Below are 288358 nucleotides of genomic sequence, written 5' to 3' on the forward strand. Positions count from 1 at the left end.
GTTGAATTTATATTTGAATGTGTTTCTGAAAGCAATATAATCACATAAGTGTTGCTTAACTTTATTTGATGTGCTATAGTATTAAACTTTTATTTCAGTGTAGATGGTTTGAGGAAGTTGCATCAATTAAGGTTGGATGCCTAGACATCAATAAGTGTTAATGTGAAGGTTAATATTTGATATGGTAATAGATGAATTGACTAATGAAATTAATGTATACTGCTTAACTGTTTTCTTCAATGGTTTCACAATATATGATACAAGGTGACATGAAATGTTCAGACCTACTGACTTTAAAGTCTGAATTTTGTGTTTAAAACTCAAAACTTAATTCCCCAGTGTAAGAAGTTATTTGCCATCTCAAGTCGATGTCAAACTACACCTTAAAAGTCCCTGAAACAAAGAAATTGAATATTCATCAGTAGTTTGGCGTGAAAATGTGTAAAACACACCCAAAACTCCACCTGTCTTGTTCAAAATTACAAAAGCCTCAGAGGAATTTTTCTTTAAGCTGGTCATCAGAATTTGAGAGAAATTCTTTTATTTGTTTTTCGACCAAGTATATGCATATTTAATCTTTTACTGAAACATGTTTAGTTTGTTTTTGTTTTTATTTTTAACATTAAGTCTTGTGTTTCCACATACAGTATCTTATTCAAGTAAACGCTACTGAAGATTTAAATGTAGTCAAATTAAAAACTTTATTTGACATTAAACTCAGGTTACTACAAGCCAACCAAAGCCTGAATCCTCAGCTTAAACACCCAAAGAAGAAAATGATGCTTTCACTGGATCTCCATCTGCTTGCTAAGAGCAGTACAGCAAATAGGAGTTAAACCAACCCAAAGACTCTTTCAGAACAACCTGAAACAACTCGACTCCTTTCCATCGGTGTTCAACACCTCTGCACCCACGAAGACGTGCCCACCGTCACTGCTCTTTAAGTGCCAAACAAAGCTGGTGACTATACACCAGCTTTACAGTGTCCTAGAATGAGTATGTGTTGTATGAAAAAGCAATAAACTGGTGTGCTTTTAGATGTATAGTGTTAATACTGTGTTCCCCTGTTTTGCCACAGTATATGAAGTGGATAATGCATCATAGTTGTAATGATAAAAAGTATGTTGAACCTATGACATTATGATATGTGAAAATTCTATAAATAAAGCTGTTAATATTTCCCTTCACCACAACCAGATGCAGGATTGAAATGCTCCTTATATAATGCCATACCAATAATATCACCCAGCATAATAACACTATATTAACCATAGCGGGAGTACATAGAGATTGTGTTGTACTTGAGTCAAGGTTATGAGTACCTACTGTCCAAAGGATAAGGATAAACTGAAGAGAAATGTGACTTGAGTGTAAAGTCAAAATATTTATTGCACTCTGAAATATTGCCATACAAAATACAATTAAAAAATCATCACCTTGTGCAAAAAATATGCGAATTGAACATTTAAAATATGCACCAATTATCTGACCATAATCAAACACTATCCCCAAAATCAACCTCATAAAGCAACTGTTCTATACAGCTTCTCCCTTGTCATCTCCTGGCAAGAGAAAGTTGCCTCAATCTTGCTGCCAGGCTCAGCCTGAAGTGCTCCTCCTCATCCTGGCGGTTTCCTAAAGTGTAAATCACATGAACCTAAAAATCAGAGAGCTCTTTCCATGCTCTTTTGGGGCAAGAAGGTCAGATCCTTCCATGCAGCAGGGTGCCGGGGCTCTGCAGGGGCCCTGGTGTGCCTGGTGTGGTGGGGCAGGGACTCTTCAAAGGCGTCAAGAGATCTGGTGTGGATTGGTACAGGCTCTCCAGGGGCATCAGTGGACCTGTGTGGGTATGCTGGGACTCTAATGGGGCGATGAGAGGTCTGATGTGGCTGGGCTGCAAGTGGACACATCAGCCATCGCTCTGTGTGGGGCATAGCTCATCTGGAGAGTAAATGTCTACATCTCCATATTAGAACATGTAACATTAGAACAAAGCAGTGGAATGAATTTCCACATCCTTTTGTGCTCTGCAGCAGAGCTGCACGGTCTCTCTCTTTCATTGCTGTGTTCCTTACTGTTTCGGTCTCTCAGACTACTCTACTTTTTTGTGTCTTCCTCTACATGTATAAAAAACAGAAACATGACAGATTAGTTTGAATTTACATTCCAAATCACATAGTCAGAGTGAAACAATAGTATATATTTACCTTTCCTTTTTTTTCTTTTGAAAAAAAAAAAAAACTTCTCACAGCAGCAATGAACTTCTCTTCCATATTCCCAGTAGCTTGGTTAACAGCAGAATGCATCAATGCTACATGGGAAACAACACACTTCTTCCCATGGGCATTTTTGGTCTGGTCGCCCGCTTATGTGATTGGCAAACGCAGTACCTTGTTGGATGATGTTGCGTTGCATTGTAGCAAAAAATTGAGCCAGATACAACTTTTTACCAGACAAATGTTTTGTTGTTTTGCTGCAGCCTTCGAATTTTCACACAGAAGTAACGTTGATCTGAACATGATTTTAAGCTGTCAGTGCTCTGCTCACACTTGTGCTGCATGCCTGCTGCCACACCACTCACTCAAGCTATCCTTTTGCTTGCTGCTACCGCTGCTGACATTTATATAGCATTTTAAAAGTAAATTCAATGCCATATCAGCCTGATCGTGTCACTTTAGGGGAGTTGAGGAAGGAACCATGTTCCCCTCTGCTGCTGCCTCTGGCGTTATGCAGGGCTCTGAGATTCGGATCTGAGGGTTGTTCGTCATTTCTGCTGTGGGAAACAATGTCCACTTCAGGGGTTGAGGCCAGAGCTTCTGTGCTGCAGTGCTTCTGGACCAACTTTAAAATATTTGTTCCTTGCCAATTGGTTTTTGATGCTTGTGCTTACATGCTTGTATATCCAAATTTAGCCTGGATTTTTTAACCCTGGTCAGGCAGTGCCTGTGCAGGAAAATCCGCTACTTTTGGGGACCAGGGATCCTCAGTGAGAGTGTGTTGCTCTCACTGGGCTTAATACTTAAGTATGTAAAAAAAAATGTTTTGGACACAATATTTATTAGTTTTCACTTTTACAAGTAGAAGATGGACACATTATGAAATCCACAGGGAAAAACAAGTACAAAAGACTAAACAATAAAAACAAACCAAAAATACAGAGCATCAGCTCAGATTCATACACACGACACCAGAGGTTACAATGATAACATGCAATAAGAACAATCAAGTAAGTCCCTGCAGCACGATGGCAGAGACACCTTGCTCTACATAGTTCAGGTAGGGTTACCACATTTTATATAATGTTTCCTGCTGCTTCCTTCTTCTGCCAGGTATGATGGTGCCTGTGTTTGGCTTTGCCGCTGCCTGACTATCCTGGTGTGTCCTACCTCTTCTGAGTTATGCTCTGTTCATTCTGCTGTTTGTCAATGATGGACTAGCTGCTTGGGTGTATGATTGTATGATTGCCGGACTCCCCTGTTTATCAGAGCATCTATGGTGGATCATGATGCTTCCACTCCATGGATTAATTTCCTGCAATCCTTGTTGCCCCTGTTCGTGCCTTTGGCTGGCATTCCCCATAGTGTTTTGCAGCCCCAAAGGTCTCACAAATACAGGAGGATGGGAGGGAGAAGGGCTGGGGCCGGGGCCGCTGTTCATTTCTGGTGAGCCATGGCTGGGAATGTCAGACTCTCCTTTTTCAAACCTGTCTTCCCCGACTCTCCCGGTGATGTGATTGCTCAATTCCCTGGTGAGTGGTAGTAGAGAGTCCCGGTCATCTGTGTCATCTACACACTCTGCCCTGGGTTGCGCCCCGGGATTCCCCTGTTGACAACCAGGTGTCTACACTTCTCAGAATGGTGCTTCTGAATGCTCGCTCCATAGCAAACAAGTCGTTTGTGCTAAATGATGTTGTCTTGTCTAAAAAATTGGACTTTCTGTTCCTGACTGAAACTTGGCAGAGGAATATGGAACTTGGCCCTCTCATTGAGCTCTGCCCGAAAGATTATGCTTTTAACAGTTCGCCTAGACTTTCTGGTTGCTTCATATGTTGCTTGGTGAGCACTGGGTCATTATTAATATAACAGAGTCTTTTAATCTCACTCAACATGTGTCTAGCCCTAGTTTGAATATTGATTCCTTATTTTCCAAGGATCTTTTTATTACTGATCTCAACTGTATTTTATTTGATTTGTTGTTTAATCCACATTCTTTACCTTGCCGCCGTATCATTAGCTCTTGCATCCTTAACCACCTTTCTGCTGCAAGATTTCTGCCATTTTCCATTTTAACTCTGATATGCACAGTGATGTTGATCACTTGATGAAATCCTTTAATGAACACTGCCTTTCAGCATTGGATAAAGTGGCCCCTATTAAAACTAGCTTGGCTCCTTTGATCAAGTCTTCCCCTTGGATAAATTACAATATTTGCTCTCTAAAGAGAAACTGTAGGAGAGTGGAATGCCTATGGAAATCCACCCGACTACATGTCCAGTATCTTTATTTAAAATAACTTTTAATGTCTTTCGATAATGTGGTAAAGGATGCCAGAGCTACCTACTTCTCTAATCTTATATCTAACAATCCTAAAGTTTTATTTTACACTCTAAGTAATATTGTTACTCCTGCATCACCTGCTGTTCCGATTTTTTCAACTGAGGAAAGTAACAAATGTCCTTCTTTCTTTGTGGGCTAGATTAAAGTCCCCTTACCTCCTCCCCTATCTTGTGCTCTTCTCAGCCTACAATCCTGGAGAGGTTTTCTCCAATAACACTCCAAGATCTTACTAACTTTGTTAACCATATGAAAACCTCCTGTAGCCCCCTTGACATCTCACCAACATCTCTGTTTAAAAATGTCATTGGCTCTATTGGTCCTGCTGTGCTCTCCATAATCAACAACTCTGTGTCCCTGCTCAGTTCAAACAAGCTGTCAACCACGTCTCAAAAATTAAATCTTGATCCATCTCTACCCCTAAATTACAGGCCCATCTCCAAGTTGCCTTTTGTAGCCAAAATTTATAATAAACAGCTCACAACTGCAACAGATGAGCATAATATCTGTGATAAGTTTCAGTCTGACTTCCGCCAGTTGCACTCAGCAGAAACAGCTCTTCTCAGAGTCTCAAATGATGTCTTGATGCATGGTGACGCAAGAGAATGTTTGTTGTTGGATCTCACTGCAGCTTTTGATACTGTGGACCATCGTCAACCGTTGGTTGATAGACTTGAGCGGTGGGTAGGTATCTCTGGGTCAGCCCTGCAGTGGTTTTCCTCCTACCTCTCTGATAGGAGTTTCACAGTTTCTGTTGGCAGCTTTGCTTCCTCATCTGAAACTCTGTACTGTGGTGTCCCCCAAGGTTCAGTCCATGGTCCTCTGATCAGGGTTTGCTGGTTGTTCCTAGAACAAGGCTTAAAACTAAAGGAGACTGTGCTTTTGAGGTTGTGGCTCCTAAACTTTGGAACTCTCTCTCATTGGATTTAAGATATGCGGACACTGTTGAAACCTTTAAAAAGCAGCTCAAGATCCATTTGTACAGACTTGCCTTTGTATAATTTTTTAAGGGTTTTTTTGTGTTTTATGTCTGTATGCGTGTTTATGCTTTATTTCCTCTGTGAAGCACTTTACGATGTCTCTGATCTTGAAAGGTGCTCTATCAATAAACTTACTTACTTACTTTTTGAATGTAATATGCATGTAATGTACTCTAATAGCACTAAATCAAACAGCACTCTCTGCCAGCCTTTAACAGTTTTTTTTTCATTAATCCACTGCAATAAAATGTTGTTCCTTAAAGCATAAGTAAGAATAGAGTACAGTCTTTTATTGTTTTTGATGACACATATCTGCTTGGGAGGCCCAGGATGAGGGACACTGAGTTCATCTCCAGTTCCAAACCCATTATTTTTTCTGTTTCAGATAGCATATTAGACCAGTACCTTTGCAGCGTATGGCATGACCAAAGACAATGAGTTACAGTACCAATTTCTGTTTTGCACTTAAGGCAAATGGCTAAAAGAATGGGGTTGAAAATATGTCCATGGCAGGGGGATATGTACAGTCTGTGTATAATCTTAAACTGTATTGCTTTGGTATGATTGCAGACTGAAATTGATTTTGCATGTGTCCAGATATATAGCTACTCTTCATCATCGATTGTGACAGACAACTCCTTCTTCCATATGCCCTTAAACCCCTGTAAAGTAAAAGGGGGTGCAAAACACATAGCCTCATGGACAGACATCTTTCCAGCTGTTAGAAATAATAGTTTCTCAACAAGAGATCTTTCCAGGTTGTCAGTTAATGTTGTGCTGTGCAATATACAGTATAATGCCTTATCTGCAAATAATGAAAAAGTCCTGTCTGGGGATACTATATTTCTCAATCATTTGTTCAAATGGCATTGCTGTATTATCAGAAAATAGTTCCTTCAGTCTCCTATTGCTATTCCCATTGTCTAAAACCACCATCAAACAACCAGGCGGGAATCAGGACTGTTCACACTAGGGGTGGAAACAAATTTTGACTCTCCATTGAGTTGGCACACTAATCTCCAGGCCTTAAGTGTATTAAATGTAACAGGGTTGTCACAGCTCGCCCTAATAGTTGTAAGTTACTTAAAAACAAGAAAGTTCCTCAGTGGATATTTCAAAAGGGGAGCTTCAACACCTGGCCAGATAGTCTTTAGATTATTTACGACCCAGTCATAAATATACCTCATATGAGTACATAGCTGACATGTTCTGATATTTGGTAAGTCCAGACCCCCCACAGAACCTGGTAGTTGCAATGCAGCCATCTTAAGCCTTAGTCTGCATTTACTCCATATAAAAGGAACTTAGCTAGCCCCCCAAGGCTGTGTCCTCAGCCCACTCATCTACTCCCTTTTCACCTACTACTGCACTCCTTCCCAAAGCTCCAACGCCATAATCAAATTTACAGATGACACAACCATAGTGGGTTTGATTACAAATAACGAGGAAACCGCCAACAGGGAGGAGGTCCAGATACTGTCTACATGGTGTAACAACAACAACTTGACACCAAAAAGACAAAGGAAGTCATCATAGACTTCAGGAAAAACAAGAAAATGCACCACACTGGACTACGCATCAACGGGGAGGAGGTGGAACGGGTTGCCAGCTTTAAATATCTTGGACTCCATATATCAGAGGACAGTGTGAACACTACACACCTGGTCAAAGGCCCAGTAGCGCCTCTTCTTCCTGAGAACTCTAAGGTGCAACAAACTCCCCCAGAAACCCCTGATAAACTTCTACCGCTGCACAATAGAGAGTATCCTGACATACCCCCCCCCCACACACACACTCCCCACTGCCACCACTGCTACCTCAAGTGATAACTGTGCAATATTTCTCCTATACTTGTAGTAAGATATTTTGCTATGTATATATTTCATATAATGCTGTATAATACCACTGCCCCCACCACTACCTCATGTGCGATAACTGTTCAATATTTCTCCTACAGTTGCAGTAAGATATTTATTATATTACGATGTATATATCTTGTATAATACTTTTTCAGATTAACTACTTTATTTTATTTTATCTTATTTTCTATGTATTCAGTTTTATCCAAGCTGCTACAGATTACTGCCAAGCTGTATTAATACAATGACAATAAAGTATCTATCTATCTATTTAGGTCTTTCATTACCCTAAAAATAAAACAGTAATCATTAGGATAGGATACAGTAATTGAGGTAATATATTCATCTTAACCAGGGATATGCACCCCAGTCAAGAGACAGGCAAAGCCAAATCTTGCCTCACCTTCTCAAACAGGGGAACAAAGTTTGCTTTGTACATTTGCTTAAATTTAGGAGTTATAAATATACCTAGATACACAAAACCTGCCAGAGACCACAAAGGGAAAGGAAGGCAAAGCAGCAGGTATCAAATTAGGGCTGCCACATGGCATGGCTTCAGACTTGGTCAATTTAATTTTGTACCCAGAAAAGTTGCTTAATAAATCAAAAACATTAAGTAGAGCTGGCATTGATTCAAGATTCATTGATTCATTCATAATTATCATTTTACAACACAAGGTTGTATAATAAAATGTAGTTTGTAGTCCCTTTATGCTACTCACAAAAACAGAAATTATATAAATGGATTAATAAATAATAAGGAAAGAAGCTGCTCTGTAGTCTGGTGGTACGACAACAGATACTTCTTTATCTCTTGCCAGACAGCAGCAGGGTGAACAGGCTGTGGCTAAGGTAGGCATTGTTTGTATTCTTTGGGCTCTGTGCAGGCACTTCACCTCACTGATATCACTGATGTTCTGGACGCTTTTAATCACTTGCTGCACAGCCTTCCTGTCTTGGGCCATGCAGATCTCATGCCAATTTGTGATGTTTCCAGTCAGGATTTTTTTCTATTACTCCTGTAAAAAAGTTAACAAGAACTTGGAACAGGAATCTTGCCTTCTTAAGTTTCGTTCGGTTTTGTTTCTGAGCTTTTTTTTTACTAGGGTGGAGATACGTGATGTCCATGACAGGTTCTCTGTGATGTTCATTCCAAGGAACTTGAAACCGTTCATCTGCTCTACCTCAGTTCCACCGATGTACACAGGCATGTGTATCTTTGCCTCCTTTTTTCTAAAAAAACAATCAGGTCCTTGGTTTTGTTGACATTGAGCAGTAGGTTGTTCTCTGTGCACCACTCTGCAAGACTGCTGATTTCCTCCCAATATGAACTCTCATCGTAGTTTGAAAACCGGCTGATGGTGGTGTCATCCACAAACTTCACAACAGAGTCCGGGGCTGCAGTCATGGGTGTAGAGTGTGAATAGGAGGGGGCTGAGCACACAACGCTGGGGGGCTCTGGTGACGAGCACTAGAGTGGAGGAGGTCTGACCACCAATCCAAACTATACTGTGTGGTACTCAAGCCCAGAGTGCTAAATTTTCCAATCAGTTTCATGTCTCTGGATTGGAAATAAATATCAAAACATCATCTGCATATAGACTTATCTTATGATGCTGACTATCAACTTGCAAACAATGTATAGAGTGCATCACCCTTATGGCCTCTGCCAGTGGTTCAATGGCAATAGCAAATAAGAGGGGTGACAATGGGCAGCCTTTCCTTGTTCCTCTGTATGCTGGGAAACTGTCTGATCAAGGCCCATTGGTCAAAATAGCTGCCTGGGAATCGTCATACAGGACCTTGACCCATATCATGAAATTGTCACCAAAACCAAGTTTGTTTAAAGAATGAAATAAATCGACACATTCTGCCTGGTCAAAGGCTTTCTCAGCATCTAAAGAAAGCACTAGACCATCAACCTCTCTTTGCTGGAAAGCCTGAATAACAGAGAAGGCGCCTGACATTGTTAAAGGAATTTTGCCTTTTTATGAAACCTGTTTGATCTTCTTTTATAATGATAAAACTGAATGTAAAAAGAGCCCAGGTAAAAAAAAAGTAATCAGTTCTAGTGTGACACATATGAGGTGCTGAAAAAAAGCGTATTCTTTGTCTAGGGGATGAATTGTCCTCCATACATGATCCCAAATCTTAACATACACAGTTGATTGACTTAGCTTGCGAAAAAAGAGGCACAGCTTTGTGGGGGAGTCTGTCAATCAGGGGGTTCAGTATACAATTAAAATCTCCACCCACAATGGCAATGTCTGAGTGGATCTCTGAGAAAGCTGAGAACACCTTAGTTACGAAATCTGAGGGATGGGCAGGAGGATAATAAACATTCAGCATGGAGATAATTGTATGTTGTAAGACACCTTTGACAATAACGTATTGGCCATTTTTGTCTTTGACACATTCTATCATCTAAAAAGGAAGATTCCTTCTGTCAAGAATCTCTCCGCAAGTCAGTAAAAAATTAATGAGGCTGCATTCTGCTCTTCCCTGGCACTCAAACAGAATCAACAAGAACTCCAGCTTGCTCACGGTGGCCTCACTGCATGGATAAAATCAGAACATAAACAGGAGTACTCATACAACATATGTATTAATTAAATCAGCTCGTCCAATCAAATCTTCAACATGATCCATGTTCCTGTTCCACCAAACGCACAAGCGAAGCTTCTTCTTTTGGACAGTTGAATCTTCCCTGCGTTCCATCCACTGTCACCTTTAAAGTTGTCAGGTACAGTAGCGCGTCCATTTTCATTTTCCTTAGTCATGCCTTTATGTTATCAAAAGCCTTGCGCCTCTGGACCACCTCAGCCAAATAGTCATTGAAGGAAGAGATCCTGGGCCCCTTGAGTGTGTGATCATCCTGGTAAGATTGGCGAGATCTGAACTGACGAGCTGCCTCCATTACTCACTGCTTGTCTGTGAAATTATGGATCTTCATTACCAACAATCAAAGCTCAGATATTTTTTGAAAGCTTTGCAGCTTTCAAAAAATATCTGTCCAGGCTCACGTTAAAGCACCTCGCATTCAAAGTTCTGCACTTTTACTGTACAGACATGGAAAATATAAACATAAACTGATAAAGTTGAGCTCACTCAACAGCAGTGTTTACTCTACAACGCCATCTTTTCCCCCAAGTGTGTAAATATTAAGTATTTGTGTGAACATGAGTGACTCTGCTAGGATACCAGGCTTTAATACCTACATTCTGCAGGCTGCCTTGCTATCTGTAATTGAATCTTTATTTTCCTCCCTCTCTAATATCAGCCAAGATCAATTTCAAACATTCAAGCAGCAAGCTTCTTATTTTAGCCACTTATCCAAATAGGAAAAGGCCCTGCAGCCTGCTAACTTCTTATTTATCTGGGGACACACAGAAGCATGCATTCTAAGAGCTGAGAGTTTGGGATGGAATTTAAGGGAATCGGAGTGGTATGGGAAGTGGTTTAAGGAAATCAGACAGGTATGAAGGAGCATGCCCATTTGGGATTTTATAGGTCATCAGAAGCACCTTAAAGTCTAGTCTAACATGGATAGGGAGCCAATGAAGAGAGGCTATAATTGGTGTAATATGGTCAAATTCCATTTAGCTTATCAATGAAAATGTATTCCATGACTATGTATAATTTGGCCAAAAGGTGAAATATAACAAGAGAAAAGCAAAGGGCCAAGACCACAGCCCTGAAATACTCCATGTTTAACATCAGAAAATGTAGATGTAGTATTATTATAGCAGACACACTGTGTTCTTTCAGATAAGTAAGACTTAAGCCAAGAAAGAGTCACATTTCAGTCAGTGTAAGAGTATACACTGATCAGTGGTGTCAAAGGCTGCACTGAGATCCAGTAATAGAGGGACAGAGGTCGAATCTGAATCCATAGTGAGTAGAAGATCATTTACCACTCTGGTTAGAGCAGTTTCAGTGGAGTGACAGGACCTGAAAGCTAATTGAAAAGGTTCATATAGATAATTGTTTGATATATTGGTCAAAAGTTGTTGAAACACAACTCTTGACTTATTAAAAAGTGAAAAAACATGGAACACTTTATTAATTACTTACAGTACTAACATTTATGATGACTTATTAGAAAGTGATACATTTATGACTATTAATGATTTACTAATCAGAAAGAGGTACCAAAAATTCAATAATTTAATAACTTTCTGGTCTTGATGGGGGTGCATATTTTGGAGGTCTGAGATGCAGATGAGGATGCCTCTCCCTCTAGAGAGAAAGGAGTAGCACCTCAGACAGAGTGACAGTGACTTTATCACACATCCTAATTAAAAAACTACAGTATAGGTTGAAAATTCAGGCCGGCAAAAATAACCTATAGTTACTCTCACAAAACCTGCTGCTGACACCACTGTGTGTCGAAACCCTGCAGTGAGGAGGCAGAGGTTATTCAAAACCTTCCAAACTGTCAATCATGAAAGTCTTATGGGACCTGAAGCTGAAATTGAGGGGGCTATTCGGTTGACATTTTAACATCAGAAGCATTACTGCAAAGAGCAATCAACTTACTCATCTTGTGTCTGACTCAAATCTGGACTTTCTCTGTCTGATTGAAACATGGTTGAAACAAACAACTCCTGTAAGTGTGTTCACGGTGCCCGGACACCAATGTTTCAGAAGAGACAGACCTTCTTCCAGAAGAGGAAGAGGGGTGCTTTTTTATGTGAGAGACAACATCAAATGTGAACGTGTGGTTTATAATGGGGGTAACACGTCAGAATATGTTGGGAATAAAAATAATCTTATCCCAGCAAATGTCTTTTAACATCATAGGTATCTATAGGCCCCCTTCTGCAGATGACACTTTCTATGATCAACTCACAGAAGTCTTGAAAGAGTGCAAACTCAACAAAGAATTATTACTTATGGGTGATTTTAATGTGGTCTGGGAGGATAAAACTAAGAGGAAAAAACTAAAAATGATCACAGAGAAATTCCAACCAGAACAACTAGTAAAAGGCCAAACTAGGATTGCAAAATGCTCCAATACACAAATTGATCTGATATTTACTAACAAACCAGAAAGAATAATTAAAAGTTATAATTTAATCACTGGCTTATCAGATCATAACCTAACCCTATGTGTGAGAAAATTGACTAAAAGTAGATTTAAGACCACAGCAACTAAGACAATGATCCTTCAATGCATACCCAGAGCTAAGCAAGAAGAATTTACTGATGAAATTAACAGCTTGAATTGGGGTGATGTACTGCCCTCTGATGATCTGGACTATGGCTGTGATACTTTTACTCACAGAATCAACTCTGTGAGGAAAAGATTTAATGTGAGGATACAGATAAAATCTAAAAATAAAAACAATTTACCGTGGTTTAATGAAAATTTGTGGAAACTAATTAAATCTATAGATGCTGCACTAAGGAAGGCAATTAAAACTAGAAGGGACACTGACATGACAGCAGTCATGTTTTCTGCTCCAGACACTTGGAAAAATTGTAAAAAATCAAGGCTATAGTAAATAACTCCTAACTCTTGTCTCCATTGTTAGCTAGATTTTCTCTGCTGTTAGCTTATTTCAGCCTTCATAACATATTACCTTGATTTCTGTATTGTTTTGTGTTCTTGATGTTGTATTGTCGTATCTGAAACTTTTTATGCCGCCATCTTGGCCAGAGCAGGTTAACTTCAGAAGATTGGATCACAATCTGTCAACACTGGCCACTGACCAATCAGATCACTGGAAAAAAAGAGTCATCATTCCTACAGGATCCCGACATGGACAAAAGTCCTGAGTTTACAATAAAGTGAGCTAGTTGATAACCAGCTTCGTAGTTCTGGTTATCTGGAGGGCCAACGTCAAGCCAATATATCCCATGTATGTTGAACTTCCTTTGTAGTACAGGCCTCTGTTTTCCCTGTCTCGAGGATTACCTGCCTGCTTGCTCGCCAGTCAGCTCACATCCTCGGGATTCCCTCTGCCAAGCCTCCTCCTGGATTCCTCCCTCTCACCTCTGCCCAAACACAAGCCACTATCTCACCATCCCTGCCTGTCTCTGCAATAAAAGACTAGTTATTCACCTTACTTACTTGTCTGGTGTTTGCATTTGGGTTCAGCCTTGATATGTGACATATGATGCAAGTCAGCCAATTTAACCTTGCTCCGCTCAAAGGACACTATGTTCCATGTGGTCATCTTTTTCCATGGAAAACACGGCTCTAAGCCAGAACAGAGAGCAACAACACGGACATCCACTACCAACAGTAAAAGCTCATAACAGCTCCTGCTGTGGGCGTTTACACACTGGGCTACCATCCAGGGGAAGTGTTGTCCAGCAGAGAGTAGAGTGAGTTTAACAGGAAAATCTACTTACTAACTATCTGTATGTATTTCCTAAGTGTGCCTTCATAACTCATTACAAGCCCCTAAACTGAGACATGTCCATGTTTGTTAGTGATCAGTGAAAGTCACATATTACTGGAAGATACCTTTAAACTATGGTCTGTATTGTGTATCTGAATATTCGCTATCGAAATATCCACCAACAGTCAGGTTTACAATTCTACCTACACTCCACCATACATGTTGCCACTACAGATACACACCTTTAGTTCACCCTGGAGTGTGGTTCCTGAGTATCTTCAAAGTCAGCTCAAACACCATTTTATTTGATCCACTTGAAAAGGATCCCATTCAAGTGATGAAGCAACAGTATTTTCACTCAGGACTAAGTTACACCAAAGGCTATTTCAAGTAGTATCAACCTTGTCCTGCTGGCAATGGACTGTGCCAATTAAAGAGAGCAAAGAGAACACTGAATTTTAATGAGTGATGGAGAACTATAAATTATTTCTGTCCTCCTAATTCTTCTCAATCCATTAAACTTTTCAATAGCTTTTTTAATACCTCATGATGAAAAATGCTCTATTCTAGAACAGAGAACAAATGAAAAGCTGACCTGAAAATTGTGCCACATCCTATAGTCTTATTGTGCACTAACACATTTTACTCAGCATCATTTAAAGAGCTGGTATTGTGCAAAACAGGAACAATGAGCTTTGGGTGGATCAGGGTGACGGTGGGGGCCCTCCTGTGCTGTAAAATTATTCATTTCTATCTCCTTGGTCTTAAGTTATTTGAAATTTTGAAATTCAAGGCTCAAGAGCTAGCGGTTGTTGAGGCTGAACACGTTACTATGTCACACCCAACAGTCACATCAAATATGCAGGAAGCTTTAGCATGAGGCCACCACCGCTGAGCCAGCACTACGCTGACAGCGTACATGACATCTGCAGTCAGAGTTTGCAGCGCAGTTGGCTGTGATGCGAACTGTCTTATGTCAGCCATTATTCAAGTTAAAGAAGTGAACTTGCATTATTCATTAGGTCCTATTCTGATTGGCTGGGGGTGAAGGTGGGGGCCACACCTCCACTGAATTGAAGTAGGTGCTCATTAATAATGCAGACTATGTAAATAGCTTCTGAATCAGCCTGCTGGAGGACAGCTGTAAGGAAAAAATGGATTTAGAGAAATGTAAACAACTTTTGGTGAATACATTTTCACAGATATGTTAAAAATATGCTCAGTATTTTAGATTGGTATCAGTATTAGTATTAGTATCTTATTTTAGACTGATTTTTCAGATTAAAAATCAGTCAAAAAAGGCCATAATACCAGATAGTGAGAAACATTGTTGCTCAGCAACCTTGTTAACCTCAACTGGGTTCACTGGATGGAATTATTTTTACTGCTGGGTAACTTTAGCCTACTGAGAAGTATTGGAAACCATCATGACATTAGACTTTTCATGTTAGAGTTTTCTAAACAGATGGCTTGTGGTATTACATTCTACTGTACACCTAAACAAAAATTTTTCTGATTTTAGAGTATGAGCAGTGAGATATGTGTTTTTGGCAGTTCCCTATGCAGCCTATCTGGTCCTGTTGCTACCTGGTATGATACTACTTATGTGCTAACAGTCCTTTAACCCTGGAATGATCTCTGGATTTATCTCCAGATTTACCCATCATTAATCTTAATTTCATACTGAAACCTAAGCACCAGACCCGTACCTGTTGAGTCCAACTGTGAGCTGCAGGCAACATGAGACTAGACCAGAGCGTGGTTCACATGCCAAGATGATGTTCTGTTAAGCCTTGGAGATGACAAGTATGTCTCAGTATGACTCTCTACCTCTGTTCATTTCAGAACTTGCTTGGACTACTGAAAACCCAACCACCACCAGCTACGAATGTGTTAAATATGTGTTTAGTGTCACAAATGAGAGCGAGGCAGGCAGATGGAGGACCCAAATGCACACTCAGTAGACAGACAGGTTGAATGAGGGGGTTTTAATGTTCAAAATACAAATGACAGGCTTACAATTAGTCAGTGGGGAACGAGTCTCAGATCAAACAAAGTCCAAAAGGGGAAAATGCAGGCAAACATGTCAAAAACAGACTAAAGGTCTCAACCACTGGATCAAGCAAGATCAGGAACATGCAGAATCAGAATCCGGATCAGGATCAGGATCAGGATCAGGATCAGGATCAGGATCAGGATCAGGGTCAGGGTCAGGGTCAGGGTCAGGGTCAAGGTGGCGAGAACGAAAGAGTCCATGGAAGAAACCATAACAAAGTTGCAGGGAATGGATGATTGAGACTGCTTTAAGTACTGAGAAGCTGATGAGGGAATGGACAGCAGGTGCAGACAATTACTAGGTAGGAACAGGTGGGTGTAGTAAACAGGAAAGTCCGGGGGCATCTGGTGGACAGGTGGAGAAATGGCAAAGACTAGAGTAGAGAGTGCTGAAGGGCTGAAGGCAGGGACAAAGACAGAAATGGCAAGGGTAACACACACACACACACACACACACACACACACACACACACACACACACAGGGCCTCAGCAGGAATCGTGACAGTTTAGTATTTAAATAAACTCTTTGTACTAAATTGTACTCCCAGCTGATTTAGGGCACTGCAAAAATTGAAAACGTGAAAAATTCAAATATTAGTCTACTTGAACCAAGTAGCAGGTATAATGAGCAAGTGTGTTTGAAGTTGCTTCTTAAAAACATTGCTGGTCTGAGATAAGAAGGTCAAATATAGGCAGGGTTTTTTTAGTTCAGCTACTGAGAAAACTCTTGCCATTTAATGTTTTTTCTGAACGGTTTCTAGCTGTGTACTATTGGAAGAGGACAGGACACCAGACATCTATGTAAGGGAGAGACCATGCAGTACTTTATAGACAAACAGTCCAGTAATTCAACCTGGTATATTTGTTCCAGTCATTTTGAATTCTGAGGCATTTGCCTGTGTTGGATCTGGGAGGAGCACAGCTGGTTATTAGCAATAATTATTAATTATCAGATGTAATAATAAAAAATAATAAAATTATTAAAAAGAATGAATAATAACACCACAATTGCACCACCTGGAACCCGGGACGAATAACCAGACATAGAGGTCATCTCATAAGAGTTCGTTTAGAATGTTAATATCTGAGGGATATCAACATTCACAGGTGAATGAAGACGGTTTGAATTTGAGCTCTGACTCTCTCAATCAGCCACTTTTCACAATATATAAACACAATAACGACAAAAGACTTCTCTTTAAAGATATAACACTGTTTATTAAACAATAGCTAAGTTAACAAAGTTAGCCGATGCTTGGATCAATACATCACTATCCTAAAATATAATTCTAACTAAGCAAACACACACAACAGCTATGTACAGTGAAAACTCACATCCTAGCTGAGCAGGATGTGTTTCAGTCCATCTTTCGGTCCGGCTCAGTTCCTCGACTCGGATGTTGATTCCTTGCGCTCTGTTGGCAGGTTTCACAGCAGTTGATCCTCAGCAGGCGAGCGAGACATAGAAGTTATCCGTGTCTCTGTGAAGAAATCCTTTCTTCTTTCTGCAGGCAATGAGAGCGCTGAGTACAGCATCAGGCTGCCTCTCGAATCTGTTGATTGTGTTTGGGTGAACACGAGGTGAAGTCTCAGCTCATCCAGTGAGGGGAGAAACTTCCAGCTTGGTGAGGGGGACATGTGCACAGGGTTACCTCCTTTAGTAAGCTTTGTCAAAAAAAGAGAGCAAAGCTTCTTCTGATGCAGTTACAGTGGAAAGGCGATGTTCAATTTGTGCAGCCATTTCTTAAAGCTGCAGTGACATCTCAGCTGCGTTGCCATGATTCCCGATGGTGATGGTGCACCTCTGCCAATGAGAGATGAGAGTTTGGGGCTTCCCACAGAGTTCACACCAAGGTGCGAACGGAGCAAAGCATGAAAGGAGATGGAGTCTGTTTTGGACTCCCTTTGTTTAACTTGGCGCCTTTCCTTGTTATCAGGCTTTGTGACTGCACGCAGGCCTGCCTTTGTCTCATGAACATGGAGTATGAGGTCCAACACCTCATTAGTTTAAGTGCAAACACGTTAATCAAAATCTCCACAGGTGGTCTTGGTATGGTCCCAAGTTTGTTTCATGCATGATCCAACCTAAATAAAGGAAATACTGAGGATTATGGGACAAGCTTTAAAGGGAAGTGTATAACTTTTGTTCTCACCATATCTATACTACATGTTTTCCCCATATTTGCTTACAGCACCTGTCGAGGTTTGACTTTGAATTGTAAATAGTGTGTTTGAAGTGGTTACAGTGCCGTTTTGTACTTTTAAAGTTTTGTAGTGACTGTCATTTTAAAAAGAATATATTGTTAAATTTTGTGTATATTTTTTGGAATCACATCTCAGTCAAGTGTTTTTTTCTAGCCTGTGTAACCTTTTTCTTTTTTTGGGTCCCAAATTGGTTAAATTCAAGAATTTCCTTGGTGTAGTTGACACTATTAAAAACTCCAACCACTTCTGCCACACTTGTCTGATACCTGGGTTGTTAACCCCCCTAATAACAGCTTCTGGAAATAATGCATAAAAATAAAGAGGATTTCAAACTCGTCAGTAAGAAACTGAAGGACAACAATGCCTCGCTGAGATGAAAAAACTACAGCAACAGTACATGAAAGTGAATGATTCTCAGTCACAGTGGCAGCTCAGGAGCTGATGAGCACTAGACTGACTCCCATTTATACTGTTGAGTCTGCAGACTGCAAAATGAACAGCCTAGCTACTCAGGTGATTCCAATGCTAGTGGTGAGATCAATATCAGCAGGTAGAAATATTGCATATTTAAATATCAGTAAAATCTAATTTTTTACTATGAGTTTAGCATAGTTTCTTTGATTTCTGTGGATTGTATTAGTTCTAATTAAATTCTCAGTGACAACCACTATTGTAATAATTATAGTGTATGTGACCTGCCCGACTGGAGGGTAAGGCACTGCTAACCACACCTTAACCTGGGCTCCCCCCAAGACCAACTACTCTATACAGGTTAACACACAGATATGTCTAAAGAAAATTAAATAGAGACATAGCTTGGAGTACAGTTGTATAAAAAATTATTTAAAAAGATCAATTTAAAAAGCAGTGATGTTGTAATACAACCAGAGACCAATTTATTAATATAAAACAGGATAATATCTGTCAAGTAGGTATTTGAGATTTTAAAATACCTCACACACGCTCACATGTCATGTTGTTTCTGAGCCAATGAGAAAAATATTCAAATTACTCCTCACTCTAAAAAGAAAAAAAAATATGATTAACAAGCCAGGCTGACTGGTACAGGATAGCTTTTGTTTCCACATCTATTTCACCATGTGCTCAAAGCACTGCCACCACTGCAAACACACACACACACACACACACACACAGCAAACTAACACCCCTAGGTGCCGTGTAATACTTATCTGCATGCAGGTGCACAGCAAACCATACAGCTAGAGCCCCCAACAGTACAGCCTGGATACCTAAGGCTAAATAAGGGAGCGCAGAGACAGCATTAATACACCTAACAAAATCATACAGGTGCAGTGGGTTCGTCTCACAAAGTCAACCAATACCACAAATCAATTAAAAATATACTGAACCAAAAGAGGCAAAAACAACACTGAATACAACTAAGCAAAAGAAACAAAGAAAAGAAAACAACAAAAAAACAAAAGGCAAAATAAACTATAGGCAAAACAGTAGCAAACTATCCTAAAAAAAAAGAAAAGGAAAATTAAAAGAACAATCCTAAATATCCAACCATGGCCTTCAGTATGATATGTGCTTAATTGTTTCATCCTACCTCTACCATAGTAACACCTGCCAATTATGGCGCAGCTCAAATGCTCCTCAGCACTGGACCCCTATATCACAGAAAACAAGCAACTGGAGAGCATGATTCATATTGAACAATGGCAATAGCTGGAAAGCCTGTGAGATAATGATAAAGGTACAAGAGGCAGCTGAGGAGTGCAGTTTCAAAGTGCTAAAACCTGAGCAACAGGAAAATAAGACAACACGTTTTTCAGCCAATGGAAACTTCAAAGGGTAACTACACACTAAACCTTTTTTTTTTACGGTGTTAGCTGTTATGGTGGCATATGATCTTAATACAGGTGATTTTTCCAACAATACACATATTATGTGTAAAAACTGCTTTTTCTGCTCAAAATTAGCTTATTTCTGTCTGCTCGGATATGAATATTCAGTTCAGCCAAATTCTCCTGCCTCCCCTACACACTACACACACACACACACACACACACACACACAAACACACTCTCTCTCTCTCTCTCTCTCTCACACACACACACACACACACATTGTACCACAATAAGATTGACAAATGGACAGAAATAAATGGATGTTCACTCACGCTGAGAGAAGTAAGATGAGGCAATCTTTCTGATGTTGGGCCTGTGTTCTACTGTGGCAATCCTGAGGGTAGCTGGCATTAAAACTGGTTGCATGCATAGATAGTATTGAAGTGCCACTTTAGATTATGTGCTTTACAGACAGCTATGGTCTGAATGCACATAAAGCACATCTGTTTAGCATTGGCGTGGTCCAATAAAATAAAACAAAACCAATCAGCCCAGTCAGATTTGAACTGATGGTTTTCCTGGTCGACGTGCTTGGTTGGGGGCAGTTATTGATTATCTGTGACTTACTGGTAATAATTTGCTTGGATAATGGTGGCTTAGCTGGTGGGTGGTTCTGTTGAGGACCGTAGAATACGTGCAGGTCAAAATAAAGTAGAGCAGTGCGCACTTTATTTCATATCTTATGACACATAAAATGCCAATGGGTTGGCATTTGGGTCTGGGCCCGCAGGCTGCCTATTGGGTTTCGATGGTCTACTCTGACTGTGTTTGAGCACTGAGCATCAGTTATATAAACACAGATTCCACCTCCCCTCTTTTTATCAAAGTCTTGTGTTCTATCGGTGCGTGATGCAGTCCACCCATCGAGTGCCATGGTTTGACCTGGGCTGCTGTGTTGGAACCAGGTCTCTGAAATAACCCTGAAAGGTTATTATCTGGATTCCTTATCCTTTATTTTACCAGGTAAAAAGTCTCTCTTTTTCAAGAGAGATTTAAACACTGTTACAACCACAAATACAAACAACATAAACAGACTAACACCATGTCTACACTGAAAGCATCTTAGCTGTGTTTTTCAGTCATCCATGTCACATGTGTCTGACGGAACAGTATATTTCTATTTTAATCAATACAGCTGTCTACATGGCCAGTATAACCATGACCCAAAGTGTATTTTTAGGATTCATGTCTATTTTTATCTCTTTTATGTGTGTAACTACAGTAATTATATATTCGGCTCGGAGTGCTTCCAAATTGCAGGTGACCTGCGCTCAACAATGTACCTGAATGCCTCCATTGTAGACACACAGACGGAGCATGTTGCTGCTGCTGCTCTGCTAAACATGCTGCTTGCACTACACTTTCTGTGTAGACACAGTTTAATACTGTCAGATACTACAAACAAGTGAATACAATATTAATATGCAATAACAGGTATATAATAAATAATAAACAGGTATAATTTTTGAAAGCTATCTCAAACAAAGTAAAAGCGGAAAATTTAAGAGCAACCACACTGACCAAGAGTAGTATTTTCCTGATCCTTTAGAAATGACTTAAATTCCCTAATAGTAATCAGCTCTGACAATTTCAAGTCCTGTACATTGTTCCTGGAGGAAGGGGCAGCATATTGAAAAAACGTTTTGACCAGCTCCTTCCTAACCTGGGGAACCAACAACTCTAGAATATCGTGACATTGCAACAAACAAAATCTAAAAATAAAAACAATTGTGGTTTAATGAAAATTTGTGGAAACTAATGAAATCTAGAGATGTTGCACTAAGGAAGGCAATTAAAACTAGAGGATGCACTGACTTGCTGATTTATAAAGGTTTAAGGAACAAAATTATCCAAGAGCTAAGAGATGCTAAATCTTGTTTTTATATCAATATAGTGAATGAGGCAAAAGGCAACAGTAAATTGATCTGGAAAACATTGATAATCTCACAAGGGAGACCCAAATTTTTTAGGAGATTTTGAACTCAAAGTACAGGGAAAGTGTAGTTAATTGAAGATCATCTTGCTGTTGCTTCTGTCTTTAATTTTTTTTTCTTGAATCTGTATATGAGTTAGGAAATAGCGAGGTGGTAGAGACTAATGAGTTACAAGTAAACAAAATCATCAGCTCCTTAAAAAGCTCCAAATGAAGAGATACTTTCCAATTTGACACCATATTTGTTAAATCTCACAAAGATATTGTAACTCCCCCCATTGCTCATTTAATTAACTTGTCTTTTAAACACAGCTCTTTTCCTGATGACTGGAAATATGCCATTGTCACGCCTATTTTTAAATCTGGAGACCGCCTTGGAGCCAGTAACTACAGACCAATAAGTATACTGCTAGTACTCTCAAAGTTTGCTGAGAAAGTTGTCACTGAACAACTGACAACATTTCTTAACACAAGCAATTTTGGTCTACATTGTATGCAATTTGGCTTTAGAGCAAATCATTCCACCAAAACTGCTACCTTGCACTTAATAGAGCAAATTAAATCAGCTTAATAAAGGAGGAGTAATTGGTGCTGTACTTTTAGATCTACGTAAAGCATTCGACACAGTCAATCATGATGTTTTAATATCGAAACTCCCTACATTTAATTTCTCATCTAGGGCACTGGTATGGATGTTTTCATATTTATCTTATAGGATACAATGTGTTAAAGGTTGTGACACACTGTCCAGTAACATGAAGTGCACAATGGGTGTTCCACAAGGGTCAGTTTTAGGTCCCCTATTATTTAGCCTATATATTAATGATCTCCCTCAACAGTGTCATGATGTAGAACTGCAAATGTATGCAGATGACACTGTTGTGTACACACATACTAAACCAGCTGAGTTAGCTGCTGCAAAGCTAACAATTGCATTGGAAAGGATCACACATTGGCTTGATCAATCATGTCTGAGTCTAAATGTAAACAACACAAAGGGTATGTTTTTCTCTAAAACCATGATACAACCTCCTAACGCTGATATTCTTATCAAAGATGAAAGGACTGGCATAGTCACTGATTTTAAATATCTTGGTGTGACACTGGATCCAAATTTGAACTTTAAGAAACACGTTAAAACAACGGTTAAAACCATGAAGTATAACTTAGCAAATTTTAGACATATTAGAAACTGTCTCTCTTTGGATGCAGCCAAGATATTTATGCATGCTATGATTCTTTCCCATATGTCTTATTGCATCACATGTTGGGGGCAGGCAGGCAGTCCTTATACAAACAAACTCTAAAAAGTCTGGACAAAAAGCCAATGCATTTCCATCACTGTAGGATACTGGAGAAATACAATTTACTGAGCTTTGAGAATTTTAGATTATTCTCAAATTTGTGCCTAGTTTATAAAATTGTAAATGATTTGGCCCCTCTTTCACTATGTGACTTTGTGTACACTCGCTCAGTAAGTTCTATTAGATCCTCCAGGATATCTTCTAAACAAAATTGTACCATACCATTTCATCACACTGCATTTGGCAGTCAGCTTTCTCTGGGAAAGCCACAACTCAGTGGAATGTCCTGCCTGATGATATGAAGAGCTGCAGTTCCATCAGTATTTTCAACACCAAATTAAAAATTCTGCTAAAAACTACTCAGCTGTGTAACCACGACTCTAAATTTCATCTCATGGTCTTCTCATGAATGCAAATAATCTTGCTTTTAATATGACAAGCTTACATTATGGGTGTATGTGATGTGCTATTGTGTGTAGCTTTGTAGTTTGTATTATGTGTCCTGTGTGTTTTTTGCTTAACACTGTTTGTTATTGTGCTGTTATATGTTTTGATTGTGACCTGCCTATGGAACTGAAAAACAGCTATAAGCTAACTCTGGTACAGTACATCAAATGGTAACATTTATGTTTAACACTGTACATGGTCCCAGTAAATACTTAAATAAATAAATAAATAAATAAAACCAGCCCAAGGAGAGGTTTGTATATAAAGAGTTAGCCAATGAGAAAGTCTGTGGACATACAGAGATGGCCACTTAGCAGCAGCATACAGAGTACAATGGTGTACAAGACAGCCACAGTCAGTAATAACACGTCAAGCATAATGATATACAGTATCCAGCTTCTTTAGGCACTGGTCAGGTGCATTCATAGAGCAGATTGCCATAATCCAGTAAAGGTAAAAAAGTTTCTGAAATCGAGTGTTTCCTACCCTGGCGGGAGAAATGGGATTTATTCCTTGTGAGGAAGCCTGACCATAGTGGCCAGGAAGGTGGTAGGAGGCAAACTCAGACCTTTGTTGAATGAGTAAAAACTGATTTATTCAGTCCAGTGTACCAAAAAAACAAACAAAAGGTGTCTCAAAAAATGATATGAACACAAGCAAATAAAAATGAACTAGCTCAACTCAGCGTAACGCAGACTAAGGCATGATCACATGCACACAGCTACACTGTCATCCTCTAATTTCTGCTCCCCCTAAACCTACATCTCTCCCCTTAAATAGGCCCTCCACTCTATCAGGCAGAACCATATTTTTGCAGGGGTGTCCTTTCCCTTATACCACTATATATATATACAATATATATACATACAAGAGAGAAGTAAGATATACAATATATAACAATGCTACTTGTATCAGTCAACATTGTTTGCACAAAACACATCCACAGCATTAAACCTCAACCTGAGCCAAAACAAGAACAAATCATATAGATACTAAACCAAACATTTAATTAAGTAACATAAACCCCCCTGTACTTGGTCTAACCCGGTAACATCACTGATGATGTCACCCAGTGTATAAATACAGGAAGTAGTTGGGTGCCTCCTCCTTTTGTGTGTGGAATACATGGTGGGTATAGTAAGTAACAAAGAAAATGATTAACTTATGGAATGCAGAACTAAACCAATGAACAATAACTAAACTTAACACTTGTCTGTGTTTCACTTTAACCAAAAATGTTGCTGGTATGTAAACTGTAACCAAACATAATGCAAACCACAAACAAAAACCCGGGATAGTATGTGTCTGCAAGTTACAGATTAATGCTGGTCCTATGGCTAAAACAAACAAGCATGGTTAAATGAATAAGCTATATGGCATAGATGATGAAAATAGTGACAAATGGTGTGTTCTCATCCACTTTGTCACATTCCTAAAGAAGGAACTTAATGTCAGTTTCAGCTTGGGAACATGGTTTTTAATGTGTGATTTGAAGTTCTGATCAATAATAATACCTAAATTATATGTTGAGACCATTTCAATTTCAACCCCTTGGATAGTGGAGTACTAAGGAAAGGCAGACTGCAGGAATTCAAGGGGTTGTACTCCTGAAGGGGATGAGTAATAGATAACTGTATCATCTGCATAAAAATGGAATTATAAATTATCACAAAGATTGTTTACATGTATGGAGAACAGCAGTGGTCCTAGTATGGACCATTGGGGCTTTGATACAGAGAGGAAGGAAGAGAAGGGAGGATGCTCCCAAATGAGGATTTTATTACTTTCCAAAATTTCTTAGGATCATTTAAGTTTCTAGTAGTTTCATAGAACTCAGATTTCGCCTTTGTGATGAGGGAAGTAAAGCGATCATGGAGCTGTCTAAAACTCAGCCAGTCAGTCTGAGATTTGGACCCTAGCCCAGGCAACATCCCTTTCTTTTAGTAGACTGGACAGCTCAGGGAAAATCAGGGTTTTTTCCACTTTTCACTCTAAATTTGTAGAAGGGAGCATGTTATAATACTAGTAAAAGCATCATAAAAGTAATTCCAAGCCAGTTCTACATCATTAATGAAAAATGTTGTTCCAGTCAAGTACCACAAATCACAAAGAAAAGCTTGCTCATAAAAACGCTAAAGTGTAATTTTCAAACAATTTGTGGTTTTGATTTTGGGAGCTTAGCTTGTCTGACCGTAGCTATAACACAATGGTCACTCAAATCATTTGCAAAAATACCAACATCAGAATATGTATGAGCATTTGTTATAAATAAATCAAGAAGAGAGGATTTCTTTGGGCATTTGTTCGGACAAGTTGAGCTTTATGTTTTTGACATGTGGTGGGGAGCAAAAATATTGACGGAATCCAGGTCACTGCAGTATTAATCCAATCTGAGTTTTATGTCCTGAGTCAGATGATGACATTACGAGGAGTTGGGTGGTTATCTTACTGGTATTATTCACATGAAGGTATGCATTTTTGTAACACCTTCGTCAAATGGTATTTTGTCATCACACAATTCAGTTTGCTAAAAAAAAAAAAATAGAGGCAACTGTACAATAGAATTAACAATCTAAACTTAATATTTTTGTAAAGAAAGTAGCACAATTTCATTAGAAAGTAAAAATAAAAAGGCAACGTAATGTAGCAAACAATGTCATTCATGTATGGTGGCCGTTTGAGTTCATGTTCTTATGTGGTAAGGTAGCTACCTTGAACAAGAGGCTGTCCAAGGCAAGTACCAGCACTGAAACCCATGAGGATTTAATTCCCAAAACTGGTGCTTCATCAGATGGTTTGACTTTAAAAAAACAGACACTGCACAGAAGAATACAGTCTGCAAGATTTGCAAACAACAGCAAAGGATGGCAACACAAGCAAACTGTTTGCATGGTTTGCACACTTGAAAACTAGCCATGTAAGTGAGTATGGCAAATGCCTGAAAATGCGGGCTTACACAGCTCCAGCTCCAGATGCAGTACCAAAAGCTACATCCAGTGTGACACAATATACTCAGTAAGTCATATCTTGTTTCTGAGTCTAGCTGACAGATAATTTATATTAGTATGTTAGTATTAATAGTGTTTGCAATTACCGTGAGATAAAGTGACTGAAGTTGACAGAACTCAGTAGCATAAAAGTAATATTCCAACTAATGATTGTCATCACTCATCCCATGCAAAGTGGGTATAGATCATGGATACTGTCACGCAACACCTTTCTCCAAGTTAAGTTACTTATAAAATTGTGAAAAGGGTACGCATCTTTATCCTGCACAAGCTATAAGATAATGACAGCATGATACACTTAAGAAATACAAAGCAATTTCATTTTCCTCCCTTATGTAACAAGCAGCCAATGAGGTGTATTCAATGTTATCCAAATTAATTTGAGTTTCTAGTGTCAAATTGATCTGCATTAACTATAGTCAGCAGTAATGTTGTCCTTGTGTTTGTGTTATTAATGTCAGAAGTTCAACAAGTCAGGAATGTTCTCCAGGATGAAGGCGGACATGTTTTCTTGTCAACGATCAAGAAAAGACAAAAACATATAAAAAGAAAGCAGCAGAGTTCTGGAACAAAGTTCTATGGACTGATGAAACAAAAATCAACCTCTATCAAAATAATGGAGAGAGGAAAGTGTGGAGATAAAAAGGAACAGCTCATGAGCCCATAGCAGCTCATCTGTCATACATGATAGTGCTTCTGTTATGGCCTAGGCATGTATGGCTGCCACTGGAACTGGCACACTGGCATTTATTGATGATTTCACTACTGACAGAAGAAACAGGATGAATGCAGAGGTATACAAGAGCATTCTGTGTGCTCACATTCAGCCAAATGCATCAAAACTCATTGAACCACATTTCATCATTCAACAGGACAGCAATCCTAAACATATGGCCACAGCAACCAAACAGCTCTTCAGGCTGAAGAGGTGGAATATCCTTGACTGGCCAAGTCAATCACCTAATCTCAATCTGATTGAACTGCATTCCACTTTGCTGAGGACTAGACTAAAGGCAGAGAGAGCCCACAATAAGCAAGAGCTGAATGTGTCTGCAGTGAAGGCTGTGGAGAGCATCACCAGGGAGGATACAAAGCATCTGCCGCGGTCTATGAGTCCAAGACTCCAGCCAGTCATTGACTGCAAAGAATTTTCCACTAAATATTACATTTAAGGATTTTGTTCGACTTCATGTGTATCTGTCCAGTTATTCCGACATTGATTTACACCTACTGAAAATAAAGCTGAGACTTGGTACTTTAGTGTAGTATCCATTATTTTATTTCAAAGAACAACAAATGTTTAACTGTCCAATGTATATTATACTATTATACTCAGCATGTTCTCCTCATATTCACCTGCAATATATATAACAGTTGTCATCATCATTGTGAGTAAATGGAGTAGTGCTGAACCCTGGCTGATCCCTCAGCTGCAGACATGTCAATGTCACAGCATTGTCTGGATGTGTCTAACAATGATTTGAGTTCTCTGCATTGGTACTCTGTGATGTGTGGTAGCCCAGCACTGGCTGTCTGTGTGCGGGGGGCTGAGTGTGTGTACATTAAAATACATTGCTATCTGCTTAGGCAGAAATGCAGCAGACGCAAACAGGTGATTGACCTACAGAGAGATTCCTGTTAAAAACGGTTGTCAGTTGGACCCCAACCCTCGCCATGGAATTATTTTCCATTATCATTTCATCTGATTTGATTATTTTTAGGCTTTGGAGATAATATACTTTTTTATTCCTTGTTTTACTATCCAGCAATTTGTAACTTTGTTTTTTGTTTTTTAAAGGTGCTGTAAAAGTTCAAATATGATTATCATTATTATTTCTGTGTCCCTCTGTGAAGTTCAGAGGTCGAGTGGTGCATTAGGACAGGTACACTGACTAAGGCTAAGCAGAATTACAGTCTACCTATCTGAATGCATGGAAGCCACAGTATACCCACTTACTGACACATCACTAGACCACTGACAGCATGACAATCTGCAGCGACACACATGCTGGATCTCTCCAGCTGATGTCAGCACTGCACAACTGCCAAAATAACATGGATAGGTGACTAAGTGTAATGGTAGCCAGCGGGTACAATGCTGTGCAGTGAGTAAACCTCACTCCCTGACACCTTAACAGATGTGCTGGCGACGGACGCTAGCAACCATGGATTTTAGCCTTCTTGCTAGCATGCCTGAGGTTGTGAGTTTGAGTCCAGTGTATGACTTTGCTTGTCTACACAACACAGGTCACATGAGCAACAGCACTGAGTTGTTGCAAACTTGCTTCTTGTGGAATGATTTAACAATCCCAATGCATTTGGAACATTCAATACTGAATAAAGCAAACATTGCTACTGTCTTTGCAACTCCACAACATGTTTTTGTTTTTGTGAGCAATGTTATTCGCATTGATAGACAGATGTAAGCAGATGCCATTGACTGTCAGTGTAAAGACCAGGTGTGGTGTGGTCACAGCTCTTAGTTCTAATTATAAGACTAGCAACTGAGTTCTGTGCTGTCTTTAGCAACTCAATAGTTTTGGGCCATACTAGCAGTGGGGTTGGCAATGTCAGTCAGTTTATCAATAAGTCAGTTGGTTGGTCCATCATTTTGATCCAGACTCAAATATCATGACAACAATTGGATGGATTGGCATGTGAATTGGTATGGATATGGATATTAATTTCCTCTTCAGGATAAATTGTAATAACTTTGGGGATCCTCTGACTTTTCATTGAGCACCATCATTACGGTAAAATGTCCATTTGTCCAATTCTTTGGTTATGACCAAATTAAATACCTGCAAAATTATGACACTGCTATACGCCTCAGCTGTGGTGTATGTTAAGTGCTAAATATGTTAACATTGTCAGTGCAAGTATGGTGCCATGCTGCTGTTAGCACCTTCACTGAACTACTAGCATGGGTGAACTAATAAAGGTGTGACTAGGCTAAAACATGTTAAAGCAATGGTTAAAGTAATTCACATTAATGATGATGATACATATTTTAAGCCCCCCCTCCCCACCAAAAAAGTACAGCTTCACTTAAAAGGTAAAACTCTATTCATGAGACTTTAGTATGTCTATTGCACACCATTTATACCTGTTCTGAATTTCAGACTATTTATGTAGCACCACAGGGCAACAAGTGAGATATGGGGGGTGCAACACTAAACCCCTGGAATCCCTTCAAAGACAAATGAACACCACAAATGCATTCCCTCCACTCTCTCCAGTGAACCCCCCCCCCCACCCCCACCCACACACACACACACTAGGGTTCAGCTTGATGTTCACAGCAGGTTGTGAGTCGGAAATAGTGGAGCTTCTAACTCACGCTGTTGACAGGGGTGATTTACATGCACACACAGCTCTGTTCACCCTATACCACACACACACACACAGACAGACAGACAGACACACACACGTAGGGCTATATGTTCACGCCACCTATCCCCTGCACACAAACACACTCTTCAGTGCTGTTTGACATTTGGGCTTCTAACCAATGGGCAGGCAAAAGGCACAAGGGCATTTTTAAAGCTAAGACAGGTGCTTATAAGTGCTGCTCTCACACTTGCTCTCCCTACAGTCATATACACCAGCCTGGGGTTCCCTCACACTTGCTCCCAGTGAAAGGAGAAGAAAAGGAAGGCGGGGAAGGAATCTCTTTTTTATTGCCTGTCTTTTCATTCAATCCTAAACCAGCTGGATCAGATAAACCAGCAGATAAACAGACAGTACACAAATACCTGCAGAGAACCGTGGAAACAGTCATTATGTTTGGTTATAGGCGTAATAATTTTACCTGGAATGGAACTCTGAGAGAGCTGGAGGGGAGCTACCCAGCGATCTGCACAGGTAGGCATAGTTTGTATGAGTGTGTATGTGTCTATGCATGTTAATGATATGTATTTATTTATGTACAGTGATAGAAGAGAGAGAGCACTGCAGAGTTGATTTGGCAGCCTCTGTGAGGCTGGCATGAGTCACTAGTGGGACTCTGTGTGCTTGTACACGTAAGGGCCAAGCAGGACTTTGACACCAGAACCACTTCAGCATGAACATGAGCACTGATTTATATATATATATATATATATATATATATATATATATATATATATATATATATATATATATATATATATATATACACACACACATAACCCATAACCTTTAATTAATCTGAGGTTCTTAATGACTTACAGTACGTAAATACAAACCACTTCACCTGACAGTGGTAATCCCAAAGGTATCTTCATTGTCAAAATCATCATCTTCATTGTACTTAGTAGCTAAGCTGACAAATCATTGCTGTTGATGACAGAATGCAATGAATCACAAACAGTTATGGAAAGCAGCTTTTCCCTGCTCTGTCATAGAAAGCCTGCCTGCACACCAGGGCTAATGTATGCAGTGCTAGTCAGGCAGCACTACCATCTGTGCTATGTGGCTCTGTTATGTCCTGAATGTGGGTGTGCATTCTGTGTTCGCTCTCCAGAGTGATGGGATGTCAGATCAGAGGCATAGCAGAGAGGAGCAATGCGGCAACCAATAGTCTTATGAGACATAAGAGATGTTTCAAACTTGATTGTGCTAAAGGAAAACCAGGGCAACTGTCAGTGATAGACTACGAGTGTCCAAATTCCGAATTAGACTGATGGTGCAGCAGTTAGAGTGTGTCAGAGTTTGAAGTTTGGGCTGTCAGTACTGTCAAGCACCTGCCTTAGGCCAATCTGCATAATTTGGACATCCACCAAACTAGTGAGCTTACACCAGTGTTGTATCAAACACAAACAATTCTACTAAAAACTGACTTTTAACTGATTTTAAGCCATTTTTTTCAGTGGATCTTTCTGATCTTACTTACTTTTCCATGAAATTTATTCCAGTGCAGTTATTTTAACAATAAGGTGTTTCAATCACCTTATATGACAGTTGGTAAAGACAACATGGCTGTGTGTGAGGACTGTAAACTTGCATACTCACAACTGAAGGACAATATCCACCACCTGGAGACAGAAACTAGGGAAAAGGACAGGATGATCAATGGTTTTGTATCGGTTGCCTTTACTCAGGCGAAGCATATTTCGTATATGCCATCGTCTACGCTTGCTATCCTGGTGGCCCGATCTCCCTCTTCCCAAATGTCACAAGCCTTAATCTTGGACTCTGCTGCCACCGTTGCATGGCTAGTGTCGATCAATGCTGGTACCGGTACCGATACCACCAGTATCGTGGAGAATGGAGAATAGTCTTCTGAGCGTGGATGAGAGGCAATGTTATGGAACACCACCACTCCTGCAGGAACCGTGGACCTGGATGCAACCTCACCACCAGCGGCTGTCCCAGCCCAGCCAGATGCTGCATGGGTTTGAACAGACGCCAGACTCAAGGTCCCTGTTCTTAGTTCTACACCTAATTGGACCTTCGGCTGGTCTCAGCCGTACTGAACTGAGGTGGTTCGTGGCAGAAAGAGAGACTTGGTGGAGGCTAGACCACAACCTCGCCTAGATCCCTCAAACCACTATGCAGTTCTGTCAGATGAGGCTCCAGTCCACCCAGCAGATGCCCCTGCAGTCTTGCTACCACTAGACCTGGACTGCTCTCTGGCTATGGACGATACTGTTGTCTGCACTCCACCTGTTGCTGGCATTGATTGGGTGGCTTGTTGGTCCATCACGGGAAAGCCAAACAAACGGGTTAGGCTCTCCTCCTCCCATTGCTGGATGGGAAGCTGTGATCAGATGATCTAGAGGTTCCCCATGCCCAGAGCCAAAAAAGAAACCTTCTCCCCAGACGGACCCCATCCCCTCATCACAACACTCTCCAGTTCAGACTGCCCATCCACAGTTGGTGAGGTTGCTGCGTACAGTGGTTGCTGAATGTGCGTCGTTTTGTCTTGACAGCACTCAATCTCCCTATCCCTCCATCTGCTCTTCTCTCCTACTACACTGATAGCTGGTGATTCCATAACAATGGCCGAAGAGCAAAACCTATCTGAAAAATGCATTTTTTGAGAAAACTAAAAAAAACCTATTGTTTTCTTGCAGAATGCTATTTGTTATGGATACTCAGTACATAACACATTGTTTTTGGACTATATTACTATATTATGTGTTAACAATATCGTAATAACCATACAAACATACCGTAAACACACATAATATAGTAATATAGTCCAAAAACAGTGTATTATGTACTGGGTATCCTTAACAAATAGTATTCTGCAAGAAAACAACAAGTTATTTTAAACAAGTTTTCTCAAAAAAGTGCATTTTTCAGATAGGAGGTTTTGCTCTTTGGCCATCAATAATCAGGAGTATGTTTCTTCTACACAGCCACAAACTGTCTCCCTGGTGTCACGGCCCCTGTTATCCTGGAAAAGCTCCAGGGTCTACTGCCTTCACTCCAGACCTCCATTAAAAGAATAATTGTTCATGTGGGAACAAATGACACAGTCTGTCAACAGTCTGACCTGACCAGAATCGATTTTAACTATCTTTTTAACTTTCTAAAACAGTGTGGAAAGTCTGTTTTTATCTCAAGTCCCATTCCCACACTGTGGGGGTCATTTAAGTCCTTAGCGGTCACAGTTGGCTTCAGTCCACTTTTAGGACTTATGATGTGGGTTTTATTGACAGTTTCAATCTGTTTTGGGATTGTTTGTCTCTTTTTAAGAGAGACAGAATTCACCAAAACAAACTAGGCACTCGAATGCTAGCCGCTAACATACAGCATGCGGTGCAGTCCTATCCATGTGACTGACTGTTTACACTCCACACACGCCCCCCGATTCTCCCTCTTCTTCTCTGGCTTCACCTCAGGCTATTGTTTCCAGTGCTAGCCCACCCTAGCACTGGAAACCACTCTATGGTTTACATAAAATGCACTGCTGTCCCATTATCAGCCACTCTGTGTAAATTGGGCCTTTTAAATCTGAAGTCTCTCTCAAATAAGTCTCTTATTCTAAATGATTTTATCTCCTCCATCCTCCTAGATTTCTTGTTCCTCACTGAAACTTGGTTGGAGTCTGGTGAATATAACCAGTCAACTACTTCCCCCTGATTATGACTTTATAAGCTCACCCAGGCTTAGTGGCCATGGAGGAGGTATCATACAAAATGCCACTGGTGTTTTAATGTTTATACCAGTTTTGAGGTTTTTATGTTTAAAACAGGTGGTACAAATCCCATCCTATGTGTAACTGTGTATCACCTGCCCAAACAGTATGCCATCTTCCTGACTGAATTCTCTGAGTTTCTATCATCAGTTGTTTTAAACTTTGACAAATTTTAATATTCATGTGGATTTTCAATCTAATGCCAGCACCACTGAATTTCTTGGAACTATGGACTCTTAACTTTGTACAGCCTGATGCCAGCCCAACTCACAACTGTGGCCATACCCTGGACTTAGTCTTTATGCTAGCTCTGACCATTGCCTCTCTGGCTGTGCAGGATTTGGGTGTCTCAGACCATCAGTGTATCAGGATTTCCACCTTGTTTCAAGCTGTTCCCAATCCCCAATTACATTGTTGTTACTCTCGTTCTATAAATCGATCTACTGCCAGTAATTTCTCAGATGCCTAAATAGCCTCCTCTCTATTCAGCAGTATTAAGGCCCAACCCTGAACACAGACCAATTGATCACCATGTTTAATTCAATCTTTGGAGACATCTTGGACTCTGTTGCTCAGAAAACCAAGAGCCAGAACAACAACACCTATGCTCTTAGTCAATTATGTAGAAAGGCAGAACGTAGATGGAAAAAAGAGAGAAAAAGGCTACAGGTTTCATTTGAAATATTGAAAGGTTGTCTGGCAAATTATCAGCAATCTATCAAAGCTCTCAAAGCAAAATAATTTATCGCCATAACCTCAAAAAAATCTCACAGTCCCAGCGTTCTGTTCCACACAATTCAGCCCTCAACCCTGTTGCTGTTAACTGTCCTGTGCCGACTTTTTTCAACAAAAATTGATCACATATGATATAATATTACACTGTTTACCTCTGCTATCCTTAATGACTTTCAGCCTGTGTCTCTCTCCCACATTTATGATATAATCTCTTATAAGGTCCACCACCTGCCCCCTGTACAAATATTAGATTACTTTGACATTATATTGTCAGATTCAGCTCAAATTTTAACATGTTTAACATACACATCATAACAGTATAGAAATAACAGAATATCACAAAAAGAATGATATGTCTCAGCCAATGCAATGTTTTCTTTGTCCCACTTTTGTCAGCTGCTGTATTTCAGCTAGCTACAGATTGTTTGATCACTATCTATGATGTTCAACATCAGTCACATATTGTGCAGAGCAGTGTTGTATAGAATACTCTTGTTACATAGAGTAGGTGTATACAGTAGGTGTGTGCACCATGCAGCACGTGTTGTATACAGTATAACATATGGGTGTGTGTCGGCGGGGGGGTGTTTGGTTGCTTAACTGCTGTATCATGTTAAGCTGCTATAAGCAGACCTCTGAGAAGTAAAAGCACAGATACTGTTTTAGCTTCTTTTCCACTTCAGCCCTGACATAAACAGCTTAACAAGCAGATACAGTTATACTGTACACCAATGAGTTATTTTCTTATTTTAACACACATATATGCTTCACATATCATATCATAGCATCATGTTCCCTGTTATGAGCCTGTGTACTGCAGCAGCAAAGTGGAACTGTTCATATGTTCTTGATTTGACATGTTTCCCCTTGAATATTACTTAACAAACATTGAAAATTACTGTAAGCACATGTTATTAGTGCAGAGTAATACAAGGGCGAAAAGTAACAGGCCCAAGGCATGGGGCACCCAATACTTTAAAGAGGACCTATTATGCTCATTTCAGCTCTAAATTTTTATTTTTGGACTCCACTAGAGTAGCTCTGCATGATTCAAAGAAATAAAAAAACCCCTCCTTATTTATCTTATACTGGCCCTTTATGCAGCCCATAAATATACACAGTCTCTCTTACAGGCCGTTTTAGCTCCTGTCTCTTTAAGGCCCCCCTCCTGATGAGCCCACTCTGTTCTGATTGGCCAGCTTTACGTATCAGAGTTGTGTAACTTTACTGTCATTGCAAACCAAACATTTCCTGCCATACTGCTTCAAATTAAAAGTTTTTAAATGACTAACTTTTTTTGTGAAGAATTTACAGAAAGTAAAAACGTGTTTCTCACTGACTTAGTGGAGCTTTGTTAGCTGGTCGAAACAACAACATATGGAGCTATTTGGAGCTATTTGTTCAGCGGATCAGTTAGAAATAATGCAAGGACTAGTACAAGCAGAAACAGCCACAGTGAGATGTTTTATCTGTGAGCTGCAGACAACCAGCACACCTCCAACAGGTAAACTACTTATTTTACTTTGCTGTGCTGTTTAATGGTGTCGTGGATTGGCGTAACTACTCCCAGAGCGGAGCAGCGAATTCGCGTGCTGTACACGTAGCAATGTCCATATAAAGAAATCAGTCACAAACTGATGTCAGCTCGGGCTGAACGTAGAAAAAACCGTTGGAAACTGAGTGCTCACAGCTGTCTGAAGCCAGGGCTTTCTGTTCACAAGGATTACTGCTACATAAGTTTACCTCATTATTTGACACGTCGGCCACTTTTAACATGAACATCCGACACTGTTACATTTTATACAGTACTGTGCAAAAGTTTTAGGCACCCTAGATGTTTAGATTCTTATCCATTATGCAATACCATCAGGGAGGTGTCTGATCGTTCCCAAATTTATTCATGACATGACAATGACCCCCAGCATACAGCTAGAGTCATAAAGAACTATTTTCAGCAACAAGAAGTCCTGCAACAGATGGTATGGTATGGCCTCCACAGAGCCCTGATCTCAACATCATGGAGTCAATCTGGGATTACATGAGGAAGCACCTGAGATGGCCTGAATAATAAATCCACAGAAGAACATTCTTTCTTCAGGATGGTTACAACAACCAACCTGCAAGTTACCATGAAAAACTGTGTTAAAGTGAACTGAGGAGGACTGCTGCTGTTTTAAAGGCAAAGCTGCTCACAGCAAATATTGATTTACTTTAGGATTCTGCTGTTTACTCAACTTTGTAAGAAGTGAATTGATAAACTAAAACAATTTATAGCAATATTTTTGTAAGAATTCTCACGTTACTTTTAGTGCCTAAAACTTTTGCTGTATATGTCTGTATACAGTACTGTATATGTCTGAAAATATGGAAAAGCATAATACGTCCCCTTTAAAAACCCATAGCCTAACAGTGCTGAAAAAAATACTGAAATGAAATTAAAGAAAGCTGAAGGATCACGATCATCACAAGACACACAATAGTACAAATTAATGGACACCATTTGGGGAGTGCTGGATTCTCCATTAGTGTAAAAACTTGTATCCCATGTTCATGTAAATGACAATATCAGCTCCATTTTTTACATTGTTTGTCCAACACTAATTTCACTCATTGACCAAACAGTGTGCAAAAATGTCTGAATGTCCTGGTTTGTAAATACAGGCAAAACTCAAGCAAGAAAAGCCACACAAGTTTATGAGTTAAGTTCCTGCTAGGTAAAACAGATTTTATTTCCATTTTTCAGCTGTTAGTAGCTCCATGATTTTTTTTCTGTATTGCATTATGGGACAGCAGTGTCCACCAAAACCACACTCACAGCACTGTTGTTTTAGTTTGCCTGCTGTCAATAACAGGTATACTTGTGTATTTTTTCAGTGTCAACTGCATTCTTTAAACTTGACTACCTTTACTATATACTATATAACTGATATATGCAGTGATACTGCAGTGGTCTGATGAACAGAATGCTGACTAAAGCTGACTGAATAACTCAAAACTTCTGTACTGAAAGAACAATGAGCGGCAATGATTTACACATTCCTCCACAAAGGGCCAGTCTGCATTGCTTTAAATATGAACACTGTTGAAATATTGAATTCACTTGGCCACATCCTGTACATTTCTGTCCAGCCAAGGTTTTCTTACTGTCTCATAATGTTAAAGGTTATATGAACAACAACTGTAAAACCAAAGTAAACTGTGGCTATGCTGTGTGACGTGTTTTGTTCTCTTGAGGACATGGTGGTTAGCTTCTATGTTTGGGAAGGAGTTGTTTATGTTCACAGCTACTGAATGAGAGGTTCATGATCACAGGGATAGGAAAAGGGGAAATGTGTGTTACAGTGATTTTTGCTCCTAAAACATTCCTCAGCTGTTTTGGAATGTAAAGTGGTTTGACCCTAACCTCAGCAGTTACTACCATGACATTGCTGATGCATGTGCGTTCCTCACACACCATGTTATATTGCTATGGCAATGTCACGGAGACGTGACATTGCCATAGCATATAGCTTTAACATATAAGCCTTGTTGGAGGTCAGTTTTGAAATGAACCTCCAGTTCATATGCAATGTACAATGTATACATCATCATTAAATCAATCATCCTTTTTATACTATAGTGGGACATAAAAATGAGAAATACTGCATTAATTATTCAGGCACTTGGTGTACTGAATATCAAATTAATTCACTGGACAGAGGTGTCAGACTAGAGATCTCTAATCAAAACATACAGCATGTAAGATTCAAAATAAAGACTTTGAACATTTTTTAGCAGCAATCAGTTCTTTCATCAAGGCACTGGGCTTTACTGGGACATTTACTTATGTTAATTTGGAGTGTGTTTTTAGGAGCATATTATGATAACACGCTATTGCCTATAAATCAGTGAGTGATTCTTATTAATATGTAAAGGAGAGGGCTGTTATTCCCTCAGCAGTGCTTGCAGGTGGAGGGCTTCCCACCTTCAAAAATATCCAATTAGACAGTTAAGGGTAATTTCTGCATCATATTCAAAGGCTGCGCTATTAAGAGGCTAGGGGAAGCTTAGCTTTTCCAAAATTATCATTGAAAAAAATTCAACCTTCAACAAAAGCATGATTTATTTTGGGCAATAACTACTGGCAAACAGGCTAAGCCTTCCCTAAATTTAGTACTGGCTATTGTGCACCCTCCACTGCAAACTGGTAAAGTTAAAATAATATACATGTATGTAATAATATGTATGTGTAGTATGTGTAAATATATATATATTTGCCTCTCAAAAAATAGAAGAGGAGCAACCTCTTCTGCCTCTATGGACCAGCCTCTGATATATTTAAAATGGCCATACTTAAAAAAAAAATAAAAATAAAAACAATGATTGTTTCATCATCAAAGTTTCAAGACTAAGCAATAATACAAAATTGTGAATTATTACAAAGTTGTGATACATTACAATGAAATCCATGAAGTGTTATCTTTGCTAATTAGAGTCCTTTTCAGATGTTTTTTGAATAATGATAATGTAGATGGTGACTGTAATGATGGAGGTAGATTGTTCCAAAGAGATGGCCCTCTGTATTTCAATGTATATTGATTAAGGGAAGTCCCACAATACGGAAGATGAAAGTCAATGTCTGAGGAAGACTGAAATTCTGAAAAGCACTAGGCAAGTCATGAGCTAAGTGGACATATTTATACATGAATACACAAGTCTGGTATATGTTCACACTGAAAACTGATAGAAGTTTGTATTTTCTGAAGAGAGGAGCAGATGTGTCGCAACTTTTTGCAAAGCTAATCATTCTCAAAAATTTCTTTTGGATTAGGAAAATTTTATTGAGATAAGTGGATGAGTTTAACAGTCAGTTTTATGGCTAGTCTATGGAGTCACATATGTAAATTTGATCATCAGCTTGATTATGATAAAAGTAAGTTGTTTGAAATAATTTCAACTAATTGGAGTGTGAGGAGGTTCAATAAAGGAGGTCTAAAGAGTAACCCTTTGGGAGTGAATGCCACTTCTTTCTTTTTTTTCAAAATTTTCTATAAATCTTTATTCAACTTTCTGTTGAAAACAATTGCCCTCTGTATTTACAAAAAGGTTGAATAGCTGAATATAACATTTGCCAATAGCCAAATCTATCTATCTAGTGATACATTTTTTTTTAAAAGAGAGGCTTAATAACTGATATTTTCAAGACCTTTGGAACATTACCTGACACCTGTAGGTTGGTCTCCTGGCAGTTACAACAGTTTTGAATGACTTGGTTGGCACAACATCAAGACAGCAGGTTAAAGGTCCAAAAATTGCCAAATCCAACAGACGGGGCATAGGATGCTTAATGAGGCCCAGTGGAAAAGGCTAGCATGTCATTGCCCTCATTTCCTTGTTTGACAATGTGTCTGAGGTGCTCTGGAATGCTACTATGGCCAGATTAGTTGACATATGTCATCCAAAGTGTTTGCCTCTTGCCCCTTTGGCCTGATCACCACAACTCAATGTTTTTGGGGGTTTAACATGTAGTCTGACAAGTCACAGCAGGACCATGATCACCTAATGACACATTTAGTCTATATAGAACACACTTTACCACAGTAAGCCATAGTGTTATACAGGGTGAATGTCAGCCCATCAAAGAGAAATGAGCAACTGGCTGCATAATTATCATATAGTATAACTGGAATAGAAAGGAATGTCAACAAGTCGTCATACCTAAAGAATAAAATTAATTGATTATCACATTCCAAAATTACCCATCCATCTATTTGTCTATGATGGATTTGTCATTAACATTGAAAACCATTCCATAGTAGCCATCCAGGATCATGATACATAGCATGACGGTCCTATGATGTTAAGTCTCAGCAATGAAAACTACTTTATTAATGTTAGAAAAAGACTGTGGTCATGGTTTAATGAACCAACTTTGACTTCTGGTTGGAGGCAGGACATGAACTCTGGCATCTGGAATGGAGGTCAAAAGCTCTGAACTCCCATTCAAACATCCAGGCCTGACAGCCTCTCTGTTGCTGTGTCAACATCACACTACTTCTTACTTTGGCACTGAATGAGTCACCGGTTGTACTAGGCTGACTGAACAAGTGTTCAGTAGTACTGTTGTTGGAGCGGCTGTGGCTCAGGAGGTAGAGCGGGTTGTCCACCAATCGGAAGATCGGTGGTTCGATTTCCGGCTCCTCCAGTCCGCATGTCGATGTGTCCTTGGGCAAGATACTTAACCCCAAATTGCTCCTGATGTCTGTGCCATCAGTGTATGAATGTGTGTGAATGATTATATTTACTCTGATGGGCAGGTTGGGACCTTGCATGGTAGCCCCTGTACCCATTCAGCGTATGAATGTGTGTGAATGGGTGAATGTGATTTGTAGTGTAAAAAGCGCTTTGAGTGGTTGGAAGACTAGAAAGGCGCTGTACAAGTACAGTCCATTTACCATTTTACCATTTGTTGTTGAGAGGACAGTCTGCATTTAGCAGGGTAATATTGCTGTAATGGGGATAAGCAACTGTGACTAAATAATTTTGTTGTTTATATTTTTCACAAAAAAACACAATTGAGTGTGTTTTCTAATGAGAATACAGAAAAGACCTTGATGTGATCTCGTGATCTTGAACATTAACTGGTGTCACACTTAGTTATTGCAAGTTAGATGATATTTCCAGTGAGGTTTGACATTTGGCTTATTTTTTACATTTGCTATCCCTATGGTGCAGTGCTGTAGTTTATGAAGTACAATATATATATATATACCCACACCATAAGTGAACTTATTTGCCAGTGTGCATGAACATGCTTTAAATAAAGAAACTATATGGAACTGTTAGGTGACATACACATATTGGTTTAAAAGGAAATAATATTTCTAATAACCAAATATACTGTAGATGCCAATATGTAGTTTGTCACACCAAGCTTTAAAACCCTCAGTGTTACACCACATTACTTTTTAAAAGGAATGTTAACTATCTCCTCAATAAAGGCTATTTAAATATACAAGTACTAGGATTAAAAAGGTAAAATCACATACCTATTAACATTGGAAAAAATGATGAAAGTCATGTGAAAAGAATGTTTCTGTTCAATGCTACATTATTAAGCTCTCAGTTGTATTTTAATGTTGTAGGTGGCATAGCTTCTCAATTGACAGCTAGTGATAGACCCTTTAAAGGGGAACAAGTTCATATGAAAAAGACACAGTTTGCCTTCACTACTGAACCATGAATCCTGAATAATGAAGATCAGCACATTCTCTGAAGTTCAGTAACATATTAGTTGAATTCTGCAAGTTCACAATATTTAATGTGATCAATGTATGTTTTACTCTTCAACAGCATTCAGATAAATGTATAAATGTAAACACAATATTTTCCTCTGAAATGTATGTCATGAAGAGTAGCAGGAGATGGACCCAAAAGCAGGAGCTGAAGAAAAACTCCTTTATTAAAGACTCATGCAGGCCAAAAATAAAGCTGGCAGGTCAAAGCAAAAACTGAACAACACAGACCTGAGCAGAACAAACTAAACAATATATAACAAAACCAAGGATCCAACAAAAACTGAACTGAAAACCAGGACTAAACATAGACAGAACTAATGAGGGAATAGGGAACAGGTGACTCAACAGAGGACTGGCAAGGAGCTGATTGGCTACAGAAAACTCTGGGAACAGGGCAGGTGTTTCTTACTGACAGACAGACTCTTCCTGACTTTAATTTGATCCGTAATAACAGTTAAACACATTTATATTTTACATCATTTATTGTCACTTCCATTCAGTCACATGTGAGCCTGCATATTCCTGAGCATGGGGTTTGATATGAGTTTCATAATTTCCATTTTCCCTGACACATTTAGCCAAATACATATTTTCCAGTGTTCAGAAGACACCCTGATCATATTCTGGGTTACTGAATAATGACTTTTTTGAGCCTTATTTGAACTGATGTAGTTTTGTTTGTGTTTTAGCCACATGCTAAACAAGCACATTTCCAGAAACTAGAAGATGTCACTTGTCAAATGAAGCCTAATACATGCATCGTGGCCTTACAGTTCTTCTGTTATAAGCTTTTTGTGCCGAATAGGCAAAAATTCTATAAATAGGGTAGATGTTAAGGGGTTAAAGGCAATACTTACATGTGTGGTCAGCGTTGGATACTGCAGGAAAGCTGTTACACTGAGAGACACTCTATTATGGAACACCAAAATGACATAAGCATAAATAAATAGAAAAAATCATAAATAAATGATTAAATACATAAATAAAAAATAAATAGATTTTGGTAATGAAACAGGACATAATTAAATGAATATCTTGGATTTCTTTTCTACATTTCCACAAATAATCTTTTATTCAGGCTTTTTATGTATTTCTACATTTATTTATTTATTTCTGTATTTCTGTGTCTGTGTGTTAATAAGGTTGGCGGTCCTAAACTGAGTCTAAAGCCAGATTGATTCCAGAGCAGTAATGGTTTTGGCTCTACTACTTGACCTCATCTTGACCGCCGCCCTCAAAGCTCTGTCTGAAGTGGCAGATGAGTCGAGTGCTCACAGCAGTTTCTGAAGGACACTAATATACGTCTTCATTTGTGATTCACTACCAGCATTTTTAAACCAGCATGGAGCTGCTGTTGACTGTTCTTACAGATACTGAGTGTCTTCTTTGCTTTTTGTTCAGTAAGTTTATCATTGTCATCAGTTAACCTGTTTTAGCTAGCTAGATAACCATTGTTTATAAATTAGATTTTGAGTTGGCAAGAACATACTCTATAAGTATAACCACAAAATCGTATTTCAATAAATATTAAAATGATCAGTCGGCCATAGTTCTTGAAAAGCTTTGTAATTAACATATAAACTAGACAGTTAAAGGACAGACAGTGATGAAGCATCTGTTCAGCATTAAGAACAATCATTTTCTGAACTTAAGTTGCGTTTATTGTGAAGTGACAATGATAATCATACAGAACAAAGGAGGAAAGTTAGTTATCTTTTGTATTTCAGTGTTCACATATACTTACATTGAGCTCAAACTTATCTATATACATTTAATTCACTCGTGTGATTGTATTGTATTAACAGAAGCAGCTTGTGCCACGCTACATTGCAGAAGATGAAGACACCTCAAGCTTTGACAGTGGACCTTCTACTGTTCATGTCCACTCTGCCATAGTCTTTGAAAGAAATGTAGCGAAGGACAAAAGTTTGAACATCCACAGAAATCATAGACATTTATATTTTATGAATGTACTTGTCACCTGAGCAGACCTCGCAGTGGTTCCTCTCTTCTTTTTCTCAGTATTAATGTGAAAAGTTAACCCCATATTACACAGATATAATAGTTTGAATGTAATGTACAGTAACAACATTAAAGCCAATGTAATACAAGGCTAGTAGACTTGTCATCATGGATTATTATTACATTTTTCGTTGACACAAACAACACAAACAGCATTAGATAATTTTCATAAATATAAAGAAAAAACACTACATCCAAATTGTATAAAATAAAACAAAAGGAGCATGTGAAGGATTACACTAATATCCAGTAGCCACAGCCCAAACCCTGGATGCTTCTGTCTGAAACTACTGAACAAGCTGATGCTCCCATCAACACTCAAACACAGGGTGCCATCATGCTGTCTCTCCTGGCTGGAAGACTGAGAGGATGATATTCATCTAAGGAACGGTTGCTGGATGTCCTGCAGGCAGCTGCTGCTTCAGTCCTGCATCAAACGTCACTCTCTTCATGCATCCCTTACATTCCTGTTGTAGTCTTCATCACCCACTGTGATGCAGCCCTACCCTTCACTGCAGGGTGTGGGGCTGTTGATGGGCAGAAGTATAACACAAGATGTTCCAAAATTTAAATATTACATATTTCATGTAGACAGGGTAGTAACTGTTAATGAGTAAATATATTCTAAACTATCCCTCATTAAGCAGGAGTGGGTCTCAAATATTGTTTAGTTATATCACTGGTTATCAATAGTAAGTGTCAAATTGCAGTCAAACTTTTAAGAACTTTTTTATTTTTTAGGAAGCTATACTAATCTTACCTTGCAAGACAGCTGGATTCTCAAGATCATGACATCACAAGATCACATGAGAATCCATCTTGTCAGGCTTCCAGTTACAGCTTGTGTACAAACCACTGATGGTTGGGACCAGTCAGCGTCCTATTAGGATTCTCGCATGATCTCATGATGTTGTGGATCCAGGTGCCTTGCAAGGTAAGATGGTGATAGACGGTGACAGATGGTTTAATTCTATCATATATATCATATTCTATATCATTTACTTGCCAAGTATATTAGTGCCTGCCCTTTTCCAAATAGTTTCCAAGGACAACTTCTCAGTATGACAAACTGTCTGGCATGTCATGTTAATAATCTGGTGGATTGTATAACATTGATGGATGTGAACTGAGAGTAAACTGCTGGACATAAAAAATGTAAAAGATTACTGTGCAACAAGCAGTTACTATCTAGCGAACTGATAGCTGATTGCTAAATAAAGCAACAAAGATTAGCTAATGCTAAATCTTAGCCAGTTAGCTTGAATGTGTTACAGGTTCAGAATAAAGCTCTGGTCCAAACTGGTGCAACACATTTATTCACAGGGTTACCTGTGCAAGACATATTTAAAACAGTTGTCAGCATGTTAGGCCTATTCATATCATTGTGGTGTTAGCTCAGCTTGCATCTGCTCTTCTATCTCTGAACTGTGAACTTCACTGTAATAGTTTCAGCTTACAGTCCTGCTCATGGGCGCCTGGTTATGTTTTAAAATGGGGGAGCAAACTTGGAAAGATACATTGTTGGAGGTCACGTCCTCCCTCAGAAAAAGAAATTGTAATTTAAAACAGATTTCCTGCATTTCTACACCACCTAACCTCTTGGATTAAGTGAAGAAACAGCCAACTGCTCTAGTCTACATTAGTTAGACTGAAGGTGCTATGAAAACCCGGAAGGCATCATGAACAGTATAATAACAATTGGGTGGATCAGGACAGGAAATGATTGTCAGAAGAATGGCTACTTCATATTTTTATAAAAACATTATGTATGTATGTATGTATGTATAAATGTTAGTAGGTTGCAGACTACTAGGCCATCTTCAAATATAAACAAGGACAAACAATTTATATAAATTAAATAGTCTTACAACACATCACAAAATGATTTTGATCATTTTTACAGTACTACGTTACAGTGGGACAGGGCGCTGACGCTGTTGTGTTAGCTGTATTCAGACCAAATCAGGCGGTGTGGCTTACAGCTGAAGGGTTGAGCGGAGGTGTGTGGGGGTGTTTGTGCTTTAGAATATAACCACCGTGAAATAATCAGAAAATAACATTTTATTGATCTGATTCACTGACTTCCTCACTACCTCTCTTCATTCACTCTCTAGCTCACTCGACCACAGCTGCTCTCTTTCTCTCGCTGGTGCTCTCAGCTCTTTCTTTTTCTCTCATCTTTTTTTAAAATTAATTGGGAAGCCGACAGAAAAGTCTAACTTAACTTTTAATGTTATAAAACAAACAGAAATGTTTTCCCCACATCCTAGTAATGCGTATTTCCTCATGGCAGAGTTTATAACTCTGATCAGTCTGATCGTCACACCTCTGAATCCGGAATGCTGGCATGCTATGTAAAAGCACACATAGAGGCGGCTTTATGCTGGCTTTGTGTGCTTTTACATAGTGTAAAGAAATCAAATTAAATCTCTTTACAGCTATAATGCGAGTTCTCTGTATAAAAGAGGCTTCTCTCTCACTGCGCTGTCTGGCTACTCCATGGATGTATTATAAGAGCTGGATACCGGACTAAAATTGGCGCCCATTCAGTCCTATAGGAATTGCTCGCCTGGTGCATACACCAAAAAAAGTTTCTAGCTTCTGGGTTTGCTTCCACATTGTGCGGCCCACTGAATATGCACAGTAGTGTTTCCCCCGCTGACCCTGCCCGCGAGCTCCTGCTCGGCTCATAGACTTTACATTGTGATGATGTCACGGATTTTTAAATCACTTTTCTTGGCTCGAGGAACATACAACCTCCATGGATCAAAAGTTCATAATAGAAAGAGTCATAACTGATGTTGTTTGCAGTTCCAGGTGTCCTGTCAACAGTTTTACAAGCGTCTCTTTTACAATGGTGGTCTATGGGGAAAATCCTTTTTGGGCTGCAGGGGGATTTTTTGCTGCAATACTGCGAGTGGCCACTGGGCAAAATTGGCTGTAAGGCTGAGCGGCGGTGCCCTGCTCTTTACACATCCATGGGCTACTCCGATCAATCAGTGACGGGTTGGACTGAAACAACTCAAAGGGGGGTCAAAAAATGTGTGATTTTTTATTACTTGTTTTTGTCAGTTGCTGAAAATAGTAAAATGATCATTGATATAGGCTGTTTAAATATAATCACCTCATTGCAGTGACTGTATGATGATATGCTTATTTTTAAAAAGACAAAAGTGGGATAGCAAAACTATAACTTTGCTCCCCCTAACTGAATAATGGGTCCATTGCTCAGGCGGTCCTGCTTTAAACTTCTTAATGGACTACACACACTTTAAACATACCGTACAAAATGCTACCAATACTACATGTGTAAGGTGCACCTGACATTTTCGACACGATGCAGAAACAATATGGAGCACACACAATCATGAACAAATTTTCTGATCTGCATGAGTAACACTCTCTTATGTTCCAGTTACTCAGTTTAACTAATTGAAAACATATTATGCCTTTAAACTCTATTTACTGAATGACCTAGGCAAGTAACTAGCCATATTACCTTTTATATGTGCTGGCTGGGAAATGCAATAAACCAGCCCACTTTTCAACAGGCTCACAGGTTTAACTTGGCTGGTTAAATGCCTGCATCCTAACAATATTCTCACTTTTACACACTCTCAGTGAACTTCTGTGGTGGGTGTACATAAACTAAACATTTCACAGACTTTACTGACTCAAAATGGCCATCAGTGCTGTCTGTTAACACACATTAGACTGAATTACACACATCACTAATGCAAATATTATTCCCAGAATCACTAATGTCAACAGCTAGAGCAATTTGCGATTGCTTCCAGCACATACACACATCCCGGCCCCACATATACATTCAAATTCACATAGTATGCAACCCCAACCTTCCCAAGTTACTGTGTTACTGACCTGCGTTAGTCTGGAAGTGTTTTTACTAAAATGTAACCATGGTTACGGCTGTTTCTGACTGGTTTCAGCTGGTTTAACTCCTGGGTTCACTTGGCTTGACAAGGTGTTATTGTGGATCCCACTGCTTTTCTTGGCAAGGCATGCCGTGCGTAGCATTCAAGCTCTAGGACTGGCCAGGTGTCCATGCTCGTGCTGCTAGTCATCTATTACCTAACTGTATGTTCAGGGGGTGTCTGGTGTTGAATAATGGGAAATGTTAATTCTGAAGGACTACGAGTTGAGTCAAGCTTGGAAGCTGTATTGTGAAGCTTGGAAAATAGTGATTTTTGATTTTTTTCTGATGACCTATTCACAGTCTCCTTTGAATACATTCTTAAGTCAGAAGGGAATTATTTCAGTAATGATGTTGATCTTTCTAATCTGGTGCCCATGTCGGCAGTAATCGGCAGGACAACATCATTTGTCTGTTTTCCAAAACCATTACAAATGCAGTACCGTACAAACACATCATTGACCCACACTGCTGCACTGGATGACATGTTCCTTCGTCCCTGAAGATAGTGGTTTCCGTAGCTTTTATAGAAATGGCTCTAAAGAGTAAAAACAGCGATAGGATAGGCTTTGTCCACTGCTGGGTTAATGCCTCCAACCACCCTTCTTCCTCCAAATGAGGAAAAAATTGTCGGCATTCAAGTGAATGGGAAAGTGGTCTCAGACTTTTGGACCCTACTGTATATACATCATCTGAACTGCACCATTGCTCTGGGTCATAATTACTACTGCCGCTAGATGGCATCTGTCACTCAAATGTAACTGACATTATGACCTACTGTGTCGTATCTCTTGGGAGGACAGTCTCTTTCTTTCAGTGCCTAAAGCAAAACTGATAAATAAGATTTCACCCTCTGTAATGTAACCTAAAGATTGAGAGAAAGTGTGTTGATTAAAACAAATTTCCCTCTTTCATGCTGTCTCTGTCACTATCAGTGTGTGAATGTGTATGAATGATTAGATTTCCTCTGATGGGCAGGTTGGGACCTTGCATGGTAGCCCCTGTACCATTCAGCGTATGAATGTGTGTGAATGGGTGAATGTGATTCGTCGTGTAAAAAGCACTTTGACAGAAAGGCGCTATACAAGTACAGTCCATTTACCATTTACCATCTCTCAGTCTTGATCATTTGGCCTTTACAGTGGAGGTGGTATGCCTCTCTCCCACCTGTTTTTGTTTGTTTGTGGTCAGATATATGGGTGAATTTTGTCACTTATGGCCTCCATATTTCAAGTTTCAGTTATTTTTAAAACAGAAATGGTCTAGGATGACATGGAGCTGTCACATCATAAAGAAACAAGAATAAAGGTTTCATTAACAGCCCTTAGAAGCTGCAGTGTTCATTAAACTCAACGGTGCAGAAAGTTAGACAGGAGAAACAACAATGATATTTTTTCTATATTTAGAGGACTCACCAGTTAAAAATCTAACGCTTGTCTTGAGAGTGATGCTAGAAGGAAGGTCATGGAAGTTAAGTAATGCAAATTGGTAGAATTAGCAACCTGTACGAGTAGGGAAGGGTTGGGAGTCACTGGGCTCGTTTATACTGAGATCCTGCCTTTGCTTTTTTACACTGAACCAAACAAAGCTGCCATGATGCGGCCCCCGTGCCTGCTTTTACATAGCATGCCGGCGTTCTGGATCCAGAGGTGTGACATGTAACACAACAGCGGCCGCTCCCTGTCCCGCTGTGCTGGCTGTCCCTTTTACACACATGTTGATCTCATACTGGTGTAGACAGATAATGGTGTAAAATTACTCCCAGTGTATAGATTTTATTTGTTTTCCATTCACCATCTACGTAAAAAGAGTGGGTCTGTGTCAACTCACAGGCCTGGGCCCGTATTTATCAAACTTCTAAGAATTGCATTTAAGAATGCTATAAAGAACCAACTTAAGTGTAAAAGTGTTCTTGGCTGTGTTTCAGCAATAAGTCACATTTAGCAAGTGACTTACTTTTACACTTTGCTGATAGTAGCAGTAACTTTTAAGAGCAACTTTCACGTGACCATGTGATTGATCACCTGAAAGAATAGCCAATCAGAGATATGAGTGGACCCTACATTTTCCATATTGCAAATCTCCAGGAAAAATTTACATGTGAAATGAACAACAATCTAATATGTTTATAATGTATAAATAAATACAACGAAATAACAGGAAATTGACTGAATTCGAAACAAAATTCTGCTGCAAGACATTCTGCTGTTGTTAGATTAGGAACGTAACAGAACAAAGTTGCTTAGACAACCCAAATTAGAAATTACATTTATATACCACCAAATTGCAACAACAAATATGTTTTGCAGGAAATGTATGAGAAAAATATATGAAATAAGAAATTAAATGCTGGCTTAATCAGACATACTCTCAACATAATGACAAGGTTAGGGGACGATCTGGTCTTGGTTTAATACAAGACCAGATCTTTCTGTCCACAATGATTTTCATCACAATGTGTTTTATTAACATTTAACTGAAACCACGATCTTTCACTAACTGTGCTTTTGCTTCCAAAACCTAACCACGGACTAATATGTGTGAACCGCTGTGATCCTTATCTGTGGTGCCTGCATCTTGTGCAGCCACCATCCACCCCGACCACCTCGCTCCAGTTCCAATGTGTGATGTATAAATGTAGCACTATATTCATTTGAAAAAAGAAATAAATTGCCTTGATAGAAGCACTTTGGCCTTTATTGGGTAGATTTTAGCTTGTCATTATTACCTTTTGTCTTTCAGCATTTTTATCAAAAACATTTGCATCACCATGAATATCCACCCTTACACTCCTCTGCTAGTAGGATAAAAATGATCATATAAAGATACTATCAACTGTAGAAATATCACATTTCTGAGAGAGTCAAAGATTTTATTTGTTTCATGCTTATACAATATCTGCAGTGAAATGCAGACTGGCATCTTGAGGCTATGGTAACCATCTACTGTATAATTATAATAAGAGCATAAGAGTAAAAGTAAGAATTGAAAATTACGTAAAGGATAAGTTAAAGGACAAACAGTCATAAATATATGTAATATAAATGTTAAAATGCTTCATCTTACAACAATGTAAACATAATGCAAACTACAGTCATGACACTCCATCTTGCAACCCAGCAGCTGTGTGAGTATTGCTCTGCTTGCAGTGTAATATTAGCAGCGTTATGGATGGAGAGTCCAGATATGTATATCACTGTCACAGCCTGTTGTCTGTAGACATCAGTGAAATAGCTTAACTAGACAGCTGAAGCAACACACTGGGTCTTCCCTCATTATTGAGGAAATGGAAATGTGTGTGTTTGTGTGCGCAGTATATGTGTGTCGAGCCAGGGGAATCCTGTCTGGGACAGAAGTGTTTGTATGATATCACTTGTGGATTAACATTCTATCCCTGATGGGAATGATGTGGCCTATTTGAGTAGTTCCATGTGTCTGAAAGTGTGTGTGTTTGATGCCATGTTGGGTTTGTGTGTGTGACCTTGTGAAGACAGTCAGTCCACTGTAAAGTTCATGAGTGCTGGAAAGTTGGAAAGGTCATGAGCTCACTGGCTGAAAGCTTGGATTAAGGATGGGTATTCTCCAGCAGTGTGTCCTTCAACTCGACCCAGACCGTCTCTACTGCTCACATGAACACACACACACACACACACACACACACACACACACACACACACACAGGCATTCCCTCTCATATAGCAACTGAACACAATCACTCCTGTAAGATTTAAAAACTTTATTATTTATCAAATTGTCTGACCCCAATTGTCTGACTCCAATTAACAGACAGTCATTATGTCGCCCTCCGGTGGTAGGATTTGGTTAGATTCCGTTCAATGGAAAAGGCCTGGGATATAGAATGATTGTATATAAAACAGTCCCCCAAAATCACAGTATTTTGTAAAAAGAGTGATTGCAATTACAGAAAGGAAAAACCCCAAACACATAACACATAAACTATATCAATCAGATTTAGATTCAGTGTGTTGTTTCATTCTAAATGAACATTACATTAGCCTGAAAGTTATGCTCATTTAAAACACATAGTACTAGGGATCAGTATGGTTGACAAAATAATCTCCACTCAAGGTCCATTTACTAGCTTTGTTGAGCTTTTAACCACGTCTCATAATCCTTTAGTGAATGACGTTGGCTCAAGTGTCACTGTGTGACAGGATAACAGGTGGTGGTATATGGGTGGAGATGGTAACTCCTGTCTCTGTTCAGAGATGGTCGTTGGTGTCAGATGTGAATGTCCTCCTTGATCTTTCTCTCAATGACCTTTGGCGTCTTCACAGTGGATGCTGTGGGCAGTTTTGGTCCGAGGGAGTAACACTGAATGTAAACATAACTCTTGTTTGTTTCCAAGAAAACTTCACAGAGCACATTTAATATTCCACAAATAGAATCTTCCATTCACGTCCAAAGCCGTGTGAATATATCATATATCAGCATTTTGTGGTAAGTGGTCAGGATTTCTCCAAAGACTGGAACTTGAAGAATAACACCCCAACAAAAAATAGATTACTCATGCCAACAGTAGTAGGGAAGAAGTCCTTTGGATATGCTAAAGAGTTCTAGTTTACAGGCTGTCTTAGCCACTCACACACACACACACATACACACACACACACACACACACACACACACACACACACACACACGCACTGTTACTCAGGTTTACTACTGTAACTGACACAAGGTTCATATTCTAGGCTTCACACCTGGAAAACGGCTTCTGATGTGTAATTTCAGCATTTAGAGAAGGTTCACACCTCTCTGTCCCTGTCAGAGAGGCGTGAAGGGACAAGAGGAGGTGAAGAAGAGGGTGAGGGGTTCAGATGAACCTGACACCACCAACTGAGTATAGAACATTTGGGTCAGTTGTGGAGGGAGGGGGTAGGGAGAACCAGTTTCATACACACTCATACACACAGTACAAACGTGAGCACATGTACACAGTCATTAAGCAGTCATTAGAATGTGATAGCAGCTCCCTGTTGTCACCTCTAATGAACTGGACACATGCATGCTCAAATACATACCAAACAACAACAACAACAACAACAACAACAACAACAACAACAACAATCTCTTACAATGGATAGATGTAAGTTTTTAATTTTTCAACACCAAAAAGCAAAAACAGTAGAATGCAAAACATGTTGAACAGTTAGGACACGCAGCAGAAAACAAACATGTCTGCTGTCAAGGTACAAGGGCTGTTGCGGTGCCATTTAGCTGTCACTGCTAACTTAAAGGACAGGTTAAAAGGAAAATGGTAAATGGACTGCATTTATATAGGGCCTTTCTAGTCTTCCAACCACTCAAAGCACTTTACACTGGATGTCAACATTCATCCATTCATACACTGATGGCAGGGGCTGCCATACAAGGTGCCAACCTGCTCATCAGGAGATCTAATCTAATACTCATTCACACACACTCACACACTGCTGGCACAGCCTCTGGGAGCAATTTTTGGTTCAGTATCTTGCCCAAGGACACTTCGACATGTGCACTGGAGGAGGATCGAACTGCTGATCTTCCGATTAGTGGACAACCCACACAACTGTGACTCAGGATGTAGAGCAGATTGTGAACCATGACAGGTTCACGATTTTGCTTTAAGTCTGTCTTAAAACAACAGTCAGGTGTCCATATGAACAGTGAAAGAGGTTTTCCTAGATGAAATCTAGGATCTATTAAAAGATTCCCTTCAAATGTGCTTTCAGTGTAAGTGATGGGGACCAAAATCCACAGTGTGTCCACACAGTCATTTTGTGCAAAAATAAAAGTTTATCTGTAGCTTATATGAGGCAGGAGTCTGTATTAGTCATATCATGTCATTAGTAGTTAATTAAAGTACACAGGTCCAGGTGCCTATGAGGGGGACATGTGCTCAGTTTGTCAGTAATATGTCAGTAATATGTCAATCATATTGTCAGACCGGATCCCACTGCACTTTCAATGTAAGCTAATACTTATAACTGATACTGCAGTAGATTGAAAGGAAACCAAGCAAATGTTTTATGATATGATGTACATTAGTTTGAAATATCTAGAACAATATTACTTAATGGTAGTCATAGTCAACTATCACAAGTGTAAGTAGGCTATGAAATATAAAACATGTTCTGTCATGTCTTAGGTTCTCAGAAAAAGACAAAACTTAGTGGAGAGACAGTTTCTCAAATGTGTTTCATTGGTGGGACTAAATTCACTTTCAGTGTTGCATCAAATAATCAAGTTACTGTCAAGGGTTAGAATGTGAATAAATTGTTGCACACATCACTTGTAGTGCAACTGCATTCAGTCCAAACTAACTGCACAACAATATGGAAATGTGAAATCAGTGGAAACATTGCAGAACATAATACAGATCACAATAATAATAATAATAATAATGATAATAATAATAAAGTTTATTTATCAAAACTAGCAATTACAAATGTATTATAACAAAGGTTCAGGAACAAGACCATGCCCCTCTCTCTCACTAAATTCAATCACCTATACCTCACTAATGTAATCATCCGTGCATACCTATATAAGCATGTCTAACCCCTTTCTCTCCCGTTCGCCTCAGTTCTCACGCGACCTACGACACGCTTGCATCGCAAAAGCTTACCTCCCGCCCGTGCTCCATGATTCACGTTCCTCAGCAACATACTGCCCACGACTATATCCAGCAGTACCAACTCCACTTCCTCCAACTCTCGCCGGCAGCTCAAATCCTCCCTCTCTTCTGGGTTCATTGTCTGCTGCCGGGCCGACGCATGCTGCACACCAATGTCGTCACAACACCGCCTACTACAACAGACCCCAGCTGAAGGCCAGGCTGAACTCCAGATACAAATCCCGTTTCGCCGTACCGACAACAAAGCCAGGTTTTTCCTGCTCCAGATGGCCACTCACTTCTGGGTTCCCCGCCCAGTGCCACCCGTATGTCGCACGTCGATGACGTCACGACGCAGCCAACCGCTTCAGCCCTCTCGCAGGGCCAGGTCGTATCTTCCCCTGTGTCTGCTCCCTCCTTGTCTGATCTGTCTTGTGTTTTTCGTCTTTTCTCTCATCCCCACGTCTGCAGGCTGCACAATCAACCCCCGCACATGCATCCCCTCATCCTTTCCTCTTCCCATTCTTCAGCTGCAGCTGCCTCTACGCTTTCTGCTCCACCTGCTCCAGCAGCTCCTTCTTTTATGTTTCTTCCCTCAGCCACCTCCGGTCCAGCCGTTACCACAGCAACAGTTGCACCAAGCCACGATGCTCCCTCTGATGGACCCACTCAATTTCCTACTGTTCTATCCCTGTTCCCCTCCCTTCCCCAACATCCAAATGTTTTTTCTGTGTCTTCAGCATCCCCCCGTCGCCGATCCCCTCGCTCCAGCTGTCGTTAACACAGTGCCTGCAAGCACTTTCACTCTGGCCTCCGCCACTCCGCCCCTCCATGGCCTACAAAGCTAGGCTTTACCAGTTCTGCACAGCCGCCAGTTCCACCACCGCTCCAACCGACCACTCGCTTGCAGGTTCCCTACCCAGCACTCCCTGCACTCGCACATTGATGATTCCATCCTGCCGCAACAGACTGCTTCAGCCCCACGTGCCTGCTCCCTACGTCTTAATTGCCTCATGTTTTTGTTTCATCCCTGGGTCTATGAGCCGCACATCTTACCACTTCACACGCATCCCTTCATCCCTCACACCTCGACACTCATCCCTTCATTCCTTCAACCCTGAACCCCTCATCCCCCTCCATCTCTTCATCCCTCCATCCCTTCATCCCTCGCCCCTCATCCCTTCATCCCTCACTCCTTGACATTCATCCCTTCATCCCTCACCCTCGACCTTCATCCCTTCATCCCTCGACCCTCATCCCTCCATCCCTCACCCTTCGACCCTCATCCCTCCATCCCTCACTCCTCGACCTTCATCCCTTCATCCCTCACCCTCGACCTTCATCCCTTCATCCCTCATCCTCAACCCTCATCCCTTCATCCCTCACCCCTCGACCTTCATCCCTTCATCTCTCATCCTTCGACCCTCATCCCTTCATCCCTCACTCCTCGACCCTCATCTCTTCATCCCTCATCCTTCGACCCTCAACCCTCATCCCTTCATCCCTCACCCCTCTACCCTCATCTCTTCATTCCTCACCCCTCGCCCCTCATCCCTCCATCCCTAACCCTTCGACCCTTGACCCTCATCCCTTCATCCCTCACTCCTCGACCCTCATCTCTTCATCCCTCACCCTTCGACCCTCAACCCTCATCCCTTCATCCCTCCCTCGATCCGTCCTTCAGGAAGCATCCTGGCTCTCCTCCATCGATATTATTTGTTTACAGCACCCCTTTTCGCTTCCTCTTGCCACAGCTACTATAGCTCCCTCGACTCGCCTGCTTCTTTTCATTCATTCAACCTTTATTTACATCTTGAGGTATAATTGAGGCCATGCCCTCATTTTCAGTGACATTGACTGACTGTATCAACTGCTTTGCCTCAGTGAACAATTTTCATTACAATCTCTTCATATCGATTTATTCCTTCAGGGAGCCTGGTTTTCCTCATCATTAGTTGATATGTAAGGAAGCCACAGAGCTCCTTCCTCTCTAACCCCCTCCGTATAATACTGTTTTCGTTTCGTTTCATCCCATGCACATGCATCCCCTCATCCCGGCATCCTTTTCTCTTCCCTTCCTTCAGCTGCAGCTACCTCAGCGCTTTTGGCCCCACCCGCCCCCGCAGCTCTTTCTTCTCTCTATTTCTTCTCTCTCTTCCCATAGCCACTACTGCTCCTTCTACTGGACCCATTCCATTTCCTCCTGTTCTATCCCTGTTCCCCTCGCCTCCCCGCCCCACCCCCCGCCCTTCCCCTTCCCCAACACCCAACTGTATTTTTTCTGTGTTCCAGCTCTGCCCGTCTTCGACACTGTGCCCACCGGCACTTTCACTCTGGCCTCCGCTGACCCTCCTTCATCCTGCCACTGAACACTGTCTACAATCATGCCATCGTCTCTAACACCCATAAACGTTAAATGCCCTACACTATGCGCTGGTGGACCATCCCGACCACCATGCCATCCACTTTCCCGCCCTTGGTTCAATCATGTTTTCCACCCAGTCCTCGAACCTCCTTCATCCCACCCCTCAATCCTCCTTTATCCCACCATCACGCACGGTTTGCGATCACGCTGATATCTCATTCACCCATAAACATCACATGCCCAAAACCATGCTCCGACCGACCATCCCAACTGCCATTTTGCCCGCTTTCTTATTCTTGGTCCATCCATCGTTTCCAACTAGTCCACGTTGCTCCTGCATCCCTCCACTTGACCCTTCTTCACGCCACTCGTCAACCCTCATTCATCCCTCTGTATCCGACCTTCATCCAGCCTTTATGAACCTCCCAGCTCTCATCCTACCCCCTTATCCTCCGATGCCCCCAAGTGCTTTCCGAGACAACCGCACTACCCAATCCCACGACACCCTGCCGTACTCAGATGCAGCAGTAGGTGGTTCGCCTCCGATCAGCCACCTGAACGGTTCAGCCACTTCCTGGCTCACTACCAAACTCTCTGCACAGGCAACCTGTCTCCCCACATCGACAAAGTCAGTCCACCTTCCTAACCGTACTCTGGCTAATTCTTCCGCAGTGGAGCCGCTTCAACCGCTTCCAAATAAGAAATCCCAGACCACCTGTTAGAATTAAATAAATAAAACTCTCGACCGCTAGTCTTCCCAAGATTCCATACCTACCTCAGCGACATTCAAAGAGCCCGCTCTCACTTAGTCCGATGAAGTTAATTTTGGGGGATGACGAAGCAGGAGGCTCATTGAGACATGTTTCGCCCACCCTGAGTCTCGACCCCCGGGTTCCTAGACGCTTCAGCCTCTTTGCAATTCCATTTGGTCCCTGGTCATCCCCATGCCATCAACCCCCTTCATCCCTCTCCTCGACTCCATCATCCCACTGTACATGACCCGGACCAACCTTCAGCTCCCATTCATCCCCTGGCAATCGACCCCCTTCATCCCTCTCCTCGACCCGCATCCAGCCACCATACACTATCCTCATCAATCCTGAACCCTCTCAACAATCCAAATTAATCTACTTTTATACCGTTCAAATGGCATGGTCTTTGTTAGTGAAAGTGCTTAAAAGGCAGACATAAAAAGAACAAAGGATGGAATTACATCCATAAACATCCCAAGGTCTTAAAAAAATGATATAGTCAAACAGTGAATTACAACCACAATTATTTAAAAAATGATTGGGCCTAAATATACAACATTTAAGTGTGACATTGCTTATAATACACAACTTATTTAGTAATTATAAAATTAATAGTTAAAACATGGTAATCCATAAATCATCATCATAAATGTAATGAAATTATTAATATATTAAAATTGTCCCGTTCCCACTTTTATATGAGAATAGCTTATATATTGGAGTTTCTATATTGGAATGTGACAGCGATTAATCTCCCCCCATCAGATTTGGCCGTGATATATGCAGCTGATTAACCAGCAGCCTGTTGAGTGTCTTCACAGCCTGTCAGTTCAGTAGTGGCACTGGTAGGGCCGCTCTGCTTCCAATACATCATGGCATGTTGTGGACAGAGATGAAACATGATGTGCACCTGGTGCAGCAGGAGAGATTTGTTTAGATCAGTTCTGCATATCTTCACACTCACTAACTTTTTATTTTTGTTATAGACGTAGTGGTGCAACAGGTATGTAGGCTGTATTTACAATCGGGCTCCAAATGGTTGTACCACTGACATGTTTACCAGCCAAATCTGCTTTTTCTGGCTTCTACTTCTGAGCAGTACAGTTTCTCTACATTTTTACCATCACCTCACTCTTTGAAATGCATGACAGCTCTCAGCACTGCCGCACTGCTCCAATAGATCTTTCCTTATATAGAGAAATGGGGGCGTGGTAGTATGCCTGTAAATTTAGAATGATTCTGATTCACTAACATACACACAGTGGTAAGAACAAAATTGGCTGGTGTGCATGTATCATGCTCCAAGTAAGAACATTGCTATGCACATATTAATGAATGAGGTCCACTGTATCATAAGTCACCAAATTTTTAGTCACAGACTAAGAGATTGCAAAGACTAAGGATCTTGCAGGGTCACTATTTGCAAGACTACAACTAGATTCCTTTTGAGATTACTTCCCATCATGAAGTTTATAGATTTATAAACAAAGTTTGGGAACAAAGACCACGCCTCGTACACATCCCATTTCTGCACAACAGAGTATTTAGGCACACCTTATCCATCTCTCCTCTTGTCTCAGTTTGCAAGTCCCTCCCATCCTAACCCCTTTTATTAACCATTCTCTCTCCTTTGTTTGACCACGGGAACAGGGGGCTCTATCCAGCCGATGGACTGACGAGACAGCTCTCAAGTCTCAACCTTCCCCCTTGTTCCCTCCTACCTTCCCACCATCAGCCATCATCGTCTAATTGACAAAATACCATACATCCATTGTTGACCCTTGACCCTCATCCCCTCAACCCTCCATCCCACGTTCCTTGACCCTCACCCCTCATCCCTCGACCCTCACCCTTCCCCACCCTATCACTTCATCCCTCCATCCCTAATCCCTTCATGAGGTTCTCCAACCCATCCGTCAACCTGATCCTCAGCAGGCGGAGAAAGCAGCAGAGTCGAGTCAGTTGAGGAAGAGCGGGCAGAGAAGTTATCCGTGTCTTCCTGAAGAAATCCCTTTTTTCCCTCTGCAGGCAGTGAGAGCGCTGGTTGCAGCAACACAGGGTGAAGTCTCGTCTCGTCTGGCGAGGGGAGAGTCTTCCAGTCGGTGGGGAAAAGCATGTGCACGGGTTGCCTCCCTCAGTAAACTGGCTCATGGAGGCAACAAAGCTTCCACCAGCTCAGTCACAATGGAGTATGTGTTTTCTTGGATGCCCCCAGTTTTCAAAGGGGCGGTGATGTCAGGGCTGTGTCACCGTGACTTCCTCTGTGCTGGAGCGTCTCTGCCAATGAGAGACTGTTTGTATAGACCATGTACGGTTTAGCTCCTAGGTGTGAACTGAACAGTGCATGTTGGGATATGTAGTCCGAAATGGGCTCCCTTTGATTCACTGGGAGCCCTTTCCTGTTATCAGGCCATGGAACTTGCATTCAGGCCTGCCTTTGTCTCATGGAGTATGAGGCCCAACACTGCAGACACACAGCAGCTGACAGAAAGAGGAGTTCAAATCAAACATTAATCAGACAATCAAATATTAGCATTTTAAAAAGGGAAGCTAAAGGGCAACGAGAATGCCAAGCTTTCAAGGTCATCAGGGGTCATTAATAACACCATCAAGCACACTGTGTTTAATTAGGAAAGCAGTTTAAAAACACATACAAAGAGCAACCATTTACTGCATACTGCGGTTAGAAACTCAGTTCGTAAGCTGATAATTAGCCTGATCAGCCACCATCAGCAATCAGTACAAACACACATTATTAGGCTGTAAACCATTAATCAAACCAATAACTAACAACAGTCAATGTCAGACAACCTTATCATACATTAGCAGTTAGTTAGTGTTTCTGTGGTGGTGACAAAACGTTAAAAATATACATATTAGCAGTTTGAATTAAACTGAGGCTCCCTGCGCTCTCCAGAAAAATCCAGGAAAATAATACACCGACTCCCTTTAAGAAATATGGACACAAGATAAAAGGTGTCATATGTTGACAGTCTTCTTGTCAATGTGGAATCAATATAATCCATAAAGATAAACTGTATCTGCATACAAACTTTGCATTTTGGATTTTGTCGCCTCAACTCGCCCCCAGCCTCCGATGGTTAGCTGCACTATTTTAATGGGAGAAGGATGATTCTGTTGGAATGAGAGGTGAACCTTTTCAAAAAATAAGATTTCTCACTATAATACATGCAGATACATGCCAACACCAACTCATAACACTGTTAATTCACCATCTATCATGTGTATGACGGTATTTGAGGAGTTTTTACAGCTGTTACTGGAACTACTAGGTTTGCTGCTTCCTGTTTGGTGCTGGGGAGAGCGCACCTATTGGTTGTTGACAATGTTCACGTCAATGACCTTCACTATTTGCATGAGCCAAGACAAAAGACTTATGATAATATTAAACATGTTCGATTTTATCGGGATGTCAAGACAAGAAATAGACTGACTTAAGACAGCTTAGTCTGAGTTTTTTGACCACCTTACAAATAAAGATGAAACACAAGACAAAGCTTTAACCTAACTCCTAATTGAAAAACGGGAGAAAAATAGTTTACAAAAAGAAAAAGGGCTTCTCACTCCTACTGACTGTGACTGCTACCTAGTTTTTAAATATTTACAGTGTACAATGATCTACACATCAGATGGTAGGAAAGTGCCTAACACACTTGACCTGCATCTTAAATCCAAATCCTACTGAAACCACTCAAATACACTCAACAAACGAGAGGCAGGAGCCGGCATCAGCTGGTGTTTAAATCATCTGCATTATCCAATCAGCCAACAGCTATCCCGTCACTTGAGCTCACTCATCACACACACAGAATGCACACACTAAAGAGGGGAAGAGAGAGAGCAGTTAATACAGGATCAGGAACAAATAAATGACCAAGGGTCATAACATGCCAGTTAAGAGGTCACTGCAGTAATCTAGTCGTGAAGAAATGAAAGCATGTATAATAGATTCAGTTTCTTTAAAACTCACAATTGAACAAATTCTGGCGATGTTCTCGAGATTGTAGAAGCAAGTCTGAATAACTTTTCTGATATGTATTTCATAGTTGAGGCTGGAATTGAACATCACATCAAGGTTTCTGACAGAAGGCTTAAGATGAAGGCAAGTGATGACTGGATTTGTAGATGCAGATGGTCAGGGCCAATTAAAAGATTTTCAGTTTTATCGGAATTTAGTTGCAGAAAGCTTGCTGACATCCAATCTTTTATATAACACCTATAACGGAGCAGCAACACAGCTAATATGATGATAATGATAATTCCATTGTCCTAATGTATGCTGGTAAGCAACAGCGTTGGGTGGCTCAGACACCCAGTTTAGCTGCAGTTCAGCTGGACCAGTTTTGGCAGAGCAATCTGCTTCAACAGGCCCCTTTTATACTGTGGGATTTTGGGCTGGCTGAAGCAAAACTTGACAACTGTGAAAGAAATGTAACAAAATTTTGGCAGTCAATCCAAAATGATGCCCCTAGATTTCACTGTGAGACTCGTCCACCAATGACCAGTATGGAGTTTAAGGCAACATTCTGACAGATATTTAAGACCAAATTCTTACAGTATTCCCGGCTGCTATGACCCACATTTACAAACCAACCAATCAGAATATAACATTAAATTACACAGAGTACACTGGCCAGTGTGACATTTTGTGAAAGCCAATTTCCAGTTCATCTCAGGAAAACACATGATGTATGTATCTGTACATAAAAATCTTTATGTAAGTATACGTAGAAAATTTAATTGATCTATGACTCCCATGGTGTATATCGGCAAGAAACAGCCAATCACCAATCTTAAAATTCAGTCAGGCGTGCCACAATGGTCGGCAGAAGCTAAAGATTACGGCATTGAGAAAACTGATTTTACAATCCACAGTGTAAATCACTTCAGTGAATTCAGCAACTATGCAAGTGTTCTGAATTCATCATCGCCCTGATTCACACCTGTGACTGGCTCCTTCTCCATAGCAATGGCAGCTGAGGCTCAGTAGTTGAAATAACTGAAACTGGTGGTTATAATATAAACCTATAGGATCAAGCACAGTAGTTACTCATGTGAGGGTGACAGGAAACATGCAGTTCATATTCTTGGTAATGGTATTTCAATAAATTAATAATAAGCTTGGCTTGATTTCTTACTAACATCCCTAATGTTGTTAATGGTTGATACAATTTCAATTGATATACATTATATACAGTAGATATTTTTTGCTTCCAAATCAGGGCATGATAGAAGGTTTGAGAACCATTGTGGTACAGTTGGTTTAATGGCCTTCCTTGCTATAACTATTGTAGAGATGTTGGTCTCAACTTTGTCATTTTGGAAGTAGTTTGAGCAGCTCTTGAATTGTATTGTTATACTGAAAAGTGTTTTTGATTTATTCACATTTAGTTCAGTCACATGTTAGTCAAGCCTTGTAAACATATTTCATTGGTTACCGTGGCTTTGTGCGTGTCCTATAGTATAACACTCTGCAGAAATCACTGAATACCTGTGATTTTTTTTCTTGGTGTTAGAGTCTGGCAATTGCCATAAAAATGGACAAATCTCAAAAAGTTTATGTTATATCAGTACGCCTTCATTAACCCTCGCTGGCTGAATTCGACCACTGTATATAGTTTGCTCTGCAGCTGCCCAGCTGGTCTTGTCAAGGCCTTTTTATAGAGGCAGCTTTCTCAACACCACGGCACAAATGTTTTCTGGAGCGCTTTATCCTGGAGGGATAGGATTACACATGCACAGGCACGTGCACACACTTAGACACAACAGCACACACATTTAATCACTTTTATTTATGTCCATGTGTCTAATAGTGTAACTGTGCAAATACATTGTGTTTGTATTGTACATGAACATGGGAGATTTCTTCTATAATGTGTGGTTGGATGGTATAAAAAAGAAACTGTACACATGCACATACAGCCTCCTGGCCTTGGTGGGTAATCCCGGTGAAGTTAAGTCAGGGGGAGTCTCTCTGTCGCTTCTCTCTCTCTCCTTACACACATCAGCAATGCTGTATGTGTGTGTCTGTGTTGCTGTGAGTGAGAAAACGAGCGAGGCAGATGCTTTATATGTTGTGCGTGTGAGACGGTGTACGCATGGTGGTGAGGACTCACCTCGGATTTCTTCTGTCCGCATCCCCTGATTAATGATTTCATTTGTCTGTCGGTCTGTTTAGCTGTTTACCTTCTGTCTGCTTGTATATTTGTCTGACTGACCGGCACAGAGCGAGGTCGATCAAGTATGACAGCCTCCCCGAGCTCCTCCAGCGGCTTAGAGGTCCTCCTTTCCACTCTGCAGGTAGGGATCCACAGAGCAAGCTGTGCATGTGTGTTTGATCCTGTGTGTGTGCTGGGGTTGCATGCGGTTATTTGTATTGTTCTTTTGTATTGTTTAATATACCTCATATGTTTTCTCCACTATGATGCTGCAAAATTAACCTCATGTCTGAGCTGTATTTTAATTGTTTTTACGTTTTTATTACTAGTTATCTTCTTCTTCTTTGCACTGATTGATACACTACTGAGTACATTTTGAATAACTGCAACAAAGACATTTGCAACAAAGTTTCACATTCCAAGTACAGTATCTTCACTGAAAGTTGACCTCTTGCATTATCAAAAGGGTATTGAAATACCCTGCTCAAGTAAAAGTAAGATGTTACGGTACTAGTATGCTCCAGCTCTGAATAACTGGTTTTATGTGGTCACTGTGAAAAAAGAGCCAGTGAGGCATCCTGACTGTAGACATCTCATTATGAACATGTCATACCAACCAGTTCCTCTCTAATTCATTGATGCTCTTTAAAGTCTATCTTTTCCTCCTTTTTTAAAGATTAAAAAGATTTTTTTTAATCTTCGCTTTTTTAAAGCAAAGATAGCTTTCTAAACCTTTTAAAGCCAAGATTTCTCACAGACTGACCTATACAGAAAAATGCTGTAAGCACTCTGACATATGAAATACCTCTGATAAGACCATGACAGAATTCTTTCTAAATGTAATGCAGAGAAGGTTTTGAGATATCTGACTCTCAGAGACAGATAATTCACAAAGGAAATTCCTGTAGAGGACATTCTGCTTTCTTTTCTTTAATCTTTTTTAATAACTAAAACATGGAGGTCAGTGCAGACACCCAAGACCTCCATGAACTGACCTCATTACCTAGTGGGGATTGACCAGTGATGCTCACCATATCAACACCGTTGCTTTCAAAAACCCTCCTGAGAGACCATGGCTGACAAAATAAATAACCCTTGTGTCATTTGAACCAGAGAAAGGACCAGACAACTCCATAGTAACATGGACAGACTCCCCTTTTGGGCCTTGCTTATCTCCACAGAGGCTGCAATAAATTTGAGACGTGCGTTCCTTAGTGACTTCTCATTGGTATAGCTCCTATTTCAGCCAAGTTTTCATGAATGTGAATTAGGTAGGCTTATCATCATGGAAACCAGATAGTGTGGCTTAGCATGAGTTTCCCTTAAGAATGGTATAACTTTGATAACTGTGCAATATAAAATGACTGAATTAATAGAATCTAATTTTATCACATTTCTTACTGTGTGACAACACTGCCATCTATTGACTGCATTTATTTCTGTTGTAAACCTACAGCTGCTTCAACCTTTTTATGTACTGTAGTATTAGAAGTTTATATTTTTGATGTTAGAGACTTGAGAATGTTTGAGAAAGATCACGTTAGATGATTGAATTATTATGAAAGCAGAGCTAATATTAAACTATGTTTTTATACAATACACTGCTACATACAATGTTATCACGATGGATTGGACCATAGTGATGTTTGATGTATGTGACTTTTGCCTGTAAGATTCAAGACTTAATTCCTTAAGAATCAGAAAATAGGAAACACAAATTTAGGCCACAGAGGAGAAATCACCATTTCAGTAACACCACATTTCTTTTGAGACAAAGGAATTACATATTCATTAGCACTTGTGGTGCAAAACGATTTTCAACACACCCAAAACTCTAGGAAGTGATTGAAGCATGCCTCAGGGGATTTTTCTCTAGGCTGGTTCCCAACTCCTGCAGTTATTTTAAGTTCCTCGTCATTTAGATGTCTCTTTTACTTTCTTTTTTTTTCTTCGAATAAAATGTACACACACATTTTAACCTTTAACTGAAACAAGTTTCAGTTTTCTTTTGTCTTTTATATTTTTGAAATGATTAATTCCTGAATTTCCATGTGTAAGTTAGTATTTCACCTTTTGAAATTTTTGCCCAGCCTAACTCAAGACAGTGTAGCCAGATCAAATTTTATTCAACTCAACCATAAACCTCAAAAGAAGCCAACAAAAGCTTGAACTCACAGCCCATGTCGCTCCGAAACCGAGACAGTGAGGAATCTGCCATAACCTCTGTCACATGTGATGGCCTCAGAGAACTGGGACCTCAGTCTGCTGTCATTTTCTCAGTGACACGCTGCAACACGGTGTTGTCTGGGAGCTTAGCCAACAGTGAAGACTCTTCTGTGGCGTAGCTTTGAAGCAAGATCAGCTGAAATTTGCTGGTGACTCAAAACTGCAGCTCCTCACAGTGACATCCTGCAGATAACAGGCCTGGACCCAAAGTAGGCTGTGCCACCGAGCCCAAACACGGTACAACAACCTGGACCTTCTGAGGCAACAATGACAACACTCCACAAAATAGGTATAACAACATGGCTCCGGTGATAAGAGTTGATGTTGAATAAAATAAGAAACAATTTCCTTAGAGAAGTTAATTTTCGTAGTGCCCCTTTGTTCTTTTATAACTTCAAATCACATATATAGATAATCACTATCGCCAACCCAGTAACCAGTTATCTCACAATTTAAATCTTTGTATTACTTTGTTTGATTATTTTGTTTATCATGTATTCATTAGACATTTGCTATAAATAAATGTCTTCATTCTATCAGTAAGAAGTTGTTTGTTTGTGTCCTTTGAGAGCAGAGGACAAGTGGTCAATGTATTGAAAAGAACTTATGGTTAAAGAGACTGATTGACTGATTAATTAAACAAATGTTCCCTTTAAAGAAGATGCCCCTAACCAGTAAAAATTTTAATATAAAAGTAGATATGATGCAACATAATGGTGCCCTGCTTGAGGTCTATCAAACTGCTGTCTCTCTGCTTTTCAAAGAAAGAAACAGACAACATTAGCTCAGTGGGTTAGTCAGCTGCCCCTGAATTAAGAGTCATTGGTTTAAATCTTGTCTGTGCCATTTTTAATTTACTGGTGTACTTCCCCAGTAAGGGCCCATAAAGTTTCAGTCTATCTTGGCTTGTAGATGCTGTGATCATAATGGTGCTAGTATTAGCGTGTTAGTTTCTTAGCCCGCTAGCATTAGCAGCAGGGCTGCCAACTTTGGGTATCTGGCTGGAGTGAGATTTTGATATTAAGGGCTTAATCACGCATATGTGCATGTGTAATATTACACATACAGTATGCTAACCCAGTAAAGGGCACGCAAGTTTGTTCATTAATGGAGGTCAAAGACATGTTGTTTCCAATCAAAATATCTACAACGTTTTATTGAATGTTCACCAGTAAAAAAGGCAATAACAAGGGTTTACACACACACACACACTCACTCACTCACTCACTCACTCTCACAGCCAAAACACACTCGCTGTATATTCATCAGTGTTCTTCACTATTTTTTTCATGGGTGCTGCAGTGGCAGGATGGAGAGCCTTACTAACCATGAGGTAAATCTGCCTACATACGACATATAATATGTAATACAGCCAATACAATCTGAATTAAAAATAGGCTTACCTTTATACGGGGATGAGCAGAGGCATACATTTCCTTGACTTTCTTCATGTTATATTTGTAGTATGTTGTTGCAATCCTTGTGAATTATGTTTATTGACTGCATTATCATAATCAGGGATGGGTATTGTAAGGATTTATCGATACCACTACTCTTATCGATATCCCTTATTGGTCTTGTATTAGCCTAACCAGTGCGCTGTGGTTGTGTAAAACAGTAATTAAAAATAATAGTGTCTATCACTGAAATCTGCACATTTTACAGAAAACTGTGTCCTTACACTCTATTCTATCAAAAAAAACAATCCATACCACTGTGATGATTGATTTTCCATTCTTGGCTGTGAAGGGAAAGCACTATACTGCCAGGGAGAGAGCGGCTGGGCTGACCTCGTTGTTGGCTGATGAGTCTGGTGGACTCAGTCACAGGTGGAGGAATTTCTTCCTCCTCAACTTTTTTCAAATAACACATTAAAAACTTGTGTAGCCATTGTTGTTACAGTGCGTCAGCTGAGTCACATCACAGTGATTGCTTGAGCATCACAGCCTGTCTGACAGCCTGTGACAGGCTGCTATGATTATGCTGGGTGTGCCAGCTTGAGATTTAGATGGCACAGGCACATCCGTGGCTATGTGGGTGGCCACATATATTCTCACACACACATACACACACACACATGAACATCAGCAAAAAATATACCCAATACACAATAATATTGACATAGGCAATAGGCTGCTACAGTCATAAATTGTAAATCAGCATACTTTTGATGATAAAAGGAGGAGAAGACGGGGCTTGGTGTTGAACACTGACATTATTTCATTATAGTCCAAAGATTCAGTCAGTTCTCTTTCAAAAGAGAGCAGGGACAAAGAGTTCAGTCTGTATGTCATCACTGATGCCCTGATGCTAGTTTTTATCCGACTGACAGTTGAAAAGAGTCTTTGAACAGAACAGCTTGTTACTGCTGAATTAGCAGCCAAGTATGTGTCGTTACTACTTTGCACTTGTTGAGGAGAAACTGACAGTACACTGAGTGAAAGAGGAGGAGCTGCTTGCTGCTCACAATCTTGCATTTGCAAAATGCACTGCCACTCAAAAATTCTGACCTATCAACATCATCATATGGTAAACAAGAAGCAAGAAACAAGAATTGTTTTATTTTTATTGGTTGTGTAGTCACATTTGAAACAGTATTCACTGGCTGCTATTCATCTGACATTATTATATAATGGCACACATGTAGTTAGTGTCATCTATGATCCTCTGAACTCTGATACATCCGTCTATCTCATGAAAGCGGCGCCAGTCTGCCTGCAAGCTTTAGGGTTTGTTTGTTTTAAACACTCGCGTAGCATGGGTGAGTGGTGGATTGTTGGTCGCTCCTTGTTAACAGTAACAGCTGTCTCTGTGTCTTATATGAGGATACAATGTTTGAATGGAAAACATAATGAGTGCTCCTACAACCTATAACAGAAACTGAGGCAGGGAGCCAATCTGAGCCACTAACAGCTGTCAAGTGATGAAAAGTGTGCGGAAACGCAATTTTGAAATTTGAGAGGTGGGTAAATGGCGTTTACGTGCATTTAGTCTCAACTACAGCTCTGTATATAGCTGTAAAAATAATTTGCTTGGTTTAACCATTTCTCTTTACCAAAAACACTTTGACCATTCGCCTGTTCGTCTCTTTTGCTGTTGCAGTGTTTTGGCATGAGTAGTGTTTGGGCAGTGTGAGAGCTTGAGACTGAAGGTAAAAGTGTGTGTCACATGCCAAAAGTGTGAAAGTTGGCAACCCAGTTTGCAGGTTAGCTTGTTAGCCACAAGCACTAATTTGGCCTGTTCATTTACACAGATTACATACATATTTTCATTTGATGGCTGGTGGTGACTAGTGCAGCATGGGCGTGCTGACGTTCTGCTGTAATTTTGCTATATTCTTCATTACTGTGGATAATTACCTGCTGTACATTTAAACTTATGCTAGTTTTGCTCAAGCACTCTTAGGTCTCTCGTTCTTTTAGTGACTTTTCTCGTTAACCCCACAGTTGTTAGTTATTTTAGCTCAGCTGTTAGCTTAGCAGCTAACCTAGCTAAGCAATTAAAGATGGCTTCTCTCATCCCTCCCACTCTCTTGCTCTCTCTTGCTCGATGTGTCATATGTTTAGCTAGGAAGCCAGGGTGGCTGGGTGACTGTCCAGAGGAAGCAGAAGCCCACGGTTCACCACCAACCAGTTTGCGTTTCAAACAGGTTCTCCCCACTCAGTGACACACCCGCTGAGAAACCAACTCTGATTATTGGCAGCTCCATAGTGAGAAACATGAAGTTAGCGACACCAGCAACCATAGTCAAATGCATTCCTGGGGCCAGAGTGAGTTTTCATCATAACTTACTGGGATATTTTGCAGTCTATTCCTCTGTACTGCAGCACGGACAAGCCCAGGTACCAGAGTGAATCACCGATCCAGTGGACCGGTCATCTGCCACCCCATTTAAGAGAATAGCAGGTCTCCTCTTCATGCTGATCCTGCTTTCAGGAGATGTTCAGCTAAATCCTGGACCAGTGACCCCTGGAGCGCTGCAGAACTTCAATGCTGATTTGTGCCCGAGTGTGTCTGGGACTCCTCTGGTGCCAGTGATGAATGAGCAGCATCTTTCTGAGCCGGGCTTCTCTCTTAACAGACTAAACTCTGTTAACACGAGGCATGATGTCTCCATGAATAACTTTTTGCTATTGGGCTGTGGAAACCTTGATAGGTCCAGCGTCTCTCTCACAAAACCTGCTGCTGACACCACTGCGTGTCGAAGCTCTGCAGCGAGGAGGCAGAGGTTATTCAAAACCTTCCAAACTGTCAATCATGCAAAAGTCTTATGGAACCCGAAGCTGAAACTGAGGGGGCTATTCAGTGGACATTTTAATATCAGAAGCATTACTACAAAGAGCAATCAGCTAACTCATCTCGTGTCTGACTCAAATCTGGACTTTCCCTGTCTGACTGAAACACGGTTGAAACAAACAACTCCTACAAGTGTGTTCACGGTGCCCGGATACCAGTGTTTCAGAAGAGACAGACCTGATGGAAGAGGAGGAGGGGAGATATCAAATGTGAACATATGGTTTACAATGCGGGTAACACATTAGAATATGTTGGGATAAAAATAATGTAATCCCAACAAATGTCTTCTAACATCATAGGTATCTATAGGCCCCCTTCTGCAGATGACACTTTCTATGATCAACTCACAGAAAGAAAGAGTGCAAACTCAACAAAGAATTATTACTTATGGGTGATTTTAATGTGAACTGGGAGGATAAAACTAAGAGGAAAAAACTAAAAATGATCACAGAGAAATTCCGACTAGAACAACTAGTAAAAGGCCCAACTAGGATTGTAAAATGCTCCAGCACACAAATTGATCTGATATTTACTAACAAACCAGAAAGAATAACTAAAGGTTATAATTTAATCATTGGCTCATCAGATAATAACCTAACCCTATGTGCCAGAAAACTGACTAATAGTAGATTTAAGACCACAGCAACTAAGACAATGATCCTTCAATGCATACCCAGAGCTAAGCAAGAAGAATTTACTGATGAAATTAACAGCTTGAACTGGGATGATGTACTGTCCTCTGATGATCTGGACTATGGCTGTGATACTTTTACTCACAGAATCAACTCTGTGAGGGAAAGATTTAATGTGAGGATACAGATAAAATCTAAAAATAAAAACAATTTATCGTGGTTTAATGAAAATTTGTGGAAACTAATGAAATCTAGAGATGCTGCACTAAGAAAGGCAATTAAAACTAGAAGAGACACTGACATGCTGATTTATAAAGGTTTAAGGAACAAAATTATCCAAGAGCTAAGAGAAGCTAAATCTCATTTTTATCTCAATATTTTGAATGAGGCAAAAGGCAACAGTAAATTGATCTGGAAAAACATTGATAATCTCATAAGGAGGGACCCAACATTTTCAGGAGATTTAAAACTCAAAGTACAGGAAAAGTTAATTGAAGATCATCTTACTGTTGCTTCTGTCTTTAATAATTTTTTTCTTGAGTCTGTATATGAGTTAGGAGAAAAAATTACGAAAAGGAAACTGGATATTGTTCCTATAGATGCTACAGGTTAGGTTTTCGAGCTGGCAGAGACTAATGAATTACAAGTAAACAAAATCATAAGCTCCTTAAAAAGCTCCAAAAGTAGAGATGCTTTCCAATATGATACCATGTTTGTCAAATCACTCATCATTAACTTGTCTTTTAAATACAGCTCCATTCCTGATGACTGGAAATGTGCCATTGTCACACCTATTTTTAAATCTGGAGACCGCCTTGACCAGTAACTACAGACCAATAAGTATAGGCTACTGCCAATACTCTCAAAGGTTGCTGAGAAAGTTGTCATTAAACAACTGACAACATCTCTTAATACAAGCAATTTTGGTCTACGTTGTATGCAACTTGGCTTTAGAGCAAATTATTCCACCAAAACTGCTACCTATCACTTAGTAGAGCAACTTAAATCAAGACTTGACAAAGGAGGAGTAGTTGGTGCTGTATTTTTAGATCTGCGTAAAGCATTCGACACAGTCAATCATGGTGTTTTCATATCGAAACACTCTAAATTTAACTTTTCACCTAGAGCACTGGCATGGACGTCTTCATATTTATCTTGTTGAAGTTGGTGAAAGTTAAAAGTCAAAAAAAGTTAAAGTTAAAAAAAAGCTAAAGTTTGTGTACACCATAAATTATTCAATTATCATCATACACATTTGTTAATCTTGTTTTTATTTGTGAATCATGAAACATGCAATAGTGCAATCAAACATGCAATAGTGCTATCACACTGTAGGGTTGGGTGATATACTGAAATCTAGGGTTGAGCTGAACACTCGGATAAAATGAGTGTTCAGTACGCAAAATGTGCTTTTTACGAGCACAAGTATCATCTGAGTAAAATATGTCAATATCCATACTTGTACTCTGTCCACATCATTTTGTGATGGGCCAGCCACACACAGAGTGCCTCCCCTACACAGAGCCTGTACAAAGTTCACTGCTGCTGCACCACACAACACGATCTTGCCATTTTCACAGCCACTCTGACCACAGGGATTAACAGCTCGCAACTGCTTCAACCCATAAATTTTCAGGATTAAAATACCAATTCACTGATACAGATACAGATAATGGTGTACTCGCTCACCCCTACTGAATGCATACCATACAGATACAAAGTTAAATAGATAGGCACTGTTATCCACTGATTATGCATATTGGGTCATTTATACTACTTTAATGCACAGATAAAAGGGTGACAAACAAAATTCAAAACTTCAGCAGCACATGCGATCATCTTGATTTATTTTATCAAACAAATGTACATTTTCATGGTAAAATGATCACAGCTGGAAAATCAACGATGTGATGTAACTTTCATATGTTGGTGTTACTGTTATCTCCACACACACAAACAACAGACAGACAGACAGAAAGAGAGAGAGAGAGAAAGAGAGAGAGAAAGAGATGTACAGTAAGAGATTGCTTTCACTGGTCTGTGTAAATCTAATGCCATTTCACAAAGTCTGGATAAAAGCTAGGAGTGGATCCAATGCCCATCAGCTTGGATCTTTGTTAAAGTGGGGTTACATCATGTCAGATATTGATAGCTGTGTTGTTGAGTTAGAAGCCATGACCTCTATCTTGTGACCAACATTTCGAAGTTAAACTCTGGTCACGAAGTATCATGTAGTTCTTTTTTCGTTGAGTGAAGCACTAGCGCACATTTCAAAATAAGCAAAAACTTATTCACAACTCAGTTTATTACTGAACATGCAGTTTAAGAGTGACTGCCACAAAGAACTTTGTACTGGTGGTGCTGGTCAGTTAATACGTCTGTCCAACACTTTCGTCCAGAGTGAGATATCTAACTACTAGCCATATTACCATAAGATATGGTATGTATGTTAATGCCCCCCAGTGGCTGATTCCTACTGATGATACCTGGTAAACCATCATTATCAGGTCAAAATGTCCCCTTTGTCCAGTAATGAAGTTATTATAACTAAGGCTCAGGAACAAGACCACGCCCAGTTCAATCACCTGTGCCTACCTATATAGGCATGTCTAACCCCTTTCTCTCATTTGTCTCAGTTCCCATGACCCTCCCCCCCAAACCCTGGTCTTCTCCTCTGTCTTCCCTCTCATTATAGGAACCACAGGTGGATGATGAAGCTGAAACTTATTGGGACATGACCCCATCCTGAATCTTGCTCCCTCGGTTCCTCAGTGTTCCAGATGCATCACAACCCCCTTCATCCCTCTCCTTGACTCTCAATCATCTCACCATACACAACCCCCATCCAACCTTTCCCAAATCCTCTTGCAAACCAAATAAACTATTTTTATACTGTACAAATGGCGTGGTCTTTGTTAGTGAACAAGGTACATAAAAAAACCAACAACTATTGGCTGGATTTCTATCAAATATTCATAATATTCAAATATCAAAATCTTACAATGATTCAAAAAGTCTAAAGCACGTCTAAAGGCAAAAGTGTTTAAACCAGTTCTTAATGGCAGCATGAGAAGGCGGAGCAAAAAGCCTTTTGTCATTCAGTCAATGCCAGACACTCCAGTCATGCACAAAACCTATTACATCAAATTCAGACTTTCTACCATTTTCCCAGGAGTGTCCTCTCTCTGTGAGAAATATAAACAGGAAACATGTACACTCAAACACCAGCTTTGGTCCTGCCCAAAACTGAAACCTTGCCGGTCACTCATATTTGATTACTTGTCAAAAGCTTAAAAAAAAAGCATCATTCCAGACTCATTGCTGGCTATATTTGGCCTAATATCTGCCCCCTCCTCTGTAAATAACTATGAAATTAGTTATTTCTCTCTGTACTCTTTTGGCCAAACACCTGATTTTACAAAATTGGAAATCAGAAAAAAGCCACACACACACATGGCTCAAATATCTGGCAAATGTGCTTCACCTGGAAAGACTTCAGTATACATTCATGAACAAAGAGAATACCTTTTGTGAGACTTTGCAACCCCTTCTTGACATATGGGAGGCAACCTACAAGACCTCCACCCAGTGTCAGCTGCTGCTTTGTGGTCCTACCACTTATGCACTTTGGCATATTCTTACAAAAATGCTGTCTTCGTATCAACCAACTGATGATACTGGTGTTTCTGTGTAAGAGTATATTTTTGTGTTGCTGTTTAACAAATTTGAATGTTCACTGCCTGGACCTGTGGGTTCATCTTGTTTTAGTCTGCCAAAGAAGAAATGTTCATTTACATACATTTATAAAGTATACATGGACTTAAGTGTACTTCTCCCCCCTTTTTTATGTTGACTCATTCTAAAACAATGGAAGCTGTTAATATTTTCTTCTCTTTCTGTTTGTTTTGTATGCATTATAAGCATAAAAAGATTGAAAAAACAAAAACTTCTGTCATATCCTCCTCCTCCTCCTGGCTACCTCTCTTCATTATCTCTTAAGTGTCTTCTTGTTGCAAGGAATTGTACAAATGGAGATTCATAGTGTTGCACTTGGTTGCTCACATGAAAAGTGACAGAAGTAGTAGATTCTTGGCCAAGAACACTATCCATCAACATTTTTCAGAGAGAAATTGAGACATATTTCAATATTCCCTCCCTCTGTACTGAACACCCTGTCTGAAGAGAAACATATTTTCTGGCTAGCACAGATAGTCTTGGGTATTGTCCCCTTGTGTTCCTTCCACCAGATTAATGGGTCCTCTTTGCTGTTGGTGTTACACAAGAGCAGCTTTGGCTGCAGGTCTAAGGACACAGTGGTATGACTTGCTGTGATGGTGCCTCATTGCCCTTTGGTCTTTTGGCTCTTTTTTCATGGGTGGCCACTTATGGGAGGTCTCTGCTTTGAAATAGAGAAGACCATTAACAAATCTAATTTTAAGATTCTTGGTTGCAAATTAAGTATTTAAACAGTTTGAAACTAAAATTCAGTAAGTATAATGTACCATAATAGTTGGTGAAGTTGAGCTAGTCATCTCATGCTTTTCATCTCAAACTTGTATTATCCATTAGCTACAGAAACAACAATTAATTTTATTGCAAGACTGGCTTAATTCACTCCATAAACATTTATACACATTCCTATGGCTAAATATATAGAAATGCAGTTAATCAAACACACAGATACATCTGGTTCAAATGAAATAATTTGCTGAAAACTATAGAACTCACATAGCCAGATGTAGCCTGCCTTATCTAGCTATGGAGGCTGCTTTCAGCATGATTCACAATGATGTGAATTACGCTGCTCCTTCCGCAGGGTGCTTGATTTGCGTGCGTTAACTGTGGTGGCTGTGACAGGATGTCAAAGAGGGATGGGCAGGGGCTAGTGTGGTCTTGCAGAATTAGAACTCAAATGCAGTTGTTGGGCATTACAATATGCTTTTAATTGAGAATTGATGCCATGAGCCAAATTTAAAAACTAATATATAAGAAAAAAATGTCTTGCAAAAAGGGCACTTATCTAGTCAGAGGCCAAAAGGATAGGTGCTTGAGTGCCACCTGGGGTCTATCTGTGCACATGCCTCTATGGGAGATTGTCAGGTGGCTTTAGGTTGTTAGTGTGGTGGTGCTGCAGGGATTATCTGTTTGGCCTTACGACCTTCTCCATATTGTATTTCTTCATATTGTACCACGTTTCTGGTAGTTTGGGGATGCCATCCTGCAGAGCTGCAACTATGTGCTTTTGAGTCATCATCTTTGACTCTACCACACAACTGGATATGACACTTTTTCAGTATGAACACACTCCACACTGGGGTTGGGCCAATTTATACTCTCATCCTCAAAAGATATTTCTTTCATTGTATCTACCTCGTCCAGCTTTTTTCATACACATTGGATTTGTTTTTGAATTTGTGCATGGTTTGATGCAACTGAAGATGCTGATGGTAGAATCATAATCGTAGAAGCTGAAATTTATGTACATGAATGTCTCCTTGTAGAAACATCACATTTTTGTGAGCAGTAGCTGTGTGATAATGGTGTCATAATAAATGAGTTTTAACTGCCTCAAGAAAGAAATAACTCCAGTCAATTCCTCTAAAAACAGAGCTGACTCATAATATAAAACCCTATGTCCAATCAGTGACATGCTGATTCAAGCCAAACTGCTCTGCATTTTATTTGGCTGCATCAGTGAGTGGCAGGATGCTACTGTTAGTTGATAGGTACATTTTACATAACTTGTCCCATAATCAGAGATGTTGTTACTCCTGTGTTTAGCAACAGTCTCTCATTACAGTTGCTCAACTCAACTCATCATGGTTTGTCTCTATTTAATCAGGCAGATTGTTGGCCACCTAAACAGGCTGTCTGCATGCAACACATTTAGCTATTTATATCAGGCAGATAGTTGGCCACTGGAAGAGGTCCCTTCATACAACACACGTTTAAATCATGAATGTATTATAAGAGCTGGAGATGGCGCTGCCACTCAGCCTTGTAGCCAATTTTTCCCAGTGGCCACTCGTGCTATTGCAGTGATGACTGTAAAATGTTTGACAGGACACATCGAACTGCAAACAAGGTCAGTTATGACTCTTTCTATCATGAATTTTTTGATCCATTGAGGTTTTATATTAATTATTAGCACTTAGTACTTTACTAATTATTAGTAAAACTTTCCTTGAGCCGAGAAAAGAGATTTAAAAATCTGTGATGTCACAACAATGTGCGGGGTGAGCAGTTCTTATTGGAATGAATAGGCACCATTTTCAGCCTGGTAACCAGCTCTTATAATACATCCATGGGTCACCACTGAAGATTTCTGTTGAAGCTGCAGAATTGGGTACATCTCAAGACTCTTAATTGCATCCACATTTCCCTCACTTGCATCTTTTCCTTAGTCCCTGCCACTGAGGATAAATGGAGAGATGCAAGGAAACTAGGCGCAGTGAGAGGAAATGAGGAAATATGTTTTTAGAGAAATGAGGGGTGCTTTTCATTATTGTAATGTGTCTCCTCGCCTCCCTCACTTGTGTCTCTTCCTCATATCTTAGCTCCTTCCAACAAGGATGTGAGAGAGAGATGCGAGGATGGAGGAATTTAATTCACCAAATGGGACGTCCTCACTCACTTCAGCATCATTTTGAGGAGACGACAAGTTGTCATGACACACAGAACCTCAACTGTCAAATATGTAGAAGTCAGCTATCAGTATGTAGAAATTATTAAGTAAATGTTTAAACTCTAAAGTTTACACTTACAATTCATGTACATATAATTAACACATAATTAACATTATTAAGTAACAATGTTACTTGATAATTTCTATGATAGCTGGAAGGAAAACACTTGATAAATGCTCCAGTGTTTTATCATTTGATTATAGATCTATGACAACGGCTGGCTGTCACAGAATAAAACACAAATAGCCAATTTAATCTGTTGATTACTGAGAGAACAGAATGTACGAAAAGGAACATTAAAAACAGCTGTAGTCTGCAGAATATTTTTAAATAAAATATTTCTTATCTAGTTTGTGACAGTCTGACGTCCTTTTCAGCTCAGGATGATATTATAGAAGACACACTGAAACAGAAAAGAAGAAAAGTTAAAAGAGCATTTTTTGTGATTGATTCATGGTTCAGTAATTTTTATTTTATGAATATATATGGCCCGGACAAAATGGATGTGAGCCTGAAATGGCCTACGTGTAAAATAACAAATATGGCCCAAATATCCCAAAACAAATGTGGGCCATTTTTTGGCAAAGATGCGGTGCTCTCGGTGATATGTAAACTGGATGTGATCCTAAAGTCGCCCATGTGATACATAGTGAATATGGCCCAAATATCACAAAACAAATATTGGCCATCTTTGGCAAAGATCTGACACAGTTTACAATAGTTTATGTGGGTATAAACCAAAAGTGGCCCACATACGGTACAGCAAATATGCCTGGTTATCTTAAAACATACCTAGGCCAGTTCTGACAAATCTACGGCACAGTAAGCACTGGCTTGACTTGATGTGAACCTAAAGTCGCCGACATAGGATATGGCAAATATGGCCTAAATACTATACAAGAAATTTGGCCCATTTTTGGCAATTGTATGGCACAGTCAGCACTGGCTGTCATAGTGTGCGCCTAATGTTGCCCACATTTGAAATAGTAAATATGGCCCAAATATTGCTGAACATTATCGGGCCACTTTAGGTAAAGAGGTGGCACAATTGGCATTGGCTTATCTGAATGTGAGCCTGAAGTGGCCTGCATATGATGCAGCAAATGTGGCCTGTTTATCTTAAACATATCTGGGCCAGTTCTGGCAAATATACAACAGTGAGCACTGGCTTATCAGGGTGTGAGCCTAGTATGGCCCATGTTTGAAATGGTGAATATGGCCCAAATATGGTTGAACAGTACTAGGCCACTATAGGTAAAGATGTGGCACAATTAGTACTGGCTAATCTGGAAGTGAGACTGAGGTGGCCAACATATGATGCAGCCAATGTGGCCTGGTCATCTTAAAACACATCTGGGTCAGTTTTGGCCAAGATACGGCACACTCAGAACTGGCAAATCTGGATGTGACATGATATGATATATGATTTACCGTGGCTCTAAATTATAAAATTTTAGAGGTGAAGCTCAGTGTAGGTGTATACACACCGATAATGTTTACAACTGGTAAGGTAAGATTCTCTGGAAATGCTCCCAGAAGATTATTTTTCCACAGCAAAGTGTGCCCTGGCCTCCTCTCCTTATAAACATGGAATTTATTGTTCCATGTTAGTCCAGGGATCATTGTCCTAACAGTCCAGCCACAGAACCCACCTGTAGTCTATGAACTTTTATCCACTGCCTTGTTTGGTGCAATTAGGGTTGAACCCCACATGTACCCAATTGAACTGATTAACTGATAGCACCTTGTTGGGGGCTGGCAGCTGTCTTTCCAGTGACACACAAATGCTTTATCCACAGCTCCTGGAATTTGCAAACCATGTTGACTGTGGTGACTGCAAAAACATTGCTGCTAGGCCTGTTGCTAGCAAACAGGAGTGCATTGCCAAAATCCCACCATTCCATGCAGGATGTGGGCCATATGAACATTAGGAATGTGGGCCAGTTCTTGTTTATTTGGTTCGTTCTTGGTTGACATGCCATCATTCCATGCAGTATTTGGGCCACATGTGACTGGATGGAAATGACGATAAATGATGTAAAATATAAATGTGTTTAAAAAGTGTTTCTTGCTGACGCATGGACTCTACCTTACTTTAAGTTTATCCATAATAAAAGTTAATGGGGGAAATAACAGATCATGAAAAGAAGAATCTTTCTAATAAATGAAGAAAGTTGTTCATGGGTCTTTTGTTGATGAGACCTACAATTAAACCTGATTTTTAATTAGCTGGTGAATCAGAAATCAAATAAAAATTTTAATAAAATTTGGGAGTGGTATACTTGAGTTAAATCTGTTATCTGTTTCCACTCAGTAATGTTGTGATGTATCAGATCAGTCCAATCAGCTGCAGCATCCAATCAATAACTGATATCAAATAAGGGGGCATGTCAGCCAGTAAAAGACTGGCTGACATGTAGCAAAATCACGGTTTTGCTACCCCACTTTTTGTCTTTTCAAAAATAAACATATCATCATACAGTCCCCACAATCAGGTGATTATATTTAAGCAGCCTATATCAATTATCATTTTACTATTTTCAGCAACTGACAAAAACAAGTAATAAAAAATCGCACATTTTTGGACCCCCCTTTGAGTTGGTTCGGCCCAATCCCTCGCTAATTGATCGGAGTAGCCAGACAACACAGTGAGAGAGAAGCCTGTTTTATACAGAGAACCCGCATCATAGCTGTAAAGAGGATCCGCCTTAGAGCCACATTTGATTTCTTTACACTGAACCACACAAAGCTGGCATAAAGCTGCCTCTATGTGTGCTTTTACATAGCATGCCAGCATTCTGGATTCAGAGGTGTGACGAGATCAGACTGATCAGAGCTATAAACTCTGCCATGAGGAAATAAAAAGACGTTACTAGGATGTGAGGACATTTCTCTTTGTTTAATAACGTTAAAAGTTAGGTTAGACTTTTCTGTCAGCTTCCCGACTTGTTTTAAAAAAAGATGAGAGGAAAAGAGAAAGTTGATAGCGCCAGCGAGAGAGAGAGCAGCTGTTGAGTGTTGAGTGAGCTAGAGAGTGAATGAAGAGAGGGAGCACGAGTAGTGAGAAAGTCGGTGAATCAGATCAATAAAACGTTATTTTCTGATCGTTTCACAGCGGTTATGTTCTACAGCACAAACACCCCCACACACCTCCGCTCAACCCTGCAGCTGTAGGGGAGACCAGGGACAGTTGTAACATGGGATGGTTGTAACACCTTGAGCAAGCTACAGTGATTACACTCACTCTGTACATGCGCTGTTAGATTATCTTGTTTACAAAAAAGGAGCCACATTTGAAACTCCTAGGGAAAGTTACCAGCAAAAGTGTTTTTTGAGGTAAAAATTTAATTTTTCTATCAGATGTATTTTTTTGGATACTGTCCTGAGATTAAATGTCTAGGAATCCAAGTATTATACACAAGTATTATTAGAATCACTGTTCTGTAAGCTAAAAATAGAAATGGCTAACAAACTAGCAGTCAAGCTAGTTCACATGAGGTGAAAACATGGCTTGTGATACTGGGACAGTTGTAAAGTCTTGTTACTACCATCCCTGGACCAAGTTTCATTTATATTTTAAAAAGATAGATAGATAGATAGATAGATAGCATATTAAATGTAAAATGTCATAAAATTACATGCTAAGTTAATGATAATCAGTTGCTACTAGTCAGTGGAAACACGTGTTTGCTTACAGCATGCCAAATACCAGACAGAGGAAGACAGACAGGGGAGTCCCACTTCCTTTGCTGGAGAGGGCTTCAGATGGCATAAAACAGGGCAAATCAGTCAGGACAGTGGCCAAATCATACAGCATTTGCCATGTGACTCTGTACTGAATGTTGTCCTCAAACTAATCCATTTTGATTTCATGTTTAAACTTTTTTGAGGTTGTGTGTTCTACCCATTAAATAATTTTCTTGCATATAATTTGATGGCTTCCCCTCTTTTTTGTCATGTAGTGTGAAAAAGGTATTCATTATTAATACCTTTATTCATTAAAAAAAGAAATTAGTAGTCACAATGACATGAATGATAAATAATCTTTTTCATTTTGAGTATTTGACTGATTAATTATGTATATTTTTGACATGTTACAACCGTCCCTGGCATGTGTTACAACTGTCCCTGTACACTGGGACAGATGTAACAGTGGAGTGACTGTATTTGACCGACGCATTTCGGCTTGTGGCCTCCATCAGGGTCATCATAAAACACATTGCAAACACCATTTAAATAAAGTAAGTTGGGTATGAAAAAAGGTAAAAAAAAGTTTAAAAATGTATAAAAGACAACCAATCATATACAAATAGACACATATCAGCCAATGTGACATCTACAAAGATAGGTCGGATATATGGTCATGTGGTTTCAGGCCAATCGTAGTCCAAGATTAACAGAGGCAAGAGGAGACTTATTTCCCTTCCCTGTGCACCTTGGAAGTAGGTGAAGTTGTGCCAGAGACCCTCACTCTGCAAGCGCAAGTTTATTCTCAGGGGTGGTTTGGCAGTAAGGTCTAGTCCTCCACTGGCCCAAATGGCCAGTTTAAGTCTTAAAGAGCAAAAATCACCTTCTGAGTTGTGCATTAAAATAGTCCTTGATTTGAGATAATGTGGGTTAAAATGGTCTGCTTTTGAAGTTATGATTATTCATTCCTGTATAACATGATCAGCTACATCAGCTAGTGGTGCTATTGAGAATAGTTACCACTAGAGCCTTTGTGTAAGATAAACAGGTGAGATTGGAGTTAGCCAGTTGTTGTGAGTCCATATTATTTGTGCTTTGTTGCAATTGTTAGACTTTGAAAATGGCCTTGTGAGTATTGTCTGTATTTGTTAAGGCAGCAAAATTATTTGTATTTGTATTTGTATTCAAATAAAAGTCAAAAGAGGCTTAAAAATCCTGTTTTTGTTTGTATAACACTTTTAATTTAAAAAAAATGTAATTGTTACAATAAGTGTTCATGAATAAACTACTTTATGAAGGAGGTCCCCACACCGAGTCTCAAACTGGAGTCTCCCAGATCATAGACGACTGCACTGACTACTGAACTTCAACTTTACTCATTGCCTCATTGCAGACACCTATAACACAAAGACAGCACAGCATGTAACGTGTAGGGAAGAACTTCAAAGGCGATTATTGCTTTGCACTTTTCATTTATTGCCTATTTTTTACAACCTAACTTTGTGGAAAGGAGAAGGGGAACAACAGGTTATGAACAGTCCCTTGGGAGAACTTTGCGTGTGTCAGTAGCTCAGCTTTATCTCTGGGGAACACCCCCCACTCCGGGAGTGATGTCAAAATTAGGAAATGTGCGTCATGTAGCAGGTAGATGTGACTCCTCTCGTTGAGACCCGCTGATAGACATAACAGCAGAGCAGAGGAGAGAGACTGAGATAGCGATGAAATTGACCTGCACGCTGGTATTTGACATGGGTTTTTTTTCTTCCTGAAAACAAATAATTTTAAAAATATCTGTATGAAACAAATATTCGTGAAAAACCCACTACTTGTGCTTTGCCGAATATTGTATATGTATTCAGGCACACCCCTAATAACAACCCTCAGGTTTTACATCGTTTAACTATGTTTAATTGTCAAAATCATATTGTGATGTGTTGTAAGACTATTTCATTTATATAAAGTGTTTGTCTTTGTTTAACCTTGTTTAACCTTGAAGATGACCTAGTAGCCTTCTACCTACTGCCATTTTAGGCTACATAATGTTTTTATAAAAATATGAAATAGCCATTCTTCTGATAATCATTTCCTGTCCAGATCCACCCAATTATTATTATACTGTTCATGATGCATTCTTGGTTTTCATAGCACCATCAGTCTAACTAATCTAGACTAGTGCAGATGGCTGTTTCTTGACTTAATCCAAGACTTTAGGTGGTGTAGAAATGGAGGAAATTTGTTTTAAATTACAATTTTTTTTTTCTGGAGAACCAGACTTCTCTAACAATTATGTATCTTTCCAAGTTTGCTCCCCCATTATAAAACATAACCAGGTGCCCATGATCCCATTCATTTCTTCATCATGATGTAACAGAAACGAAAAAATGTTTTAAACGTTTTGTCACATAAATGTTTTGTCCCATGTAGAAGGAACCAAAGAATACATTTTGGTACATAAATGTGGTTCATACCATGGTCACAGAGAAACTAAATTCTGATTGAGGTCATTCTTTATTGTCAGAAACACTAAGCTTTTTGCATTCATTGTATATGCTCTGTCTGTTTTTGGTCTCTGCAGAATGCAGGGGATGTGGAGAGCACCCTGAATATTCTCAATATCCTGGATGAACTTCTGTCAGCAGGTAGGCTCAGATTGAACACTCCAGTGCATTTAATATGATAGTAGCATATATGTATTCAGGTATACACACAAAAACAATGTAAAAGAAGTCAAACCAAATAGGTCTTTGGCAACAGAGAGAAAAGGAGGGGAGCTGATCAATACAGAAAAGTGAGAAATGTTATCTGCTTAACTTGTGCACAAATGCAGGCATGAAGACTTGAACTGGCAGCCACACTGGTGGCAGTATGTTTCAAACTTTTCAAATCTCACACTTCAATGCACGGAAAGACTTCCTCGGGAAAATATTATTAAAAGTGATACATTAAACGCACAGTATATAATTTGTACTGCTAGGGGTCTCTCCATCAAAACAATACCAAAAGACCAAGTTTGATGACATTGTGAAGTAGTTCAGGACCATGGGCGTTGTTGTCATTGTTAAACAACCAGCTTCTCCCTGTAAGGATTCCTTCAGTGTTCATTGTTCAGGAGGTTTTTACTGGGAGCCAAATAATCTGCAGAGGTTTCCTCCTCTCCAAAAGAAACAGAACTGGTGATTAAAACCGGTAAAAAAAGTGACAAATATACATGGGGATTAAAACCGGTAAAAACGCTGAATAAAGCACTTTCACACATAAAATCAGTGTTTCTCTGATGCTGTTTGGTGAACACAGGATGTCCGGGAGGGGCTGTGAGCCGAGCTGCTGATTAACATTATGGGTTTCTCGGGGTTTGAAAATTGTTGGAAACATTTGGGAAAATGTAAGTACACAACTCAATAAAATACATTTTAAAAGACATTTTAATGCGGAATAATTACATATAGTTTTAAATCATAATGAACTGTATAAATTTAAATTGTTTAAACCTTGTTTACAAATGTTATATTCATCATATTTAAGTAATATAATTTATCTATAACTGCCACAAAACCTACAATTTTTATCAACAGTGTATGTTTATCAATCATATCTCCATTATTTGTAATATATAGTACACTTCAGTAAAAGTACTTGGATAGTGATGTGATTTGCATTATATTCCCCCTGTACTTCAGCATATTGGATTTGACATAAAACTGATGATGAGGTTGACGTATTGACTTTCAGTTTCAGAGGTGTTTGAGTTTGTTCACAGCCATATTGGGTGAACAGTGTAGACCTGTAAGCACTTCAACCTTATAGTCACTGTTTGATTTCAATCCAATATGTTTACAGATCCAGCACAACAAAAATGTGTTAATGTCCTAATACTTACCATTTTACACATACATTTATCAGATTCTTGAGCATTTTCATGCATTATTTGTCATCCTGACATTCTGTTTCAGCAGGAAATAAAACAAATATGGATGCTGTTTCATTGTGAAGTCCAGTAAACACTAGTCATATGTAAAAAAAGCGGTTGTGGCTCAGGAGGTAGAGCGGGTCATTCACTAATCGAAAGACTGGTGGTTCGATCCCCAGCTCCTCCAGTCTGCATGTCGAAGTGTCAAAGGCTGTGATGTGTGAGTGTGTGTGTGAACGATTAGAAACTGCTCCTGAAGAGCAGGTTGAAACCTTGCATGGCAGCCTCTGCCATCAGCGTATGAATGTGTGTGTGAATGGGTGAATGTGGCATGTAGTGTAAAAGCGCTTTGAGGGGTCAGAAGAAAGGCGCTATATAAATGCTGTGCATTTACCATTTACCAAATAGGTTGTTCAGATTTATAATAGCAATGCCAAAGCACTAGATGTCTTCACCAGTAAAAGAAACATCAGTATTCAATCAACCATGATTCTCTCCATGTTCAGGTACTGATCGTCGTATCCACTACATGATCAGTAAAGGTGGCAGCGAGGCCTTGCTGACTGCACTGGTCAACACAGGCCGCAGTTTCAGTCCCAACTACACCATCCTGCTGCCACTACTGCACCTACTGGCTAAAGTTGGACATAGAGGTGAGGACATATAAATAAATTAATAGTATAAATGTTATGTTGATGATAAAAAACCAGGGCAAGATGATGATATTCTCAACAAGAATCTGTTTAGATACATCAGAGGAATGTGTGGCAGCTTTACAGTAATTGCTGACAGACTGTAAAGAGGTAACAAAACCTTTAGTTTTGTTTAGCTTACTATTATATATATATATTAAATAATCCAATAATTGCATGTATTTACAACACAGTGTTGGTTTACACTGCAGATACTTGGGTTTGCAAGCCAAAAAGACAAATTTATCCAAACAAAATTAATCTTATGTATCGGCAGATGTCAAAAAATAGCAGAGAAGTCCATTCATTTTAAAAGCTGTAATAAGGATCTTCAGGTAGCTGGACCTGTGTGGGACTAAATATTCTACTACATGGTCCCTTAACAAACATTCTGTGTATTGTATGTCCCTGCAGCAGAGCCCCACCATGCAAAATTCCTGCCCGTGCAACATTTCACAAATAAACACAAAGGCTATACAGAAATATATATATATATATATATATATATATATATATATATATATATATATATATATATATATATATATATATATATATATATATATATAAATATATACAATGTGAGACCAAACCATTTGTCCCATTTATTCTTTTACTTATTTGCGTACTTTTTAATATGTTCCATATTGTTCAGCACAGTCCCCCATGTTACATACAGATGGGTGACAAATTAAAGGAAAAACCAAAATAAAGTGTTTTAGTAAGGTGGTGGGCCACCACGTGCAGCCAGAACAGCTTCAATGCACTGTGGCATTGATTCTACAAGTCTCTGAAACTTTACTGGGTGGATGAACACCATTCTTCCAAGAGATATTCACTGTGTCTGAAATTGCATACTATACACTACATACCCAATATGTGTACTATCATTCAACCTACTTTTGTGTGAATAAACAGTAGTATGTATCTTTTCAGATACACCGAGCTGTAATTATCACATCACTTCCTGAGAGCCTTCTTGCTAGTTGGAGTAACCGCATAACCGTGGTAGCCGGTGCCAATCATAAAGTCTGAAGTAATTTAAAAAATATATTACACCTAGCAAAGTGTAACCTTATGTAAATTGAAGCGTTATTGATGTTACGCCAGAGCTGCCTCGGTTGCTTTCCGCCATCGTCAGTTGTGTTGTTGTTGTTATCATCACTACTGCATTTCATTGTGAGATATTTATGCAAGTGTCCAGTGCTTGCATACTGTAATGTTTCCCCAGAAATAGTATGCACTTCAAATACTAAGGTTTCAGACATACTAAAAAATCTCACATACTATTTTAGCGTACTAAATAGCATGTTAGTATGGAATTTCAGATGCCGCCATTCTCTCATTTGGTGTTTTGATGATGGTGGTGGAGAGCGCTGTCTAACAGGTCGGCCCAAAATCTCCCATAGGTGTTCAACTGGGTTGAGAGCTGGTGACTGCAAAGGCCACAGCATATGATTCACATAATTTTCATACTCATCAAACCATTCAGTGACCCCTCGTGCCCTATGGATAGGGGCATTGTCATCCTGGAAGAGACCACTCCCATCAGGATAGAAATGTTTCATCATAGGATAAAGGTGATCACTCAGAACAACTTTGTATTAGTTTGCAGTTACCCTTCCCTCTCAGGGGACAAGTGGATCCAAACCATGCCAGCAAAATGCCCCCCACAGCATAACAGAGCCAACACATCTCCTCACTGTAGGGGTCAAGCATTCAGACCTGTTTTTCCTTTAATTTGTCACCTATCTGTATGTACATATGTGTAGTGATGTCACACTCAAAGCAGACTATTTGACACAATATCAACCTTTCAAAGTGAAAGCTGCAAGATGTTTCGACACCTTGCTTCACCATGCCAAAAATCACATTATCACCCCAAACGAGGCCTTGTTACATCACACTTCTATCAGAGAGGTGTCATGCTGGGTTTGGATATGGGGTGTGCTTCTCAATCTGCCACAGTATTTAAAAACAGAGCTGTAGACTCTGTTGAAAAGGGAGCCATTTTAATAGTAAAGACTGTATGGAACAAAATAACATTGTTATTGATTAGATTAGATTAGATTATTTATTTTGATTATATATATTATATTATATATATGATTATTTATATGTTAAAATAACAAAATAAAAGGCAACAAAACAAAACAAAACAAACCCCCCCCCAAAATAACACTGAACTTTCAGTAAGCCACACAAATAATAACCTATCAATATTCGAAAAGGGCATAGGATGAAGTAGAGAACTTTTCTAATCCTACCCATAGACTGTAAAAAATATGGACATAGTCACTGTGATGTCACCCATTCGTTTGAGAACTGCCGTTTTGAAGCCTCGAGTGTAGCAATTTGACCATTGCCATCATGGATATGGCAGTCGCCATGTTTGATTTTTGGAGCCAGAAGTGACCATATTTGGACGAGAGGGTGGAGCTGACCATAGCACTAGCTGCTAGCTTGGTAAGCATGGTGCATTTACTATCTATGGTTAACAGTGATCATGCTAATACTGATGCTTATTATTGCTAGCGAAAAACAGGCCTAAAACCATTAAAACAAAATGTACTCACTGGAAAAACTGATCATCCGACTCATTGATGGATCTTTTATTACAACCAAATGCTGAACGAGACTGTTTTTAAGGCAACCACAATGTTACGATTAACTTCAGTGAAGTGAAAACACGCTGTGAAATAGCAACAGCTACGCCCATACGCAGTGGTTACGTTATGTAAGCAATGTTGTTGCGTGGTAGTGACTTGTCAATCACAATGTAGCCATACCCTAAAGCATAACCTGCTTTATCATCAAATTTAAATTAAATGGGACCATAATTTACAAAATTAACATCATGCTGTATTGAAGAAGACTTGAAACTAGCGATTGAGACCATAAACTCATTAGGGAACAGTTTACAGAGGTAATAAATCAAGAGAGAAGTAGCGTCATTTTCTCATAGACTTCCATGCAATCAGACTTCTTTTTGCAGCCAGTAGAGTCGCCCCCTGCTGGCCATTAGAGTTAATGCAGGTTTTTTCGCACTTCCGCATTGGCTTCATTTTTCAGCCCTGGAGGTTGCTGCTTGGTCCAACCCCCTTTTTTAGGCCCAAAAAGGCAGAGGGCCTAAGGGTGAGGACCTTATTGTTTTTCATGTGTTTGTTTGTTTGTTTCTTTATTTATTATTACGCTACTTAAACCCTAAATTTGACCCCCTAAACATGCTCAAAAACTCACCAAATTTGGCACGCACATCAGGTCTGGTGAAAATTTGATAATATACAAAAATTAACCCCTAAAGTGCCAAAATATGCTCTCTAGTGCCACCTATGTAACTAAAATGGCCACCACGGCCCGTAGGGATGTCGTAGAGAGACCTACAAATCATATCCTGACACCCCTGACCTAAATCCAACAGGAAGTCCGCTATAAGCCTTTCAAAATAAGATGAACAAACACTATCTCCTCTGAGGGCGTTAATGGTATCAGCTTCAAACTTTGATAGATGACTTATTACACTGTGCTGAAAAAAAGCTGTTAAAAACTTTGTAATAATTTATTTAGTTTAATAAGTAATTTTATAAGCCCTCAAAGTTGCAGTGCCACATCACCCTTACAATGTAAAACAATGGGGAGGCATGAACTCTGTGTCAAACAGAGGCTTCTGACATCTAAACTATAAGTCTGACCACTTTCAAACCTCTATCAATTGATTCGCCACAAAATTTCCTACTAAAATATGATTTTGAATGTAAGATTACATGATCAGTGGTCACACAGCTGATTTGTCTTTAGTTGATTTTTTAATTTGGCCTTGAATGTATTGATAGAACTACAGTTCTTCATATAATCAGGTAGGGCATTCCACTGAGTGGTGGCTTTCACACAGAAAGCTGACTGCCCAAATGCAGTGCGATGAAATGGTATGGTACAATCTTGTATAGAGGATATTCTGGAGGATCTAATAGAACTTTCTGAGCGAGTGTACACAAAGTCACATAGTGGAGGAGGGGCCAAACCATTTAAAATTTTATAAACTAGGCACAAATTTGAGAATAATCTAAAATTGTCAAAGCTCAGTAAATTGTATTTCTCCAGTACCCTACAGTGATGGAAATGATTGGCTTTTTGTCCAGAGTTTTTAGAGTATGTTTGTATAAGGACTCAGGAGGTTTTATGGCTGTTTCTCCAGCCTGCCCCCAACATGTGATGCAATAAGACATATGGGAAAGAATCATAGCATGCATAAATATCTTGGCTGTGTCTAAAGAGAGACAGTTTCTAATATGTCTAAAATTTGCTAAGTTATACTTTATGGTTTTAACCATTTTTTGTAAACATGTTTCTTAAAGTCCAAATTTGGATCCAGTGTCACACCAAGATATTTAAAATCAGTAACTATGTCAACTTTGTTGAGAGAACATCAGCGTTAGGAGGTTGTACCATGGTTTTAGAGAAAAACATACCCTTTGTCTTGTTTACATTAAGCCAATGTGTGATCCTTTCCAATGCAATAGTTAGCTTTGCAGCAGCTAACTCAGCTGTTTTTGCATGTGTGTGCACAACAGTGTCATCTGCATACATTTGTAGCTCTGCATCATGACATTGTTCAGGGAGATCATTAATATATAGGCTAAATAATAGGGGACCTAACACTGACCCTTGTGGAACACCCATTGTGCACTTAATGTTACTGGACAGTGTGTCACCAACTTTAACACATTGTCTCCTACTAGATAAATATGAAGACATCCATGCCAGTGCTCTAGATGAGAAGTTAAATTTAGAGAGTTTCGATACTAAAACATCATGATTGACTGTGTCGGATGCTTTACGCAGATCTAAAAATACAGCACCAACTACTCATCCTTTGAAAAGTCTTGATTTAATTTGCTCTATTAAGTGCAAGGTAGCAGTTTTTGGTGGAATGATTTGCTCTAAAGCCAAACTGCATACAATGTAGACCAAAATTGCTTGTGTTAAGAAATGTTGTCAGTTGTTCAATGACAACTTTCTCAGCAACCTTTGAGAGTACTGGCAGTATACTTATTGGTGTGTAGTTACTGGCTTCAAGGCGGTCTCCATATTAAAAAATAGGCGTGACAATGGCACATTTCCAGTCATCAGGGAAGGAGCTGTGTTTAAAAGACAAGTTAATTAAATGAGCAATGGGGGGAGTTAAAATATCTTTGTGTGATTTGACAAACATGGTGACGAATTGGAAAGCATCTCTACTTTTGGAGCTTTTTAAGGAGCTGATGATTCTATTTACTTGTAATTCATTAGTTTCTACCAGCTCAAAAAACCTGGCGTGTAGCATCCATAGGAACAATATCCAGTTTCCTTTTCGTAAATTTTTTTCCCAACTCATTTGCAGACTCAAGAAAAAAATTATTAAAGACAGAAGCAACAATAAGATGATCTTCAACTAACTGTACTTTGAGTTTAAAATCTCCTAAAAATTTTGGGTCCCTCCTTGTGAGATTATCGATGTTTTTCCAGATCAATTTACTGTTGCCTTTTGCCTCATTCAAAATATTGAGATAAAAACAAGATTTAGCTTCTCTTAGCTCTTGGATAACTTCGTTCCTTCGTTATAAAGCAGAATTTCAGTGTCTCTTCTAGTTTTAATTGCCTTCTTGGTACTTACTTAATGTCTTACATGTTTTAATTTCTTCACTACAGTTGTTCCATAGATTGGCTCCCTTTGTTGTGATACAATGTCCTCACTAATTGTTTTTTGAACATACATGAAGTCATATTAACTTTCCCACCAACAACCTTTGGATACTGTTTGGTAACTGCTAATTTTTTACTCTGTACATGATTTGAATAGTTTTGGAATCAAACAGGTCCTTAAATTTTAGTGCATTTAATTTGATGAAGAGTGGGTTTGTTGGTTATCTGTAAGTGGTTTTATTTACGATTCTTATGGCTCTTTTTGGGAGGATAAAAATTGGATCTGTGTTTGTCTTGTATGTGTTCCCCCACACTTCTACACAGTAGGGGTAGGAGTATGAAGGAACAGTACAAGGTGTATAATGATGGTTGATTTAGAAGATCTTTGACTTTATATAATATTGCAGTTGACTTTGATCTTTTTGCTTTATTATAATTTATGTGTGGCTTCCAACATAATTTAATGTCTATTATTACTCCAAGAAATTTGATTTCAGACACTCTTTCGATTTGTACATCATTTATCATGAGTGTCTTGCATGAGGTAGCTTAACGATTCCCAAATACAATAATGAAATGAATAACAGCACTTATATTCAGACTAACTGTTTCATCGCAGTCTCAGATTTAATCTATCCATACAAGTGCAATACCAGTAGTTGCCCAGCAGATGTCGCCATTTTGACTGTATCAAATGCTTCAAAACAGCAAACCATTTTCAATTGTTTCACATTGATTGAATGCTTCAGAAAGCTTAATCAGAATATAAGTGGTCTTGTTGATTTCATTATTGTTATTTTGTTAAACAATGTCAATTAAAGCGGATCACTTTTAAACAGTCTACAGCTCTGTTTTTAAATATGGTGGCAGATTGAGAAGCACTGCCCGTAATGTTTGGGGTTGTCATGCAAGGGGTCGAAACATCTTGCCATGATACTTTTGCTTTGATAGGTCAGTACTGTGTTCAGTAGTCAAGTGTAACATCAATATTATTTAGTCATTTATCTTTTCGTTTTTTGGAGTAACTGGGTAAGTGACATGAACACTGTTGAGGTCCTAAACTGAATTGTGAAAAAAATCTGATTTGAATTGTTCACACTTTTGTGAAAAAATCAGTTCCGGGTTTTAACACTGATCTTGACAAAACAAAACAAACTAAAGATGCTAGAAAAGCAACACAGTAAATAAAATACGCACAACAGGAACATCAGATAGGTTGGACCACTGTGTTTAACTATATATCTTCAAACGTTACAGTTACGGCTGAAAATGACAACAGAAATAAACAAGTTTGCTGGGTTCACATATCTCCGCAACTAAAATCAACTGCCAGCTATCTACCTGGAAGTGACTGTTGTTGTTAGCGTGACGTCAGGGTCTATAGTTCTAATCAATGGCGTAATATTTATGGTGATGAAGCATTTTTCATTTGAGCACAGCTAGGTGTGCTGTCATGCTGATTTGATCATGTTCTAAATGTCTAGTTCACCAATCAGATCACTTGATCGGAACAACCTGTTGGATAATGGGACCTAAAAGGGCTCTAACATGCTGAAAGTTAGTATTGTTTGTGCACAGTGTGTTATAGACTTAATATGGGATCTGTGGTTGAATTTCCAAAATTGGATAAAAATGCACACCTTTGCCGAAAATCATGACTACAGCATAATCACAGTGAAAATGATGAACAAATAAAACATTAAAGGCCCTATTAGGTCCCTAGTGAGACACAAGGGTTAAGTTCCCAAATAGCTGTTTAGATAGAGCAAATCACTCATTTGCTTTCAGTTAAATACACAGTATATTGCAGAAGGGATGTCAGCAAAAAAATCACAATAATTATTAAATTCACCAGTCAAAAAATGCCAAAATTATTACAAGAATTATGCAAATTAAGCTCCTGAAATCTGCACACTATTCATCTTGATCTTACTTTGTCAGTACATTTATAAGTGTGTGTGTATGTTTGTGTTTCTGCAGACCGTCGTATAGGTATGAAGGCAGAGGAGGCTGGAGCTGTGCTGCTGACTCTGAATCTTCTAAGACACAACGTCAGTCATGCCAGGCGGGCTGCAGCCTGCCTCTGGGTCATCCAAGTCTTCTCCACATCAGGTACCAACACACACATACACTTAATACATACACTCCTATTTACAAATGTCATGAACAGAAAATCAAAAAAAAAAATTGTGAAAAAAAATCAATGTTTTTATTGATTTCAATGTATTTTAGGGCAATGAAAAGCTTTACATAACTCTAAACAGTTGGTGATGAAAATTAAAACCAATGTTTCTACCTCTTATCATCTGTCGTTGTCCTAGTTGCTTATATGATACAGATACAGAGAAGGCTGCGTTCAAAGTAGCTGGGAAAATATCTGATACATCACTGGCTTACCATTGTGTGCAGTATGAGTAGTATTCACCCACTAGATGTCAGTGATGTTACAATAATCCAAAAGGCAAATTGGATGTACAGCATCAACCTCCTGATGTGTCTACATTCATCTGACTCTAGTTACTAACCAAATGCACATATGCTGTCCATACTGTACACCTTAACATTTGCATTCTCTATTCTCTAACTGTCCACTTCTCCTCTCTATATACATATTTAACTCTCTCCACTGTCCATCATTGTACATACTGGAAGATATGGCATCACTTGTTTACTTTACTGCACTCATTCAATTCAATTCAATTCAATTCAATTCAATTCAATTCAATTCAATTCAATTCAGTTCAATTCAATTCAATTTATATAGCGCCAAATCACAACAAAAGTCATCTCAGGGCACTTTTCACATGGAGCAGGTCTAGACCATACTCTTTAAAAGAGTACTCACCTGTAATTAATACTATATTTTTGCACTTCTGCTTAGATGCTAACTGTATTTCATTGGCTTTGAGCCCATACTCTACAGAATGACAGTTCACAGTATTGTGATTTTAAATCAGTGTTAAATACGGGGTTACCAGGGGAAGCCCTGAAGTGTTAACAACAAAACACAGTAAACAAACTGGCATGTGGGTGTTCAGCCTGGCATAGTATGCCTTAATTTACAAAGAAACACACATATATTAAAAAGGATTTCAGATACATAAAAAGACATGAAATCTGAAAAATGCAAGCATAGGTTATATTACACACTTAGTTTATTCATCAACCATTTATTTTAATTTTTGCTTAATGATGCTGTTTTGACAAAAATGCCTTTCATTATTGATTATTTGACAATCACGTCTTGTCCACTCTGTAAGGCAAGAGCCTGGAAGACGTTCAGATCAGGCAGTTGGTCCCTTACTTGACTGTCGCGCACATGATTATTTTATGGATTGGATATTAACTATCTGTTTTACACTTTTTTAAATGTATTATGAGCTTTATGAGTGAATGGTTTTGCTACTTTTGTCTTTTTCTGTTTTTGCTTAATTGAGCTCACTAAGAAAAATTCCAAGCAGTCATGTTGATATGGCGATAAAGTATTGAATAAAAAATCCCAAACCCACAATCATAGGTAACATGTTTTGGTGTCGTCAAGGTAACTGACATTAGTGCTGTCCTATTAATATTTAAACCATTTCAAGCCCTTGCAGCCTATCACATTCAATCACTTACCAGATGACCTCAGTTAAGTCCACGAGGGTTGAGGGTTTACGGCTTAGGGCTTAGGGGGAACATTGGGATTGGGTCTAATATGTTTTGCACTGTGGACCAACATCACACTTTGGTGTGAGACTGGGCTAGTGGATGGCTAGATAGATAGACAGCAAAAAGTGGACTTAACTATGAGTGTCACGTTTCCAACTGCGAGTCGGGACAGTTTTTTAACAATGGTAACTATGATTGTTGTGGTGTTTACTGTTGCCATAATGACGAAGGTTGCCTAACTTTAAGGAAGTAGTAAGTTTAACCTTCATCACATTTCAAATGATCATTTTAACCAAAACCATGATCTTTCCCTAACTCTAACCAAGTGCTTTTTGTGCCTAAACCTAACCAGACCTTAAGCACAGCACTGTCACACCATAAAACATAATTATTTTTTAACAGTGATTTGTAATGGTATGAATGATAGAGGCAGCATATTAGTAAACATTCCTATGGCTCATTCTAAAGTGCATTGTACAATCGACCTATGTGGTCGTTTAATTATGAGGATGTGTTGCCTGTTCATACTGGCTATTAAAAGATCCCCTTCAAATGTGCTTTCTATATAAGTGATGTGGGCCAAAATCCACAGTGTGTCCACAGGGTCATTTAGTGCAAAATGCATTTAAAAGTTGATGTGAAGCTTATATGAGGCTTCAGCAGTTAGTCTTATCATGTGGATATCTGACACATTTACAGTCCTTTTAGCATCAAATTCCTTCGCTCCCTCCCTTGTGTTGCCTAGGACAGTATTTCCCCATTGAGCTGCGGTGAAAGTACAGTAACAAAAGACTAACGTTGAAAGATATCAACTTGATTCAATTCCCTTGAATGAGAAAGTGTGTCCAAACTTTTGACTGGTACTGTATATTCCTTATCACATGATTACCATGCCAGAGGAAATCCTGTAGCTTGTCTAAATGTTACTAATGAAATTAAAGGTTGCTGGGAGTCCAGTGTGCGGGTGCTCTTTGTATTGTAATTTTATGGAAAAAATGTATTACAAAGGAAGGTGGTAGTTGGAAAAAACTAATGTGGAAGAACCTCTGTTGTATACAAACCTCAACAACCACAGACCACAAACTACAACACAGATATGTATAAAGATCCTCTGTATTAGTTCAGATTGATATGATTAATTGATATATTACAGCCATCAACATCAACTATCAACAACTACATGCTAGGATTACTAGGATTTTGAAAACATAAGTGGTAATCTGACCACTGACACAACTGAAACATCCATCTTGACAGTAATGATGATATTGTGGCTTGTTTTGCAGAACTGGACCTCTATATATATTGTGAGACAGGAGCACTTTGATGGTTATGTAGCACAGAGTTTACTCCATATAAAGCTAGATAATGGTATATCATTATTGTTAGACTTTATGTTTAAAATTTAAAAAAGGGAAAATATCAGAATTTAGTCTTTATTATGGCATTTAGTGTGGCTGAAGTGGCCAGAACGAAGAGCAGAGGCAAACCCTTTAAGATGAAGTCAGTGTAATTTTAATCTGTCAAATATGAGTCAATTTAAGTGTTTATTTCCACTAACAATGTGTCCAGGGTTACACATGAAGTGGTGAGAGCGATAGAGGCCTGTGTGTGAAATCTGGGCCCAACTGCAGGCACTTTAATGGTTGATGTTTTTATGAGTCCATAAAAGCGGTTCTTCCTGTCCACATAAATAAAGAGGGCACCTCTCCATTCAAACCACACACCAGCTTTATGCCAAACTGATGTTTGAATTTCAGCAGGAAATGACTGCTGAGGCAGGGTGAATAATATTCTTTATCCAAAACTAATCTCAAACCACCTTGTGATTATGTAACAGTAATAAAAAAATAATAACTTTCAGTTAAGTAGCAGAAAATGGTTTGCCAAGTGAAAATAAAACCAGAAAACAACAGCATTCGGATAAAACAGCAAAAACAGAACACAACACTGTAATAAATTGCTGTAAAAATACAGCCATTGTTATTTCTAAATATGGTAAAACACTATAAATATGATGCTTTTTGGAGCCAAAATCAAGAACAGACATTAACAGTTGGCCACTGTAAGATTTGACAGTGTGTGCAGCGTGTGTGTGCAGCGCAGCAGAGACAAACAGCAGTCTGTTGACAACAACTAAACTCATTATGTTACTGTAAGTGCAATAAAAGCTTTGCGAGTAAAAAACCGAGAAGAGTAATTTATCACTGTAATCTGTGCAAAAGATGGACAGACTCCAAATGATGAAAAATATTTCTGTGATTTGCGTCACAACAATATATAACGATACATATATATATATATATATATATATATATATATATATATATGAAATGATAGACACCTGGCAGGCACAAGAGAGCATTTTCAGGTTGTGTTCTTCAGCAGTTGGAAGTTTGAATTACTGGTATGTAGGGCCCGAGCATGAAAGTGCCAGGGGCCCAACTGTCTCTGGCACTGAAATTGCGAGGAACCTATTGTTTTTGAAGGGATTATTATTATTATTATTATTATTATTATTATTATTATTATTATTATTATTATTATTATTATTATTATTATTTCCCCACACCATTGCATTTTTGAGGGGCTTAGGGTGCTCAAAAACTCACATAAATTGGCACACAAAATTTCTGTAGTGATTGGGCTTGGTTGTGGCCAGCATGCTCCATAGTGCCCCCAAATGCAGGGGCATTTTGGAACAAAGTTTCTTTGATGTTCATGAAATTCAGTGCTTTCATCATTCCCGAAAGAGTACATATTTTTTCAATTTTTTTTCGCCCAACAGGAAGTCAGCCATTTTGGATTTTGTGCATCATTTTTCATTTTACAAAGACATGTTTGAATCCTTTGGATGCATGAAAACTCATGAAACTTTGCATCTATGTTCAAACTTGTAAATATTTCAGTTAGTATCACAATTGGGTTTGGGTGGTGTTTTTCAGCTCTAGCTTTTCGGTATCAGTGTCCCCTAATTAGCATTTCTGAGGTGCTAGGGGTGCTCGAAAACTCACAAAACTTTGCACATGCATCAGAAGTGGCAATATCTGATATAGGTCTTGAGGATGGGTGTGGCAAAATGGCTCAAGGGCACCTCCTAAAAAATTTCAAGTCATAGCCCCCACTATTAAATTTGATGTAGATTTACAAAATTTGGTTGGCAGATGTGCCATCTCCAGACTTAAAAAAAAGCCTCTTGGAGCCATACCCAAAATCCAACAGGAAGTCAGCCATTTTGAAAAAAACTGTGCATTTTTTTTTCCGCAAAGTGAAGCCATTGACAGACCTTGTATTTTAATAAACTCCTCCTAGAGATTTAACCCGAGTGACTTCAAATTCGGCAGGTTACATCTAAAGATCTTTGTAATGCGGAGTCATCGCCAGTGCCACATACTGCAGGAAATAATATTTTACCCATTCATACAGTGTCTGATAATCTTGACAATTCAGAGTCAACAGACCTCCAATAGTGATACCACAGCTGCTGCTCCCTGGGAGGGCTCGCTCATCACTGCTTGCAGCTTTAATTAAACATTATTTTCACTGCTGCTTGTAAGTCTAGTTTAAAGATTATTATAGCTTAGACTGGCCTGGTCTATACCTACACCTTGTTTATCCCACTTGCATTTCATAATTTATAATAGCCTACTATCTGAATTTTTCTTCACTTGCAGTGGTGACAGCAGGGGCTTAACTGGCGGAATAATTAATATAATCAATAAAAAACCCCCCGTCCTTTGTGAGGAGTGTATGTGGCTGACAAGAAGTATCGCCAACCAGACCCCACCATGCCCGTCAGAAAGAAAACCTCACATATTATTTATTTATTTTTCACAATTGAGGGCACGCCTCTTAACCTTTTACTGTCTAAACTAAATATAAATAAAATTTATAATGAAATGATATGACACATACACATTTTGCACATGTATACTTGAATATACTTGGCAGATTTGAAAGCTTTTGAATAAATGTTCAGTTCCATAAAGCTGTCACTTGTCTCATCCTCTTTTGTGATAGATGTTAAGGGTTATGTGTTTTTGAATGTAAAACTGAGCTGATCTCATCACTGGACCATCAATACTGAAGACGCATTGTTAATTACAGTATATGTCTGCAATTTATAGCTGTTTTTATTAATCTGAATAAGAAGAAAACTTTTCAGTGGTTCACTGTAGCATTTACAGTAACAAACTGTTAATGTAGATTACAATAGCAACACTGTAAAAAAAGTATTGCTTGCAGGCCTTGCTAAAGTATCAAACTGTAAACCTCACATTCTACAGCAGAACAATGTACAGATACACTGATACTGTAAAAACAAACAAACAAACAAACAAAACAGTAAAATACTGGTAACCACAGCTGCCAGTAGTTTACTGTAACTTTACAGGGAAATTTGTTACAGCAACAGTAAAAATAAAGAACAGATTCACAAAGAGGAACAAAATAGTAATTTAATACAAACAAATGAAGACAAGGCTGAGTATCAAATTGTATGATTAAATGCAGTGGGAAACTATGAGTCAGGCTGCATTCAACTGAACAGCCCTGCATTAAAACAATGCAAGGGGCTATGTTGGTGTGGGCGTGTTTTTGAAGGTGAGACAATGAAATACGATCCAGGAAATCCAGTTGGAGCTACAGAAGTGTTTAATACGTTTAAAGCCACAAGCACATAAGTTGAAGCCTGACAAGATGGATTCTCTCATGATCTTGTGATCTAAAGAATCAAGCTGCCTTGCTAGGTAAGAGAGAAACAGGCAGGCTTCTTATAAAACACCACTAAATTGCTAAACTCTCCCCCCATCTGACAGAGAAACTTCCATCCTAACACAATACTAAGTACTTAGCTAAAGTAGCTAAAGTTTTGTCTGTCCTTAGCAGAACACTTGTTTCAAGTAATTCATCAACGATTAGCTCGTCATTCCTCTGTGTTAGAATTAATATTTTCTGTATCTTGTGTTCTCTTACAGTTTCTACAGCTAACCTTATTGGGGAAAACCAGGGGCTGGATGTCATCTACCGCCTCATCCCTCATTATACTACCAAGCATCTGCACACTATCAAGTATGTACCCAGGATCCCTGCATTCTGCACTAACCATTTACATTTCTCATGATGACACAACCCAGTCTCATGGCAATTTGTGAAATAGTCACAAAATTTAATCTACTGATTCATGTCCCAGACACGAATTTTTGTTTTTTTGCGTGCTACTCAGCACAACTTTCAAACTAATATATTTCAATAGGAAGTACCTTTCATGCCTGCACCATGTTTTTACTGGAGTAGGGAGCACAGGAGATGCATAGTTTTTTTCTCAGTTGTTATTAATTTTTAAACTATCACCGCTATATTACTCAACATTTAATCGCAGGATTTTATCCTTGTTTTTATTTCTTTATCAGTCCTGTGCCAGGAAGTATTTCCCTCACTGCCAATTTGAATGATATTCTCAACATTTCTCTATACAAAAACATGAAAGTGTCCTTGGTTAACTTGGCAATACAATGGCTTAGTGTTATGGCCATCGGTTGTAATTATTTCATAGTTTCTGTCTAATTTCTATTGAGCGGACCCCTAAATTGAAGTGAGTTGTTGCTGCCTAATTTCCAAGCAATTTGCTTATTATCACCTAATTACCATGAAATGGTTGAGGTAAATGCTGAGGTAATTTTGTGGTAATTTCAACAAAATTTCAAATAACTTACTTGCTTATTATGTCTACTTACCATGAAAGTTGAGACAAATTTTGAGGTAATTTCAGAGTAATTTCAAAGAAATTACTTGCTAATTATCACCTAATTACCATGAAATTTGAGGTAAATTTTGGGGTAATTTCAAAGAAATTTCAAAAAAGTTGCTAATTACCACCTAATTACCATGAAATTTGTGGACCCGTAAAATGAAGTGTTACCGCACTTTCTCCATGAACATTTTTGACAATGTGATGTCTCACTCCACTGCGACGAGAGTGAGCCAGAGCTCGAGATAGAGCTCTGCAGCGAAGATCTGGCAGTGTGTTGAAGCATCCTGGAAAGAAGCCGCTGAAAACAAAGGCATCAGTGGTGGGACTGGTATCCTTTCTGAGAGGGCCACACAGAGACAGGCTGTCCTGATGTGGCCCCCTGGAAGAGGCCCTCGCAGCCCTCCTTCTTTCCAACTTGGCTGGGTGGGCAGCGGTGAGATTGCCACAGCCTCCACTGGTGCAGGACAGAGACACGCTGGAATATTTTGAAAAAAATGTTCCGGCTGGGCGGCCGGCACATGCTGCAGCAAGGAGTGCAGACAAACCTCAACTGAAACGGCAGCGTTACTTTCTCATTAAAGAGTAAAGCCGCAGGCCCACTCACTCACCGTGGAGAGGAGACACTCAGCCTGCTCCACTCCTCTATTTCTGTGAGAAATCTGGAGAGTGACGGATGCACTGACACAAACACTGAAGCTGTGTTGAGACAGCAGACGGTGATGTGTTCACAGACCCCTCTGTCAGCTTGGCCCTTTTGATGCTGGCCCCCCATGGGCCAAACTTCCATTTATGGAAGGTTAGATGGCGGAGAGGGCCAAAGTGGAATATCATGGCTTCCTGGCTGCTGCCCCCCAGCTGACCACCCATCCTCTGAGGCAGATTTACAAGGAATGGCGTCACAGCTGCGTGTTATCGGAGTGGATGGACAAGACACTGAGACTGGGTTATTCTCTCCAGTTCTGCTGTGTTCCTCCTCTTCCTCCCAAGAGGAAATAGATTTACTCTCCGAAGAGATCCAGGACCTGTTATCGAAACAGGCTGTCTCGGTCGTTCCCATTCACAACAGACAGAAGGGGTTTTACTCTGCATACTTCCTGATTCCCAAGAAGATGGGAGGTTTCAGACCCATTTTGAATCTCCACATTCTGATCCAATGCATCGCCAGAAAGTTCCACATACTGACCATCAGGAGATTGCTGGAACTGATTCAACCAGGTGACTGATTCACCACCATCGACTTGAAAGATGCATATTTTCATATTGAGGTAGTGCCAAAACACAGGAAGCTCCTGGATTTTGCCTTCCAGGGGATAGCCTACAAGTACAACAGGTTACTGTTCATCTTCTTCCTGGCTCCTCACACATTCAGCAAGTGTGTGGACATGGCGCTGCAACCATGGTATGTGGGTCTTCTTCTACTTAGATGACCTCATTGTCATGGCCAGGTCCAAAGAATGGGCCATTTTCCACACTGCTAGATCGGTGCTACACCTAACTCAGTCAGGCTTTGCCATCAACTGGAAGAAGAGCACCCTCCAGGCACGCCAGCACACAGATGCTCGATATGGCCAGGTTGTGGGCTTGCTGCTTTGTGGTGACCACAGTGGTGCTACTCTCAGACCAAACCCCTCCTTTGTTCCTAATAAAGTAAGGAGCTTGTTTAGGTCGAGAATTATTCAGATAGAGGCGTTTTGTCCTCTGCCCCATGGGAACACTAGGGAGGCTAAACTGCACCTTTTGTGCCCAGTATGTGTGTTGGCATGGCCCCCTTTTGGCACACTGAATAGCTGTTCCTGTGCTATGGAGAGGGAGTGGCTGGTAAAGCCCTATCCAAGAAGTGCCTAGCTAGTTGGCTTTGTGAGTGCGTCTCCCACGCCTACAGGCAGGCGAGTAAGGACCCCCCCATTGTGGTCTGAGCGCATTCCATGCATGGTGTGGCAACATCTACAGCCTGGTTCAGTGGGGTGAGTGTCGAGGACATCTGCACAGTGTTATCTTGGTCTACACCTTGTCCATTGATAAGGTTCTATCTCTTGGACATGACAGGCTTCTTTCCAAGCTCTGTGCTCACAGGTGTGACTCAGGACTTGTGAAAAGGGTGGTGTTTGTGTCAGCTGTGGTTCACCTGACCTCCTCTGGGCAATTTTACACATTGTCCCATAATCCAAGATGACTCGTGAAATGGTGAGTGAAAGGTGTTTGGTATATGTCCTATGACCTATGAGGTTAGGTCATTTTTTTTCATCCAGTTCTGGTCCATGTTAACTGGACTGGGTTAGGCCCCCTACTGCTCCGCTAAGCGGCTTGGATTATAAAGTAGTAGGTGGGTCGCAGCGACTAACCTGTGGCTAGCCGGGCTCAGTGAGGCAGTCTGATGATATGACACGGCAGAGCGTACATTCATCGGGCTCCGCCTACTGTACGCATAGAGTACAGTAGAGGGTGGAGCCTATGTGAGATAGAGTGAAGGTCACAATATTGTAACCCTGGTTCTATAAGCACAGATGGAGCCCTCTACCAATGGATCCTGCCGCTCCCATGCTGTCAGCTGAAGTGGTTTTGGATGGTGAAATGGCAGTGAGACGCTATTTATATAGGGTGCGGAATGCATGTAATCGGTAGGTGCGTCCTGATTGGCCAGCTATGTACGTACAAATTTCAGTAGGCGATTGCGTGCATATGATTGGAGAGGAGTATTACCCATAGAGTCCAGTAGAGGGCTGCAACTGCTTATAGAAATAGAGTTACAATATCGTAACCTTCGATTTCTTTGTATTAAGGGGTCGCAAACAAAAAAGGGTTGGGAGCCACTGCCCCGGAGGAAGATATTGGTCATACTCAGAGGATGAGTCTTTATGTTTTTGGTGATGGCTGATATCTCCTGATCATCAGTCAAAATTGGATTTCTGTAAAAGAATTGACTTTTGACCTTTTTTGCCTTTATTTAAAGCTGACAATAGAGAAGTGACAAGAAATGGGGGGAGAGAGTGGGAATGACATGCAACAAAGGTCTTCAGCTGGAATCAAATCAGGGACATTGCGCTCATGGTAAGCATCTTAATGATGATGCCCACTTTGATGACATAAATATTGAAGTGAATGTTTCTGGCACATTCATTCTCTCATGTTGATAAAGCCTTTTGAATTTATTGATTCTGTGTCCTTTCACCTAATGCCACCCTCAGGACAAACGTGGCATTTCAGTCCCACGGCTGGTAATCCTCAGAGAATAACAAAATTGTCAATTACTTGAGCGTTGAAGTTCATGCTTTAAAGGACCAGTGTTGAGAATTTAGTGGCACGGACATGGCAGAAATGGAATATAATATTCATAAGTATGTTTTAATCAGTGTATAATCCCATGAAACTAGAATTGTTGTGTTTTGGTCACTTTAGGATGAGCCCTTTATATCTACATAGGGAGCTAAATCCTCTTCCACAGAGCCCGCCGTGTTGCATTGCCATGTCTCTACAGTAGCCCTGAACAAACCAACAAACAAATCAAACACTGGCTCTAGAGAGGGCCTTTTGTGTTTTTTGCGAGTTTCACAGCCACTGTAGGTTCTCCTATGCACTTGGAAGGGAAGGAGGAAGGGAAGGGGGTATTCATTTGGTTGCAATCTGCAACCTCACTGCCAGATGCCACTAAATTCTACACACTGGACCTTTAACTTGGAAACAGTAGTTTAAGATTTAATTTAAAGTCTGCTTACAAGTTTTTTCCCTTAGAACTTTCAAGCACCTCTCACAGTCTTCCTCAGTAGACCCAGTGGGACATGCCAAGAGCATCAGCAGTATCAGCTGCTCAAAAAAAGACAAAAACAGTTTGTGATTGGACTTTGAGTTGAATTTGTAAGTATTTTGTTTGTTCTACCCAACATTTCTGTATCCAACAGGACAATGTCTGTGAGATTGCACTATCTCCACACACAAACTGTATGGCAGCATTACAATTTACAGAGAAACATCATCATTATATCAACATATTCTTGGCACATCATCGTATTTCTCCTGAACTAAAGAGTGATCTTGAGCTGTTACGTAAGCCATAATCCTTCTCCTTGTGGATTGAATATGATCTTCCCATCTGTCTCTGTCAGAACTGATGGCATTTGGCTCAAATAGCCAACATCCTTCAGTATACCCAGTGGAGCATGCCAAATGCACCAGGAGTACCGACCCCTCTGCCTGGCTCAATGCCAGGCATACCAGTCCCTGATCAGCCACTAGTGAACATGAAACTCCCCGGTGGTGACATCACAAATTTATAGCCCTGGGGTGAGATTTCTATATCTTTTACATGCAGAAGCCAGCTGTTAATTGTTCTAACACAATTAGAAGACTCTGGGATTTGCGATTTCAAAGCCAGCTGCTACTTTGGATAATTTGTAAGAATTGGCAGCTGTGAATTCCTGTGATGTAATGAGAGCAACGAGGCAGGAGATATGCTATTTCCCTTAAGTGTGAGAGGCAGTTAGACATGTCTGTCACACTGATTTATCCAATTATAGCTGTAATATGGCGGCTGTTAGATATCCCGGTTGGCTGCCGTCCACACTTTCAAAGTAGCAAAGTCAGTCAGACTGTCCAAAGCTGTACAACTAAATCTATCCATCTATTCTCAACTGTCAGCAGCAGTTAATCCTTCACTTCAGTCTGTTTGACTCTCTTCAGATTGTACCAGGTGTGAGCATTACTGTACCTCACCTGTAGCAGAGGAGATAGTTTGACATACCTGACATTTTTTTTATAGATGAATACATTGTAATTCAAGGATGTGCAAATGCATAATTGTGGTAAGCTATGAATCAAATCCTGAACAATTTAGTTCTAGTTTATATTATTCATATTATTTTCTCCAAAAAAAAACTATTTCCATGTTAATCAGGACAAGTAGAAGACAGCAGTTAGTCAACTCTCTGAGGGGAAATAGACACTGAAACACAGTCCGTCAGTCATGTGGCTGCCTGCCAGCCGCAGTCCAACACCATGTTCAAACATTACTGCATCAAGCAGTAAATCAATTCTTTTATAGCATGTATCTTCACATCTGTCAAATGCTTGGCACCTCTAAAATGAAATGCTGGCTTATTTACCTCAAAAGCAGCGTAGCAGCTTACTAAATACAGCTATCAGACTGTAATTCTGTATGTCCAGATAATAATTCCCACAAGGTTAGCCTGGGTAATGGTTGCTCTTCTTTGAACTGTCTTTATTTTGAGCCATGGATTCATTAATTATATACTGAATTCATTTAACTGATGTGCTATTTTCAGATTAATACACTATATAAAATCCATATCTTGTAAAACATTATGAAAACATTATGTTCTCTTTGGGCATGGTGCACTGTGGGATTTGGAGGATTTGGAAGACTCATGGCAAATTAGAATTTTTATTCTTATTCCATTCCTGTTTCTTTCATTTTAGTTCAATTTCAAATGAGATTAACATATTTTGCATTTAACATTAAAACTGTGTGTTGTCCCTTTGAACGTTTGAAAATGACACAGATACTTTTTAAGAGAGTAGTATTTCCCATCCTCAGTAAACTTAGCATGGACTCTAGTGGCTGCTAATGGCCTCAGGGGACCTGACCTCTTGTCACCCTTTGTAACCCCTGTTAGTGAAACCCTGGTTTACTCACTGTTAGTATTAATACACTGGACAGTGTTACATTCTTTATCTCAGTGTGCATGCACGCAAACCACACACAAACACACACACACACACACATACACACACACACACACATACACACAGGTCAGATACAGACGTAGAAGCCCTCCACTAAGCAAACCTGACTGAGTCTTAATTAAAAATCACTTAGTTGTGGATCACTAGGGAGCTGCTTGATGAACTGATTCACTGCCAGACAGCAGTACCAACAGTAACATCAATGGAGCTACTTTTCCCAAAGCACCACCACACAGATCATGTAAGGTTAGCCTTATGAGTTGTTTAGACTTCAGTCCACATCTCCACCCATGTGAAGATGGATAGAGATGTGTAATCAAGTCACATGTTGTGGATGTCACTGAGGAAATGCACGTAACAGAATGACCCATAAGATCGTAATATGCCGCTTTCCAAAACTGGTACAAATAACTGTTAAAAAATAATGATGTTTTACAATGTGACAATGCTGTGGTTAAGGTCTGGTTATGTTTATGCACAAAAACCACTTGGTTAGGGTTAGGGAAAGATCATGGTTTGAGTTAAAATGATAACTTGAGATGTGGTTTATACTTCCTTAAAGTTATGCACTTTCATCGTCATGGCAACAGCAAACACCACAACGTTACGGTTGTTAAAAAAATGTCCCAGCCAGTGGTCTCCTGCAGCAAACTCCATTTTTTGACATCTAACTCTCTAAAGCCAAAATCATCTCATCAAGTCACCTTATACTGACATCATCTGAACTGCGTCACTTCCCAGGCCATAATTACTACAGCCACTAGATTGCGTAAATATAATTATAGGTCATTTTTGCCGGCCTGAATTTCAGACATATATTGTCGTTTTTCTTGTGAGGACTGGCTGTTGGATCAGGTATGGGGGAATTTATTGTACTTAGTTAAATGTTTGGTTTAGTATTTGCGTTGTTTGGCGCAGCATTATGGCTTACATCACTTTTTTTAGTCATTCAACACATCTCTGAGTCTGCCCATTATCACCTTCCTTGACACTCTGGCTATGCTTCTTCTCAGTGAGCCCAGGTTTTCTATGTGGTAATCTGATTAAATGCAGATTAATTTAGGAATATGCACCATATAAACATAGAATCAGTTGTTGTAATGAAGGTCTCAAAACTAGATTTTGACACAGGGCCTTAAGCAGCATCCATGTCAAAGTGCTCATCATGTCAGCTGACATTGTTATTTTTACTAGTGCATATTCATGTAATCACAATTAAAATATATATTAGCAGAAACCGATTTCCCCACAGTGAGCCATCTGGGCTCCTCAGTCTGTGGGACCTACTTGGTCGGTAATCCAACGTCAGCCTTCATTTAAAAACGTTCATATCTTGCCTGAAAGGTAATTCGGGTACCATGAAGGTGTGATGGCAAACAAAGGAGTCATTCATTAAGTAGAGTTTATAAAGCACATCAGTAATTTCATGAAGTATCAGTTTCTAAACACTGATGAATAATGTTTGATACTTAAAACTTGAAGAAGGGTTTGACTTTTCTTTAATTTTCAGATTATGTACATTGTATTATGTCCAAAAATATACTGTTCATAAAACTGGATGCCTCAAAGCTGTATAACTCTTACACAGGAGCCACAGAAAATACATACATTTGTCTGACTATACGATGAATTCAATTTAGTTGTCATACCAAAACTACTAAAACCACACTCAGTTGCGTGCATCTTCACACTTGTGTCTAATGTACAGTTTGTGTTTGCATATTAAAGTGATGTGTACATTAAAGTGATTGAAAGACTAACCTCTCTTTCTGTTTGTTTTCCAGGGCATCCATTAATGCCTTTGCTGCTCTGCTGTGCACAAGTAAGTTTTTCATGAGCCTCATCATTCACCAGCTGATGGTTTCCATCATACTGGATATACACCATTATCATCACAACCAAACAACAGCACTCAAACCCTATCTCCATGCAATGCTTGCATTTCAGAGACTATTTTCTTGTTTAATGATGTATTTCTTTTATTCCATGGATACGTGGTCATTTGGTGATTGTGTGGCATCTCATTGAGAAACAGTACAGTACGCAGTGCATTGAGGCTTGAATAGGAGAAGCACTCCTTTATGTAAAAGTAAATATGTTTTGGTTCCAAAGGCAGGAGGTAAGTTGTCTTTATAATAGCTGACGTAAACTGCTTAGTCCAGTTAAAGGAAATAAGAATAGCTTTAACAGGAGCAGCTTACAGGTTTTAGAAAGTAGCAATAAAAAGCTACTACTGCTGATGAATTCTTGCACTGCTGCTGGCCCTGGATTTGTCATTTTCATTCCCTCTGGACTTGGAATGACCTACATAAAAGAGATGGCATCCACCCGAACTCTGATTAATTATCACACTACCATGTCTCCAGTGCTTACTTCCATGTTAACAGCTGCATTACTTACTTATCTCCCATATTATCTCTATTAGATGAACTAACAGACAGTCTGGCTGTTATGCCAAACTTATGTCATACAGAGACCGCATAGACAGAAGAAACATAATATGTGTTGACCCCTTCTCATTTCAGTCCCCTCAGTTTCTCTGAAAATTGCTTTTTCTAAATTTATTACTGAACACAAACTAGATATAATGGGATTGTGTGAAACTGCCTAAACCTGGTGATTATTTACCCCTAAATGAAACCTCCCCTCCTAATTATGCAAGCTCCCATATTGCTTGAGTAAATAGGAAGGGTGGAGGGGTAGCAGTAATCCACAATTCCTCCTTAAAGCATTCGGCTGGTGAGTCTCTATATTTTTCTCATTTTCAACAAATCTCATGAGCAGAGCCAAACCAACAATGAACTTATCCTACTTACAAGTGTTGTGTGTGTATCCAAAGTCTGATGTGTTATTCCGCTGTGCTGTAGACCTCCGTTGTTGTCCAAAAACTACTAAAAACAATCAAAGAGCCATACCGCTTTGAGTTAGAATCTCCATTTTATCATACAGAGAAGCAAATTCTGCATTCTTTCAACCGCAAAGGAAGAAAAACATTTTGAAAATGTTGTTGTAATATTATGTTTGTTTATATTTCTACATGAGTAAAGAGAGAACATGTTCACCTTCATTGATAGTAGCTTAACAATAATCCAAAAAAGAAAAAAATGAGTGAATGAAATCAATATTTCTTTTAGAAAAGAGAAAGACAGCAGCAGAGTGGTGAGGTGACTTTATTGTTGTACTGATAGAATTACAGATGTGGAAATGGACATTATACCAAATATATTATTTCATGTACTTTTGCTGGCGACACTGTACTTTGTTTTATTTGTTTTATTTGCTTATTTTGTTTTTATGATCTGCTTTTTTTGAAGTTGGGTGAAGCACTTAGAAAAGTGCTCTATAAATAAAGATTATTATTGAGACAACAGGTAAACATGGAGGAAGTGCTAACCTTGTTTTAACAGGGGAAATTAGAAATAAGCCTATTTCAGATAAAGGCCTGGTTCCCTCTGCTGTTGAAATAAATAAAAGCTATAGCCACTATTTGAGTATTTATGGTATGTCAAATGTTTTGAGAGCTGATCTCAAACTGGATATCAAAAACTAAGCGACTTACTCAAATGACTTTGGTCTCAGTGAAGAAGAAGAAGAATGTGCAAACCTGGAAATGTTTACAGAGAGAGTTTCAGTGATATTCAGGTGATCTGATGATTCAGGGTACAGCACAGAGACTAAAGTGTACTGTGTGGAAGCATTTCAGGATGTTCAGCACAATCTTATAAAACACAGGTTTGAATGCACTATCTGTCTCACTGTAATAACACCTTTACTTGTCTGTCTGTGCCCTGTGAGACAGGATTCTCCACAGCAGAACGTCTGAGCTAAAACATTCTAAATGCCACAGCAAATTGTTTCCCTGTGTAACATTTCCAAATAACACTGTCCCTCAGGTAGCTCCAGACATACATTATAAATAACCTGCTCTTTTCTCATGCATTTTTGCTTTATACACATGGGATGTAAATATAAAGGATGAAATTACAGTATAACCATACAGATGACATAAACCCACTAAAACAGTGTATGATAGTTTACATATTCATTTATGTATAAATTCAGGTCTGTTTATTTCAGAATATTCTTCATGACTATTAAATACAGTAAATGAAAGTCATGATGAATGATTGTAATTTACACTCATTTAACCATCATCAAAAGATCAATATGACTCAAAATCACTGTTAACTTTCACTGTCATCATCCTGCCATTGACAATTTCAACTCACCTCAACTTTATTTATATAGCACTTTACACACAACACAGTTGATCCAAAGTGCTTTACAGCACATAGAGGGAAACAAAACTAAAAGACAGAAGAGAAAAACACAATGAAGGCAAAGAGAAAAGTAAGAATAAAAACAAACTGAAGGAAATCACAATAATAATAAAGGCACATGGTCAAACAAGGCACACAGACATACAAAGACTTCAGGAACAGTTGAAGGCTAACGTGCAGAAGTGAGTTTTAAGTTGTCTCTTGAAAATCTCAATAGCAGGGGAGAATCACAGCTGGAGGGAGAGAGTTCATAATTTTGGGGTGGATATAGAGAAAGCCCTGTCCCCATGACACTTAATTCTGAATCCGTGGACGGACAGGAGTCTTTGGCACTAAAAATCAGTCAAAACAACAACAACTGGAGATATTTGGAGCTCTTTGTTGAGCGGGTCAGTCAGAAATAATGCAAGGAAGAATAGTACAAGCAGACACAGCCACAGTGATGATGATGTTTGATGAAGAGCTGCAGGCGACCAGCACACCTCCAACAGGTAAACTAGTTATTTTACTTTGCCCTGCTGTGTAATGGAAAAACACTCACAGCGTGTCAGCTCCACTCCAGTCAAGGCTCGGCATGACTACTCCTAAAAACAATGAAAAAATGCCATAATATTTGTGGAGTGGAGCAGTGAACTTGCATGCTCGGGCTGAAAGTTGAAAAAATGTTGGAGTGTTCAGAGCAGTGCGAAGCTGGTGCTTTTTGTTCACAGGAATTAATTCTATATACATTTACCTCACTATTTGTCGACCACTTTTAACTTGAACATCTGACATTTTAACATGATATATATGACTGAAAATAGAGAAAAGCATAATAAGTCCCCTTTAAGATAATTCCTACATGTTAATGACACTCTCATCAGCTGAACTTTTCATGACTGAATTTAGAACGCTGAAACATGCATACACTTAGTGTGCTCCAAGAATCGATTTTCTTGTCAACCGTTCATCCGGTCGACTTCACTCTTGGCAGGTGTATTGCTGAGGACCCAAGGAAGTGCAGTGTTGAGCGTGAAGTTGTTTGGATGAGTGGTTCTCAAGAAAGTTGCAAGCAGCAATACTGGAGGCTAAGCAATCAGCCTGTTCCAAACAGGTACTTTTAGAATGGGCACTGCACTGGTCTTCTAAAGGCTACATTTTGTCTGGTAATGTGACGCAGAGCAGAACTTGTGTGTTGCAATGTGTAGATCTGTCCTGCAGGGCTCACTGTTCAGTGTTTCCCCTATAATTGTATAGGCCTGGTGGGCCGCCAGGCCAACAAGAACCCTCGCCAGGCCAAAAAAACTTTAATTTTAATTTTAAAATGTCAAAAATAGTGCCAAATATCTATTCATTCAGAAATCAATAGGAGCCTCTGTGCAGCGCTGTCCCAAAACATTAGTCAGCCCCTGTGTGGAAACCGTTGGTGGTGTGCTCTGTTAAGGAATAGAACAGCGTGTAATGTGTGTGTTTAGGAAGTGTGTGGTTGAGCGAGAGAGTGAGCGGCAGGAAAGTTATGGTGAATATGAGCAGAGCAGAGGAAAAGGTTAGCAGTAAGTTGTCAGTCTGGCAGTAAATGTACAGCATAGGCTGTCAGTAAATAAATGCTGCAGCTTCTCAAGACAAAGGAAAGTCTCGTCTGTTATTTCCCCAACTGCTGGAAATGTGAAGGGGATGGAATCTGTTTTTCTTTCTCACACACGCATATTCTCATTGAGTGTGAGACATTCTGAATTGAGAGAGATTTCTGTAGTATTGCAATAGCTCCCATATACATAAACACACAAACATACATACATACATACATCACATTTGTTATTCTGTTTTGGTTTCATGTACAGTATATATCACACATACACCTCCCTCTACCATCTCTCTCTCTTTGCCCTCTTCAGGATCTTTAAACATCCTTTTTCCTCCAGTCTGGTGAAGCAGTAATTTATTCTCTTTGATTCTCAGCTGCGGACAGACAGTGAAGTATGTGTCTCGGGGCCTGTGGTGCTGTGAAGAGCTCTTGGTTGTTAGCTGTGGTTGTTATCTTGTTAAGTGACAGTGGTCACCGATGTGTGCTGCTCAAAATCTGAGCAAAAAAAAAAGTGTGATTTCAAGGTTTGGGTTGAAATGGGTTGTTTCATAGGTAAGATTAATAACCTGAAGTCTGTTACTGACCCCTAGAGGCTCCAGTCTTCATTACACTACACAGTGTAAAGGTGTTTGACTAAATGAGAGGCAATTTTTCAAATCCAACATCTTTGAAGGTATACTATGCAGGATTTGTCGGTTGGTGCTTGTAAACACAACATGCAAAGTTGGCCCTTTCTCCCTGGCTCAGAGACAGAGAGAGTGGTGGTCAAGCAAGCTAGAGAGTGAATGAAGAGAGGGAGTGGTGTTAGAGAGAACAAAGCCATGAATCAGATAAATAAAACACCATTTTCTGATTGTTTTACAGTGGTTACGTTCTAAAGCACAAATAATTCATCCTGTCGGCTGTGGCCTCTCTGCTCTGCGTGTGTGTAGCTCAGCCCCGCCCTCGGTCAAGCAGACACACAGACCTGCAGCTCTTTATACATCCATGACACAGAGACAGAGAGCAGAGAGATGGAGACAGCAATGTAACCCAGTCGCCATGCTACGCATCCTGACCTCACATCCAGGATGCGGGTATAGCCCCAGCTGTTATTGGCTGGGGGCTACACACCCACTGCCCAAAGGCTGAGGCCCAGAAATGTCCCAGACACAGCAAAATAATAAGAAAATACACGCAGAGGGCAGAGTCTCTGCTATTGACCAACAAAAACCTGGTCTGAAGTCAGTGGCGCAGTGTTTCACTGTTATTTTAAGGGTGCATTATCAAGACAGTAATGTGCGCCTACACAGGCTGGTGCACAACGTGCATGCACTCTGCTTTTTACACACACATGGATGTGCAGCAGTGCACAAACCTGCAAAAGATGACAAATAAAAGGATTACAGTGTGAAAGATTATTTTTGTATACATCAACATATTTTAAAAAATACATGTCATAATGTTTAGTCATAATATTTATCAGGAATTAACTAATCGCAGTAATGATCTTTGACGAAATCGTGGCAACACAGGTAGGTATTTAAACAGATGGACAACAACGGATCAGACACAAATCGACTTTCCTGCTACATTAATACATGATGACATGAGGAACATATGATTAAACTAAAGAATGAAATAAATGAGGTGAAAACAATGATTAAACTAACAAAGGAAATAAATCTGCACAGCTTCTAGCTGCTGCCAGCAACAGGATCAGAATCTTGGAGAGCTGATCAAGTCCTGGTAACTGTGTTGATGATTCTTCACATGATTAAAATTAATGATTTAATGTTTGAACAATATTTAACAAATATTCTTTAACATTTTTGAGAGTACAGTGATCAGGTTTCCATACTTTCAGAAATTAAAACCCTGCTGATTTTACCTGTTACTCCACGACTGAACAAAACGATTTTAAAGAAATCAAAGCCTTTAAACCTTTTCAAAAAACCAATGAAAATACATTTGCAACAAATGACTGAACAGGATCTTAAACTGGTGGTCTGGGGCTACGGGATCGTGCGCTTTCACTTTGCCCACGAGCAGATCTGTTTCCTCTGCCGAGAAGCGTTCCTTCTTACTACTTGGCAAATGCGCCCTCATAAAAGCAACCCGCCAAGGTGCAAGCGCACTTGGCTTTTAAAGGGAATGGGAGATGATTGTCTGATTGGTTTATTGCATGTTACGCCCAAAACACACCCATGATTAATTAGGAGACTATGGACAACCCCTTTGAACCATGCGCCTGGCGCATCGACCATTTTTCCGCCGTTAAAATGGCAAAAGTGGCTTTGGACACACCTTAAATGCACTTGCGCCATGTGCTTCAGATGGTGTGCTTTAGATCGTTAAAATAGGGCCCTAGGAGTTTTTGATCTTGTTCATGTCACATCCAGGATGTGATTTCATTGCATTCTGGACAGTATAGTTATACATCTTTTCAAAGCAACATTTGACATATCATTACAGGAAAACCACAGGTGGAACTAGAAACACTGATATCTTGGTTCCATTTAGGTATCCACTCCTGTATCATTTATGTCCACCTGGGCTTCTCTTGCTATATCAAATCAAAAGGTCTGCTTAGTTCATATATGAAAGGGTTATTGTAGGTTATATGAACACTTACAAGTTGTTTCTTTGAAAGGACAACTTCTCCCATGATTGTATTGAAGCACAAGGACCTGAAAGTGTAACTTTGCAGATACTGTATATTCTTACTGTCAACAAATCCCATTAAAAGAATCAAACCAATAATGTGTTAGTCCGTCTCTCAATACCTTCTGACACTCAGCCCCAAGCCCATTGGTTCTTATTGAATATATAAAGCTTTAAAAAAGACTCACAAATATATATTCATCATTTATTTTTTAGGCTCAGTAATTTCCTAAAACAACTTGTCAATGTAGTTTTTCACAAACATGACTCAAACAGGAGAAAATATTGCAGTTGTTGCGCTATTTTCAGCAGTGGATTAATACACACATTTGATGCTTTAGTGAGTATTTCTGGCAGTAGGACAGTGTGTATGGAATTGAGAGAAAATAATCTACGGTGTGTGTGTTCATGGTGATGAAGGAACATGTCACCCAGTGCAACAGTGTGGCTTATTGATGTGTTTTAATAGTTTTTGGACAACAACAGAGCTCTACGGCACAGAGGAATAAGATATATCAGGCTTTGATACACACACACTGCTTGTTAGATCAGTTCATTGTTGGTTTGGCTCTGTACATGAGATTTGTTTAGAGTTAGAAACTATGGAAAATAACCAAACGTATGCTTTAAACACAGCCATTTATTTATTCTTTCCAGTCAGAGTCCTTGATGCATGTGCACACACTGTATGCACCTGAACTGCAACCTCTTTTCTATTAATATAAGTGAATAGACATGAGTTCTTCTGTAATGGATCCAAGGCAGCAGCAGGGCTTCCTCAGAGAGGATGCATTGTCCTCACTGTTTGTAACCTTCTGGAGCTGCAGATAAACTCAGATCAACTCAGAAAATAGTCAGCAAACAGTTATGCTTCCTTTTTCTCTCTGACTGTCTAAACTCGTCCTCTATTCTTGTTGTGTACAGACTTACCAGACTCATGGACACATTTTGTGTGGTGACAGAGAGTCACTTCTACAGAGGCAGCGAGAGATTTGGAGGGCTCTGAGCTTTTTCATGATTTATGCAATATTGTGCTGCGCTTATGTCAAAGTGCCAATTTGCACAGAACATCAAGAGGACTGCATTCCTCATAAACTGGAACATCGAAATGAGCCTGCTCTCAGTGTTTCACTTTGATCTATAATGCAATGTTTGGAGTGAACATAAAGGCACCAATTACCCTAATATCAAGTCATATTTGTAGATATGAAATATTTTTCTTCCTGATGACCAGTATTTTGAATGCAATTTCCCTCCTGATTCTGAACTGTTCTGGGACAGGCTAATCTAACAACACTTACATATTCTGTGTTTGCCATCTAACCTACTAAACTGCAGTGTTTGTCTCTGTAGAAATATAGCTAAACATTCCAAATACTCTAAATCAAAACCAGCTTTTAACACATTTTTGAATATTTACACTTGTCTTTATATTTACACTGCCTCATTTTGTAGTAATCCAATTGATTCAGATTTATTTACACATAATCACTAATTCCTTGATCATTTCAATTCAGCTATACTTTTTGAGCTTATCCTTATGTACAAAATTAGCCAAGCACTTATTAGAAAAAATATCTGCTGGTGGTTTTAGGACTCACAGATAAGAGTTCCTCTGTTTCAACTTTAAGACAATGATAGTACAACTATTATTTGAAGGCACTAACACTGTTGGGTGGGGGGTCTTAAACAGTCAGGTGCCCCCACACTGAAACATGTTTTTCTTGCTGTAATCATTCCTCCTGTTCATACTGACCATTAGAAGATCCCTTCATAATGCACTTACAATGTAAGTGATGGGAGACAAAATCCACAGTCCTCCTTCTGTGCAAAAATGTATTTAAAAGTTTATCTGAAGCTAAAATGATGCTTCAGTCATCCAAATGACTCAAATCAAGTAACAGTTTTTAGTGCCAAAGTCCCTCTTTTTGTTACTATACTTCCACCACAGCTCCACAGAGAAACACTGTCCGAGGAAACACAAAGAGGGGATTTGATGCTAAAAAGACTGTAAATGTGACCGATATCCAGACTAACTCAGACTGTGGAAGTCTCATATAATCTTCAGATCAACTTTTAAATGCATTTTTGCACTAAATGACTGTGTGGACACACTGTGGATTTTGTCCCCCATCACTTACACTGAAAGCACATTTGAAGGGGATCTTTTAATAGCCAGTATGAACAAGAGGAATGATTACAGTGAGGAAAACCTCTTTCACTGTTCATATGGGCACTGGGCTATTATATTAAGACATACCTGAGAAATTCCTTATTATTACTGTACTGTACTGTACTGTAAAACAGTAGTCCTCGCCTGAGGGTGAGGACCCTATTGTTTTTCATGTCTGTTTGTTTCTTTCTTTAGTATTACAGACTTCACACCTAAATTTGACCCCCTAAACATGCTCAAAAACTCACTAAATTTGGCACACACATCAGGTCTGGTGAAAAATTTGTTAAAATGTAAAAATCAACCCCCAAAGTGCCAAAATGTGCTCTCTAGTGCCACCTATGTAACTAAAATGGCCACCACAGCCTGTAGGAATGTCGTAGAGAGATCAAACTAGAACTCAATTATTCATCTCATCAAGAACTACAAATCAAACACTGACACCTCTGACCTAAATCCAACAGGAAGTCTGCAATTTGACTTTCAAAATAAGACTTTGCCCCAATTTTGGTCCCTGAACAAACTTCTATCAGCTTCAAACTTTAAGAGATGATTTATGACACCATGCTTAAAAAAAGTTGTCAAAAACTTGTGTAATAACTCAAATGGTTTGGATTTTATAAGCTGTCAAAGTTGCAGTGCCACATCACCCTTACAATGTAAAACAATGGGGAGGCATGAACTTCGTGTCAAACAAAGGCTTCTGACATCTAAACTATAAGTCTGACCACTTTCAAACCTGTATCAATGGATTCACCACGAAATTTCCTACTAAAATATGATTTTGAATGTAAGATTTGGCCAAAGTCATGGGATTTATGTGGAGATTTCACAAGAAGCGTACTCTAAAATCCTCCTCTCCAACTGCTTCTGGTGATGTCACTCCCTCAGTGCTGTGAAACATTCCGCAATTCACACTCATTATAAAAGATAGAAAAAACATAAAAATTCAAGATTTGTAGGTCAAAGTATGTAGGTCAAATATATGAGTATTTTTCTATGTCCAGCTGCAGTTACTTATTGTGTCTACACACCTGACAGTACACGTCAATCAAACTTTTCAAAATAAAAGCACACCACATTTGAAAGAAACAGCCCTTATTTTTAAAAAGCAAAATGATCTGATTCCAATGGGCCAGAGTGCAAGGTCCCGACCAACGCTGCTTGCAGCTTTAATTTTTATTATTATTCTTAGACCTTACTGATTTATAGCTTAGCTATTAATAAATGTCTTCATTTATTCTAAAAGTGTTTGGTTGTTTCTTTGAGCTGCAGTATACAGAGGTCACTGTTTGGGACAAAAACTTATGATCATGAGAGTGATTCATTGATTAAATTGAACAAGGGTTAGTGCTCCCTCCTGGCACTAACAAATCCTAACCAAAAAGGAAGTGGTACCCTCAGTAACGAGGTAATTCATTAATAAAGTATTAATACTCCTATACTGTACTTAAGATATCACAAACAAAGTTGAGTTTGAGTATGAATTAAAACTTATGTGACAAATATCTTGACTATTTACATTGCTGGACATTGTGTGGATTTGCTCAGTCCACATTCTGTCCAGTCAGCAGCTATTCAAGTTGATGTCAACAGGAAAGAGATCACAGAGTGAAACATGCTGATGCCTTCTATCCCTCTCCTATGTTTGTCTCTGTCTGTTCCTCACAGGGGCTAACGTTTGCTTAGTGGTATCTAAGGGTTACATCTCAGGCCTGTTGCGGCTTTACGAAGACTGGCACAGCAAGGATACTGAACATGTTGCTGTAGCAATTCGCCATGCGCTGCTGCGCTGCCTCCATAAGGCTACCCACTGTGCTGCAGCCAGACACGCTTTGGTGTCCCATGGAGGCATCAGACTGCTGCATCAGACTACACAGGTAACGTTCAGAAGGTGTTGTCCTCTTTCTGTTTCATTCTCTTTTTTTGTTGGATAGAAGACTGTGCTTACATTTTTTCATTTTTTTTGCCCAACAGGAAGTCAGCCATTTTGGATTTTGTGCATCAATTTTCATTTTATACTCAATTTTTATTTTATAATACATGTTTAAGGCCTTTAGGATGCATGAAAACTCATGAAACTTTGTACCTATGCTCAAATTAGTAAGTATTGTGATTAGTGTCACAACTGGACTCAGGTGTGGCACATCGTCTTTGTCCCAGTCTTTGTCCCAGTCCTTCTAGAACATCTGAACACACAGCAAAGTTTCTTCTCTACATCATTTGCAGCAATTACAAATCATTTCCAACAGGAAAACAGCCTGTCTCTTCCTACAGCTACTGTAATGTTTTGACTTACTCATTCAACAACACCACAGAGTGTACTTAAAATGGCCAACAAATCAAGAGATTCACACCATTGTAGTATGTTTTGTAATTATTTCTTGAAATAAAAGGAAATATTAAATTACAGTAACTTAATGACTAAAGGTGCTGGCGACAGCACACAGGTGGCTTCAGTCAGCAGCAGGACATCCATGAAAACCTTTTTCTAATTAAATTATGAAAATATTCTTCCCTGCAATGATTTAGATGTCACACTCAATGAAACACTTTTCACTTTGTGCCATGTGACCCTGAAATTGAATTATACATGGCCACAGAATACACGCATTTCTCATCAGTTCCATGTTCCTTAAGCGTCACTCTATGTTACGAGTTAAGTCACTCCTCATTATAACCTATAACCATTGGTTAAAATGACCTCAAACAGTTTTTTATAAATAAATGATGATTTAAGGCTCCTGGTTCAGTTTCTTTACACCAAGAAAATTCCAAGCGAACCAAAATGCATCACTACAGGCCAGGTGAGAACATTCACACCTCTTATTGATTAGTTGTGTCTGGGGTGGGAGTGAGAACATTAACACCAAAGAAATGAACATCAGTGCTGGGACCTTGTTGATTGTAGTTGTGTCCATAGTGGCGTTATTGTATTGTTCATTTCAGAGAATCCTCTCTCACAGTCAACACTGCTGACAGACAAGAGAAAACACAGACAAGCAAAATAAACGTTACTTAACTGAAAACAACTTACACAAAATAAAATTGCACTATGAAATAAGTGCATATTTACTTGACAAGCAGCATCAGGTCCATTGATCCAGATCTCCTGATGATGTCACAGAGTTATAGACGTATCCATTCACTGTGATCACAGAGAACCTCTCAGTTCAGATCAGGCTGGGTCTCTGGTGACTGTAAAGAAAACATGCGCAACCCAGTTAGACTGTTAGCACTGATCAGTACAGATCAGCTGTGGAAAAAGCATGATACTGAACTGAAACTAAGTACTCACCCAGTGTGCTATCCTCATCCTGCAGCCATCAGACCTGAGTGAAGGCCACTGCTGAGGGTCAGAGGTGATGATGAGAAGGCTGAGCAGGTATCTGCTGTTTCTGTAGCTCCAGATGCAGCCACTTCATCCTGCTGTCTGTGACTCTGGTTTTACCAGGAAAACATATAATCACAGATACAAAATACATTAATGCATTCAATTCAGTCAATCAGTCAGTCAGCAGTCAGTCACTCGTGCTCGTAGCCGGAAAACCCAGAGTTGACTGAGTTAGTTGATAGCCAGCTTTGTAGTGCTGGTTATCTGGATGGCTAATGTCAGGCTCAGTAAAGCCAGCTAACAAGAAGATATCCTGGGTATGTTGAACTTCCTTCATAGTACAGGCCTCTGGAATCAACAAGCAGAAGTACGGACATCGCCACTCTGCCATTGCAGCCCACATTGTGGTTGGAGGGGGAATTAGGCTCATGTCGCCTCCCCGGTTTACAGGCAGCAGCTGGACCCATCTTCGCTAAAATGAACTTGCTTGACATTATTATGTATGAAACTGCCAATCTGGTCCACTTTAACCACTGAATAATGAAGTTAGATAATGAAGTTAGAACTTGTAACACAAACACAAAAAAGGCTGAATGCTTAAAAAAACACTTATAAACTCTTTGTCTCCATTTTTGAAATTGACAGTTATATTCCTGAAGATGCAGTTTGCTTTACCTGTTTATACAAGACACTACAGTCCATGAATGAGCTGCACAGTAACTGTGTTGTCTCCCTACAGATGATTCTGTTAACTGACTGAAGTTTGTCATGTTGTTAACATGTTATTTATCTTTGTATCCACAGACATGTTTGTTGAGTAAAAGTCTGGAGTGTCTGGTGGAGCCCTCTGTCCAGCTGATGAGGAAGTGTCTTCCTAAAACCCCTCTACTGCTGACATCAGATCAGTCTGCATACTCCTTCCCCCTGCCAGGAAGACCTCATGCTTTCCCTGATATTGACATACCATTAGGTATAGTTTCAGTATTCACCTTCTTTCAGTCAATATTTAGTCTAAGCACCACTGGCAGCTGTTAGCGCAGAATCTGTGGTTTTAACAGCTGTTAGTCCAAAACACCCATACTCTCCCAACAATCGAACAAAATTACATATTATTAACATTGTTTGGTGGTGTATTCCTAATGCACTGTTAATTGTATTTGGATGCAGTGTAGCAGTTGCCTGTAGAAAGCATGTTCAGATTCTTCCCGCTAATTTGAAATCACCTTTGATTTATTTATTGTACTTTTGCTGCGAAATAGATACTTGTGTGCAGATATTAACACTGGATGGATATGACGTATATTTGGATGTGGAGTTCCTCCAAACCACAGCTGCAGTTCTGCAGATCCACTTTACTGAAGCTTGTCAGTGGGCTACTCAGCACCAATCACACCAACTGACATGTCCACCTGTGTTTTGTCTGTTTATTAAGATGAGTGCAATGAGGAGAGTGATGATGAGGACGTTGAAGATAACCAAGAGGCAGACAGCAAAGACTATGTAAGTGTGCACATGTGGTTCTGTGTTTATGGGTTTGTATTTCTATATTTTTAGTCCTCTGGACTAGTCCTTTATTATAAGGACCAGTGTTGGCAGTCAGTAGGTAAAAGTAATTAATAGCATCCCTCATCACATGTGTTTTGCATCACAAAGAAGAAAGGTTTTTAATAACATAATTATTGAAATTAGATTTCTAACAGATGTGAACACTATTGCCTTAAAGCACCAGTGTGTAGGATTTAAGGGGACCTATTGGCAGAAATGGAATATAATGTTCATAATTATGTTTTCATTAGTGTATAATCACCTGAAACTAAGAATCATTGTGTTTTTGTTACCTTAGAATGAGCTCTTTATATCTACAGAGGGAGTGGGTCCCCTTCACGAAGCCTGCCACATTGCACCATCATGTTTCTACAGTAGCCCAGAATGGACAAACCAAACACTGGCTCTATAGAGGGCCTTTCACGTTTTTTTGCAAGTTTCATGGCCACTTGAAAGTATTCAGTATTCAGTTGGTTGCAACCTCACTGCTAGATGCCACTAAATCCTCCACACTGCTCTTTTAAAGATCAGTGTGTTGAGAGTGTGTTTTTCATAATTTATCCACAAATTATTTTCTGTTACCCCAAAAATATCTAGGTTCTTTTTACAAAAGTCGATCTTTTGGAACAGATTTTCACCAGGATTATGTCTTCATACACTGCTTCATATTTATTGTTGAAAGAAGACACCTCACTGATGCTAACAGTAATAAAATCCTCTTTTGATGAAGACAGCTTACAGTTTGTTTCAGCTGACAGAGAGTGATGAGAGGAATGCGGAGTAATTCAACTCAGTTGCTGATTATATACCAAAATAAATCCAAATCATCTTTTGTTGTTGTGAAAAAATGAAATCATAAATAATGACTCCTAAATATGTTGGTAGAGCCCACTGACTCTGTAGGCCACACAGATTACCTTTAGGTTGCAAAATAGAGAAAAAAAAATTGAACCCTTCTTTTGATTGACAACCTACACTACAGATATAACATTTAATAACAGCAACTGCACGTATATGCTTTCATTTGCAGTGGGCTATATGCTATTCCAGTAAGCTTTTTTTTCATATTTTAGCTGTCATTTACTGCAGGAGGAAGAATCCTACCTCTATCAGTTTAAAAACACTCCACCATCTTAAGTTCAGAGCCTGAGCTATGGGTTTGAGTTACAATGATAAATATATTCAGGTCAAAGATAGGCATGTAAGTACAGCACAAATCCCTTAAAGGACACCACCAGGATATTTTTGTGTTCTTGTGCCTTTCATTTATCTCAATTTGTATGTGCTGTCTCTAAATGGTCCAACATGGGCCTTCTGCCTGAGGTGCAGATGCCTCACAAGCAATAATACATGGCACCATAAATGCCACCTTTGAGGATGGATAATTTTTAGGAAATTATGTATTTCATCTAATTGCAATGCCAACACAAATCATGAATTTAAGTTTGTTGATTCATATTAGGAATCGATGTCAATGACAACTTTAGACTATAGTGTGAAGAGACTAAATAAGGATAAGCAGTAATAATACACATATACACATGCAGCAGAAATCATGACTGAGCTTTGTACAAGTCACCTGATCTCAGCAGGTCCACATGCAAATCCCAGTGATCCTTGATATTGTCACTTCTCCTTAATCACTACTGACAAACAACCTGCTGTTCCTTTAGTACAGTCAAGTTCACAGTAAGTTTACCGGCTACCACACAGGTTCAGGTGAGGGGAATACTCCTGATGTAAATGCCACTTTGACACTGCAAAGCTCTGCCTACGTTAGTGATCAATGTCTACTGATGACTCAGGTGTAAATACCAAAACTCACTTCATGGAATGTTCTATGATTTGGAACAAAAACTCTCCACTTACATTAGAACTAAGAAAAACATAGTATAGACATTATTCAATACCATGCCAAGGATGACTCACTAAAAATGCCTATCCACAAAGTATTAGGTATGTATTAGTAGAGTGACACTGTCCTCCGGCACACTGGATTTGAAATGAAACAATAACAATGCTTATGCTTAGTCACAGCCTCTACTCCTGATCAGAGACTTGTCTCACAGGCTGTTATTCACAGACCCCTTCCTTAAGCTCAAGCAGCAAGATGAGGTCAGTGGGGATCTGTTCTCCCAGGAGTTACATAAAATATTTCAATTCACATCAATTCACTTTAATGACACAGATATGCTGTGTAACAGCAAAGTCATTACTCAAACACAGAGACACAATTCATGTTTTAATATCCAACAACATAACAGAAATACACACAGCATGACTGTCACAGTTATGGTCCAAATCACTCAGGGGCAATGGATGATTGAAAATCTGAGTATTACAGAAGAGAAAAACTAATTTTGAAAAGGTTTATCTTTGTAGGCAGTGATTTATATACCTCCCAGAGTGTTAGGACTGAATAAAAAAAAAAATCCTTCATTTCTTTGAACATCCAAAGAACCCAACCAGTCAAAGCAGATGATGGCCCACCAAGAGCCGGGTTCTGCTGAGGAGTTGAGGTTTCTTCCCATTAAAGAGGAGTTTTTCCTTACCACTGTTGGCAAGTGCTTGCTCATGGGGGAATCATTGGGTCTCTGTAAATTAAAGAGTATGGTCTAGACCTGCTCTATGTGAAAAGGCCCTGAGATGTTGTGATTTGGCGCTATATAAATAAAACTGAATTGAAATTGAATTGAATTAACTTGATAGAAAAGAAATGTCCATTGTTCAGTTAGTAATGAAACAAAATCTCAACTAACCCTAACCAACATTATGTTGCCTAAATGTTTACCCAAAAGAACAAATATGTAGTTATTACAAAATTGTAATATTATTGGAGTTTAAGCTATTAATAGCTATCATTCCAACCAACAAAAGAGCATTTCTGTGTTCAGACAGGGGCGAAAACAAAATTACAGAGGACAATCAAATGCTTTAATGAGAAGAGAGTGGGAGACTATCAGAGGAGAGGAATGCAGATCATATTTTGGAAGTGATGGGAGCAGGGCAAACATGGTAGAGGTAGAGAGGTAGAGAATGATGAAAAACAGGACAGGATAGAGGTGGCTAATGAAAGAGAAAATAGAGTGTAGGCGGTCCCAGTATGGAGAGAGGGTCTTGGGAGAAATGGAGTGAGATGAGCTGTGGGGGCAGTGGATGAAAGAAGAGGTATGGCAGATGAAAAAACCAAGTAAAAAGAGGAGGATTTAAAATGAGAAACCAGAATATGAGGAGGCTAGGGAGAGAGTGACAGACACTACAAAAGCTGAGGTGGGAGAGATAAGAAGAGGAAAAATGGAAACTGGAATGATGGGAGAAGTGGAGCAGAGAGTAAGGCACATGAGAGACAGATGGAAAGCAATGGATGGAAATCTTACATGGAAATGGAAGGGAGGGAAATTTTTAGAGAGAGAGAGAGAGCAGTTGAACTCTACTGTATTTGTTGGTCTGAATTCAGTCAAAACAATGTTTAACATATCTTTCAGCATATTAAAACCAGGCCCAGTCAGTGGTTATGGTAATCACTGATCATTATTTGTGAGGTTGTACCTTCCACAAATCAGTAGCTCACTTAGTAAAGCATCTTTATAAGCCAGTACTACTCGCCTGAAATGTTGCTAGGTCTTGAGGTGGGAAATTGGCAGTACAGATTTCCCTGAATATCGATGCCTGCTCCCATTCACACATGACCCCATGCAGGAAATGTTCCTGAACATTTCAGGGATAGACTGCATGTGTGAAAGGGGATTAGATTACCAGGTCCTAAGTAGACCTTCAGAGTGACTTTTACAAAAACATGGTGCCAACATGTAACATTTCCAGATTATTTATGGAGTAAAATGCATTTGTGAAAGCATCTTTGTTTTTCTTTCTTTTGATCAGGCAGACACTACTCAGTGGAGGACAGACGTAATTTGGAGAGAATAATTTGTTTATAGCACACAGTGATTCAGTCACTGACTAATGCTGCATTCCCAGTGTGGCAGTAAGTGGCAGACAGGAAAAGACAGATGTTCTTTGTTTTCAACAGGGGACTGACAATAGCTATTCCAGCAATAGTGCTAAGTGCCACCCACGACACCCACAGATAAAGCTTGTCAGAAAAAAGTTCCATTAATGTTCCAACATCTTGGTGAATCAGTAACATATAAACTATTTGTCCAAATGCTTTCATTGTCTCAGCTCCCAACAAAAATCAAATAGCAGCTTTTCTATTTTGGTCTCTGACAGATCAGAGATTTGGGTTTGGCTTGATATTTTTATTTTTCTCTTACCGGTCTTTTCATAGTAGGGATTATAGCCAGCAGTTTTCTCTATGAATATACAGAATCTATGAATATACAAGTATTTTTAGTTTCTAAAGTTTTCATGCTGGACACAAGATGTTTCCCACTTCACTGTGAAGTCCATTTTCAGTGTATGTCCACTGGAGACTTCAAGTTTCTATATTGCACAAGTTGCATACTGGGCCATGATTGGTTCCAAATTAGTTGTGATGTCACTAATCATGCTCGTAGGTACACGTCTTAAACCCAGATTTAAAGAGTAACTTCACACCCCCTTAAATCTTGTCTTTGCTGAGCTCCAGTGGTTTGACTTCTCACCTTGCTGCTGTGATGTACAGGTGTACTCCAGGACACTACTTACCACACCCAACCACACCCATCTATTGCTTTGGTCAGAGGTGAAACAGGTTTGAAACTTTCAAGCTGCGAGGGCAGAGACACACTGCTTTTAAGCTTGCTGTTAAATTTCTCCTTAAAGTGAGCACAGAACAACTTCCCTTCTTCAGCAGATGAATTCACAGAGAGGAGAACAACATCATAGTGAAGGAACAAGAAGAAAAACACATTTTTGAGTGGAGGGGGACTTTAAGGAACTATAGTGCTCTTATGAGACATGATGATCAAAGCTAATAACGAGTACACTCTTATCCACTTGGGTATTAGACATATTGATACACACACCCCAGACTCATGAGTCGAGTCGACCTGTGAAGACCTCTCCATGGTGCACCTGTTTGATAAATACGCACCCTTGTATTTGGGACAGAATGCCTCACATCTGTGGCTGGAAAAAAACATAAAAGCTAAAAAAGTAAATCTAATCCCAAGGGCCCTAATTATATGCTGGTGTAGGACGCAAAGTGTAGTGGTGAACTGGCATTATTTCCTCAACTGCACCAGGATCATGTGTGTCACAAAATGAAGATTAAACAAACAACTATTTCCTTACCAAACTGTCAGCAGTTATTTTTGCATGTAAAACAGTCAAATAAAATATAACATGCAAAATACTAGACCACATTTTAAATTCTACTGTCATTTTACATATGGCACTAAAGAGGTATTTAACTTCAGTTGGTTATTGTATGGTTCATTGTGATGATAAGTAAAATCACAAGCTATTACACACAGAAAACATGGTGATTACTGGATCATCAATGTCTCCAAAAAAATTAATTCAAGACTCATCCACTGCTCTTGGTGACATATTTGAGCTGCTGTATTCATATTTGAAACTGTTAAAGGACCAGTGTGTAGGATTTAGTGGCATCTAGCAGTGAGGTTGCAGACTGCAACCAACTGGATACCCATCCCCTCACCCTCCCCTTCCAAACATGTAGGAGAACCTACGACGGCTGTGAAACTCACGAAAAATGCTCTCTCAGAGCCAGTGTTTGGTTTGTTCATTCTGGGCTACTGTAGAAACATGGTGGTGCAGCACGGCAGGCACTACTGGAAGAGGACCCGCTCCCTATGTAGATATGAAGGACTCATTCTTAGGTAACGAAAACACAATTCTTCTTTATATATTATATATACATTATTCTCTAATAACTAATTAAACTAATTAAAACATACTTATGAATATTATATTCTATTTCTGCCAACTCTGTCCTGCTAGATGCCACTAAATTCTAAACACTGCACCTTTCACATCCCAGCCAATAATAAGCTTCCTCTGAGGTAAACTCCACAGGACTCTCAAACTGTCAGTGTGTCATGATGAGGTAAGCCCTGTGTTTAGCGAATGTGACATGATTGTCACAGCCTCCAACATGCCCACATTTAATGTATGATAATGTATTCTTTCTGATCCCACCCCATATGTAAGTGTGCCACATGTATGCCCGGCGCACCTGGCCACAAAAATAGCAAAAGTGTGCTGGGCACACCCCTGGCGTGCTGTGCAGGGTGCACTTGACTGCAATCTGCGCCGTGCTGCTGGGTTCACAAATATAGGGCCCCAAGTATTTGCTAGTAAAGAAGAGTTAGTAAATCTAAGTATTCTACCTACTGCATAAGCTACACAGCACATAATTAAATTATGACAAAGCAGGTGACACCTTGTCTGTACAGCCACTTAAAAGGTCACTAAAGCCATCCTGCTTCGAATTCTTCTTGTCACATGGTTTGAAAGTGAGTGCAGACAAATAAGAGCAAATTAAAACACTCACTAAAACCGTGGTTAAACTTGGGGGTGGGTGAAGGGCCACTGCAGGAGGTGCACATGAGCTGGGGGTCAAGTGTTGAGCACATCTTCAATGGATCTAATTTATGAAGGAATAATAAAAGTGCTCTGATGCTTCAAGCCTATCAAGAGAGAGATGTATTGTGACAGCAAATCAACATGTGATGTACACGATGGACAGAGCTCAGACAGTAAAGAAACAACAGCTGATAGTTATTGATCAAACAAGTCAGACAAAATAAAAAGATGTCTCTTGCTCTTGAGATCACTGTCAATATAGCAGGAGAGCTTTGTGTCTAATGTGAGTAAAACTGGGCAAAATGGAACTTGCACAGAATCTCATGAAGAACTTGCAATTTACTTCATATTCTAGAAAATATTCTTCCAATACTGTTCAACTTTGCTGGCTGTGTTAGTTTATGTTTTATTAAATTAAATTAGTTTACACCAGCGAGCATTCATTTTGTTTTGGCTTCCAAAGGGGGGTGTGACAGAAAATACCTGAGGATCCCTGATCTAGAAGATGTTTCAGTCACAGTCATGTTCCATTTGCTGAACATAATTTATACTTTCACACTGGGAAAGCAGCCTCGCTAGAAGAGGAAGTCATTACACAGGGTAACTCAGTGTTTTTACACTTGTTTGTTTAAAATGAGATGGAGACAGCTTGATTGAGCCTGAAAACAAGACTAAGTCATTCCCTAAACTCGCTATTATTTACAGTGAGATAAATGTAGTGAGGTGATTAGAAGGTGAAAAGAATGATGGGTGAGAAGAAAAGAGGAGGACATGGAAAAAGAAATGAGAGGGGGATGATGAGATAGATTTAGTAAAAGGGAGTACACTGAAAAGAGTGAGTGATTGAGGAGAGTGGAGCAAGAAAGAGAAATGATAAATTCCAACTCAAATCACCCAGTTTAAAGAAACATTCAGTAAACTCTACCTAGCCTGGTTCCCTGGTTCCCCTGACTGGCCTACAATCATCACACTTTTTATAGGAGTGTGTTTGTGTTTCTCTGTCCAGGATGATGACTTGGAGAGTGACCTAAACAAAATTCGTCTTCGTCCTGATCCAGACAGACCTAAAGAGCTGCTGCCACCATACAGCTGCCTCTGTCCTGAACTCTCACATGACTTCAAGGTACAGTACTTACATGTCTGTGTGTGTGTGTGTTTGGATATTCACTGTGTCATTTTCTGCATGGGCTCATTGAACCTAATTCAACCTCTGTCAGATTCATCATGATCTTTCTCCTCCGTCATTGAAAAATACAGAATTTTCAATATGTAAATATTTCAATATTCAATATTTCAAGACTTCAACTGCTGAACACAAGATGTCTCCTACTTCAGTGTTAAGTCCACTCCCAGTGTATGTGCACTGGAGGCTTCAAGTTTTAACATCACACTTGTGTAAGTTGCATACTGGACCATGATTGGCTCTAAACTAGTTGTGATGTCACAAATGTTGCACTTAGGTGCACACCTTGAACCCTTCTTCTTCTTGAATGTGAAAACAACAAAGTGCATTTACATCATTCTGCACAGAGAAGCTCAAACATTCAACTGAAGGAACAAGAAGAAAAACACATTTTTGAGTGGAGGGAGACTTTAAGAGAAAAAAATCATTTGTGAATGAGACCTTTTTTCTTTGTACTCAACATAAAGAGCCCTATTATGGCGTTTGCGCGGGGTGTGGACCATGATGTCGAAAGCTCAGTGCACTTATGTTACAAAGTATTGTGGTCACTTTCCACTATTTTTTTTCTGGTTTTGGTATTAATGTCAGCGAGACAGAGTAAAGATTAACGGGTGATTCTTACCAGCATCTGTCATCCACAATACCTAGCATCCTATACTGAAGGCCTTTCTTTACCCTGGTGACTCTGTAAAGCCATCTGAAGGCGGCAGGTATCTGTTCCACCTGCTGTCTCTATTGGAATGATGTTGCATATTCTCAAGGCAATGTCAAATAACCACAGAAACCCCCATGCTTATGTGCCCATCAAACTTATCAATTATGATGAATTATTGATGATTAGAGGTAGAAATGACTAATTATAGACAGAGACGAGTGAGAATCTTGTCCTTCTGACAAACCTCTGGACAAATGTAGACATTCTGATGGGCCCCTGCTGTAACACAGAGCTGCCAACGTTTTGACGGTGAGACGTTCTCACACCACACTAGTGCAGGTGGCTGTTTCTTGATTTAATCCAAGAGGTTAAGTGGTGTAGAAATGCAGGAAATTTGTTTGAAATTACATTTTTTTTTCTGGGGGAGGACACCCAGACCGCCTGCCAATTATGTATCTGTCCAAATTTGCTCCACCATTTTTAAACATAACCAGGTGCCCATATTTGCACATGTTGTCTTTTTTTGTGTGTGTGTAGGCGGTGGGGGTTGCTCACGGATTTCAATCACTGACCTTACGGATTTCAGTCATGTTAACTTGACAGGTACACAATAGTCATTTTTCTAATGACTTTGTTGGGTATTACTCAGGATCTGTCAGTGTAAAGTTGTAGAGCTTGCCTAAGTAGAACAAGGTTAGTAAAGTTATTGCAGCATTGCAGCACTAAACAAGGCCAGAGAGAGGTCAAGTGTTCATGTTGCCATGACGATGTTTCAAGTGATCATGTTAACCCAAGCCACAATCTTTCCCTTAAGCTTTCCGTGTTTTTGGTGCCTAAACCTAACCAGACCACACCAGTTGCTCTGAGCATGTAGTATGGCCACAGATGGGTCTGCATTGGATTTAGTTGAAAGCCTGGTGCGTTGCTACACAGACACCAAAGGGTGCCTTGTGCACCTGCATGAGAGGGGCCAGAGGGGCATGACAAAACGTTGGTATTTGACAACCTGGGATGAGAACGTGTTCACACATTCAGCAGACATATAATATATACATAATTGTGCACTTAGACATATCTGCATATATAAAGCACAGCTGTGCCTCATACATCCTCACAGAGTTGCTACACTCTGTAGACTGTTGCTACATTTCACATAACCAATTGATTCATTGTTAAAGTATTGAGTAGAGCTCTCACATTATATCAGTAAAAATGACTAAATGAATAGTGAGTGCGTGTGAAAAATTCAGTGGCTCCTAAATAAAAAGCACACACAACAATGCAACAAATACCAAAACAGATACAAAAGGGAAAACACATGCAACTAGAAAAATGTTACAAAACGAATTGCTTTGCACCTGATGTGCTTGGGCCGGTAGGAGAATGCCAGCTAGCAGCTAGCAGCTAGCAGCTAGCAGCTAGCGTTAGGGTCATCTTCACACTGTCGTTCAAATATGGTCACTTCTGGCTCCAAAAATCTAAGATTGCGACGGTCAAAATGCAAACTCAAGTCTTCAGAACGGGAGTCCAAAAACCAACGGGTGGTATCAGGGTGGCTATGTCCATTATTTATTCCAGTCTATGATGTAGATGAGATAGTAAACAGCCTACCTGCCAGTTCAACATACCTCACACGACAGAGAAACAGCTCAAAGATGTCATTGTTGTGCAGAGGTCACCTCAATTAGCTTAAGAGGTTGGCCTGACCATAGCCAACTCACTGGGCCAGTGAAAGCCTACTAGCCAGAAAGACCTGTACTCACTGTGCATGATGGATTTCTGCTCAGAGGCTCTTGGCTAATCATTCCTACAGCTATGTGCTGTCCTAGATGCATTACATGAGGGACATCAAGGGATGACAAGTTGCAGAGCATAAGCCAGGGAAAAAGTATGGTGGCCTGGCCTGGGTAGCCAATTAAATGAACTAGTGAGAAACTGCAAAACATGCATCAAAGAGTGTACTAATCCTGTGGAGTCACTAATATCTAGTGAGCTTTCAGAGAGATTGTGGCAGAACAACAGCAACTACCTACAAATAGTGGACTACTACTCTAGATTTGTGGAGATTGCAAAACTAACTCTGACAAGACGATGTGATAGTGCATCGCCAATCCATCTTCTCACGGCATCCCCAAACTTTTCTACAGTGATAATGGACCACAGTTTTCAAATCAACTTTGCATTGTGGACTTTGCAGCAGCTTATGGGTTCAAAAACATCACCAGTAGCCCCAGGTTTGCTCAAAGCATTGGAGAGGCACAGCGCCACATCCAGACTGTGAAACAGCTGTTAAAGAAAGCTCAGAATCCATACTTTGCTGTGTTAGCCTATAGAGCTACACCATTGTCTAATGGCTGCTCAACTTCTTATGGGACGGAGACTACGAACGCCAATACCCTAGCATCCCTTGCTGCTCACACCAGACCTTTCTGACAGAGCCGTTGTTGCCATTCAAGAAAGGGAGAGGTGGTTAAAGGACACCAGGACAGCCAGTGTGGGTCACAGATGCTAAGACTCCAGGCACAGTGGTGTCAACTCACTCCACACCTTGTTTATATTTTGTGGACAGTCCAAAAGTTTCCATCAGGCGAAACAGATGCCAACCATTGTCAGAGACTACATCTCATACAGAGACACCCTGCACACCAGCTCAGCAAGACGAGATGCCATTGCTTACTCCAGATTTTCACGAGTCTCCAACACTACAGACTTCAAAAAGCTTTTCACATGTCCCCATCAGGACTAGGTTTGGCAGAGTTTTAATTACGTCTAAAAGACTGGACTTGTGTGTAGGGGAACTATAGTAGAATTAAAAAAAAAAGAATCTATCTGTGTTCTATCTGTGAGGTTAAGTAATGTTGAAGATGAAATGTCTAGGAATGCTTTATGTTGAGTTTAACATGTTTTTTGAGACAGATCATTGGTGCAAGACCTCCGTCTACAGACAGATTTCCGTCAAAAGTGAATTATTTGTTCAGTCGAAGTCTGTTTATTTTTACTGCTAATGCAAAAAAGATTTTACTCTGCAACGGCATTTCCATTTTTCACTTTGTATATGATTAAACAGCAAGGGAAAGAGATGCTGTTGTTCCAGACATTAATGCTTGTTCCAGCTCCCCACAGTTGTATATGCATTGATTTATATGTCTGTTTTCTCCAAAATAATCAAAGGTATGGCAAGTTTATTTAATGTGCACTTACTTCCCTGTAGGGATGGATACTGAAACTCAGTATTAAACGGACCCCAGGGCTGAATTATTAAAGACTGTAGTATTGATAAGCTCCAACTTTACCAGTTCTTTTATCAGTACTTTGTAATGTGTTTTTGTAATTTATTAACACATTGCAGTCTCTCCTCTGCTCTCTGTGTTGGAGCTGAGCTCCTCCATACACACACACACACACACACACGGAGCAACGCCTGTTACTGAAAGTGCAATAAAACCTTTGCAAGTAAAAAGCCAATACTTTATCAATACACCTGTTCAACAAGCATAAACATGTACAAAAGTACAAAAAATAATTCAATCTGCTCTGGCTGCAGTCTCTCATCCATCACCGCTATGTTTTACACAACAGCGCGCTAGCTCGGCTAATAGCGAATTCTTATGAACAAGCTAAAACAAAAGCTGTCTAACTGTTTATCTTAGTTTGTCTTAAAATTTGGCAGATTCTTGTAAACTGACCTAGTGGCTGAGACAGACCAGCCCCTCCTCTGTCTGCCAGGATCAATGATCAATGTTCTTCATTCTCTCTAAACTTTACTCAGTATTTTGATGTCAGAAATATTATTTATGTTATTGACATTTTAATTATTTACATTATTGAGTGTATATAGTGACTTTGCTGTTGTAAACATTACTGTTGGTGCGCTAGAAACATTTAGTTATATTTAAAATATAAATAAATTCTTTTTTAAAATGATATATTTTTTAAAAAGCAATTATTTATTAATCAAATTGAACTGATAAGAGTAGTGATAGTGATTGTAGTGTGCAGTCGGAATAAGAGTCAGTGTGCATAGCAACAATCAATATAACATATGTTAATATGAAAGTGACAAGTTTTTTCTTTAACAGACTGATGTAGATTCTGGTTGTCTTTAAAGTTGATGAAGATAACAAGTACAGATAGCTGAATTATTTTTATTCTAAAATATAGTTGAATAGTTAAAATAAGTAGGCCTACAACTTTTTTGTTCAGTATGAGAGAAATAAGACTCAGTAAGTTCAGTAAGGAGAGAAATAGCATACTTTTTGAAGGTAAAATGGTTTATTTTATACCTTTCATGCACAAACTATTGCCTTTGCCAGGGATAAAAATCATGACCAGAATGCATCAAATTGCACCATTTAAAATTTTTTTGCAGTGGAACATGCCACCGGACCCCCCTAGGTGACTTCACACCTCAGCACTTGTCGCTGTTCAGCTTCACCGCACAACCTGGACACCAGTAGACAAAAATTCAGTCAAAAACATTTTTTGCATCTGCATGAGAAATGAATATTTATGTCAATTGCATGTTGTCAAAGAAAGGGAGATGTGGTGGTGTCTGATTTAATGCAGTGTGATCTTATGTTGAAAGGTTGCTGTCGTTTAGACACAGGAAGTTGTTTTAGCAGACTTGTTGCAGTGAATCCTTAACACACAACATGACAACAGCATCTTTATACTTGCTGCTGCTTATTCAAATTGATCCCATCACTCCCTCTAGCAGTCCAGAACACGCCCAGTAGACGCCTTGTAGTATTTTTCTTGATGTATGTGTTTTCCCTTTTTGTATGTGTTTTGGTTTTTGTAGCATTTCTTTATTTGGATTGTGTTTCCCTTAATGTTTGCTCTTTCGCCCTTGTATCTGCTTTGTTAGGGGCCACCATAGAGAAAGGTGTAAGTATTTGATACCTCATTAAGACGGCTGCATGAAGTAACAGCTCTGCTTATGTTGCAGTTTATCACAGTTTACCAAGAGTTATTATGGAGTAAGTCATTCATTTCATTTGTCTTTTTGGTGAGTTTCAGAATCGTTGTTCATTGAATAGGGCTTAAAGAAAATATGGCTTCAGGTGTGTCTGCATGACTGACACATGACTAAGCCTAATGTGAGCTGTAGTTGCAACATGATTGCTGCATCCCAGTCTCACCCAGGCTTTGTACCCATTTTTCATAATTTGTATTTTCTGGTTCCAATAACTGACAAAGACAGTGGTATGTGGTTAATCAAAGATTCAGGAATGTGTAGGCGACATCACAGGTGGCCATGTTTTTCTACAGTGAATGCATTTTATTGGTGTGAATAAATACATGAATAAACACACTGAAGGTGTACTGTAGACATATTGTGACAGGCCTGTCTTGATTTCTCCAAATATCAGCCCTGAATATGAGAAAAAAAATCATGTGTGTTACAGAGAAAGGAAGGAGAGGAGGTTGGGTCTGAGAAATAGAGACAGAAATAGACTTTGTCAGAGATAGATGGGAGATAATGAATGAGTATCTCAGTTCATGATAATGTTTCATGTCATAAAACACAGGATACCATCTGACTTGACTCATGATAAATATGCGAATATTTGACTAATAGGTAGCATGTTCATGCTAATATGTTAGAATATATTATGAGGATTAAAGCAGCTCAGATGAAAGGTTTTTATCTTGAGATGTTCTCTGTTATACAGTGACTGAATATTATAGCAGGAGGCATGTTCCCTTAATCAAACACACCATGTGATCTTCTCCCACAGAGAAGACTTGTTAGTTTATATCTTAATGCATGATGAAAATTAAACCTATCAGTGTTTTGCAGAAACCTAAATTTGCTGCAGTTCATTTAGCTGACAACTGATATTGTTTCTGTCATGAGTGAAACATGTTTGTGCCCCTGGCTGGAAACCAAAGCACAGATAATGAATTGTGCTGTAAAATAACAGAGGCTGCAATAAAGCCAAAAACATACCTCTCAGGAGACACATTTTCTGATAATAGGACAACATGATCCCTGCAGGAGATGGCAAGGTAAATAAAAAGCAGTAAATAATAATGCAGCATACACAATAGTTTAGTTTTGACGTTGCATTCATATCCTAAACCTTTCTTTTTTTCCCATCAGGTTTGTTCATGCAAATGTTTCAAGTCAGATTCAGCAAACCACTCTTTACTGCACAAACTTGCTGTAATAATGAAATGTAGGTATTAAAGTTTTTTTTTTATTAAGGTTATTTATTTATTTATTATTTTATTTAAGTTATTTTTTTCATCAGAAGAAGAATGGACTCAGCTGAGACCATGCCACTGTCTCCTCCACACCCCTGATACAGTCCTGAAACATCTGCAGTACCTGCAGAATGTGTACATTAAAATATATGGCATAATTCTCCAATGCCAATAAAAAACTATAAAGCAATATAATATTGTCCTCCTCTGTCCTCTAAGAGTTTGTCTTTGAAAGACACTGCCAGTGTGCACTACTCTGTGTTATTAGTTTGAAGACAGAAGCTTTCCCTTTTAAAAAGTGCTGCATGTTTTCACTTCCCTCAGAGTGTTTTCTGATTAAGTTAGGATTTTTTTCAAACAGGAAAATGTAAAACTTAAACAAACTCTTTATTCCACAATGGTAAAAGCCTATAAACACAGGACTCTAAGACAACACCTTTAGACAGGTTCGCAGCTCATTGAAGGAAAAATGTTTCTTTTTTTCCCACCTGGGTCTTATTTTTGAAGCTTTGGCCATCGTTCCTGTCAGTTTTGATAACATTTTACTCTCCAAGTTAGTTGCTGAGATTTGTGAATCTGCCGTCACAACAACAGTCCAACAGAGAACAGATGATCACGCAGGCTGTAGACAAGCCCACTGTGTTGCCTTGTTATCTTTAGAGAGTGAAAGTCAGATATCAGCTACATAGACTGTATATAAACAGTCATTAAAGCTGCTACTCTTGTTTTAGTTATATTATCTTTGTGCACTAGTAGAGTCATATTTTAATTTCCATTAAAAGACACATGCACTAATTTAGAAATGTCTCTATTTATTGTAGCACATGCTGCTCTATGGGCAGAGCATGTGCAGTATGCTTTGGTGGTGACGCTCAAAACAATCTATCCATCGTTTTACAGCCGCAACAGAGTAGGCTATGGCAGAGCCTGTGACATAGACAGATGTTGACAGTGTTTTTGTAATTACTTTCACTGCCAGAAGGGGGAGACAGAAGTCCCACACTCCAGCTTTAATTCTGGTTTATTTTACAGCTACTTTTTAACCACAGTTTTTATAGAACACATGACAGTGAACCAAACACTACACCAGAATTGCCAGTGAATTAGCTTTTATTATTTAGATACAATCCATAAACACTTTCTATGTGTAGTTCTCTAATTCTTTCCCGGCAAAAATCTCACTAAGACAAGAAAAAATAAATATATAAGAATGATTAATTTCTTATAACTTATCCAACAAATACATGCCGTTTAGTATTTTGTGTTCTGTGTGTGGAGCTGATGTCTGTAGGGATGAAGGTTGGTTTACGTGTTGCCTCTTATGACATGATGAAACATCTGTTATTATTATTCAAATATTTGTCCAAAATCGACTAAATGAAGCGTGAAGTGTGAAACTGGTTTTTTGGCATACGTTGAAGACATTTTGGCCTTTGAGCAAATCATGTGACTGTAAGGTAATGTCTTTGTCTCCCAGGAACTGAATTTGAGTTCAGAGCCAGAGGACAGTTCGACATCATCATCATCCTCATCAGATGAGGACACTGTGCTGCTCAGCAGTTTGCCTCCTCACTCATCCAGGAGGGACAGGAGGAAGAGTACTGCGAGGAGTGAGTCGTCCAATTCTTCTTCTGAGTCTCACTCAGAGACAGAAACGTCCACAGAGAGACACACACCAGGTCAGAGCCAGGTCAAACCAAACCATGTCAAATGTATTTATGTAATGCACATAACATCCATACTATAATAAGCAATAAGACTTGCTAATGACTAACGCTGAGACAAAAACAACATGATAACTTACTGTAGTACAAAAAAGCATAAGAAAGTGAAGCAATCAATCCAACAAACATACATCTCTTAATCACAAATAAAGGTGAGTTGAATAGTTTTGTCCATCAGAATCACCCCTTTAAAGAGCAAAACAAGGTCTGCATTCAGCTACTCCATTTGTAAAAAGATACAATCTTAACATTTTATTAAATGTGTTTTAATACTTTCTGCAGTCAAAAAACCTGTTGATGAATTACATGGTACCATTGCTCCATAATTCACTGTTGTGTATTTAAAGGGGACCTATTACGCTAATTTTCAGCTCTATATTTTTATTTTTGGACTCCACTAGAGTAGCTCTGCATGATTCACGGTTCAAAAAACGCCTGATTTATCTTAAACTGGCCCTTTATGCAGCCCCTCAGTTCAGCCTCTAATGCTAACAGGCAGTTTTAGCTCCTGTCTCCTTAAGGCCAGCCTTCTGATGGACCCACTCTGTTCCAATTGGCCAGCTTTCAAGAAGCCTGCTGAGGGGCAGCTGTATCAGAGTCATGTTATGTTACCGCCGATGCAAACTCAACATTTCCTGCTTTACTGCTTCAAATTAAAAGCTTGACTAAATAATGACTAAATAACAGGAAACTTTTATTGTGAAGAATTTACAGGAAATTAAAAACGTTCTTCACTGAATTAATGGAGCTTTGTTAGCGGCGCTAAAAACGAGTGGAAACAATGAGGCATGTAGATATTTGTAGCTCTTTGTTCAGTTAGAAATAATGCAGGGAGGAGTAGTACAAGCAGAGACAGCCACAGTGATGATGATGTTTGATGAAGAGCTGTAGATGACTAGCACACCTCCAACAGGTAAACAACTAATTTTACTTTGTCCTGCTGGGTAATGGAGTCATGGCTCGGCGTGACTACCCCCGATACAATGGAAAAATGCCATAATGTTAGTGGAGCAGTGAACAGATGACCATATAAAGAAATCCGTCACAAGCTGATGTCAGCTCAGGCTGAGAGTAGAAAAAAACACTGGAAACGGAGTGTTCAGAGCAGTCTGAAGCCAGTGCTTTTTGCTCACAGGGACTTCTTATACGTTTTTTCCATGTTTAATATGAACATCTGATATTGTAATATTATATATATAATTGAAGACAAGGAAAAGCATGATAGGTCCCCTTTAAATCTGCATTAATAGATTTTTTCTTACAGTTGTTTACACTTAACCAAGACAAACAATTGGAATTTTAATCCTGACAGTCTAAGAACAAATAACATCTGTATTAAAATTATATACATATATTTTTTTATGCATGCAAAATATATTCATACAGAAATGGAATATTAATTCAGTGTATTCTCACAGTTGGGAATGCATCCCATACATTCACACAAATGTAAATCTTTTCAGATACTAAAACGTTACTTTTAGTGGTGACAGTTACAACACACAACACATTTTAATACAAAATACTGAACCATAAATTGTGAATTTGCTGTGGTAACAGAATAATGATGACCCCTCTCTGAAAAATGATTATTAATGAGTGATGGACATTGCTGATTGGACGTTGGTCACACTCTCTGCAGCAACCTATCTCATCCTAACAAACCATTAAATCATAAATTTACACTACTACTCATTATAGCAAACTCTGCAGCCTGCTGCTTACCATAACTAACATACGTGTAATAATATTCATGCATATTTTCCAGACCAGTCCTAATTTCATTTAACTTGAAAGCATGTATATACTGTAAATTGTTTTATGTGGAAGATTTGGAAATGCTTTCACTTTTCACTAATTCCACCTACATGTCAACTTATACAGACGAACCTCTACATATTGAAAAAAAAAATCCATGACCATTAGTTTCATCATCCATCTTCCATTGCTGCACAGGTCTTCCCTGATTTAAGAACCACATCATGGTCATTTTCTTCCTTTTCCGCCTATTATCTTTTGTCTTCCAGATGCTGTCCCGTTAGAAGCCAGAGACTTCCACAGTCACAGCAGCATCCTCAGCACCAGTCCTGGGTTTAGGAGCAAGGTTAGAGAGGCAAGGTAGGCTGAAAGTCACTAGTTTCTCTGCATGTGTTTCTAGTGATAATGACAGGAAATGTAATCTGACTGCACAAAAGAAATGATGTGAAAGAATTCATCAATAAAAGTGACCTCAGTCATTTCCTAGCTTCAAGAAGAGGTTATTTTATAATTTATCTTTACTTAATGAAATACCAAGGGAACATAAAATATAAAGTATATAAAGTTGGTTGACTAAATTAGTCTTGACTTAAGTGTAAAACCTCAACACCTATGATGGGCTATGATGAACATATCTAGCTGACTGATATTTTGCCACTGACCTCTTCACTTTCATTGACCATAACACTCCATTTATTATTTCAAATGTATTGTTTTAGCATATATACGTTTATTTGAAATTAATTTGAAACAGAGGATTACATGCTGAATAACTGAGTCAACACAACTGAGGACAACATTATTAGGCACATAACTTGAAAAACATTATGTTATGTTGTCCTTGCAGTACGCTGTTTTATTAACTATTGTATAGTTTATAATGAAACATCTGTGTTGATAACATATTTTGACAGTCGGACACAAATCTCACACACACAAGAGTTACACAACATGGCAAATATATGGATAAAGAAAAGTGGAGCACTGTGTTTCAGTCTTTAAGTCCAAGTCTGCAGAGGTGAGCCCTGTGAGGAAACCTCTTGTGTGGTGTGTCCTTCATCCTGGAGTCACCTGGCAGTCAGTGGGTTATAGTGCTGCAGTGGTGGAATAAGTGATCATATCCTCTACTTAAGTAAAAGTATCAATACCACAATGTAAAAAATACTTCATTACAAGTAAAAGTCCTGCATGAAAATCCTACTCAGTACCTACCACAGTATTAGCAGCTAAATTTACTTAAAGTATTGAAGTTAAGTACTTGTTTTGCAGAAAATGGGACTGTGACTGATATATTAAATAAATTTAACACAGTACATTATTGATACAGATAAGCTGATGCATAAGCAGCATTTCATTGCTGTAGCTGATCGATGTGGAGCTAGTTTGAACTGCTTTGTAAGGGTCACAAGATAAATCTGAGGTCTTGAGATGATAGATTGGTAGGAAAGAAGAAAAAAACTGTTCTGCTGTTCTGCTACATAAATTTAAATCAATTTTCAAAACTTTTCTTTAATCTTTACATTTTTGTGAAATATTGGAGAATTTTTTCTCTTTCAAGGGGAAATTTAGAGGGGAAACGTCTCTTTGGTGGAACTGCAGACAACTCATAGACGTCTGAAACGTGACAAGGAGACACAAATACACTGATTTTTTGAAAGGGGCCACAAGTCATAAAAAGTGGGAACCACTGCTTAACAATGCAGTATTTATAAACTCATCGTTATGTTATTTCATATAAAATTTTAGTCTGAAAAGTAACTAAAGCTGTCAAATAAATGTAGTGGAGTAGAAAGTACAATATTTCTGTCTGAAATGTGGTGGAGTAGAGGTATAAAGTTGATAGAAATACTAAAAATAAAAAATTGTACTTAAATATAATACTTGAGTAGATGTTACTTTCCACTATTGTAGTGCTGTTATATGTTTATCTCACACAACAAACACAGCTGCTTGTCTTCATCCTTCCATATTCTGTGCAGTAATGTCACACTATACTTCAGCATGACCTCTGCTTGTTTTCTGATGTTAGGAGTCTGACCCCTCCTCATACAGCATATCACTGGATCAATATAACATAGCCCGTCCTCTGTTTCAACACCTTCAACAGTTTCACCTTTCTTTCTATGCTTGATGTTTTCCTTTCATTCTTGATCTCAGTAGTCTGTGCCTTTATTGGATTTTGCTCCTAGGGGAGAAGCCAGCCCAGGTCAGACAGAGGAAGAGCAGGATGATGATGAGGAGGCAGCAGAAGAATCCCACTGTCATACCATGATAGACAGGTTACTGGAGAGACATGGAGCCTGTGTCCCCCACCACGAACCCAAGATGTATCATGCTGCAGCCACTAAAACCAAATCTATTCCAGGGTTCAGCATCCTGGCTTTCCCTGATTTCTGGGGTCACCTCCCACCACCAGGACATGAATCCATGGCTCCACGCAGACCCAACATACAGAGGTACTCCATGCTCATTACAACATCTTACAATGTACCTGATGGCTGTGTAGGACTAATGTAGTTCATATCACATGAACATTTAGATGGGTTTAAGAAAGGTCAATTGAACAGCTCTTTCATGTTAGAGGACATGGGAAGAGGCTTCTACTGCCAGGTAGCTCTGTAAGAAACCTCAGACTCTGAGCTCCCTGAAATCTTTACACTACATGTAATCTTAAAAACGTGCAGCAGTATCATGAAATAGGCTAGTGGCATCACAAAGCTCACAACTAATCTAAGAAGAAGATCTAAGAATCTATTGTATCACTACCAACAGTACTGTATGTTTATATGTAATTTGTTGTCTCTGTTCTGACTCAATATTAAATTGCAGCTGAATCAATATTCATATTGTTTAAAATGTATCTGCGTTGTTTTTGTGGACCAAGTCTCTGGAAACAGATCTTCTGGCACACTCAGAAAAAAAGAACAGCATTTTTTATCTGGCCTTTCTGAAGGATAGATTTATGAAACTCTGTATGATAAAATACTTAGTTAAATGGTTAGCGATCTTATTTCTTATAAATTAAGTACTTATGCAACTTAATTGCATTAATATATGTTTGGGGGAACTTAATGCTGGATTATGTTTTATTTAGAATTTTGAATTTTCTTTTCAAAAATATGTGCAAAATGTTCCTGCCAACATTTTTCAATACCCAATATGTGCTTGGTACCTGACACTGGCTTTAAGTTAACAACTAAAACCATTTACTGGAGTTAAAATCAGGCAAAATAATGGCAACTGCTGGTGGGGTGGTACTGAACACTGTCAGTGAACATAACATAATGCAAAATATCTTATATGATTTGTAGGTGACTGGATGTAAAAGAGGGTGGCTGCTATAATTTAGATGTTTTTATTTTCACACATGTAACAGCATAAAAACCAGATTGACAGGAGTGGTCAGGAAGCTGAGGGACCTCCATTTAAGAAAAGAAAAAGGAAAAAAAAGAGCCTAACAAATACAACATGGTTTAGCAAAATAGACAGAAAATTAAAGTCCAAATCAACAATCTGTGCCATGTACAGTCAGTGGTCTGTGGATGGTGACCTGTGGCTGGAAAAAGGTGTTTGCTGGCATAAATGTGCACAGTAGGTAGATACTGTGTCATGGTCAAGTAGAGTGTATTTGATTGGACACAAGGGAATACTTTTTTTTACTCAGAGAAGAAGCATTTGATGTTATTCTTGGCATGCACTGGTTTGGTTTTTGGGTGACTTACTGTGCCCCTCCGTGGGGGGAGAAGCCCAGCAAGGATGTTGTCACTGGCAAACCAGCAGCAATCCACTGAGCCTGCATCTACACAGAGCCGAGGATCAGTCTCCCTGTCATCCTCACATCTGATCTCTCCCTCCACACACTCTTTTCTTCTTTTACTCTCCTGCTCTTCTATTATCCAACCACCTTCATTTTTTCTATTTTCTTCCCACTCATTACTGTCTTCCCACAGACCTGCAGTCTTTCTCAGTCTCCCTGTCACATTCCATTATTTCCTCATCTATTCTTTTATTACACCATTTTCCCCATCTTCAGCAGATGTGACAGCCATGATAGCCTTATTCTGTAGCTGTGTCTTCTTGAAATTGGTCTCTGTGAGTTTATTTCTTTCTTTATTTCTACTCTAATTTTTTCTGTCTTCGCTCTTTTTTATTCACATTCCTTCTTTTACCCCGCTTGTCTTTCTTGAGTGTGTTATATGTCTTTTTGTAATCATACATGGCAGCACTGAGAGCTGTACAGCTTTCTGACAGTAATGAGATCACATAAACTTTAGATGAAATAGGTGATTAAACACTAGATTGCTCTGATACATGTTTAAATGGTATATTCATTTGAACTTACATGTTTACAACAGGTAATAATCACACCTGATGCATGTAAGAGGAAATGTGCTTTGTGTGTAAGTCAAACTGAATGGAATGATGATGACAGAGAGAAGAGGAGACAGGCTGAGCTGTGAGCAGAGAGAAATGTTTGTTTAAACCAGTGTCTAAAACTCTCCACACTGTTCTTTGCATTTCAATGAGGCCCTCTCCATTTCTATGCTGATTGCTGCTGATAGTGAGTACCACTGTTTTTTTTCTGGCACCAGAGTCAACTTCAACTTGTGCATTTCAGTCCCTAAGTACCAGCAGGTTGTTGTAAACAAGAAAAGATTATACATCAACATTGCATCATCATCACATTACACCATAACCTGAATTCATTAGAAATTGCACAGATTTTATCATTTTGCTCAGATTTCACCCAAGTGCCCATGTAAACATGATAGTTTAGATGTTGTTCTTGAGGCTTTCCACCCTGTCAAGAATAGATTTCCCCGGTGAGAGGATAATATTCGTCAGAGTGGAACTATAGCAGATGCTTGTACTATTAGTTCGGGAGCACGTCCAGTGGCTGTTTATGGTGAATAAACATGCAGACAACAAAAACAGTCAAATTCAAGATGAAGCTCCTCTTGGCATTTCATCTTAAAGCACTTCAACAATGATGATGTCCCAACCATAGTAAACAGATGTCAGTATGTCCATCACTTTCCAGAGCAAGGTCATCCTGACAGCCGTTGGCCACATTCTTTCTAATTTGCTTGGATATTTATTCTCACTAGAAACTGATTTCTATGACCTCCTGACCTTTCTTTGCTGTAGCACTACTGCTACATCATATTTTCTACTTGACAAAGATTTTGAAATGAATAAATAGATTTCCATGAGTATTCATGGTCCCCAAGGGATGAATGTGCACCAGGCCTATATTTCCCCATAGACACAAGGTATATCAGAATATAATAGGCTGAATGTCATGAAATTCTTTCCATTTTGGACATTTGTCATTTCAGCAACATTCATCATGCAACTTACTATAGATAAAGTGCAATAGGTAAAGAAACATGTGGCTGCCTTGGCTAATATGTGTCAAACTAGGCTGATACTACAGCTACACTTTCATTGCTAGTAGGACATAGTTAGAAGTTTGACTTAGAATATGCTGTTACTGCCTTACTTTCTGTGAGTTTTACCTTCTGTCTGTGTAAGAAACATGGCAGAAAAATAACAACGAGGCTATACATTTCTGTTTGCATTAATTTGATAATGTCAGATTTTGCTGATGAGATGGCAAAACAAACATGCTTCTCTTGCACTGTACAAACATGTCTTTAGGAGAAGCTTATGGCCATGGTATTTCAAATCGAGGATATTATGAGGAATAATTGAAAACAGAAAGCTTGAATAAACTCAGACAGGAGGAAATAGTGCATTTGTTGGGGACTATTTTCAGCCGTGGATTAATCCACATTTGGTGCTCTAGTAAGTATTTCTGGCAGGGGAATGTTGTGGGAGTCAGGTGACTGGGACTGGTGGGAAAACATGATTGTTGGTAGAAGGATGCAGAAGAGCAAGGCACCTGGGGGAAGTGAGAAATGCTGAGAATGTGTTGTCCTGACAGAATGTCAGAGCAAATTACCACCATTATCATTATGAACATTTACTGAACTTTCATTTACTTTGTTTATTTTCGTTTTTATTTCACCCTCTGAAATGTGTGTGGTTATGTGTATGCATGTGTATTTTAAATCTGCATCTATGTGGTGACAAATATATGTGTGTATGTAGACAAATGTGTGTGTGTATTTGTGTGTGTGCGGTACGTACGGCACTTTTCAACGTCGCTTGTCTGAGACATTTTCTCAGCACTTTCAAGAGGCCAACAGACGCTGACATTTAAAAATGTTAAAGATGCAATTTCCCTCTGAACTTAATCTTATTATGTTGCCAGTATATTGGTGCTCCTCTAAAAAGAGAACATTTTTTGAGTCGGCAGTCCCTTAACAGAACTAATGTTAATGCCATTTTTGTTAGGGCTGTTTTGTGAGTAAATTGTCTCGGGTGTAGAATAAGATTAGGCCTAATGCAAGGGACCTTTTAAGCTCTGTCTCATTTCAAACCCAAATGTTCTCATCCAGTTGACTCTGCCTCTGTCTGCTCTGGGACTACTTTGGTTTTGTAAAATACTTTTCCAAAGTACTTACAGAACAGGCTGCTAATCATGGAGCTAAGCAGTCTTTTGTTCAAAAAGATGGTAACATCACATTTAAACTGGTCAGATTGATGTTAATGCTGTATTTGTTAATAAGTTGTGCTATGGAAATGCAGAGGGTAAACACTGAATCCCAGAGGACAGAAAGTGGCTACTACACTGCTCTTTGAGGGCTGATATTGTTAAGCAGTTGTCAGTTTATGAAATCAAATGAATAGCTTAATCATGCCTTTGAGTTTTGTCAACATCATGTTCATGAGGCTAGTGGTTAATTAAATGTATTTTCTTTTCATCAATTAAAGGACAATTCATATTTCAGACCTGCATATTACAACCTACTGATTTGTTCTTGTTTAGAAGACTGCCATAACAAGAAAAATGATAGCATTTGTCATATTTTCAAATGTCTTAAATGACCTGTGTAAGTTTACTTGACAAGTACAGTACTTTAGTTGTCTTGTGAATTACAGCTGATTACAGTGTGTCAGAAGCAAAGGCAGAAGTACTGTCATGTTGTTGTGAGAACTATGAACTCTCTCAGAGAGGTGATGGGGTGGATGGAAGGATCAGTAAAACATGTGACTTTGACATGGCAGACTGCTGTTCATTTCCCATTTCCTTCTATCACTAAATATTCGTTTCTTGTTGCAGTATTTGTCCTAACCATAAGAGAATAGTTATATGGCTTATTTTTGAAGCAGTCACACAGTATGCACTTTGGAAGGCACAAACTATTTGGGAGGTCTTGTTGTTGTTGTTGTTCAGATTTTTGGTGCAGTTTTGCACTATCCAAGCAGCCAACCATTAACATTCCTTTCATTATGTTACTTGGGGTGCCTTGGTGGTTATTAAGGGTTTTACATCCCTGGTTTGATTCTGGCTGCAGACATTTATTGCATGTTAACCCCTTCCTCTCTCCAAATTTCCTGTCATCTCTCTGCCAATATCAAAAAGGAAACCATGTACATGCGTACACAGACTTAAATGAAAGTACACAAAGTATTATCAGAAAAATGTACTTTACATAACAAAAGTAAAAGTACTCATTATGCGGCAGACTGGTCTCTGTCAGTGTTATTATATATTGAATTAATATTACTGATGTATGAACATGTAAACATCATTTTAATGTTGAATGGAGGTGAGTAACTAATTGTTTAATTTTACTGTGTAACAATGTTTTCATTTTATATGCTCATTACAGGTTTTTAAAATCATCTGCAAAGTTATTATAGCTGTCAAATAAATGTAGTGGAATACAAAGTACAATATTTTCAGTGTAGTGGTGCATTATCAGTAATAATAATGCAACTTATAATAACACTGACACAGACCAGATTGCTAAAAATTTGTGTTTTTATCTCTTGTTATGTATGTTTTTATGTACAAGTACACTTGTGTAGGAAAATTAGGCATTAATAAAACATAAAACCTCATATAAGCAGGGTACCACCTCCTATAAAGAACCTTTAATGTCCGGAGGAAACATGAAAGCTTCAATTTAATTCTCAATTTGATCAATGAATCAGTCTCCTAACCTTAAGTTCTTTTCAAAGTACTGACCTCTGTTTTGCTGTGCTAAAAAAAGTCACAACTTCGTAATTAATTAATATCTAAACGTCTTGAGGATACATGATAACGAAGATAATAAATAAAAAGAATAATAGGGCTTTTAAATGATCATAAAATATAAAATAATAAAGGAAATTGCTTAGAAATAGTGTCTCAAAGTGTGTGACTCGAGGCTAACGTAAGAGCTAACACAACTTCTCTAAAGAAATTATCTTTTTAATTTTAATGTTAGTCGACATCAACTCTTGATCGCAAAGCCATGTTATGACCTGCTGTTGACAAGTTTGTCATAGTTGATGTTGTCTCAGCAGGTCTGGCATTGTTTGGGTTGAGCCATTGTTAGCAGTGGTGTATAGTCACCAACGAGGTTTAGTAGTTGCACAGCCCATATTGAGCTGTGGGCTGTGGGCAAGTCTTTGTGGAGGCAGCAGTGTTGAACCACTGGTGAAGAGGGGTTAAGCCTTGTTCCAGGCTGCCATCAAAGAGTCTCTGTCGGCTATACTGCCAGTTTGGGCTGTGCTGCTTTCAGCAAGCGGGCCGAGATCCAGTTTAAATATCTCTGTCTTCTTCAAAGCAACGTATCAGTTGAGTTTAGGATTCAGGCTTTTGCTGGCTTCTTGTAATATTAGTTTAATGCTGAATAAAGTTTAATCTGACTACACTCAAATCTTTATTCTGTAAGTAACTAACTCCATATGAGTTGACGTGACTTCAAAAGCAAATACTATTTGTGGGAACACGAGACTTAATGTTACAAATAAACAAAAACAAACTGAACTTGTTTTGGTAAAAGATTAACATATGCTCATACTTTGTCGAAAAACAAAAAATTCTTAATAGGAAAGAAATAAGTGTTAATAGGAATTGTGTCTTGAGTTTCTGTGCTCATGAGTGCTCATGAGTTTCTGGAGATCAGCTCAAAGGGAAATCCCTCTCAGGTTGTCTTTATAAGTTTGGATAAAACGGATACAGTTTTAGGTGCATTTTAAACTTTTTTGCGACAAATTTCTGATGAATATTCAATGTCTTTGCTCTGGGGTACTTTTACGGTGTGGCTGCCTTTGATTTGAGATGGTAAATTCTTTTTCTACAATGGGGAATTAAATTACTAAATTTAACAGTAACAGAAAAACAGTTCAGCATTATACAATCATTTCATAAGTTAATCCTTCTAGCGATATACCAAACATTAACATTCTAGTAGTGATACACAAGTTTAATCTTTAATCTTAACTCTTAACACTTGAAATTCAATATGAACTCCTAACCTTTCAATAGAGGGCAATATTGATAATAAAATCAAAAATTAATATCTCCCCAATATATTATAGCATAGTTATCAAAGTTAAACAATTCTTTATCATTTTTATAACAAACAACATTACAGGATTTACATAATGATCAGTTACATAATATGATTATATATCTATTATATATGTATTATATATTATTAAATATAATATAAATTACAATAACAACAACAATAATAATAGAGATGACTAGTAACAATAATAGCAATAATAGCTGGAGAAGATGTCAAGGCAGGACCACGCTATCATCACTCAGGCTCTGGAGTTTCCTGTGAGACGAGAAAGCACAAAAACTCCAGGGAAGAAGTCAAGTTAGAAACATGCATTAATTGTACATGAATGCATACAGATGGAGAGGAGGAGGAGAAGAGAGGAGCTCAGTGCATCACGTGAAGTCCCTTGGCATTCTAGGCCTATGGTAGCATAACTAAGGGCAAGGCGAGCCTGGCTGGCCCTAACTATAAGCTTTATCAAAAGAGGAAAGTTTAAAGCCTACTCTTAAACGTAGAGAGGGTGTCTGCCCCCCAGGGAGAATCTGGAAGATGGTTACACAGGAGAGGAGCCTGATAGTTGAAGGCTCTGCCTCCCATTGTACTTTTGGAGACTCTAGGAACCACAAGTAAGCCTGCACTCTGGGAGCACAGTGTTCTAGTGGGGTAATAGCGTACTACAAGCTCTTTAAGATATGATGGTGCCTGACCATTAAGGGCTTTGTAGGTGAGAAGGATTTTAAATTCTCTCCTTTTTGTAGTTTTTGTCAGTACATGTTCAGCTGCATTCTGGACCAGCTGGAGAGTCTTTAGAGACTTGTTAGTGCAGCCTGATAATAAGGAATTGCAATTATCCAGCCTAGAAATAACAAATGCATATATTAGTTTTTCTGCATCTTCTTGAGACCTGATTTTTGCAATATTACATAAGTGAAGAAATGTGGGAGTTGAAGGACATATCCTGACCAAAGATAACTCCCAGATTCCTTATGGTGGTGCTGGAGGCCAGGGCAATGCTATCTGGAGTAGCTATTAGGGATGCAAAGGATCACTAAACTCACGGTTCGGATCGTATCACGGATTTGAGTCATGGATTGGATCATTACTTTTGCTCATGGTCTTAAAAGAAAACAACAAGATGTCCAATGTTTAATTAAAATCTTAAAATATATAAAATATTCAAACCTCAATTGTTAAATTAAATTGCATTGGGAGGCATGATACCTTCCTCCCTTAAGCATAGTAGTGAATGAAACTTCATCAAAACTTGATGATAACTTACAAATATGAACACACGTCTTGTCCTACAGCTTAGCTTATTGAATGAGCCACCAAACAAACATTCACCGGGGAAAGGTACACCACTAATGTCAGTTAGCAGCTAGATAGCTAATTAACTGCTCATCTGCAGCACATTAAAAAGCGTGTGAACATATCTGCAGATGTCACTACAGACCTGTTAGATGCTGGGTTGGTCATTGCATTTCAAAATCCCTTTTAGTGATATGCTGTCTGTCCATGACTTGTACTTACAGCAGTTTGTTTACTTGGTCTCCAATGATACATTAAATTTGACAGTTAATCCGCAGTTCACATGCGTGCCGAACCGTGGGGGGGCGATCTGTGTGGATCATAGATCAACTACATTCTGTTACACCACTGGTAGCTATATCATTAGATAATGTGTTTCTAAGGTGTTTTGGGCCAAGCACAATAACTTGTTTTGTCTGAGTTTAGTAGCAGACAATTGCAGGTCATCCAGGTCTTTATATCCTTAAGGCATGCTTGGAGTTTCTTTAGCTGATTGGTTTCATCTGGCTTCATTGATAAATATAATTGGGTATCATCTGCATAGCGATGAAAATTTATGGAGTGTTTCTGAATAATATAACCTAAAGGACGCATATATAAGGTGAATACTATTGGTCCAAGCATAGAACCTTGTGGGATTCCATGTCTAACTTTTGCTTGCATGGAGTTTTCATCGTTAATGTGTACAAATTGAAATCGATCCGATAAATAGGACTAAACCAGCTTAATACAGTTCCTTTAATGCCAATTAAATGTTCCAGTTGCTGTGATAGGATGTGATGGTCAATGGTGTCAAATGCGGCACTAAGATCTAACAATACAAGTACAGGGAGAAATCCTTTGTCCAGTGCAATTAGGAGATCATTTTTAACTTTCACCAGTTCTGTCTCTATGCTATGATGCACTCTAAATCCTGATTGAAAATCCTCAAATAAACAGCTGTTATGTAGAAAGTCACACAACTGATTAGTGACTTCTTTCTCAAGGATCTTAGAGAGAAAGGGAAGATTGAATATAGGTATATAGTTGGCTAAAATGCCTGAATCAAGAGTAGACTTCTTAAGAAAAGAGGTTTAATAACAGCTACTTTAAAGGAATGTGGTACATAGCCCGTTACTAAAGACAGATGGATCATATCTAGTAAAGAAGTTCTAACTAAGGGTAAGACTTCCTTAAGTAGCCTAGTTGGGATGGGGTCTAAGAGACAGGTTGATGGTTTAGATGAAGAAATCATTGAAGTTAGTACAGGAAGGTCAATTGGAGAAAAACAGTCTAAATATATATCAGGTTTTACAGCTGTTTCTAAGGTTCCTGTGTTTGGGGATAAATCAATGCCTGTTGAGGGCAGGAGGTGATGACCCCAAAGGTCATTTGTGTTTTTATTTTAGTTCAGGCCATAATTTAGTTGCTGGTCACCAGTTTCCTTTCAGAAGATCTCTTCAATCTCCATTTTGTCACAGTGTTTAACTTTGGTCAGCGTCATGTTGTCACACCCCACTTGGCAAAGAGGTCAGTTCGGAGGTCAAGCCATGTCTCTGTAGAATACACTCACTTCCTCAATTTGATCTGAGGTTGTTTATCCCATGAAATTAAAGACAAGGCCCGAATGTGTCCTATACTTTTATTAGAGTAACATGTTGAATGCTTGTAATGTTTTTGGCCCTTTGTTTCACAGTGGTGATGTTCAGTCTTATTTGTGGCTCTGCTGAAGAGCAGTTTAAGTGCTTAGGCCTACCTACCTTCATTCTTTCATGCTTTCTTTTTTCTTATTGAAACTTCTGCACCTCCCTGTACTCCTACAAAACCTCACTCTGCCCTCTCCAGCTGGTTTAAATGTAACAACAAGGTATTTAAAAAAGGTTTTAAGGTTAATTCTTTATCTTAATACTTTATCAATGTATATGACTGTCTTTATTAGGAAGAAAGTGTTTGAAGATGTCCAGCGTTTCCTAAATACTGATGACATCATCAACCAGGTAGTCTTTGACCTGGAAGACAGCAGGTAGGTAAACAACACATGGATACACAAACATAACATTTATTAAGCTATTTTACAAGATGGAGTTTACATTTATGTTAAATTTTTATTCAGATTGAATAGCATGTGAAAATTGTATTTCAATGTGTGGTTATAATATGCCACCTCTCTATCTCTTTGTCTGTTTGTTTGTTAGTCCACAGGATCCATCTGATAGGCCAGATTCCCTTAGGTTTTTCTCTAAGTTTGAAAGCGGGAACCTGAGGAAGGCTATTCAGGTCCGCAGGTATGGACACACACAGAAATACACACACACACACACACACACACACACACACACACACACACACACACACACACACACACACACACACGACGTTGAGGAGAATCTCATGTAATATTATTACTTCAAAAATAATATTTTGTGTTGTAAACACTCATGGATTAAATTAAATGAAACTTTTGAAGTATGCAGTAATAGTCAGCTTTTCTGTTTTCAAAGAAACTGGGATACAGTCATTATAGATTATGGGATAGTGCCTACACATGTGTATGAGGCTGGATGTTTCAAGAGTACAATAATAAAGGAAAACACAAACTACTGACATTACTGTGATTAAAATCATTGTTTGTTACATTATATCCTAACTGAGAAAATAAATTCTCTTTTCTTCTGTAGATATGAATATGACCTCATATTGAATGCGGATGCTAACTGTTCCCAGCACACCCAGTGGTTTTACTTTGAAGTCAGTAACATGGTGGCTGACGTCCCCTACCGTTTTAATGTCATCAACTGTGAGAAGAGCAACAGCCAGTTCAACTATGGTGAGAGCGGTTGTGTATGTGTGTGTGCGTGGTTTTTTTTAAAGTAAACAACATTAATGACAGCTGTTGCAAATTTTGTATACCTCATTCAAAGTCATTTTTTTATCATTTAAACAATGCAATTAATACATTATATGGGATTCAATGATGTCGGCAGATATTTGTTTTTCACATTTATATGAAACATATTAAGATAAGCCCAGACTATACACACCCAGGGCTTGAGTTTGCCCTGTAGTAACATGTTAAAACTAAATTTAAACATATTCTAATATTCACCTACTAGAACTATATCATTGGTGCAATCCAATTATACATACATACCAGTTCAAAGCATGTAAACAGAAAAGGAAAAACCCACAACTTTGGTTCCAGGGTCTGTGTTATGTCAAGAACCTTTGCTGTCTCTAACTGTATCTAGCTGGTACTGGTCACATCCAGCTCCAACTCTTTCCCCACCAGAGAGATTTCACTTCATGTACCCAAAAACAGTTTCCCTAGCCAGGGGTCAGTGCATCAGTGTAGTTGCAAGGGTCCTTATGTTGTGAATTTTGTGTGTCTTTGTGAGTTTAGAGTGTATGTACCCACATGCATGCCAACTACACAAGTATTAGAAAGGTAAAAATTTTTCCCCCTGCGAAGATACATTGTCCTGTTAAAGCTGATTAATATGGGTTGTTGGATGTTGTGTAAACTGAATTTACAGCACTGTATTTGTGTGCACCTTAAGGGTATCATGAGAATGTAGATATCAGTCATTAGAAGGATAAACTGGGAGTCGGTATAGTAACATGAGCAAAAACCATAAGTTGTCCCTGTAAGCCATGGATAGAGGCAGGAATGACGGGACACTTTGCAAGGAGTAATAAGCTAGTTGTGCCAAATATCATTAGCTAAACATACCAGAAAACAATATACAGCTCTTTTGTCAGAGAAAGCAGCTGGAATCAATTCATGGTATTGGTTGCCAGGTAAATAAGTGATTGAATAGGGTTTGTCATGTAGATAATACACACAAAACCAGTCCACTTAAAGGTATACTATGCAGGATTTATCCCTTGGTGTTTGTAAACACACAGCATTCAAAGTTGGCCCTTCCTCCCTGGCTCAGAGAGAGAGAGAGAGAGAAAAAGAGAGAGAGAGAGCAGCGGTGGTCGGGCGAGCTAGAGAGTGAATCAAGTGAGAGTGAGTTAATAAGATTGTGAATCAGAGAAATAAAAGGTTATTTTCTGAGTCTTTCACAGCAGTTATGTTCTAAAGCACAAATAAACATGCTCACACCTCTGCTCACCTCTGCACAACCCGACGGGAAGGTGCCACTTGCCGGATTTTGTGTGAATGCATAGCTTCTTCCTGTCCACTATGGCCTCTCTGCTCTGCATGTGTGTAGCTCAGCCCTGCCCTCGGTCAAGCAGACACAGACATACAGCTCTTTATACATCCATGACACTGGAACAGAGAGCAGAGCAGAGCAGAGGAGAGAGACAGAGACAGCGATGTACCCTAGTCGCCTAGTCCCAACCTCACACCCTGCGTGATGTTATTGGCTGGGGGCTTCACACCTGCTGCCTAAAGACTGACGCCCAGAGATATCCCAAACACAGCAAAATAATAACACAATAAGAAAATACAGGCAGGGGGCAGGGTCTTAGCAGATACATACACTGCCACACACTTCTGGCGGGTCATAAGTGATGATTGAATGGGATTACTTTTGAATGAGTCTATACATTATTTTTTTTAGGAAAATCCTGCATAGTATACCTTTAAGCCTACATCAAACTATGTTTAAAATCTATTTGACAAAGCAGTATGAATCTCACAGGTGCATTTTGTATTATCATGCTTTAAAAGTCATGTAAAAGTCAGTAATGAAAGAAATACAGCCTTTTTTTGTAAAAAATGCAATCATGCCTCTGATGATGATATGTAATCATGGGACAGGAAGCCGATAAGATATCATCACTGCCATTTTCTCAAGAAACTAAATATGTTATGCTTTATTAATTTTACTAATACTAAACTCTTCCACAAATGCCTGTATAAGCAGGCTCTTTAAACGCTACATGGTTTGAGCCTCTCAGGGTTTCTGGCTCAGTAGCTTGGGGTATGTCTGTGGGGAACTCTGACGTAAATCTCTCTTAGGACAGATGTCTTTTTCTGTCAGGTGGATCCATATGTGAAACTACGGAATCCTTTAAAACTCAAGTTGAATCAGTTTTTAGTGATCTGACATGCAGTCATGTATGATTTTGAGCTTGTCATTGACTTTTATGGCCATGTTATTGTATTATTGTTTGTTTTGTTTTGTGTGTATTTTTGTTGAGTTTTGTATATTTGTATAAAAGCCCATCTAGGGACAGGCATTGCAAACTAGCTTACAAATACTGTGTTATGTGGCATTAGTCCTTGCTATACACTTCTCCTTTTAGAAATAAATAATGAATAAATTCCTGATCAGACCAGAGAGAACACACACTGCTGCAGGTAAAACTACAGACCTAACAAAGACACCACGTCTGTTCCATGTGGCTGACTGTGTGTGTGTGTGTGTATGTGTATGTGCAGGAATGCAGCCGGTGCTGTACTCAGTAAGGGAAGCTCTGGAAGGTAGACCACACTGGGTCAGGACCGGAGCTGAAATTTGTTATTTCAGGTATGAAAGAAGCGCAATAATATTGATTCATCTACAGATACACTAAAACCTCAAGGAAAGAGAGCTCAATGACAAAGAGCTTTCAGAGTCTGAATGACAATATAAGTGCAATGCAAAAATGATGCACCTTTTATCAGCACATAACATAACTTATAGTCTGTTATTGCTTCTATTTTCTCCTCCAGAAACCATTTTTGTCCAGCTCGTGGCAGACGGAGAACAACCTTTTATACTCTGACCTTTACCATCACTTTCAAACACAATGAGGACGTCTGCTACCTGGCTTACCATTATCCCTACACATACTCTGCTCTGAAGGTACTGATACATTCATCTGTCTGACTGAATTTGCAAATACCTCCAGTTTTTACACTTAACACATTCTTTTCTCTTGCCTGCCTAATGAAGCATTCAAATTACACAAACCTCCTAGTTTCTATACATTAACTTGTAAATTATATAAACAACAAATGTGCAGTGGGGGAATAAAAGACATTCTTGGCCCCTGTTTTTCTTCTGTGTCCCTCTGAAATGTACATGTGTAGCCTTTTGAATATTAATGTTGTCATTCAGCACACAAATAGTTTGGTGGTATTTCTGGTGAAGGTAGTTTGTCCAGCTGCTGCTCTGCAGGCCCTGCTGCAACTAATTCAAACTAACAATATGCAGACTGTAAACTCCAATAATACCTGTCATAGAACTGGAGTGAAGTTCACATCCTTACTATGCACCAGGCTAGTTTTTAAATGGCATGCATCTATAACATGGTACTAAAATGTCACTTGTGTGTCTGTAGATTCTATAGAATCATGGACCTGATTTGGGTCTGAGAAGATGTGGCCTGTATCACAAAGCGAGCTCCAAACACAGTTTCCTTTCCTTTTTTCTTTTTTTTTTTTTGGCTGTCACCTGATGAGATCTTAAGCTGAAGGGATAAATAACAATGTAAAAGCATCAACACTGAATCAATCTCTGTCAGTATTCCTGTAAGAAATGAAAGAAGCTCACTTAACTACAGTTAAAAGGCAAACACAATTGTTATTCATTATGCTATAATCCGATTAAGCTCTGCTTTAATCCACACTGGGAACATGATTATGTAAAAATGTTTCTTTTGTGTGCACCATAATAGAGAGCAATGTGATTTTTCTGATCTATAAAATATTTATTGCTCTTTATTACTTGTCACTTTATTGAAACTCTCATTCCCATATAAGAATAAGAATAAGAATAAGAATAAGAATAAGAATAAGAATAAGAATAAGAATAAGAATAAGAATAAGAATGATAATAATCCATTTAATTTGTACCACACTTTTCATTCGTGGTGAATCTCAAAGTGCTACAACATTGAAAACATACAAGACACAACAGAAAATAGAAAATAATAAGAGTTAAGGTGAATAATATAATACATATGTATATGTACATATGTATATGTAAAATATATGAATGATAACTCAGTTTTTCCATTGATCTGATTGGTCATTAATTGGGCTGTTGGCAATATTGATCTGATCCTCTAGAGCAGGTTAGTCATGCAGCAGGTTACCATGGTGATCTACCAGCTCCATGATACCAGAAAACCTAACTTAAGTCCAAAGATAACTGGCTCACACACTAATCTCACTTTGTTATATAGGCCCTAGATGTTAGCCTGAGCCTTCTTTTCATCTTCATTCTGCAGGTTAAAGTTAATGGATTGCTGTCCCTGTCCACATAGATGTAGCTTACTTCAAAAATTGCTCTTTAATTATTTAAATAATTTGTATGCACATATCTCCTCCTGCCAAGTTTCAGACAAACATGCAGGTATGGAAATGTAATCAGGAAATCAGTGTACTGGTCATGGGACATTAATTATAATACTGATTTCCTGTAGCCAATATGGTCATTTTGATTTGATTTTGTAGTTTTGCTGCCACATAACAGTAAACATTAAGAGGTGACCACAAAGCCAACAAGTCACTCCTGCATGGGACCAGATGAACCAGATGAATGAAAATGTGTATATTAAAGAATAAATGTTGTCTGCCTTCCACTGCAACAGTGATCAGAGAAAATCTTTTCTGGATAATTCATGTAAAAAAAGATTATTGTTTATGTAGGATGAAAAAGTGCACTGAATACACCATATGGATCAGAGACCAAAGACCGAAGACAGAAATATAATAATGTCTAGGAGGTTAAAGTGATGACTCGCAGGTTCAATTCATGGTTGTTTTCATCCACATTAGATGAACAGTGTAGGAATAATTTTTCATGCATAGCACTCCAATCCTAGGAGACAGGAGTTGTCTGGACATCAGCAGACTGTAGGTGTGATCCCTGCTGATGCTGCCGGCTCTGTATTACAGATGCCATTTTCACCTCTCACTTGTTTCAGACTTTTGTTGCCTTCATTCTGACCTTCAGAATAACTGAACATTCTGTTTGAAATATTAATATGTAAAGGATAATTGCTCTGCTGCATTGTCCTAAAACTGGGGGACTGTATAGTATCTCAGCTGCCCCCCACCAAAGATACTTCAGAGTCAGCAAGCTTAATAAATTATTATTAAATATTTGAACATATGAAATAGTTTTTACTTTTTAAGCATTTTGATATTACTACAGATGAAGTTCTACTGGAAGAAATGAACTGCATAAATGAATCTATCATAGTATACTGTTTCTCCAAGCCTGCAATACACACTAGTTCAACACTAGTTCCTCCTGATCTGCCTCCATCCAATACAAGTAAATGGATGTAAAATGTATGCAGATGACAGCGTCCTAAAACCAATTAAACAATGGGATTCATGAGTGAATGGCTGAGTGGCCAATCAAAAGCCCAGAAGAGGGAGTCTGTAACATATTGTATTTCTCATGCTGTCAACATGTTGATTGAGACATTTAGCCTCTTTATTTCTCAGTGGAGGAAATACTGTATTACATCAGGTCTAATATTTGTGTTACCAGACGAGGGGGACACATTGCAGTAGTCTGAGTTCTGACTTTACTCAACTTCTTTCTGAACATCTAGGCCCATAGGACACAAAAGCTACATGTAGTCATTAGCACAGTATTAGCCATGCTAGCTTCACTGGTGCAGTGCAGCAGATGGCGACATGACACGACAAAAAAGGAGTAGTCAATAGCAAAATGGCACATAGGGCCCTAATTTAACAATCTAAAGTGCACGGTCTAAGGCACATGGCACAAGTGCATTTAGGGTGTGTCTAAATCCACTTTTGCTAGTTTAACGGCGGAAAAAGTGGTCGAAGCGCCAGGCGCATGGTTCAAAGGGGTTGTCCATAGTCTCCTTATTAATCATGGGTGTGTTTTTGGGCGTAACGTGAAATAAACCAATGTCATCTCCCTTTAAAAGCCAGGTACGCTTGTAGCTTGGCGGATTGCTATTATAATGGCGCATTTGCCAAGTAGTAAGTAGGAATCTCATTTATTTCCTCATGTGTTCCTCAGGTCCTCATGTATTAATGTAGCAGGAAAGTCAATCTGTGTCTGATCCGTTTTTGTCCATCTGTTTAAATACCTACGTATATTGCCATGATTTGGTCAAATAATTAGACAATTCTATCTGTCATTACTGCGATTAGTTCATTCTGATAAATATTATGACTAAGCATCATGACATATTTTTTAAATTATGTTGATGTACACAATAATAATTGTTCACATTGTAATCCTTTTATTTGTCATCTTTTAAATGTCTGCTGTGCGTCCTGTGTGTGTAACAAGCAGAGTGTATGTTGTGCACCCGCCTGTGTAGCCGCATATTACTGTCTTGATAATGCGCTCTTAAAATAACAGTGAAACACTGTGCCACTGACTTCAGACCAGGTTTTTGTTGGTCAATAGCGCAATCACTCTCTGCTGCCTCAAGATAGCAATGCGCCAACAATGCGCCTGACCACACCTCATAAGACTAACTCGCCCATGGGCACTCAGACAGGCACAAATGCATGTGCTATTTAAACAACGTGGGCGCTGGACGAGAAAATGACAACTGTGTTGATCTTAAACTAGCAAACCGCTTTGCGCCAGGTATAAAATAGGGTCCAAAGGCTTCACTGTAGGCTGTTGGCACTTTTATACGGACTATTTGCATCAGTGCAACTATCACAGAAGCAGGAGGCCTTTAAGTATTAAGCAGAAAAGCAGAATATGATAACCAAGACTTTTTGTTGTTGTTGTTTTCCAGAGAATCCTTCTTATTGGTGAGAAATAAGACAGTTAAGTAGCCAAGCTTAACTGTTGGATGAAGTGTATTTACTTTTCTGAATAAATAAATTAATTAAATTGTTGAGAAAACAGTTTCCTTTAGTGCACCAAGCAAGACAGCAATGCAAGTGTGAAAGCAGAAACCCTCAGTGCCTGTAGCCCCACACTGGTAAATAATCACCAGCCACTGCTGCACTGTTCCAAACTGTCCATTACAGATGTGACTATCCCCAAACACATGAAATTCAGCTCTCAGTCATCATAGTTTCATTTTAAATCAGATGTCTCTGGGAACAGAGACTAAACTAAAGAAAACATGGTGGATGTTACATCTTGATAATTGAGCTTTAAAGCATCTATGCATATATACATCAGAACCTACACATGTACTCATATACACTCTTGTATACATATTGTGTCTGTCAGGCTCATCTGAATGTGCTGCAGAAATCAGTGGATCCTGCCAAGGTGTTTTTCCGGCAGCAGATTCTTTGTTGCTCTTTGGCTGGAAACTCGTGTCCAGTGGTCACCATCACTGCCTGTCCTGCCAGCAGGGGCTGGAAAGATCTGCACCAGCTGCGTGAGTACCAGTGTTACTTATGACAACTGATACTGATTCAGTTTCAGTCTTTTGTAAAAAATGTATTAGTTTTTCAGTATTTAGTCTGGCTGTCATCTGTGACATTTTATTCTCATTTTCATTTCTCACCATTGCCATCTTTGTTGTGTACATTTACCATGGTTATAAGAAGTGTTGTCCGTGTGATTGCGCTCTGCAGTAACACAGCAGACTGACTCTCCTCTGTGTTTGAACAGAACATTCCTTAGCATTAGCATTAGCACAGCTACCTGTGCCCTCCACTGCAGAGCAGCTGATCATTCACTAACCTGTTCACTAAAATCCTGTTACTGTCTGGGTTCAGCTTCAGAGGAGAAGCTTAAACGTGGGATAATGTAGTGATATTTTTTTAGAGAACATGTAGAGGAAGATTTAGATGGTTGACTGCCAATATTAATTCTAGAACTGACCATTCCTTCTGATAGCAACAGGAGAGATAGCCAACTGAAAGTAAGATTAACTTGATAATGTTACATTAGCTTAGCTTTTTATGAATGTGGCCATGTTGCCAGTTTGTGAGCTGTTTCGTTGTTGCTTCTTGTCTAATTCTCATAAGATAAAAATAAATCCCATAAATCTGTTTCTTCCAAGAAGTTCTAATGTCAGATATAATTACTGATAAAGGCAGAACGTTACTGAATGCAAGATGCTTCTTATTACAGTTTTTTACAATTGATTACATGCATGGTTCAATACATCTTCAAAACTCTCAACTTTACCAACACACTGCTGGGAATAGCAGTTCATTTTACACACAACAGCAAATCCTTCCAGCAGACTCAAATACAACAACTCACTGTCATTCAGAACACACTGAGATTAAAGAAAAAAACACTAACAATTGAAGTTGTAAATGACTTTGTGATCTCTATTTTTTTAATATTCTATTGTGTATATGTTGTTTTTTCCTGGTTGTTAGTGTCAGAAATGTGAATACTGTGTGAGTACAGTCAGATGTGTAGCTCTCTATAGAACGTACTACAGTGTATCTACAGGAACGAGTCATAGAAATGCAGCAGGAAAGCTTTCAGTGGGCTTTATTTCTAACACCAACGTCTTGTTTTTTGCTTTGAGTTTGGAAGTGAGGATGTAAACGTGTAAAATTTGCTGCAGATCCACAGGGCCCTATCTTACACCGGTGCAAAGCGGCGCCAAGCGCCAAACTAGCACAGTCTTTGCTAGTTTAAGACAGACGCAGTTGTCATTTTCCCATCCAGCACCCACATTGTGTAAATAGCAAATGCACTTGCTTCCTTCTGAGCGCCCATGAGCATGTTGGTCTTAAAATGAGATGTGGTTAGGCACATTGTTGGTGCATTGCTATCTTGAGGCAGTGGAAAGCAATTGCACGATTGACCAACAAAAACCTGGTCTGAAGTCACTGGCACAGTGTTTCACTGTTATTTTAAGGGTGCATTATCAAGACAGTAATATGCAGCTACATAGGCGGGTGCACAACACGTGTACACTCTGCTTTTTACACATACAGGACGTGCGGCAGCGCACAGACATGCAAAAGATGACAAATAAAAGGATTACAGTGTGAACGATTATTATTGTGTACATCAACATATTTTTAAAAATACATGGCGGCTGTGGCTCAGGAGGTAGAGCAGGTCGTCCACTAATCAGAAGATCAGCGGTTCGATTCCCAGTTCCTCCAGTCTACATGTCGATGTGTCCCTGGGCAAGATACTTAACCCCAAATTGCTCCTGATGGCTGTTTCATGTGTGTGAATGATTAGGTTTCCTCCAATGGTCAGATTGGGACCTTGCATGGTAGCCCCTGTACCCATTCAGTGTGTGAATGGGTGAATGTGATTCATAGTGTAAAAAGCACTTTGACTGGTTGGAAGACTAGAAAGGAGCTATACAAGTACAGTCCATTTACATGTTATAATATTTATCAGAATTAACTAATCGCAGTAATGACAGATTAAATTGTTTAATTATTTGACCAAATTGTGACAATAAATGTAGGTATTTAAACAAGTGGACAACAACGGATCAGACACAGATCGACTTTCCTGCCATATCAGTACATGATGACATGAGGAACACATGAAGAAATAAATGAGGTGAAAACAATTATTAAACAAAGGAAATAAATCTGCACAGCTTCTAGCTGCTGCCAGCAACAGGATCAGAATCTTGGAGAGCTGATCAAGTCCTGATAACTGTGTTGATGATTCTTCACATAATTAAAATTAATGATTTCATTTTCAAACAATATTTAACAAATATTCTTTAATATTTTTGAGAGTACAGTGATCAGGTTTCCATACTTTCAGCAATTAAAACCCTGCTGATTTGACCTGTTACTCCACGACTGAACAAAACGATTTTAAAGAAACCAAAGCTGTCATTAAAAAAAATAAACCTTTCAAAAAACAAACGGAAATAAATTTGCAACAAATTAATGAACAGGATCTTAAACTGGTGGTCTGGGGCCACGGGAGGGTCCGTGTGTTTGTTATGGATCGTGCACTTTCACTTTGCCCACGAGCAGATCCGTTTCCTCTGCAGAAAAGCATTCCTTCTTTCTACTTGGCAAATGCACCATTATAATAGCAACCCGCAAACCTCGTTTTTAAAGGGAATGGGAGATGATTGTCTGATTGGTTTATTGCATGTTACGCCCAAAACACACCCATGATTAATTAGGAGACTATGGACAACCCCTTTGAACCATGCGCCTGGCGCAGCGACCATTTTTCTGCTGTTAAAATAGCAAAAGTGGATTTGGACACACCTTAAATGCACTTGCACCATACCCTTCAGACCGGGCATTTTAGATCGTTTAAATAAGCCCCACAGAGTTTTGCTGCTTGTTCGTGTTTGAGTGAGAAAAGTATTCACAACATTTGAAGGCTGTAGTCACTGAATGCTTTCTGTGTGAAAACAATGCAAATGTGTCACAGTTTGCTCCATAATTGCTACTGTTGTGTCGACTGTGTGAAGAGTTTTGAAGATGTGGACTCAGAATTGACCCAAGTTACCAATCATAAATAACTGTAACGGTAGTGCAACAGGTCAAACAGCTAAATCAACTACTGGAGGAAACAGTTTTCCTACTCAGGAGCTACAGTGTGTGATTCCACAGATGCTGCAGCCCCTTCAGTCAGTCTTTACATTAAAACAATAATGATTCAGTTGTCTATTCATCTGTCTTTTACATTACTATTAGATTTTTATCGACTGACGAAAAATGTAAAACATTTTGTTACAGTTTTCAAAGGTTACTTTGTATTTAGTTTTATCTTGTTCTTGTTTTGAAAAAAGCTCATCAATAAATAACTTTCATCAGTTTTCATTGGTGAAATTTAAACTGATGAATGAGTGTGTGTGTGTGTGTGTGTGTGTGTGTGTGTGTGTGTGTGTGTGTGTGTGATGAGCTGAGACGAGGGGTCAGAGTGCTGTAGCTTATATAACCAAGGAAGCATCTGTTTGATAGCAAGTTAATGGAATGTGTGTGTGTGTGTGTGTGTGTGTGTGTATGTGTTGGTGTGTGTGTTCAGAATATATAGCTGTGTGTATGCTCACACAAACACACTGTGCAGAGCATGCAGGTGTGTGTGCGTGTGTGTGTGCAGACAAAAGGAAACAAACAGCCAGCCCTCCATCCTGACAGAGACAGATATCCCATACTTTGTTTATTTTTCAGTGCTTAATTGAAACTCAGTGATCCTTAGCAGTTGGAAATATAAAGAAATAATTTGTTTAGGAGAAAAGCATATGAGATTCATCATAGCATATCCACATTAGCATAATATTATACCCTACCACTGTAGTTTCTATTACACACTGGGCATTTGCACATAGAAATTATGCCATTTCATCTTGTCATTTGCCTGCAAAACACTGTCAGCATTTCAGGAATTGAAAATAACTGGTTGATTTCACCATTGATACTCATGCATTTTAATATGAAACAATCTAATTGGAATGTTTAAATATGAGCCTTTGCTCTGATTCAACTTCTCAGAGGAAGCAGATATGTTCACATGAACAGGTGTGTTTCCTCAGATTAATCAGTTTTTATGAAACTTATTGATTTGGTTTGTTAACATGAATCAGTCAGTTCATAGAATATTGATTGAACAGCTTACTCTAATCGAACTCTAATCATACATTAATACTTGTAGGTAGTGTCGAGAGAGTAACCTGAAAAATACAAATATCTGTGCATTGCAATACAATACAAATGGAACTACAATAATCACCAGTTACCTTACTTATCAATGTCCAGTTTGGTTGATACTATTTTAGTTCACTGTGTTTTGCCTCAGTTAAATAGTAATTTTTGAGAATGTACTGTGTTGTTGAAGTCGTGGTCTCTATTTCATCCACCTCACAACTTCACAAACTACAGTTATAAAAACAACATAGAATCTCATCTGACACAGTATAAATAACAATCCTAACATTACAAAATGATATAAATATATTATTATGATTATATAACATTGTATAGGGATTTCATGGCAAATTTAAGAAAAAACTGGAGGGTGTGATCACCTATACTGTGTTTTAATGCAGCACAAGTGTGAAATTTCATCACCGCTCATAAATACTAATAATGTTAACCTGCAGTCATTACCATGCTGGTGTGCTGCAGATAAGGTCATGAAAAAAATGAACAAAAACACAAGCACCTGACAGCACCTGTGCTTTGAGATCAGCTATATTGACAGTTAAAATGAGTGATCACAGAGGAAGTTATAGGCAACAAAGGTTGTCATATTCAGTTACAGTCACAAAGCATCTGTAACCATCTAAACTAGCTGTAAACATGTGTTCAACATGCTTGTAAAACCCGAAAAATGTTGCAGAACATCTCTGAACTATATTAGAAATGTGGTTCCTGAAGAACAGAGGCTCCGCTTGTGAAACATTTCTAGTGGACATTAAAACAGAAGCTGAGCTGCAAGGGCGGCCTGGGTTGCAGGGTTGCGACGCAGCCACATCTTTTAGTCATGCTTTTGATGGAACAGATATCTCTGTTGTGAATTCTTAAGTATTAGAACTTAGAATCACCAAAAAATTCTACAGGCGTATAGTTGTGATGGGTTCAGGCTGTGGCTCATCCAGTGCATTTAGTATCTGCTAACCCTGGTGCAGAGGCAGAAGAAGTTCTCAGATTCTTTACTTCAGTAAAAGTACCAATACGTCAATGTAAAAATGCTCGATTACAAGTAAAAGTCCTGCATGAAAAGTCCTACTACAGTAAAAGTAAAGTATTATGAACTTGATGTAGTTAAAGTATTGCAATAAAAGTAGTAGTTTGGTCCCTCTGACTGATATATTATTACATATGACATCATTAGATTATTAATAGTGAAGCATCAGTGTTAGAGCAGCATGTTACTGTTGTAGCTGCTGGAGGTGGAGCTAGTTTACACTACTTTATATACAGTTAGCTAGTTTAGTCCAGACTTTATCCTGCAGAGTATATCCTATTGAATGAAAAACTCCTTGTAACCTTGCATTTCAGTGAAAACTATGTTTTGATTTCATAAACTCATACTGGCATATGTGAAACCGTTAATTTCCCCTTCGTGTTAAAAATAGTTTGTGATGATGCCTAAACTATGAGTTCTGCTCTTTATCTTTCACTTGTTCCTTGGAGATACCAGCTTTTTCTTCAGTGGGAATGGATTAGACAAAGCAGCCTCATTCCTCTTGTCTCTAATTTCAAAAAGCTTCCAGTGCAATCACAGCTCATCTCTGAAAGCTGTTAATTATCAAACATAATCTCATTTAGCAGGACATGCATGGCCTCAAGGTAGCTGAAGCTGGACTAGGGTGGTCCCTCTGTCACACTGTGTGCGCTCTATTTTTTTTATTTCTCCAGTTTAATTCTCATTCTTTCTCTGTCATCCTGTCTATTGTCTTTCTGTGTTGAGTCAAAATAAACTGAAAGAAGCCACCAGTGCCAACAAAGACTGAGTATGTTTTAGCCTTTATTGATTATGATTCTGCAGTTTGAGATCCTAATGAATCCTGGTTGTCTCAAACCAGGAGACATATCCTTTCCTGTGTACCCCAAAGTTGCAAAGTCTGTTTTACTTCCTCCACTTCTGTTTTTTCTCCTATGTGTGATTGGTCTTCTCTCTCTTGCAGTTTAACTGAGCAGGGCTTGTATCTTTGTACCACTCAGCAAGTCAGAGCCCAGAAGCCCCACCCCATTGGGATGTGATGGTGTTTATATCAAACAGCCACCGCTGCACTTAGACATGGAGCTGAGCTACTCGCTGTTCACTAGTTTATTCAGCATTTATTAATATTAAACATATTGCATGTCCAAATTGCACCAAAACAGCGTCTGTGTCCACAGTAAATCACCTGTTGAGTGTTTGATGGTTGTTTGTTTGTGCTTTCTAACATAACCGCTGTGAAACATTCAGAAAATAATATTGTATTTCTGTTATTCACGGGTTTTCTCTCTCTCTTTGAGAAAGCTTTCCAGTGCTGTCTCTCTGTCACTGAGTCAGGAAACTCACAACAAAGCCTTACTTTTAATGTTATCATACAAAGAAAGATGTCGTCCCCTCCTCTCTCATGCAGACAGACAGACATTCCTTGCTTTATATAGAGAGATAACAGAAGTGAAACCCAAGCACAGTCTTACATGAATTCACCTTAAGGGTGGTCACTGGGAGGTAATGTTGTTGCATGGTAATATAAAGCACTTATCACATTAAAATAATTTGGTCAATTTTTACATTTGAAATACCAAAGTTGGACCCTTGTGGTGGAAAAAACTTCTTGATTGACATTATCTGGCTTACAAGATGATTACATTCTTAATTAACATTGAATCAAACAATATTCATTCTTAAACAATAAGAAAAGTTCGGGGTGTATTACCAAAGAATGCAGTCACTTTTTATGGCTGGGCTCTGGTATTTCTCTTATCAGACTCCTTGTCATCTATTCTATTAAGCTGCATAATGAACTTGAGTCTCTAGTCTTCACAGTTGAAAGCCTGGAGAGGAGGTATGTCCTGTCTGGTCCCACTCCCACCATGACCAAGAGCTCTGAACATTTTAGCCATCTTTTTAATCTGTACCTGTGGATGAAAAATTTCTGCAACTGGACTTGGTTTTATTAGGCATTCTGATTCACTCTGGATGAAGTGGTACCTGTTTAAATTTATTGGACTACATCCTAACAGAAAAGGAACAGGAAAATTGATTTTTAATTTTATTAGTTTTATTGCTTTTAGCCTTACCTGATGGTTTCCCCAACAAAACCCTGCTCAGCATCCTGGCTCTGTATTTCATAGCCCTGTCGCTGACAATGTGGGTCTTGCTGGTGCTGGTTTTGTCTCCCTCACTAATTCATTCATTCCTGTTAGGATCACTGAAAGGCAGTGTGCAATACCAAAATCTCCTCACAGTCCACACAGAAACAATCTCATCACAGTTAAAACCACTTACTCAATTCCTGCTGTTGAATCAGCTCAATTCTGTTTACTCAATGTAAGATCCCTTGCCAATCAGTCTTTTATCTGCCAGGATTATATCATCACCAACAATATTGACTTTTTCATCATCACTGAGTCCTGTATAAATCCTGATGAATGAGCCCACGAATGACAAATAGAGGGGGTAGCCTTGTAGTAACACACAGAAATGATTTTAGTTGTTCTCCAGTCCTGCTTGGCTGTTTCTCCACATATGAGAGTTTTATTTTAAAGAATAAATTGCCCATTTTATGTGTTTTAAATTTCTTATTCTTGGCAATTTTAATATTCATGTTTGTTGCCCTTCTTCATTTATGTCTGATTTTATCAAACTTTTAGATTCTTTTAATTTGACCCAATATGTGAAGCACCCCAGCCATGACAAAGGGCACACTCTTGACCATGTGCTCTCACATGGTTTCTGTCTGGATGATGTGAACTTGGTTGATTTTGCTGTCTCTGATCACAACACAGTGTTCTTCCAGGTTCCGCTCCTCTCCCCTGACCCTAAAATCACCGCAGTGATTCACTCCCACCCCTTAAATACACTATTCCTGGCTTCTGTTAAGCCTTCACTGCCTCAAACACATTTTTTAATAGACCTACCAGTGAACAACATGCCCCCACAGTAGAGGAGCTTGTTAGTGTTTTTAACAGGTCTTGCACAAATATTTTAGATTCTATAGCTCCAGTTAGATATAAAAAGCTGAAGCTTTCCTCTCTGTCACGGTTAAATGAAGAAGTAAGGATTTTAAAGAGACAATGCAGGAGGGCAGAACGAAAATGGTAGAAAGGATAGACTCAGTGTCTCCCTTGCTTCCTTAAAAGATTTAATGTTAACGTAAAATCAAAGAAGCAAGGAACGCTTCTTTTTCAGAACTGATTGTGAAACAGGGTCATAATCCCAGAATCTTTTTTATAACTGTAAATTCTGTTATTGGTCCCCCGTTTAGCCAGCCACTTGAATCTTCCCCAGGGAGATGCAAGGATTTTCTTAATTACTTTTACAATAAAGCAATAGAGATTCAGCAGCACTTTGACAATATATTAAGTGAACTTGATGTGGACTCCTGTCCACCTTCAACATTAACCCACTGTAATGAAATCTTTCTGTTGAACCTTGAACGCACTGTTTTGCTCTCAAAATCATCCACCTGCCCTTCTATGGGGCCAGAACAGTGACATTTACATTTTGGCACCAAAAATAAAATTTGGCCTTGAAATCAAATCTGCACTGAAAAAAGAAACATATATTGGCACTGAAACAAGTATTGGCACTGAAAACAGTTCCACTGAAAAATAAAACACAGGCATTTTCAAAAATTACAATCTTTCAATCTTATTATCATATTTTATATTGATATTTTTTGCATGATGTTGTGTTTTTCAATGTCAATCTTAAGATTTTTTCTTCATGTCTGTCTTTCGTCAGTGACAGGTTTCTTTTATGCTATCAGTATTTTTTCAGTGTCACCGATTTTCAGTTTCAACGTTCTCTTTTTCAGTTTCAACTTTCTCTTTTTCAATTTCAACTTTCTCTTTTTCAGTTTCAACTTTCTGTCACTGTTTTGGCGTAGGGAGGAGGGCCCTCGCTGGGCCTACATTACCCAGTGTGCCTTGCGATGTGATGCAGATTGGATATCCCAGAGCGAGGTATCATGGCAGAGATTTTGAGCCAGACTGTTGTAATTTTCACTCTAGGACTGTTAATATCTCGCTTTATGAAGATGAAATATTTTTTCCCACCTTTAAAGTGATGTAATGGGGAGACATACCAGATGGGCAGAGGGTATTTAGAAACTCAGGTGGGTACACATGGTGACCCTCAGATTCCACTATGTCCACACTGCTGCAAACATGCTCTTCTCCTGGAAACATCTTTGCCATGTACTCATTCACCATATCAACTACATGGTGAACGACAGAGTTGGCCGCACACAATATGACATGCTCACATAGCCATTTGGGGTTGGCAATGTTGGTCTGAATGCCCTCATACACCCAACTGACATTGTTCTTGAGTCTTTCACCGAGAAGAGTGAATGATTCATTGAGCTCAACAGCAAATTCACCCTCCTCTGGAACCACCGGAATCTTTCCCTCAACAAGTTGTGTGAGAGTGATCCTCATGTTTTCAGTAAGACAAGGAATCTCAACATTCCTCCACAGGCATGAGCTCTTCAAGCACCTTCTTACAATCTCAGTGCTGCTACCATGTTATGTTGCACAATGGTAAGGATCTTCCTCCAGGCACCACTGAATACCATTGTGATGCCACCAAATGGCTTCTCTGAACCCTGCAGCCATTGGAATGTGATCTGCAGCGTCTAATGTGTGTTGATCCATCACTGACACTTCATCCACCACCATGACATGCATCATTCTGATGAGTGCTGCAGTACTGTCATCTTCGCTCATGTTGCAAGTAGGCTCGTCAGTGGGAATGAGAAGGCACTAGTCCTACTAAGAAAAGTGGTCCTTTTAGGCAGTAGGGTCACTGCAATGCCACTTGCAGCTGTTGCAAGGGCTACCTTGCCCTGTGCTCGGACTTTGTCAAGGATGTTGGACAATGTGAATGTTTTCCCAGTCCCACCACTTGCATCAACTGTGATTATCTTGCCAAGTCCCTTTTCCACACTCTCCATCACTGTCTTGACAACTACACACTGCTCATCATTAAGAAGATCCTCTCTCTCAGTGATTTGAGTATGTTGTTCTCTATCTTGTGCTGGAAAATATGGGGTATGTGATGCTGGACATAAACTGTATCAGGCTCAGGGAGGCTGAAGTTCTCACTCAGCATAAAGCCATGCCTCTCAACTTGGTCCTTCAGCTCAAGCAGCTCTTGAGTCACAATAACATCATCATTCACACCTGCTGTGCACATTAAGTCCTCATGCAACACATGCTTGTGCCCTTCCCAGAACTTTAAGTGTTCCCCTCTGAGAACAAACAGCATGTTGGCAAATACCTCATGCACTGCCAGGCCAGATGCAACATTTGCAGCCTCCTCCATAACAAAATCCACCTCCTGGTCATTGTCAACAATGCCATGCATGATGCAGGCTACCAGATAGGTTTACATGACCCTATGGCCAATATGACGGAGGTCCTGGAAGCATGTTGGCCCAGACACATGGTACAGTAGGATGCAGAGATAGTACAACTCAGCAGTATGAGGGTTTAAGGCAATCATGGGGAGTCGTCCACCAATCAGCCATCTGATCATATTGAGAACTCAGTCTTTTCTTCTGCAACTGAAATCACTTTTGCACATAGGTGAACTGTTGAAACACATCTGGATACACAACATGGGGCATGTTTGGATGTAGAATCATGGCTTTGAAAAAGGCGGTGAGTGTGGCTATAAGGTGGTCTGAGTCCACCACGTTGTGGCAGCGCCTTCGTCACTGAATGCAATTACCCGCTCATCCAGATGAATCGCCAGCATCTCCACTGGTGGCTGCTTGTGTTGAATGGGGGAGTCATACATGCGCCAGTAGCTCTCAGATGCAGTAATGTACCATTCTAGTTCATACTGTATCACCTCATCTGATCTGTTCACTTTTTGAAGATATTTGCACAGGTACTTCACACTGGTGACAGCACACGCAATCTTAAGGCTGATGTGAGCATTGTACTAGAATAGACTACATGGATTGTAAGGCAAAACCCATGCATTGTTGACTGATGTGTTGACATCACCTCTGATGGTCTTTGTGATGGGAGCACCAGGTGCTGCTTCTGCTCGTCTCCTGTAGAGAGGATAGGAGTCAGCAGAGAAGCTTGTGTTCTCTCACAGGACTTTGGGATAGTCCTTTGTATACTTCTGGTCTGCCATGCTGTCATTGTTCCATTCCCCACATGGACGGCGAATCATGTGTGATGTGAAAATGCAATGTAGTTCCAGATCTGTGTCTTCGTTAGGAATCTCAGCAGAGACCTAACGAATATTGGCCGAGGTCCTGGATTTCTCATGAGGCACCATGTGGATATGTGGAAGATGGCACTTTTATGTTTCCTTCACCATCACATGGGCATCCATGTGCCTCAAGATGCCATGCTTTAGGAGGTCTGTGAGGAGGGCTTCTACCTTCATGTGGAACACTTGAGCGATGATGTCTGGTCTCTGATTGGCTGGCTGAGCCTTAAAAAGTGATCTGTGATTTCCAGTCATACGGGGTTGCAGGTGAAGGTCAAGAAGAAGTCAGGTTTTCCCTTGACTCGGACCAAGGCCATCGCATCCTGGAACTCCTTGGCATACCGCTGTGGTGATCCATAAATTGGCGGCGGCAGGATGGTCAGGCATCCAGGTATCACTTCACCATCACTGTTGAGGGCATCAACAATGACCTTGTACTTTTCAGCTTTGTTGGGCTTCTGGTTGTGGTGGATCCAGTTGAGGCAGTGTGACTCAGTTTTTGCCATCATATCACATACATACTGCTGTGTCAGTTTCCCACCACAGAAGATGGTAGCAATAGAAGGATGTTGGTGTGATCCCTTCCATCTCAGTGTGGTAACCTCAGAACCACAAGGCAACAGAAGTACATATCGTATTTTCTCTAATAGTGGCCGGGGCCTTTATTTACCTCAACTGTAGAGGGTACCAGGCCTTTATTGGAAGTAGGCTTATTTTAGAGAGAGGCCTTTATTTCTATTTCCCTCTGTTTAAGTATATTTGCTCATAATTTAGTATGAAACCTCCTGCTTTTCTGATCTGCTTCTATTTACGCTGTTATATTTTTGTTCCTGCATTATGCTTTTGATAAAATTAAAAGCCCATGGACATAATGCCTTCATTTCCTGACTTTTATTGTGAAACATTACACAAACATTTCAATTTAACTTATGTGAAGTATGACCGGTCACGTACCCGAGGGTAAATACGCCCAGTCTCATATAAACACAAAACAAATCTGAAGTATGCCGGATATAAACATTAATAGCCAGTTTACAGCACAGACAAATATCAAATATAAAATGACAATCAGATTCAGCTGCAAGCAAAATCCGAACTCAAAAATTAGGATATTGTGTGCCAACATAAAACCAAATTTGGTACTCTGGATAAACATCAATTGCCAGTTTACAGCACAATCAAATATCTAATCAGGTTGAGCTGCAAGCAAAATCTGAACTCAAACATAATCGAAGCTTACCTTGATAAATGAAACAGTGCAATTACAAGTGGTCACTATCCTGCTCCTCGTCATCAAAATTACCATCCTCACCATTAACATTGTCCTCCTCATCATCATCAAGAACAATTATTCATTATTAAACAGCTCCTCTTTATCTTCCTCATCCTGGGCCACTTGGCACCTGTTCTCCTGGCCCCGCTGTCGGAGCTAGGTGAGAGCCTCCCGTCCGGCAGCGCAGGGCTGTCCCTCCCTGAAGCAGAGAATAAGGATGTCTTCACTCCCATCAATTTTCACAGACAGTCCACAAACTCTGAGTACTCTCATCATATCCTCATTCAGTTTGTCCCAGGCGGTGACAACCCAGTGCACAAGTAGGCGGCTGGTGGGGGCTTTTAAGTTACCTCCAGCTGTGTTTTCTTTATCTGTGTCCCCAGCCATCCACTGATCGTAGGTATCAGCAGATTCTGCTTGAAGGGCTGGTTCCACATCACATCAGGGGCTTGGATATATTAAGTGCAGGCTCCTGGGATCACGGCTGTTGTGATATTGTAGCCACATTTCAGTTCAGCTTTGGTGGCGGCACTGATGTGGCAATGGTATGAGTCCCACACCAGGAGCTGTGGAGTGAAGTTGAATTTTCCCACCACATATTGTAGCCAATCTGCGGTGAGAGTATCATTCATCCAGCCATTCACAGATGTGGTGATCACTGCGCAGGAGATCTACTGCTGCATTGCCTTCACTTCATGAACAGACCCTTTGAAGACGATATATGGCTTGAATTTGGTGCCGTCAGCCTTGGCAGCGAGGATCTGGGTCTTTCTGCACCATGGTGGTGCGACGTTAAAGTGAGAGGTCGTTGCACTGTAGAAATTTTTGTAGCCAACCACTGCTAGTCACAAACATCTTGCCTCCATCACTCACTGAAGGGTAGATCTCCTTCGCTTTATTTTGTATCATTTTTCTTGATACCTGGTTATGTTTGTCCTGCACCGAATAAATCCACTCTGAAAGTCATCTCTATGGCTCCAAGCTAACTTTCTTCCTCCCACCTCCGGCTAGCCATGCTCTCCTCTTGTCAGCTAACAGCAGCTCACACTTCTGTTTTTTCCAGTGCCTGATTCTTTTTGGGACAATGTCAAAATGCCTTGCAGCTTTCTCTCCTGAATTTTCCTCTGCATACTGCAAAACTCTCTCTTTGAATTTGACATCAAATTTCCTCCTGGTGGGCACCATGTGCACTCTGTGTTGTGGGATGGGTGTTGTGGGAAATTTAGTCACTGACACTTGTACAGGTCCCATATGGTACTTCAAATATAGCTACCGCCATCTTGTGACAATTGTACGTTACTACTAACTACAGCTATGTTATGTAACAGTTACATTAACAGTCAACAGGAAGAGGGCAGGGACATTTCTCTTCATTTGATAATGTTGAAATGAATTGGCTTTGCTGTTGGTTTCCCGACTCATTTTAAAAAAGAGGAGAGAAAGAGAGAGAGAGAAACGAGAACACCAATGAGTGAGAGAGAGCGACTGTGGTCGAGCGAGCTAATGAGTGAACATTGAGAGGGAGTGGTAGTAAAAAAGCTATGAATCAGATCAATAAAACATTATCTGATTATTTCACAACTGTTATGTTCTAGAGCACAAATAAACACGCCCACACCCCCTCACACCATCGTACAACTCTGCAGCTGTGCGCCACAATGCCTGATTTTGTCTGAATACTGCCTTAACCCACCCTTGTTTTTTTCCTGACCTCCCTGGCCTGTATTTGGGGCCGGCCATTATTTGTTCATGTCAACCACACCCCCGACCATTATTGGAGACCCAGCTTTTAATTGAATACCAGCCACTATTAGAGAAAATACATTATGATAATAGGTCATATGCTGGATGACTGCTTTGCCGTTGTTGCTCCTGGAACAATGACAGCCATGCTGCTATCTTTTGATAGAAGGTTCAAGATGCCATGATGAGGGTCTCAGCACTGTGTGCAAGCTGTGAGGACAATTTTGAGCTCATTGGTGCTGTCATTCTGGGCCACATACTCAATGGCTGATTTGAACTGCTGTACGTATGCACTCATGAATGGTCTCTTGTGCTCTCAGTAAAAATTGTTCATTCAACATCTCTGTGGGGACAAGCTTCGGAGACAGATAAAAATCAGGTCAAAGACTGTCAAAGCACTTCTTTAAATAATTCAGTGCGGAAATGGCCTGAAGTCAAATTGATCTCAAGTAGAGAAACATCAGAGGTTTCTGGAACACTGAACAACTCTCAGTACTTGCTTGTTTTGACAGTTTTATAAATAGAACAGAAAAAGGTGGAAAAATGTCACTGAAGCAAAATTTCAATGTATATTAATTTTTGCATATGGACAACAAAAAATAAATCCATACATTTTTATATACAGTAAATAAAAGAGATTATTCTCCACTACCAGTTGAACACTTTTATTTTTCTAAACAGCCTGTGTCTGATTGTTGGTACTATCCCCTGAAAATGTTTTCAGTATTTTATCAGTGTGTCCTTGTTCTGTCCTCAGTGTGTGCTGTTGTTTTGCCATATCACAAAGAAATCACTCACTGTCAATTAAATGTCTTATTATATTGCAAAGCTACAGTTTTGTTGCTGTCTGTGCTGGTATGAAACTGAGGCAATGATACCTTCCCAAGAGAAAAGGGAATGTGAGGATTTACTGAAAATGATGCAGCCAGAACAATATACAGCTCAATGACTTCAGGATATGACTGAACTTACCTGCATCAAACATGTCCTTTTTTATTTATTAAGATTATCTTGATTGGCATTTTTGCCTTTATTGGGCAGTGAAGAGGCAAACGGGAAACAAGGGGAGAGAAAGATGGGTATGACATGCCACAAGGGACCCTGGCTGGAATCAAACCGAGGGATATTGCGTTAATGGTAAATGGACTGTGCTTGTATAGCACCTTTCTAGTCTTCCAACCACTCAAAGCACACTAATGACACAGCCATCAGGAGCAACTTGGGGTTCAGTATCTTGCCCAAGGACACTTCGACATGCCGGGAATCGAACCACCAATCTTCCAATTAGCGGACAACCTGCTCTATCTCCTGAGCCACAGCCGCCCCATGTGACACTGGGAGGACAGTAGGTGCGACTGGTCTCTGCCTCCAAGGAACATACCAGTGACTTTACATCACAATTAACACACCATGCTGCTGTGTTTCAGAAGTTTGGATATGTTTTTATTTTTCCAGATAACCACTGGATTCAGGTGCTTTCAACAGATTCCAAACTGACATATTTTTATATGCTCTATCTTGGACACACAGAGATAATATGGGTGTTGATCTTTGTGACATTCCTTAAACAAAGTCTGAGCCTGAATGCCAGTGGTCAGAGGATCAGACAGTTTATCTAGATTATGTGAAGCAGTTTATTTGGAAGTCAAACTGAAAGTGAACATACCTGACATGTTGAGAAATTCCTCATTGCACAGGAAAACACACAACTACAGTATGTACAGCAGGTTAAGGCTGAAACAGGAAGTCGCTCTGTCTCTAAATAGGTTTGACTGACCTGAGCTGGAGGTGATTCTGGATCCTAAGCATTATGGAAAATCTTTGTGTAAAATCACTTCGAACATGTCTGAAGAATTGTAATAATCCCTCATCTATACTAGCCAGAACTAGCTGTAAACTGACAACTGCAATACAATCCATTTACAGTATTACAGATGAACCAGGACAGACCATTCTCTGTCCACATGTTGCTCATTCACACACTTGAGTATCTCCGCAGTAGCAGACTGTCACTGAGTTCGAACAACCCTGACTTATCACACACTGTCCCATCTGTTGGCATGCTATCTGTTCAACATTCACATTGTAATCACTGACACTCAGAAATGTTAATGACGACCCTTGCACAACAGTACAATTATCACTCATGACCTCTGGTTGCCGATATAATTGCCCAGCTGTCACTATCACTGACAGGGCTTATTAGATTGTTGTGATGGGTGTAGAGGACACAATGTCAGCACAGCTTTAATTAAAGACCTGATCTGGATAATTGAATTGTGCCAGCCACTCAGAGAAAACAGGAAACCAGATAACAATATAGATGCAGCTTTGTAGTGAGTGGTGATTGACAAGTGGGAGGTTAGAAGCAGTCTTGTAGCCACGATTCCACAGGTATGATCCCTGAAAACTTCAAGTAATGTTACCTGGCAAGATGCTGAAACTCTATGATCTCTATTTCTCCAAATAGATTATATCAACAGGCACAATGATGGATCTCTATCTGTCTTTCTCCAGGTAATCGTGCCTGTATCGTGCTGACAGGCCGTGTCCATCCCGGTGAGTCCAATGCCAGCTGGGTAATGAAGGGCACCCTGGAGTTTCTGTGCAGCAGTGACCCAGTGGCCCAGAGTCTGAGGGAGGCCTTTGTCTTCAAGATCATCCCCATGCTCAACCCAGACGGAGTCATCAATGGCACGTGAGTAGAAGGCAGAAACACTTTTGAAATATCCACACCACATATTTTGTCTTAGATTAGATGTTGATATTTTATATCCTGTGCCTCTTCTGCCGGAAAATAGAGGACATCAGTTGAGTAAGCGGTCCTTCAATGTGGCCTAAGATGCATTGCGTTTACACTACTAAATTAATGTGGCCACATGCGGCCCAGACCACCTCCGAATGTGGTCTGAGTGATCGGATCTCAATCCATCCTCAATGCGTCTTGGGTGCGTTTACACCTGTATTCAGAACTGTCCACTTGTGATTGGATCATCCGAGACACGTGTTAATACCAGGTGTAAACAGGGCTAGAGTTAGACCACTTTGACCGGCATTACTTTGTGAATAATAATATATAGATTACAAGATGGTTATATACTTAGGAAACATTGGATCAGACTTCTGGCAGGGAACACAGAAATTCAAGACACAGGTCTGGACTATCTGAAGTTGCACCAGAGTGAAAAACAAAGATGTGTTTTGGAATATGTGTGTGTGTGTGTGTGTGTGTGTGTATTGGGTTAGAAAGAGAAAATAGAATTTGGAATAGATAGAATTGTCCTAACTCGTCAAACAAACTGATGAGGTTACATTGTGGTAAAACAGTCTCTTTTCATTTTTCCAAGGAAAAGTCCTTTAGTTCAGTGTTCTCTGAAACTCGAGTTGATAAAGAATGTAGTAGTTTTTTAGTTTGTGTCATAAATTTCACTTTTGATTTATCCCACACAGTTGGGGGAGTGTCTGGAGGTAGAGTGAGAGGGGATGGTCCTGTGGAGGGTCAAAACTGACACTTTAATGTGGAGAAAGGATTCTCAGTTTACCTTTGAAGACACTTCCAGACAAAGTTGAATATACATTCATATTCTTCTTTGGGCATTAACAGAGAATGTCAGAAAACAAAGAGAACAGTACTGGTTCTTCTACACAGCAGTCTCTTGCACTGTTTTAATGGAGCATTTAAATAAATGATGGTACACATGCTGTCTTCCCATTAGAAATCAAGACAGTCAGTTTTACTATCTTCTCTCTTACTGGAAAAAAAGTCATTACATGGAGTATAAAAAATGTCTCTGATCAATTCAGCCTGAGGCTCTAAGGCTGAGAAGTGTTCATTATTCAAGCTATATCTCTGTCTTATCCACTGGGGCCACTGTGCTTTGGACTATACACATACAAAAATTAAGGCACAAAATTTGCTTCATATCCAAAAATGCACAATTATAGCTCTCTATGTTTGTGTTTTCACTTTTGTATGTGTTTTACAATTTGGAGGGAATTTTCTTAAAAGTATACTATGCAGGATTTGTCAGTTGGTGTTTGTAAACACAACATTACGACATTACTGAAAAAGACAGACAGCCCTTAATTCTATGAAAGAAGCCTAGTTTAAAGTCTAAAGTATGAATCCTGACTTTCTGCTTTAAGAACATCACATTACTACTTTTTTATTTGAAATAAAGGAACATAACTATTTACAAAAGGATAACCATGAGTTGTGGAGATCAATTGCATCAGTAGTGTAGGAATTGTACGAGGGGGGACCCAAACATTTCCAGAATTGTTAAAAAACTGTCATCATAATTTTTTCAGCAGTAGCTTTATAATCCCCTTCAAAGTTCTCTCCTTGAGATGTGATACACTTGTCCCAGAGCATCTCCCATTTCCTGCAGCCATCTTTTGTCAATGTGTCTGGAGCCCCCTGTGATTCTTCCTGGATTTCTTCTCCCTTTCAGTCCCAATTTTAGTTTCACCAAGCTGTAGGCATACGCCACCTAGTGGCAAATCCAATAACTACACTCTCCTCCAGTGCTATCGATAGCTTCCATGAATTTTTGGGTCCCTACTTGTACGGATAAATGATAATGTGTGTGACAGTCTTGAAGGCAGCAAAATGACAAATCAAACCAAACCAAAGAGTGGGAGATATGGAGCTTAGAGAGAGATGCTGAGAGGAGGGCTGGCTTCTCTAAGCTTGGTGGAGGCTGAACAGGTGCCGCCATGTTATGCCAACAACCCTCACTGACTGCAGGTTCCTGCAAGAGAGGTATGTCACATAGAATCTCTCCTCCCAAGACTCCTCCTCTTGATTTAATGACTAAATAATTACCTTTGCAAGACAAACATGAAGTACTTTGTGAATACTTTTACGCCGTCACTCCAGCAGTAACAAACAAGACTGGCTAACCAGCACATACTGCAGCATTAAACAATTTAAACCAACTCTCAGGTGCAGAAAATAACTCAGTGCTCAGTCTGTTTCACCTCAAAAATATCTTGGACAGCGATATCTTTTCCCAGAGCTAACGGTACAGCAGAGAGGCTGCTCTCCACTGCTGGAGACATGACATTAATAACAACACAGCAGAGCCCTCCTCCTCCCCTTCATTCTGTCATTCTCATACAGGCAGGAGACTGTAAGATGCTTCCAGATTAATTAAATCATTAAATAATGCTGTTAACTTTTTTAAATAAAAAGGCTGTGGACCATTTATCTTATCTGCCAGTTATGTTTCATATTGCATTTCAGTGGAATGACACTAGTTAATGGCTTGGCACAGAGTATACTGGAGAAAGAGCTGAAACTGAAAATTGTGCCCCCTATTCATTTATTCGAGAATCAATTCAAATTGAATCAGACACCAAAGAATTGGAATTCAGGGTGTGAACTACAGGGGAGCCAGGGGGAGCTTGGCTCCTCTTAATAAGACATGAACTCTCTTGAAAACAGGATTTGTGAAATATTGGGGGGTCTGTAAAATATTGACAATATACTATTTTTGCCATGCATTTCTATTTTTCTGTATCTTCATCATCATGGATCATGTGTAAAATTAAACTATTATTGATGTATGATTCATGCATGAGGGTGATTCATCACTAATTCACTTTAATAAAGATACTGCCATGCATGCTGTTCTTGCCATCACCATTGAAGCGTGGTGGCACAATATCATAAACTTAACTCACTTTAACTCAAAGATCAGAAAAAATACCCCCCCCCCCCCCCCCCCCTCAGTAAAAAAGTGAGCTCCCCTGAAAGCCATGGCCTAGTTTGCACCTTGTTGGAAGATTCCCACCCCTAGTTATTATAGAGTCCATGTAGGAAGGAGGTCGGGTTGGATGGATCAACAAAACATCAGACTTAAACAATAGAGATTGCGGTTCAACTTCCTGTTTACAACCATTAGTCAACACTGATTGATCACAATTATCCCCTAATTTAACAAAGGACTTATTTTAACCCAAACCATGACGCTTCCCTAAACCTAACCAAACTTGTCATCACATCATAAAACATACTGTATTTATTTTTCAGTAGTGATTTGGAACAGTTTTTGAAGGCACAGACAAATGAAATCATCCTTCTTATAAGGATGTCAGATCAGAGAGAGAAGTACTATGCATTAGAATATGTATACAATCACCCATATATACTTCAGTGTCCAACAGTTTCTGATTTAATAACTCACAAATGACACATACAGAACAAAGAAATAAAGATTGATAAAAAAACAAAAACATCACTTATTGACTGCTCCATCCACACTCTAATAATAGCCATGTGTAAATATAATGAGGTAAGATTTATTCAGAGTGGTAACATCATGGATAGAGATATAGAGAATACATTTGGTGGTGAATTTGCTTCATAAATGTATGAATATAAGAGATAAGGATGTTGGAGACCCAGCAGGTGGATGATGGGAGCAGTCTGAAGAACACAGCAGTGATGGAGAGCTGTTGGGTGCCTGATCTGAAAGATGGAGTGACAGATCAAGCATTGGAATATTAATATCTGCATCTTCCAGTCACTCAGCTAATAAAACCTGTGAATTAAGAGTAGACTGGTGTTATGTATACACTACATGGGACATGGAGAGCTATAACAGCATGTGGAAGTGGAAATGATGGAGATGCTGGAAATCTATGAATGTTGAATGACAACCAGGAGAGTGAGAAAGAGACAGAAGCTCACCAGAAGAAGAGAGAAAAATAATAGAAAAATATACATTGGCATGGTGTCTGAAAAGTCATATTGGTTGGTCCACATGCGAGTATGGCTGCTAAGAATGACATTTTGGGGCAAAGCCTGATACATGAAGATGAGGTTCAGGCAAATATTGTCATTAGTCAGGTGTTGCAGTTTGTTGTTGTGTGAGTGGACAAAATCTGTCCTTTTTCCCACTTTCAACTTTCTGCATCATACCTCTGGACCTCAGATCCAGACACAAAGAGACAGAATTGGAGAGATACTGAAAAGATGTTGCTATGACAACCTGTTAGCTCCAGGGATGTCATGAATTGGCTGTTACACAGCTGTGCAGACATGACTGAATGTCTGATGACATCAAGCTGCACCAAGCAAGACTTTTGAAACTATGAAATTTTAGTTTCCTTCCTAACCAAACCTGAACCATATTTATTTGACAGGACCATTATCTTTCACTAACCTTCATCCTCTAGTTGCCATGTGCAGATACAGTATTGCAGAGAGTCAGATTAAAAAATAAAACATTCACATATGCAGACGGTCTGCGAGAACATCACAAAATTCTCAAAAAATAGCCCTTCGACATAATATAAAATATACGTACATACATGCCCACAAATGAGCGTCCATTTCGTAGCCTTGGTTGCTAAGGTTGTTCCACAGGTTGTTCACATTGCCTACTCTCATAGAAGTCTGCCCAACGGCGGTTTCAGGGACTTAGCCAATCAGAACAGAGTGGGCTCATCAGGAGGGGGGCCTTAAAGAGACAGGAGCTAAAACGGCTTATTTCGGACAGAGGCTGAATTGAGGGGCTGCATAAAGGGCCCGTATAAGATAAATAAGGAGTTTTTAACTTCAAATCATGCAAAAATATTCTAGTGGAGCCCCAGAATATAAATATAGACCTGGAAATGTGCATGATAAGCCCCCTTTACAATAAGTTATTTTTCTTTTCATAACAATAAATACAGTGCAAACCACAATGACGGTTAGTATTGAATTCAGTCCCTAACCTTTAGTGCAAAGTCAAGAGGTTGTGTTAGCACAAGCTAGCAAAGCTCTGTAAACGGAACCATGTTCATGCACATGCCAGTGCAGCGGTGTGGCTCATTGACATGTTTTTAATATATTTTGGACAACATCAGAGGATCTGTTCATTGTTGGTTTGGCCTTTAACCTGTTTCATTTTTCCCTACAATCCACATGGATTACAGATCGAAATGTCAGTTAAAATATAACTTTTAACATGATTAAAGCCGAGTCTATAATGAGTTAGATGAGTCTTACCAATAATCGCATCACTGAATGTAATTCAAGATTTCACAGAAATATCAGTACTGATGTTCTGTTTGTTGCCCACAACTGTTTGTACCTAGAGCCTACCTAGAGCCGGGTTCTGCTTGAGGTTTCTTCCCGTTAAAAGGGAGTTTTTCCTTACCGCTGTCACCAAGTGCTTGCTCATTGGGGAATTGTTGGGTCTCTCTCTCTGTAAATTAAAGAGTACAGTCTAGACCTGCTCCATGTGAAAAGTGCCCTGAGATGACTTTTGTTGTGATTTGGCGCTATATAAATAAAATTGAATTGAATAGAATGCCTTTATTTTCATTGCACAGCTGTACAACAAAATTTAGTGTGTCCCTTGTGCGTTACATACAATATAGATAAAACAAAACACAAGCAGTAGAATCTTCAACAGACACATGCACTGCATATTTAAGACTACACACATAAATAATTATTAAACAAGTATGAATATATACTTAAAAAAAGTGAATTGATAAAATAGTCTATATATTGCACTTAGTCCCAGAAATATGTACAGAGTCCAGTTCAGTAGGATAGTCCATTATCTATTCTATAGATGTGCAACTTTCCAAATGGATAAACTGACTACATATTGGGAATCTACATGGTTACTTTCTCGCCTGAAAAAAAAAACTCAATAAAGTGACATATTAAGAGTCCTACAGTGAAAATTTCAACCTGGCTATTACTGCCATTACTGCCAAGGCTCAGGGCAGCACTACTTCTTCCTCCTCTCATGTTGGACTGAGGGCAGACTGGACACTACAGTGACTCACTATCACCCCTGTGGTACAAAGTGGTATTACGAGACAGTATGGGCCAAAGCTAGGGAGTTTTGAAGACACAAACAGACAACAAATGGATTGTTAAAAACAGTTCACACAAGTGCCACATTGACTACTGAGCAGCAAAGGTGAAGTACAGTAGATAAAGTAGCTTTACAAACTACTCCATGGGCCTGTTCAGGAGTTTCATCTCAGGGTTAGTCTACTCAGGGTTAGATCCAGAGTTTGTTGAACCTGCTGTGTGGAACACATGTCAGGTATACAGTGAATTACTCTGCTTTTTCTCTGTTGATGTTTTTTTTCTTGTTTAAAGGGTTAGTTCAGCCAAAGTTCTCACAACCTACTCACCTATGACAAAAACTATGTTCATGCCACAAGGTACTGTAGCAAGTGCATACTGTAGTTGCAGGATACATTCAAGTTTTTTCTTGTAATTTGTTTTGTAATTTAGGCAAATCAATCTGTGAATTATCTTAAGTGCATTCCCTCTACATGATGTGTCTAGCGTTAACACCCTGTTTCAACTGGAGATAAAAAAAAACAATAAGATGACAGGACATGAGCAATATACCATCAAAATGCTCTGTCCTTATGACCTGAAGCAGCCTGACTTACCTCAATCTGTCTCTACCTGACTATTTCTTTATTTGGCTCTCTGGAAGTCATGTTTGTGTAGTAGTATGTGTGTGTGTCTGTGTGTGTGTGATGTAAGTCTTGCAATACAAGTCTGACATTTCACAGGAATTAAGTTGGACACCGCAGGGATTCACTCATCCTGCCGTCAGGTTTCTTTCTGTCTCCTCCATCTCTCATTTCTCCTCTGACTTTCTCATTGTCTCTCAGGTCAATTCTCTGAGCCTGAATTTAGTGTGAAACTGGAACAACGTTTCCAAAGCATCAACAAAAGTTGCTACTTCAGATCCCATTCCCTGTTGGTTTGTGTTTGTATTTTGAGTCCTTAAAGGCATATGAACCATTTGAAGCAGGGGAGTTCTCATAAGTTTTAGCTGAGTATATGTTTTTCCTTTTCTTTGATTCATTTTCTCATGTTATGTGCCAAGAGAAAAAAAAGATTTGCAGCGACAATAGCTCCCGTTATTCTGTCATGTCTGTAAGGCCTTATTTGTTTGTTTCACTTACGTCTTCCGCTAGTCTGAAATTGTGAAATTATGTGTGGAAAATATGAGAAAAGAATAAAATCTGTGCAGTTCAAAGTCTATACAGCTGTATATTTGGCTGCAAAGTATGATTGTTGCCATGATAGAACCCTGCTAATACACTTAAAGCTGCGTTAATTGATTGTTTGGTCATTTGGGGTCAGTGCAACAATCCGACAATGCATCCACATATCATCAACTTTTAAGGTGATATGTTTCAACTTGTAAGCAAACAGTTGATTATTTTCACATCCAGTACTTACGGAGCAACATTATCATTCATTTGGAGTCGTGTTTCTGCCCACCTGGTGAATGTAAGTCCAATTATCACTCTCTTTTAGTTCTGTTTTTGCTCTCTACCAACTCCTGAGGGAAATATCGGTCTCTTTAGCTGCTGGATGCTCCACTGTGTTCACCAGCTAGTCTATAGCTGTTTGCTGTTTGATGCTGAGCAGATATAGGTTTACTGAAAAACTGCTGGAAACCAGTTGATGAAAGCAGACTTTGCAAGATGGCAAACTAAAACAAGGATGTAAAATAGGCTAAATGGGGGGAACTGCAGTGATTATTATCTGTGGGTTCTTCCTACTAGCAACACCTTTCACATTACACATAGTCATCTGATCTCTTATTAATATAAAAAGTATTGATTAATGCAGCTTTAAAACTGCATGCCAAATCTTTAGCGTGAAGTTCAAATAGAGCTAAAATATCCTGGTTACCATACCTATCCTTACATTAGATTTTGGATACTGAGGGCCAAAATGTTTCTCAGAACATCAGCTTAGTCCTTGAACTTGTGACTTGTGACCCCTGGTCACAGATTGCATAACTCTTGTTGTTAGCTTAATCAGAGAATGATTTTTTTCTTCTTTCTTGTTTATTTAAATATCTTTGAGAGGTCTTACATATAACTATCCAAGATTGTATCCGCAGAAAAATAACTGCACTGGTGTTTTGTTTAAATCCTTAGAATAATAATGTTCATGTTTTCTGAACAAGCAACCTCATGCGAGTAATGACGTGTGTACCTCAGAAAGAAAGGTGGAAGCAATGTGATGTAGTTATAGTGCTGAGGGTCTTTGTGCCCAGCCCTGGATCTTTTGAGGATGATGAAGCCCATTGTGAGAAACACTGGTGTATGACATTTTAAATTACTTTAAACAGTACAAAAAAAAAAAAAAACATGACCATGAAAACAGTGAGTGGAACTGTAAAATGAGTCTACAGAACAGAATCTGGTTACATGAAGCTGAGAAGTGAGTGAGCAGACAGGCATCTGTGCCAGTCTGCCTTTCTGTTTTGCCTGCAAAAATATAGTCCCATGTGTCTGAAGCTTTGACAGGGAAATGTGATCTCCTCTCCCTCAATGTGGTCAGCCCTCCCTTCTTTGTTATGTATAAGTGAGACTTGGGGACATAGATACTTTCACTCAAATGAAACTGAATACATGCCATATGATTTGTGCTCCTGATTTGTGATAATCACATTCTCTTTTTCACATTTCTCTTTTATCTTTTTAATATTCTATAGCCCTGAACTACAGTACCAGATACATAAAACACAGGAATAAGCATATGCACTATTTGTAACAGATTAATAAAGTTGCATGTATACATGGTTCTGTTTGATAAATCTATCATTATGTCATTGTGCACATATCAGGCCTCTACAAATAAACAACATAAGAAGGAGGAAAAATCACTCACCTTACCTTCTCCGCCAGTCTGTAGACACACAACAGCAATGAAAAGTACAGCGGAGAAGAAAAACAATCTGTGTCAAAATGTAACAACAGAGCAGCTGTTGTGTCACACAACACATTTATAGAAAGCATAATTCATCATTATCAGCTGTAATATCTTATTAAAGTCCCAAAAGACAATCAATCATTTTTGCAAAGTGTAACACAAAAGAGGACAAAATAAAAAGAGCAAAACTGAAAATAAATAAAATGATGAAATAAAGGAAAACCAAAATAAAGCTCAATGAACTTATCAAACTGAGCTTACAAAGAGCAGTTGATAAAACAAATATGATGAATGCACCATTGATTGGCAGATTATAGAAAGCTGTGTAGACTACAAAAGTCATTAGTTCGCTTATTGACTTAAATATCACGATATAGTTATTATATAAATAAAAACATCAGGTCCAATACAAATCTGTCAACACATTTATTAAAATCACAACTGGACTTGCTTGAAAAAAAAAATACGGACAACCAGAATCTCACTACTGTAGACTCTAAACCCTGATATCATTTCATTAAATGAAACACATCTATCACACAATGATCAGATTGATTTTCCAGACTACTGCTGGTTTGGTAACAATAGGAAGTTACATGTAAGAGCCAAAAAAGCCTCAAGAGGAGTTGGTACCTTGGTTAAAAAACTATCTGTTGGAACATTTTAGAATAAACGTGATGGATAAAACCATGGATGACCATGGATAATAGGAATATGTATGGAACACCAGGAGCTGCAATATAGTCTAATTATTTTGTGATACAGTGTGCAATATACCTAGTGACAAAAACTTATGTCTCAAGTAAGAAAGGGGCATATCAGTAAATGGGTAGGACTAAGCCATATTGGAATGCAGAACTAAAAAAACTTAATATGGAGTCGAATAATAAAGGACAGGCAGAGAGGGAATTTCTAAAATGTAAGCACCCACTGACCCAAAGACAACTTAGGGAATGATGCAGGCAAACTCAGTTTATTTTATACAGATCTATAAAAAAGCAATTTAGACAAGGACAAGCATTGCAGCTGCATTGATTACAAAATAACTCACAACAATTTTGGAAATAAATAAATAAACTTGGCCCTAAGAAATTAAAGAAAATCTTAATTAAATTATACTAGATAATGGTGAGATTGACAATAAAAAGAGGTAGTATTTGGAAAATGGGAGAGAGATTTTGTAGATTTATTTCTAGGAAACCATATTCCACTTGGTTTTGATGACACGTTCTTATATATTTGTGCTATAAAATGTAAGCTGGAGATGGCTATGAATACACCAGGATATAGCCCAAATACAGTTCTGAACCACAATATTACTATAGAAGAAGTTAAAAGGGCTATAAACAAAGCAAAATTGAATAAGGCATCTGGAATGGGAATCTCCACATCTCTTAGAGGTCCTCTTTTTTTTTTCTTTTCAAGACATGTTTAGAACATAATATAATCTTGACAGTAGTCCATTATTAAGCCTGTTCCAAAGTCATCAAAAAATGATCCCATAATACCCCTCAATTATAGGGGCATCAGCCTCCTTAGTTCACCTTACAAATTGTATTCTAATATACTGAACAAAAGGCTCACACAACATTTAGAAATAGGAAAGTATCTTGTCAATGAGCAGAATGGATTTAGAAAGAAACAAACCTGTATTGATCATACACATTCAGTATCAAGTATTATTAGAAATAGAATTGCCAAAGGCAAACCTACTTTCAAAAGGCTTTTGCTTGCCTTTAAACTTATGGAAGTGAGTGTGGATGGTAGATTCTATAGAGCAATCCAGACCCTGTATAGTTGTCCAGTTGCCTGTGTTGAGATCAAAGATATGTTACTGACTGGTTTGATACACCTTTTGGAGTAAAACAAGATGATATACTTTTTCCACCTCTTTTTGCATTATTTGTGAATGATTCAGCTCTACAGATTAAGGAAGCTAATTTAGGCGTATGTATAGATGACATTAAATCGGGTATTTTATTACACATGGATGATATAATTTTACAGGCTGAGTCTGAGTTTGATCTACAGAATATGTTAAACATGATTAGGTTGTGGTGTTATGAGTGGAGATTAACAATAAATTAGAGCAAAACACAAATAATGCATTTCAGAAAGAAAGGTATGGAAAGAAGTACACAAATAATTAGTTTTGGTTCAGTCGCTTTACAATATGTTAGTATCTATAAATACTTGGGTGTCTTTCTTGATGAATTTATGACTTATGAGGTTGGAACTGGGTCCCTCACTGACTCTGCTGGGAGAGCTTTGGGATCAGTTATTAACAAATTGAAAGTATGTAATGTTCTTGGTTATTCTACATATACCCAACTCCACGATGCATGTGTCTCCCCCATACTGAATTATGCTGCAGGGGTGTGCAGTTTAAAAGAATCTAAAACTATAGACTCCATACAGAATAGAGCTATAAGATGTTTTCTGGAGGTTCATAGATTTGCTCCGATTCCAGCAGTTCAGGGAGACATGGGCTGGGTACCAGGATCTGTACAACGAAAATGTGAAATCATCCAACTGTGGGACCATCTAATCAAAATGGCAGAGAACAAAATAAATAAGAAAGTATTTATGTGGAGCAAATCATACAGTTCTCCATGGGCAAAGGAGCTTCACTCAATTTTAGAGGAAGTGGACACACTGTATATCTGCGGGAATAATCTGTGCTTGCAATGTGAATTCCATTAGCTTTTACTGAAATTTGAAGAAAAATGGCTTGAAAACATTCTGTCAAAGCCAAAATTAAGAACATATATTCATATCAAACAGAATTTTGGCCCTGATTTATATGTTACATCTTGTCTATCTAGAAGCCAAAGATCTTTGGTTTCACAGTTGAAAGCTGGTATTCTTCCTCTGGCCGTTGATGCAGGCCTGAAACTGAACACACAAAAATGTTCATTCAAACAATCAAGCCTCAGATTCTTGGGCCATGTCATTTCCAAAGAAGGAATTCTGCCTGACACAGATCATATATCAGCCATCCATTATGCCCCAGCCCCACACAACCTAGTCTCACTACAGTCCTTCCAAGGACTAATCTCATGGTACAGTAACTTCCTGCTGAACTTAACTACAGTGGTGGAGCCGATACAAACCCAGCTCAATCTGATGCAGATAACCCTCCAAGCCCAAAATTACAATAACCTATGTTTTGTTTTCATTTACAATATGGTAGAATAGACTTCAAGATTTTCAATTGATTTATCTCTTGATATTGCTAAGATGACAGTGTAATTAACATTAAAACGTGAAATAATCATCTCTATGTCCTTGTTTAAGCATACTGACCATTACTCTATAACTATTGGAAACATGAGGTAAGAGACACAAGCCTATTGTGGACGTTACTATGGTGGATCCTTAAATACTTGTTGTGACACTCTACACTGAAAGCATAATAGCACTGCAGTTCATACTTATTTTTAAGTCTATGATGCAATTGCATTTTCTTTCTCCCACAAAGATGTATAAGTAGCCTCAATATCAGAATGTGTTAGAAGCAGCCTCTGGGCTCCCGCACACTGCACACACACAGTGAGACTGGAGATTTTATATTCATTTCCACTTCACCATCTCATCCTCACTCTAGAAAACCATGTGTATAATGATCTGAAGTGGGTTAGGGTTAGGGTTAGGGTTAGTGCGTAATGCACAAATTCTCACTATACAGCTGTAAACAGTTTATGTGAAGGTAACCATCTATGTACTAATCCTTTGCACAGCAAATCTGTTTTTTATGAAATATTATGATTGTTTTTGACCAATATAGTGAGGAAAACCAATTAACTTAATTAACATATCTGCTGAATTGCAAACTATTCGTAGTGAACGTATCTGAAAATGTGCACTTATAAGGCGTTTCATTTGTTTTCATACAGTCTTGCAGTATATCTGCTGGCAGTAACATATTTATGGTTTTGTTTAGACACTCTCAACACTTGGTTAAGGTTAGGGAAACATGGTGGTCTTGGTTTAATGCCGGAAAAGGCAACAACTACTTGGACTCTGGCTCTGGCTCACAACTTCTACTATCTCTGGCTCAGTAACTGATGTTTCCTGTGATTTATTCAGAAGAGTCACACACACACACACACAGACTCACTCACTCACTCACTCACTCACTCACTCAATCTTTTAATTACTCTCTCAGGTGTTGAGGAGTGTTTCCAGTTGACAGTGATTCATCTCTGAAGGTCTAGAGAGCAGTGGATATCTTATTGACAGGAACACAGACACTAGCACTTTATGAAAACTATAGGAATATTACAGCTCTCATGTAGTTACATTCATGTGTTCATTTGCACATTTGCCATCAATACCATGCAACAAAAGCCAACAAATGACTAATACACAGTGCACACTGTACTTCTAAGAGCATCTGGGATCCATCTATACAGGCAGATTTGAATGTCACAGTGATTTTTTACACTGATAAACACAAACACACATAAAGGCTGGATAAACATACAGTGATTTTGAATGCTGCCTGTTTGAAATTAAATAACAAATTAATATGAGCTATAGGCTGAACTGAAGCTCATAGAATAAAACATTATCTGGCAGCAGATTCCTAATGACATCGCACACAAATGCACACAGACCGTCGCTCACACACACAAAAATGCACACACGCCTGAGGGCAGGCAGCAGCAGTGCTAGGCAAAGGGAGTGTTAGAAAGTAACAGTTTACAAAGAGTTTTAACTCGTTAGATCCCTGTGTCTGCTGCCCTGGGACACAGCTGAGGCTGGGAGGCTGCGGCACAAGGCAAGAGATTTAGAGGGAGAGAGGGATTACAGCAAGACAGAGGGAAACAGAGTAAAAAAAAAAAAAACGAAAGATGAGGGAAAGCAGGCAGAGACAATCAGCGCAAGACAGAAACAGAGAGAAGACAGACCAAGCAGCAGCTACTATGGCTTGAGACTGAAGTCAATGCAGAGGTATCTTAAAGTGCAATGCCACCAATGGCTGCTAGATGCTCTAATTGCTCAAAAAGCCTCAACTTCTCTCTAGAAATACTAAGTCAATCATTTTTACAATGTGTCATTATGGTCTCAATCACTCTCAATCATTCAAACACTTCAGACCTCGAAGAGTGTGACAAGCAACACCCCACACCCTTCATTTAGAAGGTTGTGGCTCTAGATGGAAAAGACAACACAGACCATAAGCTACAACTCCGAGCCTCAAACTGGCTCCAATGTAAACCAGTGGTTGACATCACACCTCACTATATCCATCTTCATATACAGACTATGAGACAGACTCAAGAAACTGTTCTGAACTTGATATTAGGAGAAAAACCCTGAATAAATGCGTCATTATCCATGAAGTCAGTGGTCCCCAATAGTCTAAAAACAATAATAAGCAAAAACTGTGTAGTGACTGAGTGGTGTGGTGGACTGAAAAGCAAAAGTCACTTAATTTCGCTAATACGCAGAAACAGGGTCAGAAATAGAAATTGAGGAAAATTAATCCAAGGGAGCAGGCAAAAATCTCAAAAACCTCAAAAACAAGACTAGGTCAAAAACCTAGTATATGGCTGGACCGTGCATGATCAGTGTGTGGAATTGTGGCCAATTTGTCACAGGCATAGTCCGCGGTAGTGTTTTAATGTGAATTCCTGGATATTGAATGTTTAACTGCAATTTTCTGTTCCAGTAATATTTGCTGGTAGTGTACTGAAGTAGCATATCACATGACATGGTTAAACTACATTTGAGTCAAAAAAAAGGTTGTAAATGCAGTTGCAAGAACAATACTTTCCACTCCTATCTTGGGATGTTTAATGTGAAAGAGAACTTCTTTTAATTCTAATTGTAACTATTCTAATTATCTGTTAACTCCCCCTGCTCTTTCATCTGTTTCACTCTGTGGATGTCTCTGGTTTTTCACTCTGCACTGAATGTTTTGTCAGAGTGATGGTTATTTGGAGTGCTTTAACTGTGCTTGAACTGTGCATGCACCTTTTTTCTGCCTCTTTCCCGTTGATCATGGAGGCTGTGGTGAAAATTATAATGAAATTTTTGACAGCACTTTGGGTACAATTCAGGAGGCTCATCTCTGCCTGGTTACCGCAGTTACAGTCAAATCAAGCGCACCTGCAGAGCAGCTGCCCCGCACTAACCTGATATAACAGCTACATGAATCTCATGTTTAACCTGCAAGACTTGTTTTAATGCTGTTCTTCATTGTTTGTAACGTGAAAACATCAGAGAAATGAAAACACATCCTGGTATTAGTTCAGTTAAAGATAAAATCAAGTGTCTCTGCTGCTGGCTGTTGACAGCACTGTCAGCCGGAGAGTCGATCACACTGGACAGTAGAGGAGGAGACAGTAGAGATGCTGGTACGTACCTGTTTAAAGAGGAGTTTAGCCAACTTTACAGCATTAACACCAGAGCTGAGAGTGTCAGAGCTTGGAGCAGGAAACACAGTCACTCTGCATCACACTGCTGTCCTCTGCTTCCATCATCTCGATCGATTCATTTTGAAAGAGCAACGGCCAATCGGGAAACTCCAACACTGGGCCGGCCGACCAGTGGTGTAACTTCATCACTCACTCAGGCACTCACTTATTCAGTCACTCACTCATGGACAACTGTGCTTTTTTTCTTCTTTTTCTCTCTGACCTTTTCCACTCCACCTTCACTTTTTGGGACCTTTATCCATTTGTATCACCTAGCTGTATTTTCCAGTTCAATGTCCACTCTTTCTGTCTTCTTGATCTGATTATTTCCTGCTTGACCTCTGACATTAACGTTATATAGACACTAAAGGGGTGAGGGAAGGATGACGGCAGTGCTTCCTGCACCAGCCTTACAGTACATAGCCTTTTGACAATTGGGACCGCGTAACCAACAATCAGATGGGCTGTTCCAACATCAGGTAGGCTGCGGCCGGCAGGTCAAATTTTCTTCACCACAATTTTTTTTCCCCACATTGCTGGTAGCCTTGCAGCCCACTAGGTGAGCTGACCCATCTGGCATTTGTCAGAGTTGCCAGATTGCCAGACCAAGCCTGTGTGTATCTGTGGGGAAGTGCCAGCTCGTAGTCATAGTCCTGCTGTTAATCATTGTTAAGTTAACGTTACAGTTTGTCAGCCTTAAATATCTTGTTGAACTCTGAATATAGTTGAGATGGCAGCGGAGCCATGTGTTGTATTTACTGCCACAGAAGACAAATAAATCTCAGTTGCACTTTATTTTATGGTACACTGATAAGACGTAATAAACCGTACTTTGTATCTATTGTTTTTGTCTAATTTGTACAAATTAGACAAAATCTAGAATTAATATGGTCTTTATTTGACAGTAAACAAACACAGTGTAGGGGTCAATCTCTACTTTTATTCTTTGATTCACTCGTCAGGGCACCACCTCTTTTTTCATGTTAGAAGGAAACGTTTAATTGATCAGTCTCAAATTAATCCTAAATTCTTTTCATAACAGTGACCTCTGTCTGCTGTGCTCAAATGAAACCACAGCAACAACTTCTTAAGATAAATGAAGACATTTATTAATATAACAAAACATCGTAATAGTACATGACAAAGAGAATAATAAAACAAAAGAATAATAAATTTAAATCATAGTAGGAACACTGAATATTAGGAAATAGTGGCTCGAAGTGAGTGACTTGAACCTAACTTAATGCTATAACAACGGGGAATGCTAAGAGAGCTTCAGCTTATCTAATGAAATTATTTATCACTTTATTTTATCAGACATTAACCTTGATCACAAGGCCATGTTATGCCTTACTGTTAAGGAGTTTCGTTGTAGCTGATGTCGTCTCTGCAGGTCCGGATTGTGCAGGCTTTTTGGGCGGGGATGATGGACCAAGGGTGAAGCTGAGCAGTTGTTACTGGCTGAGCTCCCAGTCGACGTAGTGAAAGAGTCTGTCGCTGAGCTAGTGAGCCTGACAGATGGTAATTTCAGTCCGTGTGGCTGTCTAGTTTGGGCTGGCGACCAGAGGTCCGGCTGAGGTGTTGCTGTCTTCTTCAGAACAACGTGAGCCAGCGCTGAGTTCAGGCTTTTGCTGAGTCTTTGTGATATTGTTGAGTGTTGGAAAATTTACTCTGGCTGTTCTTACCCTTTAGTTGGCTATAGTAATTACTTTGGTCAGATGAACTTCAAAAGGAAAATACTACATGTTAAAACGTGAGCTTTCTTGTTAAGAATTATAAAAGCAAATATAACTGCACTTCTCAATAAAGGATTAAAATGTGTTCATACTTGAAGAACAAAATTTATTTAAATTTAATTTAACAGATGTCTAAGTAAAACTCAAAGTAAAATAAAGACACAGTTCAAGAACTTGTTGAGGGCCAGCCTAAAGACATAAGAGATGCGTTTCAACTCTTTATCACTTTCTGAAGTCTTGGGCATGTTGAAAAGTTTCACTTTAGTTTATGGTACAGTTCTGTTGTAATGTGTCACAGATTACCCTCTAAGAAGGTCTAATAAGGGTCGAACAGTGGGAAATAAAGATGCAATGTCCTGGCGGATAGTGACATGACATTAGATGGTCTGATGTCTTAACTGGTATGGGAGTTGAGCATTGAGGAAGCATGTACTATGCTATGTATTACCTACAAAATCCACAGGACTCCGGAGAACATCCAGGTGGGATGTATGTAGTAGTGTCCAGATGTGTGGACTTTAGATTACAGTACATTTTTCTCTTAATGAGCAACAAATGACCCTGCAAGAAAGTGAAATTAAACAAAGGCCATTCAAAACATATTTACATACATTTGGCTACTGATTCTTACAGCTTTGGATTGCTGGGCACATTTCAACAACAAAATAAATTAAAATAAATAATCAAAGTTTACACCATATCTGGTTCAAAAGTTCTGAGACACTTTTACTGCTCCATGGAATAAATTGCAGCTCATTCGTGTCACTACCATCAGCAAAATGTATCTATACAAAATTCAGGAACTCTGCTTTGCTTGATGGACTGCATAATTTATTTTTATTGTAAAATGTGGATCATAATATAGCCTACATGTACAGCTACATTCACAGTTTATACTGCTCACCCAGCTCTGCCGATCAGAACACCTCTGTCCACCCTGACATCAGCCACACACCGCTCTCTCACTCACTCCTCTAGCTTACCATTAGCCGTTAGCTTGTACACTGCAGCTAAAACACGAGTGGTGCCTCAAACTGTCAAGACTGCTGTATAACACAACTGCTAACAAAAAGTTCTGTCCTTAACTTTTAAGCTACATTAAGTAGCTTTCCAACTGTTACATCTATGTTTCCAACAGATCCACCCCACTGTAAATACATAAAAAAATTCCCGATCATTTGGCTCAGCGGTGGCTTGCAAAAACTTGGCTACACTTGCGGAGACCCTGAGTATATAGAGTTGAATTTTCAATGAAGATCAAATACAGTTTCAGACCAACTGAATTAAATTTCATGTAATGTTATTACATTCAGTTTGCTGTAATTCAGCTCCAAAATAATAAATTTAACTTCAAATTATGCTATTCAGTGTCCTCTGTATTCAAAATGGAGAGCAAATCTGTCATTTCATGAACATGTAGTTGAGAAAGTCTGGATTGTATCACAGATATAGGTCTGGTGTTCTTTTGGCTTCCAGAGAAGGCTGTTCATGTTCACCAACTGACTTAACTTATTAATTGAAATGTCCCCGCCACAGCAAGGGGATTTGTAAAAGTGGGAATTGTAAAACAGAATGCTGTTTCCCTTTCAGGACCCTTTTTTTGTTGCTTAATAGCCCTGGCATTCATCTCTTGTGTGGGAGTCATTAATTTAACTTCATGCACTTTGTTTAAATAGTTTTACAGCTTATTTGCTTTTTTTGATTACACTCAACTCAGCTCACTCAAGCTTACCAACTGACACATACACACACACACACACACCTGTACAATACACACCAGCATGTACATGTACAAATTCAAGTGTACACATATACTCTGCATACACATCATTTCCACTTTCTGCAAAACAAATCTGCAGTGTGAAAACTGTGTGTGGCTCTGAATGTGAGCTGTGAGAATGTAGATTTTTTATGCTGTAATGTGACACAAACCTCCTCCCTCATAGTGAAGGAAGCTTTGGCAGGCTGATGCGTTACACACACATGCACACACACTTTAAATGCAAGTAGAAAAACTGTTTCCCATGAGAAGACAGACTCCTTGGAGGAGGAAGATGGGGGATGCTCTGTCATGCATCAATGCATCATGCATACACAAACACAGGTGTCCACCCTTCTGAAATACATTTATCACTGTCACTTACACTGCAGTATAGCATTAGGGTCTTACTGAAAGGGGGCTCAAACCCTTGTATCCTGGTTGGTCTCGTGTACAGCAGCCTTAGCTATATTTAGTAGCCAAGGTCCTCAGATGTGTCATGATTGCTATCTTCTTGTGTTATGTAACACATTACTGGAGACAAAGTCTTAGTATTTTGGCCCTGCTTGTGTTGGACTTTGTGAAGATGGTCAGTCGGTCTGTACATCCAGCTCTTAGTTCCTGAGCAAGATATCATCAACTATCAGTGGTGGAAAGTAACTAAGTACATTTACTCAAGTACTATACCTCAGTACAATTTTGAAGTACTTGTACGTTACTTGAGTATTTCCATTTGATACTACTTTATACTTCAACTCCACTACATTTCAGAGGGAAATATTGTACTTTCTACTCCACTACATTTATTTGACAGCTTTAGTTACTTTTCGGATGAAGATTTGACACAATGGATAATATAACAAGCTTTTAAAATACAACACATTGTTAAAGATGAAACCAGTGGTTTCCATCCTTTTTGGCTTTTGACGTCTTACAAAAAGCAGTGTGTAGTCGGGGTCACATTTCACATGTCTATGAGTTGTTAACAGCTCCACCAAATAGTGATTTTTCCCTCTAAACTTCTCACATGCTTTCATTTCAATAAATGTTCAAATGATCCAATATTTCACCAGAAATCAAAGATTAGAGAAAAAGTCCAAAAACTGAAAACAGATTTGTGTATCAGCACTTTGTTTTTTCTTCTTTCCTCTCCCATTAATCATCTCACGACCCCTCAGATTTATCTGCTGACCCTTTGGATGGGCCCGACCCCTAGGTTGGGAACCACTGGACTAAACTAGTTAATCAATCAATCAATCAATCAATCAATCAATCTTTATTTATATAGCGCCATATCACAACAGAAGTCATCTCAAGGCACTTTTCACATAGAGCAGGTCAAGACCGTACTCTTTATTTTACAGAGACCCAACAGTTCCCCCATAACTGTATGTTAAGTAGTTGAAACTAGCTCCACCTCCAGCAGCTACAACAGTAACATGCTGCTTTAACACTGATGCTTCAGTATTAAGTTTTTCTTGATTGCTTACACACTTTAACTGGGCCTATTAACTAAACACCCGAAACTATGACACCATCTTCCAAAAGACAGACCCATTTCCCAAACCTATAAACACTATTCCCCTGTTTTCACTCATGTGCTCATTTAGAAAGCACTGGTATTCAATATCATTAACTCAAGTCAAGTCATCACAGCTGGAAACCAATTAATACACAATTCTCCAGGTGGAGTCAAAATTGTTCACACACCAATCAGTACCAATATAAACCAATCCCACTGGTTTATATTGGTAAATACATGGCAATTATTTTACTGTATTCTATGTTTTTTTATCTGTTGCATATTTTTACAGTACATTTACTTTTTCACTCAGTTTCAGTTTATTTTACTACAGTACATTGAGGAATTAAAAAAAATGAAAATGTATAGTTTTCTTTATGTTGTGTTCATCATATAAAGAGGTTGTTGAGGGGAAAACCATAAGTGCCATTATTCATTTTACGTTTGTGTTTTGAATTGATCTCATCAGTGTGTGATGCCTATTTTGTAGTGTGTGTGTGTATTTGATGGCTTTTGTGTGATGTCTGAAGGTAAAGTTTGGTTTAGATGTAAGATTTCATGATCTTGAGTGGAGAGTTTGGTTTTGACATGGAAGTTTGAAGTTTGTGAAGATGAGTGTGCAGTTATGCATTTGTGTTTAGGATTTTGGGAAATGGAGCATACTTTCAAGAAGATGTGTCTCAGGAATCGAGAAATATTGTAATAATCCAAACCACTACTTTTACTGCAATACTTTAACTACATCAAGCTGATAATACTTATGTACTTTTACTGTAGTAGGATTTTCAATGCAGGAGTTTTACTTGTAATGAGGTGTTTTTATACTGTTGTTGCCAGCCTGCCATGAAACATGGCCTGAATATTTATTGTCCCCAGAGGATGATGATATATGGATTTGGTGACCCCCTAACCTTTCCTCACCACCAGCAGGAAAATATGTCCCCTTGTCCAACACTTAAGTAAATGAGAAGATATCTAAATCTATTTGCTGGATTTCCATTAAATATGGAAGAATAAGAGTTCATCATCCCCAGATTATATATGGTTTTTATCGAGCACCACCCTCAGACTAAATTGTCAATTATCTCATAAATTAATGGACGGATTACTGTAAAGTTTATAGAGTGCCTTCATGTTCCCCAGGGGATAAAGCCCTTTGATTGTCAACCCTCAGAATGAAATGTATATTTTTAGTCCCATTACTATTACAGTTTTTTACTATTGGTTCAATACTGAGTCCGCATCTCAAAAACTTTTCATGCAGTCAACTTTACCAACACACTGCTGTGCACAGCTGCTCATTTTGCACACAAAAGCAAATCTTTCCAGCAGACACAAACACAAGTCGTGTCAGAGCACACTGAGATAAAAACACTAACAAATGATCTTTTTACGGCAGTCAAAGTTTAATCACTTTTATTGTGCATAAGTTGTTTTTTAATGGTTGATAGTGTCAGACATATGTATATTGTATATATGTAGTTTTTAGAAGTTGATAGTATCAGCAATGTGTATATTGTATAAATACAGTCAGATGTATATCTCTCTATAGAATGTACTACAGTATATCTACAGGAACGATAGAAATGCAGCAGGAAAGCTTTCAATGGGCTTTATTTCTGAAACCAATGTCTTGTTTTTTGGTTGAATATAGATGTATATCAGTGTGGTTATGATTCGGCAGATTGCTGTCTATATGAATACATGTGTACAGTGTATATACAGTATCTGAACATAAACTGAAGAGTTTGGAAGCGTGTAAAATGTTCTGTATATCCACAGAGTTTTGCTGCTTGTTCGTGTTTGAGTGAGAAAAGTATTCATAACATTTGAAGGCTGTAGTCACTGAGTGCTTTCTGTGTGAAAACTATGCAAATGTGTCACAGTTTGCTCCATAAATGTTGCTGTTGTGTGGACTATGTGGAGAGTTTTGAAGATGTGGACTCAGAATTGAACCATGCAGGTAACCAATTGTAAAAAAATTGTAAGGCTCTGCAAATACCAACATTGTCAGTATGTTGTCACCTGCTTCGAATGTTATTGCTCGATTGAATGGTGTTATCAGTGGTTATCAGCCTCAGATATGGGTCAGAAGGGGCCTGCTACACCTGCTAGTAGGTTCAGAAAGCTGTTATCATCTATTCATGTGGTTGATCACTGATCATCTATTGATAAGCTGGATCACCGCAGGGACAACCCCTATGTAGGTCTGCGTCCATGTCACGTGATTGTCATGTTTCCTTCAGCGAAAACAAACAAAATGGCTGCCATTCCTGTTATTCTCAGTGGAAAGTGCGATATTTTAAGATTTTATTTTATTTTTTTCAGCATTGAAATGCATTTTGATAACATTTCTAGCAAGAAATTTGCATTTGATTTTCATAATCTTTGTTCAGTGAATGTATACGAATGTCTATGTTTAGTATGTTATTTACTGGAGCGTACAGGTTCATTCGACTGCAAATAAACAGTCACCTGAACCTCTATGACTGAAAACTCCAGTCATGGCTTCATCTTTTCATCTCTTCATCCATACTTCTCAACGTGTAAAACTGAGCTAACTTTCTTACATTAAAAAACATAAAAAATGTCTACATGACAAGGTTGGAATTAAAATTAGTGTATATAATTCTTACACGTTCAAACTGCTAAAACGATCATTTAATTCACAGAACTGACTATGATTTTATATATGAATTGGATGCTCATCAATGCATCTTCTATTGAATTCTCTCAATACCAGATTTGCTGTTAGGTTAGTATCATGCTGGGCCCACAAATATGTAATTGGTTGAGTTTTAATGGACTGGGATAGTGGACGAATAGTCTTAAGGCTGACGGAATAAAGACCTCTTCTTTTACCTCATTAAACCTTTTGTGGGAAATCTGAGACAATGTTTAAATTAAATTTTTTTTTTCTCCTCTCAATCCTCTCTTTGGCCTCTGTCTTTATCTTTTATCTATCTTTATCTGTCCCTCCCTCCATCTCCCTCTTTGTCTCTCTGGCATAAACCTGTTCAATACTACAGAAGAATGACTGTAATAGGCATTTATTCTACAGAGGCTAAATAGATCTTTAAAAGGATGTATCCCTTCCCTCTCTATCTCTCTCTCGAACTTCCATATTTTGCACTGTGTGTCTGTATATATGTGTTCTCAGGAATATGGACAATTTCCAGGCCAGCTTATAAATATTCATGATGAAACTGGCTGACTGGCTCCAGTGCCAAAGAAGACCATGTAAAATCCCACCTCTGTTTCAGTAGCCAAAGCACATGGCAGCCAAAGACATGGCTTCTGGGTTATTTCCAGAACTAGAATCACTACAGTTATTTCTTTCCAGGAAACATCCCTGAGTCACCACTGGTCAGTCCAACCAGGAATTTGCAACCTAACAGCAAATCTGGTATTGAGAGAATTCAATAGAAGATTCATTGATGAGCAACCAACCTACAAGAAGTGTCAACACATCAAATATCTTATAAAACTTATGAAACAGTGCACTAGTATACATCAAATAATCTACCTTACAACCTCAGTTACAACTCCAGGAGAAGTTAAATCAAACCTTGACCAAAACAAACCACATTTTCTGTAAATACATTCATACTTGAGGCATTTTATGTCCCCTGAAATTGTCTTCTCAGGCAAGAAGTTAAGCCTTGGGTGTGTACACCCCTTACAAGCTCTGCAAACCATTAACTAGTACTCATCTGATTCACCACAACACCAAGGATCTCAATAATCAGAGTCATGTATTATATTTGTTAAAATGTCTGTTTGTATAAATGTGAAATATGATTATCATTTCAAACTATTTCGGAGATGATCTCATTATATAACCATTGTTATCCATATGTGAAGTACTGGAACTTGCTGTGTATTTGTATTTGCAGCATGTTTATTGTAGTCTTCTTTTATTCAGTCTACATCTGGAAGAGACTGAGTTTAATTTGCTCTTCAACTAACCTGCATCACGTTTATCTATCTATGTTTTCAATTAAATAAGTCCCGGAGTCTACATAAAAGAAGCACATAATAACAATTTACCATCCTTCTGTGAGCGTAAATAGGCTGAGCAAAAAACATTCAGTGTAAATGTCCTGTCCGTCTGTTTTGCTGTATGTCCTCTCAGGAATCGCTGTGATCTGAACAGTGAAGATCTGAATCGTCAGTGGTGTAAACCAGACCCCGTCCTCAGTCCAACCATCTACCATACCAAGGGCTTCCTGTACTACCTCAACAGTATAGGACGAACTCCACTGGTGAGTCCCTCTGCGGTCTCTTTAGGTCTAGTTTTGGTCTGGATAAAAATTAAAATTCTCTTTTTGTGCTGGAACGATCTCATACTAATCGGAGCCTACCCCTGCAATAACTATTATTTCCTGATTCCAGATGCAATGCTGAACAATTAGAGCTGATTTTCAAATCAATGGGAACCTAATTATCAAGAAAATGAATGCCTGATCATTTCAATTTCCCCTCACAATACCTGCAGCGCATTATTGAGCCAAACACTAAGACTAACAGTGTGTGAATGTGTGCTGTGTGCCGTTTGTAAGTGTGTGTTTGTATGGGTCTTGCTGAAACTGAAATGTAATGTAATGAGGCTTTAATGAGAAAGACCTATAATGAATTGACCTTGATTGGCTTATTTAATTGTTCCAAATTAGAGTGGTGAGGTTGTTTTTCAGGCTAATTTACATAATTAACTGTTGCTGTAGACTGACATAGGGTGAAAAACATGTGAACTTTCAATCATCAAGGATTTGTTAACCTTTTCACTGCCTGGAGATTTGCGTTTGAAAAAACACAATGCTTAGAATTGCATAGCTTTAAGCAGAGGAACCTCTTGTGGTCGCAAATGATGGCTGTTGTCTCTCAGAGGCAAAGGAGGAAGTAGTGTGACATTAAAAAGCCATGAAACCTCTCCGGGAAGTAATCAGGGTGGACAGATCAACAAAGTGTGTGACTTTGACACAGATGTTTACATACTGTTCCTACCAGCTGTCAGCATTGAGTTCTATTAACCATGACCATGATCTTTCCCTAAACTAGCAGCACCTCTATCAGTTATGACAACATTGTACTCAACAAAGTAACTGAGAGAGAGTGAGTAGCTGGGACAGAATAACTGAGTAGCTGACACATAAAACAGTTTATCTAGATTATCTAAAGCAGTTTATTTGGAGGTTAAACTGAATGTGAACACACCTAAAATGTAAATTTTAATGATAGCACAGGAAATTGTGGTAAGGACAGTACTGTAGGCCAAATCTGAAGCAGGAAGTGGGTCTGAAAAGTGTGACAGACAAACAGTTTACAGTAAAACTAACAGTTTGGGTAATCACTTCCAAATCAGTTTGACTGACTGCTTGTGTTTCTCGACCCGTTGGACCTATTTTTATTTGGCCACATTTGGAGATCTTACCAATTACTCTGGTGAATTCAGTGTTGTTTGAAGAGAAATGATGGTCAGTGGAACAGAATAAAACCCATGCAGTAATAAGTTCATAGTTTTCCTTCATTCAAACAGTTTTATTTTCACGATCTTATCCCTAACTTTAACCAAGTAGTTTTTGTGAGTAAACCAAACAAACCTTGTGGCAGATCAGAAAAAGCTTATATCAATCCTTTTTGCATTTGTGTCATTTGTCATGATTTTAGAAGTCAATGACCAACAGAATTAGACCTGCAAGCAAGTATACTGAGGACCAAGCATGCTCTCCAGTGGTGCTCACTGCCAACCCTGTCTCTTAGAAACTGTGTTTACTACTACATTGCATCAGAAAGAGAGAATGTTGTTAATGTATCTGGCAAGTTGCAAATATGTTGATACTTAATGTATATCTAAAATGTTAAGTAACATGATATTTCTTGTTTTTTGCAAATGATCTGATCTTGCAGTATAATATCTGATAGTAACTATATCATTGTTGATTTTTTTTTTATGGTCATAGGCTCTGTCAGCACTTGGTTAAGGTTAGGGAAAGACCATGGTCTTGATTTAATACAGAAAACACACACACACACAAAAGGTGTGAATAAACATTTAATCGAGGTTGTTTCAGTTATTTAGTTTGAAGACCTTTCTGAGTATTTTACGACAGATTCTGCCCTTGAATCACCTAATCTGCCCAAATCTACTATGTTTCTGACTGATGATGGTTAGCTTGTATCTTCCACAGCTGGCAGGAAGTTTCAAGTTTTCAAGTTTCTTTTATTTATTTAGCAAACAGGTTTTGCACCCAAAGACAGGCGTATGTATACACATACAAGCATAAAGACATATACGTGCATAACACATAATTGTAAAAAACAGAGCAAGAGTAAAATAGGAATATTTTAAGCACAAATTAAAACCCAAAAACCTGATTGAAATAAAACAGATTAAACACAGTTAAAAGCCAGAGAATAAAAATAAGTCTGCTTGTAGAGCATGTTCTACAAGCAGAGTTTATGCTAGCACAAGTATTTTAGCCAACAAGGACCTAATGGGAATTATAAAGGCTTTTAGACATGTCAGTACATGTTGATGTTATAACATTTTGTATGTGTAACATAACATCTACATCCACTGGACATAAACAACCATAAACTACAGTTAGCGATTTTGTTTTCTCATATTCAAAGATGTAAACATTTGATTACGGCCATTCTTTCCGCCGTGTGTTCCAGACAAACCTTTGTTTCTCTCCCTGTGCTTGTCTGTCAGGTTTTCTGTGACTACCATGGCCACTCTCGAAAGAAGAATGTCTTTCTGTATGGCTGCAGTGTGAAGGAGACTCTCTGGCAGTCTGGCTCTACTGTTGACACTGTAGGGTTGAAAGAAGACCCTGGATATAGAGTAAGACACACGCACACACACAACCATAGAGGCTTCAGTTCAAAATGCTGTGTGGTCCTCTCTTTATGTCCCACTGCTGCATTTGCAACAGTTGCAGTTAAAGATCTGAAGCCATGGAAATGGCTGAACAATGTCTGCTACTGCTTCTGCTGTGGGTTCTAAATGTCTCTCTCTCTCTCTCTCTCTCTCTCTCTCTCTGTCCGTCTGTCTGTCTTCTCTAGACCCTTGCAAAGACTTTGGATCGCATCTCACCAGCATTCTCTTTCAACAGCTGCAACTATTTGGTAATAATAATTAATAACAGCAGTTATAATGATGATAGTAATAGGTTCTGTCATCCTAATCATTATCGTACGTCTGAATTAATGTCTTTGACAATTAGCATAATCAGTATGCCTGTAATAATTTTGGTTTTGGTATATGAATGATCATTATAATCCTCCTCCTTATTACATCCTCATCATACTCATCATCCTCATTGTTATCATCACCATCATCATCACTGTTATAACATTTAGTGTATATCCATGTCAATCCAAATGAACATTGAAACATGTTCCTCCTGTTCATACTGACCATTAGAAGATCCCTTCATAATGCACTTACAATGGAAGTGATGGGGACAAAATCCACAGTCCTCCTTCTGTGCAAAAATGTATTTGAAAGTTTATCTAAAGCTAATATGAAGCTTCAGTGTCCAAATGAGTCAAATCAAGTAGATATCTTTTAACATTACAGTCTTTTTTAGTGCCAAAGTTCCTCTTTTTGTTATTATACTTCCACCGCAGCTCAACAGGGAAACACTGTCTGAGGAAACACAAAGAGGGAATTTGATGCTAAAAAGACTGTAAATGATATCCACTTGATATGACTAACTCAGACTGATGAAGCCTCATATAAGCTACACATCAACTATTAAATGCATTTTTGCACAAAATGACTGTGTGGACACTAGGGGTGTGTCTGAATAGAAATACGTTAGTCAACAAAGCACAAATAGTGGGTTTTTTATGAATATTTGTTTCATACAAGTATTTCAAATTTATTTGTTTTCGAGAAGACAAAAAATGTCAAATACCATCGTGCAGGTCAGTTACATTGCTATCTCAGTATCTCTCCTCTGCTCCACTGTTATGTCTATCAGCAGGTGTCAACAAGGGGAGTCACATCCACCTGCTACATGACTCACATTTCCTTATTTGGACATCACTCCCAGAGTTGGGGGTGTTCCCCAGAGATAAAGCTGAACTACTGACACAAGTAAAGTGCTACAAGGGACTCTCCATAACCTGTTGTTTCCCTTCTCCTTTCCACAAAGTTAGGTTGTAAAAAATAGGCAATAAATGAAAAGTGAAAAGCAAGAATCACCTTTGAAGTTCTTCCTTACATGTTACAAGGTGTGCTGTCTCTGTGTTATGGGCGTATTAATAGGTAGAGGTCTGTCTGCAATGAGGCGATGAGTAAAGTTTTAGTTCAGTAGTCAGCGCAGTTGTCTATGATCTGGGAGACTGCAGTTCAAGACCCAGTGTGGGGACCTCCTTCGTAAGGTAGTTTATTCTTAAATACCTATTGTAACATTTTAATTTTCTAAAATTGAAAGTGTAATAAAAACAAAAATTTTAAGCCTCTCTCCACTTTTATTTGAATACAAACACAAATCATTTTTCTGCCTCAACAAATACAGATACAAATACAAATACTGGGCTCTCTGTACATCCCTAGTGGACACACTGTGGATTTTGGCCTCCACACTTCCACTGAAAGCAACTTTGAAAGGGATCTTTTAATATCCAGTATGAACAGGAGGAATGATTACAGCGAGGAAAACCTCTTTCACTGTTACTATGGACACCTGACTGTTGTTTTAAGACACTTGAAAAATTGTGATTCTATCCTTTAAATATCATTTACATCATATGGGCTTAATTAATTTTTACCTGTATTCTGAATTTGTTTACAGTAATATTACAAAACAACTAATGTCACATTAAATCAAATCATATTTGAGCTTTTTCTCTTTTTGACTCCAGATTAATTTCTAATTTGAACTCATCAGGTGGAGAAGTCTCGCTCTTCCACAGCCAGGGTGGTTGTTTGGAGGGAAATGGGCGTACTGAGAAGTTACACCATGGAGAGTACTTACAATGGGTGCAATCAAGGAATATACAAGGTGTGTGCAATTGTGATTGTGATTGTGTGCAAGAGCCCCAAAGACATCCTGTCAGTCTTAAACATTTAACATCTCTCTCTCTCTTTCTCTTTCGGGTGTAATTAAGTCTCAGGCTGATCACTTGGCGGCCTCAGAGAGCATGTATCTTACTGTACTGTAGAGGTAGCCTCCAGTCACCAGTTCTAACTGTTATTTATAGAGCACATAAAACTGCAGCTATAAAGTGTCTTCAGCATAGTAAGTAAGTAGAGTAAGTGCAAAAGCCCAGAATAATTAGTCTAGCTGCTAATAGCAATGTGATGATAGTTATAAGTAAAAAGGACAAAACACATGAGGAAAAAGCGATCTGTACAGAAAATAACATTCAGAGGAACAACGGAGTGAACATTTGAACCAAATAGCATACAAATATTTGGTTGCACTGGTGTCATATTCTGGTTGCATCATCAAGGACTCAACCTCTTCACATTAATGACTGATGTGTTGATGCAGCGTGGAAGTGATTTCTAACTTATGAATGTAGGATAGGATAGGAGAGGCAGACTAAAAGCCAATCAACACAGAGTTTTGAAGCATCAGGGACATCTGGCATGTCACACAGAACATATAAGCTTCTATTCTATCAAATGTATCAGTCCACACAAATTCCAATACACATGTATCACCATGCAACATTCCATATTTTGTTACACTCTGAGTCTTTTTTCCCTCTGCTGCACTAAGTGAGGCATAATCTCCACAGACAGTTGTTTGAATCCCACAAATGTTCCGCTGTTTGTATTTTGTGAATTCATCAACAGTAATGACCAATCAAGAGTCCAAGTGTTGTTCTGAGCTCTCTGGTTTCATAATAGGCTTATATTTTATAAATAAAACAGATGACTCTTTACATAAAAACAATGCCATGTTCTTCCTGTATACTACCCATGGAGCCTGCTTGAAACATACATTTGTCCAGTAAAGTTCTACTGTCAGTCAGTGTGGGGAAGTTTGACTGGCAAACTTGGGTCTTGAATTTGTAGTTTCGTCTACAATTCCTGTGTATAAATCAAATCAAATCAAATCAAGTTCATTTATAAAGCACATTTAAAACAACCAGAGTTGACCAAAGTGCTGTACAATAAAATATGAAAAGTAAATTAAAACAACATAACAAGGTAACATCAAAACAAAAACAAACAAAAAAAATAGTAAAACACAAGGCTTTAAGGACACACAAGAGAGAGAACATGTGGGTCTTAAGTTTGGCCTTAAACGTGTCTACTGAAAGGGAACACTTAATTCCAAAAGGTAAACTGTTCTAAAGTTTTGGGGCAGCTACAGCAAATGCACGGTCACCCTTACCCCTCAGCCTCGATCGAGGGACAGCAAGGAGCAGTTAGTAAGAGGATCTCAGAGATCTGGTGTTGGAAAAGGGCAGACGAGCTCTGAGATGTACTGGGGCGCCAGGCTGTGTAGAGCCTGAAAAACAAATAAAAGGACCTTAAACTCAGTCCTATACTTGACTGGTAACCAATGCAGGGATGCCAGTACAGGTGTGATGCCATCTCTCTTCCTTGTACCAGTTAGTAGCCTAGCAGCCGCATTCTGCACTAGCTGCAAGCGAGACAGGGATGAGTAGCTAATACCCAAATAAAGGGCATTACAGTAATCCAGTCGAGAGGAAATCAAAGCATTTGTGACAGTCTTCAAATCAGGAAATGAGAGGGGCGGTTTCAGTTTAGCAATGTTTCTTAGCTGGTAAAAACAACCTTTGACAACAGAGTTAACTTGTTTGTCAAATTTTAAAGCTGGATCGAAAATGACACCAAGATTTCTGGCATGGGTATGAAGGTTAGGGGCCAGGGGCCCTAAGTGATTTGCTATACCTACCTCTACGTGAAAAGTGCCCTGAGATGACTTTTGTTGTGATTTGGCGCGATATAAATAAAAATTGATTGATTGATTGATTGATACCCCCACTGGAGTTGGAGGGACCAAATAAAACCACTTCTGTCTTACTAGCATTTAACTGAAGATAGTTTTGTGCCATCCAATTTTGTACATCCTGGACACAGTCAAGAAGGGACCTAACTGCGTTATTATTGATATCACCAGGTTCTAATGGGAGGTATAGCTGTGTATCATCTGTGTAGCAATGATAGGAGATATTATGTTTATTGAAGATGGAGCCAAGATGGAGCATGCATAAGGTGAATAAGATGGGCCCTAAAATGGATATCCAGATGACAAGAAGTTGGCTTAGTGTGTGTGACTGTGTCTATGATATGAGCAAGGGACACAGGCTCAAATTTGCTAAGGACAGCAGAACATGGAGGGAAGACGGGGGCGTTGTAGGCAGGAGGTGAAATAGCAGATCGGATGTTATCGATTTTACTTAAGTTGAGAAATTCATCGCAGGTGATTGCGGTTGGCAGATGACCAGTATCAGCAGGGTTTAGGACAGAGTTAATTGCGTCGAAGAGTACTTTGGGAGAGTGGGAATTTCTTGAGATTATGTCAGCAAAGTATTTTGCCCTCACGGCTTTAACAGATTGTTGATAGATAATGAGAGAGCTTCTCATCATTTCGTATGAAACTTGAAGTCTGTCTTTTTTCCATTTTCTTTATGCTTTTCTGCATAATTGCCTGAGAGCATGGGTATTGTTGTTCAGCCATGGTTGAGTTTTAGTTTTAGGTTTTCTAATATTGAGTGGTGCAACAGAGTCCAAGATGTCTGTACAAATAGAGTTAAACTGGGTGATTAGCTCCTCTTTACTCATACAGGAAGAACAGGTCATGAAGTCATAGGACAGGGAAGAGGCTTTTTGATGTGTTTTTCCTTCTCTCAGCTCCTGACTCATGGTTGGACAATTGATTTGTGCTCTTATCCTGTCAACCTGTCTTGTTACAAATGCAGGATGACCTTAACTTAGTTAGCACTTATGTAATGATAAAATAGTGAGAAAGTATTCATCAGAATAAGTGGATAGGTTTTTCAGTTTAACCTTGATTATACATAATGGATTTGATAGACTGGACATATTTAAATATGTTGGGGTAGGGGAGCTTTGAGGCTCGGTATGGACTGCACCATTAGCATTTTCTGGTAGTTCTATTAATGTCTTGGGTCTCATGTCTTTCTTGTAAATGACACCTCAAAAACAAACACGACTACACTATGATTAAATGAAATGAAATTAGAATAATTATGAAGATTAGGTGAAAAGACTTATTCCACTTGCTTGTAATAAACACGCAAATATAGTCATGTTTATCTAGGAGCTCATTGCAATGGACAAATGAGGACATCAGCCAGAAGCACATATATGTGTGTGTATCCTCCTGTGCAGTGTATGTGAACAGAGCCAGGAGTCAGTTTCTTATTAAGTTATTCATCAAAGCTGAGGAAACAGAGGGAATGAGGGATAAAAAGAGAGTCAAATCCTCCCATATCATTAATGTTTCAGTGTGTTCTCTCTCAGCTTGTGCTTATTAAAGTCACATTAGTGTTTATGTTACTGAACAGCATGTCTTGTACAAGTCAACATCTTGGCTTCACACCGTGCACAGACAACAATCAATTTCAGAGGGGCTTTGTGCAGAAGACGTGTAGTCTATTCCTGAGTTTGGTTTCTCTGTTTATTTGCTCTATAGGACACATTCATCTACAGCCATGCAGCCCTTTTACTGTAGCTTTGATTTATCTCAATATCCACAGTTATATTAAGGCAGAAGATGATCTTTAGATGCACAGTGGAAGTCACACATACAGACTCAACAACTACTGGAGCTACATAACAAAGGAGAGCTGTATAAGGCTCAACTTTATGCAAATGTCATCTGAAGCGATGCAAGCGACAACCAGAGGAGTGCAAACTTGTTTTGATTCACATGGACACAGGAGCACAGAGGTGTTTACTACTCCACTCAAATGTGTGAAAGAACTTGAAATGAAAAAAAAGAAAATGGAACAACAAAGAACAAAATGGAGAAACAGCTGATCATTGAGGTCTCCAGCTTCCCAGTACTCACCACCATTTTTAAAAATCAAGACTTGACATGGAAACAAATTGCTGAAATTGTTGAAATTGAAATTGATACCAGATAACCTCTCATGTTAAAATATAAACCAAGATCTACTGTTCAGAACTACAAGAGATAAAAGCCCAGAAAGGTGTTCAAATGCTAAATAATGCCACCCTGACCAAGAATATGACTATGGATAATCCTATTTTGTCGAGTGGAAACTAATGCAACGCTGTTTAGCCACTTCTCAAATGGCGTTTACGCAGACATCCCTTTACAGCTGTCAAAGGCTCAGACCTTCTTCCTACCGGAGCTTCTGTTGTATCTTCTAGGAGCGCTGGTTTTGTTTTCCGATTGAACATTGTATCCTGGTATGAGACACGGAGACAGCTGTTCCTGTTAACAAGGGGTGACCAACAATCCACCACCCACCCCTCCTATGCGGGTGTTTTAATCAAACAAACCCTTTGTGCTGAAGCTAGCAGGCAGAGTGGAGCAGCTTTCATGACACAGATGAATGAATCAGAGTTGATGACACTAACTGATATGTGCAGCATAAAATAACAATGTCAGAAAAAGGACCACAAAGTAAGTAGCTAGCAAAAACTTTTCAGCAAAAAGTGGAGCTTAAGTTTTTTAAACTGACATTAGTGTTTTAACCGTCCAATTTATCTTGTGTTGTTGCTTTACCCCACTTTACAGTCATGTTAATGTAATGTTAGCTTGATAGTTTGGATAGCTTGACTGCTGGTGCATCCCCACTGTGTGTTTTAATTATTTCTCTTTCAATTCTGAAAAATATATATATATATTTTTGTTTGTTTGTTTCAGTTTTTGATAGCAGAGGGCTATGGAGGAGTACTGTGTTGTGGGTGGACTTGGCGCGTTTGACCACTGTTTTGGGTTGTCTGCCGTCAGTTGGCTTCATTCCATTTCCAATTGCTGCTTGTCTGCCGCAACTTGAATCCAAACACCACTATCTCTGTTAAGAAAAGGCATTTTATAGCCTGTGATTGTAAAATGTTACATTGCTCATTTCATTTTATTTTTCCAAGAATATGTGGCTGAGGATATTTAATATGAAATCATCTTTCTTAAAACATAGGGCCAAATCCACAAAAAGATTGCATGGTTTTTGCTGCTAAACCTGTGCAAATGAGACAAAAAGATAGCGTGTAATTCACAAAGCACCTGCAAAGGGTGAAACGCACCGCAAACTGCACTGCCAAGCAAATAGCGTCGTGATGCACCTGTGCCATTTGCATGTAAATTATTATTTATTATTAATATTCATATATTTGGTGCAAAATTGGCCCTTTTCTATACAAATAAGCCTTGTTGTAGCCAGCAATAATTGCCACATGCAGTTAGGGTGGAGTTATTAGCATCTTCAGAGAGTTCATGTTAACTGCATGCACACTCAATCCTCACTCGCTCTCTCTGTCTGCCTCTCTCTCTCTCTCTCTCTCTCTTCAAATCTTCAAGCTTGTGAGGCTTGAATGATATTGAATTTATATTAGTGATGAAATCTTCTGTCAGACATTGTGTGGGGGTGGGGGGTTGTCAAGTGGATATGGGGTTTTAGGCTTATCTTGGACTTCTAGCTACTTTAAATAAAAATGTCCTGACAGCTCTGATGGAGCTCAGGATTCACCTATAAGTTTATTACAAACTATTCTACTGCATAAACCTGGAATCTGTGTGTAACAGCTGACCTGTGTAGATGTGTAGCAGAACACAGAACATTAATTACGGTTAGATCCTGTGCCACGTGTGTAAATGTGCACAGCCTCTTTCTCAGTTTGGAGATGCACTTATTGTTTCAGCTGCTGTGATGCTACAGCCAGCTGTGGGCAACAAACAGAACAATGATGTTTCTGTGAAATCCTGGATACATTCAGTGACACCTGAACATTATTGTAAGATTTAGACATTAATCTAACACATTCCGGACCTGAGTCACATTAATAGCTGTATTTTGACATTATAGTAGATTATATTACTGATGCAAATTACTAGAGAAGTAAAAGAAGTAAAATTCATGACAGTTGGTTTTTGATGTTGCATGAACTCTGTGTGTGCATACGTCTGTTAATTAAAGACACACCATTTGAGGCTTTTGTGCTCTCTGCAGTTCTCATTAAGGAACAATCCGTGTGCTAGAATGTGGAGAAAAGCCTGAAACACTGGAAACAGCTCCGCTCACTCAATCAGATCTAAACAAGGGCAAATTGCACTTGGCTGCTAAACTTTATGGGAGTGTTTGCGGCGGCATATCATTATCAAAATCTTTTGTGAATAGGACCTTAGAAAAGGGCAGATTGCGGGTGCAAATACTGCACAATATACAGTGCTATTAGCGGGCACAATCCATTCTTTGTGGATTTTGCCCATAGAGTCTTGCTCAATTAATATTGAGCCATGTCATCCAATAAAGCACTCCAATGTTCTGAGTGTGTGTGTGCATCAAATCAAATCTTGTACCATAGCCATATATAATTGGGATGAAGACTGGACTTTACATTTCACATCCCTCATTTAATCCCTGCACTTGTCACTGTCATATATTTTTTTTTATCGAATTGGACTTTAGATTGTGCATTGCATTCAACCTCCACTGTTAGATAATTTAATTATTTATGCACATCTAATCTTTTCTCTTGGCGCCTTCATATATTTCATATACTTCATTTCTTTTTTCATAGCACAGTCCATATTTCCTTTGTACAGTCAGTTCATTCAAGGTGTGAATTACAGGGGAGCCAGGGGGAGCTTGGCTCCTCTTATTAAAGACGTGAGCTTTCCTGAAAACATGATTTATGAAATTCTGGGGATTCTCTAAAATATCGACGGTATGCTATTTTTGCCATGTATTTGTATTTTCACCATCATGGATCATGTGTAAAATTAAGCTATTATTGATGTGTGATTCATGCACGAAGAGTGATTCATCACTCATTCACTTCAATAAAGATGCCGCCATGCATGCTATTCTTGCCATCATCATTGAAGTGTGGCAGTGCAATATCATAAACTTAACTCATGTTAACTCAAAGAGCAAGCCAATGGGACCAAGTGTTATAGACCTCAGCTATCATGGGAGTATAGTCAACAACTGGGGGCATTGTCAAATATGGGTAAAATATGATTAAAATTAATTTTCACCCATTGAACAATTGAAAATTTGAAATCTGTTTACCATCCCCTTAAACTCCCCAGTTTACTCTTAATTCAGTATTTACAACTTCCAATTGTAGAAAAAAAAAAAAACACTAATATTTTTTAAAAATTACAGTATGTCAGATATTTTAGCCAAAACAGGAGTCGAATGCACCAAGTCAGCCTATAATTCAGTGCACTTTCCTACCCTTCTGCTATCAATAAGAATTTCTCAGAATCGAAGGAGAAGCAATTAAAACTGATGGCCTTAACATTAACCTATTGTTGAATTATCCAGGACACTTTAGTGTTTTTGTGTTAAGAAATGTGAAAGATATCATTAAAAGAAAACCTTAACACGGTGACAGTGAGTAAAATACTTCTGAGTGGTGCCTCCAGTCAGTCAATCGCAAAGCTTCAATAGTCAGTATTTGATACCCTGAGAATAAGAATTTATGTGACAGGTAATTAAAAACACCAGCACTGGCACACACAAATGCACATGCAGACACACACACACACACACACGTATGCATGCGTGTGCGCACACACACACACTCACATACAGTAGTGTTCCTTATGTCATTTTCCTTGCAGACCACTGAGCAGTATACCACTTTCTGGAGAGTGGGAGGTGAGAAGGATAGAAGTGGAGAAAGAGGAAGGAGGCACTGGATGGAGAAAAAGTCAATGAAATATAAAAGCAGAAGATAAAGAAAAGGGGGGTGGTCACTGGAGGGAAAGGGCAATAATGCAGAATATGCAATGAAGGAGTAAACTGGTGAAGCATAGATTCACAAATAAAACACAAGAACAAAGAGGGACCCAATAAACAAAAAAATATTAAAGGCATACTGGAGAATAAATGCAGACAGCAGACGATATGTTTTGTATGTGATAATCTATCAAAATCTGTAGCTGTAGCAAAGAACAGAAAATACACAAATTAACAGCACACAGCTCTGGTTCTAGTAAATTGTAAAATTGTGTTTAAACGAGTGTGTGTGTGTGTGTGTAGGGCCTGCAGACAGGTACCAGGGAGCTGCAGGAGATGGGGATGAAGTTCTGCCACAGTCTGCTGTCTTTAACCAAAGACATGAAGGCCCTGTACAGCAGGAAACTCATCAACCACATCAACATGGACCACAAGTCACACAAGTAAGAAACCATCCTGACAAGGACATTTATGTGTCTCTGTGTGTGCCTGTGCTTTCTCGTATTTCTTGTATATTTATCTCTTTAATGAGTATAGGTTCAACAGACAAGGTCCAATCACATAACCCGGTGTCTTGACATTCTATTGTGATTAACAAACAGTTCAACATATTACATAGGGGAAATATAATTCCAATATTCCCCTCTTTTATTTGTTTTCTAATTCCCCCACAGTCCCCTACCTCCTCTCCACCCAACCTCATAAGCGGAAAAGCTTTAGAAAAGTGAACCCTATATAGAACCTCTAGCCCTCATTAGTGAAGTCAGCGCCCTGCTCATGCTCCCATGCCTCCCTTGTTTACTTATAGAATATTCATTGAGTGACTTGGAGATCTTGGAGATCAGTGACTTCTGTTTAGGATTCAGTTCAAGGAGACCTTGCCAGGGTTGCTTAGGGGGCACAGAGGGGAAGTTTTCCTGCTTTTCCCACTGAAAGCAGCCTCAAGACCAGAATGCACTGCAGCTCACAGATCGATCTCTGTCCTCTTCACTAAATGATTTGAATCAGCCAGTATCATGGAGCATGTTGGGATAAATGCGACAGGCTAAAGTTGGTACACCACAGTCACAACATTTTTATAGGAAATTTCTGGAATGCTTGAACATCATACATCAGTGATACCAGTGTGAGATTCCCAACTATTTCTTCCAGCTCACCATCAGTGGTTTAAAACTCAGCTGTACAAGTGGCTCCAGAAGCCTGTGAGCCTAAAACTGCATTTAAATATGACACAAAGCCTTGTGCCTTCCTCACGACCTCAGCACTCAGATGGCTGATTTGATCAGTCTATTTATTCACCACAGACAGCTAGCTAATATTGTTCTCTGACTGACGTGTATTAGTATGTGTGTGTGTGTGTGTGTGTGTGTGTGTCTGATTTTAGGAACTCCAGTTGGTTCATTTCCTTCCTCTTTTTGCTTTTGAAATGATGAGTCATACAACTCAAGATAACTTGATGTTTAGCCATGCTGGCAGCATGGCTGTAGTTATGGCAATGTCAGTCTGTGTCAGTCCAAAACTTTGGTCCAGACTGAAACATCTCAGCAAAAGAGGAATGGATTGCCATGAAATTTGCTATAGATATCCATGGTGTCCAGAGGATGAATCCCAGTGACTTTAGTGATCACCTGACTTGTCCTCTAGTCCCATCATGAGGTTGACATTTGATGTTCAGAGTGATGAGTCAAATGTATAAATCTTTACCCTAGTTTGTGCCATATCCATGCACCTTTGATTTCATATTTCCATTAAGTTTGCATGTATTTGTACCACTTCTGAATGTTACATGAATTAAATTGTAATGTACCTTAAGACTACTGCAATTAAAGCCCCACCCCCACAGCAAAATGCAATTTTTGGATTTAAGGGTGCTACTGGACACTATAGATGACACTATACACTATAGACTCCCCTGTAAGTGTTAAACTTGCAACAGTCAGCATCTGCCCATTATATACTATACTGACATTGTAAAAAAAGATGAAAAACATTGCGAAGATGGTAAAGAGCTGTTGTGCAGTTGACTGAATAAACTAAATCAGAGGGAACACAGGTAAACATTTTGATGTAATCACTAACTAAGCATTATCACATGTAATTAAAGTTGAATACAAATGCCCTCATGGACACATGTACTGTGATGTGTCTGAAGTGCTCACCATCATCAGTCCAAGTATGTTACAGGTATAGGGCTGTGAAAGGATAACAACGTGTGAGATATAAACATAGCACAAAAAGTAAGGAAATTTGTGTTTGGTAGATTATTTCTTTGTTGTAATAATGCTTCTTGGCAATAAACCTTATACCGTTGGAAAGCCTGTTTATTTCCCTTTTAAATGGTGCCACATTTGTAAGGAACATGCATTTGTGGGATGAGTATGTGGGTTGCGCCCATGAAAAATATGCCAAATCTTCTCTGCCAATGACAAACAGCTTATTCTGCCATTGACTCTTGTTTGGTGTTTGGTGGATTGGATGATTGAACTTTGAAGAAACAAGACATGTTGGCAATTTAACAATTTATTCATTTAACCTCTTCTCTCTCTCTCAACCCAACCGGTCAGGGCAGATGGCCGCCTACCTAGAGCCGGGTTCTGCTTAAAGTTTCTTCTCGTTAAAAGGGAGTTTTTCCCCAAGCACTTGTTCATGGAGGAACTGTTGGGTCTCTGTATATTAAAGAGTACAATCTAGACCTGCTCTATGTGAAAAGTGCTCTGAGATGACTTCTGTTGTGATTTGGCGCTATATAAATAAAATTGAATTTAATTGAATAATGATGAGAGCAATGATCCCATCAAAATTCATGAACATCAGAGAAACTTTTTCCAAAATGGCCCTGTGTTTGGGGGCACTACGGAGCCTGCATGCCCAAGCCCAATCACTACAACAGATACTTCTGATGCATGTGCAAAATTTCAAGAGTTTTCAAGATGTTTAGCCACTCAAAAATGCAATTCATTGTGAAAAAGAAGAAGAATAGTAACATGTATGGTTTAAATGTACCAAACTTCACTATCCACAGATCACTGACAGCTCATCATACTGATCACTTTTGATTCTAATAATCTTTACTTTTTCAAGACTGGAGCAACTACTGTGGGCAACTACTCTAGGGATCTCTTACCCTCAGGGGCTCTAAAGGCCCCGTGTTCACTGTGCAATAGTTATTTTGAGGTAATGTAATCAATATCAAAATCAAAGAATACAGTAATATGCACCACTACAGCACAAAATAAACAGAAATGATAGGGACTTTACCTGATCTTGAAGCCCTGTGTTGCAGAGGGGTTCTGTGTGATTCTTCACAACTTTATTATTTTAGTAGACATTGTGCATACATGGAGTATATTCATAAATGAATTTGTATTTATTGATTGAATACAAACTAACTGACATACAGCACACATGTCTAACTCTAGGGTAGGAGTACTGGTTGGTTTCTGGGGTTCTGGGTAAAATAGAATGAAGCTGCCATGTGTATTCGGTAAAGTGCATAAGCTCAACAGGATACAGCGCATTTTTCTTCACAGGTTGTCAGGCCCTGGTTCTACTGACTGTACAAAATTTCCAATGCCGCTTGGTCTTGGGTATGGAAAAGTGATGTCAGTGCATATCATTTTATAACAATTTAAGATGCAACCTATTTTTCCCATCATGTGAAAGCTCTTTCTTGGCCCTTGAAGTAGAGAACATCTCACCAACAAAGGAACAATAAGAACAAGAAGAATAATTTGTGTGTGTGTATGTGTGTATAGCATGAGACATGAACACTGGCATTTGGTCCACACACATCTTGGTTCAGATATTCTGTACTGTGGATCCATTACCGCACTGATTGATGTGTGGATCTAAAGTAGAGCTGAATGGCTTCTATTGATTTTCAGATGCCTGTTCAATCTCCCCAGTGAGCTCTGACAGCAAGAGTGGGAAGATCTCCTCACCTGAATACAATACACGTCTGATATATATGTGTTGTTTAAATTCATCTAATTCTCTCAGTACTTTTCTTTGTTTTCCCACTATTCTCTTTTTATCCTTTCACTGTCCTCTAATGTCATTTGTCTTTCTTTCATCCATTTCTTCTTCTCCCTTTCTTTTTTCTCACATTCTTTTGGCTTTTGAAAAGTGGTAATCTGACAGTAGTAATCTAAAAGTGGTAATCTGACAGATTACCACTTTTCCTTGTTTGTCTTCCTTTGTCCTTTGTCCTCTTTCAACATGTAAATTTTTCTAGATGTGCTGAATGCTTGTCAGAACAGCTAAGCAGTATTATTCATAAAATGTCATCCACCATTTAAATGTGAATGAAATAAGATCCATCACTGATTTCTGTCATTTTCGGATAATTACATGCTACGCTTGAAGCATTTATTGCCTGTGACATTGATGTGTGACTGCCTACCTCTCCCTGTGTAATACTCTCTCTAACTCTACCTCTCTGTGCAGTGGTGGACAGGGGCAGAAGACATATCTTATGGGTCACACAATATTAGACTATTCAATATGCTATTAATGAGTTTGTTTATTTATTTATTTGGCAATTGGCATATTTCCCACCGGACATTTTGGCCGTTGATATTTTCATCTGCCGAACACATGATATCAGCAAAAAGCAAGCATATGCCGGCTAATGTAAACTCTGCTGCAGACAGAAAACGTGCGGCTCTGAGCGGCTGGATGAAAGGAGTGATCATTACACCGAGCAAAATATCCTCATATCTAAATAATGGCATCCAAAGTCTGACTGAAACTAAAACAAAGTAGCCTGTCTCAATAAGTTGGTTTCCACCAATGAACATTTGACTGTTAAATTCAGACACATTCACACTGTGAGGAGGAGCACTGCCCTGTCTGTCTTTCACTGTGTTGTCCGTCTACCATGATGAAGGTTGACTAACTTTAAAGAAGTACTAACCACGCTTCAAGTGATCATTTTAACCCAAACCATGATCTTTCCTTAACCATAACCCAGTGGTTTTTGTGCCTAAAGCTAACCAGACCTTAACCAATGTTGTCACACCATAAAACATCATTATTTTTAATAGTGATTTGTAACGGTTTTGGAAAGTGGCATATTACGCTCCAATGGGTCATTCTGAAAACACTCCAATGGGTCGTTCTGGAGTGCATGGTATAAACAACCTATGTGGTCATTTAATTTGGAGGACTTGTTGAATATTAAGTATAGAGATGGCTGAGTATGTATCTAGCTAGCTAGCTACTATCCATATAGCCTATTGTTTAGCATGTTATGCAGCTTTGTACAGGCCTAAACATAAAACCAACTTAAATACATTCTACATAAATTAGTTATGCATCCTTAAAAATATTTAATCCATACACCTGACTTAATTTAAAAAATTGCTATGTGACCTACCTCACAAACCGTAGTAGTATCAAGGTTACAGCTTAGACTGCACTGACCCAAACAATCTAAAGGGGGTGTGAATGAGCAAACTAGTGAGTAGTACTGTACCAAAATCAACTGAACGGAATAATGTCAGCTATAAATGTCAGCAACTATAAACTATTTAAAAGGGTGCTTTTTCCTAACGGTCATAAAGCATACATAAAGCATACATTAATTTCTACCATAACGGCCAGTTTACTCCATCATAAGAGCATATTATGGGGCAAAGTATCTCATGTTCTTCACTGGAATGGCACTTCACCATGTTTTCTCCCATACAGTACTTTCTGTAGGGCACTTTTACTCATTGAATGGGAACCAAATTCGGCATTGTAGTATGTTAGACTTAAGGGAACCCTCAACTCTCAGGTAGGTGAAATCAAGGGGGCAAAAACATGAGGGGGTGCTGCATTCAGACAGGATCAAAAAAGTCAAATCAGCAGGGGTCAAAGTAATGTTGATTTTGTGTGGTAGGACGAGTGGCTGTCATGCACCTTCATTCCGCTGAAGTGCACAGTTTGTGTGATGATGTGATTATTTGTAAGGAGGATATGCATTTTTCTTAAGAAATTAGATGCTTTGGTGATAGCGCTCACTCCCTCCATGCTGTTTGCTCGTTACATTGGCTGGACTAAGTTAGTGTCTTATTTTTTTTTCAGAGCTGGAATTGTTGTAAGTAACTTTTGCAGTATTATAGGAGAGGACGCAGTAAGTTGTGCTGGTAGTTTGCGTTTTTTCCCAATAAGGGAGGGGACGTCAGAGGGCCAAGGTTTAAGAGTCACGATTTGCTTTTAAATGTAGTTTGAAAAGGGCAGCCTTTGCTTTTTATGTTCTCAGATACTACCTATCTTTGATGTGAATATAATAAAATATGGTTATTTATGGTGGAGGGAGGGTCATGCATTTTCCCCAGTCACCTAGGGAGGCTCAAGAAAAAATATTTGTACCTCCAGGGGGGGTCAAGATAAAAAAAATAAAATAAAAGTCACACCCCAGGCACCCCCCTCCCTCTGATAAATTATGAACAGTCCCTAATAGCACTGTGAATTGCGCAGCATTTGCACCTGCAATCTTCCCTGTTTTAAGGTCCTATTCACAAAAAGATTTTGTGGTAATGATATGATGGCTCAAACACACCCATAAAGTTTTGCAGCTGAGTGCAATTTGCCCTTGTTTTGCATCTGTTTGAGTGAGCGGAGCAGTTGTGTGTCTTTAATTAGCAGAGTTGCACACACACAGAGCTCTCCACAATCACAAACCAACTTTCATGTATTTTGCTTATTTTACTTCTCTAGTATTTTGCATCTATAACATGATCTGCTGAAGTTAAATGTCAAAATACAGCTATTAAGTGACTCAGGTCCGAAATGAGAGTAATGTCTGAATCAATAATGTTGTTCAGGTGTCACTGAATGTATCCAGGATTTCGCAGAAACATCAGCACTGATGTTCTGTTTTGTTCCCACAGCTGGCTGTGTGTCACAGCTGGCTGCAGCATCACACAGCAGCTGAAATGATAAGTGTGTATCCAAACTGAGAGAGAGGCTGTGCGCATTTACACACACACACACACAGCAGCACAGCAGTGGTAACTTCATCAACATCAGATCAGTCAGGATCTGATGATAATTAATGTTCTGTGTTCTGCTACACATCTATACAGGTCAGCTGTTACACACAGATTCCATGTTTATATGATGGAATTGTTTCTAATCTAATCCCTTATGGATGAATCCTTAGCTCCATCAGAGCTGTCAAGACGTTTTTATTTTTAAGTAACTGAAAGTCTGAGATAAGACGACTACCTCATACCCACTTGATCCCCCCCAATGTCTGACTGAAGATTTCACCCTTGATATCATTCAATATTAATTTGATATCATTCAAGCCTCACAAACTTGAAGATTTGAAGGGAAAGCAAGAGAAACAGAGAGAGTGAGTGAGAAGTGAATGTGCGCACAGTTAACTAGACGTAACTCCACCCTAACTGCGTGTGGCAATTAGCTTGGTCTATGTGAATTAGACTGTTTTTGCAACCAGGTTTATTGGCATAAAAAGGGGCCAATTTTGCACCAAATGTATGAATATTACCTAACTTATATACATGCAAATGACACAGGCACACCATGACGCTATTTGCTCGGCAGTTCAGTTTGCTCTGTGAATTACACGTTATATTTTTGTCTCATTTACACAGATTTAGAGGCCACAAAAGCTGTACAATCCTTTTGTGGATTTAGCCCTTAGTACATTATAATTCTTATAGTTATAATACATTTTGATCATATTATAATGCATTATAATCACTGTTATAAGCCATTATAATGTGATTATAATGTTACATCACATGATTTCATCTCAATAAATGTTCAAATGATATTTCACCAAAAATCAAAGATTAGAGAAAAAGTAGAAAAGCTGAGAACAGATTTGTGTATCAGAACTCTCATTGTCTCATGACCCCTCAGATTTATCTGCTGACCCTTTGGAGGGGCCTGACCCCTTGGTTGGGAACCACTGGACTAAACTAGCTAACTGTATATAAAGTAGTTGAAAGTAACTCCACCTCCAGGAGCTACAACAGTAACATGCTGCTCTAACACTGATGCTTCACTATTAATAATCTAATGATGTTATATATAATAATATATCAGTCAGAGGGACCAAACCACTACTTTTACTGCAGTACTTTAACTACATCAAGCTCATAATACCTACTATGTACTTTTACTTAAAGGACCACTTTGCCAATTTTCAGCTTATCTCTGTCTATCCAAATTAGGGAGAAATATAGTGTGAAAAACAGCAATAGTTGTTTTTAATGTTCTCTGTGTCTCTGGGGTGCAGTTACAAAATTTGTTGTTCTTTGAAATGTACAGTGATGTAGTTGGGGGCAACGAGGAACTACAGGCTATATCAGTAGTGGTGCCTTCAAGGACAGTCAAAAGCAGGTATCCCAAAACACTCAGCCTACCATGTTATGCTAGCGATAGGGAAAAGCAGACACTAAAATATCATACTACTAAATACTTGATATGATATGATACAAGGCCGAATGTCGCGCTGTGGAATCAGACACAACACATTGTGGAGGAGGAAGCAACCACTGGACCAGAGCTACATTACAGCGGCAGCTGAGAGAGACGTGCCTGCAGCCGGACAGGCAGCTGCACCATCAACCAGTGCCCTGTGCAGAGGGAACGGAGACAGAACAGAAAATTCCATGCTGCAACAAACTTTGCAGTGTTTTGGTAAAACCTGACTTCGTTTTCTGACAGAATAGAATAGACTTTAACTCTGAATACAGAACAACAGCAACTGTGTTACCTGTAATGCAGCTGCATCCAGTTTTGACCACAATCAGCTCTGTCCCTTGCTGTAGACAGCCTCAGTGTTGCATTTCCAGTCCAGTCAGCTGGATGAAGAGGGATATTTCAATACAAAGAAGACAGAGGAAAGTATATATAGGCACTGAATAGTCATTCACATATAAGAACTTCTCACATTAGGACCATAGGAACCGACTTGGAAAACAGTGAAGCTGCCTATTAATTGGAAATATTTCAATGCAAGTGTAACCCCCATGAATTTAACAGACTCTAAACTCTGCTGTTTATAGTGTTTATAGTGGCATAAGAAAGTTAGTTAAACCTTCATTAATTTTTTGTATACACACTGATTCATATGTAACCCTCATTTATTTACATTTAACCGATATTCAGTCAAATTCAATGCTAGAGTTATTGTTGTAGTTTGATTAACAGTCCAAACAGTGGCGGTAAGCGCCTGCAGTATGAGCTGTTGTCAGTAGCGATGCGCACGAGAAAGAAGGTGGGGGAGGGGGAGTGAGAGAGGCAGAAAAACAAATGAACGGAGTCCAGTGTGTGTGATTACAGATAAGCTTAAGAAAAATACAGAAAAGAAAAAAAAGGAAAAAGGGGGCCCCTGAACTTAAATTAACTGAACTGAACAAAACTATAAAGGAAACTAAACTAGTTGCATCTGAGGAGGACATAAAGAAGGACTAAAAAATTGTATTGAACTGAATATGATATTAACAAAAGGACTGAAGGGTGGTCAATTTCATTTCATTTATTTATTGATTTATTTATTTGGTTTAATAGTTGAAGAGCTCTGGAAAAAATGAATACATTTAATTTGGTCTATTGTTTTATTTTAAAGGGGTATATATATATTTTTTTATTTTATTTTATTATTGGCCAAATGTGAAAGAAATCTTGGTTTAAATTTTTTCCCTGTGTGGAATAAACTCATTCTCTCTATTTTCACTAGTTGAACTTGTGTTTTGCTTATCATCCTCCTTAAAGGGCCTGTACGTAAGATATTGGTGTAGCTATTTATTTGACACTTAGCCCAATTCATAGCAAGTAGTGGTTACAGAATCTACCAAATTGTCTTTTTCACAAAATCCATGTTTGCTTATCGTCTGCTGGGTTCGAACACCACTCTGTCTTAGCCTCCAGTCTGTTCAGATACCTCTGGACTGTTAACTTTCTCTCTCTGTTTGAGCAGAGGATCTCTTGAGAGTTCAGCTTTGGGAAACTTTTGGCGGAAGCAGACCCAAGGATATAAAAGATATCTTTGTGAGAGGAGGAGATATTTAAAAAGTCTTAGCTGGGACTGAGTGTGGAGTTAAGGACCGAGCCTCCAGTGCCTTCCCCTCCTGTTCTCTCACTTGGCCACAGAAGACACTAACTGCCTCTCTTGTTCTCTCTCAGGGTTTCTGTCTCTCTCATGCATCTGTCTCTGTATGTATGCCACATACTCTCTGTCCACTTCATTTTTTTTCTTTTCTCACCCCGCCTCTCTCTTGCTGCATTTTTCTTGCTCTTATTACACCCATAGGAGTTTCTCGGTGTCTTTGAAAAAACACTGTTAGAACTCTAGCACAGCACTATGATTCATAACTAGTATGGCAGCCTGCCAGGGCCTACAACCTGCTGTACTCGATGGAATACATTTAGTTCTGCCCTGAGACTCTCTTTCCACTGCTGAACCAGACTTGAAATGGGCAGCACTTTGTAGGACAAAAGTTATGATTGTATTCTAAATACTGTTCCTGTACCTGCCCACTATATTCCCATTCTGCTGTTGTTTGAAACTGAGCATGTCCACTGCAATAATTATGTGCCTTTCTCCAGTGCATGAGTCATAGATACTGACAAAGCAGCGCACTTACATATTCATTTCATTCTTTGTCCTGTCTTTGACTGTTAATTTTGTTCACTTTTTTTCTAAAACATTTCTTAAGTTCACTTGTGAATATAAATGTACTTATTTATTGAAAGTTGACTCTGAATTTATATATATATATATATATATATATATATATATATATTATTAGATGTTGTTTTAACACATACAAAAGTAGTTTTTCTTGTTTTAAGTAGCAAGAAACAGAGAGAGAAGTGAGAAAGAGAAGGTAAAAAATGGAGAGAGGCAGATGTTTTTATAACAAAATATACACTACTTAGGAAAGACAGTGTGCTGCGGACAGTAAAAATCAAAGTCCAGCCACAAAGCACCTGTCACTAATACCATCTAAATGAGCTGCAATCATATTTTCAGTATATGAAACACAAAAAGTGTCAGCCAAACTGTCAGGTAACAGTGTTGGTCAGACAGACTGACCAATGCTAATTGACATTGCTATCCTTAAAGGATAGGTTCACAGGTCAGGTGTCCATATGAACAGTGGAAGAGGTTTTCCTCGCTGTAATTATTCCTCCTGTTCATACTGACTATTAAAAGATCTCCTTCAAATGTGATTTCAATGTAAGTGTTGGGGACCAAAATCATTTTGTGCAAAAATGCATTTAAAAGTTGATCTTAAGCTTATATGAGGCTTCAGCATCCTGAGTTAGTCATATCAAGTGGATATCTGCCACATTTACAGTCTTTTTAGCATCGAATTCCCTTTTTGTGTTTCCTTGGACAGTATTTCCCTGTTGAGCTGTGGTGGAAGTATCTGTCCACTAAAGGAAAGAATCTCTATATATCTGTATGTCCTTCACGAATCTCTTGAACTGTTCATCCAATTGACTCCACACTTGGCGAGTGCATTGCTGGAGAACAAAGGGAGTTCAGTGTCAAACTTGGTGCAATTTGGACAAATGATACATTTAATATTAATAAACTTTGAATACCACCGTCAGTGAGCTGCTCCGCTCTGTGCAGGGGCAGGGTGGAGCTTCAGGGCTCTGCTGACTGACATCTCCCACATGTCAAGGAGAGAGCAAAGACGAGGCGTGACACAAGTCAGAGAAAAGTGCTCTAAAGAGAGAAAAGTAGACAGCGAAAACAGAGCTTTTATTACAGAATGGACACTCTGACCCTGAGTCTAGACAGAATGCATAGCATTAGCAGCATGTTTAGCAGATCAGCATAGGGTGACTACACAGGAGGTGTTCAGGTACAATGTTGAGTGTAGGTCACCCGCACTTTGCCTTATTGAATGACTGTGTAACAGCTCTAAAATGTTCAAGTTGGGTCAGGGCAGTCACATGTATGCCCACATTCTAGGAAAATGAGCAGAGTTGAAGAATTAGATGACCCCTTCTCCACAAAACTAAAAGAATAGGCTCAGATAGCTTTGAATCATCAGTGTTGGGGCAATTCACCAAACACTGAGGCCCTGGGTTTAATGGAAAATGTCACATCAAGTTTAGTCAAACTGTCAAAATAAAAGCTCTGGATTCCACTGTCCATGGAAGTCTGAACCATGAATCTGCTAAATAGAAATTTGGTGGCAATATGAAAAAAAAAGAAAAAGATCTAAAAATTGATTTGTGCCTCATTTCTGATACAGAGCATATTGCACAAGAACAAGTCACATGAATTGTATGTTGACATCAAAGTTACTTTATGATATTTGATTTAGTAATTGTTTATTTTTTAATTGATAGACATGTCACTGTGTGTGATGCGTGTTGTTCCTCACAGCTCACTGAGCCTACTGGTGTTTAGTAAACACGGTTGGTAAAAAAAAGTTGGCGGTTTGTGGGTCGGGTCAGGTTCAGGTGGTTGATTAATGCATATTTTTGCGAGTTGGGCAGTGCAGACTGGCTGTCACCGGCCAGCTGTCACAGCACAGCAAGAGCCTCTGTGTGTGTGTTTGTGTGTGAGCAAGCGACTTCAAGTACATACTAGGGGTGTGCCTGAATACAAAAATGTTATTCGGCGAAGCACAAATAGTGGGTTTTTATGTGATTTGTTTCATACCGATATTTTTAAAATTAATTTTTTTTTGGGAAGAAAAAAAACGTCTCAACGAGGGGAGTCACATCCACCTGCTACATGACGCACATTTCCTAATATGGACATCACTCCCAGAGTTGGGGGTGTTAACCAGAGATAAAGCTGAGCTAATGACACACACAAAGTTCTCCCAAGGGACTCTCCATAACCTGTTGTTCCCCTTCTCCTTTCCACAAAGTTAGGTTGTAAAAAAATAGGCAATAAATGAAAAGTGCAAAGCAAGAATCACCTTTGAAGTTCCTCCCAACACATTACATGCTGGGCTGTCTCTGTATTATGGGTGTATAAGTAGGTAGAGGTCTGTCTGCAATGGGGCGATGAGTAAAGTTTCACAGTCATCTATAATCTGGGAGACTCCAGTTCAAGACTCGGTATAGGGACCTCCTTCATAAGGTAGTGTATTCATCAGCACTTATTGTAACACTTAAATTTTCTAAAATTAAAAGCGTAAGAAAAACAAAAACAGGATTTTTAAGCCTCTTTCCACTTTTATTTGAATACAAATACAAATATTTTTGCTGCCTCAACAAATACAGATACAAATACAAATACTGGGTTCTCTGCACATCCCTAGTACATATAGCAAGTCGGGGGGGGGGGGTGAAATTTACTGTGATATTCCTGCCCCACATAGGATGCGGTCGAATGTGACCTTTCCTGTAGTGTACTGTAGTATAAAGTCTTGTTTTCTTTAACTTAGCATTGCATACTGTTAACCCCCTAAACACGACTGAAGACTAGATTTGCATTTTCAAACCTCCAAGATCAAATAAGGACTTCTTTATTGACACAGACAGGCTTTTTACAATGCTCTGTTCGTCGTGTAACTGGATATCCAGCTCACGCACAGCTTTTACACACTGCCGGTTCTGATATTACAGCTCCGATGATGAATTTCAGAATGAAAAAAGAATCAATCCCATCCAATAAATCAGTGTGTAAACAAAGCTGCAGTCAGTGCTTTACAGCAATTACACACTGGGCCATCAGAGAATCAGCATTTGCACTGTATTGACTACACACTGTAGACAAGCTGTCCTGCCTCATTGCCATTCAAAGCACACAGACAACACAAACACACACAAAGACAAGAGTCACAATCATCAGTATGCTAGATGTACCTCTCACTTCTGTTTATCACTCCTGCTCATTCTCTTTTCCCTTCCCTACCTTTTCCTGCCTCCCCAATCTCCAGTCTCTCTCTCTCTACATCCTTCATTTCCTTCCGCTCTGTCTTCTCCCTGTCTGTCTCCCTCTGTCTCTCTCCCCCATAGTAAGAAGAAGATCAGTCTGCTTGTCACATCCTCTCTGTCCCAACAGAGTCCCAGTGTGTCTCTACATGCTCTCTCTTTGACTAACACACACACACACACACACACACACACACACACACACACACAGCCTCCCACGAAGTGTGTGTATAATTAGATTATTGGTTACTGGGGCTTTCTATCAGCTGTGAATCACAGTGACTGTAGCTGAGCTCAAGGTCACCTCAACATGAAATAAATGCAAACACCATGCAACAAGTTGTTAGATGTGTTGTCCATCATTACAGATGCAGGTTGAGCAGCCAAGCTGTGTTCAGTCACATAAAATTCATATTCACATTCTAGTGGAGATCTCAAAGTGTCAAAAGCTACCGAATATGTCAGGGTGAATCCTGGGAAATGTGTATAGAATAATGTAACAGAACATTTCTACTGGATGGAATGGTGCAGCCATACAAACATTTCATCTTGGTCATGAATATTTCAATCAGTGTAAACATCATGACATGTTGGAACAGAATATACATGTGATATTTACATATAGTGAGGGATAAAGTGACTTACTGATCTTTCCCCAGTCCTTTTATATTTCTGATTAAGATATACAGTATAATGGTATGTTTTTCAGCCATGCTTACAGTGAGGCTCTAGAGACAATATGTTTGTCCATGACTTTGGTCCAAGCTGAAACTAACTATTGAATAACTATTGGATGGTTTGCCATGAAACTTCTAATATTCATGAATATTGAATCCCACTGACTTTAGAATTCATTCATTCGTCTTTTTATGTAGTGCCACCAGCAGGTCAAAATTTTCACTTACTCAGTTAAATATCTACATCTATTCGATGGATTGATAGAACATTTTGTACAGACATTCCCAATGAAGCCAATAACTTTGGTGATCCTGACTTTTCATCTAGCACCACCATCAGGTCAAATTTTTTTGTCCAATTTGGTTTATGACCAAATATTTGCAGAATGAATGACATTCCCATCAGCCTCAGCTGTACTTTGTGTTTATTGCTAATATTACAAATGTTAGCATGCTAAACTAAGATGGTGAACATAGTAAATGTATTATTGTATCTGCTTAACACCTGCTAAGGTGGGGTGGTAAAGAGACACTGCTAACTGATGGAACACATGGAATAAATAGTAAAAGAAATGATTTTCCTCTCCTCTCCTCTCCTCTCCTCTCCCCTCATGCAGCTGTTTTGAAGATGATGAGCCTCCATGTGTCGAGGAGATTGAATATTCCATAGACTGTCCCATGCTTAAAGGCACTGACTTGGATTCAGATGTCAACAGCAACATGGACAGCGCTGATGGAGAGGAGGAGAGCGATGAAGGACACAAGGGAGCACAACAACGGCGAGGCAGTGCTGGCCAGTCACAGCAGTCAAGCATGAAGAGCCGCCTATTCCCTCACCTGATCACAGAGGCGTCCATTGAGACACTCAATGAGAAAAGAAATACGTGTAATGGTGTGAACATCACTGATGGACAAATCTTGAGTTAAAGGAATATTCAACTCAACTCAACATTATTTATGTAGCACTTTTCATACAAGCATGCAGCCCAAAGTGCTTCACATGACAGGGTTAAAACAACACAGACAAACAAAAATAAATGAAAGCAAAAAAGAAACAATAAATACAATTTTGCAAGACTTAAAATTACAACAACAAAACAAAAAAGTTTTGAAAACAGTATAAAATAGAATAAAAGCCAATAAAATAAACACTGTGGGATACAATGATAAAAAAACAATTATTAAAACTTAAAAACTAAAGATAAAGCTATAACATAACTTCAAATTGAAAACCAGATTAAAAAGATAGGTCTTTGATTTCCTTTAGAGCTTGCTATTCCAATATCCAGAGGCAGTGTGTTCCATAAAATAGTAGGCAGCCTCAGCAGTACTTTTATGGCACACATAAGGAACATTTAAAAGAGAAATGGTGGAGGTCCTTAGTGATCTGGCTGGAACATAAAATGAAAGAAAATCTCTGATGTAGGGAGGAGCAAGGTCAGTTCTGAAAGATACAGGTAGCCAGTGCAGTGTCTTAAGCAGTTGGGTTTTTTGATCCATTTTCTTTGTTTTAATTAAGGCTCTGGCCACAGAATTCTGAACTAGCTGTAGTTTTCTTATAGACATTAGCTAATCCAGTAAAAAAGGGAATTACAGTAGTCTAAATGACCAGTAATAAAATTGTGAATAAACATTTCAGCATCTCTCTGATATAAAAAAGGTCTGACTTTGGCAATATTTCTGAGATGAAAAAAGGATGTCTTAACCTTGTTAAAATGAGAATTAAAATTTAAATCAGAGTCTAAAATCACTCCCAAGTTTGTGACTTGTGTTTTAAATCTGTTTGCTAGGATCACCAGGCACTGATTTCAGTTTTTCTCTTGCTGCTTTGGGACCTATTAAAATAATTTTAGTTTTCTCCTCATTGAATTTAAAAGGTTTGTACCCATCCATACATTAATGTTAGTGAGAAAGGCAAAAACAACATGCAGTGCATTGGGGTCATCTGGGAATACAGAGATATACAATTGTGTGTTGTCAGCATAAAAAGGGTAATTGATGTGGTGCTGTGATTTGCTTGATAACTGGATTGAAGTTTTTCTAAAATGCCATCGTTGGTTAAATGAACAAGTAGTTGATTGAAAACAATTTCTCTACAAGTCTACAAGTAGATAGAATTGAGTCTGTAATTGTTTAGCTTAGAGTAATCTAGATTGGATTTCTTAAGGAGAGGTTTTACCATTGAAGTCTTGAAAGCTGTGGGAAAAATGCCCAAATTAAGAGAGGAGTTCATTATACTTGTTTTTACTTGAGAGCAGCTATGGAAGCAGGATTTAAACAGGTGTAGAACACAAGTTGAAGATTCCATCCTGCTTCATCCTTCATACTGCTAATTACTTTCCCATTTACTTTCATATATATATATATATATATATATATATATATATATGTATATACACACACACACACACAGACGGGTGACAAATGAAAGGAAAAACTGGTACAGGCCTGAATGCTTGACCCTACAGTAAGGTGATCCAGTGGCTCTGTTATGCTATGGCCTTCACAGTCACCGGATCACAACCCAATTGAATACCTATGGGAGATTTTGAACCGACGTGTCAGACATTGCTCACCACCACCATCATCAACACAACAAATGAGGGAACATCTTTTGGAAGAATTGTGTTCCTCAGCCTTGGCGTTGATTCTTCAAGTCTCTGGAACTCTTTTGGAGGGATGAACACCATTCTTCAACAAGATATTCCCTCATTTGGTGTTTTGATGATGGTGGTGGAGAGCTCTGTCTAACACCTCAGTACAAAATCTCCCATAGGTGTCTCAACTGGGTTGAGATCTGGTGACTGTGAAGGCCATAGCATATGATTCACATAATTTTCATACTCATCAAACCATTCAGTGACCCCTTGCACCCTGTGAATTGGGGCACTGTCATTCTGGAAGAGACCACTCCCCTCCCATCAGGATAGAAATTTTTCATCATAGGATAAAGATGATGACTCAGAACAACTTTGCATTGATTTGCAGTGACCCTTCCCTCTAAGTGGACCCAAACCATGCCAGCAAAATGCCCCCCACAGCATAACGGAACCACCAGATCCCCTCACTGTAGCATTCCGGCCTGTACTGCAGGTTTTTCCTTTAATTTGTCACCTGTCTGTATGTGTGTATATATATATATATATATGTATATATATATATATATATATATATATATATAAAACATACTTAAAATTTAAAATTCCAAAGAATTCCACTGAATTTTAAGTTGTTACTAGACATAAGCATTGTAAGCTTTCCAACTGGCTGAACATAAACCCAGGTAGATGATACACACAAACTAAATTAAAGAGGTTTTATCATTTATCATCCAATCTCAGTAGTTACTTAAGATAAAAGGCACCAAGAAATGAAACTCAGTTGATCCCTAAATAAAACGCAGTTTAAATATATGATTAAATTCAGGTTTTGTAAAACTAGGGCAGTGCCTGTTTAAAACGTGCCTTTTCGGAACAGGCTGATTTCTCAATAGCTAGAGAGAAAGTGCCTGTCCCCTAAACACCTCTCATGCAGACTATTGGTAGACGCTACAGTTTAGCGTTGTTCCCTAAACATGTCACACGCAGGCTATCAGTAGAGGCTATAAAATACTCATTTTCCCTAAACACCTCACATGCAGGCTATTGGTAGACGCTACAATTGACCGATATTCCCCCATTACACAGAATATCTGGAGACTACAATTTTAAACTTTTTCAAGTCATTGACACTACAGATGTAATCCTACCTCCAACCACAATGTGGATTGCAATGGCAGAGTGGCACTATCCATATTTCTGCTCGTTGACTCCACGGACAAAAGAAGAAGCATCAATGTTGTGGAAGCAATGCTGTTTATGAGGTATTTTTATTTTTATTATTTCTGAAGGTGCCTGACACATCCAGCACTAAGTCTTGAATGTACATGCAAAGTTTCGTTCACAGTACACAGTTCAATAGTAGAGCTTAAGTCTCTTAACTTCTTCAAATCACTAACACTATGGATGTAATCCCACCTCTGACCACAATGACAGAGTGGTGCTGTCCGTATTTCCATTCATTGACTCCACAGGCAGAAGAAGAGGCAAATCTTGTTCATGAGGTATTTTCATATATTTCTCGAGAACCGCTCATCCAAATAACTTAACACATTGACATTGCATTTCCTGGATTTCCCAGCAAACCACCTGTCAGGTATGAAGTAGATTGGATGAACGGTTTGCAAGATATACAAAGGACAAACATACATATAGACAGACAGACAGAGATTCCTTGCTTTATAGAGAGAGAAGAAATTCAAATGAACTGATGAAAACTAAATGTGAGAATACTAAAATATTACACCAGAAGTCCAGCTTAAGGAATAATATTAATATGAAATTCAATTATTTGTGGAGCTTTCATGTGCTTCTCAGTTTTCATCCCTTAATGAAGTTTGCTCAGTTGCCATCATCATCATCAGTCATCACATGACCATAGAGTGGAACTGTGGAACAATCATGTGATAACAGGCGGTGGTATATGTGTAGAAATGGTAACTCCTGTCTCTGGTGTCAAATGTGAATGTCCTCCTTGATCTTTCTCTGGTTGTCCACTGGCTCCATGACGTTTGACCTCTTCACAGTAGATACTGTGAGTAGGGCTAGCGTGTGTGTTGAGTGGTTTGTGGTAAGTTGTGACTCATTGTGACTTGAAGACTCCATAGCATATAGCATATTTTATATGCACACAGGAAACATCATCTGACCTAAGTCTAATACTTAGGTCACGATGAAGATGTGACATGCTATTGAAAGCTCCAGAAAAACCTAGTAAGTGGAACTTCAGTTAAGATTATTTTGACAAACTTCTATTTCCAAAGTCAAGAATGAACTTTCACTTTCAAGTTATCACAATAATGTTGAGGCATTACAATAACTACAATAATTATCTCCAACTTTTGCTTTACAGTTCAAAAAGGAATTACTTTTTTACAGCACAACACAGGAAGAGGCAAGTGATTTCCTACACAAACAAAGCCATGAATGTTTGTGAAGGGAGTGAAAGCCTGATGGGAAAATTATGCTTAGCACTACAGATGTTGCCAAGATTTATGAATAAAAATAATAAATATAAATAATTTAAATTAATCATTAAATCATTGAAATTCAAGGCCCGGTAGAGTCTGGCATAAGGTTAAAAGCTCAAAAGAAAAAAGCTTATAAGTGGACTCAGCGGTTAAGATATTTTTACCACAGTCAGAAATGAACTTCTACGTTCAAATTGCTATTGATTCTTTTAAGAGCTGTGCATTTCAAATCTCTTTTGTTAAAGTAATGATTTCAATCAAACCTGAAATCAAGTGAACACACGTTCAAGTCACAACGAAGTATGTAAATTGTCTCTCAGTGAGGAAAGCTAACAATGCTAGCATACCTTTTAATAACTAGATGTCAGACTACAGTACATTTCAAAAAGCCCAGAATGGAAACCAGCTTCTCAGTGATTTATTAACCATTGGTCAATGCAACAGTATTTTATAGGTGGTCAATTATTGTCTTAATGGTTTGGATTGGTCTCATGCAACCAATCAACAAACAAATAGAGTGAGGTCATTCCTCCTAGCTACATGATAGCATTCTAGATAATGTAACTGTATAACTAGCACTAGTATTTTTTCTCATGAGGAAGTAGCTCTTTTGTTTTTGCCAGCTAGTGGCAGATAAAACTTTTCTTATCTTTCAAGAAATAATTGCAAACCTTAGATTGATTGTGGTCTCTATTTTGTCTGTTTTAATGATTGGGTGGGAACCAAGAAGCTGAAAAACCAGCTGGCGGTGTGTTCTAGATGTTCAGTAGTATTACAGTATACTATAGTGTTATTCCTAAGTAACTACCTAGTTAACCACGAACACTTGAAGTGATCTCATATTGTAAAAGATTAATGAAGTTGAAAATCAAATGACTTGTGGTGTATTTCTGTCTGAGTGCACAGGATTTGGATTACATTTATAGTAGTTTGGTTTGGTCTTTGGTTGTATTTGGTCTGTATTTAGCAGATTGAACTGTAGTTTTGAGTATTTCTGCTGTGTATACTTTGTAAATCCACATACTTATAAGTATGAAGGTGCCTTCACAAACAACAACACTGATTGTTTGTTCAAATAGCTCAAGGTAACCTATAGTATTTTTACATGCTGTGCCAAAGTAAGAATTAGGTGTTCCTCTGGGGCAGCAAAAAGTAAGAGAATGGAGGTCAACTTGATGAATGGGTGTAAAAAGTGTGATTTCAACACTAGAGGCTTGGGTGTGTATCCCATCCTTTATCAACTGCCAACTATCAATATTGGTTTTCTTTACTGTGTTTTAGTTGCCTTAACTTAACCAGACTTAACAGAGAAGGTACAGGGTTAGTAAATACTCACAGGGATTTTAAAATGCACACACAAATAACTTATTTTATTGTTTACAAATGATGACCTGAAGTTAGAGTGTTGAGTACATTTCCATCAGGGTATGAGGTAGAGACTAACTGAGGTGGTTGATATATAATCCGTTACACGTACATGCACATTAACATTCTCTGTATAATCAAATTTTCCACTGTGAGTTTACACATGTAAACACCATACCTTCTTTCAAATCACCTGGAAACACTCGTTTTCCAAATAGAAAGAACCTCAGTATGTGGACCAGGATCTGCTGGTGTTCATCAGAACTGGTTCTGTAGAGTCACAATGATGTGCTGCAGGAAACCTGTAAATGTTAGACTTTGTCTCTGTATACAGTTGGGGTGTACCAGTAAATTGTAATATAGTGTAGTGCAGTATGAGGCTCTCAGTGCAATAATGAATCAAAAATTAATTCAGTGCTCATGTGTGGTCTAGTGCAGTGCTGTGGTTGTTGACTGTTTTTGACACCACCCCACATGACAAAGGTGGTTGTATTTCTCCCACATGTGGTGGGGCCCGGCAGTGGTGTCTGTCTCTTAATTATCTTGATAATGTCTGGTACAGATATTCATGATCTCCATGGTGGGTGATTCTTATGATTATTGTTACCCTCATATCCTTCCTCCAGTTGTACCATCAAATGAAATTCCATCCTTGACCAACACTTCAGTCAATGAAATTTGCTGTAGACATCAAAGAGTTGTTATATCCATGAGTTGACATACAAATATGTGTACTGCTGTGCCCATCTCCTCCATGGTTGTCACCATTTTTGTGCCATTTTCTTCTGGCTCTGGCACAGAGAGATGACATTCTTAATCCTGCCTACAAAAATCTAATTGGCCTTGTTGTTTTTCCAACATAGAAAACAGCAACCAATGAGCACAGCACTGGACCTATTTGAATTGATGAAAAAGGTCTGGAACCACGTTACCAAAATGTCAGCTGCAAAATTCTAATGATCTGGGGTCTCATTTATAAAACAGTGTATAGGATCCATACTAAAAGTATATGTGCGCACAAAGGCCAAAAATGGCGTTTATTAAACCATGCGTATGCACGAATGCACGTATATTTCCCTTTATAAATCACAGTCCACCTGGAAATATGCGCACATGGATCAGCCTCATATCCAGCCCTTCACACGCCACATTAAACCATAAATGGTCAATGCAAAAGCATTCATGACTATTGATTGTATATGTGTCTCTATCGCCACACCAATCACTCTCTCTGTCTCTAGATGCCTAGCCGATCAGTGTCGAGAGTCAGTGTATCAGACCCTCTCTAGTCACTTGCGCTCAGCAGCAGCAGAGGAAGGACCGCAGAGGGCATGACCGGACTTTTACCGTTTTATTTCCCCTTTTTCGGATGTCTTGAAGTTATGTGTGTAACCCAAAACAACCGTATACAACTTCAATAAACATCCTGTGCATTGTGAAGTCAGACACCTCTGGTTAAATGTTCACCACAACCTGCAGCGGGCCAGCTCCCATGAACCAGTAGGCTATAAGTAGTTTTTACACCACACACTCAATATCTACAATACAATAAACACGTATTCCTTTATATTTACTCCAAAATCCAGCACACAGGTGTTTTATTAAGTGAAATTAAATGTGTAAGAAGATTATTATACAATCTGGCTTCAGTTCACCACCTCATCTCATCATCTGCATCGTCGATTTCCTCCGTCTCCAAAATGTTCGTATGCATGGGTCAGAGTTTACGTACAGGTGCGCACACTGTCCCATCAAGTTTGTTTTTATAGATCACAACTTTTGCGTGGGAAGGGGCGTACGCCTCTTTCAGGCCCCGTTTTGTGTCTACACAATGGTTATAAATGAGACCCCTGATTTCTCTTAAGTTTAGTGAGTACACCCAGAGGATGAACCTTTTTCATTATGGACACTTTCCCAGCCACAAAACAATGTCAAATTTGCACACAGTATATTATACATACAGCAGATTGTCTTTAATGAACCCATTTCTTTTTCTCTAGCACAACCCAAAGGAAAAGGTTTAATATAATGTTAGCAGAACGTATTGTATTGTAAAGAAGTGTTTCAGTTGTATGCTATATATGCTGCTGAGAAATCACTCTATACACAAACACACACACACACAAACACACACAAACACACACACACACACACACACACACACACACATATACAGAGTTTCATTCCCAAGTGTATTTTTTAAAAACTCTAATGATAATAATAGTCCTAATAAAAAGTGTAATGGGTGTTCTCAAGACCATCTTATTTTTCCTACATTAAAACTGAATAGAATCATGATTCTTGTGAATCGATTATTGTGAATCTTGTGAATACGCCCCTAATATCTAACTCTTTTTTACTGCTACTCCCTAACACGTATCCCAAATAAGACTTTGGGCGGATAATAATAATGGATGTTAGTGTGCATGTAGTTGCATTCAGTGACAGTTGAGTGTTTCATGTGTCATGTTCTGACTGGAACCAGGCTGTAGTCACTGTTGTGGTAGCCGGTCAGGCTGCTGTAGGGGACTGAACAAAGCCGAGCTCCTCCCGGGACTCCACATGGAGGCAAACCTGCACTCTGGTTTCTTGTTTGAAGAGAAGGATAATGCTTTGTGTAAATGTATCTAGGATTATATGCGAGCACATATTCCACTTAACTGAAGACTGTGATCTTCTAAGCTTTTTAGCAAACACAAGCTGTTACAGATGAAATGCATATTTTTAAAAGAACATCACAGCAGTGGAAGAAAAATAATCATTCTCACCTTAATCCCTAAAAAGCTTATTCTCTCATTGTGTGAGATTTTTACAGATAGCAGTGATACAGGAGGGAGCATTTAATCCTGGCCAAACACATTGGCCCCTGTTGAAAGATACTGTATGTGTATGTATGTTAGTTCAGTTTGTGCATGTTTGAACATTCAGTGTGAAAGGTTTGCAACTGTGACTTTAAAGTGACATACATGTAAGATGTTAAGCACTAATAATAACTATGTTTGTATTCTGAATCAGATATGAAGTTTGTTTTCAGCACAGTAAAATTTAAAATAAAGGAATAATTTGTGTTTTGTTCATTTTGTTGTCACTTTAAAATACAACTTTCACCTCTCATTGATTTTGTTAATGAATTACTGTTTATACCTTTGTTACAGGCACTGATGAGACAAAAGAGGCGAGGCAAAAACTGTCTAAATCTCAATGTGATATTATTCCTGAAAAATAGCTGACAACTCATACTTGGTAATGAATAAAACTAGAATTCAAATGTTCATAGTTTTCTTTCACTAAGACAAGATTAAATACTCCGGAGTTTTATTTTAAAAAAATAATGATAAAGTTGTCTAAATATGACAAAAGCTCACATGGAATTTTGATAACAGGACTTAGAAGAGCACTTAATCTTAAAATCATTCAACACTGTTTATGCCATAGAGGCACACAGTATGGAGGGGTGAGTCACACCATCCAGTCTGCAGTGTGCTATTTTTAGACACACAGCACTTTATGTGTCTGGATAGCAATTCACTCATGAATTCATAAACTCAGCCCACTCAGGCTGAAAAGCATCCACAAGGGGGAACTCTTCAGTCACTGCCAGAGCGGAGAAGTGAAAGCAGCAGCAGTTAAAGGACCAGTGTGTAGGACTGAGTGGTATCTAGTGGTGAGGTTGCAGATTGCAACCAACTGAATCCCCCCCCCCCCCTTCCTCCTCCCTCTCCAAGCATGTAGGAGAACCTACGGTGGCTGCGAAACTTGCAAAAAATGCAAAAGGCCCTCTCTAGAGCAAGTGTTTGGATTGTCCATTCTGGGCTACTGTAGAAACATGGCAGTGCATCATGGTGGGCTCTGTGGAAGAAGACCTGCTTTCCATATAGATATAAAGGGCTCACTCTAAGGTAAAGGAAACACAATTATTTTTATTTTCAAGTGATTCTACACTAATTCAAGGCTGTGGAAAGTAGGGATGGGGAGGGTGCTGCAGCACTCCCTGGTGGATGGTAGAAGACCTGCACGTTCACGACTATAAACCCTTCTGAGACCCGTGGGGCTGTTTACGAGGCTTAAAGCTAAAGTGAAGATACTGGTATCATATGAAACTAGACAAACAAAGGAATCCATTGGTACCAACCATGTCATGCTAGTTTGTTGAAAAGAGTGCTTAATAACACTCCAGTCACCAAAAAAATGCAATTCATACAGAAATTTCCAAATGTCAAAAGTTTTTGATACCAAATCACAGCATGAACTTTTCTTTGGTGTGCCTCAAGGTCTTGGTGTCTTAATGTGGTATTTTGGAGGGATTTTTGACCATTTAATTTTAATCAGAGTGGTCAAAAATTGTTAGATTTCGCACCAAATCTGTGTAACAAATTGCATCAATCAAATCAATCAAAATTGCTGCAATAACTACTTCCATTATAATGTTCTAAGCCCTAATATACAACCAAAACACAATGTTTATTACAGATCCATGGCTAGAAAAACTTGACACACAGTGTTGAATATCTCAAATTCATCTTTGTGTCTCAGCTTTCAGATGGTGTATACTACTTCTATGTGGCATATACTGTTGATCTGCTATCTCCCCCCAAAGATCCCCTGCCCCCCCTAAAAAAGACAAAAATGTCTATGGTGGGTTTCTAAGGGTTAAAAATAAATAAATAAAAGTTTCATTTAGTTTTTGTTCGTTATGTTCATATTCGAATGATATTTTGATTTCAGTAAGTGGTTAAGAGTGGATCTTAGGTTCCAAATTTTATTTCTTACATGATTATTCATTTTATAGACAAATATTGTATGTTCATTAAAGCATACAACTTTCTTTTTCTTTTTGCTGCTTTGTATGCTTCACCTACACCATCTGAGAGCCAAAACAAATAACAATGGAAAATGAAACATCATTGTGTCACAACAACCTCCAGTGGATACATACTGATGTGACAGTACAGATTAAAACATCAAATGTTAGCTTTTGAATATTATAACAACATCTATGGACCACACTTAACAAGAATCACCTTTTAATGTGATGGCCCCTGCCTAAGGTACCATAAATGTATTGATGGTAATGACTTATTGTTATATTAGCTAGGAGGTTTGATCAGTGATGCTCAACAGACTCAGAAAGACCTCCTAAGAAGCCATTTCAATAAGTTGAATTATGACACAAATTAAAAACATGAATTGACCCTAAAGGCCACTTGGACTGGAGGGAAACAACTCCCACCTAAGATGGAGCACTGACTCTTGTCACCAAAGCCACAAACTAACCCACATTCCTGAGGACTTTGTGAAGCCTCCCTGTAAATCTGAGGCAAACATGTGTTGGGACTACATGTGGACCACATTTTACCACATGTTTCAAGACTCCAAGAAACCTGAGCCCTGGGGGTTCGCACCCAAAGTGTGAAGCTCCACCCATGGATCCAGGTTATCAAAACTAGAGATTCCCCTCTTATCACTCTCTTTTCTCCACGAGCTGCAGCAGGAGCAGCTCCTTGCTCTCTTTCACGCGTCCAGCAGCTGCTGGAGCAGCTCTCTGCTCTCTTGTGTGGCCTGCTCACGGCAGACACACACTTTCTTCTTTACGGCAGAAGACGCGAGAGCCTGCCTAAGACTCAGAAACTAAGTTTCCTTGTGCCAGCAGCTAAGACACAAGTCTGCTGGCCAGTTTAACAAGTACAGGAGCCGCGAAATGGAGTTAGCTTGCCGCTAACTCTACACCAAGGAGTGACCTGGGCCCTCTGCACGACTGGAGTGCTGTCTGCCCAGCAACGCCTGCATCTTTCAGCTTCAGAGCCAAAGCCTTCTCAGCCTGACTCACCCACGGATTCACCGGCTACAAAGCAGGACACCACAAAGCATCTCTTACTTCATGGACTGGTAACAACTGGGCATAGCCTAGCAACACAGTGAAGCATAGTACGGCTAAGCAAGAATGTTTAACTCAAACAATGTACTGTACGTGTATTGATTTGGTTAAGGTTATACATTGAACTGTTGTTGTGATGTCCTTGTTGCCTATAGTCAGGTTACTGCATAGCCACACCGCTAGGTTAATGTTAGCATGCTTAACACATGTTACATCCAGTAACTAGGCCTTGCATGCAACTAACCTCGTTTTAACCTGGCACCTTTAGCATACACCAATTGGCCTTGAATAGAGAACCACACAGTTAAGAGGTTAAAACCTAGTTTGGCAAACTTTGGTTCAGGCAGCACATGTGGTTCAAGACACCACATGGTCTGGCCTTTTATCCCTGTAGTTCCCTTTATCAGCCAAAGTGTCGGCATGCCATGTGCTCAGTCACCAGGTGACTGCAGCCATCTTGCTATTGTCTTCCCTACACACACACACACACACACACACACACACACACTCACACATTCACACTTGTATATAGATACACTTAGCTAGATTAGTATTGTGTGTTGCTTTTACCCTTTTGTTAAATAAATGCTTTTGGATATACCTGTTGTCTGTTTTAATGTTGCACAAGAATGAGTTTTGCCAACCTCTGCTCTGTAAAGAACTCCAAATCCTTCAACCTTTACTAGCTATTGATATGGTGATTTTGTTTATAGTTATTAAATTAATTATTAATCAAAGTCCCAAATTCATAGATTAGTACACTTTGAGACTGAATTGGCTATCTTTTTCCCTGAGTCCAGGGTGGTGCCCCGTTATTATTAATTCTTATTAATAATTTTATTGATTTTAATAATTAACAATTATCTTTGATAATCATTAATTATTGCTGATAGCCAAACTTGTAGCCACGGCCCAACACATGAAATTCATGTAAATTAAATGTCATATCATTATGCAACTTATATCATGTTATTTTTCATGTAAATACAAGAAGAATGGTATAACTTTCATAGGTGTGACCAGGTTTGTACCAAAGAGATCTAAGACCTCTATTGACCAGGGTTAAATTCCCTTATGTGAAGAGTTAATGAATGTTTGTGAAGTAATAGGAATGTAAAGATATAATGTTTGAATGATATGAGTTTAGAATTTTCTTTTATTGTTAAACAATAGTCACATTGAATGTTTTTATGTTATGAAGTAAGAGTTATGTTGAACTTGTATTTAAATATGTTTCTGAAAGTCATCTTATCACATAAGTGTTACCTAACATTATTTCCTTTCACTATAGTATTAAACTTTATTTCAGTAGATGGCTTAACCCTGTAAAGCCCACTGTTGCAATATTACAACAATCACTTTTAGCTCTCCTTAAAAAAAATCTGTAAATGTTTTTTTTTGTTTTTTTTGTTTTTTTTTACAGACCACATTTACATAGTTAGTGGGTTCTATTGTTTATCCTTGCCATGCCATTGGATAGTAAATGTGTTTATAGGTCCGGCCATCTGGCCATGAACTCACACTACCTGCAAACTTTCTGTCAAGCTCTCTGTCAAGCTCATCTTCTTCTTTTATTGGACCGGATTTGTCAAGAAAGAAGTAAGTAACATGCCTTGAATATTTTTTTGTGATAATTGCAATGTCTAGAACATGTAGATACTTAGTTATTGTGGAATACATTCATCAAACTTGATTTTGAGCTTGTTATGTCTATGTTGTAATTCTACAATGCTGGGTTAGAGTAGTCAAAATAGCATGTGCACCTTACACATGACATGGGGACACTGCACTTCTCACATGTTCACATATGGAAAAAATACTATGGAAATATAATTTCTTTGATGATTCACTATAACTAAGTTCTAAATTTGTTTTCTCTGTTAAAATTTTGAGTTTAGACAAGAATTGAACAAATGAATGAACTGTTTCTGGTTGCAGTATTTGAAGCTCTATCTGTAGCAGAAACTGTATCTGTAACTTATCAGTTAAAATAGATTTATCTGATCCTGGGCTTTTTCTGGGCTTTGTTTGTTTGCCCAAATAGTTGCCTGTTACATTAGTTAGCAACAAGTTCTGATTGTTCTGAATGTTTTCGGGGATGGTTGTTGCATTGTTCAGGGACAGGTGTGAATGGTCCTGGTGTGGGGATGTAAATGTTTTGGGGTAAGGCAAGTACTCCTTTAGGTATGATAAGGAGAGAGCATAATAGGCCAGTCAGACAGTATTGTGTGAATTTAGTGAAATGTGTAAATTAATTAGGATTAATTTGCACTGATATTATTTAGCCTGGAAAATACTTGGCTCTCAATCATGAACACTTGGTCCACCACCCTATCTATTCCTTCACGTTATCTCATACAATGTAATACTTATATGTATCATTAATACATATATTTATTATTATTTGTTTTTACTTTTTCCATTTCTGAATGCAACCAGCAAAGACAGGTCTTCTATACAGTGTGCAGGATGTGACTGTTGCCATCCAAAATGGAGAGAGTGATTTTGAAATGGAATCAGACAACACTGATGCAAGTGACGAAGAGGCAGATGAAGATGCCAGTGAAGTGGACGAAAAAACCCAACAACCCACTGACTTCCCAGCCAGTGATTATCATTGAGCCCCAATCAAACAAACACACCAAGCCCTGTGACAAGGTATCGCTTGCTGAAAAATTGCACATTTTCCAGTGAAGATGAAGAGAGGACGCTGCAGACACTGCAATAAAGGATAAACCAACACATTATGCAGCAAGTGGGATGTTCATCTTTACTTTTCAGAAGAAAAGAAGTGTTTTTGGGACCATCACTGCAAATGAACATGGCTGAACACTGGGATGGAGATGAAATTCAGTTTTGTAAATACAATTTTATTCTGTTTTTTTTTAAATTAATAAATGACTATTCATAAAAAATATGACTATTATGTGATTATTATTCATGGTATATACTGTTATGGGGCTAAATAAGAAGTCAACCCTGCAAATTAACCCTTAGTTGTTCTGTATATTTGTTCAGAGAATGTGAGTAAGAATACAGAAATTCTGCTCCCACCTAGGCCCAACGTTGTAATATTACAACATTTCCCTAAAAACTTACTAAAACGTAAAAAATTCAAAAACCCTTTAATTTCTGCATCAGAGGCCTCCTACAACAACATCTGAAAAGGTGAAAAAAAATTTGCTCATTTTTTTCTATATTTGGGCTTTACAACAAAACATCATGAAGTGTTAATCTGAAGGTTAATGTTTGTTATTAGAAAAACTGACTTATAATGAAACATATGTAGACTGCTTAACTGTTATCAATCAGAAAATATCATGAAATGCTTGGAAATTATGAAAAGAATGTATTTACAGCTTTAATGTGAAATATTAGGCCACAGTGACACTGAAGTGTGATTTTTGCATGTAAAAACTCAGAATTAGACTTCCACAAAATTCCTTTACTCCAGGAGATGCAGGCTGCAAAGCATCAGCCACACCTAAAGCCCCTAGAACAAAGAAATTCAATATTCATCAATAATTCGGCACAAAACCCTTTAGAACACACCCAAACTCCTCCCGTTTTATCCTAATGTATAAAAACAGCCTCAAAGAGATTCCTCTTTAAGCTGGCCTCCAAGCACTGAGAAAATTCTTAAGACGTCTCCTCTATTTGTTTTTCAACTAAATATATCCATCTATAATTGCAACAAGTTAATTTGTTTTGTTTTATTAGAAACATTAAGTCTCGTATTTCCACGTATAGTAATTTAATTTCAAGTAGACACATACAGTATTTTATTTTGAAGTAGACACCGCTGAAGATTTGAGCGTAGTCAGACTGAACTTTATTCGACACTCAACTCAAGTTTCCACAAGCCAACCAAAAACCTTAGGGCCCTATTTTAACGATCTAAAGCGCACGGTCTGAAGCACATGGCGCAATTGCATTTAAGGTGTGTCCAAATCCACTTTTGCTATTTGAACAGCGGAAAAATGGTCGATTTGCCAGGCGCATGGTTCAAAGGGGTTGTCCATAGTCTCCTGATGAATCATGGGTATTTTTTGGGCGTAACATGCAATAAACCAATCACAGTGTCATCTCCTATTCCCTTTAAGAGCCAGGTGCGCTTGCACCTTGGTGGATTACTATTATAATGGCACATTTGCCAGGTGGTAAGAAGGAGCGCTTCTCTGCAGAGGAAACGGATCTGCTCGTGCGCAAAGTGAAAGTGCACGATCCATAATGAGCACACTGGCCCCTGCTGCTCCTGGACCCTCCCGTGGCCCCAGACCACCAGTTTATCCTGTTCATTAATTTGTTGCAAATTTATCTTGTTTGATTTTTGAAAAGGTTTTTTTTTTTTAATGACATCAACACAGAAAAAGAAAGAAAAAGAAGAATCATCAACACAGTTATCAGGACTTGATCAGCTCTCCAAGGTTCTGATCCTGCTGCTGGCAGCAGCTAGAAGATGTGCAGATTCATTTCCTTTTTTAGTTTAATAATTGTTTTCACCTCATTTATTTCCTCATGTGTTCCTCATGTCATCATGTACTGATGACGCAGGAAAGTCGATCTGTGTCTGATCCGTTGTTGTCCGTCTGTTTAATTACCTACATGTATTGCCACGATTTGGTCAAATAATTAGACAATTTAATCCGTCATTGCTGAAATTAGTTAATTCTGATAAATATTATGACATTATGACATGTATTTTTTAAAATATGTTAATATACACAATAATAATCTTTCACATTGTAATCCTTTTATTTGTTACCTTTTGCATGTCTGTGTGCTGCTGCGCGTCCTGTGTGTGTAACAAGCAGAGTGTATGTTGTGTAGCCACATATTACTGTCTTGATAATGCGCCCTTAAAACAGTGAAACACTGCGCCATTGACTTTAGACCAGGTTTTGCTCTCTGCTGCCTAAAAATAGCAATGTGCCGACAATACGCGTAACCACACCTCACTTTAAGACCAACACGCCCATGGGCATAAGTGCCCTCACTATTTTAACAACGTGGGCGCTGGATGGGAAAATGACAACTGCGTCGGTCTTAAAATAACAAAGACACTTGCACTGTGCTTGGCGCTGCTTTGCGCCAGGCGTAAGATAGGGCCCTGAATCTTCAACTTAAACTCCAGAAGAAGAAAAAGAAAAAGAAGAAGAAGAAGAACGCTTGAAACTGAACCTCTACCTGCTCCCTGAGAGCAATATTGCAAACTACAAGATTAGCCAGCCGAAAGACTCTTTCAGAGTGGCCTGAAACAGCTTGATTCTATGCATCTACGGACATGTGCCACAACCCACAGCTGATCCGGGCTCTCTCACTGCAACACTGCTGGTGATGCTGCGTCAAATAACGCTGGACCCGCCAAGATGACACCTCTACCATGATGAGACACCTCAACAGTAAGGCATAACATGGCTTTGTGATCAAAAGTTGATGTCGAATAGTGTTAAAATTAAAATAATTTATTAAGAGAAGATGAATTAGCTTCCCCTTAGCATTCCCCAATGTGATACGTTAAGCCTCAAGTCATACACTTCAAGCCACGCTTGCTGAATAATTTTCTTTATTATTTTTATCATTCATTGATCTTATTTATTTATTTATTTTACTTACTTTTTATTTATTATCGTCTGTACATTATCTTATACTTTATCATGTATCCTCAAGACATTTAGCTATCAATAAATTTCTTCATTTATCCTAAAAGTGTTTCTTTGAGCTGCAGCAAACAGAGGTCACTGTTTGGGACAAGAACTTACGATTGTGAGACTGATTCATTGATTAAGTTGAACAAGGGTTAGTGCTCCCTCCTGGTACTAACAAATCCTAACCAAAAAGGAGGTGGTGCCCCAATAATGAAGTAATTCATTAATAAAGTATTAATACTCCTACACATCCATCAGATAATGCTCAGGAAATGCACAGTGATAGTCATAGAAGCAGCAGAGAGATATCCGTCAGCCTGTTATGTTGTGTTGCTTCTGAGGTCTCACTGTGCCATGTCTCCCACAGGGGAAATACTCCAAGTGTGACCCACGGGGTACTTAATACTTTGGTTCGTTTGCTCTACAACCGGATTACCTTTGGATATGTTTAAAATATATGACAATAACAATATATGGGCCTGATTAATCACGTATATTAAAAAAGTAAAATGGGTACATTTGACCCTGTGGTGTTTCTAGTATTATATGAAGATAGTGTTAATTCAGGCAGAGCACTTGTGTTGGCTGATTTCTAATAGGCTATGCTTCACAACCATTCATTCACATGTGCCAAGTAACATGCAGTCATATTCATTCAGGTGTACATTATCACCTGACACTATCACTGTTAACCTGTCACTGGTAAGAGATAAGGAAGTGGAAGGGCAGAGAGGAATCAGATAGCTTAAATGTGCTAGAATAGATGGATAGATGGAAGCTTCTGCTTGGGACAAGAGAATGCTTTCCCTCTAATTCTCACAACACAACCTCCACGGACACCTGTGACAACAGCAGAGAGAGGAACAGTTTTAACATTTGAAAACAGCGATTGGTTTAGAGAGGCTGTGGCCTGATCTGATCATTCAGCTAATGGAGCTGGAACCTGGAAAAAGTAAAGAGTCACATGCACTGGTCAGAGATTTCAGTCCTGTCCAGAGTGCACATATGTAGGATTTCTCTCCATCCTCACTTAATGGAAAATTACAGTTTATTTCAACCTGATGTATTTCCCATATGTGGCCATTGTGGCTCTATGTGTCATGCTAATTTTGCTCTCTCTAGCTCCATTATAGAGGTTCCATTGATTTACAAAAAAAACGTTTATCGCACACAACGATGAATATTGGGGCAAGCTGCTGAGCCTCCTACTTCTTTCCAAATAAACATGAATTTTTACATGAAATGCTTCAGAAATTTATTTCTGAGTCTGACAAAAGTAAACACAAAAACTAGCCACCTGTAGCAGCCACTATGGCTAACTGCATATGGATATATATCTGGAGCAGCTTGCACATTAGTTTTGTTTTTGTCTGAGGCTGTGGATAGGTCAGCAACAATTCCTGCTATAGAAGTAGTAACTTAATAGATGAAATAACATTCTTCATGCCTGCAAGTTTCCAATTTGCAAGGATAAAATGACATGATACACACTGTGCAGTTTTCATGGACTACCGCTGGACGATAGAGACTTACATACAGTAATTCATCACACAGTTAATGTGTTGTAATTGCATTTTTCTTACCATGTGGAGCTGAAGGTTTGGTTCAGTTGGCCTTGCTCTCTTCTTCCAGTTGGTTTTGTGGAGGTGAAACAGTCGGGACAACAGGATGACTATGTTGATAAATCCATTTGTAGTGGTCACACAGCTGGGATATATATTACATCGGTAGACCCTTTTAGATTTTCAGAGTCTGACAGCAGCAAGTCCCACTCTACCTCATTCGGCAGAGGAGGAGAGCAGTGACTGCAGGAACAGTGGCAGTTTCTGTCAGGTAAACGTTACTGTGCGTTGACTTTCCTGATGGTCCTGTTGCCTTTCTGCCTCAATTCTTTGTTTTTCCTCTTCTGTTTGTTTTAGCTCCTCTGTGTCCTTTGGCCTAAATAAATATGCTGGGTGGTCTTTGTGTGTGATATACAGTACATCTTTTTGTGCATCGCCAGAATCTCTATAATGGATAATTAATGTCTGCATAAAGTACAGGTTGTCAGACACAGCTATGGACTGTCAGTACCAGACGCTTCAACTAAGTAGATCATATATAGATTAATAATCAGTCAATCAATCAATTCCTGATATCTGCAGACTACTGCTAGCTGGCATTAGCTACCCAGCAGGTATGGACAAGCTAGAGAAATCTGGAAACTGTTCAGTTGAATCCCAGAACTTTAACTCTCTTAACCAGAGATGATACCTTGTCAACTAACACAAACTGAGAGCACATATCAGTGTGCAGTCATTTTCAGTCTGTCTCATAGATGTGACTGTTAAATTTACTATGAGATAGCCAGAGACAGCTAGCCACCTGGAGTCACCAGTGAACTGCAGCAGTTCACGTGTAGTGTAACTGTATGTGAACTATTACTTCTTGTGACTGTTGTGATTCCAGACAGCTAATGTAGAGAGTTATTATCGACTCTACTTTTTGACTGAAAGTAACCTTTTTGTGCACATTGTGATAACTAGATATTCATTTAATTTAGTTCAGAGACAAAAATTCAAATTAATTTTCATATATATTGGCTAGTCCTGAACTCAATATCACAGTTCCAGTATGTTTTGGTGCTCTTGTAAGTGTGAAAGAAAACTGAATAGTAAGTTATCATTTGATGTATTTCTTGTATATATCATACATGTTTCAGATAGTGTTTAAGTTCAGTTTAGTGTTAGTTTGTGTTTCACACCTGTTCTAGATTCCTCTGTGCTATGTCTATTCTAAACTTAATTCTTTGCTGTGTAAGATGAGGCAGTTGTGTGTTTAACAGTTAGTTTATTCTGTTGTACTTTTACCTGAGCCAGTGATAAGATAAACTATAGTTATGTAGATGTTTATGTGTAAATCTGATAAGCTTTTAGAAGATCGTGTGGTTTGCCCTTAATTTAATAGAGTAGTAATGTTATTTTGTGATGTTACTTGGTGCATGCTTATCTGTCATATACTGTCATATATGGTCGTGAAGAAAGACTGTTCCTAGGTTAGTTTAACTTTTGACTTGTGTTTCTATCTGAGGGTTGGTTGCTGACCTGTAAGGTTAGTGAACAGATGTCTTAAATTCTGTACAAGTAGTATTTAAGGGACTGGTTAAGTGCCAACTTTTCAGACAAAGAAAAGATAGCTAGGTGGTATGTATCTTTGTCTCCAGAACTATGATGCATTATACTTCTGATTGTATTATTTACATTATTTCATAACCTAACAATGCTCTCTTTGTGTGTTTTTTGAGTGACCAGCACTTTCCCATTACATAAGCCACCCACAGACACCTTATATTTTAGTAGTAGAGTATCTTTAAGAGCTGGAAGCCCACAAAATGTACATTTAAAAGCAGTACTCAGACCATTTCTTACTTTAAATTTTAAATAACTTGAGAGACAGAAACTGACTGGAGCATCCATACCGGAAATACTGGCACACTATGCCTTTTGCAGACTATGGGTACATACAAATTCCCTTATTTTGCATCCTGTTTTCCATGATGGCAGTTTCTGGTGACGCTGAAACCGCTAGATTGCAGCTGGATCACAGCTGGATCAACTGTCAGTTGGCTGTAACAGCTCTGGAGACTTTTGATGTACTGGGCACACAATTACCACTGCCAGCGGTGTTATTTGTGTTTTAGTCTCTTTGCATGTGTTTCCCCTAAACTGTTTAATAAGCACCTGCATTTTCCTTAAAACTGTGTTATATAGCCTATTTATTCTGTCTATTCTACAGATTGGAAAGTTACATTGTAACTCAGGTTCTCTGAGTAGAGTTTCTATTCCATTGCGGGACTGAATTGTAGTGGCATCAGACCAAGTACGGAAACCCAGACATCCTTCACCCCGGCAACACCCTCCAGCTCCTCCTGGAGGATCCTAAGGTGTTCCTAGACCAGAAAAAATATGTAGCCCCTCCAGCATGTTCTGGGTCTGCCCCGGGGTCTCCTACCGGTCGGACATGCGTGGAACACCTCCAGGGGGAGGTGTCCAGGAGGCATCCTAACCTGGTGCCCAAACCACCTCAGCTGGCTCCATTTTATGTGAAGGAGCAGCGGCTCTACTCCGAGCTCCCCCCTGATGTCTGAGCTCTAAACCACATCTCTCACACTGAGCCCAGACACCCTCACTTCGGCCGCTTGTATCCGCGATTTCATTCTTTCAGTCACTACCCAAAGCTTGTGACCATAAGTAGGGTTGGGTTGTAGACCGACTGGTAAATTGTGAGCTTTGCCCCCTAGCTCATCTCCTTCTTAACCACAACGATCCAGTACAATGCCCACATTAATGCTGATGCTGCACCAATCCACCTGTCAACTTCATGCCCCATCTTACCTTCACCCATGAAGACCCTGAGATACTCCTTCACTTGGGGCAGTAACTCACTCTCAACCCAGAGAGCGCAGTACACCTTTTTCTGGCAGAGCACCATGGCCTTGGAGGCGCTGACTCTCATCCCAACCACTTCACATTCAGCTGGAAACTGTCTCAGTGCCTGCTGGAGGTCACAGTGTGTTGAAGCTAACAGAACCACATCATCTGCAAAAAGCAGAGAAGCAGTCCTGAGGTCCCAAAACTGGACACTCTCCTCCCCCTGGCTGCGCCTTGAGATTCTGTCCATGAAAATCACAAACAGAATCGGTGACAGGGGACAACCCTGGCAAAGCCCATTGAGAATGAGTCTGACTTACTGCTGAGAATGCATACACAGCTCTCACTGTGGTTGTGTAAGGACCAAATGGCTCACAGCAATTGCCCACAAGGTGCCCCACGGGTTGTAAACCTCCTCCAAGTCCACAAAGCACATGTAGACTGGATGTGCAAACTCCCATGACTGTTCAAGTATCCTTGCAAGGGTGAAGAGCTGGTCCACTGTTCCATGGATTCCATGGTTCCAGGATGGAATCTGCATTGTTCCTTGTGAATCTGAGGTTTGGCAGTTGGCTGGAGCCTCCTTTCCAGCACCCTGGCATAAGCTTTCCCTGGGAGGGTGAGTAGTGTGATATCCCGGTAATTGGAGCACACCTTCCGGCCCCCTTTTTTGAAAATGGGAACCACCAACCTGGTTTGCCCGCCCACAGGCACTGTCCCCGATCTCCATGCAACACTGAAGAGGCATACCAGCCATGAAAGCCCAACAATGTCCAGAGCCTTCAGCAACTCAGGGAAAATCTCATCCACACCCGGCGCCTTGCCACTGAGGAGCTTTTTGACTACCTCAGAGACCTCTGCCAGGGATATGAGTGAGGCTTCCCCCGAGTCATCCAACTTTGCCTCCTCCACAGAGGGCATGTTGATCGGGTTTAAGAGATCCTCAAAGTGTTCCTTCCACCGCCCGACAATGTCCCCAGTCAAGGTCAGCAGTTCTCCACCCCTGCTGAAAACAGCCTGGGTTAAGCCTTGCTTCCCCTTCCTTTGGATTATGTCATTGGCTGTGTAGGACAGGGGATGTATCTGTCTTGAATCACGCCATGAATACATTGTAGTATTAATTGTTTTTGTATAGTCAGAATTGTTGCAAAAATAATACATTTTAAACAAATACGATTATGTTTTGTCTCTTTTTAGAAAAAAAGCATACTGTTGACTTTCATCCTGGCGGGACACTTTTGAGCCATGTCTGCAAATTTCAATTAAATGTGTAGCCAACATTTTTTTCTCTACATAGCAAGACAGAAAAATGAATATAATAAAGTTATAATAATAAAAAACAAAGTAATTAATCATTACTCAAAATAGGTGTTGGTGATGACATAATTTTGCTTAGATATTTCACCCATGTTGTGCATTAAAAGGTTTTGAATATATTGTGCATCAGAGGGTTAAGGTGTGCTTTCATAAGGTCTGTAGTCCAACTGATGTCAGGATTAGTTTCTGAACCTAAGGTCAGCAGCTAGAGTTGTAAGAAATGATCATTTAAAAAAAACAAAAACACACACACAAGCATACTCTTTGAGAAAGAACACAGCCACTGCCTCCTCCTCTTTTGTTTGTAACACATCAATGCCTTTTTTCCACTTTGAAGCCAGCAGATCCAAAGTGTGTCAGTAACCTCTACCAAGGCTGTCTCAGAGGAGTACAATTACTCAGGAGTCAGGCTTGCTGACCATCCGGCAGCCAGGTGACAAAGTAATGGCAGATAAGCGGCTTCTTATCCTCACTGACATCAGTGTAAACCTTGTACCCAACATTCTTGGGGCCAAATTGGCAGTTTAGTAAAGATGAAGATTAGATTGGCCATGTGAAAGTCTGGGTAAAGAGGGTGCCACTGGATGCAACGCAGAGAACATTTTGACATTCTGGTACTGTCAGAGCTCTGCTGAGAAACCCTCCTCAATTTGAATTCTGCGGTAACAACTGTACTGTACTGTACTGTGTAGCAGAGACAATGCAACCTTTCATTTTGCTAGATCAAACTTCATTATTTTGACACATATTGCTCCGGCCCACTGAATTCCATTTCACATATAGTGGAGACCTCAAAGTTTATAAAGATACCAGATATACAGTGATAAAGATACCGGATATACAGTGATAATAATAATAATAATAATAATAATAATAATAATAATAATAATAAAAATAATAATAACTTTATTTATACAGCACTTTTCAAAAAGAAAGTTACAAAATGCTTTACAAAGACATAAAAACAAGAGAAATTACCAGATAAATATAAAATAAAAGTAGAGTTGATGCAGTAATACTGACAAGTGACAAGGTATGAATTACTAAAACACAGTAAAAACAAGTAAAGTAAAAACAAAAGAATAACCAATTCAAGAGAGAGCAATTCTGGAAAAGTGCATTTTTAAGAGATTTAAAAGAGGAAACAGAGCTAGCCTCCCTTATCTCCTCCAGCAGGTCGTTTTTAGCCTTGACCTAGGAATTACTAAGAGATCTCTGCCGGAGGTTCACACTGGAACTGTCCTACAGGAACTATGTTTAGTCCCTGCTTCCCTATATGAAATGTAGGTTTAGTTCATGAGTTCCTCAAAATATTCTTGGTCCCCTGGGAAAGTTTGTGTGGTGAAAACACCCTGAAATTTATTGACAACGCACTTGAAATTTGATGCTCCATTTCTGAAACCTTTCCAGTTAACATCTGAACAGTGAAGAAGCTGAACACAATCAGAATACAGAGCAGTATTTTTCCCTTAAACTTCCATTACAACTTTTCTAACTGGTTATTGTTGCTTGTATGTCCATGTTTGGATATCCTAGTACTATTTTGCTGCAGCACTAACCCAGTGTCCCTAGCAGAACCATTAACAGTCCATCCTATCTCATCTTTGTCCTCTTACCATGAAATGACCAACACGCCCCCCAACATTCTGGCCCCCAGCCCACACTGTGACAAACACTATCTTAATCTGCCAGGACAGAGAATGCTGCTGATTAAGCTAACTGCTGGCCAGTGTCTGCTCTGCGGTAAACATTTAGATAAGGACTTACTCATTATTGTCCCAAGAAGATTACAATTCCTCCAGAATTGGCCAACCCTGTGTTTTCATTACAGTGATTTATTGGTGTAATAGCCCTTTAATCCCAGCCAATACCAGGGTGCCTCTCTAACCCTCTTAAGGGCTCAGCATAGCAATATTGTAATGACCCAATGCACACAGATTAGAAAAGCTAGCCTATAGTGAATATGTGTCTGTGTGTGTTGGTGATTGTGTGTTTTGCAGGTTGCAGGCATGCGACCATGGAAACAGGTAGTCTAAAAAGGTTACATGAGCAGACAGGACAACGTTAGGCTGTAGCTGCATTGACTCCTCGTTACAGAATTTATTTGTATTTTCATACTTGAGACAGCCTAACAGTTACTTTTTCAACAATAACGATATAAAAATACATTAAATTCCCTACATATTACTGTATGCAACTTCAGGCTTTAAAATGTATTAACAAGTGTAAATGTGCAGAATAAACAAATATTTTAATGAATTCAGTATATTAGTTATCAATTTAAAATGCAATATAAGTCTAGTAAACCTGGAGCTCTGAGTTTTCTACCCAAATAAGTGAGGAGCAGGTACACCCAAAGTAAACAAACTGTGAGACCGCCATGATAGTAAGACCTGCCCATGTTGATGGACTACAGTTCAGAGGCACAAAACTAACAAAGCACTACTCAAAAGTGATTTACAGGCCCCTTGAAATGCATTCAAATATTCTTACATATACTTTAGTGTTTTTCATGCTTATACGTAACTCTAACCTGATAAAAAGGTCGATGAGGACAATGACAGGATTATGTTAGGCTGTTGCTGTACTGATTCCTCATCGCAGAATGACAAGACAGCCAACAAGAGCGCAAAACAGTTCTGGTTGGCTTCCCAATGTCCTGCTACCACCTACTCACATTGTTGGGAATTGCACCAAAATAACAAGTCCATAAAGACTGAATAAAAACTCATAATAACACAACAGCAAAATTGACCCTACAGATGTCACTCCATTCAGTTGGCATGACTGCTGCAGTGGTAATTGGGGTGGAGGGTTGGGGGGGAGCTCATGTAACGGTGAAGGTTAGGGCAGGTATGAGAAGACTCAGAGGATGGGTTTCCAGCCTTTTTATTAGCTCCCTGGAGAAGACTATGTGTCAGGTGGGGAAGCAGGAGTGGATCCAAACGCAGAGGCCGGAATGCAGATATGATGAAAAATCTCCTTTAATCGTGGATGGCAGGTGTGGGGAAGATATAGAGCACAGCAGGGTTAACGAGGGTGAAGCAGGGCAGGTGAGGAGGAGTACATGAACACACAAGGGAAACACAGTAACAAAACTAAAACCCAGAAAACACAATACTCTAATACAACCCACACCAACCTGTCCAAGAACCATCATGAACCTAAACTAAAGTATACAACACACCAGGCTAAACAACAAAAGGCAGTCCAAACCCACCACCAAAATATAACAAGAAAACCCATAGGAACCAAAGGACTAAACAGAAGTGCAAACCAGGAGACCCCAAAGAACACAAGAACATAAAAAGACCAAAAAACACCCAAAGTCCAGGCAGGGTGTGACGCTATGTGACATATAATTTGCCTTCTGGTATATGCTGCATATCTGCTCCTTCAGCACTTCAGCACTGCAAAACGACAATGTTTGACTTCACTTGACTTATATTTCCCAAAATAAAGTATACAAATTCATTAATTGGGTATTACCACACCTACACATATCAACACAATATTAAACTTCTAACCAAGTGCCATTAAAATTGACAGGATACTCTTCTTTTCCCCTTTTCTTTGTCCTAAATTATAACAACAAATTCTGAACTTTCATGACTTTGCTCTTCAAAACTTAAATTGAACCAATAAAAACATACAAAAAGACAAAGAGTGCTGCCTGGTGGGTAAAGTAAACAACTACGTGGGGGGTTGGATGATTAAACAAAGACAACGAAAATTATAACATTTAAGAGAAACAAGACACATACCTGGAGAAGACAATGTAACATATAATTTGCATTCTAGTATATGCTGCACATCTGCTCCCTCAGCGCCTCAGCATTGCAAAATAGTGAAATTTACACTCAGAAATGGATGCTAATATCTCTGAGCTACGTTGACTACATGGCGCCAAGAAAGTTAAATGAAAACATCTACAAAACTCAAATTAGCGGTCCAAACAACACGAAACAGCTAAGTAAAGTAATAGTATTGACAATAAACAATATGCATTAAATGTTACAACATAAACGGTTTAATTTCCAACAAAAACAATAAAATAGTGCAGCAGCATTTTTCCGCACAACTTACCCTCAGCACTGCAAAACGGCAATGTGAGGGACAGAAGGGGGGGGGGCTACAGAAGCTTAGGAGGTACAGAAGAGGCGATGTGCAGCAATCTATTTCCACAAGAAACATTAATAAAGCTGTAAATAAAAATTATACATTAAGATAAAATTCACAACACAAAGTGAAACTAAGGATCATAAAGTGCCTTTTTTAAACTCTGTTACATCCACTAAATTTTATCAAATTTGAGCACTGACTACACAGTATGCACTAAAGAAAACACTACAAATCGACAAATTACAAGGGTCAACATCAAGAAGGCCAACACCAAAAGTATCCCATAAGGATGAAGTGGTATGAGAGCAGCGCTTATCCCTCAACCCAGCAACTGGCAACAGGGTGCCTTGTACACCCCACTAGACCCTAACACATAATGTAGTGCAAGCCCATGACAGAGAAGAAATGAAAACAATGGAACATCATACCAAGACAAAAAAAAAAAACGTGGACCCACAAGGGCACAGGCTATCTGATTAAGGTTTTAGTCAGCAAAAGCTTGGAACATAGATTTGCAGACAGCCCTAACACTGAACGTGTCCTGAACAACATCCTGCCTGGACATGGTTTGAATAAGCCTGTTCACAGGTTTGATTAGGCGACCGAATCTCAACCTGACCTGTGTCTGAACATTAGGATGACCACAGTGTGTGGGGTCTGATCAACAGTGTACAGAGTGTCTGATGTATTGTCTGTCTGTGTCATGGTATTGAGACCAGGGTCTGGCTGTCTCACATGTGCTGAAACGTCCACAGCAGCCACAGAACTACAATCACAGGTCACAGACTCATCAGTCATGTGATACTCTGGTGGGACTGAGGTATCCTGGGGGTCAGAGGTCACACTTGGCAGGTCAGTAACATCCGCCTCTGACAGACTTGGCATAGACAACTGTGTAATCCATTCTATGGTCCTCCTCTCAGAGTCCACAGGCTCTGGATCAGTCAAGGGGTCCTGTCCCTCGCCCACAGTAACAGGTGAATTACTGTCACTTTCAGCATCAAGGCTGTCACTAGTTCCACAAAGAGTGTCACTCTCTCTCAGATAAGGTCTCTCCTGCCTCTCCAGTTCCTGGAGCAGAGGACTTTGTAACAGGCACAGATGAAGCAGAGTCAGACATGTCACATGTGTCCCCCACAGGGAGGAAATTGGCCAGCATCAGCAGGTTCCTGTGGATCACCTTCTCCTGTCTGGTGATTGTTTTGCGAATCCTGTATATGTGTGTCTCAGTGTTCATGTCCACCACAGTATAGATGGTTGATTCCCACCGATCAGCAAGCTTTTACCTCTTTCCTTCCTATTGGCCAAGAGCACTCTGTCACCTATTTCGATTTTGGATCCCTTTACTTTCTTGTTGTACAGCTGAGCATGTCTATTCTGCTCTTTTGCAGCATGGTCCTGGGCAATCACCATCATCACCATCAGGGACAACATATTGGAGACGCTTTGCCTTGGTTTTCTGGTCCTTTGAAATCCTGTACAGCACACCATTGGTCACAGTGAGCTTACCACAGTGCTTCAAGTATCTTGTGACTGATACAGACTATTTAAATCTTTAAATCTTAAATCAACATAGGGCAGAACACAAGAGAGAGTTCTATCCTCCAACTGCTTATCACAGAGGTCTTTTTCAGTGTAAGCAGGTAAGGTGTCCAGTCCAGGTGGGACCAACTGAGGTAGGTACTGCAACACTTCAACAGCACGGGCCCTCGGACCAGCATCCCACTCAATGTGTGACTGTAGTACAGCAGTAACATCCTCCACTGCAACAGACTGAGCATGCATACGAAGTGGACTGCATGTGGACTGGGCATTGTAACTCACTGGAGAGAGTTTCTTGTGACCACTGGATGACCAGAAGGTATTTTGCACAGAAGTACATGACACATCCTTGACCTCAGTGAGAGGACCTGCATAGGGTTCAGTGAGCAGCCTGTGGCCAACACTCTCCTTGACAAATGGCACACGGCTTAGGGCATCAGCTACAATGTTCTGCTGACCCAGGACATACTTGACATCAAAGTCGTAACTTGACAACTTAGCTACCCAGCGTTGCTCACAACAGCCCAGCTTCGGCTTTGTCAGGATGTGAGTCAATGGATTATTTTCTGTCCAGACTGTAAATTTGTGGCCTTTCAGCCAGTGGCTGAACTTGTCACAGACTGACCATTTTAAAGCCAGAAACTCTAAACAGTGAGCTGGGTAGTACTTTTGGGACTGAGATAACGACTTGCTGGCGAGAGCAATGGGTCTGGCTCGTGATTCACCTTCTTGAATTTGAGACAGCACAGCGCCTATGCCATCCAAATATGCATCAGTTGACAGCATGAGGGGACGGGTGAAGTCAGGATGTGCCAAGACGACACTAGAAACCAGTGAAGCTTTCAGGTTTTCAAAAGCCTTTTCCTGCTCTGGTGTCCAGTCAGATGCACACAACTTCCTGCTTGACAGTTTCTTTTTGTGTTGCCTGCCTTTTCTTTTCTCACCCTTCAACAGATCAAAGAGTGGCTTGGCGGTGGCAGAGTATCCAGAGTATCCTTAAAAAAGATCTTATCCGCCTCTGGGATGGGGTCACGCCATCAGTGTCCATGAGGTCAGTGTTTGTCATGTTTGTGATGTTCTCAACCTTGAGAAAAAAATGATTTCATTTTATTTGAATTTCTTTATTTCTTGAATGAGATGTGAATGACTTTGACAAGTCAGCTGATTATGATCAGGATGTTGACCGGCAAGTAGCGGTCTGCTGTTTAACCTGAAATGCCTTATTGAAATTAACAATCTTTTTCAGCAGTGTCTGGCGCAGAGTGACGATGATCATTACTATTTACTAATTATCATTATTAATTATTATTAGGTTCTCTTCGTTTCATATATACATTTTCTTAACTTTTTCATTTTTGATAAACATGATGTAGTCTGTGTAAAAACCACTGATTGTTATTCACACAACAAATTAAGGCAGACAATAGATAGAATCAAGACATTTATTGGTCTTATAATTCAATAGATTTTATCAAATCATACATAAAACAGCCAATATGATTTGCTTAAGCACATTTTGCTGATGTTGATGAATACAGAAAATACAGACATGGCAAATAACAAATCTGACTGGTTGTAGTACTGTCAGAGCTGGGGGCTGAGGCTGCAGTCTGACCAGAGGAGGGATGTATGGAGTAGGGGTGTGCCCAAATACAGTAAGTTATTCAGCAAAGCACAAATAGTGTTGTTTTTTTTTATATATGAATATTTGTTTCACACAGGTATTATAAAACTCCAGTTTTTCAATTTTATGGAGGGCGTGTCATGCCAAGAAAAGCAGTGGGATCCATAATAATGCACTGTCGGTGTACCGTCTGACTCCACCTTCCCACAGGCTGCAGCCATTACCTTCTCCCCTGAGCCGCTGTCAACAGGATTTGAGCACGCTGCTGCCACCTAGCGTCTACAGTTATCAAGTCCAGCCTGCATTAAACCCCCCTCTTTGCCGCTGTGACATCACTGTGGTACTGCGGCAGGAAGTGTGCCAATTTAATGGAGTACCACCTGTAAAAGAACATAAAACATTAACAAAAGTGTATCCTGCACAAACATTTAAGTGAATGAGCACATCTCTCTCTGTCTGCATGTGTGCTTCTTACTGTTATGTACTGATCAGCTGGACACCTTGCATAAGACTCCCAAGATGTTTGAGAAACTATAGTTTGGATGCAGCAGTGATGTGTTTCGAATTGTGATTTTAATGTTACAGTTTTTGTCATATTGGTGTGTTTACAAGTTTAGTTATGCCTATGTGCTCTACAATTATTATTATTTCTCTGGTAGTAGTGCGTGTATAATTTACCTTTACATAAAACAGAAGCAGAGCAAATCTTTTAAGAAGCAGCAGTTTTTAGACTGAGTTCTTAATCTGCATTTTTTTTTTAACAAACATTAATTAGTCAGCACAGCACAAATTGCTCATTCCAACATTGCTATCGCAAACCGCTCCTCTGTTTTATGGTCAAGTGTGGAGGGACAGATGAGGGAATTCCTCAGCTCTGTTTCTGGAGAAACCAAAAACTTTCAGCTTTGGGAAGCTGTGGCATGGGGTTTTCCAGGAAAGTGGGAGATCTTCTGGCTTCCCAAGCAGGAAAACCACTTGCACATTTATGGTGGGAAGGTTGTGACAGTTGAGATAATTATATGAGGTTTCATCATCAGTCCTTCTCTTGGGACCTTACTCCAGATCTGCTTCTACATGATCTTTTTCATCACTTTGCACAAAAACAAATTTTGCATCATCAGTAGCCTCAGCTATATCTTCATCTTCAGAGCTACTGTAAGAGGAAAAGCAAAGAAAAACAATGATTTCCAACATTCAACCACTGTTAAAAAAAATCACCAGAGGAGTTGAGGTCTTAATTAAAATATAATAATGAATTGAATAAATTGGACACAGTGTGAGACCTGAGGCATGCATTTAAGGGTTGAGCTGTACTTATGTTCATTTTGTCAAGAAGATCAACAAATATAGATTTGATCAACATGTCAGTGCAGGAATTTCTGTTCACCTGGTTAACAGGTAGTATGACCTGTGATAAGATTACTGACTGTCCCATTCCTTACAAGATGTAGGCTGTGATCTACAGTTCAGTATTTGAGGAGATTCAACCATTTTCCTGTTGTTTTGGCAATTTAGTGTAGACACATTGCTCTTTCAGTTTAGGTTTTTATTTTCTTACAAAGTTTTTCATTCAGGTAACAAGGTTTTGTTTATTTATTTATTTATTTATTTTTTACCAATAATTGATGCTTGTTTTATGTGGATGCAACAGTATGTTGTATGAATGCATTATGTGATGATTAAAGATTAAATATGAGTCTGACATTTGTCTCATCACACTTACAGAGGAGATATTTAAGCAAAGAAGGAGCTGATACACAATGCGAGTCTGCATGTGTGCATGAATAATGAAATTTGGCATGTGCATACATGAGCCGACATATGTTATATGTTAATGTCTGCATACGAGTATATGAAATCATGTCTGACCAGTGATTTATTATGTGAGTGTTTGTGTATACATGACTTGGCAGTCTGATTATGTGTGTTTGTTTTAACAGTTTGTTTGTGTGTGTGTGTGTGTGTGTGTGTGTGCGTGTGCGTGCATGCGTGTGTGTGTGTGTGTGGATATGGGAGGTTGAGTGTTCATTCCAATTCCTTTATCAGCTAAATAAGCTAGATGAAATTGCTGCAGCCTAATCATTAAGCCATATAATTACAAGGCTGGGTCCTGGTGTTTTTAATGACAGCAGCCCAGCTTGAGCTTTATCATGGAAACAGAATGACCTGGGGGGTTTGGGGGGAGGCCTGCTTGTTTTTCAGGGAATTGACTTTTAATTTGAAAGCATCTCTCTTTGTCTCTTTTTCTGTTGTTCTGCCTGTATCTGACTTCATGTGTGCTGTGCTGTGCTGTGCTGTGCTCTGTGTCTATCAGTTCTCTATGGGATTGTCTATATCTTTGTTATTTTCACTTACTTTGCTGGCACTCCTGTTTATCACTAATCATATTTCTAAGCATTAAAAACCTTTTCAAAACAACACTTATACCCTGTGTATATGTTGGTTTGAAAACCTAACCATTCAGTGACAAAGCATATATTTTACAGTGGTATTTTATCTGTAAGCATTTGCTCTGAAAGCATACATTATATAACCATGTCTGTAGCAATGTAGTGTGTATGTGTGTCTGTCACTGTAATTGCTTCTCACCAATCTCCCTGGAGAAAACACCTCCCAAAGGAGATATCATCAAAAGATTGGAGGCTCTCATCTTGTCTCTCTGCTTCATATGAAAAGACAAAAAATCTTTTAATGTCTGACTTCGGCTACTTGGTAAAATACACCATTTAATTAACTTATAGAGCAGGAAATCCACGTTGTGAACAGACAACACATGGTGAGTGTAGTATGTGGCAATGCATGACATCTTTATTTGAATTCCCACCATATTATACCAATGATTAATAGAGATGTTTTTATAGATTATATTTTTAAAAGCCTCAGATCAGGCTGAAGTTCAGTGGTCATTTGTGCTAACATCACTTGCTTATATTTAATTGTGATCTTGGTCTGGGATTTTTGGATGTTTTTTTGTTGTTGTTGTTTTTTTTGGAGCTCTTACTGTTATGCTGAATTAATTCATTGGTAGCTATGGTACTGCACTGCATTCTTCATTCTCTTCACAAATGAGTTACTACTATTCCTTGATGCCACACAAAGTAAGGGAAATTATACTGTATATGAAAAGATGGGAAGGTATAACCTTTCAATAAAAACAAACCACAATGCCATTTCTTCTTACAGAGAACAATGTAATATATATGATCTTACCAAGACAGTAAATATTCAAATTTTCTGCCCAATAATTTGATTTTTGTGAAATGTTCACTTGGTCATCATTGATAGACCATCAATAGATAAATTGAGATAAAAAAAAGGTGGGGTCAGTAGAATGCCACTTTAGACCAGATCCTGTCCGTCACAGAAAAACCATTGAAGCGTCTCAGGAAGGTCTTCAACTGCAGTCTGAAGCACATAGACTCCATCAAGGCTATCAGCGCTGACCAGGAGGGCTGGTTGAGAGCTGTAGACAAGTCTGGGCTCCCCATAAGATTCAAGGCCTGGGTCTACCAGCACAGGATCCTCCCAAGAATCCTCTGGCCCCTGCCCCCTATGACTGTAGTGGAAGGCTTTGAATATGAGGTGAGCAGTTATCTCCGCAGATGGCTGGGCTTGCCATACAGCTTCAGCAGCACTGTGCTGTACGGGAACAGCAATAAGCTTAGGCTCCCATTCAGCTCTGTCAGGGAGGAATTCATCATGGCATGGACACAAGAACACCTGCAGCACACCAGATTTAGGGACACCAAAGTGTCTGGTGCAGGGATCACTGTGAGGAAGATGGAGCAGTCCAGCAGGCAAGAGCTAAGCTGAAGCAAAAGGCCCTTCTTGGGAATGTGGCAAAGGGCAGGGCTGGACTTGAGAGCTTAACATTAACCCAATATGACACTGCCAGCAGGAAGGAGAGGTGGAAGCTGTTGCAGGAGGAGGTGCGTGCTTCAGTGGAGGAAGAGCGAGCAAGCAGAACAGTGGCAATGAAACAACAGGGTGCCTGGATGAAGTGGGAACAGGCAATGGAGTGGAATGTCACCTGGCAGGACATCTGAAAGTGGAAACCCCAGAGGATCAAATTCTTGATTCAGGGGATCTACAATGTCCTCCCTAGCCCATTCAACCTGTTCACATGGGGCAGAGTAGAAACACCCGCACTCGCACCCCTGTGTTCCAAGACATCAACCCTCAAACACATTCTGAGAAGCTGCTCCAAGGCACTGAGCAAGGGGCGCTAACACTAGAGACATGACCAAGTCCTCAAGACCATCTCTGAGGCAATCAGCAAAGGGATCAGTGACAGCAGATAGGCCCACGTTACAGCTAGGATGATTGTGTTTGTCAAGGAGGGAGAGCAGCCGAAGAAGAGACCCAGGAACTGCTCTGTTGGTTTGCTTTCCACAGCATGAGACTAGGTGATGACAGGTGACCTGGAGAGGCAGCTAAAAATTGCATGACATATCATCCAGTCCTCATTGAGACCAGACATCATCTTGGTTTCTGAGGCCACAACACAGCTCATCTTACTGAAGCTAACTGTGCCCTGGGAGGAGAGGGTGGAGGAGGAACAAGAGAGGAAGAAGGTGAAGTACCAGGAGCTGTGTAGGACTGCCACAGGAACAAGTGGAGGACCAGGTACATGCCAGTGGAGGTGGGCAGTTAGGGGTTTGCAAGTCATTCCCTCAGCAAAGCCTACAGAACCCTGAGCATTACAGTAGCAGGCAGGAGAGGAGCCATCAACCACAACATAGACATGGCAGAGAAAGCATCTAGATGGCTCTGGCTGAAAAAGGGTGACCAGTGGGTTCAGTAGAATGCCACTTGGACACAACCCAAGGCTTGATCAACCTTGGTCGGGTCACCTGGACGAGGGTGTCTGTTGTAAGACTCGAAACACCTGACTTCAGGATACAATACTGATGATGTGTTCAAGCATTTGCATCAGAAGATGTATGAAAAATAGCTGAGTGGGTTGAGCAGCAACATTCTCACTACCAAACACAATGTGTTTAGTGTTCACTGTTCAATGCTCAATCCTAATTTGTCCATTTTTACCCATTTAGTAATAGTTTGCAGCTCAACATGTACAGTGGATTCTCTCTACTGTCTCTATGATGGTGAAGCACAGAACCGAGTTGAGTCATCTATATACCTAACCACATCAGCATTTTAAAAAACAATATAATTTATAAACTCTAAATAAAAGCAGACTTTTTTGCCGTCAGAGAAGTTTCTATTGAAAAATACTCGCTGTGTTCTTCCGGACAACCTTTACCTCAGTGACATGGTTCTATCTGTATGGGTCAGCCAACCCTCCTTCACGACCAGGGTTGAATGTGGGTTGGAGGCTGCCCGGCTTTCATGATCTGGCGTGAAATGTGAAGGAGAGACAAAGGAGGAGAGAGAGAGAGAAATAGAAAGTAGAGATCAAATGAAAACTATACTTTGATCTGCTAATTAGTCAATGTAATTCTCAGGTTTATCAGTGAAGTGTATGAACTACACAGCAGACTGCAGCCTCTGCTAACAGGGAGACGCAGGATGACAGCTGTCTCATGAATGGGTTCCACACAGTATGAACACATGTTGAATAGAACCACACATCTACTGTCTACTAAAGTGGTAACATCTTTCTGATCCTTCTCATCCATCTTACATAGTGTGAACACACCATGTCAGTGAGTGAGCATGCACAACACCAAAATTAATGTTAATTAGATAAAGGTGATATCATCTGCTGCTGATGTTTGTAATTTTGAACAGAGACTGCAAGAGTCAGTTAAAAATGATAAGCTGCTATTGCTGTTTGTTCATGAGGTAAGATAAGGTCTGAGGTAAGATAAAAGATTTCTTAGTGTCAAGATTGAGCAAAATCAGGTATTTTGCCAACCTAGAACCAGATCCAAAATGAAAGCCATCAGAACTCTCAAATGAAACTCATCAGATCTCTAATAAAACCGTTCCAGAACATGTATAGTACCACTGACATGGCAACTGATAGCATTGCCTGAGTAGCCCACCTGTATCCTGGAAGTAACAGTATATAACCCAGTTGAGACATGCCATAACAATATCATAAGCCTGTAAAGAAAGAGAGTGAAAACCTAGCAAGATAGTTAGCAGCTTGAATACAAAGGCTACAAAGTAATTTTAATTTCATTCAAATGCAGGAGGAACATGTTGGAGCATCAACTACAATTGTAGCCTTCAGAGGTTGCAGACAGTTCCAAAAATACAATCATTTAGCCACCCTCTGACACAGTTCAAGTTTCTTCAACTTATTCACCATTTGAAAACACTTCACATCCACCAGGCCCTCCACTTTCATCATGACAGGGCCTTGACTGTGGATTAATTAGCGTGAGATGACAGAATGGCAACACCACAGCAAAGTGTTTTGCTCTCAGGCCCCAGGTGGAGCACTGAGAACAATATCTAAAGATCACAAACATCTGCCCACAAGGGCCACCAGACATCCAGTCCTACACAGCAGAGCAGCAAATACAAGAAGAGCACTTTATCTGTGATCAGCTGTACCAAGACAATCTAACAAAACACCAGACCCAAAAGACCACTTCCCCAAGAGAAGGTAGGGATTTAAGGTAATGTTCTATCTAATTGGTTTCAAGTATTGATAGGTGTAGTGTTATTGCCAAAATATGTCATTAACATATTAGTAGATATTTCTGGATAAAAATCAAAATTCTAATCCCAGTCAACAGCTGTCTATAGGAGAAGTCCCAAAAGGAATTAAGTGCTGTAAATCAAAAATTAAAACACAAACCCAATATAGGAGGGGTAGGGGTCCCCTGCTAAAAGCAAGTATATACAAGGGGAAGCAAAACACACAATAATAAGTGCCATGTGGCTAAATTCTTGCTCAGAAGGAACCTTACTAATACAAAATTCTATCGCTTATTCAGTCCATTTGGGTGGAAAGTATTTAATTTGTTAATCCACATCCTTTCTGCCTTTTGTCTTTGGGCTCTTGACCAATGAACATTGCTCTCTAAGCCTCTATATTCAAGATTTTCTTTGCCATGCTGATTAAAATGTCTATATAAAACATTTGGGTTAGGGTTAGGGTTAGGGTTAGTGAAGCAACCTCTCATTTACGAGAGAGGCTGCTTAAGGAGGGTTAGGGTTAGGTTTGGGATTAGTTGTGCCAACTCAAATGCCAGTTCATGACATTTCATGGCACTTAGACCATGAAACATTGTATACCCTGTTCTTTTTACTTCTCCTAGTTGTTTTATATCCATGTATTGTTTTAAAGTCATCTTGTCGATCTTTATGTCCCTTGCCACCTGACTTCCCATTCTGTACCTCTCCCACTGTTCTGCCCAAATCCAAAAAAGGAGTTGAAGCCCTGTCTTCTTTTTATAGAAGCGTGGCATGACGGTTTTTGGTCTAAAATTCAAAATGCCACATCATTTCAGTGATAAAATGTAAGAATGCAAAGTAGAATTAAATTAAAGTAAAACTTCACTTTATTTTACAGTACACTAATAAAACGTAATAAGCTGCACTTTGTATCAAAGTAGACAAAAACTAGAAATGTTTTTTATTAGACAGTAAACACAGTTATATCCTAATTAGTCACCACACACCTAAATTATGCTGTAATGGGAAACCACATGTAATGCTGTATTAGATCCAAGATATACTATACTTAGACACTATTATACCAAATTATACTCTAATTAGAAACCAAAAAGGAGATCCTAATACACTAGACATATCATAGTCTAATTAGAAATCAAATAAAATGCCATATCAGATCCAAAATATGCAATAGTTATACGCTATTCTACCCTTACTAATAATGAATTAGTAATTAGACAAATTTAAAACACTGAGACCTCAGAGGACAATACATTTATTTGGCCTAGCTTACAGGGTCATTTGTTGCTCATTGAAAGAAAACTATCGTAAACTGAAGTCAAACCACATTGGGTCACATCTGGTTACTACTTTACACGTCCCTTGTAGCCTGGATGTTCTCTGGAGTCCCATGGGGTTTGTTGGTAGTAATACATGGCCTAATACATGCTTCCTCGACACTCCCATACCAGTTATGACATCAGATCATTTAATGCCATGTCACTATCCAACCCCAGTAACATTAGGCTATGGAAACTGCCAGGACATTGCATCTTTATTTCCCACTGTTAGACCATTATTAGAGTGTCTTAGAGGGTAATTTGACACATTACAACAGAACTGTACCGTAAACTATAGTGAAATCACATATCTTCTACTTGAGACATAGCTACACCTTCTTAAGCTGGTCCCATGCTGGACGTCAATCCTGGGTCTACCAGCAACGTCAAAATTAGTTGTTACCATCATCAACGTGCCTTTTCAGCTATTCTGCTAAAGTTTATGAGCACAGTGTGCATTCTGCAGGTTTATACATCCTATATGTCCAGATTAATGACTTAATATGCTTTATGTTCTGAAATTGTCTAACCAACATCCTGTCAGATCCGGTCGCCTGTTATACATCTTAACAACATGTCACTTTCAAGATAATCCTGATAATAAATGATATATAACAAAACACACAGCAAACACATGAAGTATGTTAGTTAATACAAGACATATGCATCATTTTTACAGAAACAGAGTCAATATTGACATGCAGCAGTATTTTATTTGGATAAACAACACAGACAAGAATGACCATCAAAAGTACAGCTTCTTGTACATAATGTGACTGATGATCTGTGATCTGATTTCTTAACTCTTTTAATTCCATGTGATGCACTTTTCTCCAGTTTCCATCAAGGTGCTAAAGCAGTCTAATGCTAATGCTAATGCTAACTTCAGAGCGTAAACAGCTACCAGCAGTCCTCGTTGGAACTCTCTGAGGAAAACAGAGGTACTAAATCTCTGAACACTTCATCATCATGAGCATTATAGAACATACATGCCAACATAAAACAAACTTACCCAACAGGGTTTCTGTCCTCTTGGTCCTGATGCGAGCAGCATGTACGGCCTCAGTTCTCAACTCTTGTGGTGAACTGTGTGTATTCTCATGAGACATGGATGTGTCTCTGCTTCATCAAACATGAATTATATCCAAAGTATGAAGATAATACATCCATGATGAAGATATATGACTCAATAATACCTCATAACTTTTATTAAACCAGATAAAGATCACATCGTTGCTAAACTGTTAAAAATTTATAATTATTATTTGGTATAATAGTGTCTAAGTATACTGTATTTTCTCTAATAGTGACCGGTATTCAATTAAAAGCCTCCAAATAACTCAAAACTCCAATAATGGCTGGGGGTGTGGTCGACACAAACAAATAAAGGCCGACCCCAAATACAGGCCGGGGAGGGAAAAAACAAAGGTGGATTAAGGCCGTATTCAGACCAAATCAGGTGTTGCAGCGCACCGCTGCAGGGTTGTGCGGTGGTGTGCGTGTTTTTATTTGTGCTCTAGAAAGTAATCCTTGTGAAACGATTAGATTTTTTTTTTATTGATCTGGTTCACTGCTTTCGTACCAGCTCCATCTCTTCATTCACTCTCTAGCCCCCTCTCCCTCTTTTTCTCTCGTCTTATTTTAAAATGAGTTGGGAGACTGACAGCAAAGCCTAACTTTACTTTTAACATTATCTTGGTGCCTGTTATAATGTGACTGTGGTTTGTAGTAATGTACAAGTGCTACAAGATGGCAGTGGCTATATTTGAAGTAGCATATAGGACCTGTGCAAGTGTCAGTGACTAAATTTTCCATAACACCGATGCCACAACACTGTAGAGAGCGAACATAGCACCCACCAGATGTAAGTTTGATGTCAAATTCAAAGAGAAAGTTTTGCAATATGCAGCGGAAAATTACTGAGCAAAACTGCAAGACATTTTGACACTGACCCGAAAAGAATCAGATACTGGAAAAAACAGAATCGAGAGCTGCTGTTAGCTGACAAGAGGAGAGCACGGCTAGCTGGAGGTGGGAGGAAGAAAGCTGGCTGGGAGCTAGAGAGACAGCTGATTGATATTTGATATTTGACTGTGCTGTTAACTGGCTATTAATGTTTATATCCAGCATAACATTACCTCAGTTTTTAACTGACACTGGCCATATTTCCCCTCCTGTACTTGACCGGTCAAACTTCACACAAGTTATATTGAAATGTTTGTGTAATGTCTCACAATAAAAGTCGGGAAATGAGGGCTTTCAATTTTATTAATAGCATAACGCAGAAACAAAAATTTAACTGAGCAAACGGAAGCAGATCAGAAAACAGGGAGGCTTCATACTAAAATATGAGCAAATATACTTATCAAACAAGGGAATTAGGAATAAAGGCCTCTCTCTAATATAAGCCTGCTTCCAGGCCTAGTACCCCCTGCAGTTGAGGTAAATAAAGGCCCCAGCCACTATTAGAGAAAATACGGTAGTATATTTTTGGTCTAATGCAGCATTGTATGTAGTTTCTAATTACAGCATAATTTAGATGTATGGTGTCTAATTAGGGTATAACTGTGTTTGTTTACTGTCTAATAAAGAATATATTATTCCTAGTTTTTGTCTAATTTGATACAAAGTACGGCTTATTACGTCTTATTAGTGTCCTGTAAAATAAACTGCGACCGTAATACTTTAATAATAATCATAAGTGGGGGTGAGTTCCCACACGCCTTGTGTCTGTAATTGTTCAAATACAAGAATCATGACTCCTTGAATGTAAAAAATCAATTTGAATGGCAAAAAAAAATGACTCTAAAATGTGTGGCCACATGATCAATTTTGTCTATGGTTGCCTAGAAACAGGGGGTGGCTCAACTTCCCCACAGGCTCAAATCACCCTGTTCTCATCTACTGAAGTCCTCAATTTTTGCAGCTCCTTGTGGGTGAGGGAGATATGGTTCATCCCAGTCAATGGCAAGATTCTGCAAATATGAATGCAATATTATTAAATACACAAAAACTTGTTAATGGTCAAACATTGAAAATTAAAACAACATAAACCTGTTTGGAAAAACAGCCTAAATGATAAAAATTGAACTTTTAACAGGATTTAGTTATCAGACCTGAGGGGACTTGGTGTAGAATAAGGTGATAGAAAATCACAAATGATAACAGTGACAAACCACGAATGGCTTTAAAGGAAACTTTAAGAATCTTAAAGTGAACTCTGCAGGGAGCCTGTATAATCCAGCCAAGAGATGGAGAGATGTGGTCTCTGTGTTTAGTGTTTGTCACAGATCTTGTTCTGCACACTATGGGCAGGTACATTAATTGCAATAATCAAGGCAAGATGAGATGAAGGCACAGACAACAGCATAAACATAGGATGTAATATATGCTAAAATATTTTAGCTTATTGATTTCTGCTGCTGTGGATAAAATATATTACTAGGAGTACTATTTGAGGTTATTTTTATACTGATATTCTTTAAAAATATCAGTCCCACAATGCAATGCAAGCTTTATTTGGGTTAATATGAGTTATGAAGGATTTATTATTGAATCATATATCTTCACAATTTTCTCATTCGTGTGTGATATAATTGAAGCATCATCCCGCCTCAAGAGAATATGCCTAGCTGAGATGAGATGGGAGTTGTGCACTTGCTGAGTTTGAAAAGCAACAGAAACAAGAGGAGAGAAACGGTGCAGAAATAACATTGTGGGGTAAGTTTGATTTTAAAGTTTGCTTTTATGTTGGGGTCTATGTTCTATAATGCTCCTGTGGATGAAAGGTTCAGTGATTTAGAGCCTTTGTTTTCCTTACAGAATTCCAATGAGGACTGTCAGTGGCTGTTTGACATCCTGGAGTTAGCAGTTAGCATTAGCATTCGCCTGTTGCAGCATCTCAGTGTAAACTGGAGCAAAGTGCATCGGATGGAATTAAAGATTTAAGAACTGTTAGATCACCAACAAGAAGCTGTATTCCATTCAGTTCATTCTGAAGTATTGTTGCATGACAGTATTGACTTCTAGTCAATACTGTCTAGTCTGTTTCTGTAAAAATTATTGTATGTCTTGTATTAGCCAAGAGACAGAGGCAGATGAAGACGTTGGTTGGACCATTTTAGAAAGCATAGTGAGCTAGACATATAGGAAAAGCTGCTGAAAGGTGCAGAGTACACACCATGTTCATATATCTTAGCAGAATAGCTAAATAGACTCGTTGATGATGGTAACAACATATATCGACACTGGTGGAACACCCAGGGACGACATCCAGCTGACAGCCAGGCAACGTTCCAGATGTTGAAACAACTTTCATTTCACAGCTATTTTTGAACCGTCATAGAACCAACCAACGACTCAGATTGCTGGGAAACCTCACAATGATCTTAAGTCCATACAGTGTAGACATAATTTACAAGAACACACAGAGCTCAACTACTGGTGTGACTATACAGTGGTATTTGGTTAAATATTGATAGGACGTCATGTCTCTTGCTTTTAAGTATTCACAGTCCCTCCCTTCTCTACTGCTGCTGCTACTGTGGATTGGTTTGTTTACACCAAAGAAAATAAGCACATTCAATTTTGAAGTCAGATCATTAATGAAAAAAGTGGTTTCTGTAATCTTTTATGCAGCAAGTCAGATTCAGGATTTTGTCCAATAGTTGTTGAGATACTTCAGTCTGGACCAAAGTGGTCCATCGGGCCCTTCCATCCAAAAGTTGTTTTCTATTGCAAGAAGATGCTGATCAATACAGTGCACAACAGATGGAAGGTGAAGAGAAAAATGAGTGACAAAATGATTATTTACTAGAACCGCTTTAAAATAACACAACATATAAATGATTAAACTAAAAAGAGCGCTCAGATGATTTATCTGATTTTCACCAGTGAAGCACATACACTGCTGTCAGCTGCTGTAAGCCCTTGATTGTACAGTTTTCCACGTTTCAAGTTTCATATTTTTAATGTCTGTTCTCCATCTGATCCACCTCTATAGTAATAATGTAATTTTAAGCTCTGTATGTTAGACCTTATTTTGTGTCCACGTGACATATGACTCTGAAGATCACTATTACACATGACATATTACTCAGAACTAAGTTTGACAGCAGAAAGTAGCCAGTGAATCAACAATGCTGTGGGAGAGACTAACAAAGAGAGATGACAGCGGCCGAGTTTTTCTATTCCTCTTTCCCTCCCTTCCCTCATCCCATCCTCTATCTCTTCTCACCATTCCCTTTTCCTCCAGTTTTCTCCTTCTCTCCACACCCTCCTATCCCTCTCACTCTCTTCCATCCTGAACCCCTCTCAGCTCCGTTGACTTTGTAACTTATTGAGAAGATAATTCAATTTCATGTTTCATTGGCTCAGCTGACAGACAGTCGGAAATAAGCTGTGGCATCCAACTGCCTCAGGAGCGATTTTCTTCTTCTCTGCCGTCTCCTCTCTCACTTCTTTGCCTGTCCCTCTTCTCTGTTCTCTTCCTCTGTCTCTCTCTCTGCTTCAAGCTTGTGGTCACAGCCAGTCTCTCCTCTCCATGCCTCCCTCTCTGTTCATACCTCTACTCAGGGGTGGAGCAGTGATTTTAAAAGTGTGGGGGTTCTAGGGGTGGGACATGAGCACTGAAACCCCCGCCTTCGACCCCCGTTCCAGTCTCCACAACATGCCAAATCAAAATGAATGCCATGCATTTATACAAATTTTTCTACTACTATAGTTGTAACCACTGCTTCAGCTTACCATAAAATAATTACTGAGACGAAGTGTAACAACAAGGAGAATTTATTAAGGGTCTGGTAGCAGTTTACTACCTAAAACCAGTTATTTGTATGGACTGCTGGACTGCAGACCTTATTATACTTCAGATTAAGGTTGGTCCCATGAACAATGCCATTGTCCCATCACTGATTTGTCCTTAGCAAACACCCGTTTAATAGCTTGCACCTGCTCCAGTATTCTCTCCACCATTTGCTGTTTTGAGCCCCATCGTGTTGCACAGTCCTGTCAAGAAAAACATATTCAGCCTTAGACGCTGTTCAAATCACCTTAACATATAAGCTTGGTTAGTCATTCATGTTTGTGTGCACATCGGCTGCTCACACACTTGCACTGGTGTAACAGACTATTGTGTCATTTTAATGTCTTTGTTTGCAAAGCTATTTAGTATGCATATTGCAAATTATTGGTTTTACATTTTGTAAATTTCACACTTAATATTGAAATTAGTTTCTAGTTATTTGGTAGTTAGTTATTAGTTACACTTCTCTAGTTACCATGATCAAGGTGTGTGAGGGAGGTTCAGCTCCTCTTGTGCTTTGCGCAGCTCATGTCTTCTTAACCAGCTGTGGGGAAAAGGTGTTGATTGCCCTGCAAACCCCAAATGCCTGATCAGTGCTGGCCTTCTGCAGGCAAACCTGGCACTGGGATGCCAGTGCCCCCTTCCATCCAGTTCCAACAATCACAACAGCCATCATTAGCAGGGGAATTTTGCACTGGGATGCCAGTGCCCCTGCCTTCCAGCTCCAGCAATCACAACAGCCAGCCTTAGCAAGGAAACCTGGCACCAGCATGCCAGCTGCCCCCCCCCCCCCCCCCCCCCCCCCCCCTCGCTGCCCACATCCAGCAACCACAGCAGCTTGCTCTAGCTGGGGCTCCTGGCTCCTGCAAGAATCCCCCACCCCCCAGCTTCACCAAATTCTTCAAACATCTCCAGCAGTTCATGAGATATACCCAGTCGTGAGATATACCCAGCCATTGCTCTCACAAGAAGAACAACATAACCTACCCATTGTTCGATCTCATCGCCATGACCGTTTTGTTACCTATGCCCCTTCCTTCAGGATCAACATAATGGCATCCCGCAGCACTTCATACGACTCATGGGCCGTTTGTTCCTCCCAAATATATCATTGCTTCACCCACTCAGATCTCAAAGATCTCAGATCTCCTCAATTTTATCTTAAGTAACTTGAGGTTTTTGAAGGTCTGCTGTTGCCCAGATGCTACAGCGGATTCCCCATAAGCTTCCCCTCAATGCAGTCAGCGAGTGGGAGAACTATGCACATCAATTGTTTTCCTTAATAAATCATTCAAACGCATCTTGTTGATGATGTGGTCCTTGCTAGTGAATTGAAGCTTATTCAGCCAAGTTTCAGGAGCAAGACCACATCTCAACTATGCCGCTTCTGGCATTGCTATAAATACCGCCTAACCCTCTCTTCCTCTTTCGCTCTTGTATTCTGCGCCCCGCCCCCTTATTTCTCTCTTCCTGATTCTTCCTCTTCTTTGTAGGGTCCTGAGGGGGTCTGTTGTTGTCCGGGTGCTATGGTGGATCCCCTATAAGCATTCCCACAACGCAATCAGCAAGCTGAAGAACTATGAACATCAATTGTTTTCCTTAATAAATCATTTAAATGCATCTTATTGGTGGTGTGGTCCTTGCCAGTGAAATATGTGTTATTTAGGAGTTGAAGGACATATCCTGATCAAAGATGAATCTGAGATTCCTTACAGTGATGCTGGAGGCCAGGGTAATGCCATCTAGTGTAGCTATATCATTAGATAATGTGTTTCCAAGGTGTTTAGGACTAAGCACGATAACTTCCGTTTTGTCTGAGATTAGTAGCAGAAAATTGCAGGTATCCAGGTCTTTATGTACATAAGGCATGCTTGGAGTTTAGTTAACTGATTGGATTCATCTGACTTCATTGATAAATATAATTGGGTATCATCTGTATGACAATGAAAATTTATGGAGTGTGTCTGAGTAATATTACCTAAGAGTAATATTATATAAGGTGAATCATTTTGATCCAAGTACAGAACCTTGCGGAACTCCATGTCTAACTTGTGCATGCATGATTCATTGTTAACGTGTACAAACTGAAATCGATCTGATAAATAGGATTTAAACCAGGTTAAGGCAGTTCCTTTAATGCCAATTAAATGTTCAAGTCTCTGTAATGGATGTGATGGTCAATGGTGTCAAATGCAGCTCTAAGATCTAACAAGTACAGAAAGAAGTATTTTGTCCAATGCAATCAGGAGATCATTTGTAACTTTCACCAGTACTGTCTCTGTACTATGATGCACTCTAAATCCGGACGGAAAGTCCTAAAATAAAGTGTTGTTATGTAGAAAGCCACACAACTGATTGGCAACTGCTTTCTCAAGGGTCTTTGAAAGAAAGGAAGATTAAATATAGATCTATAGTTGGCTAAAATGCCTGAATCAAGAGTAGGCTTTTAAAGAAGAGGTTCAATTACAGCTACTTTAAAGGACTGGGGTACATAGCCTGTTAATAAAGACAGATTGATCATATCTAGTAAAGAAGTGCTAAGGCTAAGGCTTAAGCAGCCTAAAAGATGGTTTGATGGTTTAGATGAAGAGATTGCTGAAGTTAGTTCAGGAAGGTCAATTGGAGAAAAACAGTTTAAATATATATGAGGTTTTACAGCTGTTTCCAAGGTTCCTGTGTTTGATTGTAAATCGTTGTTGTTTAAGGGCAGGTGATTAATTTTGTCACTATCACTTAGAATGTTGTCATTACTTTTGTTACTTTTTGTTACCCACAACACTGTGTTTGAGTAATGTTTGTTAAAAACTACAGTGACCAGCTGTTTTAGGAAATTACTGAGCCTTTTTAAAAAGTATCTATAGAGACAGACTAACACATTGTTGGTTTAGCTCTCTCATGGGATTTGTTAAGCGTAAGAGGAATAAAGATTGTGGCCAGCTTTATCCTTTAACATGGAAATGTTTACAGGCACCATTTCTAAAATGCAATAACTTGCTGTTTCAAATGACACTTCGATGTTTAGGTCTATTGTGTTACATCTGTCAGCTCTTACACAGCTTTGATACCCATTGATCAACATTCATGAGGAATCATCTTTGTGTCCACCTGTTGAATGGAAGTCCAGTATTCACTCTCCCTTTAGCTTTGTTATGATGTCCGCCAGCTCCTGAGGGAAATATCTGGTTCTTTAGCTGCTAAATGCTCCACTATGTTCACCAGCTAGTCTGACTGTATCTGCCTGCTGTTTGGTGCTTAGCAGCTAGAATACAGTGGGCTTATCAGAGTTTTTTCACTGAGAACAGCTGCCTGCTGTTCTGAGACTGAACTAAACAGTAAATATGTCTTTACGCCAAAACAATGCTCGAAAAGAGGCTAAACTAAAATAAAGCTGAGGGAAATGGCAGAGCTGGGCAGTCATTCTGTGATGTGATCCATTGTTAATATAAAAACATTGATTAGTGCAGCCTGAACATAATTATTTAGTATTTTTTCTTGCATTTATTCATATTTCAGGGCTTTTTATTACAAAATGCAATACAATACAATCTACTGTAACATACTGATTATACAGGCAATTAATATTCTTTGGTTGAATATGAACTATTTTCCATCTACCCTTGAAAAAGTATGATCATTATGGGACTAGAAAACCCATTTCTTTGAATTCTTTTTTCCTTTTTGTGTCTTCTGTCCTCTCAAGGGAGCTTATGTGGACTCATGCATTCCTCTTTCCTCACACTTTCATTTTCCTCCATGTTCATTGTCGTTGCTGCCAAATGAGGAGAAAAGCAAATGGATTCCTTTCTCTTTTTTTCTCACACACACATTTAGGTAATGTTAGGTTACAACAGTGTTGTAGTGCCTTCATCTTGGTGGGTATTGAGCACACATATCTGGGGACCTTTGCTCTTAAACTATTCATGAACTGTACTATGTCTCTAAACCTGTAATCCTTCCCCATTGCAATGCAGCACCTCCAGACCTGCAGCTACAAAACTATCATTTCAGCACAGCATTTGAACCAGCTGCAGAACAGTGCTCTTCATTTTTTTAAATCTATTTAAGTCAAAATGTTGAGAGGCTATGTGTATCATGACATGACCACATTAAAAGATATATTGTGTAACAGGACCTCCCTCTACCCTGCAGACACAAACTATAATGACAGACCTAAATCAGAATCTATTTCCGTTCATCTCCTTCCTCCTCCCCCAAACAGTAGGCCTACTAAAGAATAGGATAGAACAGGGTCTCTGACAGACAAAAAGTACTGCTGCTCTATCACTTTGAGTTTCAGATCATTTCCTTCAAGATAAATTTTTCATGCAACATCACACCAACCATGACGACCATGTGCATTGGCAAGTGCTTTGCCAAAAGGCTAGAAGCTCTTCATAATGATGGTTATCTCTTGACTATGCACTGGTAGGTCAAGGTGCTTGTTTCAGACAATAAAAAAATGCATTTACATGACAAGAGTTCAAAAGACAATACAGTAAAATTAGACCAAACAACACAATATTTAAAAGAAAAATAGTTTGTTTCAGGAAATATAGTTATTCATTTTCTTGCTAAGGCCAATTCGTGCTTTCTGCATCTGCGTCGCCACAGGGTACATCCATGCGCTGACTGCGCATGCACCAGAAAAACAAAATGGATGCTTGTTTTGAAGAGAGGTTGTGCATTGTGCCATTATCCACATTTGTACAATTTGTCTTTAAAGGAATACAAAGAAACTCATGGTGTTAAACTCCTGGTGACAGATATCGCACAAACCCTTGGGAGAGATGAAAATGCCTGCAAGCAAAAGAGGAAGTATCTGTGAGACAGATTTGTCAAAGCGAAGAGAAAGCTGAAAGGAAGGAGTGTCTGTTGAAGACATACTGGTTACTCATTTAGGTCATTCTTGTCAGGTCAGGGTGCAGGAGAATCTAATACAGCAGGCAGAGCATTTGGATAAAGAAAGCCAAATAGTAGTAGTTTAGTTTGGTAGCGGGCTGATGCAGAGTTAATATGGACTGTTGATTAAAATATTTTGTGGTAACTTATTGTGGTCTGGGAGGAAACTCTATCTCATCAGATGTGGATCACTCTGGCTGGGATGATATCTATTTAAAGATGCATAAGGTTAGATTTTACTGCCCCATAGCACAGAATGGCCATTATATATCTGCAGGGGATGATGGGGTTGTTGATCATTACTAAGGACTCACCAGTTACTTAACTTTTTAAAAGTTAAATTTGAATGTTAAATAAATATTTAGGACTTTGTGTTGCAAACCGGAAAGTCAATCACTCAGAAAGTGTTGAAAGCTCCAGTCACTTTTAATCATCAACTGGATGGATGTAATCTATGATAAACAGTATAAACACAGTGGAGAAGTTACAAACATGGATGATAAGTGTGTCACATTTAAAGTCATCCTTATGTTTGATATTCATATATTCTCTATGTCACTGTAGTGCATTTTTTTCTTAAATTGTGTATCATATTTGGAAATCAGGTCAAATAGTTCATTCTTTATGTGCCCAAAATGTGAAAGCAAGCGCTGTTCTAGACATTTGCAGTGCATCCTCAATATACTGTGAAGTATGTACAGTACACCTGTCTGTGTGTAAACTAAAGAGAACCTACATGCCTTTAAGTGTAAGAATGAAATGAGGACCATAGTACATTGAGAGGGAGGAGACTGAGGCAGTGTTAACGCATTTATTGTCTGGGCAAAGCAAAAAAACACTACAGCCAACAAGACTTTCTAACTAGTCTCATTTAGTAAGTGTCAATCTACTGCACTAAAAACAATAGAACCAAGATTATTCTTCTTTACTCTTCCAGGTAGGTTTTTAGCTGGAAGTTTCATGGGGGCAACCCTCCCACTAATGGGTGGAGGAAAGAGCACCAGGATTACTCTATAAATGCTCCCAACAGCAGCATCAGCACCTTGGAAAGCGCTGCCACACACAATCCTGACAGTAAGAATGCTCATAATAATATACAAAATATATATATATTTTAAAAATAAATTTGAAAAAGAAATAATTATAATATATTTTGTCTTTACGGTATATTTCTGCTACTGTCATGCTAAAACAAATGTGAGTTATATTTTTGTTTGTTTACAAGAAAAACATGTAGTAAAGTAAAACACAATATAATTTAATAATTTATCAGTTTTATGCAGTCTACCACTTAATTTAGTGGAGGGATAGTAAAGCATAAATTGCTTTACTTCCACTCAATACGAATTATTATCCTTTTTATATGTTAAGAGATGCAAACCTGGATATACGGATGCAACACAACACTCAAATATCCCAGCACTATCTGTAAAGCTGTGTTTTCGCCTTGTGTTACTTGCGCAAGTTTGACTGCTGGATGATTAGTGTTCACTCCCTCTCAAACAGCCAAAATACATTACTATACATTAGCTGTAAGCTAGCTAACATTTATGTGTGTTTGTGTTCAGTTTAGCTGCTGACTGAAATCCTTCGTCCTCTGTGCGTTAATGAAGTACATTCATAAAGTGAATTTTTCACTCAAGTTGAAACATTTTCAACTTTCTTTCAACTTTATTCATGTCAATTTGCATTGCCTGGCACAAATTTGCGCCTACTCATTTCTTTTCATGTAATTGTGCCATGTGAAAAATTCACTATGCACTCTGTCTGAAGACACCATAATACTGTTGTCTTTTTTCTGCCCTCTGTCTGTGGGCACAGCTCTAAAAATAGCATTACTAGGTAACCTGTCTGTATGGTATATGTTGTTGCTTGTCAATATGGTGATAAACATGACATTAATTATCAATATTACCAATGATCTTGGTTTTTATATCCAAGCTTTAATGTGAATCATGGAATATGAAATAAATTGGGATCAACAAAACAGATTATTTATATTATTCCTAAATCTAATTTAATCTGCGATTGATTAATTTAAATGTAGTTCACATTATTTAAAGTCAATAAGAACTCTGCATTAGCGAGACAACACACATTAACTGAAGTTATTCGTTCTGTACTGTGTCCTTGGGTGCTGCAAAGACCCAACTTTCTCTCTGGATCATTAAAGTTTCATCTGATCTGATTCGTCTTATTGCAGTTCTGTGTAAACCTGCTTCAGCACTTCCCACCTTTATCATGGTATGTTGCACTGATCAGACTGATGTGAGGGGCTGTTCTCTGAAAACACAAATCCAGTCATGTGTAGTGAAGTCATTTTTACCTCTGTGAACAGTGAGACAGTGACACACAGGAGTGCACTAATAAACACACATTTACAGGCAGGCAGGTAGGCACACAAATGAACACACACTTACACACACAAACACGTAATGTATTATGGTGCAGGACTGTATTGAGGGAGCCAGCTTGCCAGCCATACACATCAATAACTTTGTACAAGCGTTTTAATTATTCATGCACTGAATTATAGATTGCTGTATTGTGTGTGTATGTGACTGTGTGCACTTCAGTGTCTATGCATATGTGTGCAGTGGAGTATTTGAACATGTGCAGTCTCTGTGAATTATATCTATGTACTGTACATGAGGGACAGTATAGCTGTAAGCTGTGCAGAGAACAATCAGCTGTGTGTGTGTGTGTGTATGTGTGTGTGTGTGTGTGTGTGTGTGTATGTGTGTGCAAGCCAGTACATTACAGTGGAAAGACACTGCATATACACTTAAACACTTAAAAAATCTGTTCAAATTAAAAACAAATATTCATGTGAGTTGGCACATAAATTAGAGGTTTACATGAAATTTCATCCATTTAAATGAAGATTTCATAACATTAAAAAACCAAACTGTTTCATCCATGTTTCCTTTGGAAAATTGGTTGTAATTGGTTATCACCAATTATTATAAGTGATATAGGTATTTATCCTCAGTTTTTGTGATGTTTCCTGTGTATTTGGATCTGTGGAACACACTGTATATATATATATATATATATATATATATATATATATATATATATGTGTGTGTGTGTGTATGTGTATTTAATGTCATTATAAGTCATTTTAATTTATTATAAAAACTGGCACTGGACCTACAGTAAGTGTGCAGCATCTTTGTTTCACCATATTTGATGTACAAACTATAAAGAAGCTTGATTTTCCATAAGTATTTGAAAGGCTATTAATGATTTTTGTCAAAGTACCCTAAAGGCTGATTTATGACACTTTTGATAAGTGTTGAGCGACAGAAATTAAAGAGTCATGCAGCGTTTTCAATTTATGCTTTGGTCAGCTAGCTAGACTAATTAAAGAAAGACGATTCAAGTTATCTAAAGTTACAGACCAAAATATGCTCAACATTTCATGTCTGCTCTTGTTATTTGACTTCTCAGTTTAAAGGGAAAGAAGGTGTTGCTGTAGAAGAGCATTTATACTCAGCCATCCTAAGAAAAAACAAGCAGATCATTCGTCTCAGAGACCAAGGCCATGATGTGTGTGGTCTGTGTAGCTCAGGGGTGGGCAATCAGTTCCTACAGAAGGCCACACCAGAAGTCTTCCACAATTTCAGAAGCTGTACACATGATGTCTTGTGTGCTCTGCCACTGAAAATATTAGTTTCTTCATATAATGTTCATTTCTGCTCATAAAAACAAGTCAAACAGAATCTGGTCAATTTATTTCACCAACAATATGTCAGAGGCACATTATGTCATTAGGCTTCCTGTAAACAGTACTGACTCAAGGAAATGCATTTTCTGAACAAAAAAGCACAGATTACATCATGTTCATTTGTAAGAGAGGGTCTGTACCTTGACTTGACTGGTCACTTACAGTGTGTATGTTGGTCCAAAAAGAACAAGCATCCTCTGAGTGTGACCACTCATCTGTGGAACATTCTCCTCTTTGAGTGATGAATAGAGATGAATGAATAGTGCTCTACTAGCAGAGCGCCGGATGGCAGATCAATAAGTTCAAGCTGCATATCACTGGGAGCATTGTCCAGGAGGCAAGATCAAAAGCATGTTACTTTCCTTTGCTTTAAAATCCTCAAATCGCTGCAAAAACTCACAGGCAGGGCTTGCAGCATGGATGCATAGCTCTTGTGGTTGCCAGCTGATGGAGTCCTCTCTTTCAGTATGGGGAGGTGGGTGAATGTGTTGCTCTCCACTTGACAACTGAGGAGCTGCAACTTCCTCAAGAAGGCCTTAACAAGGCTGTACATCTCATGTGCAGAAAGGCCCTTGCCTTTTAATTTGCAGTTCAGTTCATTCATGAGGCTGGTGACATCAACAGCAAATGCCAAATCAGTCAACCAGTCATCATAGCTAAATTCAGAGATTTCCTTTCCTTTCATCTCATAAAACTCCTGAATCAAATTTTTTAAGTTCCACACTCTTTTCAGCACTTGGCCCATGCAGAGCCATATGATGGCTGTGTGGTAGGTCAGGTCTGTGTGTTCAGTGTCTTGGTCCTCCGACAATGCAACAATGTGGTTTAATGATCTCTCCCAAATGAAGTTTACTAGTTTTGTCACAACATCAACTACATGGTTAAGTTTTAGCACAGACTTACAAAGCACCTCCTGGTGAATAATGCAATATTCATTTCTGCTCTGGATACTCAAATGTTGTATGCATGCATTTACTGTTCATTCTGTGAATATATCATTGCCTGCCCAGATAGCATACGGAAGTGGGCCACTTCAGGCAATGATGCGGCACTGCTGGCCTTCTTCTGGCCCGGACAAAATGGATGTGAGCCTGAAATGGCCCACATGTAAAACAGCAAACATGGCCCAAATATCCCAAATCAAATGTGGGCCTTTTTTGGTAAAGATGCGGTGCTCTCAGGTATGTGTATTCTGGATGTGGGCCAGTTCTGGTTTATCTGGTTTGTTCTTGGGTGACATACGGCTTGTTTGTGGCCCAGATCTGGAAAACAGGAGTGGACCGCTCAAGTGCCATCATTCCACGTAGTATGTGGGCCAGATGAAAGTGCTGAAAGTGTTGGGTGTGGGCCAGATCTGGGCCCAAGCAAATTTGCTATCTGGGTGTTGTGCCTTTCAGTGGCTGCACAGAAGCAAGTTCTGTAGTTTTTTAAAATTTTGCATGATTCCTCTTATAGAGATGAGACACTGGGCTGTGTCAACCACATCACAACTTTCAAGGGCCAAGGAGTAGTAGGTGAAACTGTGCTTTCCAGTCACTGCTCCAGATTTGCCTCAACCTGCCTCACCACAATCCACCTTGAGAGTGCTAAGTACTTTTTTCAAACAACTCCTTCTCTGAACAGACTATTGCTGCAGTGTCCACTAAGCATTCTCTGATGAATTCCCCCTCTGAGAATGGCTTGCAGTTCTTGGCATTTTTGTGAGCTGTCACATAACTAGCTTTGATAAATCCTTTATTTGTTTTGCAGAGCTTTGTAAAAACTACTTGCTGCTTTTGAAGCTTTGCGAGCAACCGCTCAGATGTCTGAGCCATCTTGTCTTTTTAAGATGTCAAGGAAAGTCATCAGCAAGAAAATTTTTATTTGACTTTGTTTTGATTTTGTCTCTATCCGGCCTGGGGGCCATATAATGTCCAGGTCTGCTATAGCTGCTATAGCTATTTTCCAAATATCATTTTATCTGCTGCACATTAAGAGGACCTAAGAAGGGAAATAACACTGGCAGAAGTTAAAAGTGCAGTTGATAGCTTTTCTCCAAAAAAGATGCCAGGCAGAATTTTACTCTACATTCTGGACACAAATCAGTTAATTGCTTTTAATTGTTATTAATAATATATGGAGGTACCATGTTCTCCCACAAAAATGTATCAAGCAGTTATCAATGTGATACCAAAACCAGGAAGGGAGGGCAGTACCTTATTTGAATATCGACCTATAAGTTTAATCAATTGTGACAATAAAATTATTACTAAAGACAATTCACAAGTCACCTACAGCACAGGTTTATGTTAGTGGAACTTTATCTGAGATATTTAGACTGAAAAGAGGCACTAGACAAGGTTGCCCATTATCTCCCTCCTTTTTTGCATTTTCAATTGAGCCGTTAGCTCAAAAAATTACACAGATAGAGAAAGTGAGTGGCATTAAGGTAGATAAAGAAGAATATAAATTGAGTTTATTTGCCGATGATTTGATGTTGTATTTAAGTAATATTAAAACTTCTCTTCCAAAGTTGTTGGAGATCATAAAAGATTTCTCCAAAATATCAGGTTGTAAGATGAATATTGACAAAACTGAATTAATGCAGATTTATAAAGGAGATTGTAGCATTCCAGAAGATTTTAAACATTATCAATGGAAAAAAAGGATAAAATCCTTAGGTTGCAATATAAGTTATGAGAAAACACAATTATACAAGGATAACCTTCTTTCTTTAATGAATGAACTGAAAAGCAGCATTAACAAATGGTCTGACTTGCCCATAAATTTAATTGGAAGGATAAATCTGTTTAAGATGATATGGTTACCTAAATTTCTCTTTCTCTTCTTTTCAAACAGTCCCTGTAATCACTCCAAAAACTTTTTTACGTGACTTTATGCTCTATTCACCTCCTTTGTCTGGTCAAATAAAGCACATCAGTTGAATAGAACTCTCCTTCAAAATGCCAGATCAGAAAGAGGTCTGAAATTTCCAAATTTTGAACTGTATTATTATGCTTCACAGATATTCTATGTAGATCGTATGATCAATAACACAGTCGAAGAACTATGGATAAACATTGAAAGCAAACAATTAAAACCTATTTACATCTTTGTTTACAAAACATAATCTAACTAATTTTGTCATAAATAGCATATTAAAATCATGGAGCAAAACTGGGAAAATATTAGGAGTTCAAATTAATATCCCTTGGAGTACACATATTTGGAATAATCCATCAATAAAAATCCAAAAGGTGGAGCTCAATTGGGATACTTGATGTACATAGGGAATCAATTTTTTATCAGACATAATTATGCATAATAAGGTTCAATCATTTTCAGCACTTCAGAATAAATTTACATCGAAAAATCAAGATTTTATTTAGATATTTACAATAAAAAAAATGCATTATTGAAAATTTTTGGCAACCTTTGACAAGGTTCTATTTAAAGAGAATATAATAATAATAATAATAATAATAATAAACTTTACTTATATAGCACCTTCCATAACGTAAAATGCAGCTCAAAGTACTTTACAGAAAAGGTATTAATAAACAATAAAAAACTATGAAGATAAAAAGAGGTAAGAAGATAAAAAGAGGTAAAATCATCAGTAGATAAGAAAGATAAGACAGGTACTAAAAACAGCTGATAACAGTAAAGAGCAAATAAAAGGTTGAGTTAATTAAAAGCAAGACCATAAAGATAAGTTTTAGCTGCCTCTTGAAAATATCAGAATGGAGGATTCTTGTCTAATATGTGGTGGGAGTTTGTTCCGGATCTTTGGTGCATAGCTGCAAAAAGCTGCCTCACCATACATTTTGCATTTTATTTGTGACACATTTAACAAACCAGCGTTAAGCGACTTAAGTGAACGATTTGGAACATATTCTGACAAGCAGTCTGGGAGGTATGAAGGTGCTTGACCTTTTTGGGCTTTAAAAACAAGTAAAAAAATTTAAAATCTATCCTCAGTGTTACAGGTAGCCAGTGAAATGACGCTAATACTGGTGTAACATGTTCCCTTTTCCTAGTTTTGGTTAAAATTGGCTGCTGAGTTTTGAACGAATTGCAGCTGATCAATGGTTTTATTTGGTAAACCTGTATAAAGTGTATTACAATAATCTAAGTGTGAAAAAATAAAGGCATGAGTGAGTTTCTTAGATCAGGTCTTTACAAAGATAATACAAAAAATATCTGCACTTATATTATTGCTAAACTCTAAGGAAGTGGTATGACAAATAGTGTTGTTTCAACAATTGTTAGTGATTTGAAAGAACTTGCTACTGGACTGCACTCCCAAGTTAAGCATGAAATACTGTCTGCTGTGCCTAAAGATGATCCTGTAAGATCTACATTGGAAGAAGGTCTTGAGAATTTTGAAAACCCATTTGTTAGCTTTAATACTGAAAGTAAAAGAATGAATAATGAGAAATGAATTTGAGTCCTCATCATTTTTTATATTCAAATTGTATTAGAATTTTTAATGCTCAAATTTAGCCCATTATTAATGTTTACTATGTACCTATACATTGTATACACAGACTTATGCATTGCCAATGCCACTGTCAGCATGTGGTTGTTGTACTTTCTGTCCACTAGAGGGCATTCTAATATTACCAATAAACAGGTGATAGCTTTCTTTTTAAGTAATAATTAAGCTTAGGCACAAAAGGAATAACATTAAGAAAAATATAAATATTAAATAAGCTTTCATCGTACTGTATCGTAGTAATTAAACTACGCACTTAAATAAAAATAAATGCACGTCAGTATGCGCTTGTTTACATCACATGATGTGTTATTTGGTTCGGGATGCACTGCGAGCCCAAATGATAGCGTGAGTAGGAGCTCTGTGTCCTAACCCCAAACTGCAGGCTGCAGCACTGCTCACTCAGGCTCAAGTCTTTCACTGTGGGCCTGATGTTTTAAATTGTTTTAAAATGTTTGTT

The 288358-nt window shown here is 39.1% G+C and overlaps 1 protein-coding gene, 1 long non-coding RNA gene and 1 pseudogene across 2 annotated transcripts; 2 read left to right on the plus strand and 1 right to left on the minus strand.

The window, feature by feature from the left end:
• Positions 1–30155: 30155 nt before the first annotated feature.
• Positions 30156–231096, plus strand: LOC122986390 (cytosolic carboxypeptidase 4). The gene is made up of 27 exons (XM_044357626.1): positions 30156–30433; positions 63647–63720; positions 83681–83744; positions 85519–85665; positions 93367–93498; positions 100014–100107; positions 108271–108308; positions 118818–119026; positions 121285–121450; positions 121913–121980; positions 129524–129640; positions 138043–138244; positions 140317–140407; positions 142237–142503; positions 152687–152770; positions 152943–153032; positions 153426–153574; positions 156143–156230; positions 156416–156548; positions 160881–161034; positions 177997–178177; positions 202767–202896; positions 205347–205478; positions 205700–205762; positions 207535–207648; positions 215834–215973; positions 230703–231096. Exons 1-27 carry the CDS (start codon positions 30352–30354, stop codon positions 231010–231012), a joined length of 3519 nt encoding a protein of 1172 aa, XP_044213561.1. The 5' UTR covers positions 30156–30351; the 3' UTR covers positions 231013–231096.
• LOC122986392 lies at positions 138834–160653 on the minus strand. The gene is made up of 3 exons (XR_006404292.1): positions 160643–160653; positions 156455–156462; positions 138834–138949 (listed from the first exon to the last, which is right to left on the minus strand). It is a non-coding gene; the product is annotated as an uncharacterized LOC122986392 (long non-coding RNA).
• Positions 231097–255784: 24688 nt separating the features above from the next.
• On the plus strand, positions 255785–265994 carry LOC122985610 (annotated as a pseudogene).
• The last annotated feature ends 22364 nt before the right edge of the window (positions 265995–288358 follow it).

Source organism: Thunnus albacares, chromosome 7 (assembly GCF_914725855.1).
Source record: "Thunnus albacares chromosome 7, fThuAlb1.1, whole genome shotgun sequence".
Classification (NCBI taxonomy): Eukaryota; Metazoa; Chordata; class Actinopteri; order Scombriformes; family Scombridae; genus Thunnus; species Thunnus albacares.

Excerpts from the sequence above, each read along its gene's own strand:
- LOC122986390 (XM_044357626.1), top strand. The coding sequence starts at position 30,352 with ATGTTTGGTTATAGGCGTAATAATTTTACCTGGAATGGAACTCTGAGA. Across the intron at positions 129,641-138,042 it reads AACTCTCACATGACTTCAAG|GAACTGAATTTGAGTTCAGA; the intron begins GTACAGTACTTA and ends TTTGTCTCCCAG. Across the intron at positions 161,035-177,996 it reads GAAAGATCTGCACCAGCTGC|GTAATCGTGCCTGTATCGTG; the intron begins GTGAGTACCAGT and ends GTCTTTCTCCAG.